General features: G+C 37.4%; 13 protein-coding genes and 1 long non-coding RNA gene across 27 annotated transcripts; 7 read left to right on the plus strand and 7 right to left on the minus strand.

Moving 5' to 3' along the window:
- Positions 1-2,158: 2,158 nt before the first annotated feature.
- On the plus strand, positions 2,159-16,733 carry LOC311285917. Its single transcript, XR_014626451.1, has 3 exons — positions 2,159-4,015; positions 8,661-9,443; positions 15,898-16,733. It is a non-coding gene; the product is annotated as an uncharacterized lncRNA (long non-coding RNA).
- Positions 16,734-24,001: 7,268 nt separating this feature from the next.
- On the plus strand, positions 24,002-60,910 carry sh3gl2a (SH3 domain containing GRB2 like 2a, endophilin A1). The gene is made up of 9 exons (XM_084401668.1): positions 24,002-24,228; positions 52,396-52,464; positions 52,880-52,952; positions 53,037-53,180; positions 55,199-55,332; positions 56,533-56,691; positions 57,530-57,633; positions 58,835-58,953; positions 59,032-60,910. The coding sequence occupies exons 1-9, from the start codon at positions 24,184-24,186 to the stop codon at positions 59,226-59,228; spliced, it is 1,044 nt and encodes a 347-aa protein (XP_084257794.1). The 5' UTR covers positions 24,002-24,183; the 3' UTR covers positions 59,229-60,910.
- Positions 60,911-73,373: 12,463 nt separating this feature from the next.
- Positions 73,374-75,180, plus strand: foxe1 (forkhead box E1). The gene has a single exon (XM_084401666.1). The coding sequence runs from the start codon at positions 73,705-73,707 to the stop codon at positions 74,761-74,763; it is 1,059 nt and encodes a 352-aa protein (XP_084257792.1). The 5' UTR covers positions 73,374-73,704; the 3' UTR covers positions 74,764-75,180.
- A 3,086-nt stretch (positions 75,181-78,266) lies between these two features.
- On the minus strand, positions 78,267-99,295 carry spag5 (sperm associated antigen 5). Its single transcript, XM_084401646.1, has 26 exons — positions 99,159-99,295; positions 98,099-98,141; positions 97,871-97,987; positions 95,689-97,745; positions 95,412-95,601; positions 94,706-94,822; positions 94,532-94,624; positions 94,345-94,458; positions 94,109-94,228; positions 93,282-93,374; positions 93,057-93,191; positions 91,963-92,056; positions 91,727-91,874; positions 89,398-89,448; positions 89,131-89,305; positions 88,888-89,021; positions 88,633-88,801; positions 88,060-88,180; positions 87,755-87,838; positions 85,551-85,677; positions 84,431-84,563; positions 84,197-84,277; positions 83,935-84,084; positions 83,540-83,614; positions 78,566-78,646; positions 78,267-78,471 (listed from the first exon to the last, which is right to left on the minus strand). The coding sequence occupies exons 2-26, from the start codon at positions 98,123-98,125 to the stop codon at positions 78,400-78,402; spliced, it is 4,758 nt and encodes a 1,585-aa protein (XP_084257772.1). The 5' UTR covers positions 98,126-98,141; positions 99,159-99,295; the 3' UTR covers positions 78,267-78,399.
- Positions 99,296-100,216: 921 nt separating this feature from the next.
- trmo (tRNA methyltransferase O) lies at positions 100,217-104,798 on the plus strand. Its single transcript, XM_084401665.1, has 6 exons — positions 100,217-100,520; positions 100,616-100,770; positions 101,028-101,202; positions 102,286-102,443; positions 103,239-103,775; positions 103,855-104,798. Exons 1-6 carry the CDS (start codon positions 100,432-100,434, stop codon positions 104,085-104,087), a joined length of 1,347 nt encoding a protein of 448 aa, XP_084257791.1. The 5' UTR covers positions 100,217-100,431; the 3' UTR covers positions 104,088-104,798.
- Positions 104,799-104,924: 126 nt separating this feature from the next.
- Positions 104,925-106,651, minus strand: hemgn (hemogen). Of its 2 annotated transcripts, none has more exons than XM_084401670.1 (4): positions 106,482-106,651; positions 105,962-106,052; positions 105,499-105,809; positions 104,925-105,401 (listed from the first exon to the last, which is right to left on the minus strand). In XM_084401670.1, the coding sequence occupies exons 1-4, from the start codon at positions 106,537-106,539 to the stop codon at positions 105,277-105,279; spliced, it is 585 nt and encodes a 194-aa protein (XP_084257796.1). In that variant the 5' UTR covers positions 106,540-106,651; the 3' UTR covers positions 104,925-105,276. The 2 variants fall into 2 exon arrangements, with proteins under 2 accessions (XP_084257796.1, XP_084257797.1); XM_084401671.1 differs by having other exon boundaries at positions 105,974-106,052; positions 106,482-106,646.
- Positions 106,652-109,450: 2,799 nt separating this feature from the next.
- Positions 109,451-114,517, plus strand: anp32b (acidic (leucine-rich) nuclear phosphoprotein 32 family, member B). The gene is made up of 7 exons (XM_084401669.1): positions 109,451-109,744; positions 111,530-111,679; positions 111,765-111,887; positions 113,264-113,450; positions 113,546-113,658; positions 113,742-113,811; positions 113,915-114,517. Exons 1-7 carry the CDS (start codon positions 109,691-109,693, stop codon positions 114,007-114,009), a joined length of 792 nt encoding a protein of 263 aa, XP_084257795.1. The 5' UTR covers positions 109,451-109,690; the 3' UTR covers positions 114,010-114,517.
- An 8,910-nt stretch (positions 114,518-123,427) lies between these two features.
- On the minus strand, positions 123,428-152,031 carry coro2aa (coronin 2Aa). Of its 2 annotated transcripts, none has more exons than XM_084401658.1 (12): positions 151,813-152,031; positions 141,132-141,332; positions 137,781-137,897; positions 137,528-137,677; positions 135,411-135,590; positions 134,774-134,890; positions 133,298-133,402; positions 133,096-133,192; positions 126,227-126,339; positions 126,052-126,142; positions 124,858-125,144; positions 123,428-124,722 (listed from the first exon to the last, which is right to left on the minus strand). In XM_084401658.1, the coding sequence occupies exons 1-12, from the start codon at positions 151,825-151,827 to the stop codon at positions 124,591-124,593; spliced, it is 1,605 nt and encodes a 534-aa protein (XP_084257784.1). In that variant the 5' UTR covers positions 151,828-152,031; the 3' UTR covers positions 123,428-124,590. The 2 variants fall into 2 exon arrangements, with proteins under 2 accessions (XP_084257784.1, XP_084257785.1); XM_084401659.1 differs by lacking the exon at positions 151,813-152,031 and adding an exon at positions 143,601-143,856.
- Positions 152,032-155,485: 3,454 nt separating this feature from the next.
- uso1 (USO1 vesicle transport factor) lies at positions 155,486-182,354 on the minus strand. 6 transcript variants are annotated; one of them, XM_084401647.1, is made up of 26 exons: positions 182,070-182,278; positions 181,360-181,446; positions 179,571-179,635; positions 179,334-179,410; positions 179,060-179,071; positions 177,664-177,764; positions 177,462-177,564; positions 172,521-172,576; positions 172,310-172,430; positions 172,043-172,221; positions 171,360-171,500; positions 168,072-168,160; positions 167,820-167,974; positions 166,405-166,610; positions 165,594-165,614; positions 162,671-162,781; positions 162,203-162,321; positions 161,564-161,745; positions 160,814-160,935; positions 159,921-160,059; positions 159,387-159,550; positions 158,661-158,720; positions 158,459-158,557; positions 156,722-156,817; positions 156,394-156,609; positions 155,486-155,983 (listed from the first exon to the last, which is right to left on the minus strand). In XM_084401647.1, exons 1-26 carry the CDS (start codon positions 182,133-182,135, stop codon positions 155,900-155,902), a joined length of 2,871 nt encoding a protein of 956 aa, XP_084257773.1. In that variant the 5' UTR covers positions 182,136-182,278; the 3' UTR covers positions 155,486-155,899. The 6 variants fall into 6 exon arrangements, with proteins under 6 accessions (XP_084257773.1, XP_084257777.1, XP_084257775.1 ...); XM_084401651.1 differs by lacking the exon at positions 179,060-179,071 and having other exon boundaries at positions 179,324-179,410; positions 182,070-182,354; XM_084401649.1 differs by lacking the exon at positions 179,060-179,071 and having other exon boundaries at positions 182,070-182,298.
- Positions 182,355-184,321: 1,967 nt separating this feature from the next.
- g3bp2a (G3BP stress granule assembly factor 2a) lies at positions 184,322-195,166 on the minus strand. 3 transcript variants are annotated; one of them, XM_084401660.1, is made up of 14 exons: positions 194,833-195,105; positions 194,701-194,725; positions 194,116-194,233; positions 193,956-194,037; positions 193,690-193,863; positions 191,190-191,280; positions 188,675-188,777; positions 188,313-188,499; positions 188,018-188,119; positions 187,798-187,900; positions 187,621-187,680; positions 187,345-187,470; positions 187,120-187,238; positions 184,322-185,487 (listed from the first exon to the last, which is right to left on the minus strand). In XM_084401660.1, exons 1-14 carry the CDS (start codon positions 194,833-194,835, stop codon positions 185,209-185,211), a joined length of 1,572 nt encoding a protein of 523 aa, XP_084257786.1. In that variant the 5' UTR covers positions 194,836-195,105; the 3' UTR covers positions 184,322-185,208. The 3 variants fall into 3 exon arrangements, with proteins under 3 accessions (XP_084257786.1, XP_084257787.1, XP_084257788.1); XM_084401661.1 differs by lacking the exon at positions 194,701-194,725 and having other exon boundaries at positions 195,096-195,166; XM_084401662.1 differs by having other exon boundaries at positions 194,701-194,840.
- Positions 195,167-195,419: 253 nt separating this feature from the next.
- On the plus strand, positions 195,420-202,783 carry ints12 (integrator complex subunit 12). Its single transcript, XM_084401663.1, has 6 exons — positions 195,420-196,378; positions 196,461-196,625; positions 196,706-196,890; positions 200,163-200,322; positions 200,576-200,728; positions 201,999-202,783. Exons 1-6 carry the CDS (start codon positions 196,223-196,225, stop codon positions 202,605-202,607), a joined length of 1,428 nt encoding a protein of 475 aa, XP_084257789.1. The 5' UTR covers positions 195,420-196,222; the 3' UTR covers positions 202,608-202,783.
- Positions 202,784-202,881: 98 nt separating this feature from the next.
- Positions 202,882-219,942, minus strand: arhgef38 (Rho guanine nucleotide exchange factor (GEF) 38). 4 transcript variants are annotated; one of them, XM_084401654.1, is made up of 16 exons: positions 219,920-219,942; positions 219,746-219,836; positions 219,362-219,621; positions 216,052-216,236; positions 215,619-215,736; positions 215,036-215,183; positions 214,925-214,942; positions 214,435-214,634; positions 213,283-213,416; positions 213,081-213,185; positions 210,935-211,057; positions 210,268-210,579; positions 209,064-209,195; positions 208,786-208,987; positions 207,170-207,381; positions 202,882-203,308 (listed from the first exon to the last, which is right to left on the minus strand). In XM_084401654.1, the coding sequence occupies exons 3-16, from the start codon at positions 219,585-219,587 to the stop codon at positions 203,126-203,128; spliced, it is 2,298 nt and encodes a 765-aa protein (XP_084257780.1). In that variant the 5' UTR covers positions 219,588-219,621; positions 219,746-219,836; positions 219,920-219,942; the 3' UTR covers positions 202,882-203,125. The 4 variants fall into 4 exon arrangements, with proteins under 4 accessions (XP_084257780.1, XP_084257781.1, XP_084257779.1 ...); XM_084401655.1 differs by having other exon boundaries at positions 219,746-219,786; positions 219,920-219,938; XM_084401653.1 differs by lacking the exon at positions 219,920-219,942 and having other exon boundaries at positions 219,746-219,873.
- An 8,154-nt stretch (positions 219,943-228,096) lies between these two features.
- On the plus strand, positions 228,097-232,676 carry ppa2 (inorganic pyrophosphatase 2). 2 transcript variants are annotated; one of them, XR_014626286.1, is made up of 13 exons: positions 228,097-228,363; positions 228,795-228,859; positions 229,017-229,055; positions 229,145-229,198; positions 229,330-229,449; positions 229,647-229,733; positions 230,065-230,191; positions 230,273-230,400; positions 230,490-230,578; positions 230,706-230,775; positions 231,189-231,228; positions 231,328-231,717; positions 232,221-232,676. XR_014626286.1 is itself a non-coding variant. In XM_084400376.1 (12 exons), exons 1-12 carry the CDS (start codon positions 228,189-228,191, stop codon positions 231,354-231,356), a joined length of 1,023 nt encoding a protein of 340 aa, XP_084256502.1. In that variant the 5' UTR covers positions 228,097-228,188; the 3' UTR covers positions 231,357-232,675. The 2 variants fall into 2 exon arrangements, 1 of the variants encoding a protein (XP_084256502.1); XM_084400376.1 differs by having other exon boundaries at positions 231,328-232,675.
- A 7,956-nt stretch (positions 232,677-240,632) lies between these two features.
- On the minus strand, positions 240,633-265,912 carry tet2 (tet methylcytosine dioxygenase 2). Its single transcript, XM_084403247.1, has 10 exons — positions 265,500-265,912; positions 249,069-251,939; positions 248,091-248,181; positions 247,893-247,986; positions 247,471-247,679; positions 246,297-246,447; positions 246,119-246,208; positions 245,816-245,953; positions 244,838-245,189; positions 240,633-244,644 (listed from the first exon to the last, which is right to left on the minus strand). Exons 2-10 carry the CDS (start codon positions 251,893-251,895, stop codon positions 243,266-243,268), a joined length of 5,331 nt encoding a protein of 1,776 aa, XP_084259373.1. The 5' UTR covers positions 251,896-251,939; positions 265,500-265,912; the 3' UTR covers positions 240,633-243,265.
- Between the last annotated feature and the right edge of the window lie 22,446 nt (positions 265,913-288,358).

Here is a 288,358-nt window from a genome sequence, read left to right on the forward strand (position 1 = left end):
TCCACTGTATGTTACAGCTACCTGACAGAACCTCTCTGTGTACTCACAAACAGTTTCACCCTTCTTCTGTACACAATTGGTAATTTTCGACCAATCGATTTTGGGTCCTAAGATATTCTTTAGGATTTTCAAAACACCCTCTCTCAAATCACCTTTACTGGCATGTTGCAGTTCGGAAGTAACAGCAGACTCAAAATTGTTGAATTCAGATTCAGTTAGAATTTGTGACATCAGCTGTGTGACTTCCGGCAACGACATGTCGTAAAGACGCATTTTACTGATCAATGCTCTTCTAAATTCAGAAAAATGTGTGCGTGCTGAGGGTAAGCTCTGGGATAGTCTATCTACATCTTTAGGACCTAAAGATGTTTTGGCAACAGTTTGCATTTGGACAACAGAAGAGTTGGGTTCACTTTCAGTTCCCTGAGATCTTCTCCTAGCCCCACAAACCTGCACTGAATCTACATCTGTTTCAAAGAAAGCTTTTAAGTCAGGATAATTGTTATCAGGCTGACTAACTTCTTCCGCATCAGTTTTTTCTGCATCTTTGTTGTGGTTTACTTTCTTAGTCACAGAAGATAATCTAGTACGGAGCTCTTTGATCTGTTTCTCTAGCTCTGAGTTGCGCTTAGACTGTTCTGTAGCTAGTGTTAAACCAAATTCTCTGTGACAACAGATAATGGCTTTCACATTGTTCTTGCGAATACTTTCTCCTAGTACCTTCTTACAATCTTCAATTGACCATACTTTGTCTGGATCAATGCCAAATTTCTTTGTTAAATTCAATCTGACTTTCTCAGTCACGATTGAGTCCATGTGCTCTCTTAACAAAGACTTAAACTCATTGTCTGTCCATAAAGGTGTAATCAGTCTAGTACTTTTCCTAAACATTTTGTGAATTTTTATGTTACCACACAAACAAACACTAAACTTCTCTGATCAACAGAGAGTACACGTTAACACAGATCAACTATTGTTAACCTTCTTTGCCCAGAGCAAAGGATAACACAAATAACTAGCACTTTACGCTAAAACTTCCCTGCCTGACAAGACCAGAGGATAAATTTCATCTCTAAAAGACAACTTTTTTAGAGGCTAACTTAGTTAACAAAACCCTGCAGCTGTTTGTTAACTACTTCTCTGAACGGCGCAGAGGAAAACAAATTTGTACTGGTCTGCCTCGGTTCTTTGAATAGAGTGAAACTCACCAAATCGTTGGTTGTACAGAAAACATTCGTCTGGAACTCAGTCAGCTTTGTTGAGATCTTTGAGCTTGAAGTTTCAAGATTCAGTCTGGAACTCAGTCAGGCTTTGAGATCTTTTTGGAGCTTGAAGTTTTCAATCTGGAGGAAGCTGGAAAGATTCAGTCTGGCAATCTTTGTCAGATCTCTGAGCTTGAAGTTTCAAGATTCCGTCTGGAAAAGTTCATTTTTTTTGTTGAGTTTCAGTTTCTCCATCCGGGTCACACGGCACCATCTGTTGTAAAGTTTTTCTTTCTTCAAAGCAGGACCAGGAGACGTTGGGATCACGTTCAAACAGAAGAGTTTCTTTATTTGAGCGCGGCTGCGGTGCTTCCAACATAATCTAAAGTATATAAATTTACATGGTGTCTTATAGGCATTTTAGGAGGAGGGACTCTTGAAGGTGGAGACAAATTCAAACAAAGCATGTAAATGAGTAAACAGGTTAAGGAAACCCGCCCCAGACTCCAGCGTGTTACCAGTCTCAATCCAATCAGCATAACCACTCAAATGCATATGTGCTAATCCAATCAGCCATACGATTCAACGTCTGGACTGTGGCTCTTGCTCCAAGAGCCATTAAAGACAATAGGTTAGCGTCTCCGTGATCTGACTCATTTAACTTACAAAGGAAAAACAGGTCGGGCAGGAATATCTTGCTGTAAACTCAATAATCACTTTCTCAGTTTATATACTATCTAAATTAAAACCTCAAATGCTAAAATCAGTATTCTTCACTGTGATGTTATGTAAGGAAGCATATCTGAAATAGATTCTTAAATTTGTAATCCTTCACAGACATCCCTAGTGCATTTGCGCCGTGCGCTTTAGACCATGCGCTTAGATCGTTAAAATAGGGCCCACAGAGTGTGTCTGCTTCTCAAACAATGCTAGTGTAGTGTGTGGGTGACGTAGATGTCACTCATTGGTTGTCAAATCAGGAAACGCGTATTTAAGTAGGCTGCGCCTGTGTTGTGATGCGATCGGTTGTAACATCCGCTCTATTGTCATTCCGGCTCGACGTGCTGCAGGGAAAAGGTATGTTAGTGTTTGCGGTTGATCTATTTTCTTAGGATATGACCATTAAATATTCTCTGTTGGTGCTGGTATAGACTGGGAGGTAGCACGCAAATCAGTTGGACCACTTGATACAGGAGCAGATAGGTTGGAGTTGGCTGGTTGTTTATTCAGGTGAGTGGCGTTCACGTGGGTTTAATGTTGGTGGGCGTGCGTTTATAATGTGTATCATTGCAGCATTCTGTGGCGTGGGTCGTTTAGTGGCGTTTGTGCACCAGCTGCAGTTCACCTAAGTGAACAGAATCGTCATCTTCGTGGCGTCTGTGCACCAGCTACAGTTCACCTAGGTAAACAGAATCGTCATCGTTGTGGCGTCTGTGCACCAGCTACAGTTCACCTAGGTAAACAGAATTGTCATCGTCGGTATGTATGGAACATTTATCCCACTAGGATTGATTTGACTATATTTTGACCTTTTATCTTCGTGTTGGATAGGTTGGGCATGACGTGCTGCAATATTTGGCAGTAGTGTGAGCGGCCCGGCCAGCGCTGTTGTCTCGCTCGGATTTTTTTTGATTTTCTTTTCTTTTGTTTCCAGTTAATCTGTTTTGTGTTGTCTGCCCAAGAAGTGCAATGGTGAATTGATGTGTAGTTTTTCCTTTTTCTTGTCTTAATGATATTTCGTCTGGTTGTTGTTGTATGTGTCTGTGACTTAAGTTGATTTATCAATTATTTTGTTTCTTTGTAAAGACTAAAAGGAGTTATTCTCCTGTGTTTGTAGATTGATTAGCGTGATTTCTTTATATATCTGATTTTGATGATATTATTGGGGATGCTGGATTTTTGGGCTGTGTAAGTCCAGCTAACTGTTCCATCTTGACCCTATTTTTGTTTTGTATTAGCCTACACTGCTAGTGGTGTAAAATTGTTTATTGTATTTGTATTTATTTCTTTTTTTTGTATTTCCATACAGGAGCTGAGGGCCACTTACGTGGGTGTCCTGGGGCTGTGGTAGTGGGGTCTCCCGTTCACTTGAGAGTGCTTTATTTCACTTGTGTGGTGTGGTGAGGTGTGAGTATGGAGTGAGCTTTTCTTTTTGCTTTCTTTGTAGGCCACTTCCAGCTGGGGGTGCCCAGAGTAGATGTCCTCCAGCCCTGTATGGTTATGTCAATGAATGTGTTTTTCTTTTTTTGTTTTTTTTTTGGTAATTTACCGTTGCTGTTATTGATATCTCAACTTTTTGATTTATTTCCTTGTCAATTATTGTGTGTCTGTTGAATTAGTATTTTGTCTAATGCTCCGTTGAGGGGTGGTTTTATACTGTGACTGAGACTTGTAATAAAGTATCTTTTTGTAGAACCCATGACTCTGCCCAGTTACTAGCTGATAACGAACCTGTGTGCTCTGAGTAGATAAAAGCCGGTGGCTTGTAATTCATTCTTAGGGTGCAAGTCCCTAGGTGGCGTAGTCGACAACCAAAAATTATATTAAAAATCATTTCTTTACGTTAGGCTGACTCCCTTGTTGGTAACCGTTCGGTCACAATTGGCGCAGTCGGCAGGATTTCGGCAGTCTTGGCAGAGACATGGGTTCTAGTGTGTGGTGATAGAACAAGGGTTGAGTTTTGTTTTTGTGCTTTGTTGGTGTTTTTCTGTTTTTTGATAGGGGCGAGGCAGCAGCGCTGTGCGGGCTGGAGAGTGGATATTCGGTTCTTCTCCCCTGATATTGGTTTTTGCGGCTCTCCTTTTTCGTATTGGGTAAGTGATGGAGGAAGAAGTGCAAGAACTTCGAGGGCTTATTGCCCAGCTTAAAGCAGATAATGAGAAGCTACGACAGGAGCGAGTGGTGGCTGTTGGGCATGGTGCTGCTAGTGCAGTGGACCCTGCACCCACCATTCCTCCTGAGCGGGGTGGTGGTAGTGCCCCAGTGACGGATCGTCTCGTTTTGGTACCTAGGGATAGGAGATGTCCAAAGTTCAGTGGTAAGTCAGGGATAGGTATCGACGAGTGGGTGGAAGAGGCTGAAGCCTGTATGCGTGCTCGATACCTTACCCCAGCCGATCAGGCGTTCTTTTTGGTTGATCATCTAGAGGGGGAAGCAAGGGAGGAGATTCGATATCGCTCAGAGCAAGAACGTGGTGATTCTGGTAAGATTATTGCCGTGCTACGCGAATTATATGGGTGTTCGACGTCATACATAGCCTTACAGGAGGCTTTCTTTTCCAGGAGGCAGCAGGAAGGAGAAACTTTATTGGAGTTTTCTCTTGTTTTGTTGAGCCTTTTGGAAAGAGTTAAGCAACAGTCTCCAACTGTGTTGCTAAATGCGGATGTTTTGCTCCGAGACCAGTTTGTAGAGTGTGTAGCCGATAATTCCTTGCGTCGTGAACTTAAGCAGCTGGTGCGCCGACAAGCTACTATTAGTTTTCTGGATATTCGTGGGGAGGCTATTCGCTGGGAGCGTGAAGGGATGTCAGGTGCAGTAAGGACCCGTAGTCAGTCTGTCCCATTGATTTATGGTACCCAGTATGGGGTGCAGGGGGAACCGCATACTGAAGTCCGTAGCCTCTCCCAAAGCTCCGAAATGAAAGAGTTAAGAGAGATGCTGAGGTTGCAACAAGAACAGATAACCCAGCTCGTCCAGCTGTGAGTATACTGAATGTCCCCCAAACAAAGGCTGTGACAGTCAATAAGTCTTTCATCTTTGTTGTAAGTTACTGGGGAGATTAAGCAATCACAGCCCAAATGGTTAACACCTCAAAAAGCTTACCCACGAGTCCAATGACGAAGGGAGGGGTTGCTTCAAAGTAGCAAACAAATGTAGTAAAAGCTGCATAACATTGTTAACTTGTCTTAAGTTATTTTGGTTTTTTCTACATTCTTTTCCAAAATGTCCGTGCTTGCCACAGTAAGAACAACTGGCTTCTCTAGGACATTTGCGTTTCTGTTTCTCTGAATTGACCTTAACAGAAACTGCTGCAATTCTTACTCTCTCTTTGACATCAGAATCTCTTTCCCAAATAGCTAAACTTTCTAGGTTATTTCTGAGAGTTCTTTTAGCCCACGTAATATCTAGGAATGGCAAGGCTGTTCTGTACTCAGCTACAAGACCATCTGCCCAAATTCGGATTAGAGCTCCTTTGTCAGCTAACACACTTTCGGAATCATCCACTATTCCACTGTATGTTACAGCTACCTGACAGAACCTCTCTGTGTACTCACAAACAGTTTCACCCTTCTTCTGTACACAATTGGTAATTTTCGACCAATCGATTTTGGGTCCTAAGATATTCTTTAGGATTTTCAAAACACCCTCTCTCAAATCACCTTTACTGGCATGTTGCAGTTCGGAAGTAACAGCAGACTCAAAATTGTTGAATTCAGATTCAGTTAGAATTTGTGACATCAGCTGTGTGACTTCCGGCAACGACATGTCGTAAAGACGCATTTTACTGATCAATGCTCTTCTAAATTCAGAAAAATGTGTGCGTGCTGAGGGTAAGCTCTGGGATAGTCTCTCTACATCTTTAGGACCTAAAGATGTTTTGGCAACAGTTTGCATTTGGACAACAGAAGAGTTGGGTTCACTTTCAGTTCCCTGAGATCTTCTCCTAGCCCCACAAACCTGCACTGAATCTACATCTGTTTCAAAGAAAGCTTTTAAGTCAGGATAATTGTTATCAGGCTGACTAACTTCTTCCGCATCAGTTTTTTCTGCATCTTTGTTGTGGTTTACTTTCTTAGTCACAGAAGATAATCTAGTACGGAGCTCTTTGATCTGTTTCTCTAGCTCTGAGTTGCGCTTAGACTGTTCTGTAGCTAGTGTTAAACCAAATTCTCTGTGACAACAGATAATGGCTTTCACATTGTTCTTGCGAATACTTTCTCCTAGTACCTTCTTACAATCTTCAATTGACCATACTTTGTCTGGATCAATGCCAAATTTCTTTGTTAAATTCAATCTGACTTTCTCAGTCACGATTGAGTCCATGTGCTCTCTTAACAAAGACTTAAACTCATTGTCTGTCCATAAAGGTGTAATCAGTCTAGTACTTTTCCTAAACATTTTGTGAATTTTTATGTTACCACACAAACAAACACTAAACTTCTCTGATCAACAGAGAGTACACGTTAACACAGATCAACTATTGTTAACCTTCTTTGCCCAGAGCAAAGGATAACACAAATAACTAGCACTTTACGCTAAAACTTCCCTGCCTGACAAGACCAGAGGATAAATTTCATCTCTAAAAGACAACTTTTTTAGAGGCTAACTTAGTTAACAAAACCCTGCAGCTGTTTGTTAACTACTTCTCTGAACGGCGCAGAGGAAAACAAATTTGTACTGGTCTGCCTCGGTTCTTTGAATAGAGTGAAACTCACCAAATCGTTGGTTGTACAGAAAACATTCGTCTGGAACTCAGTCAGCTTTGTTGAGATCTTTGAGCTTGAAGTTTCAAGATTCAGTCTGGAACTCAGTCAGGCTTTGAGATCTTTTTGGAGCTTGAAGTTTTCAATCTGGAGGAAGCTGGAAAGATTCAGTCTGGCAATCTTTGTCAGATCTCTGAGCTTGAAGTTTCAAGATTCCGTCTGGAAAAGTTCATTTTTTTTGTTGAGTTTCAGTTTCTCCATCCGGGTCACACGGCACCATCTGTTGTAAAGTTTTTCTTTCTTCAAAGCAGGACCAGGAGACGTTGGGATCACGTTCAAACAGAAGAGTTTCTTTATTTGAGCGCGGCTGCGGTGCTTCCAACATAATCTAAAGTATATAAATTTACATGGTGTCTTATAGGCATTTTAGGAGGAGGGACTCTTGAAGGTGGAGACAAATTCAAACAAAGCATGTAAATGAGTAAACAGGTTAAGGAAACCCGCCCCAGACTCCAGCGTGTTACCAGTCTCAATCCAATCAGCATAACCACTCAAATGCATATGTGCTAATCCAATCAGCCATACGATTCAACGTCTGGACTGTGGCTCTTGCTCCAAGAGCCATTAAAGACAATAGGTTAGCGTCTCCGTGATCTGACTCATTTAACTTACAAAGGAAAAACAGGTCGGGCAGGAATATCTTGCTGTAAACTCAATAATCACTTTCTCAGTTTATATACTATCTAAATTAAAACCTCAAATGCTAAAATCAGTATTCTTCACTGTGATGTTATGTAAGGAAGCATATCTGAAATAGATTCTTAAATTTGTAATCCTTCACAGACATCCCTAGTGCATTTGCGCCGTGCGCTTTAGACCATGCGCTTAGATCGTTAAAATAGGGCCCACAGAGTGTGTCTGCTTCTCAAACAATGCTAGTGTAGTGTGTGGGTGACGTAGATGTCACTCATTGGTTGTCAAATCAGGAAACGCGTATTTAAGTAGGCTGCGCCTGTGTTGTGATGCGATCGGTTGTAACATCCGCTCTATTGTCATTCCGGCTCGACGTGCTGCAGGGAAAAAGTATGTTAGTGTTTGCGGTTGATCTATTTTCTTAGGATATGACCATTAAATATTCTCTGTTGGTGCTGGTATAGACTGGGAGGTAGCACGCAAATCAGTTGGACCACTTGATACAGGAGCAGATAGGTTGGAGTTGGCTGGTTGTTTATTCAGGTGAGTGGCGTTCACGTGGGTTTAATGTTGGTGGGCGTGCGTTTATAATGTGTATCATTGCAGCATTCTGTGGCGTGGGTCGTTTAGTGGCGTTTGTGCACCAGCTGCAGTTCACCTAAGTGAACAGAATCGTCATCTTCGTGGCGTCTGTGCACCAGCTACAGTTCACCTAGGTAAACAGAATCGTCATCGTTGTGGCGTCTGTGCACCAGCTACAGTTCACCTAGGTAAACAGAATTGTCATCGTCGGTATGTATGGAACATTTATCCCACTAGGATTGATTTGACTATATTTTGACCTTTTATCTTCGTGTTGGATAGGTTGGGCATGACGTGCTGCAATATTTGGCAGTAGTGTGAGCGGCCCGGCCAGCGCTGTTGTCTCGCTCGGATTTTTTTTGATTTTCTTTTCTTTTGTTTCCAGTTAATCTGTTTTGTGTTGTCTGCCCAAGAAGTGCAATGGTGAATTGATGTGTAGTTTTTCCTTTTTCTTGTCTTAATGATATTTCGTCTGGTTGTTGTTGTATGTGTCTGTGACTTAAGTTGATTTATCAATTATTTTGTTTCTTTGTAAAGACTAAAAGGAGTTATTCTCCTGTGTTTGTAGATTGATTAGCGTGATTTCTTTATATATCTGATTTTGATGATATTATTGGGGATGCTGGATTTTTGGGCTGTGTAAGTCCAGCTAACTGTTCCATCTTGACCCTATTTTTGTTTTGTATTAGCCTACACTGCTAGTGGTGTAAAATTGTTTATTGTATTTGTATTTATTTCTTTTTTTTGTATTTCCATACAGGAGCTGAGGGCCACTTACGTGGGTGTCCTGGGGCTGTGGTAGTGGGGTCTCCCGTTCACTTGAGAGTGCTTTATTTCACTTGTGTGGTGTGGTGAGGTGTGAGTATGGAGTGAGCTTTTCTTTTTGCTTTCTTTGTAGGCCACTTCCAGCTGGGGGTGCCCAGAGTAGATGTCCTCCAGCCCTGTATGGTTATGTCAATGAATGTGTTTTTCTTTTTTTGTTTTTTTTTGGTAATTTACCGTTGCTGTTATTGATATCTCAACTTTTTGATTTATTTCCTTGTCAATTATTGTGTGTCTGTTGAATTAGTATTTTGTCTAATGCTCCGTTGAGGGGTGGTTTTATACTGTGACTGAGACTTGTAATAAAGTATCTTTTTGTAGAACCCATGACTCTGCCCAGTTACTAGCTGATAACGAACCTGTGTGCTCTGAGTAGATAAAAGCCGGTGGCTTGTAATTCATTCTTAGGGTGCAAGTCCCTAGGTGGCGTAGTCGACAACCAAAAATTATATTAAAAATCATTTCTTTACGTTAGGCTGACTCCCTTGTTGGTAACCGTTCGGTCACAATTGGCGCAGTCGGCAGGATTTCGGCAGTCTTGGCAGAGACATGGGTTCTAGTGTGTGGTGATAGAACAAGGGTTGAGTTTTGTTTTTGTGCTTTGTTGGTGTTTTTCTGTTTTTTGATAGGGGCGAGGCAGCAGCGCTGTGCGGGCTGGAGAGTGGATATTCGGTTCTTCTCCCCTGATATTGGTTTTTGCGGCTCTCCTTTTTCGTATTGGGTAAGTGATGGAGGAAGAAGTGCAAGAACTTCGAGGGCTTATTGCCCAGCTTAAAGCAGATAATGAGAAGCTACGACAGGAGCGAGTGGTGGCTGTTGGGCATGGTGCTGCTAGTGCAGTGGACCCTGCACCCACCATTCCTCCTGAGCGGGGTGGTGGTAGTGCCCCAGTGACGGATCGTCTCGTTTTGGTACCTAGGGATAGGAGATGTCCAAAGTTCAGTGGTAAGTCAGGGATAGGTATCGACGAGTGGGTGGAAGAGGCTGAAGCCTGTATGCGTGCTCGATACCTTACCCCAGCCGATCAGGCGTTCTTTTTGGTTGATCATCTAGAGGGGGAAGCAAGGGAGGAGATTCGATATCGCTCAGAGCAAGAACGTGGTGATTCTGGTAAGATTATTGCCGTGCTACGCGAATTATATGGGTGTTCGACGTCATACATAGCCTTACAGGAGGCTTTCTTTTCCAGGAGGCAGCAGGAAGGAGAAACTTTATTGGAGTTTTCTCTTGTTTTGTTGAGCCTTTTGGAAAGAGTTAAGCAACAGTCTCCAACTGTGTTCCTAAATGCGGATGTTTTGCTCCGAGACCAGTTTGTAGAGTGTGTAGCCGATAATTCCTTGCGTCGTGAACTTAAGCAGCTGGTGCGCCGACAAGCTACTATTAGTTTTCTGGATATTCGTGGGGAGGCTATTCGCTGGGAGCGTGAAGGGATGTCAGGTGCAGTAAGGACCCGTAGTCAGTCTGTCCCATTGATTTATGGTACCCAGTATGGGGTGCAGGGGGAACCGCATACTGAAGTCCGTAGCCTCTCCCAAAGCTCCGAAATGAAAGAGTTAAGAGAGATGCTGAGGTTGCAACAAGAACAGATAACCCAGCTCGTTCAAACTGTGGCTAACTTACGTCGCCCTGAAGTGCGCGGTCAATCGCCTCATAGGGCACCGGTGATATGTCGGAGGTGTCAGAGACCTGGCCATTTTGCCAGGGAGTGTGATGGGTTGCGGGTTCCCCATCGCACTCAACCTTCCATTGCTTCAGGGTCAGCAGTAGATCGGAATAGCCAGCTGCCTCCTTCCGGTCCGTCGGGAAACTAATTCCCTCCGAGCCGCAGAGTCAAGGCTCGGGTAGGGAATTTATCGGCTCAGTATTAAGTGGTCCTGTGTTAAGATCTAGTCTAATGTCGTCATGTCCTTATCTCGTTGTTTCAATTGGAGATATCTTAGTGTCGTGTCTAATAGACACGGGGTCTATGGTATCTACCATTACTGAGAGTTGTTTCCTGCAGCACTTTGAGCCTTTGGGTCGGGAGAAGTTGCAGTCTTGTCAGTGGCTGCAGCTTCGAGCGGCCAATGGCCTTCCTATTCCTTATATTGGGTATATGGAGGTGGATATTGTATTATGTGGGCGATTGGTCCCAGGGTGCGGGGTTCTTGTTGTCCGAGATCCTCCTGATGGGTTACGTGACCAAGCACCGGGTGTTTTAGGGATGAATGTCCTAAGCCGGTGTTATCAGGGACTCTTTGGACAGCATGGCCCTGCCCTCTTTGATTTGCCCGAGGTGTCTGAAGCCCCTTGTTTCTTGTCACAAGCATTGCAGGAGTGCCAGGCCGCTGCTGCCACCTCCCTTGGGGAAGATCATGGAGGAAGGGTGAGATTGCGGGGCCGCCAGTCATGTCGTATACCAGGGGGTACTATGAAGTTTGTTCCAGCTACCTGTTCAGGCCAGTTTGCAGACCAAGTAGTATTTTTCGAGCCTCCTGAGTCAGGGCTTCCTGCTGGGCTGTTGGCCCCTTCATCCTTGGTACAGGTGGTGAGAGGGACAGTGTATGTGCCAATGGTAAATGTTGGGGTTATTGATGTAATGCTTTACCCCCGCTCTGTTATAGGTACCTTGATTGGCGCTTACGTTGTGAGCTGGCCGGCGGGGATTACTGAGGTGCCATCGATGGTGGCTACTGTTAATTCGCAAGGTGTTGAGAATGGCTTGGGGATACAGGAACGAATAGAGGCAGTGGATTTATCCAGCTTGCCTGTTGTGGGGCAAGGGCAAGTAAGGGCATTGCTCCACCGTTTTAGTTCTGTGTTTTCTAGCCATGACGGGGATCTAGGTTGCACTGATTTAATTTCGCATGAGATACCCCTCGAAGACGATACCCCGGTCCGTCAGCGCCATCGCCGGGTTCCCCCAACGGAGTACGAGGTAGTCAAGTCCCATATTAATCAGCTGTTGGAGGCGCGGGTTATAAGGGAAAGCTGTAGTCCTTATGCTTCACCTATTGTGCTGGTCAAAAAAAAGGACGGTGGTCTCCGCATGTGCGTGGACTACCGTCAGTTGAATGCAAAGACCAGGAAGGACGCTTTCCCTTTGCCCCGCATTGAGGAGACACTGGATTCTCTGGCAGGGGCCTGTTGGTTCTCCACTCTGGACTTGGCCAGTGGGTACAATCAGGTCCCTGTCATGGAACGGGATCGCCCAAAGACTGCCTTTTGTACTCCGTTTGGATTGTTTGAGTGGAACCGGATGCCCTTTGGCCTCTGTAACGCCCCAAGCACTTTCCAGCGCTTAATGGAGAGGTTGTTTGGGGATCAGCAGTATCAGTCGCTGCTTCTGTATCTGGATGACGTGGTAGTGTTCTCCTCCTCTGTTGCCCAGCATGTAGAACGTTTAGAGGTGGTGTTAAGCCGCCTGGAACGTGAGGGACTGAAGGTTAAGTTGTCAAAGTGTGCATTCCTCCAGCGAGAGGTAAAGAATCTAGGGCATGTAATATCAGCCGCAGGGGTTTCCACTGACCCCGGTAAAATTGAAGCTGTGGAAAAGTGGCAGAGGCCAGGGACTGTGACCGAGCTGCGTTCATTCTTAGGTTTTGCCAGCTACTATCGCCGGTTTGTGGAGGGTTTTGCCAAGTTGGCTGCCCCTCTACATAGGTTGGTGGCGGAGTGTACTAGGGTGGGGCCTGGGAAGCGAGCGAAGCAAGGGTTGGGCGAGGCGTGGACAGAGCAGAGTCAGGCGAGCTTTGAGGGGTTAAAACGTAAGCTTACTACAACTCCCGTTCTGGCTTATGCTGACTTTTCGCTCCCCTTTATTCTCGAGGTGGACGCTAGCCATGCGGGGTTGGGTGCGGTCTTATCTCAGGAACAGGAGGGGAGGGTACGACCAGTGGCGTATGCCAGCCGTAGCCTTAGGCCCACTGAGCGCAATATGAGTAATTATAGCTCTATGAAGTTAGAGTTTTTGGCGCTCAAGTGGGCCATGGCTGAAAAATTTCGAGAATACCTGCTCGGTAATCGGTGCATGGTGTTCACGGACAACAACCCCCTCAGCCACCTTGCTTCTGCGAAGTTGGGGGCAACAGAACAGAGGTGGGCCGCTCAGTTGGCCTCGTTCGACTTTGAGGTGAGGTATCGTTCGGGTCGCAGTAACCAAAACGCTGATGCCCTTTCTAGGCAAAACCCAACGTGGAGTGTGGAGGGGGAACAGTTGAAGGTGGGGAGTTGTATCCCGGCACTAGTAAGAACTGCCACAAAGGTGGAGCTAACTGCACCTGCTTGCCTGGCTGCTATTACGGCTTTACCGGGTTATGTGGCTACCGAGTTGCATGTGTTGCAAGAAGAAGACCCAGATATTCAAGTGGTGTTTAGGTGCTGGGGCCAAGAGGCACCATTGGCTGGAGAAGAGTGGCAACAGCTCTCTAGACCAAGTAGAATCCTATTGCGTCAGAAAGACCGGCTAGTGATGCGGGATGGGGTACTGTACCGTAGGGTGTTCCGCCCTGATGGAGGTGAGGAAAATTTACAGCTGGTTTTACCAGCCGCTATGAGGGCTGAGGTCCTCACACAGCTCCATCAGCAACATGGGCATCAGGGCGTTGAGCGGACAACGGAACTAGTACGCCAAAGGTGCTACTGGCCGGGTATGTCGTCAGCGGTGGTGGAATGGTGTCGGCAATGTGAGCGCTGTCAGGTGGCTAAAACCACTCAGCCATTAGCGCGGGGGTTTATGGGTCATGTGTTGGCTGCTCGACCTAATGAAATAGTGGCCATTGATTTTACGGTGTTGGAGCCAGCTCGTTCGGGACATGAAAATGTTCTAGTTATGACCGATGTATTTAGTAAATACACTCTAGCTGTGCCCACAAGAAATCAGCGGGCGGAAACTGTAGCTCAGGTGCTGGTAGCTGAGTGGTTCTTCAGGTTCGGGGTACCGGCTCGGATTCATTCTGATCAGGGTCGGAATTTCGAGTCGGCTCTTATACGACAGCTCTGTGGCCTTTATCAAGTTGAAAAATCACGAACCACTCCAAATCACCCCGCTGGCAATGGTCAGTGTGAGAGGTTTAATCGGACTCTCCATAACCTCTTGCGCACCTTGCCTGTCTCAAGGAAGCGTGACTGGGTCTCCTGCTTACCTCAGACGTTATTTTGTTATAATACCACCCCGCACCAGTCTACAGGCGTATCGCCGCACTTCTTGATGTTTGGGCAGGAGCCACGTCTCCCAGTGGATTTCCTTCTGGGAAGGGTCCCAGAAGTCTCTGGAGGGGAAGTGCATGAGTGGGTGTTGGAGCACCAAACTAGGTTGCAGGTGGCCTTCGATGGGGCCCGTGAACGGTTGCGGATTGAAGCAGGTAAACGCAAAGCTCAGCACGATAAGTGTGTTAGGGATGTCCCTTTGAGGGAGGGCCAATTGGTATACCTCAGGGATTATAATCGGAGAGGTCGGCAGAAGATCCAGGACCATTGGAGTTCTGTGGTGTACCGGGTTGTCCATGCCCCCAGAGAAAATGGTACGGTTTATGCCATTGCTCCAAGAGATGACCTCGGGAAGATAAAACGGGTGCATCGTTCATTACTGAAAGTTTGCTTGTGCAGGGACCCCCCCTTGGAAGATTCTTTCTCTGACTCACTCACCGGCAGTCTCGTGATAGAACAGGAGGAGCTGCCTGGGGATGAGGAGGAAGACCTATGGGTTGTTGTGCCGCATGCCCCACAGGTCAATACAGCCCCTGTAAGCGGCACTACTCCCCTTGGAGTGGGTGGATCAGTGACTGGGCAGGAGGGCTTGACATCCTCTGGACTGGATGGGGTTGGTGTCACTGCAGGGTTAGGCCGTCCAGTTGTACCGGTGACTGCATTACCAAGTCAAAGTACAGGTAGAGAAGGTATAGATAGAGAAGTGCGGCGCACTACACGGGCTACAGCGGGGCAGCATCCCAATCTTCATCGACTCCCTAGGGCGGTGGTGGCGGAGACTGGGGCCCCTGAGGTTCTTGGGACTACAAGTAGTGTTTCTGTCATGTTTAGACCGTGGGATTAAAAGCTTTTCTCACCGTCGGGCCGACGATGCAAAAGGTGGGGGAAGAATGTAGTGTGTGGGTGACGTAGATGTCACTCATTGGTTGTCAAATCAGGAAACGCGTATTTAAGTAGGCTGCGCCTGTGTTGTGATGCGATCGGTTGTAACATCCGCTCTATTGTCATTCCGGCTCGACGTGCTGCAGGGAAAAGGTATGTTAGTGTTTGCGGTTGATCTATTTTCTTAGGATATGACCATTAAATATTCTCTGTTGGTGCTGGTATAGACTGGGAGGTAGCACGCAAATCAGTTGGACCACTTGATACAGGAGCAGATAGGTTGGAGTTGGCTGGTTGTTTATTCAGGTGAGTGGCGTTCACGTGGGTTTAATGTTGGTGGGCGTGCGTTTATAATGTGTATCATTGCAGCATTCTGTGGCGTGGGTCGTTTAGTGGCGTTTGTGCACCAGCTGCAGTTCACCTAAGTGAACAGAATCGTCATCTTCGTGGCGTCTGTGAACCAGCTACAGTTCACCTAGGTAAACAGAATCGTCATCGTTGTGGCGTCTGTGCACCAGCTACAGTTCACCTAGGTAAACAGAATTGTCATCGTCGGTATGTATGGAACATTTATCCCACTAGGATTGATTTGACTATATTTTGACCTTTTATCTTCGTGTTGGATAGGTTGGGCATGACGTGCTGCAATATTTGGCAGTAGTGTGAGCGGCCCGGCCAGCGCTGTTGTCTCGCTCGGATTTTTTTTGATTTTCTTTTCTTTTGTTTCCAGTTAATCTGTTTTGTGTTGTCTGCCCAAGAAGTGCAATGGTGAATTGATGTGTAGTTTTTCCTTTTTCTTGTCTTAATGATATTTCGTCTGGTTGTTGTTGTATGTGTCTGTGACTTAAGTTGATTTATCAATTATTTTGTTTCTTTGTAAAGACTAAAAGGAGTTATTCTCCTGTGTTTGTAGATTGATTAGCGTGATTTCTTTATATATCTGATTTTGATGATATTATTGGGGATGCTGGATTTTTGGGCTGTGTAAGTCCAGCTAACTGTTCCATCTTGACCCTATTTTTGTTTTGTATTAGCCTACACTGCTAGTGGTGTAAAATTGTTTATTGTATTTGTATTTATTTCTTTTTTTTTGTATTTCCATACAGGAGCTGAGGGCCACTTACGTGGGTGTCCTGGGGCTGTGGTAGTGGGGTCTCCCGTTCACTTGAGAGTGCTTTATTTCACTTGTGTGGTGTGGTGTGGTGAGGTGTGAGTATGGAGTGAGCTTTTCTTTTTGCTTTCTTTGTAGGCCACTTCCAGCTGGGGGTGCCCAGAGTAGATGTCCTCCAGCCCTGTATGGTTATGTCAATGAATGTGTTTTTCTTTTTTGGTTTTTTTGGTAATTTACCGTTGCTGTTATTGATATCTCAACTTTTTTATTTATTTCCTTGTCAATTATTGTGTGTCTGTTGAATTAGTATTTTGTCTAATGCTCCGTTGAGGGGTGGTTTTATACTGTGACTGAGACTTGTAATAAAGTATCTTTTTGTAGAACCCATGACTCTGCCCAGTTACTAGCTGATAACGAACCTGTGTGCTCTGAGTAGATAAAAGCCGGTGGCTTGTAATTCATTCTTAGGGTGCAAGTCCCTAGGTGGCGTAGTCGACAACCAAAAATTATATTAAAAATCATTTCTTTAGGTTAGGCTGACTCCCTTGTTGGTAACCGTTCGGTCACACTAGGAAGACTATTCCAAAGTTTAGGTGCTAAATAGGAAAAGAATCTACTGCCAACAGTTGATTTTAATATTCTAGGGTTTATCAACTGGCCAGGAATTTGAGCTCACAATAGACATGAAGGACTATAATGCGTTAAGAGCTCGCTCAAGTACTGGGGAGCTAAACCATTTGGTGCTTTGTAAGTAATCCGCAAGATTTAAAAATTTATATGATGTTTAATAGAGAGCCAATGCAGTGTTGACAGAACCGGTCTAATATGGTCATACTTCCTGGTTCTAGTAAGAACTCTAGCTACTGCATTTTGGACCAGCTGGAGTTTGTTTATTAAGTGTGCAGGGCAACCACCAAGTAGAGCTTTACAATAATCTAGCCTTGAGGTCATGACCGTGTGAACTAACTGTTCCGCATTTGTCATTGAAAGCATATGTCGTAATTTAGATATATTTTTAAGATGGAAGAATGAGGTTTTTCAGATGCTAGAAACGTGGCTTTCAAATGAAAGATTGGTATCAAAGAGCACATTCGGGTTCCTAAGGCTGGGCATACACTGTGCGATTTTCGTCCGGTTTTGAGCCGAATTCTGACTCGTGCGACTCTTTTTCGGGTCAGGGCGATTTTCTGTTTTGTTGTGCGTCGTTTATCGTGCAGTGTTCGTCGTGCAGTGTACAGGGGGAAATGGGAGGCAATTAACCTCTCCCGACAGGCAATTGGATGGTCGGATGAATTTCTGGCAAATTTTGGTCACTCCTCGTGACTATTTCGCACACTTGAAGGCAGCAGAGCTACGAACCGATTGCCCTAAACTCAGCGTTTTTTCCCTCACTGCGCCTGTGCAAAAACAGAAGTTTAACCATTTCATCTTTAATGCAGCAAGAAAGAAATGAAAAGAGGAAGATCTTTGTCAAGATCACCAGCTAGTCACCACCTCCTCGCTACATTTCCCATCATCCTCCCTGGCCCTCACCTGCATGCACTAGTGATGTATGTCCTGAGACCGGTCTTGGTCTCGAGACCGGTCTCGAGACCACTTTTACGTGGTCTCGGTCTTGTCACGGCCTTGACGGTCCTTGGTCTTGGTCTTGTCTTGGTCTCGGACCTCTCGGTCTTGTCTAGGTCTCGCTGTCTCAGAACGACATCGGACATATAGTGGTCGGGGGATTTAGCAATACAGTACTACAATATCCACGACGACACAACGTTCGATAATGCAATATTATTATCCGCAACGGAACAGATTGAAGCGCACGTCCGAGTGAAGACGGTGCGGTGTGTGCGCGAGCCACACGAGAAAACACTGTATCCGCGCCACTGATCGCAGCGGCTACGAGCACTTTGATCACTTGATTTAAAAAACACATATCAGTGACATGATGGGTTTTAACTTCATTCAGGAGATTTTGGGTAACTGCACAACTGACAGATGACTTTGAGCGCACCGCAAACGGTGTGTGTGTGTGTGTAACCATAGCGACAAAACGACCAACTTTCGGATCCTGCACTTAAGCCTATAATTTCATTTTTAAACATTTTATTATGTATTTAAAAGTTGCAGAATGGATTCATTTGGAGACTCCGAAATCGGCAGAGATAGGCAGGCATTTGCTTAGATGAATTTGTGTCTTTGATATCTCTGTGTGTGTGTGTGTTGTTTGATTAGCCTACAGTATTGTATTTAGGATGGTGGTGTTAGACTAAATAAATGGTCTTTTAAATATCATCTGCATATCTCCGTTGTGTTGACTAAACATTAGGCCTAATCCAAGTTTATAATTGTGTATCTTTAATTTGATGTTACAATTTCATCTACACATTAAGTATAATTTCAATTGGTTACATATTTCTTATTCTTTAGACAGTTGTTGGAGGAGCAAGATGGTGTTGGAGGTGTTTGATGTTTTGTCAGATGAACCAGTCAGTACCAGTCATGTCAGTCCTCAACAGTAGCCTACACAAAAGTTAAGGGAGTCTCAATCCTCTAATAGTGCAGTAACAGCCGTCATGCAATTGCTACACAGTTGATCTCACCCAGTCTGCAAAAACATTTACAGTGAGCTCACAGTCACACACATGACATGGTCTGTCTCTGTATAGTTCTGCCTGTGTAGTTGAAGTAATACCGTCTAATATGTATTGAATGTAAACTGCGGCTGAACCCTAGTATGCTTATGTTCTTGAATTCATAGTTATTGCTTAGCTTCAACACTAGTCTGTTTTTTTTTTTTTCTTTCTCCGGTCTCGCCTTGGTCTCGGTCTTGGTCTCGACTTGGTCTTGGTCTTGACTTGGTCTGTCTTGGTCTTGGTCTTGACTTGGTCTGTCTTGGTCTTGGTCTTGTCTTGGTCTCGATACCCTCTGGTCTTGGTAGTGTCTTGGTCTCGGTTTAGGCGGTCTTGACTACAAGTCTACATGCACTTCCCAATCACAGAGATCACTGTCACATGTCACCAATCTTCACTGATCATCATCCAGCACTATATAACTCTTCCCACTGCAGTTCACCATTGTCTAGTCTCGTTGTTCCATCAAAGAACACGTACCTGACTCCTTACCTGCACGATACCAACCAGAACGACCCGTCTTCAGTCATCTGCTTCCTTCATCCGTCTTCAGTCATCTGCTTCCTTCATCCGTCTTCAGTCATCTGCCTCGATCTCCATTTCCGAACCTGCAACAGAGAAGGCCATTACTCATCCAGATATCCATCCTGAACATTATTTTCATCAGTTACTCACCTACTTCCATTGTTGCGATCACATACTTCTGCAAATAAACCTGTTGATTACTTAACCTGTGTGAATCCTTCTGTTTCATGACAATCTTTAAGTTCTGTAGCTATCAAACTAGCTGCAAATTATTGTTGCTTACCTCCAGTTCGTGTTGCAAAATCCTAATGGATAAACGATATATTACCCACGTCTTCCAAGCTACCTGCGATGTAGCGAAATTATTGCTTGGCAAATTAATTATAATAGCATATCAATTTAACAATAAAAGTAGGCATTCCCTAATAATTATAATAATACAGTAATACTAATAATAATTTAATACATACATTGGAAATGCTAAATCCTCTTGATATTGGTAACTGATGCTTGTTTGGACAATAGCTCTAGATACACGATATCATGGTCTATTGGCGCAACCCAGCACGGGGGTTTATCACACATATTCCACACACGTCGCAGATTGACGTTCGGACTGTATAGTGTGAGCACATAAATCGTGAGCTTTGGCTTTACATCGCATGAGATCTACTCGTTCAGTGTGAGCAGGTAACCTTGCTGAAATCGCACAGAAATTGCACAGTGTATACGCTCGCCTTAACTGACGACGAAGACTTGATAGAGCAGCCATCAATTGTTAGACAGTATTCTAGGTTACTACGAGCAGAGGTTTTTTGTCCAATAATTATAAACTCTGATGTTGTTTTTTTTTTCAGAATTAAATAGTAGGAAATTACTAGTCATCTTGTCACTAGACAAATACTACTCACTTGCAAATGTTTATATCAGCTATGCATTCCGTTAATTTTGTGCATTGGTAAGTTTCGTAAGGCGCCAAGAAATATAGAGCTGAGTATCATCAGTATAACAGTGAAAATTAATGCCATGCTTCCTAATGATATCTCCCAAGGTTAGCATGTACAGGGTGAACAGCAAAGGTCCTAGCACATAGCACTGAGCTCCATACTGAACTTGCGATCGGTATAACATCTCTTCGTTTACTGCTACAAACTGATAATGGTCAGATAAGTATGATTTAAACCATGCTAATGCAATTCCACTAATCCCAACATAATTTTCGTACCCTGGAAATCCAGAGTTCTCGCGAGAGCACAAGTTGAATTTGCTCAGCGAGTTACTCTGGCGTCGAGTAATGATGCTCATTAAATATGCCCTTGTATCTGAGCTGCACCAATCACATTGGGTTATCTGATATAGGCGGGCCAGAGGCGAGCTAAACAGATGACGACAGCGCAGTGACGTCGAAGTCATTAGTAAACATTGCAAGATGGCTATGGATGAACACCAGTTGTTTGAAGCAGCTTTGGCCGCTACAATGAACGAGTTAGACTTGGCTTTTTATCTAAAAGAGGAACAGAAGACGGCGCTCGAATCATTCCTTTGCAAGAAGGGCGTTTTTGCTAGCCTGGCAAGCTAGACCTACATCAAGATGTTAGGTCTGGCAACTCACCATAGACACGGCTCAATCCGAGGGGCGGGATAAACGGCTGTCTTTCAAATTCCCTCTGCACGCAATGGGACTGCGCTTCAACCAACCAGAGTGTTTTCCCAACAGCGGAGCTAACGTTAGTTGATAGATTCAACTTTTGCCATATCTGGCCGGCAAAACTACGAACACATCTTCCTTTTTTTAAGAATGACTTAAGTGCCATTCTTTGCTCTTTTCTCAAAGAAAAACTTAACTCCAAGTCCTCCAGAGTTGCGGCCAAAGCCGATTCGAAAGACTGTTCGCCAGCAGCAGCAGCCATTCTTTGTTTTCAAGTAGCAGGGAAACCGTCGCAACTCTGTCATCATTATGTTAAGCCCGCCCCGCCTACTCTATACACGATGTGATTGGCCTGACCTAATTTAGTTTTTTCCAGCTCGAAAGTCAACGGAGAGTTGCTAGACTACCCTGGCTGCAAAATAAATGTTGCTGCCGCTAGGGTGCGTCTAGATTTCTAGGCTACGTTTTTGCTGTTCTGCCAACCAGATACGGCAAGAGTCTAATCTACCAGTTAGCTTCGCTGGTAGCTAAGCGTGGGGCTTGTTGTGATTGGTCGTAGTGTTATCCAATTGCGTGCAGTGAGATTTTCAAATGCATGCTTGGTGCCGCCCCTCGAGCTGGCCGATTTTCATTAGTCGACGCCAGACCATTAATCTTTCAGATTTAGGTCTGGATTTCCAGCCTACACTTTTTGTGTCTATTCAAAAGAATGTTGTGGTTGATGGTATCAAATGCAGCACTAAAATCCAGTAACACTAATGAGAGATACAACCACGATCGGATGATAAGAGCAAATCATTTGTAACTCTAATAAAAGCAGTCTCAGTACTATGGTATGGTTTAAATCCTGATTGGAAATGCTCGCAGATAGCATTTCTTTCTAAAAAAGGAACATAGTTGTGAGGATACTGCCTTTTCTCAGAAAGGGTAGATTTGAGATCGGCCTGTAATTGACATTCTCTAGGATCAAGTTTCGTTTCTTTAAATAAGAGGTTTAATAATAGCCAGCTTAATAGCTTTCGGTACATATCCTAATGACAGAGATGAATTAATGATTTTAAGAAGAGGATCTATGACCTCTGGAATCATCTCTTTCGGTAGTTTAGTCGGTATAGGGTCTACATGTTGTTGATTTTAGTTGATTTAAACAGTTTAAACAACTTCCTCTCCTACAACAGTGAATGAATGGAATTTTAATAGAAGAATAAAATAAGGCTACATGAGAGGTGGTCTTCATTCCAGATTTCTCTGTTCCCCATTTCTCTATCCTCTCACCCCATCATGCCAGCTAGATAAAAGATGATCCTTAAACACGTGTCCATGCAATCTATAGTCTAACTCATGCATTTTAAACTTCATAAGATAATACAACTGAATACGAATACTAATAAAGAATAATACAGATACATAATATTAAATAATGAAATTGTATTAAAAGATTACATTTTAGTCTTCATCTCCCTCCACTGGAACTACGGCCGTCAGTTCCACACCATCATTCCCAGGTTGCGACCCTATTGAAGTGATAGTGAGGAGGTGAAATAGCAGACCAAAGGAAAATGCATAAAGGACAGAAGAATAGAAACAGAGTGGAGAACAAAACAAAACAACACTCTAAAAAATGCTGGGTTATTTAATCTACCCAACCGCTGGGTTATGAAATGCTTTACCCATTATGGGTTATTTATATGGAATTTGGGTAATTTTGTTATATAATTCAAATTATAGTATTACAAATATCATTATGCATTTAAGCAAAATCAGTGTGCATGTTAAAGCAATGATAAAATGAACATTGTGTATAATCTTCATCCATGTTTGATGTTCTGGAGTCCTTGCAGGGGTGGGTTTCATCTATTCAAAGGTGTTGGGTCATCTCAAGTCAAGAGCTGGCATAATCTCTAGTTACCTCGTGAAATTGAATTTTTTAAATGATTTGTGTGCCTTTATATTTTTACAGTCCATTTTCGCTGATATATCACTATCAGTATTATTTGCATTTAAACATTGTTTATTATTCTTTTATTCTGAAAGTGTATTTTAAGGTGGAACGGATAGCATCAATAAGAAGCTGCGAATAAGAAGCTGGATTCAGCCCAAGATTTTTTAGAGTGTATATATATATATATATATATAATATTATAAATATAATATTTTTTTATTGTTTGTATTGTAGGCCTCATTGACATGACAGCTAGTAGCAAAGATCCTCAACAAACCTGTGTCCATACCGGTGTGATGAATCCGATCTTCAACCAGATGGAACTGGATTAAATATTTTGAATGTTCTTATCCAATCTGAGCTCCGACCTGTAATGCTGCCTGAATCATAATCATGCACTGTTCGTTTGTTGGCCAGAGGAGAACTGCCCTGTCAACTGAGCCTGGTTTCTCCAAAGGTTTTTTTTTCCTTTCTTTCTTTTTTCCATTCTGTCACCTCATGGAGTTTGGGTTCCTTGCCAATGTCGCCTCTGGCTTGCGTAGTCAGGGACAATTAATATTCAACAATATTATCGATCTGACTCCATTGACACCATTATTATGAGAACTGAAATGAGCTGGACGATGGCATAATGTTTTCTCCAGAGCTACTGTACAGATAAAGGAACTAAATGTATAACTACTGATTTTTAAAATGGAAATGAACAAACACTGGACGTCCTTAAACTGGACAATGACACTATTTTCATCTACAGCTGCTGTACAGCCAAAACAAACTTAGTTGCATTATTTTCCTGTTATCACTGTAAAGCTGCTTTAAAACAATCTGTATTGTAAAAAGCTCTATAGGCTATAAATAAAGGTGACTTGACTTGACTTGACTTGAATTGTATTGTATGTGAGGTTTGCAGTTTTTGCCACCACAGCTGCTACAACACTGATTTTTTTGATTTTCTAGAACATTAAATCATAATAATTCTTATATAGTGTGTCTGTTCATTAGATAACGGTAAATACAATTAATAAAAATAAACATTTATAAAGTATTTCTACCTGGAATCAATTCAGAAAAAAACACAAATTCATGAGAAAATAGTGTTGGATAGCCTACATTTGTAGGTTGCTAGGTTAATTTTATGGTAGCCTGTGTTTTTTATTTGTTCCACCACAATGTAGTGAATTAATGAACAGTGACAGATCACTCCAATACATTTAATGCAAACACCTTGAAGAGCATTTTTTCAGGTTGCAGTTTTTGCCTCTTTCAACAGACCTGCCTCTTTCTACCTGTTGGCGTTATGCCTTTTTGAACTAACCTTGAAGGTTCCCCCTGGAGGAGGGGCTCTGCTCTAATCTGTAGAGAGGCGGTATCTGACGCGTGATGTCACGGCCACGTCATCATCAGCTGCTATAATCAGCCTATGTTTGTGGTGATTCCCAGTGTACAAGGGTTTATCTTTGAACGTCTCACATCCACGTATCCGTGAGCATATTTACATCTTTGCACATCACAAACGGCGTTAGCACTAGTCCAATCGGAATCATGTCTGTAGCGGGACTGAAGAAACAATTCCACAAAGCCACTCAGGTAAGAAGCAACGGCAAATGAAATTCATCATTCTCTTGACCATTACATGCGTGAAAATGGGTTTGCTGCAGTGCTACAGCAGACAGAGCAGCTTGCGTTCTGAATCGTAATGCGGATCTTTACGCGGAACAGTGTGTGCTTCTTTGAACGCACCGTAATGTATAAACAAATAAATGCACTAACATTGTTACTAGCAGGCTAGTCACTGTCGTCTAAAATCAGTTAATTCAGATGAATGTATGTTCAATGTCTTTCCTTGCTGTTTTTATCAGGTGTTATTTGCACCGATTAAATGACACCGTGTGAACATGAATATTTAAGATGCGTAGATGAGTTGTTACATAATAGCTTAGGCTATATCCTTAAATTGACCTGGATGCCCTCTAAAGCAATCCTGATGCTGTGACTCTTAAAAGCCATGATGATCTAAAGCCACCACATAGCCTTTAGGGTCCAATACTGTATGGCATTTTAAATCAGATTTTTAAAAAATATTTTCTATTTCCATTTTAATATCTTAAATTAATTAATATTTTGTACAAATATGAATATATATATAAAATATTAAATCTATTGAACCTATTGCCTATTGGACATTATATATTTATATATGTACTGGTGCCATCAGACTAGGTTGAGCCCGATGCACTCCTGGGTTTGTCTGTTTTGTCCATCTAGTGTCCTTGCCTGAAGCTTTCCCTTTCATTAATCAAAATCTCATTGAATGCTAACAGTTTGTGCAACAAAGGTTTTGGAGGAAGTATCTGTCATTTTAAGGATAGCAGTGGAACAGCAGAATCTATTGGAACCACTTCTCTCAAATGCTTAAGGCATCACCCCAGCATCCCTTAACATAGTGGTTCTCAAACCTGGTCCTGATAATGTGAATCAGGTTTGTTTGATTTAAAATAATAATAATAAATAAATAAAAAGAGAGCGAGAAAGAGAGCTATTCAAAATATGCACTGTTGGGGCTCCAGGGGCAAGGTTTAACTAATATGACAGCTGGCTCTCTGCATCTTTTTGAAGGCCATCTGTTTTAAAGGGAATATGAATTTCTGTGAGTTGTGGAGCTGGACTTGCAACTCGCTGCCTGATATATTAAACAACATAATCTGCCTCATTCCGACCAATCGTCAGGCTCTGACATCATCAGTGCATGCTGCGCAGTGGAGAGGGTGGCATGACTCAGAGCTGCTCTGAAGAACAGATGGTTCCTCAAACACACTGCTCCTTCTCACAGCTTGCTGTGTACTTTATACACAATCTTCTTGCAGTCGTGACAAAATATAGTGCCTGTTTGGTGAAATGTTTTTTTTCTTCTTCCCTTATTTATCTCCTTTCAGTTATGTAGAGGCAGGTTTATCCTGTTTCACCTGCATTATTTATTCTTGGAAATTTGCTTCTATAGTGAATATGTGCTATATAAGCACAACACTTGTTTTACTACATGCCCTCTGGCTTTTCCTTGTCCAAAATGATATTTACATAAAAGAGAAGTGAGATTTCATGTAAATTGTCTAAACATGGATGGTTGTCGTTATATAGAAGTTTTGTTTTGGAAATGTACGTCAATTTTATAAAATTGAATTTGTTTAACCTGACAATTCTAGCTTGTAATACAAAAAGCCTGCTTATAAAGTTAAATTGCCATTCATCTACTACGCTTTTCATTTTATTTTCATCATGTGTTGTGTAATGCAAAAGACTGAAGCGAAAGATCAGAGATTATCTGCCTCCTGTTCACCGTTGGGTATTTGGGGATGGATGAAAACTTGGATTTGCGAGTTGAGATCGTCACAATCAGTCATTCTCTGTGTTATTCTGGTCTCATACAGTACTGTACTCAAAAGTGTAGAAGTGTGACCCCTTTCTTTAGCTTCTCTCTCTTGCTTTCTTTGATGTAAGGCGTTGCTTATGCACCACAGCGTCTGTCTCAAACGTGGCTGATGTTTTATTCTTTCTCTATTACAAATTCTGGACATTGCTTACTGCGGTGTTTTTCCTATTTAAATTGTCAGCTACACCACATACTTGGCAAGCCAGTGTTTTTAAAATAATCCTGGACAATATATTTTTGTTAACTAGTATATCTTTATTAATGAGTAGGCTAGTGCAAGCAAGGATCTTTTAACACCCAAAGGATGATAAATATATTATTTTCTTTGTCTCTTTAGTCTCTTATGGTTCATTCTTTTGATGTATTGTATTGCATCTTGTATTTGGACAGGTGTAAAATTATGTTTAGCATCATCGATTCGCTATAATAGCCTATAGGCCTATCTACCAGTTTCTCTTATTTCAAAAACTATTATCAAACAGGTGAGCTGTCTAGTGTCTACCAATACAGGATTTCTAAGCATCCCATGTGAAGTCCAAGTGGATGCTATACACTGGTGGTGGTTGAGGAGAGATCCCCTGATATGATTGTAAAGCGCTTTGGGTGTACAGTAGTACATATGAAAGTGCTATATAAATGCCTCATTCATTCATTCAAGTCTCTGACATAAATGCTGTCTCAAATTGTAGAAAGCAGATTATACTCAAATATCCTTATATCCTAAAATAGTACCTTCAGGATAGAATGTCTTTATAGTGTTATACAGGTGATCTTGTTAGGACTAAATTAGTACATTTGTCATTGGGGGGGGAAAGGCATTGCTTTTTTTTTATTATAGAGAATTAGGCTAGTCATTTGTTCATTTGAAAGTGCTTCTAGCCACTTATAATGTCAGTTCCCTCTGATCAAAGGCGTTGTGGTGAAGGCGATAGGGTTTTTAAATTGTTTACTCTCTACTATCCTAATAGGCTTACTATCTTAATAAGATTTTATAAGCCAACTTAGGGTTAATTATATGGTAATTTTATCAACATTATCTTAAAAAGTGGTGTTTTGGTCTGTCAGTGTCCCATGTAGCCTATCTGGGCCTGTTGCAATTTTGTTCTAATCTCCTGGGATGTCTGCAGGATTTCATCTGAGGGTGTGCACAGAGGGGAATCGTTGTTGTTGTTTTTTCAAACACCACTAAAAAGTTCACATTTAATATATGCTCATGTTAACTCTGAGAGAAATTTTAACTTACGCATTTCTATAATACTTGAGACTCTTTCGACATACAATCAGTGAGAGTAACAGAAGAGAACAAAGGTATTTTAAAACACAAAAATTGCAAAAAGCAACAACATGGTCAAAGACATTTATCTAGCACATGTTCACATAGGAAAACAAAATAAAAAAATAAAGTGTTTTTGTGTTTGACACAAAAACATTTTTGGTGTGAATGGCCGCCTATTTACGTGTCGCAGAGCAGCAGCCCAACCAAAAAATAGCCTTTTGTTTCATTTGTTTGTAAGTGAATATCTACTTCATTTAGCTCTGTTTGTCCTCTGCATCTTCAGTAATCTTGATACTGTCAGTTTCACAGACTGTCTATCTGTGAAATGGCTTCAGATGATTCAGGGAGTGAGCAGTCTGAACGAATGCGAATTGAACGTTTTGCAAAACCATTTGGCAAATTCACTGAAGCACTTACTAAAAATTTTTATTAATTCACAAATGATTGCCATCGCAGATTCAGTCGACAGAAATATGGGGCACACATGATAACTGCGTACTAAAATGTTTCTTAGGTCAGTCGGAGCGCTCATGGTTGTATAGGCAACACTACTAACCTCTGATTCGGATTGCTTGGAAACACCCCCAACTTATTCTTACATTAGAATAGGCTGCCATATTTTGCGATTCATGGGTTTTCAGTTCTTGTAGGGTTGGTGGAAAAAGTGCAAATGGCGACATCATATACAGGTTGTGTGACCTCAAAAACCATGAACAAAACCATGCAAGCTAAAAGGAAGATAAAATCTGAAACCACATTGTTAACTTGAAAATGAGGACAAACAAAACATAGTTTGTGCTGACCACCATGTGCTTTGTGCTGTGTTGGCTGCAAAGAGCATGAAACCTTCAAAATTCTAGAGATATTTAGAAACCATTTACGAAAAGTCATGTTGTGTATAATTCTGAATATTGTTGGGTTTATTGCAGTGTTTGATTTGTAAGGATGTTTGTTAACTTTTAGGAACTGCGTTGGATTTAAATCAAAAGCAAAAGAGCTTTTTTTTTAGACTAAATCGTTAGATTTTTTTTACCTGCTTTTTATTTAAGAGTAAACCAAGAAGAACCTATCCCAGATAGTCACACCAGGATTGCAAAATGCAATCTTTGTTATTTAGAATGAATAGATTCATGGTGCACTGTCAGAACCAAATTCAATGCACTTTATTAGCACCGTGTGTACATTTTTAGACCATTTTCTATTTATGTATAACACTCTGGACACATTAAAGCAAAGTGGCTTCAAGCCCCCTAAAATGCTTACAGTATTTGTTTGACAATAACTTGCTTGTGTGGCAAATATCTAAACTGGATTCTTTAAGGAATGCTCCGTTGTTAGGGTACAAACTGTTTTGTCTAGTACAGAAGAAGATTGTTTAAGGCCTTGTGGGCTAATGCAGTAAATGGATAGGACATATGAAATACACTTGTGTTCCAAATGAGAACATCACTAATCTCTTCTGCCTCTGGTTTTATCTTTGATATCTTGGTAGATTTCCATCATCTTAAACTCCCCATTAATGGTCAACACAATACAACCTAATTGACTTGTTTAAGATGAACCTATACAAGGCTACATGTTGCTCCAAAAAATAGAACATTAACATACACCATCTCATCATCAGAGATTGTACTTATTCAAAGTCTTTTGAGTAACAAACTGAGTAAGTCAACACTTCCTTATTTGATTTTTAAGCGTCCACATGGCAGAGATCATTTTGTCGGATCCCAAATAGAATATACTATACAAACTATAACTTTCTATTAGCCTTGCTTATCTATTCTATTCTATTCTATTCTATTCTATTCTATTCTATTCTATTCTATTCTATTCTATTCTATTCTATTCTATTCTATTCTATTCTATTCTATATTCATCTCCGAATCATCACTTAGTTGTAGTCTGAAGATACTACATGCCAGGGTAAGGGCTCATCCTGCTATTACGTAATGGCCGTGTGAGGCTTAAAAATGACGTCATTATCACAATAACATGACTGTTTTCCCATAGAATCAAAATGACTCTGGATTGACACAGGCACTTGTCCTTGGTATTTTATTAAGATTAGGGTAGAAGCGATCATGATCTCGTCTTTCTTTTTGAATGTATATGAATGTCACCATATGATCACTGCTGTGTCATCCTGTATTCAGCGCTTCTGTTACCTTCAGCATTGTTATACATGCACTCCAGCAAGGGCTCCCATGTCCCCACACACTTGTTTACAGGGTGTCCCCTGGATTTAGCTGGCCCTTTTGGACTATTGAGTACTACATTTCCCTTTACGTGTCTGTTTAAATTCCCATTAATGCTCAGTGTTTTCTTTTTTTTCTTTCACCAGAAAGTTGTTTTTTTGCCGTTTGTTCCAACATGTTTCATGACATGTTTTACTTTTGCAAAGTGTTTTTTTTTTTATATATATATTTTTTTAGATACTATTGGTTAAGAATGATTAATTCAAATGTTATTGCTATCTAGCATTTAGAGCACACAAGAATATCTGTTGTTGTTACTCAGAGGAAACAGACGCATGCCTCCTTTAGCCATCTTTATGCATGAGCTTTCTCAGCTGCCCTTAATTACACACACGCATAATAATAATAATAGTAGAAGAGAGATACAGCCTCCATGGAGCTGTCCGTCCTGCCAAAGGGAGGTGCGTCCCTCTCTGCCATGCAGACAATCACAAATCAAGGGAGGACATCCTCCCATAACCTCCTTCATTTGTCCATCTATCTGTTCTATTTATAAAACGTTAATCTTTGGTGGTTGTAATCCAGGAGGCACAGACTCAGGGGAATATTTTAAGACAGCCTGACTGGAGGGTGGGGGTGGAAATTTCTCTTCTGTGCTGCTGTCACATTGGGCTTCATGTGAATACCATTTACCTAGTCAGTAGCTTTCCAGGTAACAAGGTTGATCCGAAACCTTTGGCAAGCCCTAATTTAAGCGTTTGGGTTTATACATGTAAAAAAAAAAAAAAAAATCCTAATTTTACAGAAAATAATTCTTAAATTTGTTTCTCTTATTTTAAATTATATTCAAAACTCTGTAAACTTACAAACAATTTGTAATTAACAAAATTGACTTATACTATTAATGAAATTACAGTAATGCAAAAAAAAAATTATATACAGAAAAAATACTGCATTATTTATGCTTTTTTTAAAAAATTATTTTTTTTTTTTTTAGGGATACTTTTATGTAAAAAAAAAAAATCTTTAATTATGTATGTCAGTATTTTAAAGGTTTATGTCCATACTAACAATGTACCATTATTCTGTGTATTTTTTTCTTAAGTAATCGTATTATTTTTATATTTAGGTGTACTTTTATATTCTGGAAACAAATATATATAATTATTATTTTTTTTATTTTTATTTTTTGCTTTTTTTTTTTTTGTTGCTTTACATCAAAAAATGCCTACTATGGCCCTGTGCCAAATGGCGCACTTTTCGGTGTTGTGGACTTACAATGGCTGCCACATGTGCGTGTTCATTAAGTCTATGAGACGGTAGGGTATCCCATTTGTCATTTTTGGTCTCAGAAGGGTGCTCGCAAATGCCCCCTTTGCGGTTGATATATGCCCTCAATGCGCACTGATGCGAGCTCTGCAGCAGACTTCTTCCCGACAGTCAAAGCGGCGTTATGTCACGATTGTGCGGACTTTCGAAGGAAGACCGCGAGTGTTTAGGGTGCCATTTTGGACAGGGCCTCTGCTTTTAAAGGGTACAAAGGTGCACTGCTCTCCAGATTGAAACTTTTAGGCCTCTGCCCTGCCACACAACAGTTGATCCAAATTGCTTTACTAAGGAAATTGTGAATAAAGATGAGAAAAGCACACATCTTGGCTTTTGGCTTGCTTAGTTGGGGACATTTAATATTCAACAATATTATTGATCTGCCTTAAGGTGGATGATGATGACGCAATTTTCTTCTAGAAACAAACTTTGTTGTATTTTCATGTTATCACTGTGAAGCTGCTTTGATACAATCTGTATTGTAAAAAGCACTATAGAAATAAAGGTGACTTGACTTGACATCTTTACTAGCTCGAACTCTCCAAAAACCACCCATTAACGTTCACAAACACATTAATGGCATACAACCATTTTAAAGTATTGGTTATATTACTTTTTTTTCTGATCATTTATGTATCATGCATTTGTTATGTACATATCATATGGTCATTTCAATGCATGAAAAAGTGAGAAACCCTGAGAATTTATTTATTTATTTATTTTAACCAATACTGGAATGTTTCCCTGCATGCAATGTGTGAAAAACACACATTCATATATGGACAATTTAGTAGAGTCTGTATTATGGGAAGACCTTGCTGTGAGGAGACATTACTAACCACTGAGCCATCATGCTGCTGCAAGCACTACAGTTTTGAAATTAATACATGCACATTCAAACTGCTCAATTATTTTTGAATTAGTCAGACAGCAAGGCCAACACTGTCATAACTGAACATAGCTTTGGCTTAGGGCCAATCCATAAAGACATTGTCTTCACTTCTGAATAACTAAAATGCATCACAGACTGTCACTTTCTACAGTGAGAAGTTTACTCAGTCCCATATCACGAATGCTATAACGGCATAATCACTGCAGTCAACAGCTTGAAGCATCTATGCTGTTAAATAAAAGTCTGTAGACAAATGTTGTACTTTGTATGCAATTATGGCAGTGTTTGAAAATAAGTGTTACTGTGGACAGAGGATTAACCAACAGTTTGTGTAACACTGCAATACAGTAAAGGGCCAGATACAGAAATGGTTGCTTTGATTTTGCTAGGCAAGACATGTTCCTGAATCAACACATTTTGTTGATGCTGGTTCAACATTCCTGTCTGAAAACATAGTCCTAACTCTATCTCTAACCTAACCCATAACTTAACCCTAAAATCAGAGGGAAATGATAGGTGAATAGTGAATATTAAATGTTTCATAATAAATCTTTCATTTAAAAAAGTTGTTCTGTAGTTGCAATGCTATTTCCTCTCTCTCCATATTGCTTTGAGGCTCCATGTTAATCTGACCATCATCCAGGAATCTGGCCAATGACAACTGTGCGGCCTTTTACCGGTCAAGTTTTACTATAAATCTGTAGGAGTGTGTAGTGCTGCTCGCGCTTCTACAGTCCTACTTCGATCAGCCCGCTAGTAATGGCTTTTACATGGATTATTACGTCTGACTGGCAAATTTGGGTTGTGGGATGTCGAATGACAAAGACTTACAATGGCTAATGGACATATTGCAACCTGCAGAAGGGAAATACCTTTTATTATATATAATTTTTCTAGTTACATAAAGATGTAGTGCATTAAAGTGAGATGCTAATCGCGATATTTTATGTCCTACCAGTTTCTGTTACTGTGTTTTGTTAGTAGGCTATGTGTTAATACTGTCAGCTAGGCCTGGGCAATATGACGATGATGTGGCTATGATGACTATCGTTAGAGATTTGTGTATAATTTTTTTTTATATCGCGAAATGTAAATGTATACGATTATCACAGTGCTACTTAGTTATTGAAAGAAGCGTGCATGAATGAGGAATAAAGAGCGGGATGTTCATGATGTTAAAATTAGTTAAACGTTGTCTGATTGGTCTCTACACTCTACACAAGGCTGGGTGATTTAAAAGTTTTTCTATTTGGATAAAAAAACGATATATTTAAAAAAACATCACATATGTTATAACGTTTAATGTTATTTCACATCCTGCCCAATGTTGTCTTACAAACAATGTTCATATTGAAGGCTATAAACAAATTTCACGAGTTCACACTTACATACAATTAGAGGGAGTAAAGTTTAATGCATATTTGGTGTGCTGTGCGGGGGGGAGGGCTCCGAGCTCGGAGTTCGGCCCGAACCCAGAGTACTCCCCTCATATGTAAATGGTTAGGACTAGAAGTGTGGAGAAGGGGTGGTTGAGGGATGCTGCTAAACTGTCAACGAATTGAGGTGAGACTGCTGAATATATACACCTCTTATTGTTGATTGCTGAGTGCTCTCTGCTCATGTTAATTATCTGAACGTGCTCCTCCCGAACTTTGTTAATAAAACATCATATAGTGAATGTAACCATGTAGGCTATGCTATATATATTATGTGCAAAACAATCACATCACATTACATTCTAACATTGCATTTTTACAATTATTTACATTGTAGGCTATTTTACTCCGAATTATTGCACTCCTATTCAATTGTGTTCAGTTTGTTTGGCGCGCTCGTTCAATGAAATCTAGCGGATGCTTGCAGAAGGCTCATCCGCTCCTGACAGCAAAGTGGAAATATTTGCATGACTTTCTAACATTTATGATGTTTGTTAGATTGAGAATAAACCTGTGAAATGTAGGTTATGTAGGCTACCTGAATCTGTCAGAGTATCTCTCGGGGCAAGCCACATTAAACTATTTATGATAACTATATCTTAAAAGTTATTTTTGAAGCCCTTAATATAAAGGGCCTTTGGTCAAATTGGATTGTGCACGTTCCGTGCAGCAGCTCACTCTGCGTGCTCTGCTATTTTTCAGATGCGCTCGTATGAAACTGTATTTTGATATAAACGGTATTATCGCCTCATTCTATATCGGTTATGGGCAAAGATTAATCGCGATTAATCGCATCCAAAATAAAAGTTTGTGTTTGCATAATATATGTGTGTGTACTGTGTATAATTATTTCGTATATATAAATACACACATGCATGTATTTAAGAAATATTTGCATGTATATACTGTATATATATATATATTTATACATAATTTATATTATATATAAATATAAATAATTTATATTATATATAAATATAAATAATTTATATATAAATAAATAAAAATTCTTAAATATAGAATGCATATGCATATGTGTGTATTTATATATATATATATATATACAATATAATTATACACAGTACACACACATATATATTATGCAAACACAAACTTTTATTTGATAGCGATTAATCGCGATTAATCTTTGCCCAGCACTAAAAAAAATACATCGATATATAATACAAACTTGCAGTACCGCCCAGCAGGGGCTCCGCTAGCAATTTTGGGCCCTATGAAAGAAAATGAGGTTGGGCACCCTACCGCATCCATTCCATTAAAAGAATCGATCTCTGGGGGCCCCAAAAGTGCGTGGGCCCTTAGAATCGTCCTAATAAATAGTGCTGTCAATCGATTAAAATAACTAATTGCAGATTTTTGTGTAATTAATTTTGATTAATCGCATATCAATATAATGTTTTTATATTATAATTTCACATAAAATCTCCAAATTTATGTAGAAACAACATAAAGATGGATTAATTTAAATATGTCATGGCATTTTTTTACTAAGTACTATAAATGAAAGCCAGTATAGAGATCGATGCTAATATTGCTACTGTTTTTTTTTTGTTTTTTTTTTTTGACATTAATTATAGCCATTCAACACTATAATTTTTTTACCATTTAATAGGCTTTAAAAAAATAACAGATTTTAATTTGTTAACTTAAACCAATCTTCACATCAACTAAGTTACATATCAATCCTTAATAATGCTACAAAAGTTATTCAGTCAAGAGCAGTGAGTGATTTGCTCTTTTTCTTTTGTTCTTTGATTAACATTAAAGGACCCAAAATGAGAATTTCATCATAATTTACTTGCCCTCAAGTTCCAAACCTGTATGAGTTTTTTTGAAGAAGAAGAAGAAGAAGAAAAAATACGATATTTTGAAGAATGTTGGCAACCAGACAGTTGACGGTAGCCATTGACTTCCATAGTATTTTTTGGGGGGTGAACTATCCTCTAAATGACAGACTGCAGCTGACAGCTGTAATTTTTAAGACCTGATCATGCACAATCATGAAGCTGATTTGACATGCGAATTTTTTTTCTTTTCTTTTTTCTCACAACTCTTTACATTCATTTAAGACTTTACTCATTTAAGACTGCTTATGAGAATACTCAAAAAAAAAAAAAAAAAAAAAAAGGCTTTTTTGAAAATTTTGTGTTTGTCCATTCAAGCACAAAAGAGAACTCAATGCAGCACTGGCTGGCACTCTGTCTGAAGCGGCTTTCTGTGCTTGTGTCTGGATTGTACCGGAGAGGGCTGCTTCACAGTGCGCCAGTACCAAATTGAGTTCTCTTTTGAATCGTTTAAAAGCACTTGAATGAATGATGGCATGATCATTTAATGTAACACAGGCAAAGGATTCCAGGAGAAAAAAACAGATGCTGCGTTAATTGCGTTAAATATTTTTTAAATGAAAAGAAAAAACAAAATTGCTAAATGAATGCATTAATTTCGAGCCCTAATAAAAAATAAATTATTTTGTTGGATTTATTTAGTTGTACAAATTGGCATTTTTCTTGGTACAAAAATTGGTACAGTTGTGTTTAACTTGCTATGATACATCTGGAAAAAGGTGTCCATTGTTATGAATCCTCATATACCTTCTTTTGGTAATTCACATTTTTCTAATTGTACTGACATCTATTAGCTGAATATTTAAATTCATAAGCATGTTGTGAAATATGAAACATATTTTAATCAACGTAATCATAGTTTGTTTTGGATACCAAAACTCTGTGCTAACATGTTTTAGATTGCAGACAAAACAGGTGTCTTTTGAAATGTTTAGCTTTTCTGTTATGCCAGAAGGATCTAAACACATTTAATAACTATCTCAAATCTAGTACTCTGTGTTCATATAGCCAGAATATCTCATAATGTCAAAATGTTGTTAAAGACAATTTAACTAAATATTGTTTACAAAAAAGGAAATGCTCCTTTTTAAGGACTTTTCAGTGAATCATAGTGTGTAGCATTTTATTTTATTTTTAACCCTCTGATCCATCAAGGATCTGGCTAATTGGCCATTTGGAGGAGGATTGCTCCATTGCTTGAGGATTATATTATATTATATTATATTATATTATATTATATTATATTATATTATATTATATTATATTATATTATATTATATTATATTATATTATATTATATATTTATTCTGGCCCTGATAATACTTACCGCTTGCTCCATTTCTGTAAATCCGTTTTTGTGAATGAATGATTCTCACCCATTGCTCTATAGTTTTCTTCGTCAACAGCCGCTTGCACCTCCTGCTGGTGAGGTTGATTTACAGCCAAGGAGATTATTAATCGGTTATCTACTGCTATTCCTGCCGTTCCCGGATATCAAATGTTGCATTTTCTGTTGAATTTGAACTACTGAATTTGTGGAAGCGAAATTGTAAAGCGAAATATAATGGACCGAAAATTGCCTGTTGAATATTATAGGTTGTATTTTTAACCCTTTCACACGTAAGTTTAAAATATTCTGGCTGACCCCCCAGCGTGAGTTTTTCAAGGCGACCGTTATTTAGAATGTGTCACTTTATGGTTTCCATGGTGACGCGTCATTGCTTGTCACGTGACACACCGCAGCAACAACAGAGCTGAATGAATGATGATCTGCTTTTATGTCATTTTTCCTTTTTTATTCAAAATATTCACAAATTTGTTAGATATGGCATGAAATATCTGATATTCCGATTGTCAAATATATGCAAGTGGAAGTGTTTTGTTGTTTAAACACCTTTATAATGATTGCGTTAGTTGAGCTGTATGTGCGATGGGCGCCGCCATGTTAGTTTGTGCCGCAGACGCAGTTCAGAGAATCGGATCTGTTGGATTTACAACACGTGAATTCATCCACTTCTCCCGAAATACATAAAAGTAAGTTGCTGGTGAACTGGGAGAAGAATAGAGTAAACTTTAAAGTTACTTACACAATGTGTATCTGATATGAATAAAACGTGTCTAATTATAATGGAAAGGATTATTATTGCCTCTTCCTTTGACATCAGTGTGTATTTTACAAACTCTAAATGTATTGTTTTTTTAGTACTTATATGTCTGAAACCTAAAATAAACATTATGTGATTGAAAACACTGAAAAGTTGTGATATATGACAGCTCTGAGCGCACCTGTCTCTGGCTCAGCGCCAGCCAACGCGTGAAAGCACATTTGAATTTAGCAGTTGATCACGTCATGCACTGACCGTTCTAATCACACCGATGTGATCGTACGCTCCAGGGACCAGCCTAGACTGATCACACCGGTGTGATCGTACGCTCCAGGGACCAGCCTAGACTGATCACATCGTACGCTCCAGGGACCAGCCTAGACTGATCACATCGTACGCTCCAGGGACCAGCCTAGACTGATCACACCGGTGTGATCGTACGCTCCAGGGACCAGCCTAGACTGATCACATCGGTGTGATCGTACGCTCCAGGGACCAGCCTAGACTGATCACATCGGTGTGATCGTACGCTCCAGGGACCAGCCTAGACTGATCACATCGTACGCTCCAGGGACCAGCCTAGACTGATCACATCGTACGCTCCAGGGACCAGCCTAGACTGATCACATCGTACGCTCCAGGGACCAGCCTAGACTGATCACATCGTACGCTCCAGGGACCAGCCTAGACTGATCACACCGGTGTGATCGTACGCTCCAGGGACCAGCCTAGACTGATCACATCGTACGCTCCAGGGACCAGCCTAGACTGATCACATCGGTGTGATCGTACGCTCCAGGGACCAGCCTAGACTGATCACACCGGTGTGATCGTACGTGCGAAAGGGTAAACTGAATTAATATTTTGAAAGTGAAATCTGAAAGGTGAATATGGATTGAGTTTTTATCAATGAAAACGTGTGTGAAATGTTCTGAAGAACTGTTTGTCAAGAAATTGTTGAAAATTTACATTTACATCTGAATAATGAAACGGTTTTAGAATCAATAGTGGTGTGGAAATGAAAATTTTGTAGATGTATCAGTTTTGTATTTCTTCAGTTTTAAGTTGAGAATATTTCATTCAACTTTGTATTAAAATGTATTGAAACATGTTTTACTGATAATCAGTACAGTATTTTCAATGTTAAATGCATTTCATTTCAACTTTGTACTGTATTTCTTCAAAAACATTTTCAGTTTTATACAGCATATTTGTGCAGACTTATTTTTTCTTCCAAAATAAAACTGTTAATTTACAATCTTGAGCATGCTTTAACACTTGAAGGTTTTTAATTGTAATTAAATAAGCTGTAAAATAACAGTGTTTCTCTGCAGAACTTTGTGTTTAGGCCTATTGAAAGTGTTGTATGGTAATAATCTAGGAAAAATGTGTAAAATAACAGTTTTTTACACTGTAAAAATTGTAAATAAAATAAAAAAGGTAAAATCTCTGCCTTTTTTTTTTTTTTTTTTACAGTGTGTATATATTCGCTCTTTCTTTCTTTCTCTCTCTCTCTCGCTCTCTTTCTCTCTCTCCCTCTATTCAAACTAGTAACTCTTCCCAACTGTATTTATTTATTCTCAAATTATTTGCCCTGACTTCAGAAAGTAGAATAAGTAGAATCAGAAAACAATAATACACAACTTCAATATTTATTAGGTGAAAAAAGAGATTGTATTTTACTACTAGTCTGTCAGAAAAAAAGGCAGGAGTAGACCAATCAGTGATGTGCTCACAAATACCCAGCACACTAAATTCTAAATTGTTCATAGAATTCTAAAATGGTTATTTTTCAACAATTGTCATTGTTGGAGTCAAACTTTGGTAAACTTTTAGTATGTTTTTAAGTACATTTGTTACTACTGTAATAAAGCACATTTGTGGTACTGTAGCAGCAGAACAGATCGAATTGAATAGGAGTCAGTATAGGCCATGAGTATTAGGCCTACAAATTAAAGTTAGGAGAATTTTGAAATTATGAGATTAACATAAAATATTAATTAAGGCCTGTTTGAAATGTAGTACATTTGAGTATGTCTTATAATAACGCCATAGATTATATGACCGCTTTACAGAAAATGCATGTTTCTACATTACAATTAAGAGTTATCCGTTATCAAATGTGACTGTGTCCATCATGTCCATATATCAATTTATAGTTGTAAGATAAATCATGCAGTTAGCTAACATGTATTCATTTTAGGCAAAAACAATGAGCTCACAATGATAATATATAGAACATTTGGCAGTTGTGTATGTTGATTCAGAGTTGGCGTCATCTGAAGTCCTGGCAGGGGTTGGCGTCTTCTCTTTACAGGTGTTGGGTCATCTGAAATCTTCGTAAGAGGCTGGATCCAATCTGGAGCTGCCGTAATCTCTAGTTACCTCAGGATGGGCATCTCGAGGTAGAAATAGAAAAGCAAATTGAAAATACTTGGCGTAGCTTCTGTTCATAACATTTCAAGCAATAGAGATAGTTTTGATCTGAACTAGAGTACACGGTTATGAGATGCTTTTTTTGTGGATGCTTAGCTAAAGAGATGTCTTTAATCTAGATTTAAACTGGGAGAATGTGTATAAACTCCAAATATTATCAGGAAGGCTATTCCAGAGCATCTTCCCCCTTATCCTGCAATGTCAAAGAACCACCTGAGATAATAAGTTCTATTGAAATGTATTATTTTAAATAATCTATTTAATTCTTAATTCATACACTCACTGTGTGTGTGTATATATATATATATATATATATATATATATATATATATATATATATATATATATATATATATATATATATATATATATATATATATATATATATATATATATAATGTGTGTGTGTGTGTGTGTGTGTGTTTGTATATATGTATACACACACACACACACACACACACACACAGTGGGTATGGAAAATATTCAGACCCCCTTAAATTTTTCACTCTTTGTTATATTGCAGCCATTTGCTAAAATCATTTGTTCATTTTTTTTTCCTCATTATTGTACACACAACACCCCATATTGACAGAAAAACACAGAATTGTTGACATTTTTGCACATTTATTAAAAAAGAAAAACTGAAATATCACATGGTGAACCTTCGGCCCAGTCTGAGGTCCAGAGCACTCTGGAGAAGGTTTTCGTCCAGGATATCCCTGTACTTGGCCGCATTCATCTTTCCCTCGATTGCAACCAGTCGTCCTGTCCCTGCAGCTGAAAAACACCCCCACAGCATGATGCTGCCACCACCATGCTTCACTGTTGAGACTGTATTGGACAGGTGATGAGCAGTGCCTGGTTTTCTCCACACATACCGCTTAGAATTAAGGCCAAAAAGTTCTATCTTGGTCTCATCAGACCAGAGAATCTTATTTATCACCATCTTGGAGTCCTTCAGGTGTGCTTTCATGTGTCTTGCACTGAGGAGAGGCTTCCGTCGGGCCACTCTGCCATAAAGCCCCGACTGGTGGATGGCTGCAGTGATGGTTGACTTACTACAACTTTCTCCCATCTCCCGACTGCATCTCTGGAGCTCAGCCACAGTGATCTTTGGGTTCTTCTTTACCTCTCTCACCAAGGCTCTTCTCCCCCGATAGCTCAGTTTGGCCGGACGGCCAGCTCTAGGAAGGGTTCTGGTCGTCCCAAACGTCTTCCATTTAAGGATTATGGAGGCCACTGTGCTCTTAGGAACCTTAAGTGCAGCAGAATTTTTTTTGTAACCTTGGCCAGATCTGTGTCTTGCCACAATTCTGTCTCTGAGCTCTTCAGGCAGTTCCTTTGACCTCATGATTCTCATTTGCTTTGACATGCACTGTGAGCTGTAAGGTCTTATATAGACAGGTGTGTGGCTTTCCTAATCAAGTCCAATCAGTATAATCAAACACAGTTGGACTCAAATGAAGGTGTAGAACCATCTCAAGGATGATCAGAAGAAATGGACAGCACCTGAGTTAAATATATGAGTGTCACAGCAAAGGGTCTGAATACTTAGGACCATGTGATATTTCAGGTTTTCTTTTTTAATAAATGTGCAAAAATGTCAACAATTCTGTGTTTTTCTGTCAATGTGGGGTGCTGTGTGTACAATGAGGGGGAAAAAAAAAGACCTTAAATGATTTTAGCAAATGGCTGCAATATAACAAAGAGTGAAAAATTTAAGGGGGTCTGAATACTTTCCGTACCCACTGTATATGGGATTTACAACTTCTGTGATGGCAGGGTTTTGTTCTTTAATCTTTTGCTCTTTCCCTAGAGCCTCTGACTCAATAATCTCCGTCACTTTTATCAGGTCTAAACATTATGTTTGCACAATGTAATACCTAATATAATACATATCTAAAAACTCTGGTTTCCCTCGCTCCAAGAAGTAGTCAAGTGTATATACTACTTTATGTAGTTGGCATAAGATATGCATCAGGCTTAACTTTACATAGACTAATTAACAAATTTAGAATTTCTGGGCATTTCAGTTGCATTCAGAACATGGTTGGATGTTGACTCTGAGGTGGCTTGTTGGAAAATAGAAGCCTCTAATGTGCTTCTACGTCACTTACAGGATTGGTCAAATCTATTTCAAAGGAAGTCTAAATATAATTCGATATTATTGTAAAATTCTCTTAATATCTAGATCAGAGTGTAAAAATTTGCTGTGACTTCTTTGATAAACAAGGTTTATGGTGATATGGTGATGGGTTTTTTTTTTTGTAAGTTGAATCAGTTGTAAAAGAGCCCTTGTATAAGTTGTTGTTTGCTGAATAATGATCATGTTTTAAATCTTACATTACTATAATGCAGGATACTTCTTTGAAATGAGGCATGAATCTAATTACTCAGCAAACAAAATTGAGTTCATAGAACCCAAAGGAAATTGATTTAGTAGATCATTCAAAAGTGAAGATCAGCAAAGACAATGTGAAAATGGTAAAGGCATGAAACATTTTTATTTATAACCTTTTAAATATAATTCCAATTAAGGACCATATTCTGGTGAAGCTTGTATTCTGTTAAGTACATGCTTCATAGAGTTTACAGCTATTGGTGTATTTCTATATAGATACATGATAATCAGCATTTATCAAATAAAAACAATGACTGCATTTTAGTACTTAATCAACATTCATTTTCAATGGCTTTCCACAATTATTCTCCATGCTAAGATTATTGATGAATTAGGAAATGTAGGCTAGTAATCACTTATATATATAAATATAAGAATGATATGGTGCTGTCATCCATCTGTATCTTGATTTAATTTCTTTTTAATGAAATGCCATGGGTCATCAGAGATTAAACACCCTCGCTGTGCTCTCAATTGAATCCATCCGTCTGCTTGTCGGTCCATCGCCAGATCTTAACGAGAAAGCCATTAATAAGTTTCACCCAAATGAAAGATAATCTTTTAATTTAAAGTTAACTTCACCGCTGCTGAATCAATCTGTTTTATTTTGTTTGTAATTTGGAATGTTTATTGGCTGTAGTTAAAGCGAAGCATTCCTTTCACTGAGTTGTAAGAAATGGCATTTAAGGTGTTTTAATAGCACCATAGTTGCACAATATTCAATATATTTCTTTTTATTATTACTTTTGTTTATACTACTTTTATTCATGTAATTTCTATGTGAGCTATTATGCACAGCCGTAGGCCAGAAATTGTTAATCTATGTCCACATTTATCTTTTTTTAGCACCTTACAGCATGAGCATTTTTATTACACCATGTCAAGTTAAAAGTTATTCACCCATAGTTTGTTCTGTACTTATATTACTTTATTTTGCTGAATTTGTTCCATGGATTCCACTGGCCTTCACATTCATCTTTCCTCTGATTATTGTCATAATAATTATAACTCGTATTCCAAGTTGCTCTACGATTTAGCTCTGCACTTTGTCTTTAGATGCATTTTAAGCCTTTTTTTCACTCTCATTTCTCTCATTTTGTAGTTTACTTTCTAGCAGGGGTGTCCAAACTCGGTCCTGGAGGGCCACTGTCCTGCAGAGTTTAGCTCCAACTTGCTTCTACACACCTGCCTGGAAATTTCTAGAATGCTTAGTAGGGCTGGCCACACACTTGAAGATTTTGCGCCCGATTTGCACCCCCTAGCGATCAGGGGGCAGGGCCCGATTCAAGGCTTGTCATAAACGACTTCTTGTCCAAAAAAATCCTCAAATTGTGTGCTGTCATTATGATTGTTTAACTGCTCCCGATCATGTCGGAGCCTGCACAGTCCCAAGTCGTAAATATCAAACATGTTTGGTAATTTACGACACCTGATGATCGGGCTGCCTCTGATTTCCGTGCCGTGTTTCCCACGATAGCCAACACTGTAAAAAAAAATCTGTTCAGTTTATGGTAAAATACCGGCAGCTGTGGTTGCCAGAAATTTACCGTAAAAAAAATACTGTAGCAACATTTTAGATTTTACAGACTTTACTTAAATTTACAGTAATAAACCGTATTTAATTATCTGATATAATGTTAATTTATTGACCTATTGAAGTATTTATATCTGTTTTGTGCCATAGTAATACACTGACAACCACCAATCACAGTGGAAATGAGAGTCACATGATGAATTACAGACCATCACAAGCAGCTCTTTCACAAGAAAGTTAATACTAATATATAGAAGCTGCACGGTGTCATTCACTCAAACACTAAACACCATCATGGTAACAGACGTGAAATTTAAAAAATGCAATAAATATTAATTTAACAACATTAAATGTAACATAAAACCCTAATGTCATAACTGATTAGAAAAAAACTAAGAAAACTATGAAGAAACATAGTTATTTCAACAAAAATACATCAAATGTGAAGTGTCACGCAGGGAATTGTGGGAATGTCAATTTACGTTTTTTTTACTGTAAATTATATGACTTGTTCTTTTTCACTTCCAAAAACTGTAAATTTAACAGGATTTTACAGTAAAATTACATTAAATGTACCGTTAGATCTATCACAGTTGTTTACCGTATATAGTAAGGAAACTTTCTCTTAACCAATTAACAGTTTTTCACTGTAGCATTTTTACAGTCTTTGACCGTTAAAATCACGATAATTTTTTACAGTGAATGAGAGTGAGCAATATGAAGGTAATATGATGCCATAAAGAATTGCATGCACAGGGTAAGATTTGTGAAAGTGTACATAAGTTTGCAAGCGTAAATTAAATTTGCATGCGCAAGAGAAGATTTGTAAAGGTGTAAATCGCCTTTCAAGTGTAAGAAAAAAATATTTGCAGCATTTTACTGTTATTCGTAAGTGTAATTAATGCATTGTGAAGCTGCAGCTTCATGCTAACGCAAAATAAATAGGATCTGTATTCCTCTGACTTCCATTTTTCCACGCTTGCACTTTTGGCAAATTTTTTGCGCACAAATGCGGCCAAAAGCATTGCAGGCCTGTGAACAGCAATTTGCAAGCGAAAACAACAGAGTCAGGAACTGCAAAACAGATTGATCGTGTAAAACCAACCTTTGTGTAAAAGAATAAACTGTTGCAAATGTCTGAATGACTTGGGGCAAAAAAGTTCCCGAAATAACCCGATTTGTACAGTTGCGTCTTTCTTTTACCTGCGCTTCCAGTTTTGGCACGATTCTCTCACTTATTGAGTTTTGCAAGCGTGAAGAGGAGGGCGGGTCCACCTTCATCATGTAGCCAATCAAATGAGCTTCTACCTGACTCTCGTTTTACTCTTATCTGATTGGTTCAATAAACACGCTAGGCGCCAGAACACATCTTTATCTTCATTTGGCTCAGAAACGTTCTCGTTAGTGAAATGGTACTTTTAATTCACACATACATATTGAAATGAATTGGTTAAATAAATAAATAAATAAATCATGATTGCTTAATAAGCTGTGCACCATTAGGCTAATTATATGAATTCATACTGAATTTCGAGCTGGTGTGTTAAGAAAATTTCTGTGTATTCAATGCATGTATCCTGCTCATCATCATAATAATCATCATCATCATCATCATCATCATCATCATCATCATCCTCCTCAGCAGGCCAAATCAGTTTGTAATGTTGATGCTGCTGAATGTAGGCCTAAGCCCTATTCGAACTGGGTTAGTATTATCTGGGGACCACGTGTGATTTAGAAATTACCAACCCACATCTGAATTTCGTGTGGCGCATTCGCACGGGATAAGCACATAACCTGTGATTTTACTTGAATTTACTGACTTATCTCCCAGATATGATGTCAATAGGCTATTACTTGGAAATGTCTTGTCATTATAGGTCTAGCTGTATGATATAACCTAAAACGAAACAATTTTCCTTACCGCATGCTGCATACATGTAATCCATCTCCATCTAATCATTATTTTTGTTTTTGCTCTTCTGATGTTTTTCATCTTTCTCTTTCTGCAAATTGTATAGTTGTATGGTGTAGGCTATAGCGATATGACCCAGCACCCAAAATACTATCAAAACACTCCAACGCAGCCTCCATTCTTTGCGAAAGATGGATAAAAAAGCGCACTTGAAACAAAAATCTTGAAAAAAATATATACGACCTCGCCAAATCACAGAGATGCCGATTCGCACGGGACTAAAATTATCACAGGACCTCTGTGTTCGGCGAAATATGGAAGGTCATTTGCGGGTGAATTTTTACTTTACAAATTACAGACATGGCCGGTTTGCACGGGATTAAGATCAGACAATCTCCACAATTATTACAAATGACTAGAGGTCACCAGGTAATACTAATCCCGTGCGAATAGGGCTCTAGTATCTGCACTACTGCATGCATAATTTCACCTGTCAATTAATCATGGGTGATTCCAGAATTATTATTTTACTAAAATGAGTTACAATAATATTGCTTCCCTTTAACATGTATTTTAAGGGCCCTTATGTCTGTGGTCTCCCACAATAAAAAAAAAAATGGTTAAGATTTGAGAATCGTCTAGTGTGTCCCAGGCCTAAGACCTTGATTAGCTGGTTCAGGTGTGTTTATTTGGGGTTGAAGCTGAACTCTACAGAACAGTGGCTCCAGGAGCGGGATTGGACACCCATGCTTTAGAGAATGATGGGAATGAAGGAATTCTGAGAAAGTACTTGTATTGCAATAATTCACTTTTATTGTAATATTTAATTGGTATGATATATTCCTTATTGGAGCTTCGGTACTAAATTGACTAATTTGAGTTATTCTAAAACATGTTCAATCACCACGATCCTTGACCCTTGATTTGTTCCAATCCCATGGGATTTATTAGTATATTTGCCTTCAAATCTTCTTAACTCAGTGACAGCTCAATCTTGAGGGAGAAAGGGTTTTTATTAAGTATGTAGCTCTGAGTAAAGCCTTTGGCAAAGACAAACCTTTGGCTAACAAGCCAAGTCTTTAATTTGACTTAGTGTGTTTGTAGAAGTCTTCAGAAAGAAAATGCTTAAATGCATAATGCTCAAAAAAAAAAAAAAAGGAAAACTTTGGTAATGGTTTCATTTCCATGACAGCAGAACTCAAATAATTGATATAATTAAATTATTTAGATATAAATAAAAATATATTATAAGTAAATCTTGTTTATTTTTAGTATTGAATTGGGTTAATAGTAAGAATTGCCTTTCTGGTGAGGAGCTATTGTTATATTACTACATTAATCACATGTAATACACCACACACTATTAATGTTTCACACCATATTTATGTCATTTTGGTTCGAACCAACACCTTGTTAGTCTATGGTGCCGTTAGAACTCAATTTCTTTTCTACCTTGAAATATGTCATAGACTCAAGTCTCAATCTTTGCATTGAGACTAGTGGTGCATCTCAATCAGCTCCCTATAGTTCAGTAATCAGGGCACTGATCAGGGACTTTCTAAAAAAAAAAGTCCTTGTTTTGCACTGAAATGTTTGCTCCCTAAAATGTACCACAATGCATCATTAACCAGGAAGCATCCACTTCAAGGCGTACGCACGTCTCGTAGATGGCGCTCCCGCAGAAGTGATAGTGTTAAGTACCTCTGGGGGTAAGTCACCTAGAACCTCCACATCCCGGTACCAGACATGGAGTTTCCAGAGGTCTGGACGCGGGTGCCATAGCGAGACGTAGTGCTAGCAATTCAAGGCAGTTGAGGGCCCGTCCACACCCCTGACACTGCATGCCTATTGTCGGTGGCACCCCAGCTGGTGGCAGAGGCATCTGTGAACACCACAGCATGCCTGGACACCTGTTCCAAGGGGACTCCTGCCCGCAGGAATGAGGGGTCTGACCACGGGCTGAAGGTCTGGCGGCATGCCGGTGTGATTGTCACCCGCTCATCTCGGGACTCGGCCGTGAAGCCAGTGCTGAAGCGGTCTCATAGAGCAGCAGGAGCGGAGTGACCGCTGCTGCTGCTTCCATATGCCCCAGGAGCCTCTGAAAGAATTTCAGTGGGACCGCTGTCCTGCCTTTGAAGGTGTTCAAGCAGTTCAGCACCGACTGAGCATGTTGCTCTGTGAGGCGCACTGTCTGTGCGACCGAATCCAACTCCATACCGAGAAAAGTGATCCTCTGCATGGGGCGAGTTTGCTCTTTTCCCAGTTGATCTGAAGACCCAACTGGCTGAGGTGCCTGAGCACGAGGTCCCTGTGTTCGCATAACTGATCTCGAGAGTGTGCTAAAATGAGCCAGTCGTCGAGATAGTTGAGGATACAAACGCCCTGTTCTCTCATGGGAACAAGGGCCCCCTCTGTGACTTTCATGAAGACACAGGGAGACAGGAAAGCCCGAAGGGCAGAACCTTGTACTCATATGTTCGACCCTCAAAGTGCAGAAACGGTCTGTGTCGAGGTAGAATCGAGACATGAAAGTATGCATCCTTCAGGTCAATCGCTACAAACCAATCTTGGGGACGGATGCACTCAAAAATGTGTTTCTGCGTGAGCATTTTGAACAGTAGCTTGTGGAGGCTCAGATTCAAAACTCGCAGTTCCAAGATTGGTCGTAACCCACCACCTTTCTTAGGTACAATGAAGTAGGGACTGTGGTGCCCTGACCTCATATCAGCTGGAGGGACCGGCTCTATGGCGTCCTTTGCCAGTAGGACTGCGATCTCCGCCCGCAAGACATGGGCATCGGCTGCTCTCACTGGAGTGGATGGCTCGAAACTTGGGGGGATGCCGGGCGAACTGAATCGCATAGCCGAGCCTGATGGTCCGAATGAGCCAGCGAGACTGACTGGGGAGCGCTAACCAGGCTTGCAGAGACCGTACAAGCGGGACCAAAGGGACAGTAGGCGTACCCGGAGTGGGCCAGCGAGGTGGAACACAGGGACTCGGCTCGGGAGGCTCTCTCTGGGAGGCGGCCCGTAGCGGAGTCTGAGTGTGCTGTGCAACACTTACCTGGTTCCACGAGGCAGGAGGTACAGGAGGCGGCTTGGTTGCGTTCTCGGACTGCACACTGTTAATTGCCTGCTGGCGATAGAAGGGGCGGATGAGAGTGGTGAAGATTCTCTCCCCCCACTGCTCTCCGGGCCCTCTTCGGACCCAGAGATGGAAGAAACTGCTCTTTTATTGAAAATTTGGGTACCGCTGGTTTTGAGGCCAGTGGCGGAACAAAAACAAAAGGGGACAAAGTCACCGTCTCCCGAAGAGCAGTCCCATCCATCTCCGGGTCGCCCTTCCTAGGGCCGCTTGCTCTTGGCTTTACTTCTTGAGGGGGGCCTGGATGGGCCGTTTAGGTGAAGGCTGTTGCTGCTGCCCCCAGCGACGAGCAGACTGAGGGGCGGTGGGGTGGAGGCAGCAGCTGACCACTGTGGCAGGATGTGCTTGATGGCCTCAGTCTGCTTTTGTACAGCCGAGAACTGCTGGGCGAAGTTCTCGACCGCATCACCGACGAGGCTGGTAGGGGACACGGGAGAGTTAAGGAACCGGAGCTTGTCGGTCTCCCTCATGTCGGCCAAACACAGCCAGAGATGGCGTTCCTGGACCACAAGTGTGGACATCACATGACCCACTGACCACGCAGTGACCTTCGTCGCACAAAGCACGAGGTCTGTTGCGGCACGAAGTTCCTGGAGAACTTGTGGGTCGTGACCACCCTCGTGCAGTTCCTTAAGTGCCTTGGCCTGATGGACCTGCAGCCACGCCATGGCGTTCACGGCAGAGGCGGCTTCCCCACAGGCCTTGTAAGCCTTACCGGTTAGGTCTGACGAGTGCTTACAAGCCCGGGAAGGGAGACCTGGTTTTCCGGGCCAAGCAGAGTCAGGGCACAGCTGCATAGCAACGACCCGCTTCACTGGCGGGATATGCGTGTATCCCTTAGCCGCCACGGTTTGAAGTCTGATCCACGCTCCGATGCAGCAATCGACATCTGTTCATCGCGGGCAACATTGAAGGAAACGACTGGTACACACCTCGAGGGAGGTCCAGAACGTTCCGATGGTGGTTTTGCTGGCTGCGGAGCGTGAGAGGGATGAGGGTTCCTAGGGGGGTGTTTTCCTGAAGGAAGCGCGCTCACTGTGAAAGCTGAAGTGCAATCGCACCTGCTGCTCATTATATACCCGTGCTGCGAGGCTGAACAGCTGATGCAAATGATTGCACGCCAATGTGTATTGGCTCGTTTTAGTTTCACTCGAAGTAGATTGACCTCTCTAGTGAGATTCCTATCAGTCTTTCATGACGTACGTCGAGAGTGACCGACCCATAAGGGAATGGAAGTTCTAATACTCACGTGAGCCAACTCACAACACATAATGACGCAATGAAGGTTTTGAAAAAACAAACCATTATTTAATTATATTTCAGTATAAACATACATTGCTAGACAGGTACTGAACATAAGCTAGCTAACATAATAATTTTACAACTGAAATGATGCAGGTATATGTAACAATCAAGGTATTTATCGTAATGTACTTTATAATATATCAAAATAAAATTGTTGTATAAATATCAGTTCTGCTGTTGTTCATAAATACCAGTAGTACTTTGTACAATGAGGGTATTAGCCGCTTTCCGACTAAGTAGTTACAGGAACTTAGTTATAGGAACTGTCCACTTCTAAACAGTTCTATGAACTACTCTCCCCCAAACTCGGTTTTGCTGTTTGCGTTCGCACTGGCCAAGTGGCCATAGGAACTGGTAGGAGGGGTAAGGGAGTGACGCAAGCACGACGACTTTTTGGACGGAGCGACGGACCTTTATTTTGACGGCGCTGAGAACGCCAGAGCAAACAATGCTCGCATTCTGTGTTCATTAGTTAGCGATCTGTCTAACAGTACTGTTTAACATGTTATTAGATAGAATTGTTATAGAAAGTACACAGTATATGAAAAAAAAAAGTTATTAGCCTATGCCGTGTGGTTGATGTCCAGTGTTGCTAGCTGAGCAGAAATACATAATCATGTTTGACTTGGTCCCCTCAAAGCTGCGTTGGGTTTTCTCTTCAGCATAAAGGTTTAGAGGCCCATCTATCACTGTTTTCTATGTTTGTATCTAGTTTCTGGAGTAAATATGTAGGCTATAATCTGTGTGTTTACATAGCTGTTTTAAAAATGGCAGGTGCTGGTGTTTTGCGTGCGTTCGGTCATCAGCGTACACTAACGTCACGGGTAGTTCCTATAGAGATCGCTAAGACATGTGACCAACTGGGCGGCAACGTCATCAGAACGCAAAGAATTATGGGTATGTTTGGCCTGTTTCCATGGGCTGGCGAGTTCCTAGAACTAAAGTCGTTCCTAGTCGGCGTGTTCGCACCGCAGGAACATACGGGTACTTTAGCCAATAGTTCTAGGAACTGTGAAAAGGTTCCTCCGGTTGGAAAGTCTGACTCCTTACTGTCTTTACCAGTTCCCGAATTTACATACATGATGTACTGATTCACGACCTAGGAGCTGATTGAGACATGCACCCTTGGACTCGAGTCCCACTGAAGAATCATATAGACTGAACTCGTAATATGCATGTGCACGCCATCAGCATTCTCACGGGTTTGCGTTTTTGAAGTTTGCGCATAAAGAACTTAAGAGTTTTCTGTTAAAACGGTGTTGTGTTAGCGGCCCCTAAGTTAATAACTAATGATCGTTGCAACGGAAGTGAATCAATCAAAACTAACTTTAGCTGGACAATAACTTTATTCTAGAGCTGCTATAAAGCCAAAACAATCTCTGTTACTTTAATTTCCTATTATCAATGTAAAGCCGCTTTGGAACAATCTACATTGTTAAAAGCGCTATATAAATGAGGATGACTTGACTTGACTTGACTTGACTTGACTTGACTTGAAGTCTTGACTTGGTTTTCAAGGAAAAATGTTGTCCTGTTGAGTAAGCACTTAAAAAATAAAGACTAGCCTATAACTTGCACAGTTCCTTCTGTGCCAGCTTGGAGGATAGTATATCAATTATTCATTTTAAAAGTACATGGTATTAAATATGAAAAGGATCAATCTTGATATATTTGCTCTTAGCATTTTTTGATGAAATATAGTTTAAACAAAATTTATACATACATAATTGTCCTTTTACTAAAAAGGATTTGAGACTTGGACTCATGACAAAGGGCTTGACTTAAACATCTTTGATTTGCATTACATTCAATGTATTTTATCATTTACATGCATTCCCTGAGAATTCCCTGAGAATCAAACCCATGACCTCGATGTTGCTTGCATGCTCTGCTGTTTGAATTACAGGATCGCTACAGAACTGTGTTTTTGGTGCAGTTTTATTTTATTTTATTATTATTCTGATGAACATTCTGTCCCCTCAAACTAATGTTTCAACTGTGTGGTCAAGAAGCAATACACGTGTCATTGAATTGTGGTTTCCCTGTTATTACACCAACCATGTTCCTGGATCAACTTATCGCCTCATTAATAGACAACAAGACCCTGAAATAGGTGTATCAAAAAAGGTTCTACAGTGTCCAGAGGCAGGGTTGGGAAGCACTGCATTAGACAACTGACGCAATAAATGCCTTTTATTTATTGGAGTCTGATTTATGAAGACATTTTACTGGATATGCTACAATTACCTCTATGAATGAAAGTTTCTGATTGCTTTCTAATTTCTAAGTGCATCATGTTGCATCAGAGTACACGTTAAATATGCTAAGGCTATGGTCCAAACAGGGTTACAAGTACAGTAGCCTATATGTCGTACAGAGCAGGGGTTTTCAAGCTAGGAGGTCTATGGGAAAAATTAAAGGAAAAGGAAAAATAAATGAAATGTACATTTTATGACCGAATTCAGAATTAATTGAAAAAATTTGTTTTATTTTGCAGAGAGTTAGTGAGAGGGTCGGAGGGGCAGAAGGAACTAAATTAGATTATGACTTTACGGAAATGGAAAAGGTAAGTTTCCTTCAGCGAGAGTTATGATTCTCTTTCAAGAAGCATGGCAGTGAGCATGTGGTTGTTTATTAGAATTCTAATTTTGGAAGGTTTAATTAGGTCATCTGTTGACTCAAAATTATAGTCTAATTAAGCGTGAATATTTTGAGTGAGTTTATAAATGTGTATTTTAGAGTATCTCTTACAAAGATGGTTAAAAATTGGATGGATGGCATGAATGAATGAATGAACGAATGAATGAATGAATGAATGAATGAATGAATGAATGAGCAGCTACTGGGGGCTTTAGGGCATCTAGCTGATATGTGATGCCAAACACTGCTTTTGAAATATGTGGAATGTTTAATTCTTTCATGTTTAAAAAATGTTTCTTTCTGTTCTATTCTTGTATGTTCTCATCTTTACTGTACTATAGAAAGTTGACACCACCACAAGGGCAGTGCTGGACATTATGACCAAGACAACGGAGTACCTGCAACCCAATCCAGGTACATGTTTTTTTCATTGTAAATCTTACAATTTAGCAAATAAAAATGTAATTAATGTACATCTGTTTGTGTTTGTTTCTGTAGCAACTCGTGCCAAGATGAGTATGATGAGCTCCATGTCTAAAATCCGTGGAGGAGATAAAGGTCCCGGCTACATACAGACTGAAGTCATCCTGGGAGAGTCCATGCAAAAGTTTGGCAGGGAGCTCGGGGAGGATTCCTGCTTTGGTAATGCTTGCTTTGTTATAAACATACTCAATGTAAGAGCCGTTAGCTTTGTGGGCAGCTATCTCACACATAGCGCAGTATAAACATACACAATGCAAATGGCATTATTCCAAAATAATGAGTTCTATTTGTGTTCATCAACAAGCTCTTTTGACTACACGGTTACTTAGTTAGCAAACAAGATTAAACTATAAAATATGCGTCATTCTTCTGTTGGTGTGTAAAAAGCAAAATCCATGACTGAATGGATGTATCGATCATAAAGAAAAAATACGTGGTAGTATGTTTAAACCATTGCACCACAGATTGATAACAGAAAATCTGAATTTCAAACTGCAAACACAGTTCAACACGATGCATGATAAGGGCATTTTCAGACCCGTTTGCTTTGTTCTGAAAAAGTGTTTTAAATTGTTAAAATGTTACATTTTATTTTTATTTCAGTTTGCTTTCACACGGCAACCTTTCAAAGCATACCATAATGTGCTTATGCAAGTCACATGCGAATAAAACTGTCCTCTCATTGGTCAGAGTACATCTGTTTGTTGCTCATACTGTAGCATCACCCATAAATATGGACTGACAAGTTAGCTCTGCGGACTTATTGTGACACACACACACACACACACACACACACAAACAGGCGCACACATCTTTGTGGGGACTCTCCATAGACGTAATGGTTTTTATACAGTACAAACTGTATATTCTGTCCCCTTACACTAAACCTACCCATCACAGAAAACTTTCTACATTTTTACATTTTCAAAAAAATATAATTTAGTATGTTTATTAACCCATTTCCCCCGTGGGGACCGCTGGCTGGTCCCCACAATGGAGGTGATCTCATGTTTTACTATCCTTGTGGGGACATTTGGTTCCCACAATGTAATATAAACAAAAACACACACACACACACTCTTATATGAAAGTAGCCATCATTAGACCCTAGAAGTATGCCCCAAATCATATGGCAGAAGTAGTAGTGACTAGTATGCTATTCCGAATTCATATTGTTTAAATGCAACCCACAAAAACTGACGAGACTCACTAGCATCAACACAAACACAACACATTTTTCAAATGTTTATGAATGCAAGCTTTTGGGTGTTTAATATGGTTGTCTAAAATCACAGTATACTGTATACTTGCCAGCGAGCCAAATCTAGCCCATGCCAAGGTTACCAATGACCCGCAGCCATAATCCAAAATGTTTTGACAATGTAGTTCTGCTTTTGTGGCTGTGGTTTAAAGAGACAGCTTCTGTAGCATGCATTAAGAGAGAGCAGCTTGAAACAAAGCAACAACTTGATACGCAGTCCCATTATAATAAAATAATCTGCCTACATTCCAAGCACTTATAATGGGAGCAATTTAGTTTCTTGTGCACACTGCTTGCTTGCACGCAGTTAAATTACATTTAATTGGTAATCAGAATAAATCACAAAATGTTTTGCAGTTCATGAAGTCATATTTTGTTTTTGATAATCACGATGCAAAGTTTCAGGATATGCAAATACTGTAATCACTGATTGGTGCATAGTGACTGTTTGCGGCATATTCAAATGTAAATTGTGTTCCAATTAGCAGGAAAGATTGGTGATAAGAGCAATAAGATGTTACCATAACATTTATAAGTGGAGGTGTTTAAATAGCATTTGATCATATGCTCTGGAAAATGAAAAGAGTGTTTTTAAAAACTGACCAGCACTTTTATCAAGTGCTTTGATTTAAATGAGGTGATTCAAAATATGAGGCTAGTTTAAGAAATAGCCATAATTGTTTGTTACTGCAAATTTTAAAACCAAATGAAAATAAAGTAATCTGTCATTACTATAACCAGATAATATTTTTCCCCTGGGCTGCATAATTTGAGTATCCCGGCTAAATAGAGTAGCAGGGTTTGAATTGGTGTAAGGGAAAAAAAACTACTTCATTCAGTATATTGATGTCTATTTTGAGTCCTTAAGTTTTTTTCCCCTTAAAACATACATATAGCATACACTTGTGTTTTACAGGTGTGGCTCTGGTCGATGTTGGAGATGCCATGCGAGAGCTGGGTGAAGTTAAAGATGCTCTAGACATGGAAGTCAAGCAAAACTTCATTGATCCCTTGCAGAATATCTATGATAAAGACTTAAAAGAGATCCAGGTGAGATATAAGAAATTATTGCATCGAAACCCTCCAAAACCAGTACCTTTGAGATTACAGGAAGTCATGCAGTCATCCTGTAAGACACATTTACTCCTCCAAATTTCTAACTTTTTTTTTTTTGTAAATTCTTGTACATTTTGGAAAAATCACAGCATACGACATTTCAGTGTAAAAACCTGCATCTTATTCACTAACCTCCTACATTCCAGTGTAACCCGACACTTAAATGCTCTACTGTGCTTTAAATGCTTACATGCTGAACTGTATTTAAATCATATCAATGCGTTAATTTAGCGAACAAGTCGCAATTACCACTTTTGCAACTCAGTTACAGCATCATGGATCATTTCAGTTCAACTTTAACAGTTTCAGCAGAACACTTAAATGTAGATTGTTTTGTGAATTTGACACATTTGTATTAATTTTGGTGACATTTTTGACAATCCCCCGTAAATTATTGACCCAGCACAAGAGTAACAAAATGAATCCAATTAGAAATTAATTATTGATTGCAGGAAGTTTTACATCCAATCACAGTAAGGATGTTAACAAATAATTCAGACAATGAATTGGCTATTTAGTGATATCTCCGCATTTGTGGTCTTGTCCGGTCTTGAGATAAATCCTGAGTCCTCGAAGTAGTTGAAAGTGGACAAGGTCAAAACGTTTTAGACCCATTTACATCAACCAAAACGCATCTTAAAACCAGGTATAAGCAAGCAGGGCCAAAGAGGTTGTTGAATGAGGGATGGGGCTGTTTAAGACTATTCTGGAAAGCAAGCAATGGGCCATTTACTTCTAAGGTCAGAGAAGAGGAACAAAAATGGACATAAAAAATTAATAATGACTGTATTTGGATTTTACTAACTGTACTAACAATATTTTAAGTGTAACTCAAATTTTATTGTTAATATTCTCCCCTGAGTATGACCTCTTTAAATACCACTAATTAACTCTTATCAGTCACTGATTTTAACGATTTTGAATACGCATCTGTTGAGAATTCAACTTTCAGAATCCGCCGGTGTGATTTAAATGTACTTGTGAATAATATACATCACAGTGAGAATATTTTGTAGTAATATTTGAAATAGCTTTGAAGTCCCAACCATTGATGGAGGCAATGCTTTGGAATCCCACTAGAGGTCAGTAACTGATCAGTGCAATTTTCAACTCTTTTTCTGTGTGTTATGACAGCATCACCTGAAGAAGCTGGAAGGGCGACGGTTGGACTTTGACTATAAGAAGAAGAGGCAAGGAAAAGTCACAGAAGATGAGATCAAACAAGCCCTGGAGAAGTTTGATGACTCAAAGGAGATTGCCGAACAAAGCATGTTTAACCTTCTGGAGAGTGATGTAAGATCTGTGGCCTGCCCTTGTTCACCATCCATTTCATGCCTCCATTATCTGTCCTTATTGTGCCATATACTATATCCAATGAGTCTTTCCCACTACATCTTTCCTTTTATTTTAAAGCAATACGTCACTGGATTCACTTGTTTTCATTTATCAGTGCATCTTATACAATGGCTATGTTTACATGGTTAATAGTCTGATTATTACCAATAATCAAAGTAAGAATTAAGATGTTAACATGACATGCGCAAAACCTTTTCAATCCCGTTTACATGATACATATCATATTTAGATTATTTGCTAAGAGTTGTGATGTTTTTGCTTTAAAATAGGCAGCCTTCAAGCCCTCCCAGCGTTCACGGACCTGTTCACCAGTTCTAGGGTACATGGTCTCCCTCATTTTGCAGAAGCCACACTTCTGGGGAGTTTATGCTTATAGCTTTACACAACATAGACATATTGTGTTTTATTGATTTTGATGGTCAGAATTGGCACATTTCCGAGCATCAATGTGCATGATGCCAAGAAGTGTGGCTTCTTCTGTTCCAGCATGTTTTCGAACCCATGCATGAGCGTATGGTCAGATTAAAGCCACAGCACTGTGATCAAATAAATTGATTCACAGTTCACAGTTCTTACTGTGATTTATGGTTACTCTAAATATGAACGTAATCATAATCACGGTGTTGTTTACATGAGCTTGCAGTACTTCACAGTACTGCATTTATTAAGGGTGCATGTAAATATAGCCATTGTTTGCTAAGCTTGACCTGCCATATACAATCTTTGAGGAATTTCACGTGTAATAGTTGTTGATGTTCTAACTCTGTTTCTGCAGATTGAACAAGTGAGTCAGCTTTCTGCTTTGGTCCAAGCTCAGGTGAACTACCACAGACAGGCCGCAGAGATCCTTCAGCAGCTGTCCACCAAGATAGAGGACAGGTTTGTGTTGTAGAACAAACCACACAGTACAAGACTCCTCGTAAATCTAGTCTAAACATTTAAATGGAACCTCTGTTCCCACAAAAAAACTATGCAATTACAGGCATCTATTCTTAAAGGGATAGTTCACCCAAAAATGTTAATTCTGTCACAATTTACTCACCCTCACGTCTTTCCAAACCAGTAAGACTTTCGTTCATCTTCAAAACACAAATGAAGATCTTTTAATGATATCTAAGAGATTTCTCTCCCTCCATTGACAGTCCATTCAACTACCACTTTGACGCTTCAAAAAGGTCATAAAGAGATTGTAAAACAAATCATATGATTCGAGCGGTTTAGTCCAAGTTTTCTGAAGAGACGCGATCGCTTTATATGATGAACAGGTGTAATTTAGGCTTTTATTCACATAGTGAATCATCAGTGGAATCATTAACACAGGAATTACTTTTAAAGTGCAAGCGATTATAAATGGTTTTTTTTTATATATATAAAAAACTGTAGACACAACATACCCGTGACCTGTCTGTCATGTTAAATTGTATTTTCTATGACTGATCGCACATAGGCATTTCAGTATTTGCTGAGAAAAGCCTGCAAATAAAGATAAATAAAAATGTCACATTATTATGGCAGATGAAAAAAAGTCATTTTATAAATGAATATATTGTTTATTTCAATATCATTTTATTCATAAGCCTACATTCCACAGCAATCCGCTTTAGAGTTTGTTAATCTGTCCGGTAGCCGGCGGATGCGTTTTTTATATCCCACCTGCACTTGGCCGTTGCAGCGCATCTCGCCGTGTGGCAGCACATCAAGAATGTCACATGCTGTTTGAAGTTAAAAGTAGTTCGACACGTCTAGATACTCCAATCTGTATTTGAACACAAAAAATCCTGTGTGAATGACTCCACCTGTTCATAAGTGTGGTTTGGTAAAGCACGTTAAGATGCCTGTCGTAACAACTGGGGATGGTAAGTCTGCAAAATCCGCAAAAACATGCTTTGCATTTAGGCTTGCTCAGAGGAAAATTTATTGTGTAAAAATTAAGTATGCGTTTTGGTTAATAAATGTTCATTTTGGTGTAATCCGGTTATTTTTCATTTGATCACATTGTCTTTTATATAAAATTATAAAAAATGATCAGGCCTAGTTTCTTATTATACAGACTTAATTACCGATTTATTTATTTTGGCAGAATAAGAGAGGCTTCTTGTAAGCCAAGAAGAGAGTATGTCCCTAAACCTCGCACCTCCCTGGATCTGAGTGAGAACCACAATGGGAGTATTGGGCTCAGTGGCCGTTCTAGGTCACCTGGTAAGGCACTAAAATAATTAAATCTATGAAATGCAGGATTTCATTTTCTGTGCTTAAAGATTTTTTTATCCGTTTCAGCTCCAATGGACCATCCTTGCTGTCGGGCACTTTATGATTTTGATGCTGAAAATGAGGGTGAACTAGGCTTCAAGGAAGGTGACATCATCAGCTTAACCAGCAAGATTGATGACAACTGGTATGAAGGAAAGATCAATGAGCACTCTGGCTTCTTCCCTGTCAACTATGTAGATATCCTGGTAGCTTTGCCCCACTAAGTCTTATGCATGTACCCTAATCACGACCTGACCAATCAAACCACTTCTGCAAGAGGAGAAAATAACCAAAACAAACAGCACAAAAAGCTTGGTTATGGTATTTGCGCATAGGAAATAAGCAATGAAAACTTTGAGTGCCCTTTCGTAAATATTATTCCATGACTTGGAATGCCACCACTTTATTGTAATATTGATTTATTTGATCTTTCATGAGGTTGATCAGACCTCTGCATTGCCTGCTGCTATGCCTCCTGAATGTTCAGACGTTTTTTTTTTTGTTTTTTTTTGCCTGTTTCCATTTGCAACAAAACATTTATCCACACCCTTTTAAAAAATAACATATTTCCAATGAAATAAGACAACACAAATTATTTTGGTATTAAGTTCTTAGCATAAAGTATTAATGAAACGTTATTTGAAGGATAATGGTTGAATTGAAGTATTAAACATTTACATAATTTTTTTCTTTAAAATTGCAATAATTGCAAAACAAATATACTGTAACCGCATTCATAGTGTGAAATGTTCCACTGTTTGTTTAATGTCCTAAAACAAATTTTAGCCTTTAAGTGGTGGTAGATTTGACTATTTAAATAGATTCATATTTAGCAACAAAGAAAAAAAAAAAAAACTGAATAATTTGATTGTTGTGTTACGGTGTGTTATTCATCAGTCATTTAACAATCTGTATGGTCCATGAATCCTGTGGGCCTTTTCAAACTTTCCATTTCACATTCCATAGATGTTAAACTGGTCACTAAAAGGCAACCTAAAAATTGTTTTATTAAGTAATGTGTGCGTGTGTACATATATATGACTATAAATATGCCTGAGTGTATGTTATCAGAACCCATGAAACTGTGCATTTAAACTTTTCTTTCATATATTTTTCTTTTAATGTTTTTGATGGCAAAGTGTTTTTTTGTGTGGTGTTTTTTTTTTGTGTGCTAGTAATGGCAATGAATTGTAAAGAAATTGTAACGAAATGACAGGTACTCCCCCATATTATGCCACTGATCAGAAAAACACACTCCTGGCCTGAATTTATAAGTACCACAGAGCAACAGTGTTTGCATTCTTTGGGGGAATTGATCAACAAACGGTTGTTGCACCTCGTCATATTAAACTGGAATAAGAGAAAGTATTTTAACATCGCAAAAAAGGCTGATTTTGGCTTAAAAAAAAGAAAAGAAAAAAAAAAGGCTGAAGATAGCTGATATAAACCAATTTCTCATTGTAAATTATGTATAATTTGGTCAAAAGTTTCCACAAACAGAAGTTACATTATGTTCTAAAAAAAAAATTGGTGTTTAATTAATGTATTATTTATTATTATTAAATCTAAGATCCCCTTTATATATGTATATTAAAAAAAAAACATAAGCGTAGTTTGTATTGTCAGGAAATACCAATATTTTTCAATTGTGTTGTTATCCTGAGGTTATCAATGAGGTATGTACAGTCATTTTTGTGTTTTATTTCCTTTTTGTGTATAGTCATGTAACTATAGTACCATGTGTTATTTTTTGATCAGTGTTGAAGCATTTAACATTAGATATAAAATAGACACTGGATATTTATTGAAGTGCTGGTGGAGTGTTTAGTCGTAAAGCACTACATATCAACTCCTTTTTTAGCATGAATTTTCATGAGTCATCTGAATGAATAGGCTTGTATTGAGCAAAAAAAAAAAAAAAAAAAAAAAAAAACCTGCAAGCAACTACAATAAATACTACAGATTAAGGGTGCACTTGGAGTGTGAGTATTTTGTTTGAAAACCAGTAGGTGATGCTGCCACAACAGACTGAGTATTTTTTGCCAAACATCTGTCCAAATTAACGACACCATATTCTGCTAGGTTCGCTAATGTGATTTTTTTTTTCACTATACATTTTTTTTTTCTGTGCCAACTATAGAGGTCAAAATGACATATTTCAGTTTGTTATTTGACACCATCTACATCTAAGTGTATCTTTTTGGTAAAATGTACCACATGGAAATTGGAACGCATGTTGGAACAATCTGTGTTAAAATGAACTAGTAATTTCTTACTGAGAATGATTTACAAAAGGAATACTGCTGATAACACTTTAGTGTTTTGCTGAACGAAAAATCGCAAATTGTGGTGATTTTCATGTTATTTTTGTTGAGTTTCCATTTTTGGCACCCATTCACTGGGATCTTAAGATATTAATAGCTCTGACAAAAAACTTTCAACTGCCTCTCTCCCGCCAATATTTTCCACCTCCACCTCCATGTGTCCCGCCCAGATACTGGCACGCCAGGGATGTGTCACTTCATCTTACAACTGTACTTACAGTCAGTGAGGCATATCACATCCACCCTATATGCTCCACCCCACCCCTCCATGAACACAAACCATCCAGCAAGCTTCACTCTTGCACAGCCACAATGTAAACATGTATCCTGTTCCCAGACTCACTGCGTGTCGGCAAACACCAAAGACTAACAGAGTTTGTTGTGCATACTGTGGCTGAAAGTACATAATTATAAATGTACTTGTATTTTATGTCTGAAATTGTTTATAAGGGTTTTTTTCCCCCACAAAATAAATCAGGATGATTAGGACCCCAACATGAAACAAAGAATCACCCTGAATAGGAAATATAGATCTTTTATTCAATGTTCCCTGGGACAATGGTCATTAGTCTGAATGCTAAATACATAAATATTTGTATTTATATTTCTATATACAATATATAATATATATGTATATATATTATTGAAGTTATAAGATATCCATTTTAATATGAAGCAGTGTTTCCCATAAGTTAGCAGACTAATCTGTCCCGCCACAGTTTCATTATGAACCAAAAGTTATTTAGGTAATGCTTTACAATAAGGTTCATTAGGTAACATTAGTTAACTACATTAGTGAGCACGGACTAATGATGAACTGCACTTATACAGGATTGATTAATCTTTGTTAATGTTAATTTCAACATTTACTAATACTTTATTAAAATATTGTTAACATTAGTTAATTTTTATTAACTAACATTAACAAAGATAAACAAATACAGTAACAAATGTATTGCTGATGGTTAGCTCATGTTAGTTAATACATTAACTAATGTTAACTAATGAACCTTATTGTAAAGTGTTACCAATATCTCATTAGTTAACGTTAGATAACGTGTTCCATTTGTTACAGTATTTATTAATCTTTCACATCTGTTTTCTTTTTCGGCAACACTTGATCCATTAATACTAACACTTTGTTTTCTTTTCTATTCTATATTTATTAAAACAAAAATGACGTGTACTGCATTAGACTAAACTGGGAAGGGTCACAGCACTTGCATATTGTTGCCCTTTTGTTAGTGTGATTGCATATTGCTCTCCTCATTTGTTATTCGCTTTGGATAAAAACGTCTGCTAAATGATTAACAACTTTTGATTTTAATAATGTAATAAAATATTTTCATAGTTATTTCATGTTAACGTATGTAGTTAGCTAATGTTAACAAACGGAACCTTATTGTTAAGTGTTTCCAATATTTTACACTTGTCTCTAATGTTACGGTTTGCACCATTGCTTTGACAAAGCATCTGTCAATTGAACTAAAATTGAAATTGCGATATGACTTGAGCTTATCAAATCGCAAAAGGCTGCAATCGCTAAAATTGTAATCACAAAAGAGAAAGAAATCACAAATTTCACCTGATCTCAAAGAGTATATTATCTAGTAATGACAATGTCTAATAATCATGATCTAAAATTTCTCCTGAACATCCAATCAGCGTTGTGACTTCAAAATATGTCATCACATTGTATCGCTAACCATTGCCTAAATGTCAGAAATATTTGATGCAAACAGCATGAGTCACTCTTTGGACGATGCAGGGGACTGGCAGAGGAGAGTGTGTTTGCCTGTGTTCTTACATGTTCAACTTGCTGGTGTTCTCACATACTTTCTCTTTTGAACAGCAGGCTGAGCTCTCATCACCAAGCAAGGGCTGTTAATTCCTTGTCTTTCAGCTCCCCTCAAAAGAGCTTGTGATTTGAGATGACAAATGAGGCGGTAAGACAGGTCAGACTGCAACAAGCTCAGGTGTGCTAACATGACTGTTAGAGTGGCAGTGCACCAATGTGCCTATTCAATAGACCAAAGTTTGTCTGAAACAATCTTACTAAGTATAATAACGATGACATAATCACTTTTTTATTATTTTATACGTTTTATTTTATTACCTGTATTTCTGTTAAACTATATGCCTGAAACCAAAAAGACAGAATGAAAATGTCCTCTAGTTACTCAAAGAATAAATAATCTAAAGATGTTCAGAAAACCCCACAGAGTGCCAGGTAAGAGTTAAATTGGAAGACAAAAAGCATGAGATAAGGGTGAAGGCCAGAAGTGGCAGTAGGAATGTGTGTGGGTGTAAGACGGAGAAACCTCGCTGAATATTGTGTCTGGTAAAGTGTAGCTGTCTGCTCCAATGCTCTCATAGTGGGCCTGGAGCCTATTTTATGAACGAATGTCCAATCCTGTGTTATGTCTCAATTTTTGCAGGAATTTAGATAAGGGTCTGATCGCAAACAGTGGACAGAATTCGGCCCCAATATTCCACTACAATAATGTAGAAATATAATTGTATAAAGGTATAAATGAACAAATATTCATAAATATTTGATTATGTATTTTTTACTTAAAATATAATTTTTAAAAAATGCAACAGAATTTTTTTTTATTATTATTTGAAACCTTTAAACAAAGTTGTGTTAAACAAACAATGTATGTATATATATATATATATATATATATATATATGAAGAGTTCAGATGCAAAAGCCTCTAAGTGCCATCTGAAATTTTCTTCTAGAATGATCATTATTATCAAGCTCGTTTATTTAAGTTCAGTAATTTCACTTAAATGACAATTAATAGGTAATCTTCATTGCCATTTAAGTGAAATTACTGAACTTAAATATTTGATGGTTGATAAAAGAGGTTGATAAAAATGATCATTCTAGAAGAAAATTTCAGATGGCTTTTGAATCTGAACTCTTCATATATATATTATTCAGTTTTCAGTGTGGCATGATCCTTCAGAAATCATTTTATTATGCTGATTTGGTGCTCAAGTACCAAACAACATAATTATGATACTTTTTCAGGATTCTTTGATAAATAGATAGATCAAAAACAGCACTTATTTGAAACAGTAAAAACTTTTACATCGTTACAAAATAGTTCTGTCATTCTTGATCAATTTAATGCATGCTGAATAAAAGTATTCATTTCTTTTAAAAAAAGAAATAAAAAAATCTGATTAATCTTACTTACCCATGGCAACTTTTAAATGGAATATATACCAAAAATAATTGATCCTTTATTGCTCTTTATATTCCAGGCACTAAACCACTTTAACTTAATTTCACATTTAATACATACACAACACACATAATGTGATCGTCAGAAATACATTGGGGAGATGAGTGACAGGTGGACACATATTTGGGTGCAGCTTCAGAATAAACAAAGCAGCCGTTCACCCTCAGTGTCAGCTAAAGACGCAGGCACACACCATGCAAAACAGCTCAGTGAAGGCACCATTTGTTGTGCAAATATACTAGTATATGCAAATGAAGCCACATACACATATACTTTGACATGCCATGGGCCAGCCACAAATAAGCATAAGCACAAAAAATAAAATAAAAAATGATTGACCAATTTAATGCTTTATTTAAAGGTATGGACAATGTTTGTGCGTTTTTTTTTTTTTTTTTTTTGCAATCAAACAACATGTTTTGATCACACTGCAAAGTGATATGTGTTTACTTTCCTATTATTTCTGTAAACCGAAGAGGGAATGGGAATGACATGTAATGGCTTGGTAATGCTAATGGATATATTGCATTTATATGATGATTTTAAACCAAAATGATCAAAAAACAACCATTTTTTAAAGGAAATAGAAAATAAAGAGTAGTCTGGTAAAAAAATGTTACACATAACTCATTTGCAATATAAAATTGTGTTCAAAGAAAGTCCTGTAGACAGATCATGCATGCGATTATAAACCCAGAATGCACCTGCTGTAGTGTAACCCAAGGCGATGGGAGTTGTTTATTGATAGAGATTAGTCTGATTGTCAAAGTGCTTCCCTATCCAGGGTGAGCCTGTCTCTCTAGGACAATAACACACCTTCTCACCCAACCACTGAACCAAACGTCGACCAGTGTTGTGACCAATCGTAGTTGGGTCTGAGAAAAGGCATTTTTGTTCTTTTATTGTTTGCTGCTGTGAGTATTTTCTAGAACTATAGTTTCTGGAGAACAAGGTTTTAGTTTTAAATAACAGAAAAATGAACAGCAAGCATTTGAGAGTGGTTAATCAGCGTTTAAAGAGCAGGAAATTAGTGTATCATGAAATCATAATCAGACTACTGCCAGTAATGACAGGGAAAATCCATCCCACAAAGCAAAGAAAATCAAGTGTGTGAGAGCTTGAATACTTGTGCACAAGATGTGGCTTGCGTTGGCTCTTTGCTTTAAGAACAGGTAATCCAGTAGTGTCAGTGATTGAGGAGATACAAATCCTGCAGTAACAGACATGCAGGTGGCACTGGAAAAGAACTGCATACCATGCAATTTTTTTCTCTCTTTGTCTTTGTCTTTGTCAGGCATCCCCGAGTGCCAACCATCTCCCTCTCTCTCTCTTTCACTTGGAAAGAATTGATGATAGATAGATAGATAGATAGATAGATAGATAGATAGATAGATAGATAGATAGATAGATAGATAGATAGATAGATAGATAGATAGATAGATAGATAGATAGATAGATAGATAGATAGATAGATAGATAGATAGATAGATAGATAGATAGATAGATAGATAGATAGATAGATAGATAGATAGATAACAAATAAATTCGAATCCATTCCTCTTCAGCAGTAAGATCGGGATTCTTCTGCTGACATGTTCTCTTCCTTAATTTTTTATTTGTTAAGCTCAAGATGTTTTAATAAGATTTCAAAACCATGTTTGTTATATTAAAAGGTTCAACATGTTAAACAGCCAAAATCCTGCCAACACTTTACTAAATCTGCTGGAGTTGAAAGATTAGACATTGAATGACATTCATGAGAGACTCTACGTCTGCTGAGAGAAACACTGCTTTGGGTGTTCGGAACACTTGACATCATGCATGAACTCATAAAGCAAGGGGATATACACACATACACATATTTGGATTACATTCTAAACAAAATCATGGTTTCCAACGGTTGAACGGAGTCGATTTCAATCACCACTCTGTCATTTGAAACAATATCCATGAATGGCAAACAAACAAAATAAAATACATCTCAAGGTCGATGACTGTGGAACTTCATTTCATCTTCGAGTCCCAGCGAGGTGCGGTCACATCTGTCCTCCTAGACAACCAGTTTCGCTAATGAGAGAGAACATTCCATGGAGAACATTGAACCTTCACACTCACAATACAACTGGATTGAGCAACCCATTCAGAAGCAGGCAGGGGGAAAGAGAATGAGCATTTGAGCCAACAGAAGTCTAGATGTGTCTGCAGAAATGTTGGAAAAGTACTTTGGTGGCCAACATCTCACTGTATGCTCTCAGACACAAGGAGCCAACTCAAAGCCATGAAAGAGGGTTTGCAGAGGTTTGTTCTGATGCTTTGAGGCTGTTTAATTAATATCTCTTAACATTTAGAGCAAATATAGCGAGTAGGTACTTTAGGATTGAATCAGCTTTACAATGATAAACAGGAAAATAACGATTCAACAATGCAGACAGAATTAGATTTTGCTGTAAAGCAGCTCTAAAAAGACGATCAGTAGCCTACACAAAGTATATCATATACAATATAGTAATTATTCAGTTGAAATTTGTTCAGTGTTAAAAAAAAAAAAAAAACGTCATCGGAAAACAATATTTCAAGAGATGACTTGGTTCACACTGCGAGCCTTAGAGCTCAATTCCGATTTATATCTGATATATTTTGTATAGCTGTTCACATTGTTGTTTTAAATGTGGGCTATATCAGATTCCAGTGTGAACAGAAGTCCTGTACTGACCTGCATGCACACAAGTACGATAAAAAGACGTCACGATGCACAGTGTCATAGGCTACACAAGTAAACATGGAGGACATTAAAGTAAGTGAAAATCTGTAAAAATCTGACTACCATTAGCGCAGAATTGTGAGAAATGTTGAGAGAGATGTATACCGATCAGATGGCGGTCGCATTGGAAACCATCTGATCTTTATCGGATTTAGGATCACATTTGGATGTGGCGTAAATGGGAATTGAAAATATCAGATTCCATGTGGTTTGTGCGGTTCACACTGTCATGAGAAAAACAGATCTGAGCAAAAAAAAAAAGTCTGAACGTAGCTTTAGAGCAGTCATACAATCCCAAAAACAAAATATGTGTGCTCCACTGAAAAGTTTGTAATGAAAATGCATGGTAAAATGTTTCCTTCTTGGGGGTGACTTTATCTTATGAAAAACCTTCATCTGAAAATCTTTTCAGACTGGTTGTTCAATTTATGTATTTTTTTTACTGAGTAATTCTAATGTGAATGTACAGTACACAGAGCAGTGCTGATTGGCCGTGTCAATACAGACAGGTGGCTGCCTTGTGGAGAGTCATAAAGAGTGAACGTTAGCAGACAGAGCCAGCATTCTGCTTCAGTTATGTAAACTGGCCAGGCCTGAGAGCCAGTCAACCGGCACTAGGAGTTTGCATTGCCACTGACAAGGCTCGGGCTAAATGCAAACAGTATACATGTTGATGTACACAAATATATACTTACATCCATGACTACACTTATGCATAACACATGATGGGTAAATAAATAGATAAACAAACAAATAAATATCTGTAGCCTATAATAATGTAATGTACACTATCCGTGTAAATAAATGTCCACAAAAAATTAAGCAGCATTTTAATGATATTTGAATTTTTATATATATAAAAATTTCATAACATTCGAATGCTCATATACAGGGAGAAACATCATCCAAACAGTGTGTTTGGAGTTCATCTGTGCTGTTGCTCATAGAAAGCACTCTGGAATGTAAATGACATACAGTTGGAATGTCAATAATAATGTAATACATGCGTAAATAAATTTCCCCAAAAAATTATTAAGCAGCATTTTCATAATTGATAATAAAAAAAAACATTATTAATAATCAATCACAATTAATAAGTGATAATAAATGAGCACCAAATCATATTAAAATGGAATAGGAATAAATTATATTTTAAAATATATTAAAATAGAAAACAGTTCTTTTAAACAGTTTTACTGTATGTTTAACACATAAATGCTGCCTTTGTGAAAATATAGACTTATTGTGAATATAGAAATATAAACAAAAATGTTGGAATTATTTGAACTTTTGACCAGTAGTGTATAAAATACATTTTATGTTTTATTTATGTGATTCATTTAAATAATGTTTCATATGGAAAAAATATAAAGAAAATATTTGATTACAGGTTACTGCATAAATATTAAAACCAAGAGAGAAATAGTTTCTTGAGGAGAAAACATCTGAGGTAATGTTTGATGAGATTATATTTGCAAGGGCAGTTTCTGCATATAAAGCTTGTCTCTCTAGTTCTGAAGCACAACATCTCTGCGAATGAGACTAGACCACCATCACTAAAAAGCTGTCAGTGATTAAATTCATATGTTAAAGCCATTTTAAACCCATAGATCCTACCGGTCATTTATTACTTCAAGATCAAGTAACAACAAAAATGTGCAAGATCTCCAGAATCTGCTGAATTTACCAGCTTGTAAAGTGCTGCACTAAGATACACACGGACCATGGCAGGAGCAAATGAGTGGCCATGAGCTGAACACTGAACGCCTGAGCAATTAGTCATGTCTATTATTCTAAACCAGCAAGCATGAGGAGCACTAAGAGAAAAAAACACACACAAATACTGTCAGCAGCATCAGTGGGTTATGGCTTTCAGCTACGCTAACATACTAATAACACGCTATTTGTCTGTCCTCTCCACTATAGCTTTTTTCCTAATCAAATTACAGTTAGGATAATTGTAAAATCATGATATTGCTGAATTTTTTTTTTTTTTTTAAGTAATGAACATGACCAAATCATAGTTCAATACCAGATGTTTGCGTGTTTTTTTTTTAGATGAAATAATAATTACAGATGAGATTATAACACAGATGAACACTAAGGAACAGAGTTTATAAAGTCTTTTACGCATAACACAAACAGTCTAAAGTGACTTTACTTACTGAAGGGTTTTTTTTTTTTTTTATGGGGTTCTATTTTTCACCGGAAGAGTGAGGGGGTGTCAGAGGCTTTTGCATGGCTTATAATGACAAAGCTTTGATTTACATAATTCATCAATGGATGGCCTCATGAACCATTTGAAAAAACAAAGTTCTGTTCACATTGACACTACACGTGTGCAGAACAATTGTCTAGTAAAATAATTCTGACAATGTTTTACATCAATTTTTTAATAAAAAAAGAAGAAAGCTATCTACATGCTTTTAGGAGACACTTTGAACAAAATATATTAGTTAAGTTTTACTCCATCTTGCTTGTCGGTTTGAACAGATTATACAACTCCATTGGCTATTTGATTCACGGAAGCAGACATACTAAAAATCAACATATAGTATATGTCAACATGTCAAGCATATTATAGAAAAGGTTAGTCTGTATGTAAAAGAAAGTCCATTTCTCACTATTACCTAGTTGCTTATTAGCATGCATTTTACTAGGATATTGGCTCTTTATTATACTTATAAAGCCTTATTCTGCATGACCATATTCTACATCCCTTAATCCTACCCAATACCTAAACATAACAACTTACTAACTATTAATAAGCAGTAATTAGGTGTTTACTGAGGCAAAAGTATTAGCTAATAGTTAGATAATAGTGAGAATTGGACCCTAATCTAAAGTGTGACCACAGAGAGGTAAAAAAAAAAAAAAAAAATCAATTCTTCTTATTATTATTATTATCATCATTATTAGGTCAGGCAATTTCAGGAGAGATCAGCAGAACAATCAGCTCCAAACAATACACATATTACATACTCAAGAAAAAAAGGGTAAAAAAAGAAGTTTGATTGTTTGCTTTGTCATTAAATCTTTTCTGTGCCCACAGAACTCCAGGGAAAAGCGCTGGTGATTTCTACAGAATTAAAATTCCTGTCATTCTGGCCCAGCTGCCACATTTCAAATAGACCTACTTTCACCGTCCCACAGGTGGGACGTTTGCCCATATATATTTAGAACAATAATATCTTAGTAAAAACCTAAAGTAATATTGACAAACTATATATCATTTGAAAGCTTACAATCTCTAGTTTTCATATTTGGTGGCTGTTTTTTAAAATAAATTACAGAGGAGCAGTAATTTATCAATTTGCAACAAGAATATTTCATATTCATTAGGCGTGTTTAGGCCTTTATTTTGAAATAGAAATAAACATGAAAAATCATGAAAGATTGGTAGAAACCTCAGTTTGTTTTCATGCCAAGAGTTCAAAAGATTAAATGTTATGAGAAAAAAAGGTCTGAAAATGTTTAGAATATAAAGAAAAATATTATGGATTCTCGATTTGTGATGCGGCACGCAGCGGCAGCGAGCTATAATGCACATATGTGCTCTTTTTATGTTTATTAGAGGTTGAAATCAAATAAAATACTGCCAAAACACCCATACTATTTCTGAATAGGATGTATACTTCATAAATTGTATGAAATTATGGAAATAAATGGTTCAGATCACTCAAAACATATATGAAAATGGAGACGCCCTTATATGGTCAGTAAGGAAGCTGGCTGTCCATCCAGTGAAAAAGTTTGGTACTGCGCCCAAATAAAATCTTACTGAAAGCTCATTTTTTGAGATATCAACCTAAAATTTGGAACACAACTTGTTTAGATTTTTGGCTTTAATTTTCTAGCAGTTTTAGAGTAAAATATATTTTGTAATATATATATTTTATATAAAATATTAATAATTATATTTTTACATTCTATATTTTCATAAACTCAAACTTATATAACTTTTTTTCTGTTTCACTTTCATAATTTATTTCACTTCTACAATAATCTGGCAAATGTCTTCTTAAAAACAAGACCAACCATATGTCTATATTCCAAAGCATTCTTGAACTACAACCATTTAAGTTTGTATAGTGATTTTTTTGTCTATGCGAAAAAAGGGGGGGTGACAGTTAAGGGGTTAAATGGAATACTAACGTACTGCTGCCTCCTGTTTTTTTTTTTTTTTTTTTTGTTCGTTTGTTTTTAGCAAAAGGTGAAATGCTGATATTGCTTTTTTCTGTAAAGAATATTTTTGGTGGTGAGATAAAATAACGAGACCAGAGAGATTCACTGATGGCATTATTCCGGTTATTCCGGTTCATTCTACACACTTGAAGTTGCAAGTTAAGAGCGTTGCAGTATCAGATGCAGTATTCCACGCAGCAGTGTCAAACATTTTGGCAAATGTAGTTGGTTAGTAAAAGTATAGAAAATGCTCTTTTAAATTTTTAACAAAGTGCATCATTCAGCTATGTGGCAAATTTACTCACCCAAATTTCAAGAAAAGGTCTTAAATATTGAAATATTCAAAGAAAATTACTGTCAACATGTAATTATGTAATAGTCTTTACGATTATTAATTGTATAAGCAGAGCTGTTGTATTTAATCAATTCAACGCTGTAATGAGTAGAATTAAGAGTGCTTGGTAGACTAATTTTTTATAAACTCTGATGACCTCAATGACAGCATGAACAAAATATGAGGTATTAAGGTAAACTCTTTCTCTTAAATGTAAAATCCTTTATGTGATGGAGAGCAACATTTTATGACTCATCCCTAGAGCATTTTCTGCCAACTGCACAAAGGTGGGCCCTTAGGAATTATCCTGTATAAATCCGCCGGGCACAAGAGATTACCCTCGGATGACAGGTGAGGAATCTCTTTGTAAGCCCAAGTAATGTTTAACCTTTTCAGACAGGCTCATTGTCTTGGCGTCTGTCCGAGGAACAACCCATCTCGGCATAACCTCTCAAACTCTCCAGGTTCAAGACCCCTCATTTGGCCTCAAGTGCAGATTCTCACATAAGAGGTTTTTTGCTGAGAGTATTTGCTAAGTACTAGCTTGAAGCAAACCACTGAATATAATGCATGATGCTCACCTGATCAGGTCAGAGAGGTTGTTTAAGGACAGAATTGTATAATTCGCCTAAATCAAGAAGTGCAAAGAGTCTCAATGAGAATCAGTATTTAAACATGGCTATTTTCCACTTAAAAACCACAAAAATCTAGGTAACAATACCAGCAATTGCATTTTTTAAATCTCTTTATTAAACATCTACCCAACATGGAAACAGGATACCAGGCCTAGGTATCAGCCTGTCTATACCCACACACCAAAATGTGACCTAGATTTGCATGCTGTTAAAACAGAGGGAGGCACACACTGTGGCTTACAATAACATATTTACATCTTCTCACACAGATGAAACCGCCTGACACGGCACTGAAGAAAATATATATATTCTGCGGAGGCCATGGAGTTTGTGTTACCACTAAACAGGGCTATTAGAGCTCAATAAGGCCCCACTTTAGCCTAAATGAATCCCAAGCTGTTTTGCTTGCTACAAAAATAAACTGACTTGTTTTCCATTAGTTGCCGGGAGAGCTAGAAAATTAGGACCACGAAAGAGAATGAGCTGCATGTAGGGAAAAAGTAAGATGATAGGAGCCACTAATCTACAGCATAAACAAGAACAGGTTGAGTAATCAAATCTTTCAGGTTTTTTTTATTTTTATTTTAGTCTGGGGAAAAAGTGCTTTGGTGAATTTTCTGAGATTGAATAATTTTGAAGTAAAATACACTCATTCAATAGATTTCAATTTTTGTATTTGTCGGCTACAGTGCACAATGTACTTGTTTCCACAAAAGTTGAAGTAAATAAATGTTACCGATTTGGACAGCACTTAAAGATATACAAATATGCAGAGGCATGTGCTTTTAGCCACGTGACAGATAACCTGCTTGAGGAGGTGTGGCTAATAACTCCTCAGGTTGTGTGTTCCTTCGGTAGCACAGCCAGTTATTGACTGCTCACTTCTCTCTTCAACATTATGAACACCACCATCAAATAAGGCTGTTTATGTGAGTGCTTCCATTTTTCTAAAACTTGGTCTTGCATGGGCATCTCTGCATAGGGACACACCTGTCGTTACAGATGAAGTGCAAAGGAACTGATATTTCTGGTTGGGGATTTTAAGGTCTGAACTATGACTGGTATTTTTTCACCAAAATATATCCAGCAAGCAAAAACAAGCATTTGCTACTCCTGACAAAGAACCAAGCGATCCAAACCTGTGACAGACTGATCGTGATTTCTAAGCTGTGCTACCGTTGGGAGTCATTTTACCTAGAGTCATGCCTGTGGTTAAAGTGGAGAGTGACTCTCCCTCTGAAACCACTCTTCCAGTGAATGACAGTCAGAGAGCAGATCCACAAAGAGGGCGCCGGAGGAAGAGGCCCCTTCAGCGAGGCAAACCACCATACAGCTACATCGCCCTGATCTCCATGGCCATTGCCAACTCGCCCGACCGCAAACTCACTCTGGGAGGGATCTACAAGTTCATCACAGAGAGGTTTCCTTTCTACCGAGACAACTCCAAGAAATGGCAGAATTCCATCCGCCATAACTTGACACTCAATGACTGTTTTATCAAGATCCCTCGAGAGCCTGGTAGACCCGGAAAAGGCAACTATTGGGCGCTGGACCCCAATGCTGAAGACATGTTTGAGAGTGGAAGCTTTCTAAGACGGCGAAAGCGCTTTAAACGAAGCGACTTCACTACGTATTCATCGTACGTGCACGAGTCTCCCGTCTTCTCGCCAGTCCAAATCGCGCGCTCAGCCTACGCCAACTCGGTCTACTCTAACATGAGCCCGCCATACGCACAACAGCTGCCTTCCGCCTACTACCAGGCCTCCACTCCGAGCTTTGGCGGAAGTCAATCGAGGGTCTTCAGAATCAACTCTCTCATTGGGTCGCCAAGCAGGATGGGCCAAGGCGCAGAAATGATTCCTCAGCAGTCTTGCCGCAGTTTCAGTCCTGAGAGTGGCTCCTGCAGTTTGGGTGGACCAGGCTTCCAACATCAGTCCTGCAGTGGGGAGACGGTGCTATCCTTCTGTTCTAGCTCCTCAAACAACATGGCTTTTGCCTACTCCAGCCCGGGACATGGACAAACTCAGGTATCATATACACAAGGCAGCACCCAGGCATACGGGCCAACAGGGAGGGTGGCCATCTCCAGTTTGTCTCCCATTGCTGGTGATGCTGTCGGGGACCCGTATGATAGAACCTCCCCTGCACAGCTGGGCTCTTTTGTTCAATACAATAACTCTGGTCCAGTAGGGAACTCAGGAGCCTACATCAGGCATCCAGCTTACTCAGGTAATATGGACAGATTTGTGTCTGCCAACTAACAAAGATCAAGGATATTTTCCCATAGCGAGAACAGCTGGCACAAAGGAACATTTGGAAAGAGGATTTTAGTGACTATGAAAAACATTGTGAAAAAAAAAAAACTGTGATATTTAAAATGTTGTTGTTGTTTTATTGTGATTCCCTCAATATAGTAAATTGGAATGTTAAATGATCTCAATTTACACATGTACAGACCTTTCCTATTTCAACAAGTTGAATTTTTTTTTACAAAGTACATTTTTTTTTAAACATGGTCTTCTAAGCAAGGTGTTTTTTAATTTTTTGAGTGAAATGTGTTCATATGCTTTGTACATGCTTTTCTTATCATTTCCATCTGTGGTAAAAGTATAAAATGCTTCCATTTACTTTTCATTGAATTAAGTTACTACATTTACTTAAGTCAGTGATATAAACATTTTTCTAAAAGAGTCTGTGTTGCTGGATCTTTCAGAGAATGAGGAAATCATATTTATTTGTTTTTCATTTAACATTGAATATATACACACTAGGCTCTAAATAAAGAAAATCTTAAAATATACATGTCCTAAAATACATCCTCCAGCGGAGCTCTAAATCTACATACAATTTTTTTTTTTCTAGAACCGATCAAATTATACTTTTCTCCTGGTTTTATGTTACTGAAAAATATTACAGCATATTATTATATAATTTGAAAGAATAAACAATCAGCTCATTCATATAGCACTAAAATAATTTAAGAAATTGTGTATGTTCTTTTGTGACAAGCTTTCAGTCAAATATATATATATAATTACCTTCATTCATATAGCGCTTCTTACAATTCAGATTGTTTCAAAGCAGCTTTACAGTGCTTTATAGCATGCAGATGGACGCAAAATTAGCAACTGTGGTTTTTAATGTTGGTTACACTGCACATATTTAATTGATGACAAAATGGTCAGAATAATAATAATAATAAAAAGTTCTTAAAAGATAAATATTTTTTCTTAGTGTTAATAACATCTAAAAAATAAACTAAAAAAATCTACATTTTAAAAACCCATTCTTTAGTGCAATGGAAAGGTCCATGGATGTTAAAGGGTCTTCATTGATCCATGCCAATAAAGAACCTTTATTCTTAAGAGTGCAGGACTGTTTTGCCACTTATGTTTGTTAAGGTTTATTAGAATTAAAGTCTCCCAGTTCCACAAAATATGCTGCAATCTGACAGCAGACTTATATCGGTCCTGTCAATCTCCATTTTTAAAACATGCATACATTTTTTTAAAAGGAGTAATATTAAAAAGACATACAGTACCAGTCAAAAGTTTGGAAACATTACTATTTTTAATGTTTTAAATGTTAAAATGTTAAAATGTTAAAGTCTCTTATGCTCATCAAGCCTGCAGTTAAAAAAAAAACAGTAATATTATGAAATATTACAATTTAAAATAATGGTTCTCTTTTTTAATATATTTTAAAATGCAATTTATTTTTGTGATGCAAAGCTGAATTTTCATCAGCAAGTACTCCAGTCTTTGGTGTCTTATGATCCTTCAGAAATCATTCTAATATGATGATTTGATACTCAGTTATTATCAATGATGGAAACAGTTGTGCTGTTTAATATATTTTTTTGGAATACTTTTTTCAGGATTCATTGATGAGTAAAACGTTAACAGCATTTATTCATAAAAACAGCATTTATTCAAAATAAAAACATTTCTAACAATATAAATCGTTACCATCACCTTTTATCAATTTAACGCATCCTTGTTGAATTAAAGTACTCATTTCTTAAAAAAGAAATAGTTATTGTTCCCAAACTTTTGAACGGTAGTGTATATTGTTACAAAAGATTTCTATTCTAAATAAATACAGTTCTTTTTAACTTTTTATTCATCAAATAACCCTGAAAAAAGTATCTCAGGTTATAAAAAAAATATTAAGCAGCACAACTGTTTCCAACATTGATCATAAATCAGCATATTAGAATGATTTCTGAAGGATCATAAGACACCAAACACTGGAGTACTGTATGAATATGTATGTGAATATGTACTGTATTGAGTAGCTGATGAAAATTCAGCTTTGCATCACAAAAATAAATGACATTTTAAAGTATATTAAAAAAGAGAACCATTATTTTAAATTGTAATAATATTTCATAATATTACTGTTTTTTTTTTTTTATTAACTGCAGGCTTGATGAGCATAAGAGACTTCTTTCAAAAACATTAAAAATAGTAATGTTTCCAAACTTTTGACTGGTACTGTATAGTAGTAAAAGTATACCAGATGCATGCTTGCTGACAAAATTTAAAACACTAGTAAGGTCAATGCCGCAGAATAATTTAGTGTAGTTAAAGATAACTAACTAAATCTATAACAATGAAAAGAAGAAAAACCGGTAACACTTTACAATAAGGTTTTATGATTTAACTACTTCAGTTAACATGAATTAAGAATGAACAAGACTTCTACAGGATTTATTAATCTAAATTAATGTTAATTTCAACATTTACTAATACATTATTAAAATCAAAAGTTTTATTTGTTAACATTAGTTAATGCACTGTGAACTAAATGAACATCTGTATTTTTATAAACTAATATTAACAAAGATTCATACATTGTGTAAACAAATGTTTTGTCCATTGTTAGTTCATGTTAGTGAATGCATTAACTAATGTTAACAAATGAAACCTGTAAAGTGTTACCAAAAAAAACTGTCGCAAAACAAAAGCAACGCATAAACACACAGCAATGAACAGTATACAAATAAGAGGGACTGATACCTAACAATTGCACTGAAAATATCCTGAGCTTTTTTCTTTTTCTTTTTTAAACCTACATGAACTCCACAATGTAGCATGTCTTATAACTCAAAGATCAGGGTAGAGTGTAATGCTGGCATTTTTGACAAGCTTGTGAAGTCTTCAGTGTTTGTGCTAGGATTAACATGACATTTTTCAACATATTATACATGTCCTGCTGTATTAGTCACAAATTCAACAACTCTGTACTTATCCAACAAAAGGTATAGAAGAAAACTAAAATCTTAATATGGTGAGAAGGGAAAGTTTAGCTGTCAACTGCGTAGGTTTTAAGTGGCAGGCCACAGTAGAGACCAAGGTATTGAGTTTCAGTGATGCAGAGTAACACATTGTGCTTGAATGGGTGGATTAAAACATCACAACGTTCACAAGGTTTTCACAAGCACTGGCATGATTAGAATAACAATGATTAATTACTTGACTATCTGCTCATCAATCAGCCTTTATGTATATGATTCAGACTATGAGTAAACACCTACAAAAAGCATTCAATCATAAATTTGTTTAAACCCAATCTGTAATACAAGAATTTAAAATGCAAAAAAAAAAAAATTTTACTGACGTCCTGATAACAACTATAATAGTTTAATACACATGTACAGACCTTTAATATAATACAATAAAACAAATTTTTTAAACAAAATGTGTCCATTATACACTAATTGAACTTATTAATCTTACACAGTGAGCGGATTGACCTACACTTCCCCAGGCGTAATGTCTGAAGATTTTTCTTTACTTAAAATAAAAACATATTGATAAGAAAACATGAAGCCTGTTTATTCAACAATTATGCATTTAAAAATTAAACTGACACATTTAAGAATTTTCAAAAACTCATCCAAGAAATTCGACAAGCTTTTGTAGTTCAGGACAGCTCTTGACAAGATCCGGTACAGAGGACAACGTCTGTCAATAAAAGAAAAAAAAAGTGTTAAAAAATGTACAATTAATTACAGTATTTTGGATAGATGTAAATGTAGTTTTTTAAAGTCTCCATTACCTTCCTGACTGTTTCAATCATATCATCAAGCATATGTAGTTCTCTCTCCAGTTTACTCTGGTTCATGGCATGAACCCTTTGCTACAAAACCACAGTTCATTTATTACAGAATTAAAATGACATCAAAAGTGAATACACATTGACATTCAAGTATATTTAACCCTTAAACAGGCAAGAGTAGAAAATGATAAGCAACAAATAATTTCATGTCATTTTTTATATCATCTGGACTTAAGTAAATCATATCCAAAAGAATTTTTGAAAAATGTTGTGTATTTTGGATTTTATGAGTTGTGACTCCCAGATCACATTGCCTGTTTAGGGTATAAAAAAAAAAAGGACCAAATCTATAACTGTAACTGCCATTGCATGTTTAAAACAATTATATCCTAGATTTCAACTCATATAATGTTGACATAATATATATATCATTGGAAAGCTTACAAACTCAAGATTCAGCCTGTGAACCCCGTTTTGAAATCGGACCTTGCGTTACCATAAAAATGGTTAAAAAAATTGTTTGTAAAACGGTAAAAAAAAAGAAAAAAAAAAGGATTTTGGTCAGGCTGACTAACTGATCACAGATAACTTGAAGCAAATCATGTGACCAGCATACTCAAGACAGACAGGCTGTATCAGTTTAACCTGTACATTTTATAATTTGTAAAAAAAAAAAAAAACACCCCGGAATACAAAGATTGTTACAAAAATGAATACAAAGTTAATCCCTTTTTTATACCCAAAAGTGGCAATGTGACTCAGGTGTAACATATATTTCAAAACGTGCTAAATAACAACATTTTTATAAATTTTCTTTTTCAGCACCTTAAGACAATGTTCATAATTAATGTTAGCATTATTTTTTCAAAATAAAAGTAAGTTTAATATACATTTACTTATCTCAAAATCTGAATGTCCTGCACCACTGGCAGCCATGTTGGATTTAGGTCAGGCTGACTAATTAATCACACATTTTTTTCAACAAATCATGTGACCAGCATACTCAAGACAGACCAGGCTGTGATAAATGATAAAAGGATTTGATGAAAAAAAAAATCATTCTTACGGCCCAAAAAAGACGACAAAAACTGTGTTACACCCAGATCACATTGCCAGTTTTAGGGTTAAATACATTTTTTTCTGATCAATTCTTAAATGTGTGTTTTTTTTTTAAATGAGTCCTATTATGCTTTTCCACTTTTTCCACTTTAGGTAGTGTGTAATGTTGCTGAGCATAAAAAAGATCTGCAAGGTTACAAAGCTCAAAGATATTTTATTTAACAGAATCCACTTTCCAAGAACTGCAACGAACGGCTCGTTCGGACTACAACCAATGTTCCCTCTAAAAAATGTCTTGCTTTCTCTCTATTGGATGGACATTTTTTGCCACCTGAGCAAAAACATTCTTGATAGCAGACATGTACAGCGTACATAAACACACACAAAAAAGGTTTCATCATGCAGTTGTAACTTAACTTTAATGTGCCATTTCTTTTTTATTTGACCCTTGATGTAACTTAGTGGTATTCATATTTTTGAAAACAAGCAAAAACTAAGAAGTCACTAAATTAAGCACATTTTAGGTTACCTACAGTGCTGTTAATTGTACCAGTCCTGTCTCCTGCAGGACAGTTCAATTCTTTACAATAATATAATAGAGTACGAAAAAAAATAAGCAGTTAGACTGACATGGTTTGGGACAACAATGAAGTGTTTTTGGATAGTCAATTACTGGCTACAGGCAGCATTAAACCATGAACTTTTTTTTTTTATTATTATTGCTTATGAATTCCCATATTTTCTTTATCAGGGGTTTTCAAACTTTTTAATGACAAGGAGCTCTAAACAATCCCCTTTTGAGATCAATTCTTTATTAGGCTTATAATATATAAAAAACAATTATAATATAAAAACTAATTGAAGTATTTAAAGTGATATATGTTTAAATGCTTTGATTTATTTTATTATATTGTATTATTATAATACGAAAACAAACTGAAACATTTAAATAGATCTAGTAGCTAAATATTTAGAAATGTGTATGTGAACTCTTTTATAGTCATCTAAACATCCCTGGTGGGTGTGTAATTGTAAATGTCTCAGAGGTTTGACGTTTTATTTCACATGTCTTCGAGTTTCGCTGTATTGAGCTACTTGGTCTGCAAACATTACAGTATTTTTTTACCGCGACTGATTTGGCTCACTGCCACTCAACATCATTCTCTTTGACTTTCTATGAAACCTGTAAACTGAAATTACCGGTTGTTACTCTATAGCGACACCAACTCTATATCAGTTGTCCAGAGAATATCTAATTTAAACTACAATCAAATGTGATTTCCCCACACATTTCGCATCTGTCCTCTGCGTGGCATTTCATTCTTTCTGCACAGCATCAGAAGTGCGCGGCCGCACACGCGCGCACCTTAGAGGGAACATTGACTACGATGTGATTTTTCTTATGTAGTCATAATGTTACTCATTTAAATAATCCACGCCCACAGAATACGCAAGTAAAAGGGATAAGGCCTGGTTGAGCTGCATTAGAGAAGACAGTGTTGTCTTGTCGCTGTCAAAGATACACTGTTTTGTCCACCCCGTTTCCAAAATGTATTTGTTTGATCTTCCAAAGGCTGACGAACTTAAGAGTGTGGTTAAAATTTCTATTAAACACCGTTCCTGAACATTAAAACCCAAATGTTTATCTGTGCGCTGCACATTTTATGGAGAAAAGCTTATTTTCTGTAGCTTTTGTAAGCTCTCGCTTTTGCAAGGCTGTTCACCACTCCTTAGCAAAATTAACCATGGTTTAGTGATCCATTACTGTTTGTGTTACCTTAGTTTTCCGACAAATATCACGATTAAATGGTGGATAATCGTATCTATAATGTATAAGAAAATTACAAAAAACAGCACTCTGAAACATCCTGTGAATCTGTGCTTGCAAAGTCTGTTCATGAAATCACGATCCTCTTGTTCGTTAACATTGTCAAGGTCTGAATTGGGCTCGAATTGGTTTGAAATTGACGCCATCATTAATATTTACACTAGAGAAGAACTTGCAGTTATGGAGGGGCGGGACATTTCCCGAACACGCGCTAAGTGGTGCCAATCACCACACACTGGGCCAGCTGACCAATCCCAGCACATTTCGTATTTCGGAACGAGGGGCTTTGTCGAAATCAGCGTGTTCGAGCCAGAATGGGGAGAGGTGGTGTTGTAATCAGGGTTCCCAGGCCTTGGTTAACTTTCCAGGTCCAATACCCTCTAATTAAAGGACTTAATGTGGGGACACATTTCAAGTGAGAGCAAGGTTACATCGTGTTACCTTGTAAGATACATTGTTACAGTTTTCATGTGTCAAACATTTTTTGCATTTATTTTTGGCCATATGACAGTGATCTGATATTCTATTCGTCATATTTCTGTTTTGCATAAAACTGAAGAATATTCGGTATATTCATCCTATACTGTATTCTAAGGGCCCGTCCACACGGAGACGCGTTTCGCTGTATACGTATAAATTTTTTATCGTATTGGCGTTTCGTCCACACGGATCCGGCGTTTTGGGAGACTGAAACCGCTATTTTTTGAAACCGGGTCCCAAAGTGGATAAATCTGAAAACGACACCCTTGCGGTTTCGTGTGTACAGCCAATCCGTATATTTTGTGAAACGATGATGTCATCACATCACGTGTCGTCTGTGTCACGAGTAACAGCAACAACAATAAAGGCGGACTTATATGATCGTATTCGTGCTGCAGAAGCTACTAAGCCTACTAGCTTTATTACAGCAAAATCTATTGCTTCTCTGCAACTGTGGTGAGCAAAAAGCGATAATCTTTGTCTTCTTCTTCTTGGTTCGTATCATAGGTTCGTATACAGCGCGCAAGGTTATGCGCATGCTCAAAGTCTTCTTCTCCGTGTATAGTGTATCTCTGTGGCAGAATTACAGCGCCCCATACTGGTCTGGCATATATACTACACCGTTTTCAGTCGGTTTCAGTGGTTTCGTGTGTACGCAGATATTTCTTGAGACGACGCCGTGTTTACGGAATTTTTTTTTAGAACGAGGAAAAAAAAAAATATCGGATCGGGAACGCACCGGCTTCGTGTGGACGTGGCCTAAAATTATCTGATATTAACTGCATGGATTTTATTGAAGATAATTAGGCTCATGTAACCAGAAGTTTTAAGATATATGTATGAATATGCTTTCAAGTTTTTCTTGCCTTATGGGTTTACATTACCTTAACAAGCATTCTTTGTAGAGCCAAATATCCTGAAACTTGTATTTTCCAGGCATCGCGTTTCAGCCTATTTTTGCAATGTTTCAGTGTGTCTGTGAAACGTCGAGGTACCATCGTAGTAGTTTCGTGCGCGCGTGAACGTCATGGCCACGTACAAGTACCTCACGCGGGAAACATGTAACATAACGAATAAATGCATGTAACTAACGCAAATCAAGCAAGCTAGCACATTAGCGGACCAGAGGGAATAATATGGATTTTTTTTTCCAGAAACCTTCTTGCACAAAATAAATTCAAGCACTTTCAAGGACCTGTATCTATGCATGTTAATTTTCAAAAACTTTCCAGGGCCTTGAATTTCTTTTTTTTTTTTATTCACAAACTTTCAAGGATTTCAAGGACCCGTGGGTTCACTGGGTTCCCTGTGTAATAATGTAAAATATGTGAAAAAGAATGCGTTTTTTGAACAATCAAGCATGAAAACATATTCTAGTACATCCCAAAAGCAAAATCAAGTCTTTGTAAAAGTACATAATAGGACCCCTTTAAAGAAAAAGCATTTATTTGATCATCATTACAAAAAAAAGAAAATGCATACTGTAGCCTACATTTTCTGTTCTACACAGATAGCACTGTTTTCCATAGCTTCTATAGGAAAACTAATATAAATGTAATAATAATAATAATAATAATAATAATAATAATAAAGCAGGTAAGACTTACATGTCGTTTTGCCCTCTCCAAGACCTTAGTACGATTTTCCTCAGTTTCCATTAAATTTGCCTTAAGCTTCTCAACCTAAGAACAGAATGTATAGTGCATGGGTGATGTAATGTGTATGGGGTGTTGATTTTTTTTTTTTTTTTTTAAATTTCTAAAATCCTGAGTCCATGACATGTCTAAATGAGAACTGCAAACTATGAGAAATAGTGAATTTACTCATTTCTATTTATTATTATTTTTCCATAATGACATTAAATGAAAAATCTATTTTTACATGTGAGCCAGTCTAGGATTTGGACAGCTGGAGAGTTGGGGGGTATAAAGTGAAACTTATGTTTAGTATTATTTAATGTTTCGTGCTAGTCACACAGGAAAAACTGGATAAACTACCATACCTCTCTGAGCAGTTTGATTCTTTCATCTAATGCATTGGTACTGGCTGATGATTGGACACCTGTTCGGTTGAGCTCCTCCCTCAAGACCTGAGCCTCCACCTGTGCCTGCTGTTCCAGTCGACGCAAATCAGCAAGTTCTCGACGCAACTCCTGTTTCACACAACCAGAGCAAAGGCTAGTTACTATACAACAATTGAACAACAGCACTGATTTATTTTAATTTTTTAAGTATATAGTCAGCATTACGTCTGTGGGTACATACACTATTCTCTGCTCGGTATTTGTGCGCCGCTTCCAGATTTTCCTCCATCTCACTGCAAAGTTTCCTCAGGTTTCTTTCATCCTTAAAAAGCACAGACAGACTTATGTAATCACATATTCAATCTTCTTATGCTCCATATTCTTGAGCGCTGAATAAAAAAAAACATTGCTCCTGGAAAACCAACTTTGAAACTTTGATGAAATGCCGCTTGTAATCAGCAAGATAAACGTTTACCTGAGCTTTTTGCTGCAGGACCACAGCATCCTTCTCCACCTGAGCCTGCAAACGGTCCACATTCACCTTCAGCTCTGAGACCTCCAGTGTGCGTCTCTGAGACTCTTCCTGCAGCGCCTCCTGCAGGCCACATCTGAAACAGCAGGCTGGGGTGAGGCAATACCTCATAGAAGATGACTTTGTAAACACTGACTTTTCAGTAATCCTGTACTGCCATACATATAAAAACAGTTGCGTGACAACTGACTTGTCAATTAATAACGATTCATTTAAAACCTCAATTTGGTGTCCAACAATGAATATGAGAAGGGGATTGCACTCCAACTGATTTATGTTCACACTCTATGAAGCATTTATAAATTTCAAATCACAAGAGCAACATTTAATTACTCACTTGCTGTTATTTTATGCAAAATGGAAATGCTAAAATTGTTACTACGTAATAAAATGCAATAGCTATGAAAAATTCCTCTCAACCACATCATACAGCATAAGCCCGGTAAAATGTGTGGGTTTTTTTTACATAGAAACAGGTTTTATACAAAAAAAGTAAAGAAAAAAGCATGTTATGTTTTCATGTTTTATGGGGACTCTCCATTTTTTTTATACTGTCCAAACTGTATAGGCCTATTCTATCCCCAAAACCTATATAATATTAAATAAAATTGCAAAATATGAAAGAGTCTGTTTGTGTGTCATTTGTGGCTTGTGCTCACTTACACTATATTAAAGAATTATTTCACCTAAAAATAAAAGTCATCTTATACTCGCACTCATGTCTTTGGTGCCCATTACATGGAAAAAGTGGTTACCAATGTTCTTCAAAATATCGTCTGTGTTGTGCAGAAGAAATGTCAGATTTGGAATGACATGAGGGTGAGTAAGTAATGACAATTAAAAAAAGTTGTCTGATTTATCCCAGGCACAAAAAAAAAGGCAAAACTGTTTAATACATTTTAAATGTTATATATTTATATGCATGTTATATATAAATCTTTCACATTAGCAGGCGTCGCATTTTAACCAAGTACATCAGAAAACTAACTTCATCAGCCAGCCCTTCTCCTGTCCCCTTGGAACAATGAGCATTTCTGAGTAAATCTGAGTTTGAGTAACTCACATGGTCTGCTTCAGAGTCTGCTGCTCTGTGTCTTTATGGATTCTCAGTTGGTCTATGGTTAACTGAAGATCTGAGATGGCCTCACCAAAATCAGACAACAGCTCCAACACATGGCTCCGGCTCTCCTCTGAGAACACATGACAATAGACATCATTAAATGTAGATATGCTATTTTCTTTGAACTTTGCTTATGTTTATGTTTGACAGGGAGTGAGGTAAGACTCAGCTGTTTATTTGATTTCTATTTTGTTATTTTTGAGCTGTTTTCAATCAAATTAAAGTGCCCCGGCCTATTATGCTTTTTCGAATATTACCTTTCATGCAATTCATAATGTAGCTGTCTGTGAATCTAAACAATCTGCAAGGTTGTAAAGCTGGAAGTGCACGATAAAAAAGTTAGTCTCTCAAAATAATGAATCGACTCTGAACCTCCTAAATGAGTCGTCAGTAATTAGAATCCCACTTTGTTACGGCTACACGTCACTGGGTAACACATTTGCACAATGCCCGCAAACTATCTACTTTACAATCTACTTTTACTCGCCCTCAAACACTGTAGCAGTGTTGTGTGCATGTCGAGAAGACACTGTTTTCTGCTCTGCTCTGCAAAAGCAAATTCTCTTTGTAAACACTTCAAAAGGATGAGGATGTAAAGGGTCAGTGTTTAAAATGACCACAGCGATACAACAGCAGTATAACCTTTTGATGATTGCTTCTCAAATCTCTGTGAGGTTTAAATGGAATTTACAAAAAGCTTATTCCTTAAGGATGGGACAGTGCCCCCTTTATTTGGACCAACTTGTTCCTCTGAATGACAAACTGTAAGTATGATTAATTATTAATGTAGAATATTATATATATATATATATATATATATATATATATATATATATATATATATATATATATATATATATATATATATACCTACTGCTTTGAGTACTAAAGTTAATATTAGTAATGATAAAGGATGGAGCGAGATTTGTTTTACAAACTTTACTGTTACATCAGTCATTCATGTTAGTGCTCGGCTAACGCACGCGCTGTTAAGATACAGTTAATAATATAGTTCCCGCATGTCCACTACAATAAATCATTTTTGTCTTTACTGTCTTTACAGTGTGTACAATCGCTGAGGACTGAGGACGCCCCCGGAGCGGCATTTTATTTCTGACGACAGGCGCTGTAAGCAGTAGACCAGTTACAAAAGACTGGGCTGTCTGGCCAATCAGAGCAGAGAAAGCTCTCGGAAAGGAGGGATTTAGAGAGACTGAGAGTCTTTTGAGAATCATTGAAAAAATGATTCTCAAAAGATCATTGTTGTGTTTCTGGATCAAAGGATTGAGGTGACCGTCAGACCTTTTCGTTATATTTATTATTTTTTCTTTTAACTTACAATAATTGTTACTCCAAACCCTAGACAAACGGGGAGGCCTGTAGCAAGACATCATTTAAGTTAAAGGGGAAAAAAAGCTTTTGGCTTGTCTCCTGAGGCCACAAGAGGGCGCAGTGAGCAAAATTAATGCACCACATTAAATCGTTTATTCAAAGCAATGAAATAACATGACTGTAAAAAAAAAGTGCTTAAAGATTAAACTAACTTTTATAAATAAAATATAATTTTGTAAATTGCATAAATAATTATGTAACAGAATCATGTATTAATGCAAAAATGAATACAAAGAACACTTTTTTGCATTTAAAAACATGACAATGCAGTGAAAAAAAAAAAAAAAAAAAACAAGACTTTTTTTTAGAAGTTGAACTTCTTTTAACTCTACATGGCTTTCTAAAAATGGGGCTCTCTTGTGAGACGCGAGTGCAACTGTCAAAGATGTCCGTCTAGCACCTGTTTACATAGAAAACGATGAAAAAGCAGCATGGAAAATGTGTTCTGTGTGAACGATTTTGACGTAACCAAAATCTTTTCCGCATTGAGCTTCTCTATTTCTGCTATGTTTTGTATCTAGCGGGTTCAACTGGATAGGCTAACGAAAACAAAAGCCGCAACAATGACATCATTGCATCTTGTGCACCACTGCCTGATGCACACCTACAATTCGAATGCAACGTTTTTGCATTCAAATGTGGATTTTTATTTTCAGTTTGACGAATATAAAAAAATCTAATTTAACTTGACAGCCCTAGTTTAGATCTAACCTGAGTTCTGATATATGACTGTTATAATCCGGTAATGAATATACCTTTCACTTCAGTGTGAGTAGTTGGGGGTATTCGGGTAAAAGCACTGGTTTCACTGCCAATGCCATCTTGCACCTCCCTCTCCTCTGCAAAACATTAGATAGAAACAATCCATAGGCCTATAGATTACTTATAAGGCCTTTTGATTCACCACAACATCCAAACACAAACACTGTTTGTGATTAGGTTTTAGTTTTGTATCCAGAAACCTTTCACACAAAATAGAAGGTTGTCCTCAATAAATGATGCATCATTATAATAATGCAAATAACTAATAAGGCAAAACAAGCACCAAACACTAACACACCTGAATCCTCAGGAGACTCTGCCTCAGGTTCCTGTGTCTTCATCATGGCCACCATAACAGAATCCACAAAAGAGCTGGAGGGATGTCGAGATTGCAGTGCCTTATCGGAGCATTCTGACTCCTGAGCAATGGCAAGACAGCAAAACAATGTTATTTATTTCAAAAACAACCAAAAAAAAGTTGTGTAAGCAAGTTAAGTAATTTTTTTACTTTACAGTACACAGAGCCAACCAGAGCAGAAGGGAGGAGAGCACTAAAAAAAACTAATATTCTGAAATATGACAATAATATTCATGGAATATATTATGGATTTGTAATAAAGATTACTCATTAGGTCATTTCTGATTTTAAACTTTTCTGTGTAACTGAAATATACTTCCATAGTAAGTGCAAACTTACAAACCAGCATCGTTATTGTATGTTAACAAACTATAAAAAATAAAAAAATAAAAAAAAAACCCTCCTTTACTTGAAAATGAAATAAAATGAAAACTAAAACTTAAAAATAAAATAAAAAAAACACCCTTTCGAAATGATACAAAGAAAAGTATGATGAGTTTAAAGCATAAGGACCTTGGAGGTTAGGGATTCCTTTAAGATACTAGTGAGACAGCAAACTCTGTGGTTAAGGAGCATGACATCATTAGAGGCCTGAGCCATCTGCTCTCCTTGTTCCAGCAACATACTGCGAGCTTTGTCTCGTGTGCTGTCCAGCTCTTCCTGAAGGGACTCTTTCTCAAACCTTAGAGGATGCAGCACAGCATCAGAAAAAAAGCCATTTATTCGGACAAATTTGTTCTAAAACGGGTAGAAAAGAATATGCTGTACCGCAGTTGTTCCAGTGCTAGTTTGAGGTCTTCACACTCCAGGTTTCTCTCCCTGAGGCCTTGTAAGTGGCACCGCAGATATCTCTCACTTTCCTCCATCTGTTCCCGTGCCAGTACATGTTCTGCCTGCAGGAACTGATAGAACAAAACAAATATCTGATATTGTGAGAGGACCTGGCATGGCAAAGGTATTGTGAACATGTACTAACAATGTTTTATGGTGAAAGTTGTAATATTTTCTCACTTCACTCATTTCTTTTGCACTGCAGAGTTCAGTCTGCAGCTGAGCCAGTTGACCGAGCTGACGGCGATGAACCTCAGCTTCAGTGTGGAGTTCTTTAATCAGGGTTTCTCTCTGTGACAGAGCATCCTCATATTCCTCTAGCTGTTTCCTGGATGTTTCTAGAGCTTCTTCAAGACTGCCAAAAGCATTTTTATATTTAAAAAGTAAATTTTTGTACGTTATTTATACAACAAGAAACAAAAGAGGAATTAAATTGTGAAGTTATACCAGTTTGCTCTCTCAGTAGCTTGCTGCGCATCATACATTGACTGCTGCAACCTAAAGTAGAAAAAATTAAATGATAGAAAATAACTAAATAAAAATTTCAAAGGAATGGCTGAAGAAGCATCTTTTTTTTTAATCAACACTTGACACATTAATACGGTACGAACACTTACTATTCTATATATCTATTTAATAAAAAAAAAAACCTTGCTGCATGTACTGTGCTAGACTAAAGGTCCTTGCACATTGAGTCCGAAATTTTCGTATGTATTTTTTCGTATTCGTGATTCGGTGGCTCTGAATTGTCAAAACACCATTCAAAATGCTTACAACGGATGCGAAAAACGAAGAAAATGAAACCGATCCGATTGGGGTTTTTTTGGCAGACGAAAGTTTCGGAGGCAGTGTGTAAGCATGATTAACAAACCATGAGGTTGTATTTATTTTTTTCGCATCCGTAGCAAGCATTTTCAGAGGTGTTTTGACAATTCAGAGCCACCATATCACAAATACGAATCACAGATTTCGGACTCAATGCAATGACCTTAACTGGGACTAGTCACAGCACTTGCATATTGTTGGTTTGATTAGTTCTATTGATCTCCTAATCTTTAAGTCACTTTGGATAAAAGTGTCTGCTAAACTGCACCCATGATGAATACATCTAAACATGTAAAATTAGATGTTAGATTTACCCTTAAATGTATGAATGTTTCAGCAATCATTATTACATGTTCAGGTCTTTAGCGACCCACATCTATATCTAACACGGATGGATCTCTACCTGTCGCGATAATCTAAAACTCTCCTGATATTAGAGTAAAAATTACAGAAGAATAAAATAAAGCATATTTTGTTTCCTTTTGGAGCTTTGAAGGGTTCAGTTTGAGCAGATGTTTTATACCATCATCACTGTCCTCGTCAGAGGTCATTTCCCAATACATTCAGCATCTGGCTCATATTCGCGATCTCAAACATATTCTCAAAACTATCATTTTCAACATCTTTAAAATCAATATTTTGATAGCTGACAGCTTTTTCAGCAGATCCACCATCAAGTGACAGTGACACTAATATCTGATTGCGTTCAGTACTTGCTCTGCAGTAAATCACTGCGCCATTTCAAGTGTTGCTGATGATACTTCCAATTCTTTTGTTTTCTGCCTGTGGCAAATATGAGTGAAACGTCACTTCATCATTGTGTATCAGACATCGGACATTTTTTTCTTGATATATTGTTTATAATGAATTGATTGAGGAATACTAAGAAGGTTGATGTCTAACTTAAAAATAAGGAGGAGGGCAGTGAATGACGACCCGAATCACTAAAGATCCAAGGTATACATTTTGTAGCTTGTTTTGTGCAGGCATTCTCAAGCATGTGAATAAGTGATTTTAACAGAACTCCATTTCTGTGCCTGATTTGAAATATACTAAGCAATTATCCATCTTGTATACTGTACACTACAATATTCGATGTTTGATGATAACACTTAAAGCAAAGATTATATACTCTAGAAAAGTTGTTCTTCTCACCAATTTTGACTTTGTCCACAACGATTTTCAAAGACACCATGAGTTTTACAGTTTTTTCAAGATTTACTGGATAAGGATTTAAAAAAATATGCTTACATTTATACACAGTACAGTGCAGTGTACAGCACACTGAAGTCAGAGTTGGCATAACTAGAAAAATGTATATTCAGTACAAAAATGCATATGGTAGTTATAAGATTATTATTAATTTATATGACATGGATGATTCTAGAATCATGAATTAATCATGAATCAGGATGAATTGAGAAATATAATTTCTTTTTTTAAATATATTTTGAGTTCTTTTGGATTATTTTAATGCATGTTTGGCTTGTTTTACATAATTTTAAGCACGGCCCCCGCTGCTCTTGATTGTAGTATAAACATATAAAATCAACATATAAGCATAATTGTTATGTGTAAAAATTCAGGAAACACTTTTAGGGTCCAATTCTCACTTTTACCTAGCTGCTAATTAGCACGCATATTACTAGAATATTGGCTGTTTATTATACTTATAAAGCACATATTCATGCCTTATTCGGCATGACCATATTCTACATCCCTTAAATCCTACCCAATACCTAAACTTCACAACTAGGCTATCTTACTAACTATTAATAAGTAGTAATTAGGAGTTTATTGGGGCAAAGGTCATAGTGAATAGTTAGTTAGTAGTGAGAATTGTACCCTAATCTAAAGTGTGACCAAAATTCTGAATTGCATCCATTCATTTAGGTGAGTTTCAGCACCAATTTAGTCAACCAAAAGGCAAAAGGCATTTCTGCTAACATACTTGCTGGTCTCAGAGGCGAGGGTCTGTTCTAGGAAGGCGTACGAGGCAAGCGTAGATGTTACAGTGGCTGAGAGCTCTGTGCTTCTCCTCTTCAGCTGAAAATGCTCCTTCTCTGCCTGATTCAGCTGCTCCCTCAGCACTGACAACTCTGAACAAACACACACAGCAAAATCAAGCAAAAGCTCACCTTTGACTACACAGGGAATAAGCCAATTAAAAGTAAATCACTATCACACCTGAAGTCATGATGGTCTGCTGCATCTTCAAGTCTGAAATCTGTTGACTGGCATCATGCAAGCTTGAACTCACATGCTCTAGATCATTTTCCATCTGGGGATTTACAGACACGTAACCGTTTAAAGAAAGAGAGACTGCATTTAAAATAAATGCATAAAGTTCTATGGAAAAAAGATTTTGCGCTCTCTTTTTTCAAATATATTTTCATATATATATATATATATATATACATACTCTTAACGTTCACAACACAAAGCTTTCACCTACCCAGTACCCATTTATTGAAACTAATGCTTTAGAATGAAAAATGACAGACATTCAGTCCAAAAGAAAAGCAAATTGGATTGATCATGTGCTGCAGGGCTGAATGACATACATTTCATAATACATTGCAAATTAATACAAGCGTATTGTCAGAGTCATGACTTTAAATAATGAATCTGTAAAGTCTATGGAGATGCAGAGAAAAGACTAGAAGCTCAATAGTCTTTCGGTATGTGTGAGAACCAATGACGTTATTTAAATTATGAGCAAGCAGCAGTGATGCCAGTGGAAAGCGAAAAATCTGCATCTAAAGATGCAGTCAAATCAGAAAGATTTCTACAAATTTTTACATGCAAAAAGGCCCATTTTCTATTGTCAATAGTCTAGCAATCTATGAATCACAGCTCACAAATCAAGTCAGTCACTTTCAAACCAAGCAGCTTTCTCTTGGTCAATGTAGCGATTTTGCATGACCACCTTAATCCAGTTGTGAAATCTGCATGGGGAGAACCATTGCCCTCACACAAAATTCCAGATTGCATGGATTCCTAAATGACTGGATTTCACCTGCTTCGCAGACAATGGTAAATGTGACTTTATCTTAACCTGCAGTAGCTGGTCAAAATGAAATGGTCTGATTTTAAAATAAAAACATCATTGGATCTGTTCCTCACAAATTTCCGTCTGTTCTTCGCACAAAGCTATCATATAGCTTCAGACTATTTTCTTGGTGGTTTTGGGGGTCTATTTTAAGGTTTAACAGGCATGACACTGAGTATGAAAAAATACTGATAGAATTTTCGTTTCATTTCAGTGGTAAATGCCTAACCAGGTTTCTCTCTTCCATGGCTCTGTCTCTCATTGCCAGATGCTGCTTGCTGTGCTCCACGGCGGTGGTAGTCCTCTGATGGAGCTGGTGAAGCACTGGGTTTATCCTCTGAACCAGCTCTTGAGCCTTTCTCAGCTTCCCATGGAGGAAAGGAGGCAAATTTGTTACTTTGCTATTTAAAGGTTGAGTCAGTCTTTGCATGTCATTTTCAATGTAAAGTCTTACCTCCGCTAACAAGCTCATGTCATCTTCAAGCTTCCTTCTCAAATGGACATTCGCTGCACTGATGGATTCCATGTAGGACTTGCTCAGATCAACCTTGTTTTACAAAATTCACATTCAGAATACAAGGAAATGACACACAAATTCAAGCATGCATTATGCAAAACAATCATGCCAAGACTGTCTGTAGTCACTCTTTCCCCACCAGAATTTCCATCATTTATGACAACGCTTCCCCGCTTTCGCTGTTATACATTTTCTGAAATAGTACAGAATCTCCGGATCCAAAAACAAGCAAAGACTTGTCAGAAACAAGTGACAGAAGATTGCTTACACACATGTAAGCTAACGTGATCATCAAACATCCAACAGCATATAAATCAAAACTGCCCAACGTTACCGAATTAAATGTCAAACCCAAGAGGTACACAACTGTGCAAGTTTTAGGGCTGTTGATGGACTCTATCTACTCCATCTATGTTTTGAATCCGATCCGGACTAAAAACGCAATTTTCTCAGCTTTTTGTTCAAAATGTTTTATGAAACGTACCCACAAGTGTTGATAAAAAATAATGCATTTTTTTTAAGCAGAGGCTCTGTTCTTTCTTTTGTTATATTGTATGTTAAGACATTCAGAAAACAAACTATTCTGGGGAGTGGGGACCATACGAATTTTGTGAAATAAGAAATAAAATAAAAAAAAATGCTGGAGCTGGCTGGCAACAAAAAAACAAACAACAACAAAAAACACTGGCGGGGAAAGAGTTAAGCTAATGGGAACATTATATTTTATATAAATTGAGGCAGTGATGCAAGCAATATGAGCAGACCAGTGATGGGTAGGCCAGTTTGAGGCCTGACATCAGTTCCTGGTGAGACCCAATAGTGTGCTCTAGTTCGGCCACCTGAGCAGTATGGTAATTCCTCAGCTGCTGCGTTACACTAAAGGCCTGACAAACAAAAACAATTGAACAAAAGGATAAGAGGATAGGCTAAGATCAACAGCATATTCATAAAAAAAATAGTGTTCTTAAGCTTCAGCAAAACCAATAAAATGTCATCTCACTGCTTCCTTCTCCATTAGAGAATCATCCATGCGATGTCTCATGTCTTTCATCTTCTGCTCCATCCTATGGAGCGTTTCCTTGTACCTCCCATAAAGAGACTTCATCTGACTGGCCTACATAACACAGACTTATTATTATGAGCTGTGAATCCTTGGCAAATATCTTCTATGAAGCTCTTTGACTTACCTGTCTAGATAAAGTTTCCTGATCAACATTAACAGTATTTCCAATCTGTTTCATTTTGAAGATGGCATCCTCTGTGCTTGACTTAAATGAATTCTGTAGAAGAATTATAACATTTTAAGCATTTTAATTTTTAGATGTAAGTATAGCTTTGAAAAATTAAGAGAAATGTCTCACCATCCCAACCCGCATTGACTGAATGCTGTTAAATAAACTTTGAAGAACCTCCTGATCATGCTCAAGACTCTGAATTCTCTCCAGTGCTGTCCCATACAAATCTCTGTATGTCCCATTCTGGCATATAAAGACAAGATAAAGAAAAATTAAAACAATACATATTCAGAGGTTTTTTTTAGAGAGAGAGAGTTGCGCGAGTTGATGCAAAATGAGCGGTTACCCGCGGTTACGAACGAGTCATCCAAAAATATTTTTAATGATATTAGGATCGCGGTCGGTCGGGTCGTTTGAAATAAAGAAGCAAATTAAACCTTTGTAATTTATATAGTACTAGACACAATTTTCTATGAAATACATAGGCCTACCAAATCGAATCGAATATCGAGTTTATTCGTGAAGTGCTTTTTTCTTCACGAAAAGTGCTTTTTTCGTGCTTTTTTCCATTTTTGAACTGTCACCGTTGGCATATAATGCAACAAAGACTGCTAAAGTCAACAGATTTAACTAATAGACCTACCAATCTCTGTGTAAAAATAAAAATAATGTATGTAATTTTTATGTATATATGTGTGTGTGTGTGTGTGTGTGTGTGTGTGTGTATGTATGTATGTATATTAGTTTTATTGACCAGCCTAGCCCAGCTGGAAGTGCCGGAAACTTGCCATCATACCTGGATACAACGCATGTTAGCTGTGGGGGTTCTTACCTGTCTGAGCTCAGTGTGGTCCGTCTGGATGAGTTTATCTCTGAGACCAGATGGAGAAGTGTCTTTGCTCGGATTATGTGCCCGTGCAGAAGTGAGCTGCTGGGAAAGAACCTCCACCATGATGAGTGTTGAAGTCAGTCTCTGCTCCAGCTCTGATCTAGATAAATGCTCCAGATTTCCAGGAGTAAGGCTTCAAAGAAAAAGTCACACAGAGACAATATAGATCACATCAACAAATGAGTCAATGATTCATGCTTATCTGCTTATCTTAACTTACTTCCACAGCAGAGAGTCTGTTGACGTGCTGGCATCAGAAACATAAACTTCCTTTAAAATCTCCACGCCTCCTGAAGTATTAACGCTCCGCTCCATCAGTTGAACTGGGGTTCTCCACACACAAGCACTACGCATCGCAATTGGAGAAGTGCCCACTAAGGCATTGTGGTGATTCACTGGTGCTGAAGCTGGAACAACCACCTTTCCTGACGCAGCCATTAACAGTTCAGCCATCTGTATGAGCTGTTCCTGTAGAGGCCCATTGCCCACAATAGGAGGGGCATTCAACAGCTTATGATGGTCTGCAGAAGCCCATTTAGGTTCCACACCCTTTTTCTTGGGTGGGTCTGGAAGAACAGGTGTATAGCTCAAAGCATTGGCCAGGGATGTGGAGTTCAAGAGTGGAGGCGACATGGGACTCTCCGGGAGTTCAGGCCACAGATGGCTCAATATGTGTTCGGCTGTGTGGTTATTCAAAACACTCCTGCTTAGGGTGGGTGTCTTTGGAGTGCAGGGACCTGTCAGAACAAGAGCACTAGGAAGATCTTGATGAACTGAGACAGCTTCACCAGATCTATTACACAACCGCAAAACTTCAATCTCTGGGTGGCTCTCCTCATCCTTTAAATCCAGTGTCTTATATTTGAGAATGCTGGCTTTATGGGCAACATTTTCAAAAGAGGGACCTTGAGGACAAAGGATTTCCTCAGAAAGTGAAACTTCGATGGTCCTTTCTGGCAGAAACTGCTGATCAAGATGCTCCACTTTATTTTCAGTCATGACAGAAGAGTCATCCTTGGGCAATTTAAGTTTGTCATTATTATCACTTAACAGTACAGCATTTGTACTTTCCATTTTATATTCACCATTCAGTGCTGACAAGTGTTGGCTTGACTCCTTGCTTGCAACCGTCTTTGATCCTTCCATTTCATGGCACGTGTCCGATTCATATATTTTCTCTATGTTTCCAATAGTTGATGTTGTAGAACCAATTGTATTTCCAGATTTTTCCAAAATACTTGCTGAGGAAAGCCGTGACTTGGAACAGACCTCATTTTCAGTACTTGATATATCTAGGACTTGTGACTTTTCTTTAGTATGGCAGTACATGTGGTCAACATGCTTGTTTGCAGGTGCCAAAGCAGCAAAGCTTTGACCGTCATTTTCACTGATGTCATTTAAACAAAGCAGACTTTGTTCTTCAGCAAGATTCTCCATGAGCACAGACATTTCTAACACCTTGGATAAATCAGCAATTTCTATTTCAACCCCAGAACAGCACAAGCTTTTAAATGTGATCTCTTCTTCTCTGCTTAACATGCCATAACATCCTTCAGAGAGATCAGTGTTCTTGTGATTGTTAAGACTCACTGTGTTTTTAGGCTTGCACGGAGTACCTCCAATGTCTTCGAGAGTTGACTGAGAAGCGTCATCAGCAGTGACTGTACTGATAGTGCTACTATCTTCACATAAAGGCACATGGTTCTTCCAAATACAGTAAGAATGGCCCAAAGGTTGAGGGTTTACTGATTCAGCCTCTGTGTCCACTTTAGAAACAGGAGTATTTTTACATTGTGACTGATTTCCTGATGTTAGATTCTTTGTGAGAATCGATTCATTAGAGATGGCGGAGCAACCCGAAACCTGAATCTCTCCACCTAAGCACATGAGGGATTTGAATGTGACATTGCCAAGCTCACAGGTGGAAACCTCTTCCTCCTGATACAGTATGGATGAAGAATCTGAACCGGTCGACCTGCTCCTATAATAGTATGGATGATCAACATGCTCTGGACTGGTCTGATTATCCTCTATGCCCTCGGCTTCAGCGGTTTCATTTGGGTCAAGTGGGTCATTATCCTCCAGTGCCAGACGACTGATGAGAACAGACTCATCTGACTTTACAGGTTCATCCTCAACTACCACTTCTCCTTCAAGACACACAAAGGATTTTAACATGACATCTTGATGTTCATCAGTGGCACCAACAACTTGCCCATCATTTTGGACCTCTGGTGTAATCGTTAAGCTTGGATTTTCATCAGGGACAACTTCATGCTGTTGGAAATCAAAATATCACAATAATAGAAACATTTCTTATTTTTATTCCTATGAACTAGACATCACAGAAGGTTGAAAGATAAAGCAAGTGATCTGAAATCAGAAAACCAATGACTTCATACCTTCATTTTAGGGTCCCTCTCATGTATCGACACATGTTTAAGCATCAGAGCTGGAGTGTCCTGCAAATTAAGCAGTTCATTCTGTACATCTCTGAACGGAACTCTATCTGATCTGGGCTGAAATACAGAACAAAAACCTTTATTCCTAGAGCTCAAACTGTCATACTGATGGTGAGAACAATAGATTCATTTTTATAGCTAAAATATGCATGGGCATGAAGTACTCACATTTGACAAGCCACTGACATATGACATGGTTTTAGATTAATATCTGCAATCACAAAATAATTAAGCACAGGTCATGATACAAGATCTTCTCAAAGAACATAAAAAAATAATTGACATTACGATTTTCCATTATCATCGTCAAGTAAACACAATAGCTAAATCAGCCATTTTTAAAAGTCGTTGATTTCATTTTGACAAGAGTTTGATGAATATGTAAATAGAGCATATCATAAGCAAACAACAGTAATAAGCAAATCTTAAGGGAAGGTTAGATTTCTATTTAGAATATTTATTATATATTTTATAATATAATTTTTTTTTTTTAATATAAATCTTGCTTACATTAACTACAAGCCGAGATAACTAGGCTACATTGCTTTGAAGTTAAATATACAATTATATGAAGACTTCAGATGCAAAAGCCTCTAAGTCCGTCGAACTTTTTTTCTTTAATATTAACATTTTATCAGGCTCCTATGTAACGTTAACGTTATAGGTTTCTACCTAATTTCTGAATGGACTGAGGCTGGGATTTAGTGAGCTTGAAATGAAAGTATGATCATGAACGTAAGTTATACTATGTGTGCGGAAAGCATTCACTCAATATTATTATCTCATTTTTGACATAGGTTGCTTTTAGAGGCTTTTGCATCGGAGGTCTGTCATTTATTGCACCCATTTCTCACATCTGCTTAAGAAATTGTTGAAATTAGGTTAACGTTTCTACAGAGAGTACATTTTTAAGTAGTTGTGCTGCTTGATTTCTTTATAGCAGCTAGATATATATCAGCATTAAGACATAAATAACACTGATTGCATCCTCTCAAGAAAAGTCAACTTTGGCGGTGTCTCAACGCCTAACGTTAGCCAGCCCAGCAGACTGTGTCAAACACAGTTTGAATATCAAATGCTGCTTAAATACAAGTTAACTCGGTAAGTTCTGAAACACAGTCTTTATTTTGCAGTATAATAAAGTAAATTGGACAAACGACATCGACTAACACAAAATATTATTAATGATTACATTTATAATAAAGCATGTTCCTTCTTTAATTCTTACCTTTGCGTCTCATAAGCGCTTTATTAACGTTACTGCTTATTTTGATTCTGACTTAAGTACTATCAATACACACACAAGATTAACGTTATCGACTTAACCGCCAATACGACGTTCAAAATAAAACGCACAAACGCCTCATTGGGTAAAAAACACCACGTGACATACGGAAACGCATTTCTTCTTCTTCTTTGGTTCACTGGAAATGCGCATGCCCTGTGTACAGTGCTAGCTACTGGACTGTTGTGAAATCATTATTTTCTTTAATTTCCTTACGGCATTCTTTCTTCTTGTTTTTTGTTTTTGTTTTTTACGAAACCCATTTAGATCATAGAACATTATTTGCACAACGTAGAATGAGTTCTGTAGACTGCTATCACGTTTGCCATTTTTGAGGATAGGACTTTTTATTTCCCTGTTTTACAGTTCTCCAACCGCCCCCTGGAGGTTAACGTCCGTGTGTCGTTATTGTATACAGTCAGTTAGACAGAAATAAATGTCGATGGTCAAAAATTACACCTAGTTTTGTCAAATTTAAGTTTGAGCTTTGTCAGTATATTGAAGCATTGGAGGGTGTAAGGAACACCAAGGCAAAAATGACTAGTTTTAGTCACTACAAAGCATTAAACAGCAAAAAAAAAAAAAAAAAAAAAAAAAAAAACATCATCTGACCTGTTTCTTGAAACCTAAATCAGGATATTAGAATGATTTTTGAAGGATCATGTGATGTGACACTGAAGACTGTAGTAATGAAGACCATCAGTAATGATGCTTTACCATCACATGCATAATTACTTAAAGAAAAAAAAAGGAAAAAAGTTATTTTAAATTGTAATAATATTTCGCAATATTACTGTTTTACTGTATTTTAATCAAATAGGTACACATAAGAGACTTCTTTCAAAAACCTTTTTAAAAAATCCTTGTCGTTGACACACAAATATTTTTCCTCGACTTCCAAATTTGACATTTATATCAAAGAAACCCATGAGATGCTTTAGTATATTCCCTTTTTTAGTGGTCAGTAAGGAATTTAGTCTTAGATGGTCTGTGTTGATTGCACAGTAAACAGTAGGTGGCGGTACGGTACTACACCAGAAGAAGATCACTCCTTGAAAGTAGTTGGTCGTCCAACATTTTCCTCTCGATAGCGAAACACGTGTTCGTATTGCAGTCAGTTAAAGCAGAACAACTGATGGAACAAACAAACAAACCAGTTTGCCATCACATCAAATAACTTCTGAAGTGTATAAGTTATACAGTTAGTATCACTAAAATGTCGCCATCATTGTGTAGTTGTGCCGAACAAATCAGAAAACTGACACAGCAGGCATCAGTAATGAGAAGAGAGATAAAAAATCTCAGGTAGGTTCTCAAATCAGCATGATTGTCGTATATGAGATAAGATTATCCTGAAAATGTGATTCCTTTATTCATTTATTGGTTTGTTGATCAAACAGACAGCAGATTGATGGATCCATACGAGCACATAAGAAGCAGCTGTCATCTCTTCAGTCCATGCTTACAGACTGTATGAAACATGATGACAGATTACAATCAGTGAGCAAAAGCCCATCTCAGAGCCCCGGTGGAATTAATCAATTATTAGAACAAGGTAAAATTAATCACTTTTGATACAGCAGTCGACCTTTGTAGGCAGCATTTGTATTTGCTGCACTTTGTCAGAATTGGATGAATAATAAACCGTCATAGATGATGTCAAAGCTGTCACTCTTTTTGGGTCCAGATGTTGTTTTTGACACCACCATGTTAACAAACCTAAGTACTATTATAGAGGCTGTGGTCACACAGCCTTGTTTTCATGCCATATAAATATGTCTAAACCATATGTGTCTGTCTTTTACATCCCAGGACGTATTCAGACGGTACCTATTGGATATATCAGCTCATGTTTTGCAGTCAAAACTGGCACTCCACGACAGCCCACAATATGCAGTTCTTCACGGGCCAGCTTGAAGATCGAACCATCAGTCTTCAATAACCCGGAACATTCTTTAGTTGGACTGGAACAATACTCCCATATCTGGTGTGTAGGAAATAGGATTGCAGTGGTATACCGGTTTTCATGGTATTCTAAGGTATTAAAAATTACTTATCTAGGATATTGACATTAATCTGGACAGAGAATTTCATTTGCGCATACACATCATCTCCTTTCCTCCTCGACTTTCCTGTCAGATTTGCCAACTTTCATCACAGACAAAAATCAAGAAATACATGCTGCTATAATAATCTGATCTTGGTAGCAAAATAGTATTAAAAAAAAAATGATACTCCCATGTTGTCTAAAAAAAAAAAGGTACATTTGACTGTTGAGGTGCAGTCACATTAACACCATTTCACAGGCAAAAAAGGTCCATTGTCTATAATGTAGCAGTGTATAAAGCACAGAAGTCAGTCACTTACAAACTAAGCACGTTTCTCAACGTGGCAAATCCGCTTGACCAACTTCAACCCGTTGCTAAATCAGCGTGGGGAAAACTTTCCTCCTCACTCAAAATTATATTATAAAATATTCATATTTTGCTCACAAAAAAATTGCAGAACAACAGTAAATGTGACATTTACTTATTCAGAACTAATCTCTTTTGTTCACATATCTTTTTTATTTATTTTTCAAAAGTCAGACTTTTGTACACATACTTGCATTAAAAATGGTTTCAAGTTTCAGTCGTAATGTTCAGCCAAACAATGTTCTTAAGGGTAAGTGTCAATGATGTATGTAGCTTTTATAATAATAACAATTATTGTGTAATACTGTATACTGTGAAAGCATGATATTTTCTGAGACAGTTGCCATTCCATGAAAATCTCATACCATTGCAAGCCTAGTAGCAAAATCATAATGTTCACCACCGTCCTCAGAGCTTAGCTGGACGGTTAGGACAATAGATAGAATAATTTAACTGAACTGCACTTCTTAAATAGCAATGTAGTGTAGGAGATAATGTTGGTCGTTCAAAATCAAAAGTGAATGGGTTTAGCCGTTAGAAGTACCTAGATAATGTTTCTAAACAGGCCTGACAAGTGGCCAGACCTAATTAATGACAATTGAAAGTTAAGTACACATTTGCGTGAACTCTTTTGTCTTTTTCTTTCACATTCTCAGGATCATTTTCCTTTTCCATAAGAATGGACAAATGAGCTATAAAGCCAAAGTAAAGCCGCCCCGTCTGAATGGCCAGAGGGTGGGGGTGTACTCTACCCGCAGCCCCCACAGGCCCAATGCTTTGGGACTGACTTTGGCAAAGCTAGAAAGAATCACAGGTACCACAGTTTTACTGGACTTAATGAACTCTAGGACAGCGGTTCTCAGCCTAGCTAACTTCCAAGGGGGCATCAAAATGACTATATTGTGTATATTAATAAATTCTCTAAAAACTAAAACATTTTGTAGTTATGCTTAGCTCAAACAATATTTTGTCAGAAAGAATTTGAGTGAAAAAAAAATCGTATCCTTAATCCTTATCCAGTAAATCACGAACAACAGGAAAAGTCATGGGGCCTTTAAATAATGTTGTGAACAATGAGGGGCGCCAAAAAGCTTGAGAACCACTGCTCTAAAAGATGATTGTCATGTGTGCAGTGTTATTTACAGTATGTACTATTATAGTATTTATTAATATTTTGCAATAGCTTTTATTTTTATATTTTCAGTTTTTAGTTCAAGTTTTAGCAAATTTGTTGTACTTTTAATCACATTTATTTCACTTTTATTTATTTTAATGTTATTTATTTCTAATGATGTTCATCTCATCTCATATTTATGTTTTATTTTAGCTTTATTTTAATTGACAATTTCTTTTTAATAGTTTTAGTTTGTTAACAACAACTGTTAGCTAACCAGTTGGTTGTTGTGTTTGTATTATAATTACTATTATTATTAAATTAACTAGTGATAACAGTGACTTTATTTTCACTTTAGGCCATTATCATCATCATCAATCAAAGCTTTAATGAAAACTTTAAGCTTAACGGGACAGCTAGTGTAGCATCAAGTTTGTCATAGTCAATATGATAGCCTATTTAATATTAGTAATCAGTTATCATTTGCTTTTCAAGGGGATACACTTCACTTGTCAGGGGTTGATATTATCGCTGGAACACCTGTCCTGGACATCAAGCCGTATATTCCAGACTATGATTCTCCCAAAACAAGAGCAGATGACACCAACAGTGAATATAAACAAACATCATCATTCACAGACCCGATGGATCTAGGTGAAGAACCAGACACCTTAGAGACATCATCTGAACCTTCCTCGGAGAGCAGTGTTTGTCCAGCCGCTGTTTCAGATTTCTCTTCTTCAGAACGGTCTGGATCCAGTGAAGTGACTGATGTACTTGAAGAAGTTAAAAACTATCTCAGACAGCAACAACTTTTCCCTGAGAATCCAGATGAAGACAAAAACACGGATACTCCTGAAGGCACTTCGGCGGGTACAAACCCTTTAAGTTCATCCAGTCTCAGATTTGGCCATGAGGACTACAGTGCTATCGCAGCCTGGGTCAGGGCACCTCCTATCGGTAACCTAGATGTGCGATTTACTGCAAATGCTGAAAAAGAGCTCAAAGAGTTTCTTCCCTGCGACAGTACAGGTATTAGATCGTTCTGATACCTGAGTGTTTTTCTAATCAAGGCCATTGTCATTTGTCTAATTGATTTCTTATTTAATAGACAGCACAAGACCAAAGTTCCAGTTCTTGAAAGGACCAGATGAAGCAGTGGCTGCTATCCACGGCATTCTGTCAGCTGACCCCAGATCAGTATATCGTCGCGCACGTTGTCAAGACCGCCTGTTCTTCTTTACCCTGGATACAGCTGACATAACCTGCTGGTTTGGAGATGGTTTTGCGGAGGTTGTGAGAGTCAAACCTGTGCAGAGTTCAGAACTCACAAATATTGTGTGAGTTTTATGTCAATGAAAATTATTTATACACTGTAAAAAAAAAATACATCCCCAAGTCAAAAGTTTTCAATTAGTCTGACGTATTATTTCTCATTGAGCCAATGTTAACAGACTATTGCAACAAGAATTGCACTTGGGCCAATTTTAAAAATTTGATGTGATCAGTCACTAGAAAATTTTGACTTGGAGAGGTTAGAATTTTTTTACAGTGTAGGATAGTTCACCCAAAAATGTAAATTTCATCATCATCAGTCATCATTTACTCACCTTCAAAACTTTGAAATGTTTTTTGTCCATATAATGAAAGTCAATGTTCACCAAAACTGTTTGGTTACCAACATTCTTCAAAATATTTTTCACATAAGAAATACAGTCATGTATGTTTAGAGTGGCATGGGGGTGAGTAAATGATGACACAATTTTTGGGGTTAGTTACCCTTTAATTTGTATAATTGATTGAATTGAATTTATTTATTTTTATTTTTGTGTGTACTAATAACAGCAGGAAGTGAAGTAAACGTCAAACCAAACTGATGCAGCATCCTTGTCATTAAACATTTTTTTTTATTTTAAAACCTTCACAAAACACCTGAAGATATTGTTACGGGTTGTCAGCATCGACTTTCATACTGTGCTCAACAAAAATGGTTTGAAACTGTATTACTAGAATTTCATAGTTTAACAACATAATAAAATTTGTATTTTAATCATAGTTTGTGTGTTATTTGTTGCATTTTAGAATGTTGAATATGTGTCCAGTGTTTACAAAGTGTTGCAAATAAAATTGATTCTCATATGAGGATGATGGATCTAATGAATAAATTGCTGTAGACAAAGACAAAATATAAAACCCATTTATTTTAAAGTAAGTTGTACAAACAACCTAAACAGATTATTTGTCAAAGCAAAATAGCATTTTTTAATAGTTATTTGGTATTTAAAAGTTCTATTTTACAATCACCAGGGGGCACAACAGTGCCTGTCTGTAACTCAATTTCATATTTGTATTTTATTCAAATAATTTGGACAGAGTATATTGATGAGTGGCTTATATACACAGAAACATAAACAATTTGAATAAATATCATTTTTTTCTTGTTTCAGGTTTTGAAATCCTTTGAGATAAAGTCAATCTAGTAAATGAGTTAGTAACAATGCTTGTTTTTTTTTTTACTGTAGAAAATAGATACTCAGATAAGTAAATTCCCAGAAAGGCTTAGGCTGTCTGATTGAGAAGGACCAGGTGGTGGGAGAAACGCCGGCTTTGAGACTTCACTTTGTTCAGGCACATCAGCAAATGGCTGCTCACTATCACCTAAAAAACAACATACATTCATTTGCGTTGACAAATGCTTAATTTTACAAATGAATGAAACCACTACTGAAAAATGTAGGGCCATTTCTCCAAATACCTGTATCAATGATAAGGCTTTTTTGAGGCATGTCTTCCTCCTCATCCGGCCCCAGATCCTCAATCAGAAACTCCTCGAGAGGTTTTTCACTTGCTGCTTCCACAGGCACCAGCTCTGGTTGCATAGGCACTGTCTCTGCTGTCGTGGGCAATACTGGTACTGTGATAGGAAGCGTGACAGGAGAAGAAGGATCTGTTTCCTCAGCCAGACCAAGATCTTCTGGAATAACTATGGGCTGTTCTTTCCTTGGTCGGCCTTTCCTTCCTGGGGTACTGCTGGTCCTCTTTTTCACTCTTTTAAGGCTTTGTGCCCTGCAGTCAATGTTAGGAGACATTATTTGAGCGAAATTTCCAAATTTGTGGATCTGCATCACAGTATCACAAAGTGAGTTGAATTGAAAAAGAAATAATCAGTGCACAATAGCCTTTCCCAGTGCTTTTATTGGCTTCATTCAACACTTTACCCATAAACCCACTGGTTGGTTGCCTTTTCCTCTGCCTCGGCTTTTCGTTTCTTCAACAGGTCTCTGTCTCTCAGTCGCAGCCGAATTCCACCTGCCAAACAAACAAATGTGCTGTTTTGCCTGCTGCAGGTTTTAGTTGTAACAGTAGCAACCAAAAGTATTCAGAAATCAGGTCATGAGTGTATAAAAGAGCTGCTCAATGCATGTTTCAGACTAATGTGCATTGATATATGATCAGTATATCATGGCAATTATTATGGCATTTCAAATATCTCATTGCAACACAAAAATAAACAACTAGTACATAAATATCTTACAAAACGCAGGGAAATAAGTCTTACAATCCTTGAGAACAAAGAACTAGGCTCAAAAGGTTTTCTATTCTTCATGTTAAATGTTTCATCTATACCGTACTTTTTTGGGGGGAAAACTTAAACGGTCACTAATATACAATCTTAATGAACTGATAATGAACAAAATTCAGGTCATCAGTTTTGAAGTTTTGATACAAAAGTCATACCTTCATCAGAATCTTTGACTTCTGACAGCAGAATCTCTTTCTCCAACATCTCTTCCATTTTGTTGTCCTGTCACATGAATATTGCGTGTTGAAATGACAGGGCTGAAAAAAATATGTGCCCATTTACTCTTCCTGCCGCTAAGAGAATAATTATCTGGTTAAACATTACCGTGGTGCTGGGAGAGTTCTTGCAGTTGTGCTCTTATCTTATTTGCAAAGGTGGAGGACTTGGCACAGTACTCACAGAAGAAAGTAAAAAAAGGAGGTCATGATGCTGGCTGCCGGTGCACTTTTCTGACTGTTTGCCTGTCGTCACGAGAGATGACTGCTATTCTTGACTTGGTCAAGGGTCATAGACAAACATGTAGCTAAATGATCAATATAGGCCAAAACTAACAAAGATTAATTTATAGGTTTAAATTAATCTACAGTAATTGTATACTGCTGAAGATCTATTTATCCTCTTGAAGAGCCAACTTATAAGTAACTTTACTCACAGGAGTTGAGCAAGGTTATTCACTAAAGACACTAAAGTCCAAGACGGACGCCTGGTGCTTCAGACACTGTGTCCCTAACAATTGTTTGGAACATTTTGGGAAAGTTCCTCGAATATACATCCTAACGTTCTCTATTTGCTATAGACAGAAAAGTTTTCTGTATAGCCTATATGTTCAGTTTAGGTTTTGAGAACATTCTCTTAATACATATCAATAATCACTTTTCATGTCTTCTATTCCTTTGTTTATTGTTTGGTGAACACAAGTCATGGATCTCATAAAACAGAATGTTTTGGGAGATTAAAATAATTGAATTATTTAAAGGTAGCCTATGGTTAATGAATCCACACAAACTGACTCTCTAATTCTTAGGATTGTATTGAGAAGACGTTTAAAAAGTAAACTATCCCTTTTGAAAGAGAAAACAACCATGCTGACATTAAAGGCATTTCTTTATTTCCATGTTATTTGAATACTCAAAAAGTATAAAGCTCATGCCCTCTCATTTTATCTCTGCTGCTCACTGGGTGTGTTCGCAATCAGGTCCAAACATATTGAGTTCTGCTGTCCCGCCATTTAGATACTGTGCATGACTTTGAGGTTAATGAATTAAAAATGAACATAGACAATTCATCAATTCTATTAAAATGATTTAACGTTTATTTATAAATTCATTACACTTTTGGCAACAAATTACTTTCCCCTAGCACTTTGTTGCATGCCATTAAAATGAAATACTTCATTTTCTTTCTCTCCCACTGGTATAATGTGGTTACCTCCACCATCATAACAAAATAACAGCGAACAGCATTTTAATATCAAGACGCCTTCAGAACAGCTGAAGCCTGTATGTGGGATATTGCATTATTCTTCATGAAGAAAAGCCTACAGTTCTTTGTAGGATAAAATAAATGTTCAAAGATGTCAGTAGTCAAAGAGGCTATGGAAGGTTTCTGACTCTACTATAAACTGGTCTTTATTTTTATTTTACTGGTTTATTTTGGGCTGTTGTCATCCTGGAGCACTGGAATATCATAAGAGAAAAGTACAAAAGTACAAAACAGTCTCATATTCTTTGGCCATTATGCAACAGAGCAATCATTGGTCTTAATGATACCAATAAGACGGCTGACCCTACAAATCTCCATACCATGTTAAAACTGGGTCAGGGATTTTCATAATTCTGTTCTTTTATAGTTATGACCAACTATCCTGCAGGGAAACTGTCTGTCTAATAGGTGAGCTTTGACCGCTGTTATTCTTCTTCAAACTGTGTCAATACAGTTTGTTCATGTCTGGCTAATGAAGTCATAATTTGTTGTGAACAGTTGTGAACAATGGAGTTGAGATTGACTCTGTGGCCTCTTTGGTCCTTGCTGCCTTGTGTGCTTTATAGTTTGCTTACATAGGACTGTTTTTTTATTTAAAGTATGACACCTATTTGCATATGCTTTTGTAATTGTTATTTAGTCATCACCCTTGGTTTCACTTAATTTTTGTCACAACGTAGAAGCAAAATGATGCCCTCTCCTGGCAAGATCCCATATAGCAAGTGAACTTGTTGATCAGCAAACAATGTTTATAACCTTATAACATTAACACAAATAATGCAAATAGAAAAAAAGACACAAATATATTTTAATTGTGTAATATATTGTATAAATTATATCAACCCGATTAAAGAAAATCATACTGTTTTGAGGCATATTACTATAGTAACACACACACACAGATTATTTCTCTGCAATAGCAGCAACATGAAAAAAAAAAAAAAAAAAATTCATTTTGAAAAATTTAATAGTTGGTGTATATAGTCAAGTGTATGAAGTGATTTGCTTCCCAGACACTGTTAACCTAATGAAATAAATATAATGGAAAGAATACAACAAAGTATGAATAATAGGGAAAATCAAGTATAAAAATATATATATCAATAATAAGAACGCTCTACCGCACACTATGACTTTACTCTATTTTACTCATAAAATAAAGTCAATAGTGTGCGGTAGAGTGTTCTTATTATTGTCATTCAAGTTCGTTCCTGCAATCTACCTGCACCTAACCAGGCTGTGCATGGACCCTGGGTTGAATTGGAATATAATATATATATATATTGAATATAAATATAGTTGATGAGAGAACACTCCATTTGACAATATTTGGAAAAAAAAATAATATCTAATATCATCTCTTTAGTGAAACGTTTGCGATACATTTTGGATTTAAGATCTTGCTGTCGTCTCTTTTTTTTTCTTTTTTTTCAGATATCATTTGAATAATAAAATAGCTATCAAATTGGCTGTCTGAGCTAGAATAACTAACTTTGACTTAACAAGGAAAATCAAATGGGTTCTGCTTGTTTCCCCAAGATGATGAAATATATGGAACCTTTCCAACCCATTTTACTGTAAGTACAAAATGTTGACAAACTTCTCATGTCACATAAAGCTACTGTAATGCAGCACTGCTGTCGTTGATCTTGTTTGTGTGGCTGCAGTGCGCGTCGTTGGCCAGAGATGGCGCTATTGAGTATATATTTGTTTCAGTGCCGTTTCCCTCCATGGTTTCTGCTCTCCCAGAGTAACTTGGCGCTGGGCTCAGATCATTATACAGTCCCATATTCTCCCTCCATTAAGGCATCTTTCTACCTTTTGGGCTGAACAGAAATTCCTCCAGAACCCAAGAGGGAAGAGTCCAACTTTTGAGGGCGATATGGACATGAAAAAGAGGATTCATTTGGAGCTGAGGAACAGGACACCATCTGATGTGAGTAATTTTGAGCCAAACCTTTAGTTTTGTGCCCAGCCATGCTAGCTGGGCTACTTTCTACTTCAACTGACCTGTGTGTAGTAGTTTAATGGTAAGCACATGGGTGTAATACCCCCGGCACAGAGAAAGTACTGCGTGTATAGATTCACAGCATTAATGTTGTCAATTCGTCTTGTTTTGATATGAAAGGATCCTGAATGTGTAAGCTATACCGAGTAACGTTAGTTTAGAAAGCTGAAGGCATTATTGCAGCATTTTATGCCCCCCATGCTGGATGTGTGTGTTCATGATCTAGCATGCTTTTATGCTTAATATTTGCTCGTTTTAACATCGGCGTGGTACGATATGGATGGGATGGTTTATTTCACCGTGGTGGCCATGTTTGTTGCTAACATGAGGCGCCCTTTATTAACGTTACATCCACTTAAACGCTAAAGTAATAAACCAGATATATCTGAAGATAATCATACACTAACACACTTTCTTAAATACGGTCACATTTTGGTCTCCATCACACTAACGTTACAACAAAGCTCTTCCTTTCCTACGATGTTCAGGAAGAGTAATAATACCACCGGTTCAATAAGAAAAGTAAATATGTAATTTGACGAACATACAGTCGCATTATTAATTATTATTTTTAAGGGCACCGAGGCTTGACGCTTATATGAATAAAGTGATATTTAAAAAAAAAAGTTTCTTATTAAACTGCAAAGAGATTATCAAAAGTAGTCTTTAACTATGTAATGTAACACATGTATTTGTTATTAATGAGATGGCGTTGAGTTTTATTCGTTAAATTGTTGCTGCTGCGAGACACCGATTCCCGCCATTACTCCCCACGCGTCTCTACCGATTAAACTAACGCCTATACTCAATAAATGTTCGCGCTGGTGATTTTCAAACATTTTAAAGATGTAGTAAGTAGCATGACGTCTGCAAAGACGGAACGAGCGACTGAGTAAAAAGAAGCTAACGTTACATGTGCTAGTTTGGTTGGACAACCCGGTGGAAATGTATAAATTCAGTTATAAAATCAACAAAACATCGCGTAAAATATGATCATGTAATCCAAGTAACCGCATAGAATCAGGTTTTCGAACGCAGCGTTCGAGTTTTGTTTAATATGTAGAGTTTTCCTGTCAATATAGTGTATCTGAGGAGGCGCCATGTTGTCATGAGAGAAAGAAACTCTCCATTTTTGTCTCACTAATTTCCGCTCTGTCTTCGTCTTTCGCAGCAGGAATACGCCATCGACATATCGCTTCCATCTTACACAGGGGCTTTAGTACCCTCCATTTGCAGTTTGTCACACAAAATTTCACTAAAAAGACGGTGGTGTCTTTCGGATATGTCCATGCTGTCGGCGTGTAATCTGCTGTTTTCTCATTGGTGACTCGCTGCGACAGTGAGCCATCGGGCCATACAACAGCAGCAACCGCTTAAACAGTGTTCAATGATTTTTCACGTTAGATTACTTCCTAAAATCTATATAAACATATAAGGCAACTCAAGACGCCCCACCACTCTGTAAATACAAGTTGTTTGCAAAACACATTATTATTATTTTTCAGTTGAGAAACTTTTTTTAACCAGCCTCCATTGAGCATGTCTATGATAGCCAGCGTGTCCAACACCCCTGTTTGATCAAATTAGTTGCACTTACATACTTTCATGTTATTGTATTTTATTAACACGTTTGTATACAGTGTTAGTGGCCATTCAAAGTTACAATATACAATACAGTATTTACATTTGTACTCTTGTGTTGGATCCTTCTAGGTACGAGAACTTGTCCTTGACAACTGCAGATCAAATGAAGGGAAAATTGAAGGCCTCACAGCAGAATTTGTTAATCTTGAATTTCTAAGTTTGATAAATGTTGGTCTTCTCTCAGTTTCCAACCTTCCTAAACTTGGAAAACTTAAAAAGGTAATATCACACTGTGTTTATCGATCACTATAGTACAAAGTTATCTTATTTGTTCTCTGACATATTTATGTATTTTCATTTTCAGTTGGAACTCAGTGACAACAGAATTTCTGGTGGCCTTGATGTTTTAGCTGAAAAACTCCCCAATCTAACACATCTAAACCTAAGTGGCAACAAACTAAAAGACATCAGCACATTGGAACCTTTGGTTTGTACAGACTTCCTGTCTCATGAACTTGCATATAGTTTTCCACGTTAAAGTTTCTGCAGCTTAACCTTGATTTACAATCTGTCAGAATTACATCTTACTTTTTGGCCATCTAAATATCAGTAACTGCACCAAATGTCATATTTTGGCTCTGTTTTGACCTCTGAATGAAAAAAAAAAAAAAAATGTCCCTCCTCTCATAATGATCTCCTATTTTATACAATATTGACTATAAAAGTCTGATGTAGCCTATCAAGTATCAGATACTCGACACACGGAAACGTTTGTTTTGTGGATTTTGTTTTTAAGATTTTGTCTAAAGGTTCAATAAACTGTATTTTTACGGACAGTTATTTCATGTCAGGCTTTACAGGGTTAAAGTGACCTAAAAATAAAAATGCCCCTCATGTCGTTCCAAACCTGTAAGGCTTGCCTACTTCTGCGGAACACAAAAGACAATATTTTGAAGAATTTTGGTAACCAAACCGTTATGGTTACCACTGGTTATGTTTCCGTCCAAAGTTGTTAATTTAAATTGTGCGCAAAATTGGAATATTGCATAAAACCGTTGCAAATAAAGCACGGTTTCCATCCATTGAGCCGAAGAGAACAAAATCGTCACTTCCTGATAAACTGCCGCTAAATATCACTAAGAAAAATGGAAGTTGCTGCAGTAGGAGAAGCCACTGTATATAATAATTTCGTATATAATAAATTACTTGCATCTTAAAGCGCGCAGATGAAACACAATAAACATGGTATCTTGATCATGGTATCTGCTGTTTGGGAACACAGTAATGTAAGAACTCTCTCTGGGAGGTAATTATACTGAACCACTTTGACAACAGAACAACCAAAACAGCATTTCAGATGCTGTGCAACAAGGTCGGTTCGTCTAGTTATGCCGTCCCATCGCAAAGTCATGTCTTTTTTTTTTTTTTATGCGCATCGAGGAATTTATTCAGTAAATGTGTTTCCACCATAGTTAATGCGCATGTTTTCTTATCGGAAAAAAAGTTTATCCGACTCAATTACGTTTTTTTTTTTTTTGCCATTTTGGTGTTTCCATCCAGCGTGTTTTTTATTTTATTTTATTTTTTATTCCAAAATGCTCATAAAAATAGGTGGATGCTACTGACTTCCATTGAATGGCCAAAAAAGACATTTCTCAAAATATCATGTTTTGTGTTACACCTAAGAAGAAAAAAAAGGTTTTTCCAGTGACATAAGAATGAGTAAATGATGTACATTTTTGATTAACTATCCCTTTAATTAATCCCTAAAATTTGAGCTGTGTTCCTCATCAAAAATTATGATGAAAATAAAACAAATCATGGAGTTGTACAGTTTTGTGATTGATCTGTTCATTTTGGCAGAAAAAACTTGACCATTTGAAAAGTCTTGACCTTTTCAATTGCGAAGTCACAAACTTGAATGACTACCGGGAAAGCGTCTTCAAGCTCCTTCCGCAGCTCACGTATCTGGACGGCTACGATATGGATGACCGCGAGGCGTCGGACTCTGACGGAGAAGCTGATGGAGTCGATGATGACGATGATGAGGGTCGGTGTGGCCAGCTCTCAGTTTCAGTGTTTAAACAGCTGTTTGTTTATTTTTTTTAGGGTTACCCGTGTTAATTTATGTCGCTTTAATCACAGAAGGAGAAGAAGAGGAGGATGAGGAGGAGTTTGATGAAGAGGAAGATGACGATGACGATGAAGATGAGGTTGAAGGCGAGGAGGATGATGAGGATGGCAGTGGAGAGGATGAGGTACGAGTTGACTATAATGTGTTGATTTATGGAGACTTAAGAACACAAAAAACCTATTTAATAACATGGCTTGTTGCTTTCAGGAGGAAGACTTTGGTCGGGATGGAGAAGTAGAGGATGATGAAGATGATGACGACGACGATGATGATGAAGGTGAGATATTCAAATGAACCTTTTTCTGATTTTATGGCATCCTTTAGTTCTGTTGGTGTCCAAGCGATTTTTAAGTAAGTAACATTGTTTTTCTCTCGCTCAGTCGAAGTGCAAGGAGGAAAGGGTGAGAAGAGAAAACGAGAAGCCGATGAGGAGGAGGAGGATGATGATGATGACGACGACGACGAGGATGATTAAAAGCCAATGAACAACTCTGTTACCAACCCTTCCCTCTCCTTCCTTTCCAACAACTTGGCTATCCCATCAACCTTTTCTCTCCCCCTTACCCAAGCGCTAAGCTCCCTGTGGGGGCAAGACTGTACCGGACGGGTGGAGCTGTTCATATGGAGCCTACGAGCTGAATGAAAGCCTTCTGGGTCGGTGGCTTACTCGGCATTCCACAAGTCCACTGTCAATCCCCTGCCCGTTTGTGTTCCAAAAACCTTTGGGGACTGGTATTTAGTTTTGGGTCTGTGCTTTTAATATTTTGTTGAAAGTGTTTTTCTTTCTTTCTTTTTTCTTTTGTTGACATTTCCTACCCCTTTAGTTTTTGTTCCAAATTTCCCAATACGATTGCTATAGCAACTGTGTGACAAGCGGGCCATAATTTTAGTGTGGCAGCCTGTGGCACAAATCAAGGTTGTAGCTACATTTTTACTTTCTGTAAGACAAAAACTTTGTAAATAAAATAACATTTTGTGCTTTGCTCGCTCTCCTATTTCTCTGTACTTTGTGTAGACATTTATTTGATGAAGGTTGAGGACTTGTGCATGTTTTAAGATAACCATTACCTGATACTTGTAAAGCTGCAGGGCAGCTGGAAAGATTGATCTTTTTTTATCAGATGCACAATTCATGATGCAGTCACTTATTTTCCATTTCCGTTTAATAATTTTCTTAAATGCAATCAAAACCAAGTGAGAAGAGATCATTCCATTCAGGTTCATTCTTCACTGCTGAAACATCATGACTTAACTTTTGAAGTTATTGGGATCAAATAGTTATGACTAATAACCTGTAACATATTCAACATGCAGTGACAAACTAATAAAGCAAATCTGAGGCCCTACACAAATCCAACCAGGAATCGGAAAAAAACAAAATATAACTGATATTTTTACTTTATAAAGTCGTGAAATTTTGTCATAAGTCATTATCAACTTATGATGAACTCCTCTACCATGGTGCCATACATATGACCCTATCACACTACATAATTATTTGTGACTAGCTTATTGTGGTCAACATTAATACAAACATTTTTGGAATAATGGACTAACTTACATTTGCATTCAAGAAAAATGACTGGATTGTGATCCACAAGCATAGTTATTAAGGAAGTTTATAAATGTTCATTTATAGTCCAATGATTATTTCCCAAAATAGGTTTACTTACAACAAAAACAAAAAATGCTATTGAATAGTTTTTGCCCAGGAAAAAAAAAATAGGCAAGTTTTCACAATGGGAAAATGCCATTAAATAGCCCATTATAGGCTTGTCAGTCAGCGAAAGTTAAATATAAAACATAAATGGTAGCACAAAAAAATATTAAACCATTGCACTGCCCTAACCGAACATTGTGTTCAACAAATTTTATGAATTTACACATGTAAAGCCCATGTATGAACAATACAATTTGAGACTCGAGAGTTTGCCCTGACCTGACATTTATTAAAATACGTATGTCTTTAAATCACAGTTCAGGCATGAATGTACCTTCATTATATAGAAGACCCTTTCTCACTGTATTCCAGTGTGATCTTGTGTTCACTTATTTACTCAACGGCTTTAGCAAATATATGTTATCAGTTAGGAGCAATTGACAATTAACTTAATATCAGACTTTTGTCTCGTAATCCTATTGAGGTGAGAGAGACAGGCAGTCTGGGAACATCCCTGTGCAACAGCTGTAGGTTTTTGGAGCTTTAAACTCGTGTATTTAAAATACAAAAATAATTCCAAATTGCTTTCACCTATTGAAAAGTGGTTGCGTTTCCTTTCACAGCCACATCTTTTGGTTTCTGTCATGGTTCCACACAAATGTTGTGTAGTTCTATAAACAGGGATCATGTAGGACCCCTGCTGGACAGGGGACAGGTGGTTAGTGTACAGTCCTCCTTGTCCTGTCAAATATTCTACAGGAACAGGATTGCCTTCAGAATTTGTAATATACCCGTCCCATAGTAAAATATAGATTGTTTAAATGGTTTGTGCAGGACTTGTTTATTAATATTTTATTACCATTTTCAGTATTCTAGGAATCACACAGGATACACCTATTTTTGCAAACATGGACAAACCGGGCGTCCAAAGGGCTCAGTAAACTTACAAAAGGGCCACAAGATGTATCCACAATGATTAAAAAACAATAATAATAAAATAAATACATAAATGAAAATGTTAAACAGAAAATCCACATATTAATGCAACCTGCAATATACAGTAACATGCATATTTTTCCATTCTGTGGAGAAGAAATATCTGAAACTTTACATGCACCTATAGGATCTCACTCTCACTATAGAGATCTCACTACACACACAAGCAAAAAATACAGCAACAGCAAATCAGCACATCAGAATGGTTTCTGAAGGATCATGTGACACTGAAGACTGGAGTAATGATGCTATTTGATATTAAAATAGAAAACAGTTATTTTGAATTGTAATAATATTTAAACTTTTTACTGATTCACTTGTATTTTTGATCAAATAAATGGGTAAGACACATCTTTTTAAAATTATTTAAAAAAATCTAAATTATTCCACACTTATACAGGTAGTGTATGAACATTTAATGTAGTGTATAGAGACATATTGTCATCACACATCACACTCCCATAATTCACACTTTGATTCTAAACAAAAAAATAACTAGATACAACCATTTACTTCCAATGTGCATTTCAATTCATATATTTTATTTTACGTGTATTTATAGTCATATTCCCTGTGTGTGTGCGTGTGTGTGAATTTAAGTGTTACAATAAGATGAATTAGCAATTAAAAGGTATATTTTCGAATGGAAATAACATGCATTTAATAAATTGTATACTATACTTTATTCAACTCATTTAGACCATTCTGTCAAAGCTGTGTGTGTTTGAGAGACAGACACGATTATCATTCAAATTGTTTGGAAAGTCATAATTCATTTTAAATGTGAGTAGCAGGTGGAACAGAGGTATACAATCCAGTGAAATTTCCACAAGTAATAGAGAAGGGTGATCATGCATCTGTGTGTGTGTGTGTGTGTGTGTGTGTGTGTTGCTCCCAGTGAATTAACAAGTTTTAACAGATACATTTGATTTTAAAAATGTATTATTAAATATTGAAATCAATTTGTACTTGAAAACAAGTATTGTTCATTGTTAGTTCATGTTAACTAATGTTAACAAATGAAACCTTTAAAGTTAATAATTTGCTGATTTTCTATCAGAGTTACTGGCTGCAGATAAAGTCCTAATTGTTGGTCATTTTAATATACATAGATAATGAAAAAGCATTTAAATACATTCTGAACTCTATTGGAGTTAGACAACACGTGTCAAGGACACACTCACTTTCGTAATCATACTCTAGATCTAATATGGAATCAATGTTGATGCCGTTGAAATTCTGCAGCAGAGTGATGACATCTCAGATCATTATCTAGTCTCGTGTAAACTTCATTTAGCCAAGGCTGCAAAGCCGACTCTGTGTAATAAATATAGCAGAACTATCACTTCTGCCACTAAAGACTGCTTCATAAATAATCTTCCTGATCAGTTTCATCTCCTCAGCATCCCAGATAGCTTAGAAGAACTCGATATTGCAACAGAAATGATTGACTCTCTCTTTTCCAGCACTTTAGACACAGTTGCTCCATCGCGCTTAAAGAAGATTAAAGGCCGTGGTACAACGAGCACACTCGGGCCCTTAAGAGAGCAGCCAGAAAAATGGAGCGCAGCTGGAAGAAAACAAAACTAGAAGTTTTTTGTATTTCGTGGAGAGAGAGCACGATTGCGTACAGAAAGACCTTAAAACAGCTAGACCTGCTTTTTCAACACTTTTAGAAGAAAACAAACACAAACCTAGGTATTTATTTGAAACAGTGGCTAAATTAACGAAGAATAAAGCTTCAACACCAGACGTTTCCAAGCAGCACAGCAGTAATGACTTTATGAACTTATGTACTTACAAGATTGATAATATTGGAGAGAAAATTATAACTATGCAACTGTCTACTACAGTATCGCATCAGGCAGTGCATTGTCTCCCTGAGGAAAAATGTCATTCATTGCTATAGGAGAGGAAGAATTTACTAAACTCGTTAAATCATCTAAATCAACAACATGTATGTTAGACCCTATACCGACTAAGCTATTGAAAGAGATGCTTCCAGAGGTCATAGATCCTCTTCTTAATATCATTCATTCATCTTTGTCACTAGGATATGTACCGAAAACTTTTAAGCTGGCTATTATTAAACCTCTTATTAAAAAAACGCAACTTGATCCTAGAGAATTAGTCAATTACACCCTTACGAAAAAGAAGTATACTTCAAGTTCATTTTATGAAGTATACTTAAGTAATGTTAAAGTATATTTTTAAGTATACTTTATGTAGTAAGTATACCAATATCAATGTGTACTTGTAGTAAACTTGTAAGTGTATATTTCAATACTGCTTGGGACTAAATTGGCCCACTTTTAGTATATAAAAGTATATGTTTAAGTGTAAGTGTAAGAAAATGAACTCTTAAGTACACAACTAGGTTTCTCATTTGTAATGCATCTGTACTACAAGTGAACTTATAAGTATACTAGTAGTATACTATTTTAAAACAAGTAGTACATTTTTTAGTTTTATGAAAGTACACACTGAAGTGTACTCTCAGTAAACTACTAGTTTAGTAGTTTATACTGCAAGTATACTTGTAAGTTTTCTTTAAGTGAACATAACATTATACTTATAGTTTACTATTTATATATTATTTTTGCATTTGCAGTATACTACTATGTTCAAATGTAGATACTATTTTTTATACTTGAAAAAACACCTTTAACTGTAGGCCTACTATAATAAAAAATATATATATTAAAAAAACAAACATTTTATTAGCTTCATGCATCTTTTTTTTTTTATCAACACTTGTATGTCGGTAAGTTTCAAGAAAAGGCAACATTTTAAACAAAAAAGTTGAGAAAATCACATTTTTGTCAAAGACTATAGGGGAAAGTGGGGTGAGTTGTGCCAGTTTTTACTCAAAGTGACTTTAAAGTGAGGCCATGGCAGTAATGCCTTCAACTTAAGGATGCACATATATTTCAGGATGTGGTGCATCCCTGAGAACAATAACTTTGGATCTGAAATAAATTGTTTCAGAAATATAGCTTTTGGGAAAAAAGTGGTCTCATGGCACAACTTGCCCCTGGTGTGGGCGGGGGAAGTTGTGCCTTTGGGGGAATACATTGGGGTAAATTGTGCCAGTGATTTCTGAAGTAAAACAGAACATTTTAATATTATGAACCGTAATGCTATATGAAAGCAAGATAAATTCAATACAAAATTACTCATTTAAAGGTATAGCGGAGGATTTTTTACTTCCGGGTGGATCACCTATACTATTGGTCCTCCTAATTGTCAATCATTCTGGTAAATCAATCAAACTTATTCAAAAAGTGGAGAGGGCGGGTCTTATCTAAAATTCGGAAAGATCCTCCGCTATACCTTTAAGGTTTATTTAGATATTGTCACCCTGGAATACCATAGCATGCGTTTTTTCCTACTATGGTCAATTGCATAGGGATTTTGTATTGAACATAACTCTGGATCACAGTGTCATAGAGACAAGGGGGCGGGCTCATTTTACTCAGACGACCAATCAGTCTCTCAGGATCATTGTGAAGCTATCAAGCTACGCCCTAGCAACCATTTAGAGCACCATAGCAACACAACATATGATATTTGTGAATCATTTCAGGCAAAAAGGCTTTGGCAATAGATGCATGTTGACATAGCGCTGTCTGTCAATTATGTAACATTATAAGAATAAAGTGACTAGGCTAATTTCTAAACATCCTATTGTGACATACGCCACTTAAAAACGGAATAAAACTTCTCTTTAATAACATAGTGCAAACTCAAAACTGAAATCAGTGTTAGCTAAATTAAACAAATAGCAGGCAGGCCTAAGTCAAACAATGATGAGGCATGCCCATCTCCTCACTTCTCAATATTATACCCTGTGAGTATGTAGGTCTAGGTGGTCTGGATCTGGCACAACTTAACCCAGGCCCTTTGGCACAAATCACCCCAGACACACAAGTTTGAAAAACTAGCATGATCCAGCAGTTAAGAGCTAACATCATGCTAACTGTATAGACTCATTGTGTAGCCTACTAAAGCACTAAAACGTGTGAAATGTTTTCAAGCTTGTCTATAATTGTTCAGACACTACAATCAAAAAACCTTAATCATAGAAATTTTACTTTGAAAGGGAAAAAACTGTTTTTTGCACTAAAATGTGCTTAACTCTCATGCCATGTGTCTCTCTTCTTTGGAGGATGAGTAAAAGTGATTGCTTTTCAAAATTATGTGGTCACATGACCAATTTCTTCTATGGTTTTCCAGAAACAAGGGGTGGAACTACTTCACCCCTGGCACAAATCACCCCACTCTCCCCTACGCCTTGATCAGATTCAGAACGATGATCAAAACACAGATGGAGTAGATCGAGTCCAACATCCCCAAAACTTCGCAGTCGTTTTCTCTTCATGGGTTACGCTTAATTTCATTTGGTAATATTAAGCAGTTTTGATTTACACGCTGTTTAATGTTTGATGATCACGTTATTTTACATTTGAGAGAGCAATCTTATATTACTTGTTTCAGCTTCTTCTTCTCCTGTGTTTTGATCTGGAGATTCTGTACTAGAAGATGTGTCATAGCGCCCCCTACCGTATAACAGTGAAAACATGGATAGCTGGAAAATTCAGTCAATGAATGGTGGGGAAAAGTAGAATTAGAGTAAATTCCTATACACTACAAGTGGACTATCCTACAGAATCAGGTATGCAGAATTAGAAACATATCTGTTTGATATCAATATTCTAATCAATATTTTCAAACAATGTAGGTTTCATAAGACTGTATATGAAAAACTATGTAAAAAAAGTATATTTAATAGGCTACTCGATTAAAAGAGTTAACACAACTACAAGCCAAGTATACTTTGAATACTTAATTATACTTTTAAGTATATCTCGATCAAAAGATTGAGTACAAGTACTGGCCAAATATACTTGGACTTTTCTCTCAGTATAAGTTAAGTACACTTAAGTGTAATTTTAAGTATATTTCTGAGAAGTACATAAAGTATATAGTATGTATATAAAATGTAGATTGAAAGTATACTTTCTTATGTTTAGTTTAAAAGAAGTATAGGCCTACTAATAGATCTCAAATCTACCTTTTCTGTCAAAATTAATAGAAAAGGCAGTATCCTCACAACTATGTTCCTTTTTAGAAAGAAATGATATCTGCAAGGATTTCCAGTCAGGATGTAGACCATATCATAGTACTGAGACAGCTCTCATTAGAGTCACAAATGATTTGCTCTTATCATCCGATCGTGGTTGTATCTCTCTATTAGTGTTACTGGATCTTAGTGCTGCATTTGATACCATCGACCTTAACGTTCTTTTAAATATACTCGAAAATTATGTTGGCATTGGTGGAATTGCACTAGCATGGTTTAAATCATACTTATCTGACCGTTATCAGTTTGTAACAGTAAATGAATGTCATATCGATCAAAAGTTCAGTATGGAGTACCACAAGGCTCAGTACTAGGACTGTTGCTGTTCACTCTGTACATGCGGAAGCATGGAATTAATTTTCACTGTTATGCTGATGATACTCAGCTCTATATTTCTACGGCCCCCGACGAAAAGCACCAATTCACAAAATTAATGGAATGCTTAGCTGATATAAAAATTTGGATGACTAGTAATTTCCTACAACTTAATTCTGAAAAAAACAGAGTTTCTAATTATTGGGTAAAACACCTCTGCACGTATTAACCCAGAATACTGTCTAACAATTGATGGCTGCTCTGTCAAACCTTCGTCGACGGTTAGGAACCTGGGTGTGCTCTTTGATACCAACCTGATAGCCATGTTTCTAGTATCTGTAAAACCGCATTCTTCCATCTTAGAAATATATCTAAATTACGACATATGCTTTCAATGAAAAATGCTGAACAGTTAGTTCATGAGTTTATGACATCAAGGCTAGATTATTGTAATGCTTTACTGGGTGGTTGCCCTGCACGCTTAATAAACAAAGTCCAGTTGGTCCAAAACGCTGCAGCTAGAGTTCTCATTAGAACCAGAAAGTATGACCATATTAGCCCCGTTCTGTCAACACTGCATTGGCTCCCTATTAAACATCGTATAAATTTTAAAATATTGCGGACTACTTACAAAGCACTAAATTACTAAATGGTTAAGCTCCCCAGTACTTGAGCGAGCTGGTAACGCATTATAGTCTTTCACGTCTACTGCGATCTCAAAATTCTGGCCAGTTGATAATACCTAGAATATCAAAATCAGCTGCAGGCGGTATATCCTTCTCCTATTTAGCACCAAAACGTTGGAACAGTCTTCCTAACATTGTCCGGGAAGCAGACGCACTCTGTCAGTTTAAATCTAAACTAAAAATGCATCACTTTTACCTGCCATTCATTTAGAACATTATACATTTCTATTATTCAAGTCAGTTAAATGATTATTAGGCTGCATAGATTAGGTCAGCCAGAATCGGGGACACTTCCTATAACACCTGATGTACTTGTTACATCGTAAGAAGAATGGCATCTACGCTAATGTTAGTCTTTCTGTTTATTCCGAGGTTTACTGAAGTCATCCGGATCCGGGCCGTTTCCAGATCAGATGGTGGACCTGCGCCTAGACACGACCACAATGCATCCCTGAAGTGCCAGCCTCATCAGACCTGTGAAGGCCTCATCGACACGACAGCCATCGGCACTAATCCTCAACAAACTTGTCTCCATGCCGCCGTGACTCCGACTTCCAGCCAGATGGAACTGTATAAATATTCTGAATGTTCTGATCCAATCTGACTTCTGACCTGTAATGCTGCCTGAATCATAATCATACACTGTTCGTTCGTTGGCCAGAAGAGAACTGACCCCCCAACTGAGCCTGGGTTCTCCCAAGGTTTTTTTCTCCACCACTGTTGCCTTGGCTTTTGGCTCGCTTAGTTGGGGACATTTAATATTCAACAATATTACTGATCTGCCTTACTTAAGGTGGACGATGACGCAATTTTCCTCTAGAAACAAACTTTGTTGTATTATTTTCATGTTATCACTGTGAAGCTGCTTTGATACAATCTGTATTAAAAAGCACTATACAAATTAAGGTGACTTGACTAGACTTTTTACCATTTTGTCCCTCTATCCTAAGAATCTGATCAGCCCTAGAAAACTCAACCTACAAGAACAGTAAATGCCTTATTGTAACTCAGAAAGCCTTTTATCTGGCCTGTTTTACCTGATCACCCAGATTATCTGACTTATTTGTGTTAGGATTAAAGAAGAGACTGCAATCAAGGCTGTTTGGACAACATTTAGTAAATAATTTGGAGACATATTTGAGCAACAACACTTAAAATAGCATCTTTAACCTCTTATTCCATTATATATTCTGATGTGTGCATGTACAGATCCATATATAAACAAAACATTATTAAAATATTTGTTAAAAATTATGGCTTTTCCAAATTTGTGAAACTAAGCATTGTATCAGGGGCTCCTAATGGGTCACTGTTTTTAATTTACATAACAAACTGGTTGGTTTTAAGTGAAACACACGGTAAACCATTAAAATATCGTGGTACTTGCATGCATGTTGGCAGTTCACAGCAAACGTGTTACAGAATGAGCTTGAAGGAAATGACTGAACCTAAACTAGACTTTCGTTTGATATTGTGTGAACCCCAGCCAGTTCCCACAATAGTGCTTCATCAGTGCATGCTGGGATTTAGTAAACTCTTTTAACAGCATTTAAACACACACAAAAGAAAAAAACCTTAAACATAAGATTATAATGTACATGTTAAGAATTTACATTTTCAAATGTATGTCCCTTTGTTCAAAACAATTCGGATTTCCATTATCAAACTCAATCACTCAATACACACAATAGAAAATTAATCAGGAAAATAAAAAATCTCATGTTATTCACAAATAATCACAAATAACCCAATTTATAAAACAAAACACACATATTTAAGCCTTTAAACAAGTATGATCACAATCTAAAAAAATGTTTGCATAGTGCTAAAGTGTAAAAAAAAAACTACCATGGAGGTTGTACAGTATTTATGTGCACAAAATGTGCATACAAGGAATGACTTTCATAAAGAGATGCTAGTAATGAGAATGTAGCCTGTTACCATAAGGTGCGGTCACATTAGCGAAATTTCGGGGGCAAAAAAGCTCCATCGTCCATTGTCAATAGTGTAGCGATGCATGAAGTCCCACTCACACACAGTCACTTTTAAAAAAGCAGCTTTCTGTGACCAACTTGAACACAAACAAAATTTTCTTTCCTCACACGAAACTCCCGTTAGTGCGAATTCCTATTGAAATGACTGGATTTTGCCCGCGAAATTTTGCTGAGCAATGGTAAACGTGCCCACACCTTTACAGCATAATTCATGAGGCAGAAAGTTCTTATGTGAATGTTATAGTGAAGAAGACAAGGTCTCTCAAAGAGTGGCTTGTGAGTTTTTCACATTTTTGATCTCCAATTCCAACTGTTTCATCCGCACATCCTTCTGGTTAAGAAGCTCCCTCAACCTTCGGATCTCTTCTTGCTGCTTATAAAACATTTGTCGGAGCTATATGCAGAAACACATACATAAACACACATTAGAGGAAAGTATGAAAACACTTTTGAGTGTGTGAGCAGCCCCTTAGTAAAGTGACTGACAGGTCACTGCATATACTATATATGTACTATATATGTACCATACCTCGTTCTCTGTTTTCGGTGGCGAGCAGTGCGTGGAATCTAGTTGTCCGTTGCTGACATAGGTTTTAGAGCTGCTGTTTTCATCTGTGGATGGGAGCAGCAAGGTAGGGTGGGATTTTTTGCGCACGTTCTCCTCTTTGGCATCCAGACGTTCATGAATCAGCTGTGACAGCCCTGGCTGACTGCGAGAATGGCGTGTCTCCGTCGAGTCGGTTGGGCCTTTACTCAAGCCCACCTCCACATATGAGTCCAGTTTACTTCCAGGTCTCAGAGACATCATCAAGGGACCTGCAGAGTAGAAAAAAAAACAAGTATAATTGAGGCACAGTCTCAGATATATTCTCTGAATCATATGTAGCAATAATGCAAGCACTACCAATCCAACGTTTAATACTTTTATTCAGCAAGGATGCATTCAATTGATCAAAAGTGACAGTAGCCTTTTACATTGTTAGAAAAAAATATATATTTCAAATAAATGCTGTTCCTTTGAACTTTCTATTTATCAAATAATCCTGATTGATCATGGTTTCCACAAAAATATTAAGCAGCACAACTGTTTTCAACACTACTACTAATAAGAATTGTATCTTGAGCACCAAATTAGCATGTTAAAATTATTTCTGAAGAATCATCTGACTGCTTAAGGATCAGAGTAATGGCTGCTGAAAATTCAGCTTTGCCATCACAGGACAAATCTACATTTTAAAAATATATTAAAATAGAAAAACAACTATTTTAAATTGCAATAATATTTCACAACATTACTGTTTTACTGTATTTTTTGTCCTATTTTTGATTAGTGCAGCCTTGGTGAGCATAAGAGACACATAAAACATTTAAAAAAATCTTATAAAGCCCACACTTTTGAATGGTAGTGTAGGTTTGGTATCCTGTCTTATATACTATCTCTTTAATATCCCTTGTTCCCAGCATAAAACTGGCCAAACGTGCTAAGTGGCTATTTTAGTCTTTTGAAGTACAAGAGACTAAAATGGCCACTAGCAACTTGAGCCACTTTTATGCTTTTTATGGTGCTTTTATGGTTCATTTATGAAGCTATAAAATCAACATGGAATGGAATGGAAAACAGCAGCTTAGATGTTCTACAAAATTTCTACTTTCTTGTTTCATGGAAGAAAGAAGGTTGGTTTGAAAAATTATGACAGAAAATTCCTTTTAAAGACTCTCTGACCTTTGTCTAGACCACTAATCCACTCATCTGCTGTCATGGCGGGCTTATTCCCAGCTGTCATGGGGTAAATGTCCTCTTGATAGGACTCTGACTGCAGAACAGAACACAAACACATCTCTTAAAGTAGCTCTACTTTGTTACATGTATTTTTATGGATGTGTGAATGGGATTATACCCTTCGTGGAACAATCATGGATAGAGGTTCTATGAGACTTTTGATTGTCACTAGTTTGTAGAATCTGAAGACTTCACAGGAACACACATCAAGCCCTCTCTTTGGCATGACACCTGAAAGAGAACACATGTTCTGAGTAGAAAATCACCCTTGTGAAAAAGAATTACACTTTAGCATGCTTTCGAAAATAATATTCAAACAGAAACAATATACTTTAAAACATGTACTTCTTCGAAGTGTGAACTAAATGAAATGTTTTCTGACACTTAATTGCATGTTAATTGCATCTGACAATTAATTGTTAATTGCAAAATGTATTATAGTTTATGCTCTCTTTGGAAATCATTTTCTTTTGATTGTACGCACACACACACACACACACACACACACACACACACACACACACACACACACACACACACACACACACACACACACACACACACACACACACACACACACACACACACACACACACACACACACACACACACACACACACACACACACACAATTGAGTGGATTTAAAACTAAAAATGCTAAAACTTTCCCAAAAATGGATTTTATAATGTCTAAATATGTACCTGAATGCAAACTGAAGGAAAAAAACCTGGGAAAAAAGGACTTGAACCCAGGGGAACAGTTTATCTGATGTATATAGACATAGAGCTATAAGGGCCTCTAGTGGCAAGTGTCATGAAATATGTTGTTACTTTTTTTTCCACAAGAGATCGGTAGAGACACTCAATGTGAGACTTTTTTACCTGTTTTAACAAGTTTTAGCATGTCATGGAATTCTTTTGTATTTAAGTTGAAAGAATGTGCTTAAATTATATTATTCAATTAAATAACTGATAAAATCTAGTCATTTAGAGGTAAATAAAATAAAAAATGTCACAAAAACATTGTCAAATATTATCAATATTAAATTAAATAAGCTTTCTGGACAAAATTTTATTTTAGGGCTTCGGGTAATTTTGATCAATAGAACGATTCATTCAAGAATCGGACATCACTAGCAATTATATCCTCTTCTCCTCTTGATTACCTGCCCAGCCGTGACATGAATGTACGGACGTACGTTTATTTATGGTAAACTAGATATATACTTCAATGTCACTTTCGTTGAAACGTTTAAGTCATGTATTTAAATACATTTGTATTTTTTATTGTGTTAAGAAACATAGTCATGAAAGTGAACTCTTTAAGTACAATTAACTGCAAGTAGTCAAGTCAAGTCATCTTCATTTATATAGCGCTTTTAACAATGTAGATTGTCTCAAAGCAGCTTCACAGAGATAAATGTATAATATAACGTAAGATTGTTTTGGCTTTATAGCGGTTCTTTAATAAAGTTATTTTCCAGCTAAAGTTAGTTTTGATTGATTCGCTTCCGTCGCAACGATCATTTGTTTTTAAATTAGGGCCGCCAAGACGACACCATTCTCTCTACACAGACTTTAAACGCGAACCTGTGAGAAACGCTGATGGCGTTCAGATGCACATTAAGAACGAGTTCTATAGTTATGTGCGTTTGAATATATGTGTGCAGGTTTGGAATTCCCTACAAACCAAACCTAAACAAATTACTGGTGTTTCCTTATAGTTTTGATTCAGAATTTTATTTTATTTTATCAATTCGGGGTAGATACGCAAATTGAGTTTTCCCGACGACGCGTTATCTGTAGAGTGGGAAAGGGATCCTCCATAGGGAGAGACTAGTTGGCCCTTCAGCACTGCATTGACATCGGGTCCAGGCGAAGGTCCTTCATCAGATCTGGAAACGGCCTGGATCCGGCAGGCTGCGGGAAAACCTTGGGATAAACAAAGACACTAAAATTAGCGTAGATGCCATTCTTCTCATGATGTAACAAGTACATCAGGATTTATGGGAAGTGTTCCCGGTTCCAGCTGACCTAATCTATGCAGCCTAATATTGAATTATAGAAGTCTATAATGTATTATGTGAACGCTATGTCAAAGAGATGTGTCTTTAATCTAGATTTGAACTGACAGAGTGTGTCTGCTTCCCGGACAATGGTAGGAAGGCTGTTCCAAAGTTTTGGTGCTAAATAGGAAAAGGATCTACCGCCAGCAGTTGATTTAGATATTCTAGGTATTATCAACTGGCCGGAATTTTGAGATCGCAATAGACGTGAAGGAGTATAATGCGTTAAGAGCTCGCTCAAGTACCGCGGAGCTAAACCATTTAGTGCTTTGTAAGTAATCAGCAATATTTTAAAATTGATGCGATGTTTAATAGGGAGCCAGTGCAGTTTTGACAGAACCGGGCTAATATGGTCATACTTCCTGGTTCTGGTAAGAACTCGAGCTGCTGCGTTTTGGACCAGCTGTAGTTTGTTTATTAAGCGTGCAGGGCAACCACCCAGTAGAGCATTACAATAATCTAGCCTTGAGGTCATGAACGCATGGACTAATTGTTCCGCATTTGTCAATGAGAGCATATGACGTAATTTAGATATATTTTTAAGATGGAAAAATGCGGTTTTACAGATACTAGACACGTGACTTTCAAATGAAAGATTGGTATCAAAGAGCACACCCAGGTTCCTAACCGACGACGAAGACTTAACAGAGCAGCCATCAAGTGTTAGACAGTATTCTAGGTTATTACGTGAGGAAGTTTTTTGTCCAATAATTAGAATCTCTGTTTTTTCAGAATTTAGAAGTAGGAAATTACGAGTCATCCAGTTTTTTATATCAGCTATGCATTCTGTTAATTTAGTGAATTGGTAAGTTTCGTTAGGTTTTGAAGAAATATAGAGCTGAGTATCGTCGGCATAACAGTGGAAGCTAATTCCATGTTTCCTAATAATATCTCCTAATGGCAGCATGTACAGAGTGAACAGCAGCGGTCCTAGTACTGAGCCCTGTGGTACGCCATACTGAACTTGTGATTGATAAGACATCTCTTCATTTACTGCTACAAACTGATAACGGTCAGATAAGTATGATTTAAACCATGCTAGTGCAATTCCACTAATGCCAACATAGTTTTCTAGTCTATTTAAAAGAATGTCGTGGTCAATGGTGTCAAACGCAGCACTAAGATCGAGTAACACTAATAGAGAGACACAACCACGATCGGATGATAAGAGCAAATCATTTGTTACTCTAACGAGAGCAGTCTCAGTACTATGGTATGGTCTAAATCCGGACTGAAAATCCTCGCAGATATCATTTCTTTCTAGAAAGGAACATAGTTGTGAAGATACTGCCTTTTCTAGTATCTTTGACAGAAAGGGTAGATTCGAGATCGGCCTGTAATTGACTAATTCTGAAGGATCAAGTTGCATTTTTTTAACAAGCGGTTTAATCATAGCCAGCTTAAAGTTTTTTGGTACGTATCCTAGAGACAAAGAGGAATTAATGATATTAAGAAGAGGATCTATGACCTCTGGAAGCATCTCTTTCAGTAGCTTAGTCGGTATAGGGTCTAACATACATGTTGTAGATTTAGATGATTTAACGAGTTTAGTAAATTCTTCCTCTCCTATAGCAATGAATGAATCAAATTTTTCCTCAGGGAGACTACAATGCACTGCCTGATGCGATACTGTAGTAGACGGTTGCATAGTTATAATTTTATCCCTGATATTATCAATCTTATAAGTGAAGAAGTTCATAAAGTCATTACTGCTGTGCTGCTTGGAACCTTCTGTGTTTGAAGCTTTCTTTTTCGTTAGTTTAGCCACTGTTTCAAATAAATACCTAGGATTATGTTTATTTTCTTCTAATAGGTTTGAAAAATAAGCAGATCTAGCAGCTTTTAAAGCCTCTCTGTAAGCAATCGAGCTCTCTTTCCATGAAATGCGAAATACCTCTAATTTTGTTTTCTTCCAGTTGCGCTCCATTTTTCTGGCTGCTCTCTTAAGGGCCCGAGTGTGCTCGTTGTACCACGGCGTTGGATTATTTTCTTTAATCTTCTTTAAGCGCAAAGGAGCAACTGTGTCTAAAGTGCTGGAAAAGAGAGAGTTAAAAGTTTCTGTTGCAATATCAAGTTTTTCTAAGCTATCCGGGATGCTAAAATGATGAAACTGATCAGGAAGATTATTAATAAAGCAATCTTTAGTAGCAGAAGTGATGGGTCTAACATATTTGTAACACGGAGTCGGCTTTGCAGCCTTGGCTAAATGTAATTTACACGAGACTAGATAATGATCTGAGATGTCATCGCTCTGCTGCAGAATTTCAACGGCATCAACATCTATTCCATGTGATATTATTAGATCTAGAGTATGATTACGACGATGAGTAGGTCCTGACACGTGTTGTCTAACTCCAATTGAGTTTACAATGTCTTTAAATGCCAATCCCAATGCATCTTTTTCATTATCGATGTGTATATTAAAATCACCAACAATTAGTACTTTATCTGCAGCCAATACTAACTCTGATAGAAAGTCCGCAAATTCTTTGATAAAGTCTGTATGGTGCCCTGGTGGCCTGTATACAGTAGCCAGCACAAATCTCAAACGTGATTTATCATTTTTACTATATATTTTTACATTAAGCACTAACACTTCAAAAGAATTATATTCGAAACTTGATTTCTTAGTGGTTTTGAAAATATTACTATAAATTACAGCAACACCACCCCCTTTGCGTTTCAGACGGGGTTCATGTTTATAACAGTAATCTTGCGGGGTGGACTCATTTAAAGTAATGTAATCGTTTGGTTTTAGCCAGGTTTCTGTCAAACACAGCACATCTAGGTTATTATCTGAAATCATATCATTAACAATGAGTGCTTTTGAAGTAAGCGATCGAATATTCAGCAACCCAAGCTTTATCATTTGCTCATCTGTATTATAGCTGTTTTTTATTTGTTGAACATCAATTAAATTTTTAACCTTAGATAGGTTTAAACATTTTTTGGATTTCCAAAATCGGGGAACAGACACAGTCTCTATATGATGATAGCTAGGTGAAAGAGGCTCTATGTGATGGGATTTATCTGACCTGGGTGACGCGAGGCCGCTAGCAGACGGTTGGTTTAGCCAGTCTGTCTGCTTCCTGACCTGGTGCCCAATTTGTCATGTTTGAGCTCTAAGACTATGAGCCATATTACTAGATAGAAGAGCAGCACCATCCCAGGAGGGATGAATACCATCTCTTTTCAACAGGTCAGGTTTGCCCCAAAAACTTTTCCAATTGTCTATGAATTCTATATTATTACACGGACACCACTCAGACAGCCAGCGATTCAGTGAACACAATCTACTAACTATCTCATCACTCCTGCGAACAGGAAGGGGGCCAGAGCAAATTACAGTGCCTGACATCGTACTTGCAAGTTCACACACCTCTTTAATATTAATTTTGGTGATCTCCGACTGGCGGAGTCGAACATCATTAGTGCCGACATGAATAATGATCTTAGAGAATTTACGATTAGCATTAGCCAGCACTTTTAAATTTGCTTTGATGTCAGGCGCTCTGGCTCCCGGCAAACATGTGACTATGTTCGCTGGTGTCTCTATTTTCACGTTCCGTGTGATCGAATCACCAATTACTAGGGCACAATCAACAGAATTCTCAGTGGGTGTTTCACTGAGCGGGGCAAATCGATTTGTTGTGGTAATCGGAACGGAAGAGTGGTTTTTTGATCCGCGACTAGAGCGATCCCTCACTGTCACCCATTTGCCCGGCTGCTCAGGCACTACTTCAGCTGGAACCGAATCATGTAAAGAGTTCACTATGCTAGGCGCATCCAAAATAGTATCTAAAGCTCTAGCACTCTTACTATCCTCAATTAAAGTTTGGATGCGTGTCTCTAATTCTGAAATCTTCTCTGTCAGCCTAACTGTCTCCTTACATTTATCACATATAAATCCTACATTGCCAACAGAGAAGTCTATGCTAAACATGTGACATGAAGTGCAGGTGACAATAACAGGACAAGACATTACTCACCGTGTTTGTTGACTGATTATTACTTACCTGAGCTTTTATGAACTCAAAGGCGCGAGCGCGCGAGAGAAAAAATAAATAAATAAAACAGCTGAGCGCACGGGTGGCGCGTTAACAGGCTAGCAGTAGCGAATTAGCGTGTTGTGTTAGTAGTAACGGATGCTAGCGATGTCAATCTGAGATGTTGGGTAAGCTGTATTTAGTATAAACAACTACAAATTGTAGTAAATGATGGTTCAAAACAAAGAAATACGAGGCTAAGACGGAGCTTACAGCACCGAGGCAAACACACTCACAGCAGGCAGCGAGGCAGACAGGAGCAAAGTACAGTTGTTTTTTTAGAATAAAAAATTTATTAGAATAAAATATCAAAATCTGCAAATCGTTGATGCTAGAGTTATTCTCAGAATTATCTTTTAGATGTAAACTTATCAGAACGAACAGTAATTTTTTCAGAGTAAGAAGCCCTTTTTGTGAAATAGTTTGCTTCAAAAATGTGCCTATGCCTTCTCTTTAATGTAATATTTTGTTTTTTTAATGCAGTTCTTTAGAAAACATTGATACATTTAAGTGTTCGCATACTTTTGGGGGGTCTCTAAACATGTTACATTATGAAGTCTGTTCAGTCGAGACAGGCATGTTACAGTATGTAGCCATGTGATACAGATTAAGCGGAACATTCTTCAACCAATCTATATGTATGTACAAGTGTTATGTTAAGTGCTTTTCAGACACCTAAAGCATTTAAAGTATTTACTTACCCAACCTGATTAGTGACATAAATTGCAAAAAACGTCAGCTTTTAAACCATCCATACTATTCAAATTATGTTACTGCTGTTTTGACTACTTGTGCAAGAGATGGAGTTGGAATAATGAATTATTTTCATAAGTCTGCGTTTGTGCACATGTAGGCTTTGCATGTTTAGTACTCACCCATTCCCTTCTGTGGTAGAAGAGATCGGTATTCAGTCAAATAGTGCACATATGGCTTCTCCGGGCTGATCTCATAGTATCTGATATTTCCATCACCCTAAAGATTGAAGGAGGATTGTGTTATCCCATTAATAACCTTTACCATCAATACAGCACAAAAACACTAGTTGCCAATCTGGTAGTCCAGGTTATATGCACTCACTTTTCCAGCTATGTAAAGCATGTGTGTGTCAGAGTCATAAAAAGGGAAGAGGACACCAGAGGAGCCGTCCAAGTCCTCTGAATAAGACGGCTGAGAGAGGTCCTCCTGCAGAACACATGCATGTACATGTAAGTTTAGGACTCGACACATCTAATCTAAACAGTATTGGTTTCTTTAAACCAAATCCCTGAATCAAAAATACCCATATAAAGTTATTACAAATACAAAAATTAGAACTGTTTCTGCATTAGATCCATATTTAACTCATCCCATAGGAAAGTAGACAGAAAAGCATGGTAATGATTGTGATAGCATGATTGTGAAATTTAAAGTGAGTCATGGACTGTTGAGGATGGACCTGTCAAACTGGAGCTAGTATATAGATGATAAGTCCATTCCAACCAGAGTCAGATTTAACCTATTAAAAACAACACCTGAAGTGAGGGGAAAATGCCCCAGATATTTAAAATGTGAATTCCTCTTTTTTTGGAATGAAAAGTTCATCTCAAATACTCTAGTGCCACTAACAGTTAAAAAAGGCCTAAATTGATCAAACATGACAGCAAAACTTTGTACATCATTACAAAGAAAATATTTTTTAAATAAACGCTGTTCTTTTGACCCATTCTAAAACTAAAAACTATTTTAAATTGTAATAATATTTTATAACATTTATGATTTTACTGTATTTTTGAACAAATAAATGCAGACTTTCTTTATGCTCAGTTTATTGCACCCATGGGTTTCAGCTAAATGTTCTGCCATTTAGAATTTTGTTGAAAATTTACTTTTTCAAACTTGTCTTACATCTATTTTTGTGAATATAGATTGATTATATAAATATTTCAGTTTATCTCTATCAGTGTGCTATTGGGTGTCACATTTGTTATTTTGTTTTAGAACGTAATTAAAAAAAACAACTAATAATTAGTTGTGCTGTGATTTATAGGACTTAATAGTTATCAGTTATCAATAAATCGTTTGATTATAATTTCAGATGTTTTTTTGGTAATAAAAAACTGCCTATGGCAAAACAATTCTGTTCAACTGCATTAGCATTGGTTTGCTTGGCCTATTAATTGCTGCTGGATATATATTTTTAGCTGTTACCTAAAATTTGATATATTTCATTATTCCATTCTAGGCCTTGTTTGTGTGTAGTTAATAGGAAACTCTTTTAATGAAAATAAACTAAAACCAGAATAGCACTAAAGACTGAACATGACCAGTAAACAGCAGAAAGTATATTTTTTTATAATCAAATGCAATTTAGAAGAGCATTTTTGTGTAATGATATCTTGTGCATTATTTTAAGCTACTTTTGTATTTGATTTTATACACTGTAGCCATAATTGCTCTGATCGAGGATTTATTTCAATTAACAAATGAAAATCCATAAAAAGAAGACATGCTGTGTGTTTTTATACAAATATGAAAATGGGAATAATTAAGGAGTCTATTTTTAGCAGGCCTTACCTGATCCCAAAGTGCAATCTGACGATGGTTCCAGCGTGAATTGCCCGTAGAGAGAAGCATTTTCAGGTTTCCAAGAAATAGCACTTTACTGGCTCTGTGTAACTTGCAGTTAGTCTCCTAAAATCACACATTACACATGACATTTCAAAATAAATGCACATTCCCTTTCTCTTTCTTTTTCAAAAAAATATACTGAAAAAAACAAACAACAAAACTTTAACACATTTTAATCATCACAAAATTCAATCAACCATGTCCTGGTTGTGAATTGAGTGAATTGAGTGAGTCTTGTGTTCGTCCGAGTCACTTGAGGAGACATGACAGTGTGAATGGAAGACTCAGATCTTACAGATCAACCAGGCTGCATTGGTTTTTTAAAGGTGTTAGTTTTGGATGTGTGGTGTCAGAGGGGCAGACAAGGGGAAGTGCATTTCTGTGCAAGTCCACATGCTGTATGCTGTCTGTGTCCCAGCTCATAATTAAAATTAAGTGAAGGAATAAGTGATGGACTAGGTAAAGTTGTATGGGGGAAATATGAAGTCAAAACTCATGATTGGTTCCAGCTAGTAATATGAGCATAAAAAACAGCATGTGCATGACAGATAGAGAGGAACATCAGACTCAAGGCCACACACACCTGTAAAAGGGTGCCAGTGCGCGGGTCAATCACTCGGATCTTCTTATCCTTGCATGAGGTGGCGAGTCTGCTGCCATCTGTGTTGAAGGACATGGACAGAACCACATCTGAATGCACACTGATGGACCGCACAGGGTTCTTGATCACCTGTTCAGGAACATCCAGCCTCCACATCAAAACCTACACATGAACACACAAATAAACACTTTAAGTAAATTAAGTTGACATTTAATACACTACCATTCAAAAGTCAGTACGATTTTGTTTTATTGTATTCATCAAGGATGCATTTAATTGATCAAAAGCGACAGAAAAGACTTTTACATTGTTAGACGTAAAAGATTTCTACTTCAAATAAATGCTGTTCTTTTGAACTTTCTATTCATCAAAGAATCCTTTAAAACATGCATCATGGTTTCCACAAAAATTTTAAGCAGCACAACTCTTTTCAACATTGATAATAATAAGAAATTCAGCATATTAGAAGGATTTCTGAATGATCATGTGACACTGAAGACTGGATTAATGATTCTGAAATTTAGCTTATCGATCACAGGAGTATATCATATTTTTAAATATATTAAAATAGCTGGTTTAAAGATATTTTAAACTGTAATAATTCTTCACAATATAAATTAATGCAGTCTCTGTGAACATAAGAAACCAATTTTAAACACACAACACACTCTCTACAGGTAAGAGTCCAGCAGTTACTTTAAGGAAACGTTGCATGGAATGTGAGGTACTGTGTGAGAGCCTATGCATTGTGAAGATTGTTGCTCTACACCCACCTTCACTGCCTCGGGACAGCACAAAAACAACCCAAACAGAAAAAAATGAGGACAGGGCAGAAGACTCTTAAAAAGAGTGATGGTTAAAGCCACTTTTGTTCATGGGGGGTTGGGGTGGAGGAGGAATTCGCAAATGCACAGTGTCAATGTAATTGACAGGAAATCACAATCAGAAACACTGTATCAGACTGGCTATGAGCATTCAAGAAATGTAATGAGGAATAAAAACAATCCGGACATAAAGACTTCAAATGCAATAGCTTCAGGTTTTTAGAAGCTCAAAATGGAATCAATTAACATTTTCAATATTTGTCGACACCAGGGTTTGGCAACGTTTTTGGTTATTCTGATTTTTATTACAGGGGGCTGTAAAAGGGGCATCAATATCCGACTGTGAAAGACGTGATGCGTACATTACATATTATGAGGCACATTCATATGCTAATACAGTTATGTTGAATTCAATTGCTGAGTTTAGGCTTTTTATGCAGAAAAATTGGGGCTATTTTTTTTTTTCAAAGTTCTTAGAAAGTTTGGATTTGACTACAGTGTTTTAACTGTAATTACATGTTTATAAAATAAGCCACAAGCAAAACTGGGAGATTGAACTGAATCTAAATCAGATCACAGAACTGGTTTTTTTTTTCACTGCTGCTATACTATATAATTTTTGGAACGCTGCTTGTCCAACTAATAGCTGTATAATTATTTATTTAGGAGATCCCTAAGCCTCTCTTCCAGTGTTATCAAGGTCACTGCAGACTTTTGGGTCTCTTTCAGGCTATAAATTATATATACCAAAAACTCAGCTGCTGGTTTACTATTATAACACTTAGTTTAATTCATACAATACTATAAGATATATGTGATATTCCAAATATTGCAACTTTTACCCCAAAATGTAATGGTATATCCCTGTTTTTGTTTGATTTAAGTTTTAGTTATGTATTTATGCTTTATCATCTGCTCTTTTGGAGAGTTGCACTTATGGAAAGAAATTTTAAATGACCTTTTTCTTTTCCTTCATTTTTAAAACATATTTAAGTAAATAACTACACTATTTTATCCACAAAAATAATTAAAATATTTTATTTATTTCATTCACACATTCAAAGAATACAATTATTTTGGCCTTGGAACTGGAAGGGAAGTGTTTAAGATTAAAAGATTGGGAAACTGCAAGCAACAAATGTGGAAACACGTGTGATGATGTGTGCAAAGAGCTTCCGATCACTGTGAATATTTTAAATGTCTTCCTGAGAGGAAAATTCACTGAAATCTCGTCTCTCTTCATTCCACGACAAACTGTATGTATAGTTTAATTACCTGGTAGTCATAGGCGGTACTGAAAATGATGTTGTTGGCAGTTGGATGCCACTCGATCAGGCCGACTCGTCGTGAATGACCCTGCAGCTCCTTCCAAGGCACTGTGATGTTCTTCAGAACACCATGTTCAGGAATATCCCAAATCTTTACCTAAACAACAAACATGTGCACACACGATAAGCTGTAAAAATGTGAACACGAGGAGTAAAACGTGAACATGCACCAGTCTGAATCTGAGGTGATTCACACTTACTGTGGCGTCCTCTGAACAAGATGCTATGCAGAAGTCATCAAAGGGATTCCATTTGATGTCAAGTACATTGCCTCTATGACCAGAAACCTTTGGATGATGAGGGTCAACTTTGCCAGTCTGAGAAGGCACAAAGATACACCGTTATTTATGCATATACACATAAATACACAACCACTGTTTTTGGGATGTTTAGCATGGACCTGTTATGTAATAATAATAATAATAATTTGTTACATTTATAGTGCTTTTCTGGGTACTCAAAGAGCTTTACATGGAAGGGGGAATCTCCTCAACCACCACCAATGTGCAGCATCCACCTGGATGATGCGACGGCAGCCATACTGCGCCAGAACGCCCACCACACACCAGCTTACTGGTGGAGAGGAGACAGAGAGATGAAGCCAATCAGTTTATATGGGGATGATTAGGAGGCCATGATGGACAGAGGCCAATGGGCAAATTTGGCCAGGATGCCGGGGTTAAACCCCTACTCTTTTTCCAAAGGACATCCAGGGATTTTTAATGACCACAGAGAGTCAGGACCTCGGTTTAACGTCTCATCCGAAGGACGGATGTACACTACTGTTCAAAAGTTTGGGGTCCGTAAGATTTTTTTTAAAGAAATTAATACTTTTACAGTTTTTCTCAATTGTTTACACACAAATACTGGTACTTGAGACACAATGACCACAACATGTAACTCATTCACCAACCCCCTGAGCCAATTCTGCTAAACTACAAGCACAATTCCTGCTTTACACTCAAATTGCAGATCTAAAACACACCTTTTTCAAAACACTACACACAATTCTCTGCTTTTGGCACAATTTTCATGCAGAAAATCTCTTGTTTTCACAAGGAACACATTGCCATTCAAATATGCACACTGACTCATCACATGGGCAAACACCCGTCACACAGTTTTACAATTAGCAATCAGAGCTTTAGCATAAAAGGGCAACAGGTCAGCTCTTCAATGGAGCAATGGATGCCAACACTGGATTTTTTTTTACTGTAACTGTATACAGTCAATTCTTCTGTTGTTTTGTATGTAGACCACTGTATGTACAACTTTGTGTTGGTTGGAATGTACACTGTGTACAATGTTTTTGTGGGAAAAATAAAATATATTTGTTACCGTGTATTTGTGTGTTCTGAGTATAAAAACAATATTCTCAAATATTTTACAACACACAAAAAAGGCCTAAGTCATTATGATGAATGGAGAAGAAGTGTTTTCCATTCATCATTGTGTTTTACATTGAGCACATCAGTGTTCAACTGGTTCTTATAAATGTCTATTCATATGATGGCTTGTGTGTGTCATTTGAAAACAAAATACCATTTTGAGAAGAAATAACATTGTTTTGAATGTAAAGTTTAATTTTGCAGGAGAATTGAGGGGTTTTGCCCATTGTGTGTGTGTTTTTTGATTTGTGTGTAGAGTTCTGAGAATATGAGGCATGCTTTCAGAAAATGTGTGTAAACAAGCGAGAAAAACTGTAATCAGCAAGGCGACATTAAATTGATCCAAAAATGCTAATGCTAATTGTAAAGACAATGTTAATGTTGTATTTCATTTATAAGCTGTACTTTTGATCTTTTAGATTTGTCAAAGAATCCTGACTAATCTATCACTATTTTCACAATTATACTAGGTGTAACATGTATGTTCAGTTTTGGTTTCGATTCACTGTGTTCTGTTCCTGTTTTGCCTGTCTGACTTCCTAGTTAATTTCCTTGAATGCTAATTAGTCCCGTTTCTGTTCAGTTTGATTACCCTTATGTATTTATGCCCTGTGTTTTAGTTTGAGTTTTGATGTCCTTAGTTTTAGATTGTGGATTAAATAAAGGCTGTTTTTGTTTGCACGTCTTCATTACAGCCACTACGTGTCACTAAGCACTTTCATTTGTATATCAAACATTCATAATAATGAGAAATGTTTCTTGACGACCAACTACTCAACATATTAAAATGATTTCTGAAGGATCATGTGACACTGAAGACTGGAGTAGTAATGCTGAAAATTCAACTTTACCATCACAGGAATAAATGACACTTTAAAATATATTAAAATAGAAAATGGTTTTAAATTGTAATAATATTTCACAATATTACTATTTTTACTGTATTTTTAACCAAAGAAATGCAGCCTTGGTGAGCAGGAGAGACTTCTCTCTGACCCCAAACTTCTATAGTGTATCTTGAATACAACAATTTGGTCTTGTTTAGCTTGTTTTAAGGATACATCTCACTAAATTTGTGTTAAAACAACTGAAGTGAGTACTTATATTCAATTATACATTCAACATTCTCCAAAAACAAGTCTATATATGCAATGTTGCTTTTCAGTTCCATTTTTATGGATATTTAGATATTTTACCAGAAAACAAGATACCGATACGTGAATAGGATTTGTTTCCAACGTAGTAAAACAAAGTTGTTACCAAGAATCACAGCACAGAAATGTGTTACAAAAGATACAAGTCTCAACAAAGAGAAAATCCTTCAGTAGTCAAAAAACAAGTACGTAATGCAAATGACTCAGCTAACGAGTGACGAAACTTGACTTTATCACTATTCATATCTAAACTGATTCATCTGGGCACAGATGCTAAAATGTTGAAATGTTCAAACCTGCATTAACTTGAAATGTGTGATCAAACCATTTGATATGTTGTTTCCTACTAAAGCACATTTTATTGTATACTTAAATTAGCATTAAATGAATACTACTTTTTAGTCAACGTATGGTGTTGGGGGGGGGGGGGGGGGGGGGGGTTGGAGGGGGACAGACAATACAGAAAGATGCCTCCAGGCTTTCATGTAACCTGTGCCATTCCTGAGACATGAGATAATTCCTGACTAAACATGAGACAGTCAACAGACCAATAAAATAACAGAAGTCTAAAGTGTGTCAGAACAGGTAAGCATGCATGAGTGTGTGTGTGTGTGTGTGTGTGGTCCTGGTACACTATGGGGACAAAATGTCCCCACAAAGATGGCACTATCGGAAATCCTTGTTCTTTTGGGGAAATGTTTTGGTAAACAGCTTATAAGTGATGTTTTTTGAAAATGTAATGCAGAAAGTTTTCTGTGAAGGTTGTAATTAGGGTTAGGGTTAAACACAACGTGTGTGTTTGTGTGTGTGTGTGTGTGTGTGTGTGTGTAAAGAGAGACAATGTAAAATATCAGAAGCAAATAAATATGTAAAAAAGGTCTTTGGTTGCCTTGAAGAAAGAGTGAAGACACCAACTTCTGTAACTCGCCAGGTTCTGCTTAAAAGAATGTTACACTAGTTTAAAGAGTATTAAGTGTGCTAGTCACAGATATGAGCATGTTTCACTCACATGATGGATGGACAGCACCAGGAATGATCCGCCCCCCGCACATTCGGTGATGACTGCGATAAAGCGAGGGTTGGCGGCACAGAGGTGGTTGTCGTGAACACTCCGGGTGATGGGGACGCCATCATAGCAATTCTCCTTTGTGGCCGGCTTCCCAAACACGTGGCGATACTTGGAACTACGGTACTGAGGACGCCATGTCATCTAGAGTGAAACAGAAGAATTTGTCAAATAACCGGGATAAATATTTGACATTACTGCCAATGTCACAAGGTTTGGAAAAGACATAAACAGGGAGAGAGAAAAACACAATTATAATTTTTAACCTTAAAACATCTAGAAGAGACTCCCATGAAGGCTGAAAGTTCAGAAAGGTCGAATTTTCTGTGTGAGTTTAATATTTAATGAAAATTAGAACCATAAATGCATAACAGAGGAGTAAGAACAGCTCATGAAATACTATGATATGAGTCACTAACAGAACACAAACATAAAAGTTAGCAGGGCTGAAACAACTGAAGATTGATAACTGAAATAATACCCATTTCGATTAGTTATTTCAATCACTGGCATCACTGTACAGAAGGGGGAAAAATCCACTTTCTTGGGAAACCAGAGCATTTGAGAAAAATTATAGAGGCTAAAGGGCAACAGAAAAAAGTATATGAGCCAAGTTGTCCAAAGCATTGAAGAACTTTGACAAAAAAATAATGTATGTCAGTTTTCAGTGGTTAAGATCCTGTGTCAGGCGCTTTGATGCTGTTTAATGTGCTTGGGAGCATTTAGTTCATAATATATATTTTACTGCGATATTCTAATCGGTAAAGCGGGAATAGGCTAGCATCACCCAATTAGACCCTGCTGATAGATGCTGCTCTTCACCATTATGATGGCAAAAAATGAATTTATTTTAATTTGTTATTTTGGCAAGTAACATTTCTTATTATTTTGTCCTGCTTGATATTTTGGTGGAAACTGTGGTACTTTTCCTCCCCATGATTCTTTGATGAACAAAAACAACAGAATTTATTTGAAACAAAAATGTTATTGACCCCAAACTTTTGAACGGTAGTGTAAGTATAATTTATATATATATATCATTAATTAATTAATTAATTAATCAAAGAACACAGAACATTAAAAAAAAAAAAAAAAAAAAAAAACATATCTGTCCCTGTTTGATTATTTTATTTTCTTGATAATACTCTCAGCTACCCATAAAGATTTCCATGTGGGCCTAGTTATCATCCACCTCTGCAGGAAACAATGAAGAAAAACCCCACTAGACAAGTTCTTCCGACAGAAGACTATTGTGAGTCTGCCTGACTAGAACTGCAACTACAAGTAACTAAAAATCTACAGGTGATTTCACAATTAACTATTGTACGCCAAAACAAGCACACATATTTTCACACACACGACACACCTGAGATTAACATAATATGAAGCGTCCCTTTAAATGCAATACATCCTGGAGAAAAGGTTTATCTGGGCAATACAGGCCAAAAGGGGAAAATAGTTGCATCATAAGTATTGGTTTATTAGAGACAGCCTCGAAAATGAATCCACTGAATTGTACTCTCAATATAAACACAACCATACAAAAATATATTGACATCAAGTTGAGAACATAACGTATTGCAACACTGTTAAATATATGAGCAAATCCTTCTGTGGCAGGATTTATATATGTTTGAGTTGTTCAGCTTTCAAAGGCTGGTGTAATGATTAACTGAATGATGGATTAGCCGTGTGGGTGTGGTGGTAGCTAACAGATATAAAAAGCATGGCTATACATTTAAAGCACAATTAATAAAATAACTAAAACATTAAGGGTAGATGTCATCCAGACAGAAGGAACATGGCATTTAAGTATTCTTTCTAAAAAATATTCTTTCCTTTTCTTTCGTGTGTAGCTAATTGACACATTTAGTGAGAAAAAGAGACTTTGAGTGTCTTTTAGTCAATTATATCGGTAACACTTTACAATAAGGTTCATTTGTTATCATTAGTTAATGTATAAACTAACATGAGCTAACCATGAGCAATACATTTGTTACTGTATTTGTTAACCTTTGTTAACGTCAGTTAATAAAAAATAAAGCTGTTCATTGTTTGTTCATGTTATAGTTCACAGTGCATTAACTAATGTTAACAAATACAACTCTTAATTTTAATAATGTACTAATAAATGTTGAAATTAAGCACAGTTCATTATTAATTCATATTAACTAATAAATAATGTTAACTAATGTGTTATCATTATAGTGTTACAACCAAAAATGAGTTAAAATACAAATAAATAACGGTAGTGACTATATCAATATCAATATCATAAATGCATATATATTATACATTATAATATCCTTCATCTCTCCAAACCCCTCTGGACTAGAATGTACTAATATGGGTCAGTGAAGGCAAAATCATATTTTAAGTGTTTCAAAATTCCTTTCATTTTCAACTACTCACCCTGTCTGTGCTGAGCACACGAAGACCTGAGAGAAAAGAGAGATGAAGGTGCAGAAATAAAGGTGGAGAAAATTATCCCTGTTTGCCACTTCCACCGGAGGAGTTATAATTCCATTTCAGATCTCTTGTAAAGCATCGCAGAAAAAGAGAAGACGACAAAGAAGGAGGAAAATCAACATAAACACAGTCAAACTTCTGCCCTGCAGCCTGAGTAAACATGGACAGAATGCCAGCAGCACGTCCAGTGTTTGCGAGCGAAGCAGGTAAGAGATCATGTGCGATCATACACTCCCTAAATGGGTGGCGCCTCACAGCAGAAAGCACAGGGAATGGGGAGGAGTGAAGGAAAGACGGGACACATTCCTCACACTGATTTCCTGTACATTAATCACTAGGGCGATAAAGCAAAATTAATTACGTCTCAGTACTTTTATAATTAATAAAAAAAAATAGACAATTATGTATTTTCTTTGAAAGGAGTGTTTTTTAAATTCAGATTTATTTATTTATTTGAATTGACATGCACCAATATAACAAAATTTACTAATACACAGCTAAATGTATCAACATTTCCAATTAAACATTTACTTAAAGGCAGGGTAGGCAGGATTTTTCTAAAAAACTTTTCCCCAAATTTGTTTAAACTGTCTTTACCAATACATAATTCAAATGTAGGTAGGCCTACTCTGAAAAAGAGAGTATAAAAATCGAGTGTCTGTAGTCCTCTCAGGGCTGCAATAAACACAGCTACTTATTCCATTCACTCCCACCCCCTCCCTTCTGGGCTCCTTCCAAAGCCACGCCCCCAAAACACATGAACGCGCGATGCCGACCGCTCAGCTGGAGGACGCGTTTGCCAGCGCCGAGCGGAGAGGAGCGCAGTGCATGTAGTGACATCATGTCAGAATCACATGTAATAAAATACTTTATCATTATGAATATAAACAACTAACATGGCTGTTAGCACTCACTATCAAGCTAGCATATCGATACTGGTAAAGTTTAAAATATATTGAGTTTGATTCGGTAACGAGCTAGTAACATAAGGCAAAGCTAAAAACAGGTTGCATTGATACACGTTTTCCCATTACCATCAGTTACACTGTGATGAAGGTGAATTTCGTGTAAGATTCATAACATATACGGTGTTTTGCATGTAAGAGCTTCCACGATGAAAGCACTGTTGGCTCTGATGAGGACTAACATTACACTCCGGAGACAAGTAGCCTACCTTTCTACCTTACTAGTTCCTTTTTTTTGCCTTGTTTGCCTTCGCTGACTGTATGTACTGGGAATTTTGACTGCTCTTTCTCTGCCATAATTGTGATTCTTCCTAGCTTCCGTGCCCCTTTGCCTCCTCGAGTCAAACGGGTGCGCGCATGTGGGCAGCTCCTGTAGCAGCAGGGGTGGTAGCCATGGTAGCGAGGGAGAGTGACAGTCACCCAGCCAATCATTTCATTTGTTCCAAATGGAAATAAGTAGCTGTGTTTACTGCAGCCCTGAGAGGACTACAGACACTCGATTTTTATACTCTCTTTTTCAGAGTACTTACATTTTAATTATGTATTGGTATATAAAGAAAAGTTTGACCAAATTTGGATTTTTTTTTAGAAAAAACCTGCCTTTAATATGAAAAATGGACATCTGAGTGATGATGCATAAGAGTTATGAATTGAAATGAGGGAAAAAAGGGAAACAGAAAGTGATTCAGGAAAATGAATCAAACATTTTGATGACAGTTTAAATTAGAAAAGCTTCTTGGTCTTAACACTCTCTTATGCTTGTCAGTAGTGAGGCAGCTAGAAGGATTAAAATCACTGCAATATTCACAATTTTGCTCAATTTGGTGAGATTTGAATCAATTATTTATTTCATGGATCTGTAGTGTGATCACTTTTTTCTACATTTACCTTTCTATTTTTGCTCAAGGACCTATAAATAGTTTCTCTATTCTTTGGTATGTGCATTGGTGTTTATTTATTTATTTATTTCCAGCAGAATATAGGCTATTATGAGTATTTGACATATCACCCATTCTTTGTGGTATTTAAGTCTGAATCTGTCTGCTGTGTGACACATTTCAACTGAGCAGACACAAAATCTAAAGCTGCCATAATCGTACAACAAGGATTGCCCATTTCATTATCACGCGTTATATGAGTACAGCAGAGGCACGGCAGAAATATGTTTATGCTTTGCAAATAACAAGTAAGGTAAAACAAATACACAGAGAATGAGGACTGGAGTTGTAAAAGTGGTAGAGTTACTGGATGCAACTCAATATGAGGAGTGTAAACACACGCGCGGGGACAGAGTCCAGTCCACAGGTCAGGTTTAGTCTGAAAGAGCAGACGGAAGTTTGAGCAGTATCAGTTCTATCAAATGAGTTCAAGTTTCACCTGAAAGGTGAGTTAGCACAGTGATGGAGGTGGAACTGAACACCTACAAGGCACAGGTCCTGTGCCACAGGATGACAGAAATCGTTGAAAAACCTGCTAACTGCGTCGTTTTGCTGACTTGCTGCAGGCGAATGTCGATCGCACAAAAAAAGAAGTGTTCACAACTACCATTAGCGATGAGTTCAGGCTCTGTTATACAAGCAATTATAGAGCAGCTTGACATGCATCTTCAAGAGCTGACTAATGTCCAGAGATTACAGACATTATGCTGATGACGAGCTACAGCACAGGAAAAGCTCGACGGGTGCAGATCTTTCAGTGCCGAAAAGGTATTTGATCTTGAATGGGGAGATCTGCATTTTGACAATACGACACCTGGTTTCAGTTTCTGGGCCATTAAGACCTCACTAAATCCTAACTGTGTGGATAAGGCACTGACTTTATTATTGTCTGGGAGTATCCGGGTCATTGACTATTGTTATGTTACTGATCCTTAAAATGTTGATAAAGACTGTTTTGAGATGATACATGTCTGCTATGGGCTTTTCAAGAGGGTCCTGTCTTTACTCTTCACTCTTGCAAAGGAGGTATTTGAGTGAGGTTTGATCTGGAATAAGGACAGAGAGTGTGTCCTGAATAAATCAGCAGCTTTATTGCACCAGCACAAGATCAGTATTTGTTAGTTATTAACAGTGTTTGATAACTGAAACCCTGAAATCCAAAAATGACGTTTAATTTCTTTTTCTCAGCAGTACAAATGTAATAATAACATTTAGAGGTTATGATTATTAAATACAATGTAGATGAAATATGATTTAATGTAAGATTTATGAAATATTTATTAGACTTTTTTTTTTTTACTAGCAATCGTGAATGCTTATGAATGTATTAAGATTAAGATGCTACATAAACCAACCCAGGCTCATTGGAAAACTAAAACATTTATGAAACATAAAATTGCAGTTGCTGAAGCAACGATGTCATTTACGGCTCTCTGTTTTGCAAGTGAAACGCTGTTCCAGGTGAGCTACCATGCAAGATTATGTGATGCAAATGTCAAATCTATTCGAATAAAAAAATCATGCACTATGGTATTGTTGTTTTGAGGTCACGGTATTGTGCAAGGAACCGTGCAAAATTAAGCCTTCATTAATTGGTAATCTGCCTGTTATCATAATTTGTTTGAAAAGGAATAAAAGTTTTTGCCGTTTTACAACTAGAGATCCTTTCAGCTGGAAACTGCAGCGAATTGTTTAGGTATGTTTTTTAAGTTTTAGGTAGACTAGAGGCATTTTTTCCAATGAGCCTATATGGTTGCAACCAAAATTGCCTTTGAGCTAAGTATAAGTTAAGTTAAGATAAAGAAAACCACTAAATTGAGACGAACAAAACAAAATTTCCAGGTAAGAACAAATTTGTATATGTTTTGCATCTGTCCACCCCATGCACTCTGTCTCCATACGGTTTGCTTAGCAAATACTCAATCTCTATTTAGCACTAGTAGGATGTGATCTACCTTTGGATTTGTTAAATCATTGGTTGATTTGGTGAAATCATTAAGGTGAGCAGCAGTTTGTCAATCAATGTGTTAAGGAAAAATGAAAATGCATTGGCAATATACTAAATATGAAGGACATGGCTATTTTTTTCCATAAAAGTGGGAATGCTCAATTTGAATTTCAAAGCTTGCATTTGAATTTCCCTCTTAACAGAAAAAAACTAGCTAGTGAGGCTCAACAAGCTGGTTTTGACAGAGAAATCTATGGATAAAAACATCTCCAGCCCCCAGAGAAACAAAATAGGGTGATTTATTCGGCTTACACAACGTGAATTGCAGTTGCTTGTTAAATCAAAACTGTGCATCAAATGCAAGTCTTGAGGCTTACAAACTAAATCTCACTCTATAATGACACTTGCAATATGGGTGGAGAGTGAATGTGCCACGTGGCTCTCCTCTGTTAGCAGACTGATTCAAACAAGCTAAGAGCATAATGTAAAGGTCCCTTTCAAATAACTTTAGTTTGCCTGTATACCTAGCAATTTTTGTTACAACTGCTGATTCTTAAACCCAAGTCAAACATAACTACAACAAAGTGAACAAAATTGTAATTTTCCCCCCCAAACAAATGATTAAAGTAGGATATGGCTGAACTGCATAAGTCTGAACTCTGTGAAATTTCTGAATATTATAATTATTATGTGATGTATTAGGGTGTATTATATTATTATGGTACCATATATTAAACAGCAGACAGTTGACACTACATAATGGATCCACATACAATTTGTTAATATAAATCATGATCCATTCATGACCTGTTCACCTGCCTAAATTAGGGAAACTATAGCCTAATATTGCAAACAATACAGCCATCTGCTCATCAAACACTATGACACTTAGAAGAGCTCATGAAACCTGAAACTGAATCAATATGTTTATCGACTAATACAAAGAAGGGAAGTGCTGCACACACACACTGTATATTGACTTGAGCATTACAGAGGGATGTGAAGTCAGGAAGATTCCATGCCATTCAATAACCCACTTAAGAAGAGAGGATGTTCGGAAACTGTCCTTTATGGTTTTCAAAGTGGGTACAGTAACTGCAGTGTGATATTAATAATAAAAGAAACAGGGCAGAGTTTTGCTGCACATATTATCCAGCATGCATTTTCATTTTATCAGCATCATTTACTTTAATCGTACATAAAATGTTAGGCTAACGGTTGTGAATCTAGTCCTAACTATAGCCTAAGAGTTATTTCATATTGAGCAACATTGCTTATTTGTTAAGGGTTTGTAAGCTCCTAGCATGCATTGCAGGATGATTTAAGTATTGAATTATTGGTTTGCTGTATTCTGACTTGATTTATGTTGCTGTTTTTTCTTTATGGTGTTTGTTGACTGTCATTGAGGTTTGTGTGTTAATGGTTGAGGACCATGTGTCTACATTTTACTACTGCACATTATATACTCTTCAGAGGCCGAGATCACTTAATTCAACTGTGTAAACAATGAAATAAAGAAAAATAAAGATGACTTATTTAGCTTATTAATTGTGTACTGATCACAATTCAAATTGTACAGAGAAAGTAGTATTACTGTATTTCAATTGTTCAGAGTGTTCAATTACTGATGCACATGTTGCCTTGTTTCTTTTCTCAACAATTCGACAACTGTGTGATGAACAGCCATTCTAAAACAACTAAATCAATAGATGGGTGTGCATTTCCATCAGAAAGCTTCTAATTTTACCAAAAGCAAGGAAAAAAAGAATGATAGTCCCTGAGGATTCCCTGTCGGGTCAAGACAGAGCTAATGTGGTATATCAGCAGAGTTCACCGTTTTCACAAACTCATGTTTTTGTAGTTTAAACGAAGATGATAACGGTATCGATTTTAACAACGTACACTTTGAAACCCATTTTCAAAAGTTAGCGTTTTCAGGCCCTTATGTAAATGAAACATCAAAATGCATAAAACGTTTTCCTTTTTAGTTGAATAGTTATTGTGTAAATGCCCCCTTAGATGTCTTCTAAACAAAATCACAGAAATGAATTGGTTTTAATCAAAACCTTGTTCTCACCAAATATTTGGTGTGTGTTAAAAGTAAAAGTAACTGTCTTAAAGTCGGCATGAAATCTTGATTTAAATCTAAATGCATGTTTATCGATCTTTTTGTGAATGATTCATCTGTTTCACATTTTTTGAATATATCATGACTGGATGGAAACAAACAACAACATTATGATTTCTCTCTGGTGATGTATGCTGGACTTCAGCAATCATTTAGTCCCAAACCCTACTTTATTTTTAGTTTTTTGATAATCCACATTACACCATATTGTATACATCACAATATGAAAGAAAAGATCAGTTTCGCTGTTTCAACAATTGTGTTTAGTTCATCAATGGAGTTCTGCAGGGATGACATATTTTTGTGCATTTTTTTAAGCTTTTACTTGTCTAGAAAAATACATTTGCTAACATGAAGCTAGATGGGTCTACGGAAGTTATCTGGGACGTTAAACAGGTAAACTCATCTACTCACTAGTCCAATTTCACAGCCTCACATGTGTATATAATGGCGTTCTTGTAAACTATTCTAACTTCAACTTTCAGGGGAAATGTTTTTTTAAATAAAGCCTAAAAGAGTGGTGTAGTTCGTTTATAGCATTTAGATTTCACTTCTGCCAACTGTATAAATTTCTAATTTTAATAGCGTTCAGTTATGAAGATTATCATGATGAAAAGTGCAGTGGAAAAATCCCACTGGGTTTTTGTCAAGGGAACCAGGGTGATTCTAACTTCAGGTTTGCCTACAAAAATACATCATCAATGCAGCACCCATTCCTTGTGAGAGAGACTCACTTCTTTTTACTGGCACCGTTCTTCTTACCCTATAGCCTACTAATACTAGTAAATAGTTTGCTTCAGTGTTTATTGTCAACCAGCTTAATATCAGCCATCAAAAAATCTAGCTTTTCAGTCTATGCTGTGAATTATCACTGAACTGTTGGAAATATAATGAAAAAACATTAAAAAAAGACATGAAGGAGTGAGAATAAATCATGGATAGAAGAGCCAGAGTGAATCTGTGTCCAGGTAAAGACCCAGAATGCAGCAGCACTCATGGCTCAGAGGCATGTCTGAACACGACCACACCTCCCTTTGACATGTCTCACCCTCAGGACTTTGACACCTGGCAACCCTCATGAACTGTCTTTCTTGTCTCAGCACTCCAGCCATGCCATTTCCTCCATTTACACGAAACACGTGAAAGACAGTCTTTAAGGCCATTCAAACTAGACATTGGTTGTCTGACCGAGATTTGTTTTTTATATTAGTATTTTGAAAAGGATATACAGAATACATTTGCAGGTTGCTTCTTTGAAGAAAAGTACAATTTGGATGTCAAAACATGTGGTTGTGGTTCTGACACAAATGGCACACTTAGTTCACCCAAAATTGAAAATTCTGTCATTGTTTATCATTAAAAAATGTTACAAATTTGTGCATACAATGGAAGCCAATGGTCATCAAAACTATTTGGTTACCGACATTCTTCAGAAGAACGAGAGTCGTACAGGTTTGGAACGACAAGAGGGTGAGTAAATGTTGACTAATTTTCATTTTTGGTGAACATTTTTTCATGTGCATTGAAAGCAATTCCAATATACAAATACATCATATGTAAAGTGTGAGTTCAGCTTCAGCTCTAGAAGAGAAGGGATAGTGGAAAAGTCTAAACACATAATAAACACAATAAAATAAAGGTAATTTGTTGACATTAGATAATTAACATGACCTAACAATCAAACTAATTCTGAAGCATTTATTCATCTTTAATGTTGATTTCAACATTTGCTAATAGGCATATTATTAAAATCAAAAGTTTATTTTGTTAATATTATTTAATGGACCTGAGCTAGCATGAACTAACAACGAACAGTTGTATTTTATTAACTAACGTTAGCAAAGATTAATAAATAGGCTACTGTAAACGTATTGCTGTACAGTTAGCTAAGGAATTGTTTTAACTAAAGTGTTCTCAAAATGAACACGGATGAGATAAAGGTTACAAGAAAACATTGTAAAATATATTAAAAGCGTTATACAGTTATATACAGTTGATAGAATAATCAAGTGGAGAATAATGTTGTAATAATATTGACCAAAATCATTGTGGTATTCTAAGCACTCCTAAAGTCACTCTAACTATTACCGTCAAACAAAATCAAATGACACTGCCTAGAACATTTACACAAAATCTAGAGAAAACTACAGCTAAGTGCAAATATGAGTTTTCTTACCTTTGTGATGGTCATGCAGTATGAAGAGAACTGTATCACCCACGGCCACTAGATCCGCGTCTTTTTAGACACTCTCTCGCAGAAATGTGTCAGAGAGAGAGAGAGAGAGAGAGAGAGAGAAAGAGTGTGTGAGAGAGAGTGAGAGATTATAGGATGAGCGGTCCATCGATGCCGCAGTGTTTGAGGTGAGGTGTGAGCATCAGCGGGCATCTGTTCACTGTTCACTGTGTGACACAACCATGTCCTCCTAAAGAGGCGCTTAGGCGCTCAGACAGACTGACGCGCCATTGAGGTCCATTCAAATCCCAAGACGCTGTTTGTTTTATTGGATGTATTTATACACTACAGTGTATACTCATTTAAATGTTATACATTCCAATGACTGTTACCCGAGGAACAAATGGAAATATCTGTTAGGAATCTCAATAAATTGATTAAGTAAAAGTAATCGAGAACGACTAGGATTGGTCCAACGTCTACTGCGGAGTGAAAAGTAACATATGCCACGTGACATCACTGACGATGAGTTACTCCAACGTTTGTCTGGACAATAATTTCCCCTAATTAAAAATATTCCTGACAAACTTTAATAGCAACTTAGTTTAAAGATATGATTAAGAGTTAAAAAAATACATTTTATTTTTGGACAAATTGGTCCTTGTCCAGTTAGAAATGACTTCCTCGCACTAAGCCCCGCCTATTTTCACACTGTTTTTGTCTCTTTCAGCCCTCGTCCCGTTTTTTCGATGTCTATGGGCGTGGGGCGGCGCTGCGGTGGAGTGAAAGGGTGGAGAGATGATGAGAGATGATATAACCCACATAGCCTAACCTGTGTCTGAGAACGCTGTCCCCTCCCCCCACCCCACAGTGATTCATAAGTGGACCAAATATATTTTGAACAAACAAATAAAATGAATAAATAAAATGTGCGGGATAAATGTTTAAATGCACATTGACAATAACTAATAAACACATAAATGAATGATCCAGTGGGGAAAGTGTTTTAATTTTCAAGTAGCCTAACATCTGTAACTAAGGGCTGAAATCATTTCAATTAAATTGAGGAGAAATCACAATAAAGAAATGTATAAAGTTATATAAACTAATACTTCTATTCAAAATGAACGCTGTTTTTCAAATGTTCAGTAGAGCAAGGAACATTGTCCCAGGCCTATGACAGACTGACAGCCTATTCAGTGAGGAAATGGGACTCATTCATAAAAACATTGTCACAGGCACGTGCATTTGAGCAACAGGTCTCGAGAGACTTGGTATAGGGTGAATACTGGCAAAGTGGGACAATGGGTAAAGTGGGACAGTTAAGCTTCTTAATTTCTATCTTTACATGTAAATGATTCCATTACTAAAAATCAACACTGAGCTCATCATAAGCAAGTATGTGATAAAAAAAATATAGATTCTGTGGCTATGACATCACTTCCGGGGGTGTGGCACACCATATTCAACAACCTTACAGTGAACCATGATGGTAAAGTAAAATGACATAGCATTCTGAGGTGAATAATGTTAAGATTATAAAAATGAAAACATTCATGGATCATGAATTGTAATTGTTATATATTTTGTTACAGGATGTAATGGTGAATCAGAATTTGTAACAATCACATTCATATGAATATTTTTTTTTTTTGTTTTTTATGTGATTTTGACACTGTCCCAGTTTGCCAATAGCGTATTGTTAAACTGGGACAGGGTATTACTGGCAAACTGGGACAGCCATTTAAGTCATTCTAATGGGGGAATTGAGTTCCCTTTTTGTATGCCCCTGATACATTTAGTTAGCTAGCTAGATATTTCAACAAAGATTGTAAACTGATTAAAAAAAACAATGCCAATCCCCCCCCCCCCCCCCCCCCCCCCCCCCAAAAAAAAAAACAAACAAGAAAGATGGAGGGTACAAACTTGGATGGCTGGGACATTTGCAATTTTTGCAAAAAACTTTTCAACAAAAAGGAATGAAACTTAGCCTGTGTTGAATACAATTAGCCAATAAGAAGAAATGTTTATGAAGATTTCAATTTTTTTAATTTATATGAAATAAACTAAGCCCAATACAAAATATTGTGGACAGGCGAGGGAGGGAGGGGTGGAAAGAATCTGCTGTACCTGCACCCCTCCTTAAAAAAAAAGTGATTTTTATTATTTTTGTTGTTGTTTATATTGTTATTGTGTATTTAATTCATTGGGCCTACATTTGAATAACAATTTAATGTGTTTGAAGTGTCCCAGTTTGACAGTAGCACCTGGAAAATGTGGTTTGGGGTCCATGTGTGTTTGAGGAAGAGTCATCCATCCTGTGTTTAATGTTTCTTTCTTTTTTATTCGGTATAGTAGAGTAGAGCACATATGAGGGGCTAAGATATTTGGATAAAACATTATGCAGAAGGTAAATTATCAGAAAGTGTCCCACTTTACCAGTATTCACCCTACTTGTCATAATGATCACCCACTTCTCTCACAGGCCTGCTTTCTGAAAATAGGGCTTTGCCATCACAGGTAACATTTTTAAAATATAAAAATAGTTTGTTATTTTTATATATATAAAATATATATATATATATAAAATGTTATTTTTAATTTAACATTTTTACATTATTACACATTTTAACTTTTAGAATTTAATGCTACCTTGAACAGAACAATACATTTCTTTCCAAAACGCAAAATTATCCGATTCCAAATGTTTGAATTGTAGTGTACAAATAGAATATGTTTAATCATGTTAAAGGATTTTTCCCCCAGTGACCCACAATTGTCTTTGAAGGGTCATTGAGATGAATGAAAAGGCTAAAAGATAACGTTCTCCAGATTTCAGTGTGCAAACGTGCAATCTTTGTTCTTTTACTTCTGCTCTTTTTTTCTTAATTTTACCTTTGGCAAATTCACAGGAGATATTAAGGGACTGTCGTCTGTAAAGCTGCTTTGGAGAAAAATATCTATTGTGAGTGGTAATATAATTAAATGCCTTCCATTAGAATTTCTAATTAATTGTTGCACAATTCCTCAAACTGTTCAAATGAAATCAAGCATGACCGTGCACTTTATGGCATAATTGCATTTATGGGTATTAGCAGTAGAAAAATCCTCGTGAATCCTCAAATATGGCTGTATATGTAACGACACACCAATCAAAAACTTGAATTAAAAACTAAGTTTAAGGCCAAAACATCACAGACAAGTATTTATATAGTTTATTCTAATGAGTCTTGTTTATCCATAAATTAACCAAAGGCTAAACCAAATTTTGTAGAATATCTCTCCAGTTTTAGAGGAACCTGAAAGTGTACATCCCAACATTTAGTGGGACTTCAGCAGTGTTTTGATGAACAACACATTGGAAACAAGGTGGCAATGCAACACAGCGCAGGTTTGTGTTTTGATCATTTGTAAATATGACTGGATGACTGAACAATTCTGAAAAATGACAGGCACAGAAAAAAATAACCTAACAGCCATCTGACCAGGAAGCGATCTAATGCAAACCAGGAAATAGACCATTTGAATGAGATGTTAAACAGAGTTCACAACGCACCTGAGCAGAGAGGACATGTCTTTCAGAATACTTCCATCCATCCATCCATCATAAAGACACTCTCACAAGCCCTCAAGCAGTATAGAAATGCAGACTGAACATCTTCATGGTACAACAAAGGAGGAGCAAATCTTTTCTTTATTTTCTCCTCTCCATCATTAGTGCAAAGAGCTCTTTAGAATCTTCTACGGTGTGAGACCATGACATAAGCATTGGGAATGTTGATCAAAAACAAAGTATTCACCTGTGTTTATTATCTCAATACATTTTAAGCCTTTTTTTTTTTTTTTTAAATGAAATGAAATGAGTCCGGTTCAGTTAGCTGGGAAAATGTAATCCTTGTATTGTTTTCCTACAGTGAAATAAATTCTAAAAATTAAAATGCAGGTCTGAAGAAAATAAAGAAATATGTGATTCTTCTAGAAATCAGAAGATCAGCTCTACTGTCCAAGGCCTTCAATCTCTTTCTCTAAGCGTAAGTGACAGGTTAATGTTAGCAGTCTTTCACTTCCACTATTAAGTCAATACTTTTTTTTATTCATCACACTCTTCTTCCTCCTCTTCATCATCATCATCATCAAACTGATCCTTTGAATCCAGATCATCCTCATCTTCAATCTGTAGGGAAAGAAAAGTCAAATCAAAACCAAGAGTAAGAAGAAATGTAAGGGGCCATTCACACAGAACAAGCTTTTCCATTCCATGGCGCTACTTTTCCATTGTTTTTCAATGTAAACGCATGCTAGACCGCATTCTTTAACCACTGCGCTCGAGTCTCGCGTCTTTCGCAGTATCTCGCACGTGACGTGGCATTCTAAAACGTGGAGCTCAAGTTAAAAGTTCAACTTTTTAAAAACCGCTTCTCTAGACCTTGTGCTTTTTTTCCCACTCCACTCCACTGACCTGACCTCGTATTTTTAACAGCAAATATGTGATCTGTGTGAACTGGCCCCAAGTACACCACAAAACAACATTTGATGAACACAAAGCTAGTGAAACTATGTTCTGGAGTGCCATGAGGAATGTACCGTCTCTCCCAAGTCCTTGAGTCTCTGTTTCAGGCTCAGAATCTTCTGGTCCTGGTCGGCGAGTAGCATGAGAAGATCGTCCTGCTCCTTCTTGGACTCCTGCACCTCCTGCTGCAACTTGCTCTTCTCTGCCTGCATGATGGCAGCTGTGCTTGTGGCTGAAGCAAGGTCTTTCTCCATCGATTCTTGACTCTCCAGAAGAGTTTTAACTTCCGCCTGAAAGGGAGTGAGAGGGACAGAAAAAAGGAGCAAGAATTAGGTTAAACAGTAAATGATGTAAAATGCAAATCAGTAAATGAGTAAATGATGTGTTTCTATAGTAAGTCACCTTAAGCTTTTGATTCTCTGCTGTCTGAGCAGAGAGCCTGCTCTCTAACTCTGCAATTTTCTCTGTGTAGAGGCTATTTTCTCCTGGAACTGCAGCCTGAAAGAAAGACAGTAATGAACTAAAAAGCCCATTCACTACCATTTCAAAGTTTTGGGTCAGTAAGATATATATTTGAGAGAAATTAAAACTATTTTCAGCAATGGTACATCAAAAGTGACAGTAAAGACTTTTACTTTCATACAAAACATTTCTATTTCTAATAAATGCTGCAAAAATCTGTTGAAACTGTGTTTTCAACACTGATAACAATAATAAATGTTTCTTGAAAACCAAATCAACATATTCAAATGATTTCTGAAGGATCATGTGACACTGAAGACTGGAGTAATGATGCTGAAAATTCAGCTTAGCCATCACAGGAATAAACATTTTAAAAATATATTAATATAGAAAACAGTTATTTTAAATTGTATTAACATTTCACAATATTACTGTTTTTATGGTATTTTCAATAAAATAAATGCAGCTTGGGCATAAGCATAAGAGACATTTGTTCAAAAACATAAAAAAAAAAAAAAAAAACTCTTACACACCACACACCTTTGAATTGTTTGAAGTGTTTACTTTTTATCAGCCATAAATGTACCTACTGGCACACAAACTGATCCAAATTGCAGCTTATTCTTGCCGTCTGAGTGACATGCAACATTTAGGGGCGGGTAAATCTTAAAATGTTAATGTGAGAAAATAACAACATTTGAGGTGACACTGCAGATGTGGCACAGAGGCATATTTACACAGTTAATGCATAAATGCATTTATGATGTAATTACAACTGCATAAATAATGCAATGAGATTAATGTTAAAAAATTAATACTGAAATATGAAAATGAAACCATTAGTAGGTGGCCCCATAAGGGAGTCATTGAATTATTCATTCAAATGAGTGACTGTCTTTATGAATGGGACGAGCCCTAGCGGTTAATAAACAGAACTGCATGCGTCTTGCGGAAGAACATTGTAGCTGGAGCTACTTCTCTCTGTTTATGTCTATGACGAGTCATGCAGGTACGGGGCTACACTGCAGTGGTATGACCCAAGCCAGTCTAAAATAGTCCGAATATAAACACTTATTATAGGTGTACTATAGTGATTAAGAAAATGGATTCCTGATGTACTTGCTCATTATATAATTTGTGTAAATTTTGTACACAAAAAAAGTTACGGACTGCAGATTTAAGCGATTCGTTCAAAAGTGCAGACTCTTTCAGTAACTACGTGTAGCTTAGAAATGTGCAACGGTTCTGGTGTGGCCTTGTTTGGAACTGGAAATGTTTCATTGGCATTTCAAGTTTATTTTACATCATGCAGAGAAACCATGCACTCTCAAGGCTTGTTTTTTTTTGTTTTGTTGTTTCTGCAAAGTGAGTTAAAACAACAATTATGATATTATTGTAGATGATAAAATAATATATATTGCACACCTTTAAGATGTGTGCGATTTTTGCAATTTGAGAATATGTAGAAGATAGAATCATGTATTTTCCTCACTCCCCTAGTGGATTGAGGAAAAAAAAAAAAACCTGTCCTGGATGACTCACTGTGGATCTTGCGATTTTAAGATCGAATTATGCAACAGACGGTTCAAAGGTGGTCTGTGCGGATGCCATCTAAGGCTGAGACAGCACACTGGACTGTAGTGTCTGTACAATGATCAATGAGTGGAACACACTTACTGTAGTATCAGATCCTCTGAGAAGCTCCTGTCTTTCACTCTGTAATTGTGTTACCTCTGCAGTCTGTCTCTGCAGCTGAGATTTCAGCATCTCCACCTCCTGCAGCCAGATATAGTGTTCAAAGTGTTTGGTTCAGCAGGTGCAGAATGTTTTGTGATGAAATCTTTAATGAATATAATGAAGAGAAACAGTGGAACTTTACCCTTTGTAACACTGTGACCTCTGAAGTTGAGCTCTCTGCTGATGGGACACCCTCAGCTTTCTGTTGGACACAGACCAAATATTTCCAAATATACCAGTACAGTTCAGTTGATCAAAAGTGACAGTGAATACATTTATAATGTTACACTGTTTTCAAAATGTACAATAAGTATTTGTTCAAATCAGACATTTATAACCCCAAACTTTTGAATGGTAGTGTAAATTATACCGTAAAAGGCTAAGATATTAGCATACTAATTAGGGATGGGTATTGATACAAATTTCATGATTCAATTTGATTTCAATTCACAAGCTTACGATTCGATTCAATATCATTTGATATGTATGCATATATATATATATATATAGCTCAGATACAGAGCATCAATTTCTCTCGAGGAAAAAAAATATCTCTCTCGACCAACGCTGTAAGTGCATTTCGTAATAAAATTGACAGAATTGGACTATTTCATATCAACAGTTACAAAGCTTATAAAAAGATATATTACTATTTATTTGATGGGACTAGCGCTGTTTAGTGAAGTTTTTTGTTCAAGCATCAACTGAAAAACATCATCATGGACTGAAAGATCGATTCTTGGGATTTAAGAATCGATATTGTTCGATCAGAATCGACTAAAATCGAGAAATCGATATCGTCAACCCAGCACTAACACTAATATAAATACATTTTGGGAGGTTGGAAGAACTGAACACACACACTTACCAGACTGGTTATTAGAGAGTCCTTTTCACCCAGCTGTGTCTGCAGCAGCTGGTTTTGTCTCTGCAGTTCCTCAAGCTGTTCTCTGAGCTGGCTCAGCTCCTCTGGCTGGAGTCCGTTCACATGGGCCGCCTCTGCCTGATTTCCTGTCTGCTGATTATCTTTACCTACAGAGTGTGAAGGACGAGTGGAACAATTGTAAAAGTAACTAAAAAGTAAAAACGGCAGTTCAGGAAAAGTAATTTACTATGGATTTCTGCTAAAATACTGCAAATACTTCTCAAACAACTGATATCTAGGTGCGTTCACACCACGTCGTAATTGCCGTAATGATTCTGAACGGTAAAAAGCCTTCACGTGCTTGTAGAACTTGTAATCACAACATATAAACTCATCCTTTTCTGAGAGCTACGACTTGTACCACCTGACCACTGCAGATTTAAGGTGTGTTCAACTTGAAGCGGTGTATGACATCAAGATATGGAGCTTTATTTGCAGTAATTTCGACATGGCGTGAACGCAGCATTTGCTCAGTACCTAGTTTGAGTTTGAGGATGTTGTACTGGTCTTTGTGCTGCTGGATCTGAGAGAGCTGCTGTGTCATGGTGCTCTGCATCTTTTCATTCTGGGACGCCAGCAGCGTCACTTGCTCCTTCAGCTCATTTATTTGAGAATCCTGCAATTAAAAAGGGAGAACATTAATTTATAATTTAAACATATGCCTATTTTGAAATGATTCCTCTTCCTGTAAGCCTACAGAGGAAAAAGGAAGAGATGACCAACTTTTCTTTGGTCATATATTGAAAATGTTATTCATATGACAATTATTGCCCATATTTCAAACCAAAGTGCATAAGGATTTACTTCTCTGGATTAAGATCCAGTAGGGCTACCTATGGCAGCAATTACAGCTCAAAAAAAAACAACAACAAAAAAAAAAAAAAAAAACGGTATCTGTTAGTCCATTCTTCTCGTCAGATTATTTATCAGGTTACTTTTTTTCACTTTAAGCTTGAAGGGGTTCTTTCACAAAAAAACGTTTAAGGTGCTATGGCTGGGCCACAACATATTAACATTAATCATTTGTATTTCAGTTTACTGCCATATCAGCTTCATGGCAGGTACAGATAATAATCAAATATTCAATAAAAATTCATCTTATAAAAATATTAAAATTGTCTCTGTTTTTGGTGTTCTCAGCTGGGTTTGGGGTATATATTTTATATTTTCTTTTTCAACACTGCTTATGATTTTCATATAAAATAGACTGATGAAGTATGCAAACTGTTGTTACACCATGAATAACCCAAGGCAAATTAATACTGTTATATATACACTATATAACTTAATAGTTTGAAACATTGCATTCTGACAAATGTGAGAATGTGATATAGTTTGATGCAGTATAATTATTATAATTTTTTTTTTACCTGTTCTCTGATCAACTCTTTGTACTGGGTGACAATGCTGTCATGCTGTTCTAGTGTTTTCTTCACCTCTTCTTCCTTTTTCTCTTCCTCGCTTGACTTAAGCACTGCTTTTGTTATCATTCCTATGAACAACAAAAAGAACCGCAAACATGAAACATAAACCTTTTACCTGAACCTAAACGGATCATATGAGTTATCAAATTCACATAGCGCTTCTTTAAGGGCACAGAAAAAAATGGACCGTTTAATTCTGAGGAACAGAGGGAGCATGGAAGAAAATAATGAATGAACATATTTTTGGTGCAAAGATAGAATTAACAGTGGACTTCAGAGAAAGAAAAATTACAATAATGATAAAAACACATTGTCTCTTAAGGATGTAGTTATTACTTGTCATTGTGCGAAATACAAGTTATTAACATCCATCTTCAGTGATCCATTTCCAGTAACTTCTAATCTGAAACATTTTGATCAGACGATTGCTTTCTATTAAAGCTGAGCCTCGCCAGTAAAGTTTAAAAGCCTTGTTTTTACATAACGATTATGTGCATTAGTAGGTGAACCTTTAATGTTGGATAGGACACATTAGGATGGCTATGCACCCCTGGTGGTTTGAGTGACTACATTTCAAAAGGTCTGAATCCCATTTACACCTGAATTTATGACCATGCACTTGTGACTGGATCACCGACAGATGTTAATAACAATGGAAAAGAGGTCTTACTTTGTGTTCAGGACTCCAAAACTAACCTTCTAACTCTTTAACAAGTTTGGTGAACTCATGATCAAAAAGCATGTGTTCTGGGGTGGAAAAGGCTGGCTGAGGTTTCTGAGCAGCACGGGAATACAGTTCGTGTTTGGTTATAAAGCCCAACTTCTCCACAAAGTTTTCCTTCCCTATGCGCTTCTCAATCAACTGCTTCAGCTTCTCTCTGTGAAGAGGAAAATATATTCTGTGTAACACAGATAGTGAAGGAGGCTCAACACTCAATGACGGCACTGGGGGAATTTGTTATAAAATGCGCTGTCAATTGTAACATGTTCATTTATGAAATAAAATAACTTTATTTATTCCTGTGATAGCAAAGCTGAACACATTATAGGAATACTTTTTGTTTTCTATCTGCTTTCTAAAAACTCCATTACTACATAGCCTGGCTGTGCTGTTCTGTTTTGTTCTATTCTATTCTATTCTATTCACAAATTGTCAAAACCAACACTTACACGTGTGATGTGTTAGTCTATTGAATACAATTTATTAATGTGCACTTTAATTATCAAAAAGTTTAGTCATGGATCATTTTATATCAGCTGACAGCTTTAGTTATAAGACCAAGAAATATGAACAAAAGAAAGCATGAGTGGAAACTTAAAAAATGAAGAACATACTTGGTGTAATTCTCTAAGCTGTTGTCATTATAGTAGATACAGATCCCCAACAACAGAGCACACAGACCCTGAACCAATCGCTCATCCTCACCCAGGTTTTCTGAAATTTGACCTGTCAGCTGAACACATAATTTAAGGAAACGCAACACAGTTTCTGACAAACGGGTAACTGTACTCAAAATGACATAAAAACACACACAAGTTTACTTGCTGTACTCTAATCTGAAAAGATTGAAAATGTAATGTGGTTGCTGTGATGTAATTTAATGCATACCAAGCTGTGATCAGAACTACCCAACGATACAGAGTTGCTCTGTGAATCATTAACTAAGATTCAAACTTTTTATCATCACGATACCAATACAATTAGATTAGTTATACACTGTTTGTGTGTATATCAACTATATAAATCAGGTGTGTGTGTGTGTGTGTGTGTGTGTGTGTGTGTATGTATGGATAAAAGGATACAAAGGGAACATTGTCTTGATTGTGCAGGAAGTGCATGACAGCGATTGGACAGTTACTAATCCAAGTGCAGAGCAACATGAGGAGACCGACCTTCGTCTGCACCCGACTGCCCTGAACACACAAAAACCACACAATTATACAGTCTTGATCACACACTCATACTGCCATAAACATTTATATTGAGCTAACATATAACTTTAACATCTAAGAAATGAGCAAAGAAATTGATAAAGAAACTACTGCAAGAAACAAGACATTGTAAAATTTTAATTTTAAGTCCTTTTAGACAGTATTTCCAAGGTTCTCCAAATCGTATTTGCTAATTTCTGCAAAAATACAATAAATAGCAAAATTGCAGATGGTTCTTTCAGTCAGACCTGTGGGAACTTGTTTTTGACCTGTTTTGCTTGCAATTACGATCTTATCTGATCTTACATAAGATGTTTGTGACCAAAGGATTTCCCACTAATTAGTCTATAGATAATAAATATAATAAAAACTTAATTTAAAAATGTCTGTTGGCAAATTCTATTCAACATCTATGAGCTAAAGAAAAACAGGCACAAATAGTGTGCTATTTGTTAGGATTAGTTTTGATTTCAAATTTCGAGTGGCCTAAAAACCAAAGGTAACACTTTAGTTTAGAGTCCAATTCTCACTATTACCTAGGTGCTTATTAGCATGCAAATGATATTGGCTGTTTATTAGTACTGCATGCATTATGCATGACCATATTCTACATCCCTTAGTCCTACCCAATACCTAAACTTAACAACTACCTTACTAACTATTAATAAGCAGTAATTCGGCGTTTATAGTTAATATAGTCATAGTTAATAGGGAGAGTTGGACCCTAATCTTTTTTTAGTTTTTTATTAGTTTTTTAGGATAAAATGCCATCAGTATAATTGCAACACAAACACAAAATCTTAAGTGTCTCAAAGTAAAATGTGGTCTAAATACAAAGACAACCTCAAGAGTTGCATCCCAAATGGTGTACTAATTATACTATGCACTTACACTATCAACTCTACCATATAGTGTATACATTTTAGAAGAGTAGTCTCATGTCAAATGGAACATTTAACATTTTTACTACACAGTGGAATTCACAGTTTTACAATTACAATTCTTTTTCAAATGCACGTGATGTGTTGCCATTAGTACTTGTACAAGCCTCTCCACTTCTTGAAGAAAGTGGTAACCACTGAGTGCATCAAGTGTTTAAAATACCACACTTTGTATTTTTGAAGAACTACAACAACCAAGTACTCGTAAGCACACTACAGTGCTCAAGAAACAGCTGTTCTGCTTAATATTTTTGTCGGAACCATGATTTTTTTATTTTTAAGAACAGCATTTATTTGACTTCGAAATCTTTTGTAACATCATAAATATCTTTACTGCCATTATTGATCAATTTAATGCATCCTTGATTAATGCAAGTATTACTATCTTTCAAAAAAGTTCACTTCTGAACGGTATTGTATATTATAAAATGGTTATAATGGTTATGTGTTTAAAAGGGACTATGAGAGTTTCCATTCAAACACTATGGAGAGGGTTTTATTTAAAAACATCAGCGTCTGTAAGGGCTAGCTTATAAGAACTGTTAGTTTTAGGGGTAAAAAAAAAAAAAGGCATAATGGAAATTTAAAAGTAATTATTAACTTTTCAACAAGATAAGAATTATCAACAAGATAACTAAGATGTGCATAAAAACAATTTGCAAAAAGCAAAACAGCAAAGTACTGGGCAGCAGAAAAAGCAGTCAGGAATAGTTTTGAGAAGAGATGCACCGGTGTATCAGCCGATTTTTGATCAATTTAAAACAATCTGCATATCGGCTGTAGAAAGAGGCAGATATAACTAACCGATGGTTTATTAATTAACTGCATGAAGGCACAGAGTTGTATAATGTCTGTTGCATAATTCGTTTTTATTTGGGTAAAATAATTAAATACTTGCCAAAACAAAATTAAATCTGAATAAAATACAGCAGGGCTTCACAATAAGGACTGCCATCAGGCCAGTGCTGCATTTTCATGAAAATGTATCCTTTCCAAATGCTTTTAAGCCTTGCGAATTTAAATGTTAAAGTGCAAGACGATGCGAAAGAGAACACAATTCTACTTACTGTTTGAGAAGTTTTGTGTGCACATACATCCAAAGCACGTGCCGGGAAAGCTGATCAAATACTTAATCGAGTTCTCTTTCACTTCTTCGGTTCGTCGGTTCTGTCTTGTGTACCAGTATATTGGATCTGTGCAGCTCTTAGACAGCAGCGCCGCAGGAATTGCCGCAGGCTGCTTTGTGTTTTAACTCTTTCACCACCAGCATTTTTTTTAAACAAAGTTGCCAGCTACGCCAGCATTTTTGTTCTGTTGTATTTATGCATTTATGTTGGCATGTTTATCGTTAAATGGATTCAATCCACGTTCAAAAGAAATCATTTTATGCAGCAATAAACTAGCTAGTATATCTTAATGCATGTGTTTTTGAACTTTGTTTACATGATCAAAACAGTCATCTATTTTAATGATAAGTTCAAATAAAAAGTGGTTTGTTAAAATCGGTATCGGCCCAAAAAATGATAATCTTATCGGTGCATCTCTAGTTTTGAGTGAATATTTAGTCATAAACTCATTGGACTTAGCAGCCACCTGAAAGGGGTGAATAACAGTACAGATTTCACAGAGTCCGAAACTTCTGTCTCTTCCAGAATAAGCCCGAAAGACCATAGCATGCAGCCAGCAGTTGAAAATAAACGGTCAAAGCCAGGGCTGCCAGGGTCAGTAAGGGAACACAACAAACAGGGCAGAAACAGCAAACAGAAGGAACACAAAACACCTAATGAACCCCCATTGTGGAAATGAGGCCAAGCCACACCATCACATTAAACTGTCCACGCTCAGATACTCACCCTCCGGTCGAGCTTATCACCCTGCAAAAACCACAGCACAGTTCACTTTGATATTCAGTGACAACCACAAGCTACCATTCCCATACGAGTTCAGAATGTCCCCAAATCTTGGGAAACCTAGCCCAGAACTGTCGAAAAAACAGCTTAGACCAGCATGAACTTTTAAGATGGTTTATGCTGGTTTGGTGCTGGTCTAGCGGGTGGAAAGTCATGCTGCTGGTTGAAAAAGTTGCTCTTAATGTTTAGCCTGAGAACAAACTAGCAAATCAACACCCCATGGAGTAGATCAGCAACTAGGGGTGTGTGATACCTCATTCTCAACGTTTTCTGACTCTCTTTATGACTGATTCATTGAGTCATTCGTTCATTTGATTCGTGAAGAAAAAAAGCTCATTTATTTAGGAACGAAAAACCACTGTGTATAGCTTCGAGACACACCAGTTCACAAAAAAGAACAAAACAGACAATATTGACAATATGGTGTCTAAAATATAACTTAATTTTAACATATTGTGATAATGATTTTATACAACAGTTCAATAAACATTTGCAATCATGCTGATATTCAGGGGAAAATAGAAATCTTACTTGTATGATATTGCTTAAATATATCACACACCCCTACCGGCAACCAAAACACAACATATTCTCGTCTTTTCAACAGACAGTGTCCAAAAAGACAGAAATGGTAGAATTACTAAGGCAAAACATTAAAAACCCCAAAAGGTTTAATAGCCCTGACTGACGTCAATGAGCCCAATTAAACCCAAAATGTTGCCTAAACACACATTGTAAGTTTGAGAATGGGTACCTGGGACAGGATGTTGGTGCACTGCTGCAGAAGGGAAACGGGTGGCTTGCCCAGACTGGTGGCCAACTGTACCCGCAGTAGCTGCTCTTTCTGGGTGAGGTTATCCTGCAGCGCATGAGCCAGAGCCACAGCGGCACACCAGTTTGACAGAGAGTCTGCTGAGAACAGACCTCCACATAACAGCTGTCCCGCTGAGATAGAGTTAGCTGAGGGACAGAAAAAACAATATTAAAGTGTAATCTGACGATTACTTTTTCGATTAAAAATCTAAAATGTATTATCCATTAAAAATGATCCATTATTTTAAACAATATTATTCCATATCCTGCCCAATGCGGTTCTCCAAAAAAATGTGCAATATAAAGCCTATGAAATCATATATAGTGAATGTATTTATGTAGCCTATGCTGAGTGTACATTATAAGCAAAAAACTAAATTTTAAACCTAAAAACAACTGATTTCTTACTATTTTAAAGCAGAAATTAAAACGACAAAAATAAAAAAATAAACACAAAATGTAACTATGAGGAACACATTCACTCGTATGAACATAGTATTTATATTACATTAATGGGCTATTCCAACATTAGTGCCTTTGCTGTAACTGTTCTCATAAATATGATTACTTGTGTTACATGTATATTTTTAAACCTACACCTCTTTTTTTTTTTTTTTGAATTATTGCGCTCCTATTCTACTGCGCTCCGTCTGTTTGACGTGCAAGTTCATTGAAGTCTGTGAAGTTTACCAAGATGCTTGTTGTCAGAATATAGATGAGGATTTAACCATAAAATGAAAGTTATGCGCTGAGGAAATGCGCTGTGCCAAAGGCATTAAACAGCACACACATCTGTCAGAGCGCGAGAGGGCAAGACGTGGGAAACGCTTATGCTTTAGTTTGAACTGCTTAAGTTATTAACATAAAGCATTCTCATGTTTCGGACAACTTAGATCATATACCTTTCCCGCAGCAGCTCACTCTGTGTCCTCTGCTATTTTCCATATGCATTTTGTCCATAGAAATGGGTTATTCTCTACTGTAAAGTGACGTAACTGACTGTTGGTTTCCGGGCACAGACGCGACTAATCCATAATCAAATTAGTTTTTTGATTAGTATTTTTGTTACCCAACTCAAGATGTCCAAAGTGCTGGTGCGTAAATATATGGCAGAAAATATATGTATAAATAAAATATATATATTTTTATTTATATTATTAGAACACAAAGTGCATTAGTTTTACTTTACATGTAATTCTAAATTGATTTGGTAATTATAGGTGACTATACACAGAAGAAAAAATGGTCTTCCTGCTGTCACCATGTATAAAATAAGTGCAACTGAAGTCATATGATCCATGAACAGTCTGCACCAACTAATGGCAGAACTAAGCGACTAGTCGGGGCAACCCTTACCATCTATAGTGGAGGGCAGCAATGTGGCTACAATCTCCCCCTGTCCTTTATGGTTCTTGTACAGGAAGCATTGGAAGCAGTAAAGTACAGCACAGCGGAGAACAAACGGCTGTCTCTCATTCACCATTGACATGAGAAGAACCACAATTGCAGGCCTGAAGAAAACAGTCAACAAGTTCAAATTCTCAACTCTTTACCAGAAAATACTTTTTTGATTATCGTTTCACAGACAGTACAAAGGACAAACCAGACCTTGGTGGATTGGATGGTGCGTTAACAGATGCGAAGTAGTCCTGATTCACTTCAGATCCACGTATGACCTCAGACACAGTATTGATGGTCTGTACAAGAAAGACAAATAGAAAAAAGTTGAAACATTTCAGTGGTACATTGAAAACCGTTAAAAACGGTAACATTTAAGAAACCGTACAATTTAAGAAACATTATGCAGAACTGAATGCTGCACTGGTAGCATGTTCACACATAACATGTTTTTGAATTCCACTGTGCTACTTTTCCATTATTCTCCATGTAAAAATTAACTAGACAGTGGTTTTAAAACATTGTGTGCATGACATGGCATTCTTAAAACACCCATTTAAGCTAAAATAAATCAAACTTTCTCAATACCTAGCCATTTTTCCAATTCACTGTTCGTGTCTTGCGTTTTTCAATGCAAAAATGTGATCTGTGTGAATGGCCGCTTTATAAGGGCTCAATAGAGATCCACTTCTTTGAGCAGTGGTCTAAATATCTAGTTATCTACATTGGTTGCTATAGTAATGACACATGCATCATTGTGTCAAGTGGCTTGAACAATTGAGACCAGCAAGAACGATAAGAGTAGAGAGAAAACTGGACATTTTGCTTCTGTTCATGTCTTTTGTATGGAGCTGTGGAATATAATGGTTTTTGATGATTAATCGCAATGCTGTTGTGATCGATTCTGCATAAAAAACGAATCGATTTTTTAAAAACTGATTAAATAGGCCTGTCATACATACAGTATAATGTAATGTTTTATTGTAAATAAAGTACTCTATTATTAATGTTGCGTATGTCCTTCGTAAGCAAAGCACTTGTGTCTAATGCTTCGGTTTACACAAAAAGAACATGCATGAATGAGAAAATAAAGTGCGGGATGTGCTTGTTGCTAAACAGTTATTTAAGTGCGTCAAGCCACACAAAGATCTCAATGCGTTACTCGCACTGACTGACACAGTCAGGCTCAGGCCTCGTTTACACTGTCGGTGAAATGTGACCCAATTCAGATTTTTTGCTCATATGTGACACAGATCGAATGTGTTCAATGACCGTGTAAACCGCAAAAAAAAGCCATGCATTCGTATATTTTGAGATCTGTTTCATGTGAAAATAAATCAGATATAAATCTGATATGTGCCAATGCGACTGTCATGTAAACAGGCAGATCGGATTTTCTGAGGCATTAGGCAAAGTACCCGCGGTTAAATGACGAGAGCAACCCCGATGCGCATCTGCAAAGGGACGGATGGCCCGACGAAACGTTGTGTCATCGTAGGAGAGGAATGTGGACAAACGTTGACACAACATATCAAAGGCTTGCTCATCCTAAAATTTTGGACCCACTGCTCCTCATTAAAGCCCGCCACAATATGCTCCCACCAGTCCTGAGATCTCTCTCGCTCACAATAACTGAAACATGCGCAGGCCGCAATGACGGCTCTTTTCGTCCTCCTCCGCCTCAAAATCATGATGATGTTTGGCGAACTTTGCATATATCGCAGAGCTAGCACCAAGCATATTTCCTGTTCGTCCATCTGTGCAAGAACCCCCTTTAAGCATGCGCGATGTTTCAGATAGTATGTCAAGTGTGTCACACAATTTGACAATTTCACAATTGAAAGAACGTGTAAACGGACGGTAAAAAATAAATAAAAAATCGGATATAGGCAACACATCAGAATTGGGCATCAAGACCTGCAGTGTAAACGAGGCCTCAGACAGCATGCAATCCCGAATTCAGTTCTCTTTAGTGGCATATTGTGCTTGAAACTTCAATTTTCAAAATATCCATCTTGGCGAGTATTCACGTAAGCATTGTCTGTTTCATCTTAAGTGAACGTAAATAGTTGGGGGAAAAAATCTGATGTGTAACATTATCCACACATTAGGTCTTAATATAATAAACCTGGTGCTGATCAAACAACAAAAGAAAAGAGGGAATCACTCACTGCTCTTGACTGAATCATTTTTGTAGCTTTATTAATAATCAATTTATTTATAACTAATACACTAAGGACTATGCAGTGACTACTTTTAAATTTCATTATTAAATGTCTGTATTATTTCTCACTTGAATGCTTCTGTTATATAGATATGAAATGATCAAATGTAATGCACTGGTAATTTAATTTGTTTCTTGGATTGTTAATAACATCTTTGTTCTTATTTTTAATAACAAAGACAAAAAACAAAAATAACCATATTGTGATTATTAACACATTAAGTATTATTAATAAAAAATTTGGAGGAAAAGCAGTATCGAGAATCACTTTATAATCGAATCGTTGCCCTGTGAATCGTGAGGCAAGTGAAGATGCACACTTCTATTGTACACACATCACATCTCACAATGGTTCTGAACTCATGACATGCATGAGAGAACACAGGCAATGGAGGAAACCACTGGTCGACTGATAGATGCTTTCGATCACCGATATCTTAGAGAACAGGGTGGCTTATATAAAGACAGTATATGATATCATGCTTTTTAATTTAAAGATAGTAAAAACACATGCATAACAATTAGTGAACCATTTACTAAATTAGAAATGAATAATCTGTAAATATTGAACAAAAAAAAAAATCTGTAGAATACCATTTTTACTTTAGATCGCAACGTCTTGGTTTTGTAATACTTTTACAGTATTTTTCACAAATAAAGAAACTGTTAAAAATATGAATAAAAAGGAAGTAAACACTGTAACCAACACTTTTTTTCCTGAACCTAGGACATACCAACCGTACCGAAACCGTGACCCTAAAACCGTGATACAACCTGAGCTGTGAGTCATGTGAACCGTTACTCCGCTAGTACACACATTGTTATGCATGCTACAAATGCGCGCTTCACAAGATCTCACAGCTGAATTGCCTGAAGTTTGCAAGGTCTTATAAATTAAATGTTAATTAGATATTCAAAGACTCGGTCGACCACTAGAGGAAACGCTGTAGTCTGCATTTATACTTTTGGATAATGAATGACAAAACAAACAAACAGACTTTTCTGATCTGACTCTTCACTTCAGTTTGAAAACCATTGATCATAATAGATCACTGGGCAGTTAAGCTGAAATTATTGCACGTTTTCCAAACAATTTGTCTCTTCCACATGTCGTAATTTTCCTCGGTAACACAGTCCACTGACGTATGCATATACAGCCTGATTTTTGTGCGCATGAGATTTGAATGCTCAGAAACAAAGTCACTACATCCGTGTTCACGGTCAGTGGAATATACTTTAACTGTGTGCTATATGGATTCTGAGAATAATCTGACCTCTGTGAGGATGTCTGCAGGAACACCTGTGGCCATGAGGATGGTGCACAGCTGCTGGAGGAGACCACACTGGAACATGGCTTTCTGACAGCTGGCAGTAGCCCCTGGAGAGTTCACTGGAGAAACCATCACTCGCACCAGCTACAGAGACAAAACACAACTAGAGATTTTAACTCAACAGCACATAACAAACAAAACAATACTCACTGACTTCTATAATGTGGTTCAAAAGAAGAAGAAGGAGGAGGGGAAGAAGAAGGATAAGAAGTAGAGGAAGAAGAGGAGGAGGTTACAGCAAGGTCTCATTTGTTAACATTAGTAAAAAAAAAAAAAAAAGAACTAATGAGCAATATATTTTTAAAGCATTTATTAATCTTTGTTAAATCTATTTTTTAGTTCACAGTGCATTAACAAATACAACTTTGGATTTTAATAATGCATTTGTAAATGGTGAAATTACCATTGACTAAGATTAATATATGCTGTAGAAGTATTGTTAATTGTTAGATCATATTAACTAATATGGTTTCTCAAGTAATGTTAAATTAAATCTTATGGCTAAGTAGTACCAATAATATTTAACCATTCATTTAATCTGTATAAAAACATCCAATTTACTGTGTATGGTTTTTTTTTGTGTGTGTGAATTGTGACACATATTAAATGGATTCTTCATGTCAGACCTGCAGCATTAGATGGAGGTTGGTGACCTTCTGCGCTGACCAGCCAGAGTTGTCATCCCCAACCTCAAACCACGGCTTCATCTTTTGTATATAGGAGCCTTCTTTAAAGAAATTCTGGTTGGAGCTATTGTTTTTCAGGAGGTTGAGCAACAATAGGAGACAGTCCTCCACCACAATACCTGTGAGGTGAATAGGGAACTTAATGCGCAATCTTGCCACCTTTGGAAATGCACCATTTTAAATGAAAAGGGATTGTTAACTGCATACCTCCATCACTAGAACCTTCCTCTGTGATTATATCAAGAAGTCTCTCAAATGCATTTTCAAAGGCCACAATTTTCTGAATTGCTGCGTTGCCTTTGGTGAGCTGCTGCAGCAGTAAGAGACCCTTAATGGAAAAAGGTCAGATTGATTAATTTAATTTCAACAGAGACTTCCTGTATGAACATTCATGGTAATGTAGAGCAATAACACTTACATCATTACGGATAACTTCTCTGGAGTCAGCTAGGAGATCCATTAACCTGGACACTCCTGCAGAGTAAGAACAAAAATCAACATTAGTAACTAGATATCGATAAAATAATCCAAACAGCTTTAAAGAGTGATAGTGCTGAATGCGGAGCTGAAGGCGCCAGGTAGCACAGATTTCGACCTAAGTGACAGTAGACACCATATTTACCTTGACACAAATTAATAAAAGGAAATGAGGAATAGAAACACAGTGTTTGCATAACACTGAAAAGGTAGCAGCAGTTCTGTGGGAGAAAATGCCTTGTAAATACCAGAGGTCAGAGGGGAATGACCAGACTGGCTCGAGCTGATAGAAAAGCAACAGTAACTCAAACAATCACTTGTTACAGAAGAGCATTTCTGAACGCACAAAACGTCAAACCTTGAAGCAAATGGGCTACAGCAGAAGAAGATCGCACCCGGTGCCACTCCTGTCAGTTAAGAACAGGAAACTGTATGGAAGCAAAATAATGCCAAATGTTTTTGAAACAAAAAAGCCTGTTGAATTGCACTACTTGAAAAAAATAGGCATTGCATTAACCATGCTTGCATTTTAATGCATTGTATTTTTAGGAAAAGCAGTAGATTGCCGAGCATACTCTCCATCTGCTGTTAGTCGATCTCACCAGCAGGTGGTGCAAAAGCGCGTGTTGTTGACGAAGACCAGCAACAGTTAGAGCAAGCCATTCATTCATAAAATGAAAATGATTATTTGTGTCAGTATATATGCGGAAAAGATGATAAAGACACAAAAGCTGTGTTTATGTTTCATTCAATAACTTCATTGTTACTTTCCCAGTGTAGCCTACATGTCATCAGCTTTCTCTACATGAACAGGATTATAATCGGTTTCCCTCAATACCTCATCATACTCAAGGATTCCCCTTCCGTCGGGACAAAACGCTTAATGTAGCTTAATGGACTAATACAGAGATGTAAAAGACCAAACTCGCACCTTATTGGGGCTGTAGGCTGTAGGCTACTATATAGGCTACAGGCAAGCAGATGGACTAAGAATATGAACTTAACGCGCAAGTTTCATGCTGAGCGTTTCGTGATATACTGGCATAAAATCAACACTTGATCAATTAATACTAACACTTTCTTTTCTCTTCTCTCTCTCTCTCTCTCTCTCTCTCTCTCTATATATATATAGTATAGTAGGCAATGCCTACGTGTATTGCATTAGCTCAAACTGGGAAGAGTCATAGCACTTGCATATTGTTGTCCTCCTATTGTTAGTTTAACTGTAAATCGCTTTGGATAAAAGCGTCTGCTAAATGACTAAATGTAGCCTAATAAATGTAAAATTGGCTTGACATTGGACATTCGCACATTTAGGGACCGTCTCCAAAGTTGCATACAACATTGGCATACACGTTTCTAACTTCAATAGCAAACTTAAATTTATTTGAATAAATATCAAAAATCCAAAGGGTGCGCATTATGCCTGACACTACATGAACACTTTACAGTTGGTTTTATGACTGTAAGTCGTTCTATTCAAATGCTATTGAAGTTAGAAACGTGTATACCAATGTCGTATACACTTTAGAGACGGTCCCTAAATGTGCGAATGTCCAACGCCAAGCCAGCTTTATGCCAGTCTATCACTGGGAAACGCTCAGCAATAAAGTCCATCTGCTTGCCTGCGAGTTTGGTTTTTAATATCACTGTATTAGTACATTAAGCTATGTTAAGCATTTTATATGTCCAGCAGGGGAATCCTTAAGTATTGAGGGAAACCCTAATAGCCTGCATGCAGCACATTGCCACAATATAAAGTTAAGGCAACTAAACAACCAAGATAAATATATGTCAACCTCAAAAATGTAACATTGGATCTGTATATCCGCATCGGGGAATAACATATAATCTCGTTCACGGTAGAGAAAGATGCATCTTCGTCAACAACACGCGCTTGCACCCCCTGCTGGTGAGGTCGACTAACAGCAGATGGAGAGTATGCTCGGCAATCTACTGCTTTTCCTGCAGTTCCTGGATGTCAATGATGATTTTACTGTCGAATTTAAACCACTGAATTTGTGGAAGCGAATTTGCAAAGCGAAATAAAATGGACCGAAAAATGCCTGTTGAATATTATAGGTTGTATTTTTAATCAGTATGAATATTTTGGAAGTGAAATATGAAAGGTGAACATGGATTATTGAATTTTTTATAATGAAAATGTGTTTGAAATGTTTTTAATTGAAATATTCACATCTTAAATATTCAACCATGTTGAATTTCAGCCCATAAAAATGCAAGCCCTAAAAATACAATACATTAAAATGCAAGCATGGTTAATGCAATGCCTATTTTTTTCAAGTAGTGCAATTCAACAGGCTTTTTGTTTCAAAAACATTTGGCATTATTTTACTTCCATAAAACTGAAGCTACAACTTGGACAATAGAAGATTGGAAAAATGTTGCCTGGTCTGATGAGTTTCGATTTCTGCTGTGTCATTCAGATGGTAGGGTCAGAATTGAGCATAAACAACATGAAAGCATGGATACATCCTGCCTTGTATCAATGTTTCAGGCTGCTGGTGGTGTAATGGTATGGGGGATATTATCTTGGCACACATTGGGCCCCTTAGTACCAACTGAGCATTACTTAAATGCCACAGCCAAACTGAGGATTGTTGCTGACCATGCTCAACCTTTTATGACCACATCCTCTGATGCCCACTTTCAGCAGGAAAACACGCCATGTCACAAAGCTCAAATCATCTCAAACTGGTTTCTTCAACTTTACAATGAGCTCACTATCCTCAAAGGCCTCCACAGTCACAAGATCTCAATCCAATAGAGCATCTTTGGGATGTGGTGGAACAGGAGATTTGCATTATGGATGTGCAGCCAACAAATCTGGAGCAACTGCATGATGTCAATATGGACCAAAATCTCTGAGGAATCTCTTAGCACCTTGTTGAATCTATGCCACGAAGAATTAAGGCAGTTCTGAAGGCAAAAGGGGGTCCAACCCAGTACTAGCAATATATATATAAATATATAGCACTCACATGACATGGCTGTCACTCTGGATACTACAATCAAGTACAAATGAAAGTCTTTAACCACTAAAACCTACCCTCAAGCCACATATTAACTTGCATGGCTGCCTTGATTTTTGGGAGTGGCACATACTCAGGGATTAAATGAACAAAAGGGTGCTGCAGTTTTGCCATGCCACTCACTTTCAGTATATATTGGATGTTATATTTCAAGCAAGCAAATCCCCAAAATGTTAATGACCACCAATGTTGCTGGTGAAATGACCTGCCTAACTCAACCCGAGCAGCTGAGTCTTCAACCATCTTTTTCATCAACACTTGACCTGTAAATATTGACACTTATTATTCTATTCTATTTGTTTTTTATTTAATAAAAAAACACCTTGCTACATGTACTCGGCTAGAACTTGCATTTTGTTGCCCTATTGTTTGCTTGATTTGCTCTCCTCATTTGTAAGTCGCTTTGGATAAAAGCGTCTGCTAAATGATATAATGTCAATGTAAAATACTTTGGTTCTAAAACTCCTTTAGTCAATTGGTTCACATTTGCGTCATATGAGTCAACAGATTCTGAAATTAGCTGTTTTATTTTAGATATCTCAGCTGGTTAAAAAGCAAATAAAGTTAGCAAAATGTGTAAAATATGATAATATTACAGGGTAGATTACTTTTTTTTTTTTAAATGCCAAATTGTTCTAAACTATCAGGGCCGGGTTTCCCGACAACGATGTATCTTAGCTCTTAAGAGCGCTCTCTACGGGCAAGGTTACGAACGCTCGCAGCAATTCCACGAGCGTTTCCCAAAACTGCACTTAACATGAACGTGCGAGAACGCGCTCTCCGTGCTACTTAAGAGTCGCTGTCCATTCGCGAAGTGCTGAAATATAACCTTATATGGAATCGTATTCTGAACGTTTAGCCTTAATTATTAGGTTTAACCTAATAATCGTCATCTGTGGATTAGCAATCAAGACAAGTCTAAAGTCTACATTCAGGCGGAGATAGCCTACTGATAAAATGTATGAACAAAAAAACAAACAAGAAAAGATACCTTTCAAAAAAGATGAAATTAATGTAGGCCTAATTTTAGAGGAGATAGAGCGAAACAAAGATGTTATTTTTAAAAGATTTAAAGGACACCATACAAATAAGGAAAAACAAAACATCTGGGTGGACATTGCAAACTAACTGCAACCCGGGGTGTTCAAAGATCAGGGAGGGTGTTCAAAGATCAGGGAGGGTCAAGTCAAGTCAAGTCAAGTCAAGTATATTTGTATAGCGCTTTTCACAATACAGATTGTATCAAAGCAGCTTCACAGTATTAAATTAAAATAATACAACAAGGTTTGTTTCTAGTGGAATTTATTGATAAAATCAAATTAGATATCCCCAGAATATCCCCAGGAGGGTGTTCAGAGATCAGGGAGGGTGGTCTGCAAGAAATGCCCAATACATGGCTGGTTTTCGTGCACGTCAGCAAGTCATTGACAGATTTTTTTTTATTCATCCATATTTTGCCCAGTCTTTGAAGCATATTTCCCACATTACTTCGTTCTTTTATGATTTTTTTTTTTTGTTCATTAATTTAATTTAGATGTGTATTTTTTTCTTCCCTTTTTTATTATTCAATTCATACATTCATTTAAACAATTGTATACAATAAAGTGTACAATAAAAAAGTACAATCAAAACCTTATATTTGTACTACCAGAGCACTCGTAGTTCTATGAAGATTTTCAAGTGCTTCTTAAGTTACGATACTTTTGGGAAACAGACCATAATATTAAGATCAGTCGTACGATCGTTTTTACGAACTTCTTAGGCTTACGATGCTTTTGGGAAACGCAGCCCAGATAATTACAAGAGCAAAATACTTTTTTTTTACTCACCCATTGGGCTGACCAGGATGATGCCTTGGACCTGAGCACACTGGTTTTTCAAAAGTGCAGTTAGAAGCTTAACACCTGGCCAGCGGACATGAAAGTCAAACTCCTACAGCATGGAAAAACAACATCAGGAATATGGAAAGGAAATATGGAAAGCAACAAGACTTCCAAAAAAAAGACAGTATAGTTGGCAGTTTAAGCTTACCTCCAACAGTGTGAGGAGCAAAGTGACATTTTCTGATTCCTGGACAAACTTGTCAGTGAACTGAGCTCCCAAATCATCCTCCTGCTTTTGCTGGTTCTCCTCTGAAAGAGAAAATGTGATGCAGGGAAACCTGTTCTTTATTGTCTTTACTTCTATTTGATTATTTGAACAGATAATGCAGGGGAAAACAGAAAAAGGGGAGATAGATAGAAATATATGGAAAGTAATATACTAAGAAGAAGAAAAATAAACTTTTGTGCTAAATCTGATCACAATAAAATTGCAAAGAGCCAGAAAATGAACTATTTTCAGTACATATGTTATCAAGCCTCCAGACGGCTGAGCAGTGGAATGTGTCTGCTGACAAGAACTGTATTTAATACAAAGAGGGACAGAAAAAAGCACATCAACCCACAGATTAGGAAATCTGACAGTGAAAAGGGTGAAAAGCAAAAAAAATATTATTATTATTAATAATAAATTAATAAAACAAAAGAAGAACACACAAAAACCCACACCAGTTGAAGCTTAACCTCTCCAACACAGAGTTACCTTTATTTTTACACTAAATATTATTAATACTAGGACAATTCTCGGTTCTATACTGACACGACTTTCATTCAGCCTTAAAGGACACCAAAAAACAGTTTGACGAGTGCAGTTATCTTTCCTTTTTTGCAAAGTGACATTTTATCTTTATTTCATGGTGTCTTTATTAAAAGTAAATAACTTAAACATAACCTAAAAAACTTAAAACAACAATAACAAAAAAACATACCTTATATCCAATTATTATTAAAAAAAATGTATTAACTGTTAAATTATTATTGTTTATTAGTACACAATGTTAATTCTCTTGAAAATTTAAAGTTAATGAAGATTATCATTAACAACAACTAAAATATGCAGTAGCATATGCAAAATATGACGTAGCTCAAACTTTGATTGACCAACCGCACAAACATAATGATCAACTGTCAGTTAACAGAAATTAGGCATTGATAAAAAAATAAACAAAATAAGGTTTTGGATCATTTTCTTATCTACCGACCAGCAGCACAATCTGCACAGGTGTTATAATATAAACTGGATTTGGGTTCTTTCATTTATACAAATCTTTTCATTTGGACATCTAAACAACTTTTTAGGACTTTTCTTAATTTAACGGAACTCTTGTGAGAAGAACAAAACTGCAAGTGTCATTATGCCAAAATACAAGCATCTAAAATTTGCTGCTTTATGGAATTAGGAAATTATGGAATCAGGAAAATTGTTTAGGTTCAGATCACTGTGAAATTCTCTGAGTGTCTCAAACGCAGTGGATATATTCTACGGGGATTTCAAAGCATGAATAGGCTAGTGGTTAGACAGCATCATGCGCAAAAAAGTGCTTTACCTTCAGATTCATCTGGTGGATTAAACATGGAAAGAAAAAGGAGGAGGATCAGATATACAATATTTCCCAGCTCATCAAACAAACTGCAAGAGGGAGACTAGGAACAGACTGAAATAAGGTTTGTAAGAACAATTTAAAGAAAATTATTCATTTGGAATCAAAGAATAAGACATGAATCAGCCCAAGACGCTTATGGACATTGAAACGATATGAATAAAATCCCAACATGATCATATCTGAACCAGACTAAATTAAGAATATAGCCTAAACATACCTGGTTCTTCCTCTTCATCATTGCAAACAATATTGTACAAAGTGTCCAAAGCGTAACCTAGGATTTCAGTGTCTGACCTGTTAAAAAAAAAAAAGAAAAAAAAAAACTTTTTAAAGTTTAAAAAGTCACAATGTGTGGTAAATTACCCAAAGCCCTTTCACGTCATATCAACAAAACACAACAAGACCTATCTTTATGGTAAATGCAAATTTTTTTGGACCAAATTGTGAAACATACCGGTCAGTCTGTAGTATACGAACCAAATGGTCCATCGCCATATTTCCAACCTCCACACGGTATTTCTGTAATTAAAAATCTACTTGACACATGTTCAACAAGTAATGTAAACATCTAAATTCTGTCACACACAGATGAAATTACCCTTAAATTGAACTTCTGGGACAGAAGTGAAATTTCTGCAACATTAGCTGCACCAAACGAAACTGCATAATGACTGTTTCTGAACACTCCCACCAACATGCTATTTCAAATCAGTTTATGATGGCTTACTTATCGGGATAGGAGGAAAAAAACACCTCACATCACTTTCAAGGCATGTTTTTAACAGTGAAACGAACACAGCATGTACTGTATTCCTTCTGTTTTGATATTCTATTTACTGTAATATCACCTATGCATTATAAACAGTGCCAAAAGTGTACAGGCTTATTATAAAATGTGCAATATTCCACAAAATAACACCCGTTCACCATATAACAACTCCCATAGTGGATTGTTATTTTAGTTGCATAGTTACATTCTGTAGGGACTAGGCCTATATCTAGCAGACTGACGCCACTTAATGCATTTGCTTAAAGTCCCACTGTAACCAAGGGATTTTTTATCCCTTAAAACTCATCTTTGATCACCAATATTACATATATAAAAGTTCTTCCTGTAAAACAAATTCTGAACGTCAGTGGAGAAAGGCGTTCATCACAATGTCGTAATATACATCATACACCCGCTATATTGCTAAATCTTCCGGATTTTACACATCAACAGAATAAATAATAATGAGATAACCTGGCTTCTCTTGAGACTCCCTTGCTTCACGGCATAGTAAAGATATGCTAAAGCCCACAGGCACGTTGACCTGATTGGTTACAGGGTAGTTTGTGAAGTCAGAAACACCAGCGATTTCAAACTGCATTTTCGAGACTGTCTTTAGATCACTGCAGTTTTAAGGAGAAAATAATCAGCAAGGGATACAATTATTGACTACAGGGGGACTTTAAGCAAACGCATAAAGTGGCACATTGTTTGTCTTAAAGCATATTAAAAACACCATATAGACATAATTAATAACTTGATTTTCACCACAGGAGGTCTTTAAGAAAAATCTTTATGTAGAAATATATTAAAAGCAATAAGAAAAAAAGATACTCAAAAATTCCTATACTGAATATATGAATGGATAAAGAGGTTGTTGAGCACCGTGGCAAACAACGGCGTTTAACTGTGGCTATACACCTCTTGTACCTTTTTGCTCAATTACATACAGCTTCAATATTATTGAGCATATACTGTCATTCAAAAGTAAGTATGGAGTCTATAAGAATGTTTGCAAAAGAAAACTCTTATGCTCACCAATGCTCAAAAATACAGTAATATTATGAAATATTATTACAATTTAAAAACTGTTTTCTATTTGAAAATGGTTAAAAAAATGACTTATCCCTGTGATGGCAAAGCTGAATTTGAGCAGCCATTACACCTGTTTTCAGTTTCACATGATGCTTCAGAAATCATTTTAAAATGCTGATTTGACGCTCTAGTAACATTTCTAATTATTAAAAGTGATACTTTTTTGAATCAGGATGCTTTGATGAACAGAAAGTTCAATAGAACATATTTTATTTGACAGAAATCTTTTATTGAGACTATTTATCAATGTATGCATGTGTCCTTGCTGAATAAAAGCATTAACTTCTTTCCTTACTGACCCCAAACTTTTAAATGGCGGCGTATAATTACAACAGCTCAATAACAAACATCAACATGACAAGCGTTCATTGCTGGTCACCTTGGACAGAGATTTAAGGGCACGGACAGCATCTCTTCGGTCCTCCAACAGGGTGGATGAAGCCACACGGTCACACAACTTCTGAATCTGAACAGACACACAATAACGGTTGGTAAATGCCTTGTCAGAGTGAAGCTACAATTTGGCTACACTTTATTTTAAAGTGTCATTGTTACAGTGTAATTATATATTTAAGCACTGAGTAATATTAATTAACTACATGTACCTACTTACTATAGGGTTAGGGTAGGATTAGGATTTGGTTGAGGGTTAAGTTGCATGTAATTATGCATAATTGACTGTTATTACTATGGTAAGTACATGTAACATATGCATCAAGGACACTGTAAAATAAAGTGTTAGCGAACATTTTGTTGGAAACATCACAATGGTAAAAATAACACTGTGCAAAGACTATTGGTAACAAACCAACATCATATACAGTGTAATTGACCATATTTTACATCAAGGTTCAAGCATAAACACTGTCTGATTTGCAAGTGTCATTTAGAAATGTTTTGTAACACTGGTTCATATAGGCTACATCTAATCATATTTCTGTGTACAGTATATCAACTACTGATCTGAAAGCATTATCTAACGAGTGTCACTGACTTGATAAGCAGTTGCTTTTAGCTGCTTATAAACTGTATTAATTTTGTATTCATTCTCAACTATATTTATTTGTTTTTTGCATTAATTAAACTCACTGTTTCTGCTCCAGTCGGCTGTGGGCCTGTTGGTTGCCCCCCCATTACTCCCCTGAGGAAATTCATCTTTCTATGTGTCCGCTGTAGTAATATTTTAGACGTTGATCTACAGACAGATTAAACGTCAGTAAAACAACAGATTCCAAAGGACAGGCAGAAAGGAAATGTCATTAAAATCAGCAGCTGCCTGATGTTGATCTCTCAACACACCAGCACCCAGCCCGGAACTGACTCGGACGCGCATGCGTAGAGACGTGGCGATACGTGGCTGACCACAGCGTCAGTGACGGTCTCTTAAAGAGACAGTTACAGTCAAACACCATTCTGATTGACTCTATTCTTTCATGTGTGTATTAGCTTTTCAAATGTTACAAATAAATAAATAAATAAAACCTATTGGAAGGCCTCAGATCGCTTTACCTGACTGTATAAGTTTTGGGAATAATACATTTAGTGACGGGATGGAAATACGGCTTTTTCCACAAAATTTCTGCTTAAAAAAGTTGGTGAAGTTCCTTCATACTTATTCATAATTGTGACCCAGAAAATTCTAAACTTGTAGTTTAAAGACAGTATTTCACCCAATTGCTCCTTTTGTCATCACATTGACGAAACAATATGCTCTTATTTTGAAATTGTGTTCATTGCAGGGTTTTGGATTGACCTCTAATTTAGTAAAAAAACAAAAAAAAAAAAAAAAACACCTGTATTAGCCAAACCATTGTCGTTCGTGACCCTTTGAAAATAGACCCATTTTACATTACGTTTATAGTTATTTTATTGCTGCTCATTGCACAATTTTACAATCATAAATGTAATTTTTCAAAGAATTATTAATTTCAAGAAAGATATTGATATTTGAAGGACTTGAACTCCAAAAAATGCTTCATTCATTTCAGAATTGTATGTATTTATGTAACCCCCAAAGAATATTTTATTTTCTTAATGTTTCTAAATTTGCCAACTCTGCTATTTGTAAAAAAAAAAAACATGCTGATAATTCTTTCTTTAACGAGTCTAAATAAACAGACTGCAAGTGCTGCAAGATTTTGCACTGCACAGATTTCTGTTTATTGTATGTCAAGTTTAACACATTGAAATCTAATGAAAGTGAAAAAAAAAAAAAAAAAAAAAAAAAATCCCAGTAAAAATAAACACTCAGTTGCAACAGATTTTACTCATACAAATATGCAGTCCAAAGAAAACTATTTGGTAACCACCAGCTAATACAAAACCATGTTCATGTTCCACCAAAATAAACCACATCTATAAACAGAGCATCTATAAATGTCACAATAACTGCAAGGAAACCAAAGAAAATATTTCGCATTAGGATTAGAGGGTTAAAAGAATGATTAAATGATATGAACGAACAAAACAAAACAAAGTCTGATGCATATTTTGGGTTGAAAAGCACAGTTATTTGACCAAGCCCTATGGTGTAATGTCTTCTTTATTCTCTCTTGTGATCCAAACATTTAAAGTATTTGGCTGATTGAAGTGCTTGAAGTCCAAATAGAAAGGCCATTGTGGCATTTATTTACACAGTAATTAAAACGTTCCAGGTCCCGAACACATAAGAAGTGGATGGGGATGGGGAAAGAAGGCTCTAGGCAGGACATATTGGCATACTTTCTTCCAAAATCTTCTAAAAGTAAATGCATCTGCAACCAAAATGTCTTTTTATAGAGAACAAGTTGTCCCCCCAAAAATGAACAAATAAAAAAAGAAATGCAATGTCCCTGATGAAGATTGTCCTAGAAATACTGCAAATAGTGCAATCTACCTGACACGGAAGACATTAAACATCAAAAATAGCGCTACATCAAACTGTACTTACAAAATCAGTGCAAATTTTAGACTAACACTGCAAAATGAAAACAGTGCCTACTGTACTTATGGTTCCTCCAATTCATGAATAACGGCATTCACATGTTCCTCATTATGACCAAGGTGAAAATGGGTGTGGATCTCAATCATATATATATGTATATATATATAAAACACACAAGAAAATGCCTTCACTTCAGAAGGCATAAACTACTAAACTAGAAGGAAAAAACAAATGTACAAAATGTTCAGAAAATGAAGTCTCTCACAGCTCACGTGTGTCTGGAAAATTTTGAAAAACAGTGTTTCTAATCAGTGATATTTAAAATGTTATTCATTATTATTATAATTTCAATAAAAAATGTATGCAAAACTATTCAGTTTGGGAAAGTGAGAAATACACCAGCCATGTTTCTCTGTACCCTGTATAAATCTGTCATGTTTTAATTAAAAAAGAAGAACAATGCCTAGGATGTAAACTGAAACTCATGTCACAAAATGAGATTAAAGTTATGAAAACTGGGCGAAAAAACTAAATGAAATTTGATAAAGTGCCTCTGCCTTAAGAAAAACATTCAGCATATATCCAAAACACTTTTACACAAAAATCCTGGTACCTTTACACTTTACAATTGCTGCTCCATTCACTTATTCAGGCAGAACCAGAACATAAAATGCTGTCAAACATGTACATAAAAAAAAGACAAATACATAAACAAAACAGGAGAGAGGACACCATCTCGTCTGCACTCTCACGGTCTTTCAGAACACATAATTAAAGCCTTTCTTTTACTTCTTTCTTGACAGTTCAATACAATTAAATGAAATACTGTTAGTCCACAATTGTGCCTTCATGTAGCATTTATCTTATTAATGAGCTGATTAGTGTAATTTCCGAAATAATATGTATTAAAGTATAAAAAAAAAGAACTAATTCTTTCAATCTGCATATTTTACACCAATAGCAACTGGAAGTTGATTAGTACGAAATGTCAAAGAAATTCAAACGGCACTGAATACACCTGACTTGTTTCCCCATCAAGTTTGTAATTTTTACCATTTGATAAACGACAAACCAGAGGATTTGCAGCACAATTCCAATTTAAAGTGACTCGTGTGTTTTGAGTCATTACGTTGTTCCAGTTGTTGATCTGTTTCACATGAAACAGCTGACATTCCTAAGGCAAAAATCCAAGTGTACAACATAAGGAGTAAGGAAATAAAAAGTATGTATATGTTTTAACATAGACTTCTCAATATCATAATAACTGAACATTGTACTACATCCGAACTACAAGGGGAGCTCCTCTCAACGCCTCTGAGGAGCAAACCGGCCCTCACTCGAAGCCGTGCCCCTCCCAGAGGCTATGCCTGGTTTGGGTACGGTGGTGACGCGTGAAGGTGGGCCTCTGCCATCACGGTCTCGCATCATGCTGCTTCCGGCAATGCCACGCGGCCCTCCTGGACCTCCTGGACGTCTTGCGTCCCGACGATCTTCTCCACCTCCACTACGGGTTTCCCTCTCACGCATTGCCCTCGTCTTTTTCTCCTCCACGTTCAGACGTACCTCACCACGGAACATGATTGGCTAATCACAAAATGACACGTGGAGTCAGTTATGAAATATTCTCTTAATACCACATCTTTACACCTGAAGAAATGTATTACAAAGAAAAGTATAAGGATGCCCGATTTCTCAGTACCATTCAGCAATGCCGAAACAAGACGTTTTTTTTTTTTTCCCATTTATCACATAGACTTTTTATGGATATATATATATATATATATATATATATATATATATAAAATATACAGTTGTGGTCAAAAATGATGTCCGGAAGGGATATTTGCACAATATTTGTTTTTAATGACCCTACAAGTTTGATTATGCTATTAAATATGTGGAGTTAAACTGGAAAGAAGAAAACGCTAAAATTGATAAAGATATTTAACTGACAAAATTATTTGGCATAAAAGGCAAACTACAGCTTATTATGGAATATAGGTTTTATTTTACAATGCAAAAAAAAGAAAGAAAGAAAGACAAAGACATGAAATACAGGAAATAAAGCATACATTGTCCAGTATAATGTATTATTTTAGTATAATTGATATACTATCATTGGCTTTTATATTCTAGGTTTCATTTTAATTTTCAGTTCAAGTTCCAGTAATTTTGTTTAGTTTTTTGTCATTTTTATTGTTGTTTTGAATAGGTCTATATAGTTTTATTAAGTTTTCGTTGTTTTATTTCAAGTAATTATTTTTTTTATTAACTAATTTAATTTGATTCTTCCTTTTTTGTTTAATTACAGCAGCCAGTCTGATCATTGCTCAATAAGTTTTACACATTGTGTTATGTGTCATTTTTAATATTTAGGGCCCTTTCATTGCTGCTTGCAGCTTTAATTCAAGTTTACTTTTTTGTCTAAGTTTTTGTTGTATGCGTGTTGCATGGGATCTTTGTATTAAAAATGACAGTCAATATCAAGACAGATCCTTCATACTTGCCTTGCAGTGCAAAATTAAATCGGAGGTTCCTCACAAGTGTATATCTCATCCATGACTTTGGAAGTTATTTTGAAGTTGTCACATATAGTGGTAATGCTCAACCTAGTGACAAAACGCTCTGTAGTCTTCTTTGACCAGCGAAGAGCTTTACATTCTGGACAGTACCTGTCTTACGGTCAAGTCAAGTCAAGTCAAGTATATTTGTATAGCGCTTTTCACAATACAGATTGTATCAAAGCAGCTTCACAGTATTAAATTAAAATAATACAACAAGGTTTGTTTCTAGTGGAATTTATTGATAAAATCAAATTAGATATCCAGAATATCCCCATATTCCCCATATAGTGCTTTGCAATAATTCAATTGACAAGATTTAACCATTTTGATAATATCCTCCTTGACTGCAGTGGACAGGGCGGGCATACGTATACAAATTTACAAGCTCATTTACCCTTTTTACTCACTTAAAATCCACTTAATCATAAAAAAAATCATATACAGTGCATTATAATGTTGTGACGTCTATATTCACTATAGAATTTAGTTTTTAGTGTTTTATTTAGGTAAATATAGACCATTTATAGGTCATCAGCCAAAACACGAAATTGTGATATCTTATTGTGTATAAAATACGTCTTATTGTGACGGACAGAACTGTAAAATCAGTGCATCCCTTTAAAATAACCAAAAGACAAATAGCTTTGCTTACTTTGACTCCTAAAATTCTTTGCACCGGCTCAGAATCATCAAAGACAACAAAGCCAAAGTTGGGAATCTTTCCTCCAGTGCCTTTGGTGTTGATTCGCAACTCAACAACATTTCCAAATGCTAGTTTGGAGAGACAAAGAACAATCAAATGTGAAGATGATTGATTAATAAATATGAGAGAACAAGGATCAATGCAATGGTTACCATGACAATTTAAACAACTTACTCATGAAGAAGTCTTTGAGTTCAATCTCATCAATGTCATGAGGGAGATTTCCAACAAACAGCTGATGACTGTCTGGATACCTGACAACCCTTCTGCTGTCCATTTCACTCGACTCTTCGCCCCTTCCTAAGCAACATCCAAGATATTTCATCAGCTTTCGTCATTCATGACTACAGTATACAGGGGCCAACAACATCAGCCTTTCTTTATCAACAAACAGCAGCATTGCCCAAACAAAACAGATACAACATATTCACAATGGAAAGGCATATTTACCTTTATTCACAAAGCTGAAATGCGGTTTCCCAGTTTGAGATTCGGAAGATGAGATACCATCTAATGAGAAATAATAAATAAAAAAAGAGTGTAATTGAAATCACAGCAATCCCTAAATAAACATTACAAAGTTGTATGGAAGCATTGCTTTATAAGTATTCTATTCTAGATTCATACCAGATCTAGGCCCTCTTGAGGTTACTGAAGGTCTGTCACGGATGCGCTGGTCACGCGGACGGATTGTAGCTGACGACACCTCTGGCTTGGTCTCAACTCTGGGCTGATAACAGTAAAAATCAAGATAGCATGCGAATGAAACATGGTTCAAGTAATGCTGGGTCAACAGCATTCTATTAAATTAAGAAAGAAAGATATGAATGTATTCATAAGTGGCTACCTGTGAGTTTGGTGCTTTAACAACATGTGGTTGACCTCCAGAGGATGGAACAGTCCCACAGAGAGGCAAATTTTTGCTGGTCACAGAGGCCCAAGAAGAAGTCTGCCAGAGACATTATCATTTTACCCCAGCATGACTTATCAGGAATAGTAAAAATATACTACTAGACATTTTAAGCCTAATTTTACTGTGTATTCTTAAGTAAATAACGTTAACTATCAAATTATCAAAACACCTATACATTTTAACCTAAATTACCTACATTTTAGAAATGGCACTAAACGTCAAAAATTACTTTAGGTGGTTCTTGTATGTGAGGTGGTGATTCCATAGGAACAGGAGACGGTGCCTTCTCCTCAAACTCCTCTACAACCTTCTCTTCTGCCTTGAGCTTCGGCTCCTCAATCTTGGGTTCTGGGGCAACTTCAGAATCTAGTTCCATAGCTGCTTCCTCATGAGCTTCTTCCACACCATTGTTACAGCTGAAAGTGAAAAAGAGAAGGATAAAAACCATTAGACAACTCTTACAATTCAAACAGAGCTTCGGTTTACAATTTTCAAGATATTTACCCAACAGTACCATACTGGACTGAGAATCATCTACAGTTATAGTCCAAGTAGGCTTTCATTTTAAGTTCAAAGTGAAATGTGGGTTACCTCACAGGATGGGGTTCATAGCAGTTTGCATTACTGGGGCTGTCCTGGAGGGGTTCGGGTGATGGCTGCCTGTCTTCTGGCTCGTCGGTCTCTTCTTCTGACTCTGTCCCAGCAAAACATTTGTTTAGGTAAATCGTTGAAAAAAAAGGACTGAATGAGCAAGTACCATCCCCTTGCTTTAAAACTCTAGCTCTAAATGAACCAATTCACATAATATATCTGCAAGAGATAGGAATTTACCAGTGAAAAGCTCATAGGTGACTTCAGCAATTGTGTGGATGAGTTTCATCTATAAAAAGCCAGCCTTGACCGTTTACAGTATATCCTTGCCATCCATCCAAAGTTAAAACCCATCTCAAATTGTTTGTATATACTATATACCATTTGGGATAGAAGGAATGTCCTTGTTAAAGTTTTTTTTTTTATTATTATAATTTTTTTTAGATGTAGTGTGACTTTTTGTGCATGAGGTAAAATGCTGCAACATTTTGTGCATTGCTCTGGCTACTGTGATAAATGGCAGTTTTAAATAATTAAGAGTAAACTTTTGAGGGGGAAAAACACACATTGGGTTTCCATGTTTAAAGGGAACTTTCCATAGACATAATGATTTTTATACTTTATAAACCATATATGCTATCCCCTAAACCTACCCATCACAGAAAACTTTCTGCAGTTTTACATTTTCAAAAATCATAATTTTATATGATTTATAAGCTATTTTTCCTCATGAGCACTAAAAAAAATCTCCCCACAAGGACAAGGATTTCGAATACTGCCATCTTTGTGGAGACATTTTGCCACAAGACATTTTTACATTTGCACGCGTACAAACACAGAAAGCACACAAAGACATTCGGGATGTATAACATTAGTGTTATTCTGGTGTTGCTGGATTTGAGAACAGCCTTTGACATGATTGATCATGATATCCTTATCTCTCGCCTTGAACACACAGTAGGTTTAAAGGGTACAGTTTTGAAATGGTTTCAATCCTTTGTAAGTGATAGATATTTTTCAGTCAATTATGGAAATTCGACCTCCACTAAAAGACGCCTTCCATGGGGTGTACCGCAAGGGTCTATTCTCTCTCTCTCCAACACTTTTTTCTTTGTACTTGCTCCCATTGGGTGGCATTTTTAGAAAGCATGGAGTCTCATTCCACTGTTTCGCCGACGACACTCAATTGTGTTTACCACTAAGACACTCGACAAAATCTTTGGATTGTCTTTTAGCTTCCCTAAATGATGTTAAAAACTGGATGGCAAAACATTTCTTAATGTTAAATGAAAACAAAACAGAGGTCATTGTGTTTGGCCAGCCAAATGACCCTACCAAGGTCCTTTTAGATTCGAGCCCATTGGTGCCTTACTGTAAAACGTCGGTACGAGATTTAGGCATCCAAATCGATGATAACCTAAAAATGGAGAAGCAAATCAATTTGGTGGTATGTGCTTGTTTTTATAATCTGCGTCTCCTGGTAAAAACGAAACCTTTCTTATCTAATGTAGATTTCGAAAGAGTTACTCTTCTATCGCGTCTCGATTTTTGTAACTCCCTCTATTGTGGCATCTCTGCCGCATCCCTGGCCCATTTACAATCAGTGCAAAATGCTGTATATGTGGTATATGCGGTGTCTGTGGTGTGTGATTTGTTACTATGTATGTTTTATATTTTATTCTTTTTTTATTTTAATGTAAAGCACTTTGGGCAACCTTGGTTGCATTTAGCAATGCTATAGAAAGAAAGAAAGAAAGAAAGAAAGAAAGAAAGAAAGAAAGAAAGAAAGAAAGAAAGAAAGAAAGAAAGAAAGAAAGAAAGAAAGAAAGAAAGAAAGAGCTTTCCATTGATAATCTTTCACCACACTTTAAAACATATCAAACTAAATTATTTTGCTTTTGCAAAACACATAAAACCATGTCCAGACAGACTATTGGCCAAGCGGTTCATCAGAAGATTTGTAAAGGTTGGATCTAATATGTATGTATAATTCATAAAATAATGAAAACATTTTCAAGGTTAGACTTATGGGTACTTGAAGCTCATTTGTTCCTGACGTGGAGAGAGATTTTCATGTAAAATGTTAAGTTTCTAGTTCCAAGCTCAAATAGGGTAGCAGGGTTGATGTTAGGAATATTGCAAATTTAATTGCTTGTTGCTAGGCAACTACATATCACATCAATCTCAAAACTACACAAGATATTAATAACCACAGACCATTTATACGCACAAAGGTGAATTTTCACTAAATGCAGATAAAGTTCAGAATCAGATTGAGCAAGAATAATAAATGCAGCTGCAATTGGAAATCATTGGGGGCCAAGCAGATTGTAAAAGTGGAGGAAATGACTCAAAGCGTAACAGAGTCAGAGCAGCTTAGCCAAAAACAACTGGGAAGAAATACCAAAGTCAAGACATGTACCGCTAATACTTTTGGAAATGAGGGGCTATAGTCTTTTCAAAGATGCTGTAATGTAAGAACTGTACATGTAATGATCTTTAATTCTCAACTAACCTTCATCAAGCTCAGCCTCAGAATCCCCAAAGACCTCATCTTCATATCGGAAGATGTCGTTGTGAACATAAAACTTATTTGCCACAGAACCCTAGACACCAATTAAAGAAAGAAAAAGACTTTCAGATTAGCTCACCCACTGGATATACAGGTGAAGTAAATATAAGTCATGTCAAATATTCTGACCATACTAGCAAACAAAATATCAAATTTGTTCTTAGCATCATGGAGAAAAATTAACAGTAGATACTTAACAATAAACATTAACGAAATGATGCTGTTTTTTTAAATACAGAATAAATGTCTTATGATACAGTGAAAGGTTTCTTGTTGCTTTTTAATACGTTTTCACACGTAAGCCATGTTAGGCTTATAGACTTCCATTTTATTAAAGTCACCATGAAATCAAAATGGACAGATCTTATTTTTTATGGCATTACTTTATATATTGCGGTATATTTTACATTATAAATGATTTATCCATGCTTATTACATGGCTTGGTTGAATTCCAATGTAGAATGCGGTCTGTTATTTCTTGATAACAGACGCTGCGAAGTATAACACACCGTTGCCATGAAAAACAGAGCGTTGCTATGGACGCAGGATTCTAACCGTAGAGACGGAACGGACTATTTTCTTTAGCGGAAGCAATACAATCATTTTTAAATCAATAAACTCCTTTTTAAATCAATATTTTGTGTCAAATTATTGATTTATTTGGTGGGTAGCCATGTAATAAGCGGGATAATGTAGAGCGAGGCGGTTGTTATAGTGAATACAACCACTTCAGGCTGATTCAAGACCCCTCCGTTTCGCGTCGGGGTTGTATTCACTATAACAACCGCCTCGCTCTACATCATCCCTTACATAATTATTTTTTATTTTATTTACATGCCCTCCTCCTCTTTTCTCTGATGACATGTGAACTGGATTGAGGGCAGGACAATAACCACTCCCCTCTGACAATCTGTCACTCACATGATATCACCACAGTAGCAAATGACAATAATCCAATCAATTCCAGATCGCCAAAACCAAGTCCCGCCCCACATTTTGTATCATTCGAGAAGCAGTTTCACTCATGTATACGTCACAACAGGGAAGAAAAGCCAACTTAAAATAAATGTATACAGATTGAATCCAGTGTCTGTAACTTATCTGTGAAAACAAACTTCCCTGCCACTTTATCACAAATTCAGGGTCTCTCATGAATAATGTATAAATGTGGTGGTGTGTGTAAATGTTGCGCTTCTTAACTAATTGAATATATGACCACTTTTCTTTACATTGGCAAACTTGAGTACATTTTCAAACACAAATTTTCTTAAATAAATAATATATAATAAAAAATAAAATAACTTATTTGTTACAGGCGGCTATAAACCATTCAGTGCCTTCAAATATATCTACCACACTTTTTCAAGATTGCTTTTCCAGGAAGACAATGAATCCACTGAGCTGGAAAGCCAGAGAAACAACATCATGTTAAAGGTGCAGTAAGCGATTTCTGAGAAACGCTATTGAATATTTAAATCAACACTGAAATAAACTATTTTGTGAATATTTTGTTAGATGCCGGTTCTCTGTGTGCTGAAAAAAATGTGTTTGTACATAGTCCTGGCTGTGTAAACCGGAAAAAAAAACCAAAGTGGATTGGACTGATCCAACGAGCACCAAAACAATCTTCAGCAACAGGGGGCCGCTCATGATAGGGGAGGAGAGAAAAACAGTAGAAAGAGAGAAGGGTGAGACATTGCCAAAGAGGAAAAGTAGAGGAATGTAATTGGAAAAAGAATGGTTACGATCTGGCCAGATCTAACATTTGCGTTAATACTGGAAAAGCTTTCCAGCACTGGAGAGGTTACACTGTTTCTGCTCAAACCATGAGTAACATTGGTTTTTGCTATTTCACAGAACCAAGATATGCTGTTGCTGTTGAATCACAGCTGATTTATCATATTTGCACGAGCTGTCTGATGCGCCGACTGCTTGTGTTGCATAGCATGTTTTTTATTTTGGTAGCGGCCAATGAATGGAGAGGTGCATTTCTTTTGGGTAGGGCTGTGTTTTTTTGGGTGTTGATTTTAAAATATCACCAGTGTTTCTCAGAAATCGCTTACTGCACATTTAATGTCCTGGTGTGGCCGAGTCCAGAATATGTGAGTGTATTATTTGAATGAAGGCTGTTCCACTCATGATCTCTAATCAACTTGATTGAGCTTGAGCTGTTCTGCAAAGAAGAATTCCAGTGACCATATCTATCTACACAAATTGCATACCTACTACATATTAACTTGGGGTGAATACCTGTACAAATGTTTCTTTGGTGTTTACAGCAATACATTTCGAACAAATCTGTAGAAATGTATCTGCAGTAATCAATTGCAAAAAAATCCTATGAGGTTTAATGAAAAACAACTTTCAAGGAGTCAATACCTTTTATGGGTACTGTATAATGCATTTGGTTGTATGATGACTACATGTTATTATTATACACACCTCTGGAGCCAGCACAAATGTCTGTAGGAACTTCCTCATGGGCTGTCCATTATTGGAAAGTTCTCCCATGACCTGGACAACCACACCATCACTCAAAGTGGCATGGGCATCCACATGCCGGATTTTTGTGTGGCACTCACTGAATTGCAGGGACATTACTTTCTTATGTATCTCCTACAGATGAGGAAAAAATGCTGGTGAATATCTTTATAATTTGGATGTTTTCACAGGTTATACATAAACAAATGACTAACATTAAGACTTACAGCTTGCCCATAGACTGCTTCTGAAAGCTTTCCATTCGAATCCAGTCCACCGTGGACATAGGATGAGTTTCGTCCATAAAATCTGAATTATGCGAGTTTTGAATAATTAGAATTTTCAGATAAAAATGCCATGACATATGATGATTTTTATGGCGCATACCTGTGCAGAAAGTCTGGCGCTTTATTAAGAAGTGTGTAATACTGTCTCACAAACTCCCGCCCTACCAGCAGGGGACTGGGCTTCTCCATCACCATTTCTTTGCTAAAAAAGTCCGAATCTGAAAAGGGGAAAAAAAATATTGTTAATAATAATAATAGCTAATCATCATCCAACTTTTTTTACAGACTCGGGGTCCAAATATATTAGAAAACAAGACGATATATACCATAAACTAATAATAACAATAAAGAAAAAATAAACCCCAAAAATCATTAAAAAGTATTTTATTTATTTATCATCCTTTGTACTATCATTAACATTCCAAGAATGCTTTAAATGTATCTCATTTAATTTATTATAATGAGTTCTGTATACAATTCGTTAAAAAAAATGACAAAGAAATCTTTCAACTTTACTCTCTGATATCTGTCAATAATGTCACAATCAACACAATCTATACGAAATAATAAATATATATATATATATATTATAACATCTCTGATCGATTTCTGTTAGACTAGAGAGAAATTAAGCAGGTCGAAATGAACTGAAATGGTTTAAGGTTTATATATTTGAGTCACTTACCTTTTCTGGGATTTATTTGATTTATCTACGTGATTAAATAAATAAGAATAATTATTAAGTCGTATCATATAATTATAACAGTTGTGTGTGTATGTCAGCGCCAGCTGCTTGAAATCACAGAGAGAAAAATACCATCTATGCTGTGTTATTAATGGAAATGCTGCTGTTTGGATCCTTATTGTCTAACCCCTGCGATCTGGGACAAGAACCCCCGTCACACTGGCAACAGCCAATCAGCTTCTTACACTCGACAGCACAATTGTGACGCTCCAACAACGCATTCTTCCGACCCGTGTCAACAACGCTATAATCGACACGATTTGTCTTTAAATAAATAGCCTTAGGTGGCTATATGAGAACAGGGTTTTAAGAGTTCATCATAAGACTTTACTGACCCATTTCATCGAGGATATGACAATTTTACGCACTACGTAGCATTTCCTTGTGTTACAATAATAATTGTCCGACTCATTTGATTTTTAAATTCACTGACACGATCCCGTTTTTTGGCTGTTGTTTTTATTTGTTAATAACTGTACTATTTATAAATCATTTGGAAGTTGATATCTTTTGTGTGGGGTGTTGTGGCTGAATATGATAGTTGAAACGCCTCGCTTATATCGGTATGTTTTAAAAGAAACACAAAGCGTCATAAGAGAGAAAAAGGAGACTAGACGAGAAGACTGCAAATATCACCATTAAAATTATCGTCCAATAGGGGGCACTTGACGGCTCAGAAAAGCAGGATACTCCAGTGAGTGAGGCACATTCGAGACATTCAGATCTGAGGAGTTGTTTGTCTTGTTAAAGAAATTTCTACTCTGAAGTATACTAATTTAACTCAATTTATTCCAAGGAATATTGTCTGATCCCCTCATGAGTTCCGCACACGTAATTCTCTCTCTCTCTCTCTCTTTTTTTTGTGTGTTTATAAATAATCCCAGTCTAGTTAACGGTAAGAAAAGTAACAACTATCATGTGACAAAACTGTGCACGTGTTGCTTCAGCATTTATGTGGACAGTAATTTTGTAAGTTATAATTTTCTAAATATTGTCTTGAATTAAAAATACTGAGGAAATGTGTTTATTAGAAAAAAGAAGAACTGAAAATTGATCCATCTGACCAATTAGAGACAACAGTCTTGCTGCTAAGCCCCTCCCATTTCAGTTTCCGTATTTTATCAAGCGCTTTCTACTCGTTCTATTTCTATTTAGTATAGGTAGGCAGTCAGACCATTTCAAGCAGCAAATTACTCATTGTAAACTTAATTAATCAGTGCTAAGAATAATATTTTCTACTGTTTATAAAACGTGTTTTAGACAAAAGCTGGAAGACGTTAATCCCGAGTCTTTCGGTTCTGGTTGCTTAGTTTATCTTAAAAATCCTAGAGATTGTACGAGACAGAAATGCGGGTTATCTAGAGTTATTCGTGTAGCAGCTATAACGTTACACCACATTAATTTCCATAGGAAGAGGGCTGATTCGTTGTCTTATGTAAAGTCTTATAATCACTGCTAAACAATGGCTGGAACAGTAAGTCTAGAGCTAGACCCCATCTTTCTGAAGGGACTGGGGTACCTTCACTCCAAGAGCAAAGACTCAGCAGAGAAACTTAAGGCCCTGCTGGATGAGTCTTTAGCCAGGGGCAGTGATTCCATCTATAGGACATCACTGAAGGTGATCAAATCACAAAGGTATTTTTATGTTTGGAATTTAATTGTTAGATGTTTTAATTTGTGTCTCATTTTCCATTCATTAGGAAGCCGAAGTGAGCAAAGTGTCATTACCAAAAATGACCAAACAAGACACCAAATCCTCCTCCAGTTCATCATCATCATCATCATCCATCACCAGCAGCAGCAGCAGTAAATCCAGTAGCTCAGAGAAGACCAAAAAAGAGAGCGAGAAACGGTCTTTGGAAAAGGTTTTTTGCACTATTGTTGATTGTTGTAAATATGATATACTTGAAAAGCTCAACCTAATAAATGATCATATGATATTTAGATTAGGGTTGATCCTGGAGAAGGAGCGGAGCCACCTAAAAAACCTCGTCTGGAAAAGCAGGACAGTCATCCCGCTCCGATTGCTTTTCAAACCAAGGACATTCCCATCCCAGATTTCACAGACATTGATGAAACCAACGCTGATGACTTTGCCATGGAAATGGGTCTTGCTTGTGTGGTTTGTCGGTGAGTAATGTAGAATATCACACCGGCCTAAACTAAGGCCTGGTTACCAGAGGGTTAGGATCATGATTTATCACCATTGTGACACGGATGCCCGGTTTCACAGACAAGGTTTAAGATAGTCCCAGACTAAAATGCATGTTTGAGCTGTTTTAACTGAAAGCATCTTGCACTGATATATCTTCAAATATGTCAGTGCCATTGTTTTGTGTCAAGATGCACACCAGTAATGTTTTTTCTAAGGCACGTAAAAAAAAAAAAAGAAGCTACTTAAGTTAAAGTAAGTAAAGTCTTACTTTAACTAAGGCCTAATCCTGGCTTAATCTAAGACCTGTCTGTGAAACCGGGTCTTAAACTAGCTACTCCTGCTTAACTGAGCCTGTAAAGTCATTTTGGATAAAAGATGTTAAATGACCACTTACTTTCTTACTATAAATAAATGCATTTCAAAATAAGTACAAAAAATTAACTAAAACCAAAACCAAACGGCAACCTGCCTGTCTCTCTTTTGAAACCAACACGGAAGTGACTTAAACTGCAATTCATCGACTGGCCGCTAGAGGCTGCATGCAAATTGCATGAATTCTTTTATAACTCATCTGTTTAAATTATATTAAGCCCTAAAGTTCTGCCTAATTAAAGGCGTGGCCACTTGAGTGACAGGTGGATTGCCGCTGCTATCACTACTAGCCGTTTGTCTGCTGTCTGTTAGCGTCACGTGTCCTCAGCTAATCCCATTTTTTTTTATCCGGGAGTGATGCACGGTGACGTGCTACCAAGATGGCCATGGCCGGGTCTGCCTACTTTAGGCTTCAAAAATGCTCTTCAGAAAAATATGGATGACTTCACGGACACTACGTCCATATTTTTCAGTCTATAACCAAAACTGAAATAAAAAGTACAAAATTACTGAAACTTACCCTACAGTTAAAATGAAAGCTGAAAATACAAAAATAAAAGCTATTTCAAAATTATAATAAATACTATAATAGTATTTAAAACAATATATAGAAAAGTGTATCAATATTAAATAATATTAGTATTATTTTGGTTTTGACATTGCCTTTTCAGTATATTTGATAAACTTTTTTGGAAATGTATTTGTCTCATGTCACTGTTGATGAGCCATGTACAGTCATGTGAAAAAGAAAGTACACCTTTTTAAATGATTTGGTTTTATGTATCACAGGACATAATAAAGAAATCATCTGGTCCTTGGCAGGTCTCAAAATTAGGTAAATACAACCCCAGATGAACAACAACGCATGACATATTACACCGTGTCTTTGTTTATTTAACGAAAACTAGGCCGTAATGTGTGACAAACTAAGTACACACTTACTGCTTCCATAAGAATTAAGAGGGTAAGTAAGTAGTAGTCAGGCGCTGCTTGTCAGATGTCTTTGATTAATTGATCATCAGCAAGCGTGATCACCTCTATAAAAGCAGAAGTTTTGGCAGTTTGCTGCTCTAGAGCATTCAGGTGTGTGTTAACACAATGCCAAGGAGGAAAGACATCAGCAATGATCCAAACAATTTTAAGTCCATCATTCTACAGCGAGGGAGATTCATTATTCACAATGATGGGAGAGACTGATAAAGTCATATAGAAAATTATTACTTCAAGTTATTGCTGCTAAAGGAGGTTCTACAAGCTATTAAATCATAGACTGAACTTAGTTTGTCACACATGATGTCTCCTCCATTTTGGCTTTATTTTTGTTAAATAAATAATGACATGATATAATGGCATGTGTTGTTGTTCATCTGAGATTGTATTTACTTAATTTTAATACCTGGGGCCCGTTCTTCGTACGTCGCTAACTCACTTAGCTGGATTTGATTGTTGGCGATTTGGCATGATCTTGGATTGTTTGGTTCTTCGACGCTCATCCTGGAGTTGCTGCCATAGCAACATGTGCGCAAGCTTAAACCTGCTTGGGAGCAGGCTTATTTCATGTTAACAGGATTAGACTGCGGCTTCATAAGCGGAGTTGATACGGGAAGTCCAGCGCACTTTCTGAGATATATATTTTTTCTCGTGACTCGTGAGATTGTCGCTTACATTATTAATTTGTTGGAAATGCACATTTATTTTCGACTTGTCGGACTCGGGCTTTAACTACAGCACAAACTGTTTGCCCTAAGATTATTTGCGAGTGGCTCTTTCCTTTACACTATTGGAGATGCGGAGAACTTGATGGAAAGTGCTGTCTGTCGTGTGTGCTGGTGCTTTACCTGGTGCTTTACCTGGTGCTTTTAGGTTTAAAAAACAGTTTTAGGTTTGGGTAAGACCCAATGTTGTAAAGCAGTTTTTTTTAAAGCAGTTTTTTTTTTTTTAGGCCATCATAATTTTTTTTATGAAGATCATGCAATCATGACCATGCCGCGATTACAGTATATGTCACTCAGGCTTCACTTACGTGATTGGTACCATAGACTATAGGCTAGACCATAGACTGCCATCAAGGCCTCAATGAAGGGGATTATGTGAACAGAAAGGGGGTTCACAATTGTAAAAATTGTAAATATAAACAGACAACCATTTATTTAACAGTGCCTTTTATAAAAGAGACTATAATATAACTAAAAATTTCCATTATGTAGAATATTTTTGTACTTCACTTTTATTTGTTCCCATGTTCTAGTGTGGTGACTCTGACATTACAATGAACAAAGTAATTATGCAATTATTAAAATACAAACATATAGGCTAATAAGTGATAAAAACATCTAACATGGCCACTTCTAATGGATTTAAATTGTCTGCTACTTTTTGCCAGCCCTCTCTCCTGGCTTTTGCAGACTTTGAGGTGTTCCCTGGCGTTTTGATTAAACATTAAAATTCCGAATAAACTTCGACTATTAGTTCTTGCTCTGCTGAGGAGAAAAACTGAGCGCGCTCTTTGGCCACGCCGAGCAGCCAATAGCAGCGTTGCTGATCAATGTTTCTACTATCGATACATATCCCCTTTTAAACCAGCGCATGAACGCGCAATTATCTCAGATAACTCAATCCAGCGATACTAATCATATCCGGCAGGTGTGTTCGAATAACCTAATTAGCCAGATCATGATTAGCACGATGATATCATTTTGGATGTGTAATTTGATCTCGGATGTTTTAAGCAACGTACGAAGAACGGGCCCCAGATGTTTTTTTTGTTTGTTTTTATACAATGCCCTGATATGTAATACCATAGAATTCAAAAGGGTGTACTTTCTTTTTCACATGACTGGATGTGTGAAATTAATCCAGCTTTCTTTCCTCTCAGGCAAATGACGGTCACTTCTGGCAATCAACTAGTGGAGTGTCAAGAGTGTCATAATCTGTATCATCAGGAGTGTCACAAACCTCAAGTTACTGACAAGGATGTCAATGACCCACGGCTAGTGTGGTACTGTGCTCGATGCACCAGGCAAATGAAACGAATGGTGAGAATTGCATGACAATAAGACATTTTATATAATACACTGAAAAACTTTGGTGTAGAAATTTTTTTCACTCAGAAATTGCTAATAAATTTCACAAAGAAACAGCAAGTAATATTGAATTAACATGACATTTTGAAGTAGAAAGACTGAAGTAGTATTTTCTTGTAAAACATGCTCCAATAATATTTGTCGAAAAATTATTTTTTACAGTGTAGTAGGAACACTCAGTATGATGTTTTTTTTAATGTCTCAGGCCCAAAAGACTCAGAAGCCTCCACAGAAACCAGCTCCTGCTTTGGCAACAGCGGTACCTATGTTGAAAGATCCACTAGTGAAGAAAGCTGAACTAAAGCCTAAACCTGAAACGACTGGTTCTTTCCAGGCCTTTAAGAGAACAGAGGTGAAGGTGAGTGTATTCACACCAGTAGAGATTATAGACCAGGGGTCTCAAACTCAAAGTACCTGTGTCAATTGAACAGTTAAATGAAAATAATTGTCATCATTTACTCACCCTCATGTCATTCCAACCCTGTAAGACTTTCATTCATCTACTTTAAATGAAATCTGAGAGCTTTCTGTCCCTCCGTTGACAGCTACGCAACTACCAATTTGTTGCTTCAAAAAGTTCATAAAGAGATCGTAAAACAAATCTGTATGAATCAAGCTGCTTAGTCCAAATCTTGATCTTAAAGAGACTTGAACGCTTTATATGATGAACAGATTAAATTTAGACTTAAAAAAAAAAAAAATTATAACATTCATCAGCGAACATAAATGCTCAACCTGCGTAACACACAAGAATGAATCTCATTGGTTCTCGCACACCGAGCAAACATGCTTGAGCTTCTGCTTACATCAACTGATGTGTAAGTTGAATGTTTATATGTGAATAAAAGCCTAAAATTAAATCTGTTCATCATATAAAGCGATTGTGTCTCTTCAGAAAATTTGGACTAAACTGCTCAATTCATATGGATTTGTTTTATGATCTCTTTTATGAACTTTTTGTATCATCAAAGTAGTAGTTACCTGAACTGTCAATGCAGGGACAGAAATCTCTCAGATATCATTAAAATATTATTTGTGTTTCGAAGATGAACGAAAGTTTTACAGGTTTGGAACGACATGAGGGTGAGTAAATGGTGACAGAATGTTCATTTTTGGGTGAACTATCCCTTTAAAGTCTAAGAAAAACCACAAGCTGGCTTTAATGTAATGGACAGTAATTATCTTAATATAAAAGAGCTAAAATAAAATACTGGAAAAATCTACTGTCCCAAATGGCACACTATACACTGACTATACTTTGCATTCTACCATAATACATGAACTTTATAAGGTTATTTTGTTATCCTACATCGATAGGCCATTGATGGGTCTGACAGCCCCTCACCCTCCAGTATGTAAGGACAGTTGTGCATGGAGTATCTAACATTGCACTGTGTTTTGTTTTTTCTATGTTAATTAAGTGTATCAGTCAGGTATTTGATGTGCACCTTTTCTTTTTGGAATTTTCAGTGTGAAAACATCCAGTTCTCTAGTTATCTAGTTTTATTTATATACTGTGAGAAAGGCATGAGATCAAAAAGAGATCAGTACGCCAATGTATGATGTCCGTTATGAAGTCTTATTAAGTACTTTTTTTTTTTTCTTCTTCTTCTTCTTCTTCTGTCCAGGCGCCTGCGGCATCAGGAAACGCCTCCGGCAGTAGCTCATCTTTACCCCAAGGCCTTACAGGATGGGCTGCCTTTACCAAGACCTCAAATGTTGGACCTTCCAGTACCAAGCTGAGCACCAGTCAGCCAGGTAGCAGTAAATCAACCCCACCTCCCTCAGGCTCTAAACCTGTGGGGCTCTCTGCACTGGCCAATGTTAAGCCAGGTCTGGCTAATAAACCTTCAGGAGGCAGCAGTGGTGGAAGTGGTAATGGGAACAATGGCTCCAGCACGGTACCTATGAAACCACCCCCTCCACTCACACTTGGCAAGCAGGTTTTGAGCCGTTCAGCCAGTGGAGATAGCTTGGGAAAAATGACTGTGACTGGATCTTTGTCACCTGGGGCAGCACCCTCTAGCAGCCTGGGAGGCAATGGTGGGTCTGGAGGCAATGGAGGGGGCAACGGGGGCAATAGTGGTGGCAGTAGCGGCAACAACAATAACAACAGCAGTGGAACAAAAGCCTCAGCTGATGGCAAGGCGCCCACTTCCCAGGAGTCTCAGCTCAATGCTATGAAACGCCTGCAGATGGTGAAAAAGAAAGCAGCACAGAAGAAACTGAAGAAATGAGTAGGACGAAGCCAGGCTATTATGTTCAAATCCGGTTTTTCAAATCATATACTTGAATGTTACTGGTCTTTCTGAAGCGGTTTGGTTTGAAGATGTACCTCATTCTTTCAAAACCATTCACGTTATTGAAAACAAGCTGCTCATTTTAATGTGTTTAATAAATAACACCTTTTTTTAAGAAAAATTGAATCTTGTAATTTTTAACCTTTTTACAATTACTGAAATACTTATTTTAATGAACGACAACCCACAAAAAAACAGACAAGGTCATTTGCATGATTATAAATAATTTAATAATCACATAAGATGTATATTAATATAACTATATACAAATAGTTAAAATATATATATTTTTTCTAATTAGCAACATTTTTTTTATATAGTTCAAGTAAACACTGTTGGTAGCATCATGTAGTGCAAAAATATTTGTGCGGGATTGGCCTTCATTAAGCAATTAGTTTATAATTCATATTTTTCTTCCTTTAAATAAAAATATTAATAGACATAAAAAAATTGTTTCAGGCATATGACATCTTTCCAAGGTAGTTTGCTGGAACGTAGCCACGTTGTCCATTAGATTCAGCGAGCCACCAGTCTTTGTTACCACCGAGGTCTGAAAACTTAAGAATACGAACATGCTGGTACTCCTGAAGTGTGAGCTCTTGTTCACAGCGCGCCTGGAATGCATAAACTGCATAGAACTGCAGAAAAAAGAGAAGGAAAATTAGTGTCTTGTTGTTATTCTCTTTATATCATTCAGCTTGTCAACAACACAGTCTCAAAACAGGAAAGCTGAACTTTAGAGATCAGATGTCATTTTAGGTTTAAACCACAAAAAACACTTTATTGCAACATAACAGTACAGTATCTGAAAATCAGTTTATCTATTTTGAAATGATTTGTCCTTCTAGAGCAGGGGTGGGCAAACTTTTTGGCTCAAGGGCCACACTGGGTTTTAAAATTTGACAGAGGGCCGGCCCAGTAGCAGATTATGAAACACGATCTCATGAAAGTGTGTATCTATACCACGAATTTTATTTCTCGTGCCATTTATACGCCAAAAAATATTTTTTTGCATGCATATGCTGCACACTGTAAACCCCTTGGTTAGGATTAGGGGTGCTGAGTGCGTGCCTATTACACGCCATTAAAGGGATAGTTCGGCCAAAAATTAAAATTCTGTCATCATTTACTCACCCTCAAGTTGTTTCAAACCTGTATGAATTTCTTTTTTCTGCTGAACACAAAAGAATATATTTTGTAAAATGTCGGTAACCAAACAGTTGATGCCCCACTGACTTCCATTGTAGGAAAAAAAAAAATACTATGGAAGTCAATGGGGTCCAACTGATCAACTGTTTGGTTACCGACATTTTACAAAATATATTCTTTTGTGTTCAGCAGAAAAAAGAAATTCATACAGGTTTGAAACAACTTGAGGGTGAGTAAATGATGACAGAATTTTCATTTTTGGCCGAACTATCCCTTTAAGTGCGTATCATATGCACGCGAAAACTTCGTTTCATAAGAACTACAAATACAATTCGTCGTATTCGCACTTTCATGAGATCGGGCTGAGCAAACACATTTACGTTGTGGCAACGTCTGCGCGAAATTCAACAACTGAGAGATGACATTCTGACAATACATTTTTTTTTATGCTAGATATCCCCCATTTAGCATGTTATGTTTTGAGGTTAATTTTTAATTAGTCAGATGTTTGCTACATGGCAGACAGGGGAGCGTAACGTTAGTCGAAAGCCGGGCGATTAAGGAGGATACATCCACAAATCCAGAGAAGCAAAACTAAATAGCAGACAAATCAAAGGAAAAACTAAACATGTGTGCAAGCGGTTACCAAACATTTTTTTCTCTGTGAGTTTTCAAAAAAAGAAAAAAACATTAATGTGCACCAAGTCTATGCGCTTAAGTTGCTGTCTGTTTGGTTTCCATGGTGACGCGTCTAGCTTGTTACGTGACACACCGCAGCCACAACAGCGCTGAATGAATGATGATCTGCTTTTATGTCATTTTTCCTTTTTTACATTTGTTAGCTATGGCATGAAATATCTGATATTCCGATTGTCAAATATATGCAACGCAATATATATATATATATATATATATATAACGCAAAGTATTGCAAGAAAAAAGCTAAATGAATGCGATCTTTAGAATTTTTTTTAAATACTCGACGGGCCGGATTAAACAACCTAACGGGCCGTATGTGGCCCGCGGGCCGTAGTTTGCCCACCCCTGTTCTAGAGCCTTTCCGGGACATATGACCAGTAGATGGCGCTGTCTATCCATTCACAATAGAACATTTTAAACTCGATTGACCCCATTCGCTCAAGTCGTCTATTTGTCTTATTCTAAAGAAAAAACGTTTTCATAATCTTTCATCAAAATTACTAACTTTTCTGCCTCCTGAAACAATTATTTTTCTTCTAATGTTATAGCCAAGGTCATGTTGGACAAATGCAAAACAAAATATTAATATGATATTAAGTGATGATTAAGTAGTATAGCCTAACATACTTCAACCCATCACAAGACAAATCCTCATACATTATTTAGGCCGCATTTACACTGCAGGTCTTGATGCCCAATTCCGATTTGTTGACTATTTCAGTTTTTTTGTTTGTTTGTTTTTTGATGACCAGCTTACATCATCTTTTAAAAAAGACCCATATCTGATATCTGCATTTCCACTATACACTTGATGAAACGAAAAAGAAAGCGATTTGCAGTGGACGCAGATGAAATGATAATTCAAGCATTTATTATCTTTAAAGGTCAACAAAACATTGGGTTGAGCCTTCGTCCTCCATTACACCACTGAAAAGAGTCATGTGATCACGGTTGGTGTCCACCTGAGTTGACGTTATTCACCAGCGGTGCTTTTTCAATGACGTATGACTCGCATTGAAAGGAATATCCGATCTATCCGCTTACATGGCAGACGCAAATGCATGTTTCTGATTCATATCAGATTTGTTTCCATTTTTTTTTTCCTGCTTGCATGTTTGTGGGTCATATCCGATCTGTGCCACATGGGAGGAAAATATCGGAATTGGTTCACTTGAACCATATGATGTAAATGCGGCCTTAGTGAACAATATTCTTTTTCACTTGACACACGTCACAGTATGCCATTTCATGTTGTCTTTACTGCTTGACATAAAGCAAAATCCATTGAAGTCCTCCAGGTATAGTATTACAAATTTTCAATTATACTTTTTCAAAAAGGTGAAACACCACTTTACACAATAGTTAATTATGGTCCTCTTTAATTTGATTGGCTTTACAGCTGGGCTGAAATTGCAAAGCACTGGGACATTTGAATGTTCCTATTACTTCAATTCCACACAGGCTGTCAGACAGTGACCCATTCTGCAGGTCACATCGTTTCGCCAGTAAATGACTGTCTTTGTATCTTATGAGTGAGTAACTGAATCAATGACTGATTATTCAAAAAACATTGATTCAGGAAGGAAGGAAACACCACTATGTTTTGCTCGGAGGCATGCAATGGTTGTTTTTGTTTGATATAGTTTGGAACTATTACCATTGGTGGAGCAAAAATGGACAAAGTATCTGGAACATTGTGTCTAAAATGTTAGTTTTTCAGTAAGTTTCCTTGTTTATTGAACTATTGTTTACAAGCATTCAAAATAATAATTGTTCTGTTCTATGCTGTTGTTGCTCTGAACTCAGACTTCCCACCCACAAAGTTTGGAAACCAAAATTAAATTTCAAAACCAAAAATAAAGTTAGAATAATGAAATTTGGGTAATTTAACTGTTTATGCTGTTCAGGGTGTTGTGTTCTCAGGTGATACAATAAGCCAGGCAACAAGGCGCCTGTTTTTGTGAATTTTATTGCGATTATCTTAATTTTTTTGTCATGGTAAAGTGCGTTCACATGTTTAGCTTTTGTAGCTTATCCATCTTGTGTGCTCGAAATAGACGCATGAAAATGTGTCATCAGAGAAACCTGTTAACTGTCATTGTACATTTGCCGCACTTTTTTAATTGCCTTTTTTCCTTATCACATATTTTAGAAATCAATAAATTAGGTTTAAACATTCAAAGTTCATCCTGTGAAAACAGTTTTTGAATTTACCATGGAAAACGGGTACTTAAAACCTTTTAGCCTTTCAATTTGTATGATATAAACATCATCACAACTTGGTTAGATATATGGCTAGTTTAGTACATTTAGCTTTACAGTAAACTTAAACTATTATAACTTTTTTACACTGAATTTTTTACTTTTACTTCTGCATTAATTTGTCTTCTATAAAAAAAAAATCGAACCATAGGTTTGTATTTCAAAGCGTTCTCTAATTACAACCATCTGAGTTCGGATATGCTTTAGATAAACATTATTTGTTTGCTGTTTCGGGTGAATATTTTCAGTTGGCAAAATTTCAGTGCATCACTAGTGCTGAGATCTGGAACAACGACACACTTGCATGTGTGAAACTGATTAAATATCCTTTAAGTCTTGTGTACCACACACACACACACACACACACACACACTTTCCATGTGTCTTACATATTGGTCCTCAGAGTGGTCTGGCTCGTCCTGTGGTCCAGACTGAGGGGACATGCTGTCTGAAGTGCTGTTCGGACTGAAGCTCCTCATACTACTGCTCCTGCTGCCCGAGATAAACAGACTCAGGTTGTCAAAGTCATCTGGCCTTTCAGTCACCTCTCGCTGGGGATTGTAGGCTTTCAGGAATGAGGAGTACACATAGCCTTGCGTACCTAAACGCACAAAGACAAAGAGAAATGTCATTATCAACAGCAAGAGCCTGGTTAACCTAATAGGAGCAAAAATAATCGCAGCTTTGTAAGACCACAAGAGTGAACGTGATCTCAGACAGATCAGTTTCAGACCTCAGACTAATTAAATGAGTTGTCTGAAGGATCATGGATTACACTTTTCACATTCTTTTTTAATAATACAATTCAAATATCATAGCATAACATAACATAATTATTATTATTTTATTTTTTTGGGTGATATTTAAAGATTTCAAGTAAATATTTCAAGGGCTTTATTGGCTGAACTCCTTTTTTCTACTTCCAGTCACTGTTTTTTTTTATTTTATTTTTTTTTTATCCCCCAATGACCTGAAACTCCTTTCAATAGTTGATAACAGACATGTTGATCACCTGACATAAAAAGAATGCTGGTCCTGTTGTGAAGCAACAGTCTCTGTGGAGTTAAGGCTAGTTTATAGACATGTGACGAAAGAAAATCCTTATGGGATTTCATTACTCTCTGCTGTAAGGTTATGAAGTTCAACAGCAGATAGATAGGATGCATACAAAATTTCCACCAGCCTTATTAATGCTTTATTTAATGGTGTCTACTGTAAATATCATTGTGTTTACAAGTATAAACTCTCATGTGAATTAATAGCATAAGCGTGAGCAAGCGTTAAAAAACTGGTTACACTTTAAAATAAAATAAAATTTGTATGTTAATGTTAGGTTCATGTTAAAGTAGGTTCATGTTAATTTATACATATTGTACATTGTTAATTCATATTCATTCATAATATATTTGTTAATGTTTATTTTTACAACTTGATACAATACAATGTTAAAATGTAATAATTTATGTAGAAATGAACATTAGCTTAAGATTAATGAAAACTATAAAAGTACATTTTAATTTAATGACAGCTACTGCATCAACAAATGTTAACATGTAGATCCCTATTGTAAAGTGAATGTGAATGTAATGTTCAATGTTTTTTTTTCTTTTTTTTCTGGGTTCTTTGAAAAAGAGAATATTTAAAACAACTACATTTATCTGTAAATGTATTTACTGTTACTTTTGATATGTCTTAATATATATATATGATAGATAGATAGATAGATAGATAGATAGATAGATAGATAGATAGATAGATAGATAGATTAGACACACAGAGATAGAGCGAAGACACATCAAATAAAAATATTTAAAAATTTATTAGCAACACAAAAATATTAGCAACACAACTGTGATAATAATAAGAAATGTTTTCTGCAGCCACAATAGATGGCAGTGTACATCTTGACTTAGCAATATTTAAAACTTCCCTCTTATACGCTGTGCATTATTATTTTTTCTGAAAATAAATGAAAGTGTATTTGAACACAAGTAAACAAACTTACTCCCAGTGTGTACCAGCCAGCGGCTGCTGCTGCCCATTGGGTCTTTGTCTTCCAGCAGGGCCACTAGCTCCCCCTCCAGCAGGCTGATGTCTTTTTCCTGACAGGCATTGCAATTACGCTTGAGCTGATAGAGCCGATCCACTGCATACTCTTCCAGGAGCCAGGCTCTGTGCTCCTCGGTCTGTCTGAGGATCTCTGGGGCCTGAAGAGAATTTTACACTCAACTGAGACCTTGATAGCAATATGGGTTTACCCAAATGTATCATTTGCAATCATACCATTTTCTTGTCCCGTTTCTCAAAGCTCACTTTGCGCTCCATCAGCTTTTGGGAATTTTCTTTGAAGAATCCAAGGTTGTTCAGCTCCTCCATGATAGAATTTTGGACTTCACTAAAGTTCGACAAGGGAACCTGGATGGAATGACCAATGCAATGATTAAAATGCATAACAGAATTTTGGACATACTGTAGATCAGTGATTCTATACCAGGGGGCATCAAGAAACTTCCACGGGTGCCCTAATAAGTCAATATTATTATTAAAACAGAAGTCCCAGAGGTACATATCAGACTCGATATGTGAGCCTTTGAACATTTTCATACCATCGTTGTAGATGAAACAACCACTGTAATGGTTCAAATGTTATATTACACATAGTCTTTTGAATATGCTTTATATTTATCTCCATTATTACTGTTTTACAGAAAGTAACTGTAACAAATTAACATGTAGCCTACTGAACTTGAATTTTCACATTTCATGTTCTGTGGGAAGCTATACTTGAATGCGTAAAGATCCTTTATGGTTAGAATATAACATATGTATAATAGTTTTGGATAACACAAAGGTTGTAGGTTTGAATCCAACCATGGACCACAGAAGTAACCTGATATGTTGTAAAATCACCATTTTGCCTTTGAACAAGACACTTAAAGGAGCTGTATGTAAGAAATGTATTTCAATTAATCATAAAATGGCCCTGATATGTCACTAGACATCATGATAAGAAATCATGTTCATTTCAAATACTTATATCACTGACAACAGTAGTCCGGCCAGGATATTGTCATTTAAAAGTTATAGTTGCAGCCCTCAACTGATGTTGATGTTGTCATGTTGTGGCCTGAAGCGCCACCCTCCACCTATCTACCAATCACGAAGTCAGTAGTGTTTCGGCATCCGGGTTGCCAGCTCAGCTCTATAGTTACCACAGCTGCAGCTACAAACGTTCGTGCTGGATCCTGCAGCTTATCTGGCAACCTCGAGTCAGGGGGGAGGGGGAGGGGATACACCGCTCTACAGTAATTTGAAAGTGATTGCAGTACCAGTTTTGGCCACAATCTTACATACGGCTCCTTTAAAACTGGGGTTTCCAATGTGAAAAAGGGCTCTGTCACTTTCTCTACATTTTAAAATAATTTGGGGATTTTTTTTAAAATCATTATTTTTTAGTATCATTTATTTTCTGCCTGCTTTAACTCACCGGTAGCTGGTGGACAGGCGGTTGGGCTGCATCCATCAGCTTTCGAATTAATTTCACTACACAAATCAAGCAGTTGGTGAGGATGGTCCTGACAGCTCGGTTGAAGCACTGCAGCTCATCCAGCAGCTGGGCATTGAGGGCCTGGTAATCTCGTTTGGCCAGGCCCTGTTCCTCTTTGGAGGATCGGGAATCCAACTGGCTGCAGTAGTCCAACAGTTTATCGTAGCGCTTCTGTATCAGCTTCTGTGGTGATGCAAACATTCCCAGCAGGCTGGAGAGAGGAGCCAGAACTAGATGCTCCATATGATCTTTCTGAGGAACACAAACCATACAAATTTGCAGCAGATGAAGACATTTAATAGGTTTACAGCCCTTACAATGCTTTGATTGAAAAGGAAGCATAATGACACAATTGTGTGTATGAAATGTGAAAAATTGAGGGAATACTATAGTGAATCCCGCAATCTGTATGATGGCTTTGAGCTCATATTGTGCATTATTGTACTTCCTGTTGCTTATATGTAATTTTAAAGAAAAACTTAGCTCACTTAAAAATGATCATCCATGACTGTTTGAGAAAGTTTGAGAATGTTTCACAGTGCAGTTGCTGACAAGAACTGAAGGGAAATTACAACTTTTTTTTGTGTGTGTGAGGGGAAACACTTACAAATTGTTTGTATGGGTCATTGCCATTCCTCTTTTGCTGAAAGCCATTGGTGTCTATTTTGTCTGGATCCTTCATTATAGTTTCTAGATCCTGTGCATTTTGAACAGCAATGGATATCATCTCCTACAGTAAAGATAAATATAAAAACAGGACATTGTACTGATCATCATTTATATAATTCAATTAATTCAGGACCCAGATCTATACATGAAGACTTCAGATGCAAAAGCCTCTAAGTGCCATCTGAAATTTTCTTCTAAAATTAGCACTTTTTTTTTCAAGCTCATATGTTTAAGGTCAGTAATTTCACTTTAATGACAAGTAATAGGTCATTTTCACTGCCATTAAAGTGAAATAACTGAACATAAACATACATGCTTGATAAAAATGATCATTCTAGAAGAAAATTTCAGATGGCACTTGGAGGCTTTTGCATCTGAAGTGTTCAAATATAAATATAAATATAATATATTTAGAACACATTATTTAAAAGTTTGAGTGCTTTCAATTAATAGAAATGAAACCAAATTTACAGTAGATTTTTTTCTAAATAAACCCTCAGTAACAGTACTATCTCAGTACTCTCCTATGCTGCACAAATTGTCCTGAACCATGCAGCCATTTTAAGATTGGTTTTGAGGTCATTTCAAATGGTATGATTTAGCTGATTTATATAGAACGAATTTAGTCATTTATATATTTATGAGACTTTATCACATAGGTTACATATAGGCCTACTTTATTTTCTTTCTTTTTTTTTGTCAAGGTGATTAAATTAACAGTTTGTAGGAACTGTTAAATAAATGCAAGGATAGTATTTTAGGTACAAAATGCCCCCTATAAAAGGCAGAAATGAAAACACCACCCAAACCATTGTTAGTTTTTCACAGGAGGAAGATGGACAATATGGAAGCTTGTTTCCGCCACAAAAAAAAAAAAGAAAAAAAAAAGATAATTGCGACTTTTTATCTCACAATTGCGAGTTTACATCTTGCAATTCTGACTTTATTTATCAGAATTGCGAGATATAAAGTCAGAATTGTGTGAAATAAAGTCGCAATTGCGTGTTTTAAAGTCAGAATTGCGAGATATAAATGGCAATACCTAGTGCAGCAGATTTTTTTCAACAAGGATGTGTTGACACTGACTGCTCTAATCACAATGGAAATTAATTTGTGAAATATTTCTGTACTAACAGTGAGGTTGGAAATGTGCATTTCACTGTTCTAAAGCAAAATAAAACAACAATACTTGAAATGTTATAAAGAGATGTTTAAGGCAAGACACCAGGTGAATAAGCTAAAAAAAAAAAAAAAAAAAACTAATAGATATCACTCATATTTCCCCAGGTGATAAATCAAAGTAGCTACATTAAGACAGTTCTGTCATGACAACTCTCGGAGAGACTGGCATGGTAATGGTAGTGGATATGGCAATGTTAATGTATTTAGTCTTGGCGGAATAGATCTGCTATGCTATGACTTGCTACTGCCAATACATTCACAAACATTGCTGTGAGCATGTAAGACATGCTGCTGCTGCACATGTAACATACATGAAATAACCCCACGTAGCAGATCTATACAGGTGGATACACACTATACACTGCAGACTGCTAACAGCAACACTGGCATTTGTTTGCATGTTGAGGTATGTGGATGATGATGTGATCGCTACCAAATGAGTAAAGGACTTATCAGCCTAGAGTTTCAATACAGAACTTGGCATTATTACATTGTTATCATTAAGTTCTTAAAATGTGTTGTGTTGTTTAAACAAGCAAATTATTTATTATCTAACTAAATATGTACTAGTTTGCATACATTTCCAGAAGACTTAACTTTTTTGATGTATTTAAGATAATTTTGTTGTATGTAAGGGCTACTGAAGAGAGGATTTCTGGCTCAGTGCATGAAAAAAAAAAAAAAAAAAACCTTTACATATATTTTTACAATCTACAGATGCAAATATATAAATTGTAATAAAATAAACACTTAAATCTGTATTTGGATGTTTTCTTTCCACTTGTCTGTTATGGAGGCAAAATAGCCCAAAAATCTCAAAATTTACAAATGTATGGAAATACTATTGCCTTAATTGCATCTATTTTTGTATAACTAAGAATATGTCACATGTTTCTTCATACCTGAGTATAGAGCAAGTAACAGCTGATGTTTTTCACTAGCTGTCTGACAGCTTTCTCAAGGCAACGGAAAAGTTTTTCCTCCTTGTCAAACGCTTCATCTCTCACCTGTGGAGAAGAGAAAAGCCGCAACAATACACACTGACTGCCTTTACAGAGGCCTGAGGAAAAACATGGTTATTTTTGCCTCGTTTGGTTAAAGTACCTGTGGCTCAACGCCAGTGAGCATCTTAAAATAGCTTGTCAGGCGGTCAGATTTCTTCCTGATAGAATGAATGTTGAACTTGTTGAGTTTTACCCTCAGTGAGGTTTCATCGTCACTCCTCTTGTACTTCAGCACTGAAACAACACAAGTGTCACATTTGCAAACTTTAATACTTACAAAGCAAACAACGACAATAATCTTTTATACGTGAGTTTTATAGACATGCATGGTTGCTTTAACCCAAAATACTTTCTGAACCACGTTTGCACTATCCTCCTGGGACCCAGGAATAGACTTTGGTCCACTGTAGTAGACATTATATTTTAGTGAATTTCTCTGACACCAAACATGTCACATGTCACAACCTGGGTGTCCTGTAAAGAGCACATTCAGGGCTTCTGTCACCAAATGTTTGGAGGTTTCACCATGAAAACAACTTCTCCTTGGTCTTTAAAAATGTCTGACATTAATTTAGTGATCAAATGTAGCACTCCTATGGAAATATGATAATATATTGTACTACTTTTCAAATTGCATTTCATAAACCAACATCTCAGGGTAAAAAAAAAAAAACAAGAAAAAGACTTTGATTTCATAGATCAGGACGTAAATCATGTTTATCAGGCATTTTGGGAGACACAACAAGTGAGTATGGAAATAAATTATACATCAATATTCCAATGAAATATTAGATATTATTATTAAAATGTTGCTAATTATTACTCCAATTATTACACTTCTTTTTTCATTAAATGTTGCTCCAAGAACACATTAATGTGCAAATTAGATACAGTGTATAGATACATTGCATTGAATGGGAATATTAATTTATGGCCATTTTACCCACTGCATAAAGTAAAATGATCCGTTTATCTTTCAAAAAATCCTGAAACCTTAATATGTAAAAAAACAACAACTGAGTCCTGGTGTCCACTACAGAGGACATAGCATAACAAATGAATAAAATATAATTTTCCAAAAATGTTTTTTTTATTTTTATTTTTTTTATACCATTTGTTTCTTATGCTCTAAACAATGTGATGACATGAAAAAAAAAATAATTGTTTTCTGGGTTGCAACTTGACAACTTGCAACCTAAAACTGTGTAGGCCTATCTGATATAGTTATTATAAGATCCTGTGTATGTCTCACCTATGTCTTTCCTCCTCTTAAACTCATTAATGTTGACGTTAATGATCTTCACAGTGGTCAGAGCTTCCTGTAAGGGCCTGTTGTCAGGGTGGTCCATGGGTGTGGCATTCCACAGTTCAGCCAACAGCAGCGGGTATTTCATGACACGCTGCACTGGTTTAATGATCAGAGAGCCCATGTCAAGCAAATTGGGCTTCCCTCTAAAAAATAACATTGAATGAAGAACAACTATTCAGATTTGGTGAACTCCACTTTGTTCACTATATACAATCTGTATAAATTACTTTTATGATGTTTCTGTAGCTCAACTGAGCATGAGGCGCAACAACAAAGTCACAGTTTCGATTAATGCATAGCTTGAATTATAAGTTGCATTGAGAGCTAAGCTGTCTATTAACATGTCTATAAAGTAACATAATTATAAAATGTCAGAATTTTCACTACTGTATATTATTTATCACAGAGTTTAAATCAAAAATTGCATACTCACTCCAGGTCGTATATTTTCCTGTGAGAGAAGAGACAATAAATCATTATTGTACACATTAGAGCCAAAGGCCTAGGCTTATATCTAAGAGATACATGCAGTTAACATCTTTACTTGAGTGTTGATATACATCTTCTAAAATGCTGCTGAATGTCCTCCTGTGCTTCATAAGACTTGAGCGAAGCATTAGCCTCGTCGTGATGATAGCAGTAAATTTTGTATACCTCCTCCATGACAGCTTTGGCATGGATAAAAACTTCTCCTAAAAAAAAATATTTGATTAGAAATTATATGATCAATAGGTTATGGCAACATGTGTTTTTAACTCATCAAAATAAGTTAAGCAATTTTCAACTTTTTTTTCAAGTCTGTTTAATGTAATTTAAGTTGAAATGACTTAAACAGCCAAGTTGATTGTATTTACATTTTTGAGGCAGCAACTTTTTTTTTAATGTTTAGAAATCTATAAAAGTGTAATTAAGTCACACTAATTAACCTTATTTTTATTGGGTTTATTGCATAAACAAACAATTGCATTGCATTGAGTTCATTAATCTTTAGTTTAATAATAACCACTAAATGAATCCTATAATGTCAGTAGTTACGTAACATACCATTAATTATAGCCAACGTTTTTGTTTGCTATTTTAATGCTTGTAAGTCGAATGTTTCTATTTCAAATGTATTTCAAAATTACCTATGAGTTGTGTTTCAGGGTCAGGGTCAGCTATGGCATCTTGTAGCCTTTGGAGCAGATCAGCAGAGACAACACACACAGACTCAATGTTGGTGAACAGTCGATCCACATCCACCACCTATAACAAACCCATCAGACCCCAAAATCATGCATCAAACAAAATGTTAATATAGAAATAGCAAGTTTAGTAGATGCTTAACAGAAATGCACTACACATCGGAATCTTTTTTGCAGTATTTAGTGATAGCATAAACCCTTTATATACCTCTGGTGATTATGTGATGACATTACCAATCTAAAGGTGTTCTAAATCTGCAGTGACAAGATTGTAATGGCCCAGCCGATTTGTACTTTAGGTTGCTCTTGATCATGTTTAAAAAAGACAGAATTTTCATATTTGAGAGAATACATCTCTATGGGACTGTGAACATGCCTGGGCTGCTCTGAGAGGAAGCAGAACCTCGCTTATGCAGAGCTCCAAGTCCTTCTGATAATCTCCCTCTGTCCTAACCAGCTCCTCAATGACCTTTGACCTTTTTATCATCTTCCTGTGGCGGATTTCTTCTGGATCCATGGCTGGGGATGTGGCTAAAGAGATATCATGTGGGGACATTTTCTCTGATGCAAGGACAAAGAAAAAGAAAAAGAGATGAATTACGCAGTTCAGATTGTACATACATTATAAAAAAAATCCTGTTAATCTATTGGTAAAAAACACATCTGTGTTTGCCAGAAATTCACAGTAATTATTATTATTTTTTAAATACTAAGATGTAAACAATTCTGACTTTATTTCTCACAATTGTGAGTATATATCTCACAATATATCTCAGTTTTTATCGCGCAATTCTGACTTGTTTGTGTGCAATTGAGTTTACATCTCGCAATTCTGACTTAATAACACGCAATTGCGAGTTATGTCAGAATTATGAGATATAAGAGTTTATATCTCGTAATTCTCACTAATATCTGACTTTATAATTTAAATTCTGACTTGTTTCCTCAGAATTACGAGATTTAAACTTGCAGTTGCGAGTTATAAAGACAGAATTGCGAGTTTATATCATGCAATTGCGAGAAAATTATGGGTATATTATATGATGGGTATTATGGGATTCAAAAATGTCTCTGTAATAAAAACTGACCTGAAAACTGACCTAGAGTGTTATTTTATAACAGTAATTTAATTAAATTTTTGAATAATTACATGCAATTAAGCAGTGCAATTCTTATATTGAGTTATGAATCATCGAAATAGAATACATTAGCTTACTAAATAAAACGAAATATTAGCTATTGCTGCAAGCAATATGAAAGTTAAACAAAGCAAGTATGTACTCATGGGAAGTGAGATGATTCTTTGTTTCCTGGTCACCTACATTTGACACTTCCTCCTTACAGAGAGAGACAGAGAGGCTACAGGCAAAGGTGGGGCCAGGTGTCACATTACTTTTTGGCACAGTGATGCAATGCTGAAAAGGCCTTTTATTTCTTTTAGTGCCTGCACATCTCAATCATACAGATTTGGTGTTTAAAATGACTAATAATTAGACCACATTTTAATATTTTTAGATGTAAATAATGAAATGACTACAATAATGTGAGGAATTCCCCTTGCATTAAACATGTCTGAATGATCCAATCATAAATTTCACGCTTATGAATTATAAATCAGCCCAGGAAACAAAACTGTGACTTATTATGTGTGAAAGATATGATTCGAGGAGCAAGTCTTAGACAAAGAGTTAGGCTGTGACAATAGAGGAGTTGTGTTTCACTCATTTCACTCACACAGAATCATATAACTAATCTCTGCCCTACAAATCACCAGAACATGTATGTCTTGATGCAGAATAAATTCAAACATGACAGCAATCTTAAGCTAATACAGTGAATTCGAGATTCCTCATAGGAAATGTTTAATCAATACTACATTATTCTCTTGTGAACCTGCATTTTGACTGGCTGAGCAATTTAGACTTGCAAAAGGTCCTCATGAAAAGAAAACACAAAGACTTTTCACTGAAGGCCGGCTAATGGAAACCTGTGCCACGCTAAACAGATCACATTTCTGCAGGAAATTACCTGACTGAACTCAAGCTTGGAGATGTGCTTTGAGCTCACTGTGAGTGTTGATTTAGCTCCAGTGTCTTTGTATAGCATCAATAATTATCTGCCTATTTCGGTTTAATTATTTGAAAGCCTCAAGCAAGACTCCCATCCTACCTTCTCCGCTTGGTTTGATTCAGTATCACAAAGTAAACATATAGGATCCAAACATACCTCTTGTACACACGCACACACAAGTGGAACCTGCCCTGCAAGTGCCCATTAAGAGCTTGTATCTCATATGATCAAGTGTTTGCTTTGGACATTTTCTTTTTTCTTTTGGGAAAGACATGAAAATATCATATTTCAAACACATTTACACAGTCATACTGATGTGCTAAAACAACATTCTTGTTTTAGTAAATCCATTGTTTCATTATGAAGCATGATAAGTGATCCAGAACAGCATTTCCTGTTCAGGGATCAACATTTCCTCAATGATGTCATCATATTTGACTTTAATTGTGCCATATGACATACAGCTGGCTGTCAATGGCATACTTTGCAATATAAATATACTATATGGCTAAACATGTGTGAACTGAAGTGTCTCAAATGTAAAAAATAAAATTATAAAATGGACTACCTCACTGTGTTGGAACTATGAAGGTATATTAATAACTAAAAGAAGTTAATTAAACAACTAATTTCTAGAAAGGTTTTAAAAATTATAAGTCTCATTGCTAATTCTTTACACATAAGAAACTAAAACTGCTGACTAGTTGCAAGCGTTTCAGTCATGTGCTGTTTGTTAAGTGAAATTCAAAATGGTTTGTTTGCTTTTTACAGATGAACTGCGAAGTCTCAGAATTCTCCTTGACATGATTTGAATGTATGGCAACACATTTTGTTTATATAAGGGCTATTTAATGAAAACTAAGAAGCTTGAATGACAAGACTGTCCTCATAGCTGTGAGATGTCCTCAATGTCATGACTTGGCAGCCCTGAAAGGCTTCATTCCCTGCTCAGTGGAGGCTGTTAAACTAGTTTTTCTGTCAGCTGATGTCATTCTGAAAGTTAAGGTTATGATGACATTCACATATCCTCACATGACATTCACAAGAAAATGAATGAAAGAATGACTTCATATTTATTATAATATATTCTACTCATCAAGTGAAATGCTCTAATAATGCAAAAAGAGTGCAATGCGGAATAAACCAAATAAAAATTAGTAGATAGCAACTTCCTGATAAAGTAAACAGCGTAGGCACTGAGGCTGAGCTTGTTTACGACTGTTCCACAACCATGTTCAGCACTGTGGCCGAGGTTCAGTTTGCATACGTGACATCAGTCCAGTGGGAATAGATCTCTCTCTGTAATGTAACAACGCAACAGGTGCTAAGCATCAGCACACACATGCCCTCTTTTCTCTCTTTTTTTTAACTTCACTCTGCACAAAGATCTAATGGAATTTGAGATGGGAGGCTTTAAAAGAGTATAATTGGTATAAAATCAAGCCTGTGCTAACCTGCTGCTCTGCAGGATGTCTAAAACGTGTTGATGTGAGCCTAACAACGGCCTTTCTAAGGTTATCAAGACTTCACTATAATCTAATATTTAACCACTATAAAGTCACAACTTCATTCAAAGAGCTGAGAAGAATTCTATCCAGTTTGTGAGGAAAAATTACCTTTAAGTTTAGCACTATACTCTGTCTTGTCAGAATAGCTCCTTCTCACCAAGGTTGCGATGCTGATGTCACCTTTGGAAGCGTCATCTTCCACAATAGTATCTGTCTTCCTCCTTTCCAGGTATCTTACGAAAAGTCTGTTTCTCCTTTTAATTCCTTTGTCCTTCTCTTTTCTCTCCACCTTTTCATTCTCTCTGTCATTCCCACTGGCCTGGTTGGGATCCATGTTGACCCCTTTCTGCTCCCTCTTGCTTGGCTGTCTAAAGTAGAGGTGGTGAAAGAGAGGGAGAGTCTGGGAAGAGGAACAGGTGCAGTGTTGCTTCTATTGCTGTGTACACTAACTCCATGCAGGTAAACCCTCCCCCTCTTCTGTTTCCGCCATACCTGTCTCACGAGAGCTGTAGCCACACCTCCTTCACTTCTCTCTTTACAAAAAAGACAATCATGAAGCTAGAGATTCTGGTCTTTTCAGAGTCTGGTCTCCCTTAAGGCAAAGATAGATGGCATAAAATGTTTCACACAGTGTAATATCTTGCTGAGTGACTTGAATTTGCATACCTGTTGGACATGTGGAATATGATAAATACTGAGAGCAACAGACCACCAGCCAGCCAAGACACAAGCTTCTATGTGAGACGCTTTACAATAGACTCCTGGAAATATCGTTTTGGATGAGTGCAGATAGAGTTAATATTAAACAAGAAGGAGGGTCTGATGACTTAACTTTGAAGGCCATGACAAAGGTCGACATATCAAACAGGCCTGTAAAGTTTTCGATTTGTGTCAACATTTACAAAGCATTACGTCAATGCTGGTGTATATACAAACATTAAGACCAAATGCGTAAACCCTGTGAAATGTCATGTGACAGAATATATGGGCTTTTAAATAAGACTTTTGTTTTATTCAGATTCATATTTTAATAGATCAGATATTTATTAGATTTAAACCAGATTATGCTCTCAAAACTCAAATGTGCCTTAATCAGAGATGGTTGTCAAGTCATTTTAACTCTGACTTACATGCATGACTACATTCGGGGTCAGCTGTGTATTTGTCTAAAACTACAGAGAGAAACAGGATCAGAATGAGTTTCTTTTGCATACAACAGTTGTGTTGGGTAGACTACTGGTATGGATGAAAGAAAAATCCTTTAATCTTCAGAAAAATAGGTGGGCATGATGAGCTAGAGAGTGACTTTTCCAGCATATACATAATGAGGAAAGCATTTACTGTACATCCAAACAGGACTTTTGCGATTGAGGCAGACTGAACCTGACTCACCAAATGGTTTGAAATTAGAATGTAGTCAATCCTTTTTTAAAAATGTAATTATAAAAATCGTGTGATACTTCCTCCATAACCTGCAGTCATGGCTTGTGTAGAAAAGCAAACAAAATGCAAGGAAATATATATAAACATCAGGTTGAAAACCCTTGAAAACATTATAGAAGTGGCAGTCCTTTCTGTTAGGGTCTACAGTCTCCATCAATAAAAGAAAGATCTAAGAATTTGCACTCTCCAAAAATTAGGGAACTACCCTTAAATTGACAACTTTGAATCTTATTTATCCTTAAAGGTTCATAGTAGCCTAGTAATTGTACATATTAACATATTAGTTTATACCTTTAAGGGGCAATTCTGTCACCATATACTCACTCTTTATAGTCGCATAAAGCCAAATCTGCTTTTTTTATATTATTAAAAATAATATTTTAGGTATTTGAACCTGAGACCTGAGAGTAGACAAGTTAAGGCAGCATTGTTTAATAATGTTTTTATCAGAGGTTAATTTAACTTTTGTTGTTGTTGTTGTTGTTGTTGTTGAGTCTTTGAGTCAAAAGGCAATTAGTTTTATTTTTTTCTGAAGGGAAATTTACATTTTTTTGTGCTGATGACATGATAAATAAAGGATTTTATTTATCAGGGGAGTGATAAACTGCCTGTCATTTGTGGTAAATGTTAATTTGTTTGATTTGATTTGTTTGAACTTCCTTGTATTAGTAAAGATTGTATGCATTGTGTGCCATACACTGCTTCCGGCCTCCTTCTCCTTCCTTTTTTGCTGGTATACTTTTATGTTTTTTAGTTTTTTTTACTTTCCTGTCAATATAACTCACCATGTGCCTTCATTTCATTATAATGAACAACTTTCCTACTTAATTATGCCCAGTTTTACTAGAACAGATCAGTCAAGGGTCGATCTTCTCTATTTTTTTGCTATAGCTGAACTTGAAAAATAGGTAAAGAAAAATTCTTTCATAACTATATACAGACCCAACACATGTTTAAAGTTGTATGATTGTGATGAACAAATTCATGTTTACATGAGGGACAAATTCAAACTCTAAAGAGAGAGTATGCCTGTGAAATAAATCACACATTGAAATTATGTATTGGTTCTAATGGGAAATCCATGCTGCCATTTGTGTCAGGGTTCTGTCACTTCTGTCTAGTCTATTTCTTGGTTTTGTGACAGAGCCCTGACACAACTCCTGTTTTGTCTTGTCTGTGTGCCTTGTTTCATGTGCTTTCATGTCATGTTTTGTGTTTTACACTAGCTGTGTGCTTTCATGTTGTCTCGTTTTGTGTGAGCACATGGCTTGTGATTTGTTTTACTGGCCATGTGCTTGCGGTTTTGTCATGTTTGGTGTGAGCACACTTGTCATGTGTTTCCTTGTGCAATGTGCTCTCCTGTCAATTGTCTTTCCCCTCCCATCTTGTTACCTGATTATTGATTTATTTGCCCCAACTGTCCTCCCTCGTTACCTGCTTTGTTTGCTCTCCCTATTTATTCTCCCTGTGTTGCAGTCTTCTGCTTTATTTTAATAGTTGAAACATGTTGTGAGGAACGTTGTCTTTCTACTTTACTGCACCACTGAAGCTGGTTACAGCTAATGATCACATTTTCCCTGGTTCGGCCTGTAGTCTGACATTACCTTTTTTTCAGAAACCAAAGTAACATGACTAACAAACAAAAAATTATTCAGATATATGATCAACAAAGTTCAACCATTGCTCGTAAAAGCTCAAAAATCTTTAAATATGTTCAGTGTGTACGTAAAGTGTACTGTATATTCCAGAAAATCAGATTCAGTTATTCATGATAAATAACACGTGCTGACTTGAACCAAACACAACAAGGAACAACGGCTTCATTTATGAAACTTTTCATATGAGTAAATGTATCCTTTCCGAAAACATTCTGCCTGACTCGCATTCATTCATTAACCGGGTGCATACACTCAATCAACACCCAAAGGCATCAAAAAACAGTTTTATTGACTGAATTGCATTAATGTCAGTTATTAATGTTATTTTCACTTTTCCTTTTATGTTTTTTTTTTATTAGTTTTTATTTTTTCACTTCTATTACATAGTCACAAAAGTCTGCCTAAATAAACACAAAATGTATTTTGCTCATGATTACACAGGCTCAAGTGAAGAGGCCCAATGTTCTGTGATAAACTTCATATCAGACTAAAATCATATTGAATAATCCTATTAGTTGTTGAGAGGAGCAGACTTTCAGAACAGAAATACTGATGACAAAATAAATAATGACCACATTTCATTTAGCACCCCTCTGTAGAACAAACAGTTAAAAATGATATTTAACAAATACTCAGTGGAATACTTCTGGGTTCTTCAGTACTGTTTTAGATGATCACTCAAACTGAGAGGGTAGTGCATAAGGTTAACCCTTAACCTGTGTGCATAAGGGTTCAAACTCCCAGTTCCAATATGTCCAGTTCTGTAAATCTTTGTAATTATTGGTGCTACACAACATAATTCCTCAAATAAAGAAAATGGTCAAATTCCTGTGCACTCTCCTCATAAATTCATTTCAGGCTTAATTTCACATTTTTGATGAATCCACAGAAAACAAAGATAATCCAAACAGAGAAGACAATAATCCAAACAAGAGAGAACACAATCCAAAGGGGAACAGAAACTTAACAGCTTTACCAAAAACCTTTAAGACAATGTCCGAAAAACAAAGACTGAAACACAGGGGTGTACGGTTGTAATCAAAATGATTAAATCACCATTGCAAATCAGAAAAAGGGAGCTATCAACGGCTGCAACCAGATTTCTGAGAAGGCAGGTTCAGAAAATCGCTGGAGTGACTGCAAAAGACCTGCAGCAAGACTTGGTGGCAACATGCACTGAGGTTTTAGCTTGCACAGTAAGGCGCGTACTAAAACAAAACTGAAATTTTTCAGCCCTATGGATCAGCGCCGCGGTATGTCTGGAGTAGTACTAAAGTACTAAAGATGCTTGCCATGAAGGGGTTGAATAATTTTGAGTCTGCAGAAGTCATTAATTTTCAGTGTAAGGTCCAACATAGTAAAATGTGCTCAGGCAGCTGTCCGGGTAGAGGGTCAGGTAGGCCAGATCTAAAAAATACACTGTGTGATCCTCAGGATACTCTTGTTGAAAGGCAGAGGATTTGAACAGCTGGCAAATCCATTTTCAGAACATACATATTATGACACCTACATTATCGGCCGATTTTGGATTCTCCCAATTCTCCCCTTCCGATGAGGTAAAGTCCCGATTATCTTGATGGTTCTACAGATTATTTGATCAGATTTTCCTGAGGTGTGATGTGTGATAAGAGTGACTGAACCTGCTCAGAAGAACATCGGGGCTGCACCAATCTCAAATCGTATATCCAACAGGTTGAATATTTACGATCAGAAATCCTGTTGTGTAGGGGGAACCCTGAGGACAAATTCGAACACAGTCAGTAGATTGTCACGTGGAACGAAAATGATACCCAATCAGAAAGCGAGCTCTGACGGAAGACGGAAGTATAACAACAATCTTCATGACTTCATCCAAACCTTTTTCTTTTTTCCCCCCATACATTTTCTGTAAAAAGCAGTCCAAACACTATCGCAATTTCTTTTTGTCTGTCATCCACAGTGATTGGTTTCTCTAAAGTCACGTTTGGACATAAGATTTCTCGCGTTCAAAGTCGGGAATCTGTTAGTGTGTGGTGAGCTGTCTTTGCAGACTGATCTCATGAAATGGCGTATGTATGACACGCCAATTCGTATTTCCATTTTTGGCGTGCTATCAACACGCATAATCGCTTTTCAGCGTGTTTATCAACGCCGTTGACTTAACGTTACATTACTCTCTATATAAATATATATGACTTACCCCAACCCCGTCCCTAAACCTACCCGTCACTGGGGTTAATACCATTTATGAGTCTTCCCCTACCATCCTAGTAAAAAAATATCGCTCCCCAGATGTAGATTTACATTTTGCTTCGTTTCGCTCGGATATTTAACGGCGTAGACATACACGCGGAATCACTCGGACATTTAACGGCGTAGACATACACGCGGAAGATGACGGCGTGGACATACACGCGGATAGCTCAAAATGCGTATAGATAACACGCCACTTGACTTGAAAGTGGCGTGTATGTTTACGCAAAGTCATGATGTCATGTTGGTCTTTGTCACATCGCGGCATTCCACGCACTATAGGAACAAACCCGTTAAATCTATGAATTTTTTTTATCGTCATGTTTGTGGTTTCTCACATTTTGAAAATCTTATACGATTTTAAAAATCTTTTAGTGTTATCTTTTAGGGCTGTTTACGCGACACTGTTTTTGACTAAATAACTTTTTATGCATTTAGCCCGTTCATTTACAAGAAAACAGCGTTTTTGGGGCCTTAAAATGCAAACTTTTGAAAATGGGTTTCAATGTGTTCAAGTTTTTGAAAATGATACAGTTATCTTCTTCGTGTAAGCTACAAAAACACGACTTTGTGAAAATGGTGACGTCATGGTGCACAGTGTTTCTTTACAAAGTGACATCGCCAACTACTGGCCTGGCATGCATAAAACAGCATTTGTAGTCATTTTTGCGGATGCATGTGAACGGAATTTTTTTAGATCACTGTTGTTGTGTAAACGTACCATGCAGGAGTAAGTGCAGGAGTTTAATGAAACCAAAGCCAAAAACAAAACAAGGGAACACAATGAACTAAAGTAACTTGACTCTAAACACATATGTCCATGGACAACAACCAACACAAGATACACTGGGCTAATAGACTAACAAGACAACCTGGGAACAGTCAAGACTAATCAACAGGGAAAACTATATACAAAGGACTACAAACATGGCACCGGAAACAGGATAAACAATATTTGGATCAAGAGTATCATCATTATTGCACTCAAATATATACTGACAGCTGAAAATATCCTGAATCTTGGCAAACAGCTGCAACAGTAGTCAATCCACAGCAGGACTATAAAATCAGGACTATAAAACATCTAATTTCTTATATGTTTACTCCTCAGAATTGGGTGGAAGAGGTTAATGTCCTTCAAGTTATTTGCTCTGATTATTTACCAAGCCTTATAAGCTTACAAAAATGAAAATCTGCCTCAAGACATGATATTCTCACAGAAAGTATTCAAGAATAAATGTTAATTTGCCTCTGGGAAAAGTTGAAATTAAGGGGTTAGTTAAAAATATTATTAAGAATATGGCATGTTGTGGACACAGGAAAGAAAGGGAAGACACTTACATGAATTATATAAAGAAGTAGGGAATATTGGACTCTCAACTTTGAATCAATAATTTATTTATTTTTTTCAATTGGTAAACATACTTCAGGATTGTGCAGCAAACGAGGATTACCAGAAACAGTCGGACATGCTCTTCTAAGATCTGTTGGTTAGAATACTCAGCTCATAGAAGAGATTAAGGCTGTATCTGTAAGAATAAAAAGGTAAACTTTGAACAATAATTCAAAAGTGACCACAGCTTCATTAGAATATCTTAAGAAAACAAGTTTGAATGGAAGAATTTAGATTTTTAATTTTTCTTTCCTTTCTTTCCTTCTATACAGCAACGCTTCACTCTCCACCCCAGTAGGTGGCGAAAATGCATCCAAAGCTGGTTTGCCATTAAATCCAAAGGAAGAAGAACAGGAAACGGGATTACAACTTCAGCATAAAAGTCCATGGACAGAACAAGATACTTGTGACAGTAGTATGTAAATCAATAAAATAAAATAAAATAAAAAACAAGCAATGTAACAATGTACAAGCACATAAAAAATGGTAAAACTACAAGACAAAGGAATACATGAATACCTTTACAAACTTTCACAAATAAATCAAATACCTTCACTGCCTTTTATTTTTCATTCTTACCAGGGCTAGTGAAAACCGATTTAGTTTTTTTTTATATATATAAAAAGTACAAGGCCTTGTAGGGTGCCTGAAAAAGTTGCATTAAGGAATTTCACAAATATAATGAAATTATTAAATGTGCTTTGCAACATATCTGACATCTAGGCTTGGTTTCAACAGACAGGTCTCAGGATTAAGCCAGGATTAGGCCAATTCAATTAGGACATTAAGGTAGCTTTCATAAACATACCTGGAAAAAAGCATTAGCTACTGGTGTGCATCTTAAAAAATAAATAAATAAATAAATAAATAAAATTGCCACAGACATATTTGAGGAAATGTCAGTGCAAATTGCTTTAATTTAACCGTTTAAACATGCATTTTAGCCTGGGACTAGGCTTAAGCCTTGTCTGTGAAACCGGGGGCTAGTCATCTAAACACGTATAAAATTTTCTGTTTATAGACAGAAACATGCTCTGATAGGCCTACCCGTCCTCATACGCACTACGCAGCAGCAATACTGGACCTAATATACCTTTATTGAATAGACAAAACAACAACAACAACAACAACAACAACAACAAAAAACAACAACAGCATAACAACACGAAAAAACTCATTATCTTAAGTCAATATCAGAGTTTAATACTTGCCTAATGTGCTTTTAGTGAGACCAGTCCTGCTTTATGTTTATTGTATTCTTCTACATTTGAGGTTGCATTCATAACCTCGGGCTATTCTGTTGTGGTTGATACATGATAGCTAAGAAACAGTCAGAGATTTAAGTTTTAAAGGTATAGCGGAGGATCTTTCTGAATTTTAGATAAGACCCGCCCTCTCCACTTTTTGAATAAGTTTGATTGATTCACCAGAATGATTGACAATTAGGAGGACCAATAGTATAGGTGATCCACCCGGAAGTAAAAAATCCTCCGCTATACCTTTAAGGTTTAATTATTTACTGAAATACTCTCAAACATCATTTGCAAAATTTGAATGGGTTACAATTTACGACACATGAGATTTTAGAAGTGCAGCTGAGGAACTAATTATATCAGCGACAAGTTCAATTTCAGTCTGCTCCTGACACAAAGCTATGATCTCAGAATTCTTGAAGTAGCCTATAATGTATGATTTATTTACGGTTTATGCATTATTATTTTTTTTTGACAGCTCATGGTCACCTTTCACTTTTAAAATATGTCAACATTCTACTCTTTTCTACTTTCTTGTATAGGCTACTTTAGAATAAAATGAAGATTATTATAAGCTGAACTTTTAACCTTCTAACAGCTAAAAAAAAAAAAAAACACAGCGCCCCCTACTGAACTCTCATCACATGGAATCCTCATCAGAAGACCAAAACATCATTGCCTTCTATTTACATTTTTATAACAAAATTTATATTTTTTAATAAAAATAAATAAATAAATCTGAATAGAAAAACATGAAGGTAAACGTACAAAGCATATGAACAATTAACCTAAATTACAGACCTACATACTTCCCCATTCTTGCTTGGATCCTTTTGTGTAAATTACGGTCATCTGACGATAGGTGGCAGTATGAACTAAAAGAGATTGTGTGAGGCGTAACGTGGGTGACGTTCACACGCAATCAGGAACTATTATATTAAATGTCAGTGTAAATAATGCGTTCAGTTATTTATACTGCTGCGAAGTTTTCTGCAGCCTTTCTCTGTTCGCAGTCCTCTCGGAAAAGCAAGTCTTTCATTTCAGCTGCTTCCTTTCATTTGAGAAAAATGGTGCACTACCTAACAGAGCAGAGGGGACGACCAAACTCAACTGACTACAGGGTTTATTTAAGTAAGTTTGCCCTTCTCATCTTTAAATGTCATTAGTAAAAAATGCAGACTGTAAGCCCCTCACTCCTCTCAAATAAAATGATTTTTGCTGACACAGTGTGTTACCTCGCAGCGAATTTGTGAGCGCCAAAGGCGGGAGATTGTGAAAGTAACATGCACGCATTCCCGGTTTAGGTTACACTCAACTGCATTGAAAACTAAACTATTAAACTCTTCAAATTCCTTTGTGTGTGTGTGTGTGTGTGTGTGTGTGTGTGTGTATACTTTATGCTTTCTACATCTCGTCTAGCAACGCCCATGACCTAACGTTATCTCTGTGTATCAAACACTATGAGAAAGAGGAAGAACCTCATTTAAACACAACCAGAGTCTGATACCTTGAGACAAATTGAATTTGGACGACTGATACAGATTGTAACATTTGCTTTGCAGAAACTTCCGATGGAAAATACATATCCCCTTTCCATGACATTCCTCTGTATGTTGCTGATGAACAGGTTGGTATGTATAATGTGGATGTCTACTTAAAATCAGTGCTATTAGGTCAGGTGATAATAACTAATGAATTAGTCCAATAACCTAATTGCATCAAGATAACCGGCACAGTTCTTACTCAGTCTTTTTTCTAATGACATCATGCTTCTTATTTATCAGGAATGTGGCGTTCCACGAAAGAAATTAAAAACGAATGAGGTAACCATTCATCAATATAAGCATTTTGGGACCTTACTGTTGCAAAATAGATTGTGTTTAATGTAATAATGTTGGTTTGTCTTTAACAGATCCTGTTTAATATGGTCGTAGAAGTTCCTCGTTGGTCAAATGCCAAGATGGAGGTAAGTATATTTTAATATATTTTAAATACAGTATTGTATGTTCTTATATTGTGCTTATGTGCAATACAATAGTATGTTATTTTGAGCACAGAATTTTTAAAAACACACTACATAATTTCCTTTACCCACAGATAGCAACAAAGGAACCATTAAACCCGATCAAGCAAGATGTGAAGAAAGGCAAGCTACGATATGTAGCTAACATTTTTCCGCACAAAGGTTACATTTGGAACTATGGTGCACTTCCACAGGTGATGTCCTGGTTTTGATTATGGCTATGAATTTTTGAAGATCGTGGCTATTGAATTTAAGATCTGTCTGCAGTCTGATTTGAAAAAATCAATGTTTTTGTTTCGTCATCTTAATTGTTGTAATATTTTTGTATTACTAATCCTCTATCACATTTTAATATGAATACAATACCCTTTTTTTTTACCAATATATAAAGACATGGGAAGATCCCTACCACACTGACAAGGAAACCACGTGCTGTGGAGACAATGACCCCATAGACGTGTGTGAGATTAGCTCCAAGGTGGGTGGAACTGCATAGTTAATATTATGTCTTGCAAAAGCATTTAAACCATTAAGCAGTTTTGTAGTTTACAAAATTACAAATCCTACATTTAAGTTTTGCTTCTAATTCAATACACTGAAACCTTAAATTTAATATATAAATATATATTTTTGTATATTGATATTATAATATTATAAATTATAATACTTTGACAATTTAACTAATTATTTTGTAGCTTGTGACACTGTAGGTGGCATTTTTGGCCCATTATTCCATGTATTTTGGTATTTATTTAGCACGATATATTCTTTCTTTACCAACACAAATTGGTTGTGGTTCTGTTACACAGGTGTGTGTAACAGGGCAGGTGGTTCAGGTTAAGGTTCTTGGAATTCTGGCTTTGATAGATGAAGGAGAGACTGACTGGAAGGTAATAGCCATCAATATAGAGGACCCAGATGCATCAAGCCTTAATAGTGAGTATTTGTTTTTATACATCTATGTAGTTATTGACTGCATTTATGACTGAGTAATCTCAATTAGTGTATCATTAACAGGTATTGAGGATGTGAGAAAGATTAAGCCTGGCCATCTTGAGGCTACGGTGGATTGGTTTAAAAAATATAAAGTACCAGATGGAAAGCCTGAGAACAGGTTTGCATTCAATGGACAGTTTAAGGATAAGGTAGCGTATCATGGTAGATTGCTGATGGAGAAGTGTTAATCCATTTAATGATCAATCATCTAATGTTGATGTTGTTAATATATTTTTAGGACTTTGCTATAGAAGTCATCAAATCAACACACAGCTTCTGGAAAGCATTAGTGATGAGAAAAAAGATGAAAGGGGATGAAATTGTTTGGTGAGTGTGAGATTTGATTTGTACACCAGATTTAAATGACAACAGAGTTTCTCTTTGTTAAAGATTTGGTAGTCATTTTGATGACCGTAATTATGATCTTGTTATTTACTTTGATCTCTCTTTTTAGTCAAAACACCTCCTTGTGCGATAGTCCATTCAAATGCAGTGATGCAGAGGCTAGTGCCGTGGTTCAAGCTGTGAGTATTTATGTCCTTTAAAGGGATAGTTCACCCAAAAATGAAAATTCTGTCATCATTTACTCACCCTCAAGTTGTTTCAAACCTGTAAGAATTTCTTTTTTTCTGCTGAACACAAAAGAAGATATTTTGAAAAATGTCTGTAACCAAACAGTTGATGGACCCCATTGACTTCCATAGAATTTTTTTTTTTTCCTACTATGGAAGTCAATGGGGTCCATCAACTGTTTGGTTACAGACATTTTTCAAAATATCTTCTTTTGTGTTCTTACAGGTTTGAAACAACTTGAGGGTGAGTAAATGATGACAGAATTTTCATTTTTGGGTGAACTATCCCTTTAATATTGGCAAATTTTTGTCATTTTTGCCATTCCTTGAGAACACACAAGACAACTGCACATTTGCTTTTGTAGGCTGCAGAATATGGGGAACCCCTCGCAGTATCTTCTGAAGGTAAAATTGTATTTATATATTTTTTATTACTATTATTTTATTTATTTATTTTTATTTATTTTACCAATTATATAACTTTAACCCGTTTCCATTTTTCAGTGGACAAATGGCACTTCTTTGCAAAGTAAAAGATCATTCACACTTTGCAGAGTGATCTCACAAGATGGTTGAAAAGGCCAGACGATGCCTTTACATGGGTTTAGTAATGTCCATTGTACAAAGATTTTGTTTCATTAATATTTTATTTTTAAAACTTGTCTTTATTAGCACAAGGCATACACACTTACTTGTCATTCATTTGTTATCATATATGCAAGTAATTTTCTTGTATTTCAGTATTCTTGCAGTAATATTGTTTGACATGTTTCTGTACTTAATTACTCTTATTTACATATTTTAAAATACACATTTCAGTGCCAAAACTCATGTTACTTTTCTTACTTAGGTTAATAGTCAAGTTTTTTTTTTCTTTCATCATCCTTTTACAATGCCTTTTAAAGGTGCAGTGTGTGATTTTCTAGCAACATCTAGTGGTGAGGTTGCGAATTGCAACCGACAGAAGTTACGGTGGACGACTGGAGATGTCGTCGTCTGAGACAGCAGAGAGTAGCCAGTTAAGCAATGAGGTTTCTTTACAAAGATAAAGTAAGAAATTATGTTTACTTAATTATTCAGTAAAACAAAATGTTATTGCGAGTATTATTGTTACTTACTTGTTCATCATTGTGTCAGTGTTTTATTCGCTGACTTTAGCTAGTTTCTTTGCACGAAGAACAACATGGTGACGAAACGTGTTTGTCCGTTTAGGGCTACTGTAGAAACATGGAGCAAAATGACGACTTAACATGTAAGGGGATGTAGATAGAAACTACTCATTCTAAGGTAATAAAAACATAACAGTTCATTATGTAATGTCTTTTAATACACCACTGAAAACAGTTATGTATATGATATAGCATTTCTGTCAACAGATCCTCATAATTATTACACAGTGCACCTTTTAAATGTTTTTTTTCTTTTTTTTTTTTCTTAAATTTCTGTTTATTTAATTGGGCTGACTTATGGCGCTTTTCCACTACACAGTACCAGCTCGCCTCGACTCGACTCGAATCGGCTTTGTTCGGTTTTCCACTGTGTAAAAGTTGTACCTGCTTCCAGGTACTTTTTTTCGTGGGGGTAGCGGGTGTGTCTCACGTAGAAGATTATGTCACGGAAGTTTCCTGCGGTGTCGCTATGACGACCAGGTACTATTGTGGAGGTACTATCTGCAATGGAAAACGGAGCGAAAAGCGAGTCGAGTCGAGTTAAGCTGGTACTGGTAATGGAAAAGCGCCATTAGGAACAGATGTTTATCAAGGACAGCATTTTATTTTTGTAAGTGTTTAGTGTGCCTGGTTGCAATAAACACTCTGGTTTAATGTCCGCATGAACCGAAAGTTGCAACCTTACTTCAGTATTGTGACGTATTTTCTAGGGGTGTAACAGTTCTTCTCAGTAAAAATTCGAACCGTACCGTTCTCCACCCACAGTTCAGCACACACTTGCAGTGTGGTTAATCTCAAATCTGATAAGGCATCTATATTTGTTAGTGTGTTGGGGGGAAAAAATGCGTAAAACAGGCTGCTAATGTATGCTTCTGTCGATTGATACGCTCCGCATGCGTTTCACATGAGAGTAGCTGTCCTATCATCTCTAAGTATGTAAATCTATTGTTGACATCACAGTTCCAACAACACAGTTGTTGGTGTGTTTCAGTTCAGCATGGCAAGAAGGAGACAAACCGCTGATAGAGCTGCTGCATGCATCACATAAATCTCCTGCCTGCATGGGAACATTCTGGCTACAGAAAAAAACTGAACTAAACATTCATTCTTTGAAAACTTTGTTCGATGCGAGTGCCGTAAGGTCTAATATGAGTCTTACACTTTTGATAGTGTACAGGTGAGACTAAAACCACACTCATTGCCTTCTGTGTTTAACCCTCATCCTTCCCATGGGTCATTTTGACCTGAAGTGAATTAAATAAAAAAATGTGAGTGTTCATCGGAGTGGTCCAAGACCTTAGGACTTTTGTCGCACTTGAACTTGAAATGCACACAAAATAAATTGACTGGATTCGAGGAGTTTATGTGGTTGAATTGCAAAAAAACTTTTTTCAAATAAAAATCAATTAGTAACAATGCAGACTGCTCACAGATATGAAGTGGTTCGATTGAACAAATTTACAATGCAGAACAAAAAATGCTAAAACTTTGGCAAAAAATGATTTTATCATGTCTACCTGAATGCATACTGATGGAAAAGACGGAATAAACGGTCTTTAGGACCTTAGTGGCAAGAGTCTTGAAATATGTTAATATAACTTTTTTCCCACAAGAGGTCGGCAGAGACACCCAATGTGATATATTTTGAGCTGAATTAAAAGGGTTATGCATGAAATGAGTTGTTTTGAATTTAAGTTGAAAAAATGTGAAGAATGTGCTTAAATGATTATTTATTGAAAAAATAGAAATTTAACGGTAAATGACAAACCAACTGCTAAATTATCAAAATGAAATGAAATAAGCTTTCTGGACATAATTTAAGTATTAAGTATAATTTTAGGGCTTGAGGGAAGGATGAAGGCACTCAATAACAATAACGAAAACAAAACCATAACAAAAGTGCTTTGGCATGGATTGACTGTAAGGACTGCCCGATGGTCCACAGGGCCTGTGCTGCATCGTCACAAAAGTTGATCATTTGTGCATTTTTAAGCCTCGCCAATTTAAACATTCAAGCATAAGAAGATGCAAAAGAGAACTCGCTGTGTGAAGTTTTGTGCACACTCAAAGGGAAGTCTCAGATGCATGAATACTAAATTGAGTTTGCTTTCAAGTCTTCTTGTGTTTGACCAGACAGATTCACACAAAAATCATGTCAACATGCCTGTCTTGACATGCAAACATAGTAGGCCATGTCTTAAGTGAACTAAAACAGTCGAGAAAGAAAACGCACGTGTACACTATGGGCGAATTCCAAACTGCATTTTTGCACCCTTGAAAGGGCACTTCGGGCACTTCGGCCATTTGTAGGGCTGTTCTAAACGAGAGTGAACCACTGAATCCCTTCACGAAGGGCCCTTCCACAAGTCAGTTAGCAAAGGGAACATACAATGGTCACTTCAAGGAAGTAATTTAATCGTTTATGGCAGTGGTTCTCAATTCCAGTCCTCGGGACCCGCTGCTCTGCACATTTTGTCTCCCTTATTTAACACACCTGAACCAGATCATCAGCTCATTAGGAGAGACTCCATGAACTGAACTGAGTGTGAATCTGTGTTGTACGCATCACACACATGTGTGTGCTGTGTTGTACGCATCACACACATGACCAGCGTCGGCCAATAGTGAGCCTACGTGGTGACGTGTAACACAGACGCGCTGCGCAAAAACACTACGTGAACCAACTTGAGGCCCAGAGAGAAGGAAATGAATAGTGGAATAAAGTCGTTATTTTTGTTGTTTTCTGCGCACAAAAAGTATTCTCGTCGCTTGATATACTTAAGATTGAGCCGCTGTAGTCACTTGGACTATATTAACGATCTCTTTAATAACTTTTCTGAGCCAGCAAGTTTCAGTCCCTTAGAAGCCTATGGAGGAGTGAGCCAGCGCTCAGATTTAATCAAAAATATCTTAATTTGTGTTCCGAAGATGAACGAAGGTCTTACGGGGTTGGAACAACATGAGGGTGAGTAATTACTGACAGAATTTTCATTTTTGGGTGAACTAACCCTTTAATCGTAAAAAATAAACGTTGTTTAATTTCGTTAAACGTTATTTAAATAAACGAATATTGGAATATTAAATTTTTATGAGCCTGAATATTCGAATGCAATATTTTTGAAAAATGCCCATCCCTACATTTCATATTACGTTTAAAAAAAGTTTTATAGGTAAGAAATGTTTAATGCTTAACTTAAAGTTAAGAACAGATCGGGAACACGCACATATAAAAGCGTATTTTAAAAACTTCATTTTATTTTTTTATCCTATTTTACACCAATAAGATATTCCTGTTGTTGCTGCCTTGCTTTGTCGTGGGAAAATTCCATTTGAAGCTAATGAGGAAATTACGTGGTCTTTCATTGCTCCCTTTGCCAAGTGCATTCCAAACGGCTTCATTATGACACACCAGTGCCCTGCTCCTTCCAAAGTCCCCACTTCCAAGGCTCTGCCCTTCGGAGTGAGCAGGACATAGAGATGCTCACTTCTGAGTGACAGCAGCCTAATACTCTTGCTGCTGTCTGTGTTTTTAATGTTAATCAAACAACAAAAGAAAAATAAATCACTTATTGCTATTGACTGAACAACTTCTGTAACTTTTAATAAGGATACTTAAGAATAAGGATCTTTATTTAATTTATACAGTGAAGATTAAATGCAGTTATTTTTTATTTGATTACTTTATTCAATTACTGTACCTGAAAACTACTGTTAGACCTACCTGAAAAGCACTGTTTATTTTATTTGTATCTTTGCTCTATTGTATTTATTTGTGCTATTCCTTGTTTTTATTTGAGAGTAGTCCTTTTCTCCCTGAACATACTGAATCATACCGAAACCGTGATCCTAAATCCTTAATACAAATCAAACCGTGACACCCCTAGTATTTTCTAAGTCAAGTCACCTTCATTTATATAGCGCTTTTAACAATATAGATTGTTTCAAAGCAGCTTTACAGTGATAATAGGAAATTCAAGTAACAGAGATTGTTTTGGCTTTACAGCAGCTCTAGAATAAAGTTATTGTCCAGCTAAATTTAGTTTTGATTGATTCACTTCTGTTGCAAAGATCATTAGTTATTAACTTAGGGGCCCTTTACACGACACCGTTCTAACAGAAAACCCCTAACGCGCTCCGGCCCGCTCACCCGCACAACAACAGTGCCTGGTGGCTCAAGAATGCAAACCTGATTTATGATTTACTGCTAAAAGTTTCTGTCGCAATATCGAGTTCTTCTAAGCTATCTGGGATGCTGAGGAGATGAAACTGATCAGGAATATTATTAATAAAGAAATCTTTAGTAGCAGAAGTGAGGTCTAACATATTTGTAACACGGAGTTGGCTTTGCAGCCTTGGCTAAATGAAGTACACGAGACTAGATAATGATCTGAGATGTCATCACTCTGCTGGAGATTCCATGTATAGGCTAATATTAGATCTAGAGTATGATTACGACAATGAGTAGGTCCTGACACGTGTTGTCTAACTCCAATAGAGTTCAAAATGTCTTTAAATGCCAATCCCATTGCATCTTTTTCATTATCTACATGTATATTAAAATCACCAACAATTAGGACTTTATCTGCAGCCAATACTAACTCTGATAGAAAATCAGCAAATTCTTTGATAAAGTATGTATGGTGTATATATATATATACACACACAGTGGGTATGGAAAGTATTCAGACTCCCTTAAATTTTTCACTCTGTTATATTGCAGCCATTTGCTAAAATCATTTAAGTACATTTTTTTCCTCATTATTGTACACACAGCACCCCATATTGACAGAAAAACACAGAATTGTTGACATTTTTGTACATTTATTAAAAAAGAAAAACTGAAATATCACATGGTCCTAAGTATTCAGACCCTCTTTGCTCAGTATTTAGTAGAAGCACCCTTTTGATCTAATACAGCCATGAGTCTTTTTGGGAAAGATGCAACAAGTTTTTCACACCTGAATTTGGATTTCTGCCATTCCTCCTTGCAGATCCTCTCCAGTTCTGTCAGGTTGGATGGTAAACGTTGGTGGACAGCCATTTTCAGGTCTCTCCAAAGATGCTCAATTGGGTTTAAGTCAGGGCTCTGGCTGGGCCATTCAAGAACAGTCACAGAGTTGTTGTGAAGCCACTCCTTCGTTATTTTAGCTGTGTGCTTAGGGTCATTGTCTTGTTGGAAGGTGAACCTTCGGCCCAGTCTGAGGTCCAGAGCACTCGAGAAGGTTTTCGTCCAGGATATCCCTGTACTTGGCCGCATTCATCTTTCCCTCGATTGCAACCAGTCGTCCTGTCCCTGCAGCTGAAAAACACCCCCACAGCATGATGCTGCCACCACCATGCTTCACTGTTGAGACTGTATTGGACAGGTGATGAGCAGAGCGGTTTTCTCCACACATACCGCTTAGAATTAAGGCCAAAAAGTTGTATCTTGGTCTCATCAGACCAGAGAATCTTATTTATCACCATCTTGGAGTCCTTCAGGTGTTTTTTTTTAGCAAACTCCATGCGGGCTTTCATGTGTCTTGCACTGAGGAGAGGCTTCCGTCGGGCCACTCTGCCATAAAGCCCCGACTGGTGGATGGCTGCAGTGACGGTTGACTTACTACAACTTTCTCCCATCTCCCGACTGCATCTCTGGAGCTCAGCCACAGTGATCTTTGGGTTCTTCTTTACCTCTCTCACCAAGGCTCTTCTCCCCCGATAGCTCAGTTTGGCCGGACGGCCAGCTCTAGGAAGGGTTCTGGTCGTCCCAAACGTCTTCCATTTAAGGATTATGGAGGCCACTGTGCTCTTAGGAACCTTAAGTGCAGCAGACATTTTTTTGTAACCTTGGCCAGATCTGTGCCTTGCCACAATTCTGTCTCTGAGCTCTTCAGGCAGTTCCTTTGACCTCATGATTCTCATTTGCTCTGACATGCACTGTGAGCTGTAAGGTCTTATATAGACAGGTGTGTGGCTTTCCTAATCAAGTCCAATCAGTATAATCAAACACAGCTGGACTCAAATGAAGGTGTAGAATTATCTCAAGGATGATCAGAAGAAATGGACAGCACCTGAGTTAAATATATGAGTGTCATAGCAAAGGGTCTGAATACTTAGGACCATGTGATATTTCAGTTTTTCTTTTTTAATAAATGTGCAAAAATGTCAACAATTCTGTGTTTTTCTGTCAATATGGGGTGCTGTGTGTACAATAATGAGGGAAAAAAAAAGAACTTAAATGATTTGAGCAAATGGCTGCAATATAACAAAGAGTGAAAAATTTAAGGGGGTCTGAATACTTTCCGTACCCACTGTGTATATATATATATATATATATATATATATATATATATAATATGTTTTGAAATGATTCAACCCCCATTGCAAATCAGGTTTATTGGCAAAATGTACAGACTTTTAGCAAGTTTGCGATGATAAATCAAACAAAAGTAATTGAAATAGCTCAACACAACAAATCATTTAGGTGGTTTCCCCAGATTCAACTGAAAATGCAACCTTTAATGACTTCTGCAATCTCAATTATTCAACCCCTTCATGGCAAGCATCTTACTACTTTGTAGAACACTATTTTGCTCTTATGACCTGCTGCAAACGAGATGTATAACCAGATGTCAGCGTTTCTGAGGAATCTTAGCCCATTCCTCATGAGCCTCCAGTTCAGTAATATTCTTGGGTTTGCATGCTGCAACCGCCTTCCTCAAATCTCACCAGAGATTTTCTATAGGGTTGTTTAAGGTTGTTTTTGTTTTCTATAGGGTTATTTTCAGGTGACTGTGATGGCCACTGTAAAATCTTCCAGGACTTCTGCAACCAAACCCTGGTGGAATTTGAGGTATGCTTGGGATCATTGTCCTGTTGGAAGGTCCAATGACGCCCAAGCTTCAGCTTCCTCACTGATGGCATGCCGTTTTCTCCTATAGATTTCCTGATACTTCAATGCCAGTGCCAGAGGATGCAAAGCAGCCCCAGAGCATCATCGAGCCACCACCATGCTTATCTGTAGGCAGGGTGTTCTTTTCAGCATATGCTTCATTCTTCCTGCAGACATAACGCTGATCCATAGGGCTGAAAAGGTAGTGTAACAGGTAGTGCAACCACTGTAACTTTTAACTTTTAACTTTCAAACGGTGTCTCTAGGAACATTTAGTGCCTTTGCTATCTTTTTGTATCCTGTTCCTTGTTTGTGAATGGTGATTTATATCTTCTCTTAACCTTTTGGACCATTCTTTTGACTTAGCCATATTTCTAACATGCAGTCAAACGTGACACTCAACAAACCTAGCCAGTTCAGATATTTCATGTTTTCTAGCTCAAGCACACCTGGTGCAACTAATGAAGCCCTTAATTAGTTGCGTCAGGTTAGTTTGAGACAACACCTGTTTTGCAGATTGTGCTGTTGTGAGGGATTCATTCTATCCAGGGGGTTGAATAATTTTGAGAATGCAGAAGTCATTAAAAGTTGCATTTTCAGTTGAATTTGGAGAAACCACTTGTATGAAGTTATGATTTGTTATGTTGAGCTATTTAAATTACTTTAGATTTGTTCATTGCAAAAAGCTGAAAGTAATAACATTTTGCCAATATACCTGATTTAAAAAAGGGAAAAAAAGTCGACACACCATGGCTCCAAAAATGTGAAAAATGTAATAATAGACTCACACACAGGTGGTAACGTTTCGAGCACGTAGGCTCTTCGTCAGACGATTTTATTAAATTTTTCACATTTTTGGAGCCATGGTGTGCCGACTTTTTCCCCCTTTTTTATTAATTTTCTTGTCGAGCACCCAATTTGAGCAACATATTGCTTTGCCTTAGATGTGCGTGCTTTGGATCTGATTTTACTCAATATACCTGATTTGCAATGGGGGTTGAATAATTTTGATTACAACTATATAGATAGCATTTATGTGTCTTTGTTAATGCTAATTCATAAAAATACAATTGTTTGTTCTTCATTCAAAGTTCATACTTTAATGTGAAAGGATACAACCTTTTGATAAAAGTTACATAAAATAATAATAATTAATGCTGTAGAAATAAAGTTCATTATTAGTTCATGTTAACTAATGTCAAGAAATGGAACCTTGTAAAGTCTTCCAAAATTAGAACCACCAAGACTTTTCTTGGCTTCAAATTAGGACAAGATGAGTTTTTCTTAGTAAGGTGATAAATAATGAATAATGCTGTACTACTTTCCCTGAAATGTGCAGCATCAGAATCAAGGACTAGTAGAAATGAACTCCTCCAATCTTTTCTGTTAGTCTTTTCCATGAAAATATATTAATAAAAAACATTTTATTTTAAAAGCTTTTTCAATGAATACATTCTCAAAGCAAGAAGAATGGTGTCTTAAATTGATTGTAATTTCTGTAAAACAGCAGTTATTGTGAAAACATACATGCTGTGCCTTTTCACCTCTTTAGACTTTGTTTAAATAGAATATAAAATAATAATAATAAACAACAAATAATCCAAATATTGTAGGAATAAAACATGAAAACGTCAAGGGTTGAACACTTTTCTATTGATTGTTTGTATTTGTACTATTTGCAAATTATAAATAAAACGTTTTATATATTTAACTGTTTAATTACTGAAAAAGTCAAAGTTATTAAACATTGTACAATTTACTGTAAATGCTTGAAATAAATATACATTTTATTAAAAAACCCACATTTCAGCAATATTAGGAATGATAACAAATCATAACAAATAGTTTTCAAATAAACTGCATTCAGTTCTTCAGTACAATACAATACTTACAGTATTCAAAGCCATTCTTAATTCAATGTTTTAAGCATTACAAACGAGGAGCAATACAAAAACGGCAGAAAATAGTACATTTAAAACTTTTAGTGTCTAATGGCAAAATACCAACGTGTACATAAACTGCTAGCTTAATGTAAAAGTTGTGCACCCCAGTTCGTTAGTTGAAGTCAGAAATTCATTCAAGTAAAGTTGACTCCACTCAGAAACACTCCGAAGCATCTTCAAGTATGGCTATTCTTGTCACTCACTAAATTTTAACCACCCATTTCACTTGCTTCATACACAACCTGCTACTCAAGCTGGGCCCTGTACACTTAAATTTAACATCTAATTTAAACTACAGAACTGGAAGCTTCTTCCTTAACTAGTCAGTACATCAAATTGATTTCTAATAGAAAAAAAAAAAAAAAATAGAAAAAAAAAATTGTAAACGTTGCTATTGTATGACAGAAAAGAAAAAGAAAAAAACAGGTAACCCGAATACCAACAAGACAAAGGTTTTTGGAGCAAAATCTATTATTATTATTATTATTGTGTGGGTTGATGGTACTTTAAACAAACATGGAAATTAACCTTCGTACATAACATGGACAATTAAGAAGAATGGACTTAGACTTCTGCAATGCAATTATGTGGTATATACAACGTGGAATAATCTATTTAATAAATTTACAATATTCTACCTATTTTGAATTTACATCTAATTTTTTTGAAAAACAAATTGAAGTGCTTAATTTTTTCATTTTAGAGTGGAATGAGTTGTATTTCATTCATTACCAATAACTCATCAAATATCTAATTTAATTCAGGGACAGGAGTAGTGTAAGAGGCATTAACATGTTTAGTGGTTGTAAATGCATTTAGCCTCAAACTATACATATGCAACTAATTGTCCACATAGTATTTTAACTGACTTGGTCTAACCCTTCAGTAAAGAGCAAGATGCATTGCTTTATATGTCATGACACTTTCCCTTTAATTAAATCAGTGCATGTTAAATATGTTCAAATTACTTCTTAAAAGGTTTATCAGCATTTTGCTTCAACAGTACATACATTCTGATTGTTTTAATTTTCTAATAAAGTTAGATATGTGTGTGGTATACAAGTAATTCATTAGGATTTAATTCAGGTTTGAGCCTTTATATTTTAGAGAAGACAACATGAACACAAGTGATGTTTATGCACAGAAATGAGCTGATATATCCCTGATTTTGCAATTCCATTGACACTTGAAGTTCAAGCAATACTTTCTAGTAGATCAAGTGTAAAGAAAGTAAGAAATGAACTTTGCATCAATAATGGCCTTAAGGTATGTGTTATTTTTGCTACAAAGTGTTTGGAAGTAAAATAACAGAAACACCTTGATATAATAATTCTATTGCCAAACTAGTTCTGAGGTATATGATAAGTAGGTTTTTCTACATCATTCATAAGCCTTCTCAACGCCCTTAGAGATTCTCACATTATATTTATAGCAGGTCAAGTAGCACCATTTGAAATAAAATCAGTTCAAACCCAAAGAAATAGTACTCTTCTTTACGAAACTATTGTCTAAGCTTACATTCAAAAAAAATTTAATTTACTGTACACATCTCAACTTTTTTTATACAGCTAAAGTTGCATTATGTAAAAAGCAAGCCAAGCCAGCTGCCTTTGAAACAGTGACATTAATGTAAAAGTAACCCTGTTATGTGTTCCTTGATATATGCTTTGAGGACAACATATTGACCATTGTTTTTCTTGACTCCAGTATTCAGTGTTCTGAAATTTCAAGGTTTTTTTTTTTTTTGTTGTTATTTTGTGTAATTTCTTTCTCAGAACATTACTGTTACAAAATTGACCCTCAGTGGCTCACTATACAGTAAGTGTAAAGAAATTGTGAAATTGTAAAAGCACCAGCGAAATTGTTTAAAAGTCTTTTAAATGATTTTTAACTATCCACTATGGAGTTCATCATTATTGGTTTCCACATTGTGAAACTAAAATGAATGCAGTGTAATGAATTGTCTTTCAAATTGGAGAGCAGAAAGTGATACCCTCATTATTACTAAAATGCTAAAATGATACAAGTTGTGTGTTGTTAAAGAAAGGCATTTAAAAACAAGTTTTTGCATTCAAAACACTCACTAGCACCATAAAATGTGATTAGCCACAAAAGTCACCTAAGATGAATATTTCTTTCCAGTAATATGTCCAAATTTGTTGGACTGTAAGCACCATGGATGAAGAACAGTGTTATCATACGTGAGTATTTAAATAATACATAAATATTTCCAATTGATCAAACAGTAAAGGTCGTGTAAAAAGCCAACTGATGCTCTACGTATAGTAATACAGAATCTTACTATTGTCAATAACCTGAAACTGAACAAGAATTATGGGTTATGTGGCCAGTGGCACTGAGGTCACTATATTGTAGCACCATTTCATGCACCATGTCATTTTTCTGATGCCACTCTCATTCTTGTGTTTATGAATGCTCTGAACCTTGAGAGGTTTTTACAGGAAATGATTGTAAGGCCCGGTCACCTTGGTAAAGGCATAGGGGGATGTGCTTACATATGTATTAGTAGTGCAGGACATTGACCGTTCTGTAAGCATGAGAAGAAACCGCTTATATGGAGGGTCTGAGGGTTCAGAAGGTTCTGAATGTTCTCGTTTCACTCTCTTTCCACTGCTCTTGCTCGTTGTATTTTCAGCACCGTGCTTCTCAGCATCTTCCTCTTTCTCCCGGGCCTTCTCTGCCATCTTTGCTTCCCACAGAGACAGTCCGTGTTTTGCCTCATTCAAGTTCTTGTGCTGGTAAAACACCAGTGAGATACGGGTGGGATGGTTGCGGTCAGGCTTCTTGACTGGTGTAGTCGCATGGAGTTCCCGCTTAGCACACTCGATAATGATCGAACCATGACTAGGTGCCACTGCCACCCCTCCAATTTCAGGGTCAAGGAAGTTGTGCTCGCTGTCAGACCACACATCCTCCTTTTCTTTTTGTTCTGAACTCTGGGTAAGTGGTGTCTGGTTGACAGCGGGGTTAAGGGCATTTTCACTGGAATGCCTCAAGCCTGGATGTTGGTTTAGGTTGAAGCATTCATTACCCAAAGAAGGAAAAACCTGAGGGATACCATTTGCTACATGCATGTTTATCTCTAAATCTTTATTACTTTGCATACTTAAGGTATTTGGATTTGGGGGAAACATCTGAGGATTCTGGGACATATGAGGCTTGGGGTAAGCTTCAAACTGGCTGCTTTTGCCAATACTAGCATAGTCCAAATGTAGATGGGCTGAAGGAGGCCTGGAGAAGGCATCAGGTGTCATATTAGGATTATAACCTGGGTAATGTCCCATAGAGTGCATGCCAGGTTTCATGTTACAGGTGCCATAACCATTGGGTGGTAAGCTAGGCTCTCCATAGTGTGGTGGGTAGTTGACAGCGTAATGTTGAGGTGCACTGTACTGCTGCTCAGAGTACAGTGAATTTCTTTGGGGATGATACATATCTGGATGCTTTAGATTAGAAGAGTAGTAAGGGTGGTAGTTTTCCATGGGAAGCCCCCCATTACATTGGTAACCAGTATAGAGAGGGTTGGGTGTAAGAGACCTGGGGTATGGGGTGGGTGCATTAGACACGTTAATGTAAGAGTTGGGTGCATGTAAAGGAGAGGGATAAGGACTGGCAGTAGGTGGTGTTTGAGGATGTGGGGTCATTGGTTTAGAAGCATTTGAGAGGGTTCCTGATGGATTTGAGAATCTAGGGAACTGTGGGACAGTGTAAGTGGGATTAGAATTAGGTTGTGTTTGCTGCCGGTGCTGCTGAGGCTGATGGCCAGCATGAGCATGGGGGAGATGCCCAGAGTCCAGATTTATGTTGCCTGGGCCTGGAAGAAATAATGGGATTAGACCAAAATGTAAACTTTTGGTGTTGAAACATTGATAAACACTTGGAATTTGTTCCATTTCTTTTTTATATCATTTATTTTATCATCCCTAATTCAAATATTGAATTATAACTGAATACATTTTGAAAAATTGAGTATTGGTTCTATCCATTTTGAAGCCTTGCTTTTGTACCTGTTACAGTTGTGTTCTGGCCTGGGTTCTCATAAGCGGTCTGTTTCTGCTTTGCTTGCTGGGTGCTGTCCATTTTGGAGTTAGGTGTGTTGGGGTTTGTTTTGTTAGCTGCAGCTCTCTTGGCATCCAGCTTCTTTTGCCGGCAAGACTTGGCAGGCTCTGGTAGCATACGCACCTGTCTACGAAAGGCACTGAGCACCTGAATGGCACCAGTCTTGGTCTTCTCCAGCTGAGCCTCAGCACTGCCAAACTCGTCAGTGGATGAGGCCTTGTATAAGGGAAGCACGTGCAGCTGCTCATCCTCAGGAATTTTTCCAATCTCACGATTGTCGTCTCGTGTTAGCGTGCAGACCTACAACAGGAATAAAGAGAGAGGGAGGTTTGGCCTGTTTAATATGTCATTTTGCAACCACAACTGTGTTTTAGCTATCTTGTTTTCCACCTTCAGAGTATCAAGCAGGGTATATATTATTTGTATCGTGTAATAGACTTAACTGCTGGCTTCGGTGAATGCTCTTTATTAGTCTGATTAGGGTACACTGTACTGTATTTAAAGTCACCATGAAATCAAAATGGACAATCCTTTACTTTTTACTGAATGTAAATGTTATTTTTTAAAAGTTTTTATTATAAATTATTTTTCTGTGCACATCTTTATTTATTTTTTAAATTCACGTCCACTCATAATCTTAACATTAACCTCCCCTCCCCTTCAAACAGCATCTGCTCTCTTCGTGCCATGTCTCGGTGGAGGGTGAGATTAAATATCCTTCACAACTGGCTGCTAACTGGCATTCAGTTCTGCCTCCATTTAGTTAGCAACTCCAACTTCCTACAGTCCAATCAATTCCCAAGGACGAAATCCAGTCCCGCCCTACATTTATTTCTCATTCCAGAAGCCATTTCACTCTGAAATACATCACAATAGGGAAGAAAAGACTATCACAATGTCTGTTTCATGTCGACTTTAATTCTTACCACAGTACTGCCCCCTTGCATGTTGTGCAGGTCTCTGTGGGCATGAGCACAGAAGTCTAGACAGGCTGTCACTCCAGAAAATGGCCGTCCGTCTTTTAGGCCCAGGCGGCAATCGGGAGCTCTGTGTTCATGCTCCACCTATCAAATATTGGTAGATATATAAATGAGAAATTTGTTTTAACTTAAAATTTGGTATATGCCCCTTATGCAATTAATGGACTATTGCAGTCTTATTTTTATATATTACAACACTATACATATATGTAAATACACTATACTGAAGCAGAAAGCTTAAACGTATACCTGATTGCTGTAAGCATCGGGAGCCATTTTTTTATACACTGGGGCCATGTAAGTTGCAAGACCCTGGAGATTTTGCTCCAGTTTCTCTTCCTGTAAGGGAATAAAAAATTCTCCTGTTATTTCCTATTTTGTATGTCCTTTGTTGACTCCATTTTGTGTTTGTGTGAGAGCATCTCACCTCCCTGGGATCATCACCAAGCAGTTTGAACTTTCGTGGGATTTTACTTCTGGCAAATTTGCAGCCATTATAGTACATGCTCCAGGAGCAGCCGAAGGAGAAAGAAGCTCCACAGGCATCAGGTTCCAAACCCTGACATGCACATGTTCTCCTAAGGAAAATGACAGAATGTTAAGTTTTAAGACAAATAACATATTGTAAAGATACCTTACGATATCTAGAATTCTATGTTTTGTTGAAGCCATTAAATATCTTGTTTTTAGGAAAACATAAATAACATAACTGTACAATAAGCAGAAAGTGGTCAGATATTTAGCAAGACCACAGACAATAAATGTATCGGTTGTTAATAATTGAATTTAATAAAAATGTTTTGGTCTTTTGGTTGGTGACTGTTTACTAATATTCACACTTAATATTCAATGATATTATTGATCTGACTGCATTGACACCATTGGATGAGAACTGAACTGAGCTGACTGATGATTTTACTATTTTCTCCAGAGCTGCTGTATAGATAAATGAAATAAATTAGTAACCAATGATTTTTACAACTGAAATTAATCAACACTGAATTTACTTTAGCTGGACAATGAAATTTTCTTCTACAGCCAAAACAAACTTGGTTGTGTTATTTTTCTGTTATCACTGTAAAGCTGCTTTGAAACAATCTGTATTGTAAAAAGCACTAAATAAATAAAGGTGACTTGACTTGACTTAAAGGTTGTATCAGTGATTTCAGGCCCCCCCAAAAAAAGATCACATTCATCTAATCTTTCCTAACGATCCGCTAGCTGCCCGCCCCATAAGCATGCCGTCAAAAAAACGCGTCTCTGTAGGCAGCCTAGGTTCTGAGATCTGCACACAAAAACAACTGGTTTCACCAACCACTCAAAACCAAAACAAATAGTGTTCCAACCAATCACCGACAGGGGGAGGGTGTTGTGAGGTTTTGAGCCAGCTTCTTCTTCAGCTCTGACTTCGCGTGCAGCCGGGCACGAGCACAAAACCTCACAACACCCTCCCCCTGTCGGTGATTGGTTGGAACACTATTTGTTTTGGTTTTGAGTGGTTGGTGAAACCCCTTTTTTTGGGGGGCCTGAAATCACTGATACAACCTTTAAATATTTACTGTATTTGTGAAATAAAAACAATAACAAGCATTTGTCCTTACTCCTCATTTAAAGCACATCTGCGGTTGGTTAGGGCACCATGTTTTGTTAGTGTGTCACTGAGTTCAGTGTAGAGACGGTCAGCCAGGTTCGTTGATATGCCTTCCCAAATTAAGATGACCACTACTATACAGGATGTTTCACATGAGTGACCAGCCCGTTCTCGTACCAAGACCAGGAGTTTCTCGTCTACATTTGCCCTCCGTATTACCTACACAACATAGTGCACATGTACAGATATATCCAGAAAATATACAGGTAGCAGTTTGAGACCTCTGTCATGTAACTGAGTTTTCCATAGAGGGTGCTGTAGATGAGAAAACTAACAAGAATGTTTTAATATTTAATTACAGAAACAGACAAAGAGAGGTGATGCATTTGTACAAAAAAGAGAACACACAGGATATAAATAAATCGCCTTTACCCATTTAGCAATGGGGCAGCCCTGCCCACTCTTGCCTTCCTTGCCAGTATACACAACTTTTTCAATCCTAATGGCACTTCCAGTCAGTCCAGATCTGTCACAGGAAATATAGTGTAATAGCTAAAAAAATACATCTATACTGAGAGAGTAAGTTACAAGCATTTATTTTGTGCATGAGAGAAGTTCATAATATCACACCTTTCCTCCATAATTTTGCGGATGCCTGCAACAGTCGGTGCTGATCCTAAGTGAGTATAATATGGTCCTTCGTCCCTTTCACTGATTTGGTCTGTGGATTTTGTAGTAGATTGTCAGGAGAAATAAAATGTATAACTAATATAAAAACATTAAAGGGTTAGTTAACTTTAAAATGAAATTTAGCCCATGATTTACTCACCCTCAAGCCATCCTAGGTGTATATGACTTCCTTCTTTCAGATGAATACAATCGGAGATATATTAAAAAATATTATATATTAAATATTATAATGGCAGTGGATTCCAACCAACAGATTGAAGCTCAAAACCGTGCATCCATCCATCGTAAACAAACTCCAAACGACTCCTGTGGGTTAATAAAGGCCTTCTGAAGCAAAACGATGAGTTTGTGTAAGAAAAAAAATCATATTTAACACGTTACAAAGTAAAATTCTAGCTTCCGGCCAAACGCAGTCTATTTGCCCCTAATGCACAATTTACTAAATTTATGGCATCAGAAGTAGCGTAGTGCGTCATGGCATAGCGTAACTATTAACAGTACGTCGCATTACTCGCATAAATTGTGCTTTACACTTAAGTGGAATCTGTATATTCGTTTGGTTGGAAGCTAGTTCTTTTACTTTATAAAGTTTTCAATATTAATCTTTTTCTTACACGAACTCATCATTTTGCTTCAGAAGGCCTTTATGAACCACCTGGAGCCGTTTGTAGTTTGTTTACGATTGATGGATGCACCTTTTTGAGCTTCAATCTGTTGGTTGCAATCCACTGCCATTATAAAACTTGGAAGAGCCAGGATATTGTTTAATATAGCCTACTGTAACTTTGATTGTATTCATCTGAAAGAAGAAAGTCATATACACCTAGGATGGCTTGATGGTGAGTTAATCATGGACTAAAAAAAGTGTGCAGTTCTAATGTATAAACAACGACAAAAAAAGCGGTGTGAATCTCTTACCAACACAGTGACATGAAGGAATATCATACTGTGTCTTCATAGGTGTATCTAGTAAGTTTTTTATTGGTGTATTAAGCATCTTCATGGGTGAATCCAGAAAGCTTTGTAACCCGGGTTCAATCTTTTTAGGTGGGGTGAAGTTTTGTGGTTTGCACTGTTCCTTGACATTCCCCTCAGCACTGGTTGAGAGCACAGTCACAGCCCCAGCCATCTCCACCTTCACCTTATTAGGTGACTTGATGACCAAAGACTTTCTTTCAAACACAGGTGATAGTTGATACTGTTTTAACCGCTGTTCCATGGTAGCTAGAATACTCCTTTGCAGGCTTTGTTCACAGGATGAAGAAGGATACTCCTGCTTTACAACCACTGGCATGACTTTGGTTTTGTCTTGATCTTGCTGTAGCACTTCCATGGGTGGCAGTTGAGCTGAGGTCTCTAAACCTGAGCAGTTTTCAGTTTTTATGGCTGGCATAATTGGTCTGATGTTGTTGGGGCCTTGCTGCTCCTGCCTCTGCAGAAGGTGCATTCGTAAGGCTGTGTGCCTCTGCAAATCTCCTTGAACACCTTGGCTTGGGAGAGACTCCCTCTGGATTTGTGCAAAGAGCTCTTGGAATTCAGATTTGGTTAATGTTTGAGCCGGTATCTGAAGACCATTAGAAACTTGTGATTGAGGAATCGGAGACTGGGGGAATTCCAAATGATTGTGTACCCTGCGATGGAGAGGTTGCTGGTAGTTTGGTTGTTGTTTACTGGTGTTTTGAGAGTACTGTATGTTCTGCTGGAGTTTCCTCTCTGTTAGAGCTTTTGTTTCTTTAGACAAGGATTGTACATTTGAATCAGATGGGTCTGGAAATGTTGAGTATTCTCTTATAGCTGTCCTAGACAGTGTTTGTGCTGGGGGTTCAATACCTAGAGATATTGTCTGGGATTCTGAATGAAGACAGCCCTCTGTTTTAAGCCGTTTCAAGAGTGGTGCATCTACCTGGATGTGGGAAACATCTTTTTGTGGAGCTGCTTGCATATTCTGTCTGTCCTGAGGGAACTGATGGGGAAATGTGCTGGTGGCCTGCTGATGAGGCTCAGTAGGTGGTGGCTGAGAGAGGAAGCTCTGGGATTGTATCTGGTCTTGATCATTTTTGCATAATTCTTGGCACATGTGTTGGGGTTTGTCAAATTGCATGCTAGCATGATTGTGCATTCCGGATTTTCTTTGTTGACATTCAGGGGCAGAATTGTGGGGAAATTGTGTAGGAGGTAGGGAGTTTTTGTAACAATCTTGTGCCTGACTGTCATGTGAGGGAAAACTGGGATTACTGAAATTCAAAGACTGGAAGTTGTTTGAGGGCATGGAATTTGTACAATGACTTTGGCTCTGCGAGACTGTATGTTGCTGCATTTGGGTCTGTGGAAGGAAAAAATCCCACATCTGTGAGTGGTCAGTAGATGGCTGTGGAGCTGAAGCCGAGTTTAAATCTATCCATTCCATCTGGGATGGGTGATCTGTACTCTTTGACATAGTCTTTTCTTGACCTGGTTTAGGCTTATTATCATGGTCACTGTACTGATTCTGAGATGTTGGTGTACAGGCCTGGGACATCAACCTGCTGTCTACTGTTGGTGGCTCAAGGTTCTGTTGCTGTAGCAAAGAAAAGTCTCTATTGTTGTGGAGGCTTTCATCAGTTGGTTGTTTCTGTAGCACCTTAATCTGTAGGTTCTGCTGACCTGTCTGAGTTTTTTGTGAGGGGGCACTTGCCATCACGGGGGGGAGTTTGTACGATTCACAGCTAAAATCCTGGTTGGACTTAGAGAATATATTTAAACACTCAGTTTCGCTCAGAAGGTTATCTTTTCTATCTTCTCTATCCTTTTGAATCTGTGAGCAACCATTAATGCCTGTCTGTGATGGCACATTGGACTCTGAAGCTTCCTGACTCAGTGATTGTGTTCCCAACTCTGGGAGGTCAGAGAGAGGATAAGCAGGCTTCTTTTGCTCAGCTGCAAAGCTAGAGTATCCATTCACTGTAAATTCAGGGTTGTAGCCATTGCTGCCTTGTACTTCTGGGGCTGCCTTGGCAAGTGGCTCGGAGGAAGATGTATGGGGTGAAATAGGAAAACCTGAGGTAAATGAAGGTGAAGAAGTTGCCTGCTCAGGCAGGTTGCTGGTGACCTGATCTACTTGAGATGAGTTGGTTTGAGGTGCAATAGACACATGCTCTGGGTAATACTGAGACAAAGTTTTCTCTAAGAGTTCACCAGTTATACCCTTTACTGAAGGTGGTCTTGTTGTAGCACCATTGGACATTGGAACTTGCTTGTTCTGTGACAGTGAGAATAAATCCCCATTAGGAAAGTTACAGTTTCTTTTACTATGTTTTATCTCAAAATCTCCTGGCTTGTTGTGCTTAGAGAATCCTTCTAATCGGTTCTCCATTCCGGTTTCTCTTTTATCCCAAAGCCTCGGGTCTTCATTTCCATTCATCTCTGAATCAGTACAGAGTTTTTTAGGCTGGTGAAAGTCTAAATATGTCTGTTCACTTAGAGCATGTTTCATCTGTCCATTCATCTCATACATGTTTTGATCAAATATGCCCTGCACGTTTGCAGGGCTAGAACAATTATCCTGTTGTCGTTTCATTGGGTAGACCACTGTGCTGGGCTTGAGATGGCTCCAGTTTGTGTCTCCATTGAACTGCTGAGACAAGAGCTCAGGTGACTGATCTCCATTCTGTTGCTTGATGAGAAGAGGGTCTGTCTGCTGAGTGGCACCGATTTGTGCAAGTATCAGACTTTTTTCCGTCTCATGGTTTGTCTTTTCTGTTTCCATCTGGTCTGCTCTGGGTCCATTCACAAGGCTGCCCTCTCTGCGTCCTACATGGAAGAGAAGAAATGTTACCATAATTGTAAAAACATAATTTAGTTATAATGTACTGGTGTAGTGTGGGTTACTAACTAATGATCTGGACTGTCAAAAATGGCCTAGATTTTACCAAGATATCATACCTAGTAACAATGTCTCTACACTGGACGCGACCATTGTTGCGGCGCACCGCCTGGATGTGACAAAGCGGCCGTTACAAATCCATTTGTCCTTTGTGACAGAAGTTGCATGTGTGCTTGGAATAAATCAGAAATAGAATGGGGAATATAGAAATAGTCACGGCGCATCCAGTGTAGACAACATCACTGTTTATAATGGGCTCTATTTGCTTTTGTCGCATTACATTGTGCCGCTCGCGTCTGGTATAGACACAGTGTAAGAGTGATGTATTCAAAATATCATAACAGAGTTCTTTGGAATGTATTAAAAATGCATCAGTCGTTGCCTTGGTAGCACAATATTTTACAGATGGTATGAGATTAAAATAGTGATCGCGTTGGAGGATGATCATATATTTATTTAAATTTTATTATGGTTTATTTCGCTTAAACCACTCAAATTACTTTGCCAGATACAGAGAAACTGGTAGCCAGGCAACAGACAAGTGACCAATCCTGAATGGCGACGTCACTACATGCATTCTACCAGCATGGCCAACCATGCTGAGAATTCCGGGCCAAGAACAGTTTGCAATCGCGCTGTGCCGAACCAAGCTCAAGTGGAAATATAACCGTAATCGCTCTGTACCTTAGAAACTTACGGCCCGAAGGTGGACAAGTGGCTAATGTATATGTGTGTGCAGGGAGCTTGAATTCAGTTGAGAGATGCTGAGAAATGCTGTAAGAAATTACAAGTCTGAATGTTGTTTTCCCTCTCAAGTCAGACTCTACTGTTTTGAAATATTAGCCCATATCTCAAAATAAACATGCCCACCAGAGAAGGTCTTTAAAAAAGAAAAAGATATGTCATTCCTTGCATGCTTAGCATTTTCTTGCAGTCAAATCTGAGAAGCTTACAGGCAAGGGTTGTGTAGTGCATACCAATGCACACCATTTTGTTAAGACATGTTAAAAAACAAAGTCCTGGATCTCACAGCTTCAGTCATAAACATTGCCCTAACTTTCACTAAGTATTTAATGACAAAGAATGTGTTCCAGCCATCTTGATATCCGGTGTTCTGTACCCATGTCAATTTGTTAATGATGTTGGTTGGTATTTATAGATTTGAGCATATATGAATTAGAACTGTTGAACATGAGAGTAACTGGGGGTTGATTATAATTACAATTCATGCTTTTAAATTGTAAACATATACGTAAATTTACACTCCTAATACTTCATTTATCATTAAGTGGCTTTGGATTATAGCAAAGGAAGATTTGTTTTTTCTACCAGTGCCCATTATAATATATTTTGCGACTTTATTCCCTGAGCCCCTTGCATTAGTTTTTTCAAAAATCATTATCTATTTCACTATACATTTCTATTTAATTTTACTATGCACTATCTTAGAAAACCAGGCTTCTATAAATCATAATTTTTTATCTCTTCAAAAACACATTTTCACATTTATGCAAACATGTATAGATAACTTAGAATAGTCAAATATCTTTGAAAATAGACAAATGTAGATTTTTTGTTTGTAATGAAATCTACAGAGCCATACAGAAAGAACTTTTGCGTTAGCTTAGATTACATTACAATCCACCTGCATTTGGCTACAGGATATCTAATATGTAACAGATTCTTCATGGAATGGTTTCCATCTGTTTGAGTTTGAATATTATTAATAATATTTTAATATATATATTTGTTTTATTAACTTTTTTATTTAAGAAAATTCAATCAAGATCTACTTTGTCATGAACTATACCAGCGTAGTCATATAAATTGGATTAGGTTTATTTACTATGTTAATATTCAAAATGTAACTCTTTCTCCGCCAGTGTTTTAAAAAAAGTTGCCAATCAGCACCAGCCTTTTTGATAATTTTCACAAAACTAAATATCTGAACATACAACATAAGTCCGGATCTGATTCAGAACGATGACATAGAGAAAACAAAACATAGATAATTATATGCTGTTAAATGTTTGATGATTGCGTTTGGTTACATGTAACACCTGCGTTAGCTTTTGCGTTAGCTTAGATTACATTACAATCCACCTGCATTTGGTGGGTTGGTGGGTGTTAATGTCAAGCCATGTGTACACACACACACACACACACACACACACACACACACACACACACACACACACACACACACACACACACACACACACACACACACACACACACACACACACACACACACACATATATATTTAATGTGTGTGTATATGAAAAATACTCTTCTGTGACTTGACCTGTGATTTATTACTAGCTATAGTCAAACAATACTAATAAAAGTTTGACTGCATGTTTTTAAATTTGTATCTATTATCATCTCTGGAAAGGGGTAGATTGTGATTGGTGTGCTCCATGAAGCTAGAATGTGGATCCATTCCAGAGCCATTTCAGAGTTTCCCAACAGCTGAGAAAAGCCAAACAGCTTGCCACAGTTGGATAAGCCCACACTGAAAACAATACAAAAAATCTCTCTGAGCTAGAATGACAAAGCACGAGATCCCAGCTGAAAGCTGTCTATATGCACTAAACTTTCAGACAATGGGTTTGCATTGGATGTATCATACATATAGTTAAAATAAGAAGATTGATATGTTTCTTAAACTTAAATGTGATATATTTTAAATAAATGCCTATGGACAATCCATAAAAACATAAAAACACAAACAATAATCCTTATGTTTTTATCTGGTCTCTTGTCAGCTAGGAGTGGCTTTAAATTCAGTTAGTTGTCTATCCTGTTTTTTTTTTATAAAAAAAATAAAAATAATTAATCCTCATTCTCTCTCTGTATCTCACAAGAGCTCAAACTGGTGTGATCTCCCACTGTAATAAATAAGTGTATACAACTGATCAGTGCTTTGGTTGCAGAAAAAAGAAAAAAAGAAAAAAGAAAAAGAAAAGCACACAGGTAAAACAGCAATGGTATTTATTGTTTTTGTAATTTAACAGTTCCTTAGCCTCAGGGTTGTGGTTGAAATATACAGCAGGTCAGTGGGGAGTGACATTTTCTATGTCTTTCATGGTTTACACTCTAACAGTGGTACTATGGACAAACAAGTGAATCATCATTATTATTATTATCAGTAGTAGTAGTATTATGCTTTAAATAATTTCTTTGAGATTAGGGTTTGGGTTAGTGTTAGGGTTAAGTGTTATAAAAAAAATATGTGGTGCACTACTCTGTGTCAATGTGTTTCTGTGTTATGACAAGAGACAAGAGTTGTCCTTGTTTCAGACATGGTCTCTGATAAACAGTCAGAGGATCCAAAATTCAATTAGGCATGATTGTAATATATATATTTGTGTCAAGAATAATTTTTTTAGACAGTTACTCGTGCGCACTTCAGACAGGAATGATGACTTTTTTTTTAACACTCTAAATAAATAATGGATAAATTGCTAAACATACTGCTGCTGGGTGTTTGGCTGTAGTTGTGCTCTTGAGTGAAACATCATCCCTTGGTTCCTCCCACTGTAATTTGATCATACAGCTCATGTGCAAGTGTGCTTTAAATGTCACGCATGCAGGGTTGTAAGTGTCTTTCACTCTTCTCCTCTGAGCATTAACCATGCCTTATTTCCCCCTGACACACAGACAAGGAAACAAGCTCAACCAGAATGTCAGGTTTCACAACTGTTGTTGGCAGTTTGGAACTTTGACTTGAAAACATTTTCCACATTGCTATAAAGAGTACCAAAAGAAACCGTAAGCCAGTTAACATAATCAGGATCAGTGTTTCTTTCCTTTTCAAGTGTCACACTGCCATTGGAATGTGTGTGTGTGTGTGTGTGTGTGTGAGAGAGAGAGTGTGTGAGAGAGTGTGTGTAAGTGTGTCCGGAAAACTGCACTCTCACTCCATTCAACACATCAGCACTATGACTCATGAAACAAAATCATTAAACCTAACCAACTTTTTTTTTTTTTTTTTGTGGGGGGTGGGGTTCTGAACACCACAGCCTGCTTTAATGGTGCCACCAACATCCGTAACATTTCGTCATTTTCCAATAAGAAACTAGAAGACATAAGCATAAGAATGGAAACAAAGAGGAAAGAACCCCTTTGAAATGAACGGGTATTTATAGAGTCAGCATGTGTACGGGGGAAGGTATGAGACATGCCTCAGAGTCTGTTTGGAAGAGCTCTGTGAGAATTGTTTTGTAATTTATTGATTGTGTGTATCACATTTTGATTTGAATCAGATTTCTTTAGAACAACGGAATAGTAAACAAAACAGATCAAATAGAAGTTGTCTTTAAAGTTGCTTATTTTTTCCTCGTCTGTGAACCCTTTGTTCATCCCCAGTGACATTTTAAATCCTCTTTGTGGGAGAGGATTTGAGGAGAGGTAGATTACTTCAAATGCTAGGCAGATACACTCTTCTGTTTGTAATTTCACCCACAACTAGGTCCCCTCTTAAGTCTGTGTTGGACCTGCCATTGTCCTTTGTTACTAATAGAAGGCAGATGTGGCTCTGCTGAAACAATTTGCAATCCAGTTTTTGTGCTCTCGTTCATACCAAGCCACCTTTGCATGACCTGCATTGATACAACCGATGAACTTAATTTCTGCCTTAAACTTTTAATAAAGATCAAAGTGGTGCCAAATTGACAACTTACAGTTATAAGTTCATTGTACATTTCAACTACTTTGATTATAGCAAAGAATATCAAGTTGAAAATCTGAAAACCCTTTAAACTCATATCACATAATCAAGTTGACATGACAGAAATTGTACTGAAAAAATAAAATGTTATAATTATGGACAAATTTCTTACAATGCGGTCTTTCACGGTGTGTTCCAGTTATATTACAGACTAACCTTAACAATATAAGTTTGTTACAGAGGTTCTACAGTATTGTATAAGATTTTTGTTTGAAGTACGGTTCAGTATCCACCCTGTTACGGCTGCTTGAACATAAACATTAACACGCTAAATATTAACTTGTCAAAACAATAATTTGTTCAGTTGTGATTAGGTTGTTGCTCCAACACATTAATTTACATTTTAAGATAAGAAAAAATTAGATCATGTGGTAAATTCAATCACAATGCTGTTTTTTTGTTTTGAAAAACTTCATAACTGAATAAATTGATACTGTACTGACTTTGAAAGAAAAGAAAGAAATCCCATCCTCAATCCCTACTGATCATAAAATGATCAATCTATAGTAGTTTGCCTATCTGTAATCGTTCACTTAAACCTACACTGCCTCTTTTCTTCCCTGTGGTGGTGTTTGGTGTATTTGAGTCGATGATAATTAACTTGGCATAGGTTTTACAACACACTTTATAACTCCAGTTTTAGCAGACTGACCTTTTGCTTCAGACAGTAAACAGTAAAAATAGCCACAGATTACTACAGTGTAATTAATATGTATTTAAGCACATTGTTCCATACAATCTCCCTTCCCAAAAATCAACTTCCAAAATATAATTCCAATATACATTCCTCTCAACTTCTTTCTGTTTCTTTCTACAACCCCCAACCCACCCCATTTCTTTGTTTCTGCACCAGTCAATATATCTGACTAATTTGATGAACTGTGCCCAGTGCAAAGCAAATTTCTTTCAGAGAGTTTGGTAGCCATGGTGATCATTATATTGGTGCTGCATGGCCATCTGCTCTAAACATTAACCAAGCATGACTGACTGACACAGATATAGAGACAAGAGATAGAGAAAATGCAAAAGAGTGAACACATGTGCTAAGCACATTGATTCTGGTGGGATCAGCTCTCTTTTATGTGTATGTGACAGAGTTTTATTTACTGCTATGACATGAAAGCTGAGAAGCCCTAGCCATCTCTTTACTTTCAATGTAACTCTTATATCTTGACTGGGGTCTTCAGTTGCAAATGTGCTCAGAGTTACAAAACAAAGCTAAACAAAGGCATATGCTTGTGGCAAGCTCAAGAATAAAAAACAAGCATCGTATAGATAAGATGTTTAAGCTTGCCATATGCATGACATTTAAGTTTGCTTTGTTTTGTATTAACGATTTAGTTTATAAAACGTTCCATTGTAAATCCTGACAGTTTCCTCTATACATTTTGGCCCTGTTTACACCTGGCATTAAAATGCATTTTGGTCGATCGGATCACAAGTGAACGACTCTAAATACAGGTGTAATTTGGGTGTAAAACGTTTGAGCTTGTCCACTTTCAACCACTTCCAGAGGTAGTCGGAAGCCCATTTGTCCGGATTGCTTTCTTAGTGTAAACGCTCATGTGGTCGAATGTGTTCGAAGAGCCGTGAAAGCCCGCCTACTCTCCACCTACTGACTTAATGCGTAAACATTATGGGAAGCGCTAGCTAGACGGGATTTAAACTTTGATGAGAGTGATGTGTCATCACTCAGTGGCTGGCTGTCTAAGTGGTGTCAGAATAAGCAGAATAATATAGGGTTCATAGACAACTGAAAAAGTTTTTGGGGCAGACCTGACCTGTTAAAAAGAGATGGTATTCATCCCTCCTGGGGTGGTGCCGCTCTTCTCTCTAGAAATATGGCACATAGTCTTAGAGCTGAACCTTGATTAACTGGGGCCCAGGTCAGGAAGCAGACAGACTGGCTAATCTGACCGTCTGCTAGCTGTCTCACGTCACTGAGGTCAGATAAATCCCATATAGACACATATAGACTCTTTCACCTAGATATCATCACATAGAGACTGTGTTTGTTCCCCGAATTAGCAAATACAAAAAACTCCCAAACCCATTTAAGGGGAATTTTTTTATTGATGTTCAACAAATAAACAATTGTTATAATACAGATGAACAAATGATAAAACTCGGGCTGCTAAATATACAATCCATTTCTTCAAAAGCACTTATTGTAAATTATATGATTACAGTGCTGTGTTTGACTGAAACCTAGCTAAAACCAGACGATTACATTACTTTAAATCATTTACTTTAAATCACTTCCCAAGATTACTGTTATAAACACGAGCCTCGTCTGAAAGGCAAAGGGGGAGGTGCTGCTTTATGTAACACTATCTAGCTATCTTGTGTAAGTAATAAATCCCATTTGACATTTGTTCTGGCTACTGTATACAGGCCACCAGGGCACCATACAGACTTTATCAAATAATTTGCTGATTTTCTATCAGAGTTAGTACTGGCTGCAGATAAAGTCCTAATTGTTGGTGATTTTAATATCCATGTGTAGATAATGAAAAATATGCATTGGGATTAGCATTTAGAAACATTCTAAACCCTAAACTATTGGAGTTAGGCAACACGTGTCAGGGACCAAATCATGTCGGTATACTTTAGATCTAATATTGTCACATAGAATCAATGTTGATGCCATTGAAATTCCGCAGCAGAGCGATGACATCTCAGATCATTATTAAGTTTTGTGTATACTCCATTTAGTAGCCAAGGCTGCAAAAAGGACTCCCTGTTACAAATATAGCAGAACTATCACTTCTATCACTTAAGATTGCTTTATAAATAATCTTCCTGATCAGTTTCATCTCCTCAGCATCCCAGATAGCTTAGAAGAACTCGATGTTGCAACATAAACTATTGACTCTCTCTTTTCCAGCACTTTAGACACAGTTGCTCCTTTGCACTTAAAGAAGATTAAATAGTCCAATGCTGTGGTACAACAAGCACACTAAGGCCTTTAAGAGAGCAGCCAGAAAAATGGAGCGCAGCTGGGAGAAAACAAAACATTGCCTATAACATGGGCAATTACCTCTTTAACCACCTCCAGTGTGCTGCATCCATCCATGCATTTCAGCCATAGTGCACCAGATTGTCCACCACACACCAACTCTGGAGACAGAGAGTGATACGGTCAATCTGTGTATAGGGAGGCGATTAGGAGTATAATTGTCTGAGGAGTGAGATTACACCTGTCAAATCATTATCACTTTGTTCATATAAATAACAAGGTGTCCGAAGTAACACAGGTCAAATATGGTTTCCACAAAGCTGTCTTGGGTCCAAAGGGCCAGATATACATAAAACAAATTCGAAGAACGAGCTGGTGTGACGTTATTTCGAACAAAAAAGGGGCCAAAATGAAGTTCGTTTGGTGTTCATTTCGGAAGTTCGAAACATTTTGCCAAAGCAAACTTTCTGGAAACACCTTTGAACTTTGAACTATCCACCATTGGTCCATGAGGATTACGTAATAGGTATGTGTGCTCTGAGGCTCCACCTTCTTTGACGTCTAAATCTTCTCCGGTTCATTTCTTCTGTTCAGTCTGACAAGGTCAGACCTCTGCGAGGAAAAACATAAATACACTGGAGAGACGCTTTATAGATATTGAAGTTGTAATTCTAATTGAAAGAGACACTGACACTGTTTTTTTCATGTTTTATACTGTAAAGCTGCTTGCTTTTAAACAATTGTATAAAGTGTTGTATAAAGTGCTATAAAAATAAACGTGATGTAACTTTACTGGAGTGCCGAAATGCAGAGTTTGTGCAAACATATCCACACCGCTATAATCAGATGCTTTCTCAACTACTGTTTTGTTATTGCTACTTTTGTTATTGAAAGGAAAGCGCACAGCACATATTTACATAGTCATCTAAATGCCAGTGTCAGAAGTGTGGATGGCGTCGGGATGTTCACTAACAGTACAGAGAATATGCACATGACGTCATAGTAGGCGTAAGTCACTGCGGTTACACCCACTGAGTAGCAAAAATAAGCAAATATCACTGCAGTTTACAGAATTAACTGGAATCCAGACAGCAAAACATGGATTTGCAGTTGCCATTATGTGTTAGATATGTTGAATTTTGGGGTAAAATCATACCCTAGGATATATATTGTATTGACAATTCATCAATTAAATATGTACCCTCTTATATTCTACGTATCTGTTACGTATTTGTCAGCGTAAAAAAAAAACTAAAAAACATTATGATTAGCATTGGGCTCTACAAAGGGGAATGGCTAGAATAATATTAGACAAACCCAGTTTTCCTTACAAAGCACATTTAGATAGATACAATTACAATATAAATAAAACAAAACATACTGCAGTTAAAAACACTTTTGTGTTTTGTGTCAGTGTGCTCACATAATAGTCTGAACTAAGGTAGGTAAGAATGTCACAACATCAATGTTTTGGTAATTCAGGAGTGATGGCATGAGACTTCCCTAAAGATATTAAAGCTATTGCTAATCGACCCCGTTTTGGCCATGGCTGACTATTCCTAACAGGAATATTTAATCAGAGCTTTAAAATAGTAATTGCATTTTTTGTCAGTTGTATCCTGATTCATCCCAATGTTCTCTCCTCGTCTTACCTAGAAATTTAAATCTGTAAATGTGCAACAACATGTTGTGTACAAAGCTCTAATAAATAAATAAATAAAGTTATAATTATTATTATGTAATTTTCCTGGAAACATATTCCACACAACACTGACAAACCATGTGCTCTACATTTGATGTTAGCTTGGAATATCTTCCCATTTATTATCCAAAAAACAGTCTGACTTCAGAGACCACTGCTATGCCATTATTTTCTACTGATGGAAATCAAAAGCACAGACAATGTCTTTGACACAAACACACAGGACACACCATATTAAAAGTATTTGGCTACATTGGTTACACCCTCTGTCTGTTCGAAATTTCATTCTACAAGTTTCAGATCGACTCCTGGTCGTCATTAGCCTCTAGAAATGGGGTAATGTCATGCAAGGCTTATGGGTAATTTATAGTCTTGAATGACTTTGAGATTCAGCTGTCTCTGCTGTCAACAAGGTGACTTTTGGCGTGCCAACCAATGACTGTATGTCAATGATAAACCCCTTTCTCGCATTTTCGGTGTATCGATAAGTATTGAAAACACTCTTCTGAAGTATTTTATGAAAAGGGTCCTTTTAGATTTCTTGACTCTGTGGCCTTGTTGCACTGGGCTGCTGGGCTTGTGAGCAACCTGGTTGTGATTAGTGTGTCTGCTGGTATTAGATTTGTGCACACACACAGACACACACAACATTTCACAGACACATGCAACAAACCTCTTCTTGGTAGACTTATTTCTGGGCAATTCTTAGGCAAAATCCCCCTACAACCTTGAACTGACATAACCGTTTTTCGAAATTAGCATGTGGCATATGATTCTTACATCATCCTGACATACATTTTTTCTTAATCTTTGATTATAAAGGGGGAAAACCATCAAGTGTTTCTGTTATGAACCACTGTTTTCTGAAACCAATCAGATTTTCTTTGAATCTGCACAGCTGGAACTGGAGAGAAAACCTTTGAAAACCACATTTATAAATGCACCATCACTTTCACCATTCACCTCAGAGGAAATTAACATTTGGCTTTCTCAAGAAGTACGATACCAATCTGTGTTACTTTATTTTAAAAGATGATGAATTAAAAAATCTTTTTTAGCGATTCCCTGAGCTTTACAAAGATGTTCAGCCAACTCCTTTAACCACAAGACATTTGTAGTTTTCAAAGAACTGAAGATGGCAGAATAAAATCCAAACCACGTGCCATGAGTTTAATTTAGCTAAACCCTTTTGAATACAGATGTTCTGGAAAGGGTCTAAATTGGCATAGTCAATGACCTGCTTTCCAGTGACCTCCTTGGCTGGCGTAAGTACACTTCCCTACCTAACCCTGTGACTGGGTTGTAAGTTAATGTTTGTAAACAGAGCAACCATGTGCGCTTACACACGTGGAGTGTGCTCTTCAATTCGTGCTTTCAAATTCAGTCCAAGATTAAACCTTCACAACAATACATATTATAATACCCTGAAAGTTTCCTCAGTTTGCCGGCTCACATCAAACATCCAATGACTTGCACTGAAGGATGAGACAAAGGTGTATCTGGTGTCATATAAATGCCAGAAATCAGAACTATTGTGAAAATTTACACCAAAATTGTGTGCAATTTGTGCAAAAATGTGTACACCTACTGTAAATACAGTGCAATATAAGCTGCCATCTAAGACAGCTAATAAATTACTATGCAGGCTGGAAAATGTTTTGGACCAAGGGGTATGGTAATTGATATACAGTAGGCTATATATTCCATTTTTAATAAACCCTACAAATAAAACTACTGTAAATGCCTAGTATAAAAATCCAATCCAAGTAGAGACAATACAATCTTTTTTGAGAGGAAACTATATGGAAAATATGACTATAAACACCAAGCCAAAGCAAATAAAAAAATTAATAAGCCGATGATAAGTGTCGATATAAACCTCAATTTCTGCCTGAATGCTCATTGTTCTTTTTCTTTTAAAATTGTCAATCCTACAATTATAAACACCAAGTACAACAACAATAATAAAATATACTATAAGTACAATTAATGTAAAATCTGTCACCTTAAGCATTGATTTGAAAACCAGAAAAGCATAGATTTGTTTGCCAGAGAGTGTTTATAAAATTGAATATGCAATAAAATGAAACATTAGACATTCTCTAGAACACAAATGTTTGTTTTTCACTCATGAATTTAACAAAAACATTTTATTTCTGAGGAATAATTCAAGTCTACCCCACACAAATATACTTCTTATCATGCAAGGATCATGAACAGGATGTCATGAACAGAAGTACATCTTGATCCAAACATTCTTAACAAGGAAAAAGGGTCTGAGTAAACTTCCAGTTTAGTTCCAGCTAATGTTGTCAGTGTTGTGTATTCTCACCACTAAATATAATATCATGCCATGGAGATGTACCAGTTACAATTGTATTAAAGTAGAATTATGCTTATTGAGTGATGTGCTGTAATATCTCCGCTGTATCACCAAGGGATTATCAATTCTAAGCTTAAAGTTGGAGCTGAAGCTTAAACAGTAACATGAAGTCATTATGGCCCTTGACTCTCTCCAGATCCCTTCATTGTAGTTACATTAGCATTTGCACCACCTCTCTATCATGTTTATTGACAGCACTCCATAAAGCATCCCCTTGCAGGCATGAACTAACTTCCACACTTCTCATCTAAGCAGAATGTTGGAATACACAAGCTAAATACACAAAATAAGGGGGCAGGACTTTTATCTGTATTATTCCATCAGCCAATTATGATGCAAATCCTAATAGGGCTGTTAAAATCAGTTAAACAAAGGTGGCATTTGCAGTTCATTAGTACAGATGCTGTAGCCTTTTGTAACAGTTTACTCAAATTAATACTTTTGATTGTTAAGTGTCAAAAGCAACTTTGAATTCAGACTTGGTCACTTTCCGCTGAATGTTGACTTTATTAATACAATGGTCAAAGTTATTCAAGCATTTGACTTTTTTCTTTGTTCTTTTTTTTTCTTTGTTCTTTGCTCAGTATGGAATTTCAATAGTCTAAAGCTTAATGTCAAACATATGCAGATATGTTCCAGGCAACTATAGCCCACCTCTGCTGTGCATAATATCCTAAAGGAATTTAAATCAAATTCAGCATGGACAATAAACTGTTCTCTAAATGTAATAAAAAATGTTTTTCTCCAATTGAGAATATTCATGTGTGAGCTTAAAATTGTAATATATAATTTAGATCTTGTGTACAAATAAACAATGGGAATCCTATTAATGTCAGACAACTCAAAAAAGTCCGCTCTCCGGTGGCCCTCAGCTAATGGTGCTATGGGGTTGGGTTTCAGTTCTTTTAAAGCCTCTGACCTTGTGGGCTTCCACCACTACGCTCTTCTGTATTTAAAATTTTTTTTTTTTACCTCAGAACTGTGCTAGTCTTTGTGTCTGCTTGTCACTCACTGATGAATGCAATGAAAGCAAGGAGTTCCACTATCCCTGGCCAAACTCCCACATTCAATCAAAGCACACAACAAATGAAGGAAATGTAGCAAGAAGAATTTTGTCAGATAAAAAAAAAAAAAATCCTTTACACAAAGAAAGTTTTTTGGAATAAATATTAAAGAAATTATTTTCACCTCCTAAAACACCCCTTTCTTTTATCTACATTCAGCCGTCCAATAAGGCCGGTGGACACTGAAGAGATAAGATAATTTTGTTAGTAGTGTGACTGTTTAGTCTTGCTCTCAGCACAGGAGATCCATTGGGAAATAATGCCAGAAGAGGAATTGGCCAACAGCCTCACAAAGATCACAATTTTTTAAAGCAGGCACATTCCTAAATCTGTCCTCTGCACAACATCTTATGTTTAAAAAAATAATGAATAATGAAAACAAATGAGATTGAAATGCTTGAAATACTTTGTCTGCACAAGAAAAGAGAGAGAGAGAGAAAGAGAGAGAGACAGAGAGAGGGAGGGAGGGAGAAAGAGAGACAGAAAACGTCAGCCATGTTGGTGAAGCTTTATCTAATATGCTTTCATTATTATGTCAGCTCACGGGTTTTAAAGAGGACAGTACAATGCTAAACAAGAGCTTGAAGCCATTAAAGAGACCCTGGGGGACAGAGAAAAAAGGGCAAGAACAGAAAAACTCTCTCACCTTGTTTTAAGTCCCTCCACTTTGTAGAATTCCAACAAACCGTCTAGGTCTCCTCTTAAACAAATCCTAAAGGGCAGCCATCTTGCTTCCTTCTGTTCCGTCTATGAAACAGACTACCTCCGCATCAATATTCATGGGTTAGTCTGACGTTTGCTTTCATCATCAGGGGCAGAAACCCTGCGTTGTTGTTGGCTCTCGAAGCGCTTCCAGACGCAACCCATAAACACGCTCACTCTTGTATGTGCTTGTATAGACAGTGAGCAGAGTGAGACAGTCCAGTGTACAAGGGTGTGCAGATCAGAGGAACCAAGCTAGCTTTGCCGGCAAGCTGAAGTAATTGCAAAATCGCTTTCCTGCTGGGTCCTCTACACACAAAGGGACTGAGTTTCTTTTCTTCCCCCTCCTTTTTTTGCTCTCTTTCTTTTTTTTTTTTTTGCCGCACACAATAGTGCACACTTTACTGGCTGCCCCGAAGCACTGGACTGGATTGCACCGTCCACCCACTCCAGCGCACACAGAGGGAGGGAAAACACCTCCACTCACAATCTGTTTCACTGATGCAAAGTATACCAAAATGGAAAAATTAAAAGAGAAAGAATTATTATAAGACATTAAACCAAAATTTCTTACACTATTCTGTCTAATTACTAAAATCTCTTTGACTGTCTGTCTTTCTTTCTCTCTGAGATGGCGAAGCACTGCCTCAGCTTCTATGAAGCCTTGCCCTTATTTACACATGCTTGGTCTTATTTTGGCACACAGTAGTTTGAGAGCTGCACACTTAGACTTCTGACAAGCAGGAAGCATGACACTGAGTTTATACTTTTGAATTCACCACTGTGAGATAAGAAAGTGAGACTTTGGCGAGATACATTTTTTACCTAATACAGATAAAATATTTTCTGTACTGAAGACAGAAGGTTTAAAGCTCCTCAGTTAACACTGTGGCCCTGTGTGTAGTCATGTACATGTGAAAGCTTGCACTAGCCCTTCTCCTCCTCCACTCTCTTTTAAACTTTTAAACATCCTTTTTTTTTGTCTTGTCTGGATTTTAATAGGTGGAAAAAAATCAGCCTTTGGCTCCTCTCCAGTTTTGAAAGGGAGACCCCACCTCTTTCCTGTGAGACACAGCCTAGCTGGAGTGACGTTTGTTGACTCAATAGTTTCAGGCAGGGAGCAGAAAAGGAGATTTGTTGTTACACCGCATGGAGGAAGGGCAGTGGGGGAAGGCAGGAAGGTTTGCATGAGCAGTACTCACCAGAAATGGCCATTGCACATATCAGGTTCAGCATTTGTGCAATAAGAGAACAGGCTGCATCCCCTGGTCAAACACTTATAACATTTATCAAAGAATCCAAGTCATTTGGTCATGTTTTAAGAAAAATGTGACTAATCACATTGTAATCCCAATGTTTGTATTCATATCATTCATATTCTTAATTATTTGTCAATTTATTATGGATTATAACATTGTAATAAATACTGAATAACACATTTATAGATGATGTATAATGTAATTGTGCAACATATTTTACACATAGGCTAACATGTTACATCCAGTATCTTGTGACAATTTGTAAGTATTGTTCAAATTGTTGATTTCTTATGAATTTGTAAGATCTAACGCGATTTGACCAAGTTGCACCCCTAAAACTAACCCTTACAATCACATGAGTAGATCATTTAAAAATGTATAAGATTGTACAAATTGTAAAAAACAAAACAAAAATGAATACAAATTGTAATGTTAGTGTGTTGGAACCATCAAGAAATTATACAATTTGGATTAAACACAACAAAACACAATTCTTGCTTCTAAAAAGGCGGTTTAGTTTCTGGTAACTGTTTTATTTTGTTTGTTTGCATTCCCAGAGCATTCCAGTATTCTGTGCATTCATTAACACACAGTCCCGTAAAGACAAACTGACATCATAAGGTGCTTTTTCATTGTTTGTTGGTTGTGGTATCACTGGAACTTTCTTCTTCTTCCCCAGGTCCTATAGTCACACAATAACTACTAATGTCATTACTATGACTGACACACCCTATACACAACCACAAATGCATTCCAGGCTCAATACTGGTAATATTACTTGGGTCTTATACTAGGATTGAATTGTACGGCATTCTGGCTCTGGTCTGTGTTTATACAGAAAGCTCTATGGCATTTTCCAGTTTTCTGGACTCAAAGCCCATTGTGAATGCTTTCTATTAGAAAATGAAATGTAGTTAAAAACAACATAGCTACCATGTTGACCAAACAAATCTAAGCATCCCTTCTGGTATCCACTACAGAAAATATATGTCTTGTGAAGAGGTGTCAGAGATGACAAATCATCCTTTCACATCACTCCTCACCTCTTGGGGGGAAAACTCTCACCTTGTGCGTGAAAAAGGGGATGATCCCACACTGCTGGGGACAATGACATAATGGACACACTTTTAACACGAGTGACCTCACACATCTGCTTGATTACAGGCATGAAAGAGGGCTTAAACTACATTATTATTATTATTTTTTATAGTTGGAGGGCTTAAGGCAACCCTTGTGATGCTCCAAATAAAAACATGAGAGCTGACATTTGACATAGGCTTGATAAACAACATGCAAATAATTGTATGCAATAAATCAACTTCTGTGCAAATACACAAATTACTTCAGGGACCTCCTCTAAAAAGAAGTCACTTCTGCACTTATCTTGCAAGACTCGTTAGTGTAAGACCTTGATTTCCTAAATAATACAGACCCAGCAGGAGGGCCAGAGACCTAAAGTGGGGAGTTCAGGAGGGCATAGAGAATTACAGCAAGTTACAGCAGAACAAACCAACATTACGCAGACATAACCAACTCAAAGAAGTAAGAAAATCTGAACTTGTAATGAAAATTTGATTTGTGTTTCTCTAGTTCTTGCATCTGCATTTCTATTTATGGGCTATTTTGCATTGTAATTAACCATTTTTAATTACCCCCTACTAAGCAGTTGCTTCAAGTGAAAAGGTCTGAAGCTGTTTTCACGCACTCTGTTTACAGATGCCTGGTTCTCTCTCACTCTGTAGGGATGCAGGATTTTACGAGGCTCTATGCACAAAGGCTTATTATTCTCTTTGCACAGACACAGGTCATGTAGGGCCTTCAGGGGATGAGACTATATTGTGGCCACTGCTGGCCCTGTCTGTTCACGTGAGGTTCCCGTGAGCTTCTGCATTACACTTGTGGTTTTCAAGCTCTACGTTAGGTTCACCAAACTATCACTTCACATATCAACATGAACAGATGGTATAGTGGGAATTAGGTATTAGCTGGATTTGATGTCTTTACTGGCACACTAAAGCAACAGATAAATTGTAATTTAAAAAAAAAAGATGATTTGTGAATCATCTAATGTGCCTAAGAAGTTTGCACAGTAATGTACTGAAAATATTCTTAAGTAAAAGAGTAAACCTATACTGTTGTTAATGCAGGTATTTAATATGCACATTTAACAACAATCACCAATTTAAATGCATGCATCCCCACTCTCAGTTGTGATTTTAATCTGGGTAGATTTGCTATGTTTTTCTTTTTGGTTACTCAGATTTTCTTTAACAGGTCCATGTACTGTCACATTCTTGATAACGCTGGCTGTAACTGCAGATAGAGTAACTTCATTTTAATGTAGGATTTTTCTTTCTTTCTTTTTTCTTTTTTTGGTAATTCAAGTAATATGAAATTGATCTCTTGGCACTAGAGTATTACACATCCAGTGTTACACATCATATTTTTGTTTATTTGTTTAACGTAGTGACAATAAACAGCACGTCAGAATATAGTATTTATAATTAGATATTTAATCACATTTATTTATAAGAGCTAGATAAGAGTTTCTTATATTTTTCAGAATTCGAGAGAGTGATCCATGCATTTGTGTCATCTCAGCTTGATTATTGCAATTCCCTCTGTATTGGAATAAGTCAATCAAACATAAATCGTCTGCAGATGGTTCAAAATGCAGCTGCCAGATTTCTGACGGCACCTGCAAATTTGATCATATCTCCCCTATATTTGCTCTTTCTTTGCACTGGCTGCCGGTCTGTTATAGAATCAAGTTTAAAATGTTACTGTTTTGTAAAGCTCTGAGTAGAATGGCTCCTGAATATCTCTGTGATCTTTTAAACCCAAATCCATCCGTTATCTCTGAGGTCTTCGGAGCAAAGAGTGTTGATGGTCCCGAGATCCAGATTGAAGTTGAGGGGTGTCCGTGCCTTTTCAATTGAAACTGTGGAATTGTCTTCCGGTTTCCCTCAGAATAGTCTCTTCAGAATCTGAATTTAAATCCAAGTTAAAAAACTCAGCTTTTTACTCAGGCTTATAACTGTCACTAGAGTATAAGGATCCGTCACTCAGCAGTGTTTTTAATACTCTCCTCCTCCTTATTGCTTTGAGGTCAAAACTGTTTACATTTAATTATGTTGTTTTCTTGTTTTCACAAGGTTTTATAAAGCACAATGGTCAACTACTGTTGTTTTTATTGTGCTTTATTAATACATTTTGATTTGATTTGATTTATAAATTTCAACTTGATTCACTAAAACAAGCAAAAGTTTTATTTCACTACAATAAATCCCTTTTTTTGCTTAAATGTTTAGTTTAAATGTTTAGTTTTGTTAAAATGTTTTTAGTTTAAATGTTTTTAGTTTAAATGTGCTAAGTGGTCTTAGCAGCAATAAATTTTCTTATAAAAAACTACCTTCAGTTTCATTAACTTTATTTAGCTGTTTTGAATAGGCTGTATCTGGATGCAGGATACTGTTTTCAAGTCATCTGGCATGAAGGACAGTTCACGGTCAGTCTGCTAAATATATAGCCAGATAAACATCTGTTTCAAAGAGCAGGGAACTGTGATCCATAAACTCAGCTTTAGCTCTAGGCAGGGTATTTTAAAATGGATGGAAGAAGTGCGCCCCCCATCTGTTGACTAACTACAGCCACTGCAGGAATCAAAGTTTGCAGCAATCAGTTATCTGGACACTAATGCCTAAATTATATATATTCCCAAATAATAATACACAGAGAAATACAAAATAGAAATGCAAAAAAAGCTATTCCCCCCAGTCTAAGCGTCCTCTAACTCGAGCTCGTCCCGCTGAAAAGCTTCTCCTTCTCAGGAAGATCCAGCGATGTGAATCACACGCTGAAAGGAGACGAAATCATAGTGCAACCTGAGCGATGGGTATTTATAGGCTTAGGCCACACCCATATTGGCGGGCCATGACGTAGCGCAGGGAGAGCTTCCCATTGGCGCTGAAGTCATGGCAGATGCACTGATAGGTTGCAGCAGTTGCCGCAGAGCAGCCTCGCCTAGGTCTGCTGCTGTAGCAAATGCGTTTGAAGGATAATTTTTTGCTTCAGTAATCTCGAGAAATTTTTTTCCGTAGTGTAAGCTAAACTTACGCAACACTCGTTCCCTCTCTAGAGAGAACCGAGGTTACGTTAGTAACCGAGTGTCGTTTTGATTGGTCTGAGTTTTTTTAAGGCGGGCAGGACAGCTTGTTACATGAAACTTTTCAGAGAAATTGTAAGGTAAGTGAGCCTGACATAGTAAATTTCATGGTAGCACTTTAGATTACAGCCCGGAAAGTACTGCGTAATTAAAACGAATTTACAGTGTAACTTTCGGTAATTATAGTGTACCTATAAAAGTACTTACATGTAAGTATATGGGAGCAATATGTACAGTTTGGGGAATAAAAGGGTAATAACCAGGAGAATTAACAAATTATTTATACTGTAAGTGTTTTAGAACTAAAGGGTACTTATACTACTATAATGATACAACAATCTTACATTTGGGAGCAATTTAGCGAGAACATACACTGCGTACCTTTTTGTAATAATAGTGTACCAATATATATAGGCTTTTTAAAATTAGAGGGTACATATCTGCAGAGGTGGACAAAGTACACAACTTCCTTACTTGAGTGAAAGTACAGATACTACTGGTCAAATATTACTCCATTACATGTAAAAGTTGTAAAAACGGATTTTTACTTAAGTAAAAGTAAAGAAGTACTTGTTTTTAAAAGTACTTAAATATCAAAAGTAAAAGTCAATGTAATGTTAGTTCTGGCAGGTCACGTTAGTCAAGCTCGCATCAGCTGACTCTCAGCTGATCCACATCTACCTATAGGAATACGACACCTATCACCGTATAAGCTCCTTCAGTATTATCAACAGCTATCGCGTTTCTCAGGAGCTAATTACCCTCCTACATCCCCAGCTCCTCCTCTTGCCCATTCAGGATTTGGCATTCTGATTCCCCATGAATCAGAAACAAATTTCGAATTATGTTGTACTTTAAAATCTTGAATTAAATATATTTGCAAACATTCATGTTGGTTCTATTCTGTTTACCCCAAGAGGGGTTATTGCTGCTCTCCCTGCTCTTATCCATGCTAGGCTGCATGGATGCGCAGGGAGTTCTCGCCCAGAATGGAACCATACCGCCAATCCAAACTGTATGCTAATTGTCAAATGTATTTGACGGTAGTGGTCCTGACAGAATTGTTTTATTATTGTTGCATTGTTGAATGTAATACTTACAGTACCTTATGCCTCTAAATATATGCCTGCATACCTACCCTCATATCAATATCAAATTTATTTATAGAACACAGTTCCAGTAGTGGGATTGAATGTGAGATTGAATAAGTGCACTCAATAATGTCCACAATGGTTTCGGACACCCAAATGGCTGTTCCCTAAAATAGTGCCCTATTTAAAGTTTTATTTTACTTTTAGTATGAATGTTAGCCTTACTGTTATAAGCTAGTGTGCTCCAAAACAATGACAAAATTTGCATTTAGAAGACCAAACCCAACATTGAAAATGAAAATCAGATTGACGTCAGAATCCAACGTCAGATTGACGTTAATCTCCAACGTTGGACAGATGTTGTATTGTGGTTGAAAATGAAAATCACGTTGACGTCAGAAACCAACATCAGTCGGGTTCTAACATCAACTCGACTTTGATTTCCAACCAAAATGCAACGCCTGCAACCAAAATCATTCCCTGACTGACATTACTACTTTCTACTCAAAAACCTTGACAGAAATGTAGTGGAGTAAAAAGTACGATATTTGTCTTTCAAATGTAGTGAAGTTGTTTCCAGAAAAAATAATACTCAAGTAAAGTACAGATACTCAAAAAGTGTACTTAAGTACAGTATTCAAGTAAATGTACTTTGTTACTGTCCACCTCTGCATATCAGTGCATTTTTACAGTAATCTTTTTAACAAAAGTGCACTGAAAACTAAAACTATTGCAATGTTTGATTAAATACTGAGGAATTATACAGGAGACCCGGGTTTGATTCCCAGTTGGACATAACAGCAAGACTGAGCCATGGTAGCAGAGCGACGCAGCCGACGCAGCAGACACCTTCTTCCAGTTCTTCAACATTGGACCAGATATATGCAGCGATGGTCAGTCATGATACTACAGTTCTTCATGATGAGCAGCGTCTGCGGACTCATGAGAGTGCCTTTAGCACCATTAACAACTTCTCCATGAGATCACCAGACTCAGACAACCTTAGTTAATCGTCCTTCTCCTTCTTCAGCTCCAGCTCCTTCTCCACCTCCAGCCCAGCCTGCCTGCAAGCCTCGTCTGCCCACTCCCGAGAGATTTGACGGAGACCCAAGAGACTGCAGAGGTTTCTTGACCCAGTGCTTGCTTACCTTCAAGCCCTAGTCCTCCACCTTTCCTACTGATCGTGCTAGGATTGTTTACATCATCACCCTCCTGTCAGGAAAAGCCCGAGCTTGGGCCACCGCCATTTGGGAGCAGCAAGGTCCTTCCTGTAACAGCTACCAGAACTTTACTGATGAGATGCGGCAAGTGTTTGACCATCCAGTCGGAGGAAGGGAGGCAGCCAACAGGTTATTCCAGCTGCGTCAAGGCAACTCCAGTGTGGCTGAGTACGCTGTGCACTTTTGCACCTTGGCAGCAGAGAGCAGGTGGAAATATGAAAGCGCTCATTGCTGCTTTCCATCACGGCCTGTCTAATTGCATAAGAGACGAACTGGCGACAAAGGACCCGGCCACAGATCTTGAGTCCCTGATCAACCAGACTATTCGGCTTGACAACCGTATGCGAGAGAGGCGACATGAACGACAACCGGAGCTTCAATCCACCCACGGAGCCAGTGCCCCAGCCTTGAGTCCACTGCAGTGGTTACAAGAGATCCAGAACTTGTCCCCTTGTCCTGAGGAACCTATGCAGCTAGGAGGCACCCGACTTTCTCAAACCGAATGAACCCACAGGATGAGGGAGAGATGCTGTCTCTACTGTGGGAAGCCGGGTCACTTTCACTCGTCTTGTCCTGAGCTTTCGGGAAAGTGTAGTCCCGTCCAGGAGAGGGAGTACTGTGACGGGAGCGACTCTTACTCCCACAGCTTCTACCACATGCCTGCAGATTCCAGTCATGATTTCCTGGGGACATCACCACACACTGCAAGCCCCTGTGGACTCTGGTGCTGCTGGGAACTTCATGGATTCCTCCCTAGCTAGTGACCTTCATCTCCCTGTAACCAACCTGGACCACCCTCTCACTGTGACTGCCCTTGATGGAAAACCCTTGGGAAAGGGTACCGTTGACCGTATTACTACTCCTTTTCTTTTGTCTGTGGGTAAAAGGCATCATGAGAAGGTCCAGTTCAACCTCATTCAGTCTCCCAGTAGTGCTTGGTTTTCCCTGGTTGTCTCACCATAGTCCCCACATCAGTTGGTCTTCAGGGACGGTGGTTGAGTGGGGCCCTACTTGCCAAGCTACCTGTCTTATCTCCAGAGTCTTACCCCCTGCTCCTAAGTCTCTTAGTCCTCTCGAGCTGTCCCGAGTCCCTTCCAAATTCCATGACCTGAGTGAGGTTTTCAGTAAGAAGAGAGCCACATCACTGCCTCCTCACAGACCCTATGATTGTGCGATTGACCTCCTTCCAGGTGCCTTTCCCCCACATGGTAGAATCTTCTCCCTCACACCCGCTGAGACCAAAGCCATGGAGGAGTATATCACAGCCTCCCTAGAAGCTGGAATCATTCATCCATCGTCTTCTCCCGCCAGAGCTGGATTCTTTTTTGTTGGTAAAAAAGATGGCGGTCTCCGACCATGCATCGATTACCGCGGGCTGAACAAAGTGACTGTGAGGAACCGCTATCCTTTACCCCTTATGTCCTCAGCTTTTGAGTTGCTTCAGGGTGCAACAATATTTACCAAGCTAGACCTTCGCAATGCCTACCATTTGGTTCGAAGACAGCTTTTAACACTCCAACAGGACATTAAGAGTACTTGGTTATGCCCTTTGGGTTATGTACATCATGTCCCCAGCATGTACATCATGTCAGACTCATTCTCCAGCGTCTTCTTGACAACCACCTGTTTGTGAAGCCAGAGAAGTGTGAATTCCACGTTTCTGAGGTGTCCTTTTTGTGATTCATCCTGTCCAAGGGGAATCTTTGCATGGATCCCAAAAAGACTCTAGCTGTACGTGACTGGTCTCAACCCACCTCTGTCAAGGAGGTCCAGTGCTTTCTTGGGTTCGCTAATTTCTACAGGAAATTCATTAGAGGGTTCAGTTCAGTAGTGGCACCACTGACCAACCTAACCAAGAAGTGATTGGATCCTTTTGTCTGGTCTCCAGAGGCTGACCGGGCTTTTCAAGCACTAAAGGTGAGGTTTACTTCAGCTCCAATCCTTACCTTACCTGACCCTTGTCTTCCTTTTGTCGTTGAAGTACATGCTTCAGATTTGGCAGTGGGTGCGGTCCTCTCCCAGCGTCTTGCAGACGGCAAGCTCCACCCTTGTGCCTTCCTCTCCTCTCGTCTCTCTCCTGCAGAGAAGAATTATGATGTGGGTGATAGGGAGCTTCTAGCAATCAAGATGGCTTTGGAAGAGTGGCGGCATTGGCTTGAGGGGGCACAGAACCCTTTCCTGGTGTGGATGGACCATAAAATTTCTGACCATGAGAATACATCGGCAACAATTCTTCCAGATTCCAAGATTGTGGCTCCTGTGCATTGGGGAATTGAAACGGTGGTACGACAAGCCCAGAGGAGGGAGCCAGATCCTGGTAATGGCCCTTCGGGATGACTTTTTGTTCCTACCTCTGTGCGCACACCAGTTCTCCAATGGGGACATTCCTCTCAGTTAATTAACCATCCTGGCACAGGCAGGACATTAGAGTTTTTGAAGAGGCGGTTCTGGTGGCCCAGGATGAATACTTATGTCAAGTCCTTTGTTGCTGCTTGTCCTGTCTGTACCCAAAACAAGAGCCCCCACACCCGCCCCCATGGCCTGCTTCATCCCCTGCCCATACCCAAACGGCCCTGGTCCCACATCTCCATGGACTTCATTATGGGACTTCTCCCCTCCCAGGGACACGCAGTCATTTTGGTTATTGTGGACCGTTTTTCCAAAGCCTGACATTTTATCCCCTTACCCAAACTCCCCTCAGCTCAAGAGACTGCCGAGCTTATGTGCCAGCAGGTTTTCAGAACATTTGGCCTCCCTCTAGACATAGTCCCGGATCGTGGGCCCCAATTCACTTCTCGCTTCTGGAGGGCATTTTTGTTAACTGATTGGGGGCACCGTCAGTCTCTTCTCTGGCTTTCATCCTGAGTCTAATGGTCAAACAGAGAGGCTCAACCAAGACCTCGAGACCACCCTCCGATGCCTGGCCTCCACCAACCCTTCGTCTTGGAGCAGGTATGTCATCTGGGCAGAATACGCTCATAACACCCTGTGTTGCTCTTCTACAGGTCTCTTGCCCTTTGAATGCCAGTTTGGGTTTCAGCCTCCACTGTTTCCATACCAAGAGGCAGATGTTGGGGTCCCTTCAGCCCAGAACCTGGTCCGACGGTGCAGACGTGTCTGGCGTAGGGTCCGGTCGGCTCTTCAAAGGTCTGCACGACGAGACCAGCTTCAGTCCAACCGCCATCGCAGACCTGCTCCACCACTACGCCCTGGGCAAAGAGTCTGGCTGTCAACACGAGACCTCCCCCTGCGGGTGGTGTCCCGCAAGCTGGTGCCTCAGTTCATGGGGCCCTTCAAGATCTTGAGGAAAATGAATCCAGTCTCCTACCGTCTTCAACTTCCCCGGGCCATGTGGATTAACCCTACCTTCCACGTCTCCCGTCTTCGGCCTGTTGCCACCAGCCCCCTAGTGCCAGTAACAAGACCTCCACCGCCCCCAAGAGTCATTGAGGGTGCGCCGGTTTTCACAGTTAAACGGCTCTTGGATTCCCGTCGAGTTCAACGAAGTCGACAATATCTGGTGGACTGGGAGGGGTATGGTCCAGAAGAACGATCCTGGGTCCCAGCACGAAACATTCTGGACCCAGACCTCATCACAGACTTCCATCAGAGACATCCTGATCGCCCCATAAGGAACGTCAAGAGACGTTCGTAGGGAGGGGGGTCCTGTCATGAATTATGTGATTGTTGTTCATTTTTTGGCCATGAGAGGTCCTCAGTGTTTTTTGTTTTATGCCTATCACATGTTCTCATTATTGATTTGTTAGTTTCACCTGAACCTTGTTAAGCTGCCTATTTAAAACCCTTGTTGTCTTGAGGTCTTTGCTCAGTCTTGAGTTGACACCGGTGCAGTCCTGTTGACTAAACCTGTCCGTGAGTTATTCTCAGAGTTTTTTCCCCTGTGTTTGTTGCTTGTTACCGACCTGTACCAGCCAGTTTCTTGGATTACGAGTTTGCCTCCTGCTTCTGGATTATTCACTCATTCTGACTGTTATTGTGGACTTTGACCTTTGCCTGGATTATTACTTTTGATTTTGCCTGTTCCTTGTTGGATACTTTTGCCCCACTTTTCAAGTAAAGCCCTTGAACTGAGTTATTGTCTCTGTCTCTGCATTCTGAGTTGAAACACACCACCTTGTGGCACCAAGGTAGAGCTCCCTGCCTGCTACGCAGGAGACCCGGGTTTGATTCCCATTTGGGGAATTTTACATTTAAAACAAAACCTGTAACCACGCTTGACATGAACGTAACATGAAGCATGACGTGAGCATGCCGAGAAAGTTTTGAGAAAGTTTGCCGTAATTTTTTATATATAAAAAAAAAAACTTCTCACAAAAAAATAGGAGGAAAAAGACTTGCACGAGTTTCACAGCATGCTTACATTTACGTCAAATGTGAATTAGACTCTCATGCACGTGCTGGTGACAATTTGTTGGAAGTGAAAAGATGAGTAAATTATTAGAACATTTCTGGGTGTACTGTATTTTCTTTTAAAGGGGACCTATTATGCCCCTTTTCACAAGATGTAAAATAAGTCTCTGATGTCCCCAGATTGTGTATGTGAAGTTTTAGCTCAAAATACCCAACAGATCATTTTTTACAGCATGTTTAAATTGTCACTTTTTGGTGCTCAGAAAAACGCGCTGTTTTAGTGTGTGCCCTTTAAATGCAAATAAGCTGCTGCTGCACGGCACAGGGGGCGGAGCTTCATGAGCTTGCGCTCAGTCCCAGGACAAGTTCATCTCGCGGAATGATGATAATATCAGAAACTCTCAGTAACGGTGTTCATTTCGACCCGGAGTCGGACAATAATGCCTGCAGAGTCAGAGTGCTGTATGGAGATGGAACAGGTATAGTTTAGTTTAATTTAATTACGGTTATAACGTATTTGTCATCTGCTTGTATGTATCCACTATTTATAGCCTACAAGTCTGGTGTTTCGGACCAGGTCCGAATGATGATCAAAAATATACTGATGAGTTTAATAAAGTTTATTGTACATTACACAAAAGATGAAGCGTCAGTTTTACTCCAGAAAATCACTGTAAGATCTTAGTAAACACAGTATAAGAAGTGCATAAGTACATAAACGAATTTAGGTAGAGTTGAGGGAGCATTTTCTTTGAAAACAAAATAATACCTCGTCTTCAGCGGCTGCCTCAGATTTGGCTATGTGGATTAATACATCCAGCCACACAACACCTACAACGCTTGGGAGACATTCTCATCTATGGCTGGCAGTGAACTCGATCAGGGCGGGTCTATGTTAAAACGGCAGTGTCTGTCAACAGTCGTGGGCGGGGCCTGTGGCTTTAGTGACGTCACTAAAGCCGCATTCTGAAAACAGGTCGTTGGGAGACACTGCTGATGATTTATGGGGATTAATAAAAAAGGAGTGAGTGGATTTGTATGACTATTGGGTGGTTGTGTACACACACTGCCAACACACATTTATGTCCAAACAGCATGTAAAAGTGAATTTTGCATAATAGGTCCCCTTTAATACATAATATAGAAAAGCAAGAGACATGGGATTCCTTCTTAAGATTCATCAGTGGAAAGATTGAAAAAGGAAAAGAAGATCAAGAGGAGGAAGAAGCCAAGCAAGAAAAACAAAATTAGGGCAAAATGTGCTTCTTTCTGTATTTGAAATAAAACGTTTCTTTTAAATATGGTTTAGATGAATAAGAAGTGTTGTAAGTCTGTTTTGAAATAAGTTGGTTTTCAAATAAAAGTTTCAGAGTCAGTGATGTGTATGTATTTTTATTGTTACTTAACTTAACATAACTTACCTTGTAACTACATGGAACAAGAGGGTAACAAGCACCACTTACCCTGTAACTACATGGAACAAAAATATACTTCCCCAGTATTTAAAAACAAAAACAAAATATGTAAGCCCAAACTAAACCATCTGCACTTTTGCTATCGAAAAAATAAAATAAAAAAAGCTTTTAAAAAAAGAAAGAAAAGTTTTTTACTGTCCTGCCATAATGTTTATTTCACCCATGAACTCAGCCAGCTGATTTCACTAATTAGTTATATCTCCTGGCTGAAAAACTGTGCTAATTAGCAAATCCAGGTGTTTGGAACAAAATACTGAGGAGGACTTTTACTTTCTGAACCTGGACTTTACACCTCTGATACACTATAATTACTGAAAGTTACACTGTACATTTATCTTAATGATGCTGTACTTTCCGGGCTGTAATCTAAAGCATTACCAATTTCATTCATCACTAATAAGGGTATAAGCAATTATAAGTAAGCTTACCAACAAAGCAAAGGTTTATCAACAAATGTTTTGACATGCTCTTTCAAATAAAAAAAGTTTACTGGTTCAGAATACAGCATTAAATACATTTGCTAAAAAGGTGAATTATGATATTGAACATTTGTTTAAACATAAAAGATCACCCAGGCAGAGTAATCTGTTTCACACTGAAAAGAAGGGTTTGGATATACTATCCAAAGACAGTGATCTAGTAATTTAAAATGCAGATAATGGTGGTGCTATCGTAATTTGGGGAAAGGACATGTATATAAAAGAGGCTTTTCGTCAGTTAAACAACACAGGGTTTTATCAACCACTGACATTTAACCCTATTGAGTCTCTTAAAGAGGAACTGAGACAACTACTACATGTGGCCAAAGACAACAACGACTAGATTTCTGAATCTGAACTTGGTTTTCTGTGAAATGAAAACCCAATAGTGGCATCATTCTACATGCTACCCAAGATCCATAAGTGTGTTAAGAACCCTCCAGGGAGACCTGTTATCTCTGGTAATGACACTGAACCAATCTCTAAGTACATTGACTATTTTATTAAACCTTGTTTGCCTTCACTTCTGGCATTTGTCCAAGACACCACAGATGTTCTGAATAAGATCACACAACTACAAAACATAGGCTCTGATACATATCTAGTCACTATGGATGTAGAAGCATTGTGCACTAACATTGAACATACGCAGGGTCTTGCAGCTCTGACACATTTTTTTGAGTAGGAGACCTGAGTTGGAAATGCCACCAACTGATTTTTTACTGTCATTAACGAAATGGACATTGAATAATAATATCTTCGTCTTCCAGGATACGACTTTCAAACAGATGAAAGGCTGTGCAATGGGGGCTTGTTACAGCCCATCATATGCAGGTCTATTTCTGGGAAAATGGGAAGAAGATTTTGTCTTAAACCAGGAAAAGAATGCCTACTTCAAATACACTGTCTGGTGGGGACGTTTCATTGATGATGTTTGCTTGTTTTGGTCTGGGTCAGAGGCAGATTTGAAAGAGTTCCATGCTTTTTTGAATAACATTAATCCCAACATTAAACCATCTATGGAATATAGTAAAGACTGTATTCATTTCCTTGACCTAACTGTCTTTAAAGATGATCATGGTGCCATACACACTTCAGTGTTTTCAAAACCTACTGATAGGAACACCATTCTGCATCCTAAAAGCTTCCACCCTAAGTGGTTGAAGGAAAATGTTCCTTATGGGCAATTCCAGAGAGTTAGGAGAATTTGTGACCAAGACAATTCATTTGAGTGTAAAGCAAAAGAAATGGCGTTACATTTTAAGGAACGGGGTTATAAAAGCACAACTCTCCAGAAAGCATATATCAGGGCCAAATTTGTAAATAGGGCATCACTTCTACAAAGAAACCCACCAAAGCCAACAAAAGACAGACCCATTTTTGTCACGACGTATAGTACAGAGGCAGAACAAATTAAGAGAATACTAAGAAAAAATTGGGGTATTATTGAAAGTGATGATGTGCTTGGCCAGCTGTTTCCTGAGCCACCTCTGGTCACTTTCAGGAGATGTCCTTCAATTCGAGACAAACTGGTCTGGAGCCATTTAAAACCAGAAGGCCAACAAACATGGTTGGGATCTAAGCCCAAAGGGTCTTACAAATGTCAACACTGCAATCATTGTACAAATGTATTACATACTAAAACCTTTGGTGATGTTGTATCCCAAAAACAATTTACTATTAACCATTTCATAAGCTGTAAAACTGTATTTTTTAGATATATATATACACTGGAATGCCATCCGCACGGGCAATATGAAATATCCTATGGTGAGGCACTACAGGGAACACCATAATAGTGACCCATCTACCGTACAGGCCTGTGGGATTGACCATATACCACTGTCACTAAGGAAAGGACAAAAACAAATAAACCAGAGAGAAAGTTTCTGGATTGACAAACTGGAGGCTACTAGATACCCAGGCCTGAACGAAGAACTTGATTTTAGTGTTTTCCTGTAAACCACACCCTTCATTTCTATTTTTATGTTTTATTTTATTTTGTCTATTTTTACTTTTATATGTATTGTAGTGATGTATGCATTGCATGTAACCTTGATGTGTGGTCACGAAAATTCTGTTCTATTAAGTACCAAGGAGGACATCTAGTGGTCTTTGTATAATATTACAACTGGAGGTTGTGGATTGGTGTTTTGAAAGCTTATAAGAAAGTCTCTTCCTGTTTAAAAACTGTTGACACCCTGACGCAGGCTTGTATGCCGAAACACGGAGTGTTTTAAAGGTTTAAAGATGACCAAGCCATAACAATAAAGGCTTTTTAATCTTTCTAAAGAGAGTGCCTTGAAGTTTCCTGAATTTTTGCTACATAAAAAAAGTTTAATTTAAAAAGAAACTTCATTTTAGGTAGAAATAGCTGGTCAGGCTAAAATAGGCCACAATTTTCAGCTAAAATGGGCTGCATACACACACACACACACACACACACACACACTTTTACACAGAAATTGAGATTGAAAATATGTGTATAGGCCTAGATATGTATCATCATTATCCTACAAAATCTAAACAGTCTTTTTTTATTTTTTTTTATTTTTTTATTGCATTGCAGACAGTATGGCAGAAGGACAAGCAAAGAAAGGAAACAGAGAGACAAGAAGAGAGAAGAGAAAGGGAAAGAAAAGGAAGATGTCAGTACAACCAGTGGAGAAATGACAGAATGAGGGGTCCCATTAATGAATACCAGGAGATAGTTGAGATAGAAGATGACCCAAGGCCCCATGTTATTCTGTTGAATGGCCGTAGTCATGTCTATAATTTGGACTTCTTACAACTTATGAAAGCCAAAAATGCCCTCCAGCCTGCTGACAAAGCACTTTTCAAAAGTTTGAAACACAATTGATACGAGCAAGTGAATAAGGAGGACGGCAGGACAGAAGCTCCTCAAAACACAGATCTTCTCTCCGTTTCATCAGGCCTGGCAGAAAACTGCGACAGTTGAAAATGCTCAGGCTGGATTCAGGGGCACAGGGATGTTCCCTATTAAAAATAACATAATCCTTGATGATATATACGCACCAAGCATCACAACAGAGAGGGCTGTACTTGTGAATAGGTTTTACAATTATTGTAAAAAAAATAAAAAAAATTGTTGGTGATGCGTTCATGTAACCAGAGGGTGGCACTGCCAATAACGCACCTAAAAGCTGTCAATCAACTCACAGAACAACAGAAAAAGAACACATTATCTCACACGCACACTGTAGACTTGCGTGGCATATAACGGATACTGTAACTTGGGACGGTCAAATAAGAGTTCTGTGTGGAGTTCTTATTAGAAAATGAATGAGAATGAAGTACAGTGCAAAGTCTGCCGTGTGAAGCTTGCTTATCATAGGTCAACCACTACAATGCACAGTCATTTGAGGGCGAAGCACTCAGTAAGTCCATCCACAGGTCAGCAGCAATCAGTAGCTAGTTTCATGATCAACCAAGTTGGATTCTAGATAGGCAGAGTAAACAACCGATCAGCTTTGTAGAAGGAAAGGGTTTTAGAGGAGTTTGTAGAGCCAGAGTGCACGGCCCCGTCTAGAAAAATAATCACTGCCAGGCCCAGACTGGAGAAACTTTTTGATGCTTTTTGCGCAGTCAGTTAGCACATTGAACCAAATGATGTATAACCGAATTTTTCAACCATTATAGTTGATTGGGAAATTCACAGTGCTGTTCTGCAGACCAAAGCCATGCCAGAGCGGCATACTACTGAAAATCTGGCAAATACCCTTTCCACTGCTATGGACCACTGGGGACTATGCGGAAAATTCACTGCATGCATACATGACAATGTGAGCAACATGGTGCTTGCCAACACTGAATGATTAGAGTGGGACTCTCAGCCTTGTTTTGCACACACCCTCCAATTCGCTACAAATTGCGGTTTCAGGCTTCAACACATAAACCATGTTGTTGCATCTGCCAGTTGTCTTGTTTCTCATTTCCATCACAGCACAACTACAACACAAGCACTGAAACAAAAGCAGCAACTGCAGAACTTGCCTGAGCACATGTGCAGTACTACCGAAGTAGGTGGAATTCTATTCATGACATGTTCGATCGCTTACTAGAGCAAAGATGGGCAATGTCTGCGGTCTTATCAGACAGAGCTTTCTCTAAACTATCAGATGCACAAACCCTCAAACTGACTGATGATAGCTGGAGAGTTATAGAGGAACTCTTACCAGTGCTTCACTCACTTAAATGAGACACCACTGCCTTGTGTGGAGAATCCGGAGTATCCATCTCCATGGTTTACCCAGTGACAGTAACTCTTCCATCAAAACACCTCAAAGAAATCCCAGGAGAGTCTCCCAAAGTCTCTCAGTTCAGGCAAACAGTGTCTACTTCACTGGAGCGGTGACTTGCACCTGCAGATGTCAGCAGCGCTTGCAAGGTTGCATCACATCCTTCCTGGATCCAAGACACAAACACCTGAGGTTCACAACTGAGGAAGTTAAACGCGCTGTGCAGGCCAAGGTGTGTGATCTCATCTCGAACAGCTCAGAGCGAGGAAGAGATAGACCTAACAGTAGAATCAGATGAAACAACCATTGGCCAAAAAGCCATGAAGTGATTCGCTGTCTGCATCTGCAATTGCAGTCTTCTTTGGTGAGGACTATAACGTAGAAATTTCAGACATAACCAAACTAAATCAGTACTGCCAGGACATGTGTCCACCCATCCACATCGACCCCATGAACTGGTGGAAAACCAACAACCACAAATACCCCGACTGGCTAAAATCCTATTCGTGACTACCTGAATCACTAAATTCAGGGTACCCCTGTCTGAATGGAAGAGTCATTAAAAAACAAAACAAATTAAATTGTAACCAAAAATAAAAACAATTAATTTAAAATAAATAAATAAATAATTAAATAAATTCAAACAGTTATAAAAAGAATTAAAAGAATAAAAAGATGATACATTGGTAAGAAAAAGTGCAATCAGTCGGACACACAGTGGCACAGTGTTCATTCAGTAAATGCACAGCTAAACAGATGTGTTTTGAGTCTAGATTTGAATGTGACTACTGTTGGAGCACATATGATCTCTTCTAGAAGCTGGTTCCAGCTGCGGCTGGCATAATAGCTAAAAGCAGACTCTCCTTGCTTTGAGCGTGTATAGGAATTTTCCCTTATCCTGACTATCTAAAATAAAACTGTTGCGTCTACTCATCGACACAGAGCGTCTACTAATCGACACTTAATAAATAATAAAACTGTTGCGTCTACTCATCGACACAGAGCGTCTACAATCGACACTTAATAACCTTTATACTCTAGCTCTTGCGTCTTCAGTCGACATCTGGCCGAGTCTACTAACCTAACTTACTTGATTCCCTAAACTGACCTGCTGCGCAGCAGAAATGAACAGACAGACTTTCAGCAAATGTCCTCTAAATGCTTTAATAACGGCCGGCAGAGTCTTCGAGCAGTTCTCAGAGAACTCTCCCAAGAAGAATCAAGGCCGGTGGATCTCAGACAAATTCCATTGAGACATCCCACCGTAAAACACATATACAACAGTTTTTATAGTATAGAGGTATGACAAAATGTCAGGCTGCATTACATAATTTCCCCACTATTTGATTGGTTCTTCATATGCAAACCCCTCTGTTACTAGGTAAAGCAAACTCTGATCTTGCGGTGACTTCATCTGTAATCACAAGATCCTAACAGACTGTCTAGTTTCATTTCCCAAAACTGTGTTATTTTTACATACATACGCACACAGTCAAAGACACAAGTTTTCCATTGGTTTCGTACAGTCCATCCTGTTCCAATGTTAGATGTTAAATAAGGTTAGATGTTATAAACATGGTTAGTTTAATATACAGTTTAAAATCTCCACGACAAGCGAACCCTTGGTATTTCTAAGTGACTTGATCCTGATGATCTTAGTGATCTGTTTCACTAGCATGTATATTCAGTGAGCATATCAGTCCAAATTTCATGTCATATCATACCAAGTTTATCATATCATACCAAATTTTCTTCTCTTTGGTATTGAATTATTTTTATTCATTGTTATGAGTGTCTCCAACATTTACACTCCTTGTAGTTTAAAGGGATAGTTCACCCAAAAAATTCTGCTTTACATGAATGAAATAAAACAGCTATGAATGAGTGCATGTTGGAAATAAAAGCGCTGACTTTAATTCTCTCTGTTGTAGTTAATCATTAGTATCGTATAGCCGCATTCATAGCGGGTTGATGCTTCAGCATAGTTCTTATAGCATAGTAACACGATCCACTCGTTTAAAACTCTTTAAATTATATTAACATCTCCGTCTACTATCTTACCTTTATTTCACTAATAAAAATCTAAACTAGATGTACCGCATCGCGGTACAAAATATGACCGCCGCTCAGGCCTGCACTGGCTTTCCACAAAAATAAATGACGTGGAGTAATTTGGCTGTATTGCGTGTTTATGTATATACCTAAAAAAAGTAATAGTATGTGCATGTCTGTCTGTGTGTGTGTGTGTGTGTGTGTGTGTATGTGTGTGTGTTTGTGTATGTGTGTGTCTGTGTGTGTGTGTGTGTGTGTCTGTGCGTGTATGTATGTGTGCGTACATGTGTGCGCGTGTGTGTTTGTGTGTGTGTGTCTGTGCATGTGGATTTGTATGTGTGTGTATGGGTGTGTGTCTGTGCGTGTGGATGTCAGTGTGTGTGCATGCTTGCGTTTGTTTGTATTCCTGCATGTGTGTGTGTGTGACAGTATCATCCTAAACCAGCAACCCTTCGCTCAACAGCACCATCTACAGGCCGATGAGTGTACAGTCACTAAATGTGCACATAAATGAATTTATTTTATACCCGCCCATGGATGAAATTCTACAAAACTTAGCAGAGGATACCCCCACAGGATGTCAAGTTAATCATACACATGAAATATGGTGCAGTTCTGAACATCTCCACTGAAGATAGGGGCGATTAAAGCAGAATAATATTGCATTTTCATTTTTTATGGGAGGGGCGAAAATCACAAATTGGGAAATTTACGGAAATTTTTCCGTAGAAGTCTAGTGGGGCTACATGCCCACCAAATTTCATGTTCCCCGGTGTTTCGGTGTCCCTGGTATCGTTGACGAAAAATTTACGGGGGCCACTCCCCCCCCCTGCCCGTAAATTTTTCGTCAACGATACCAGGGACACCGAAGCACCGGGGAACATGAAATTTGGTGGGCATGTAGCCCCGGGGACCAAACGAAATTTTTCCGTAAAAGTCTAGTAGACCAACATACCATAAAAATGTCTTCATCCTCGGTGCCACGGTTCAGGTAGTTATTTAGGAAAAACTGCCTTTTTTTTGGGTTTGGGGGGGCCCAGCGCGGGGGGGGAGTGGCCCCCGGGGACCAAACGAAATTTTTCCTTAGAAGTCTAGTGGGGCTACATGCCCACCAAATTTCATGTTCCCCGGTGCTTCGGTGTCCCTGGTATCGTTGACGAAAAATTTACGGGGGCCCCAGCGCGGGGGGGGGGGAAGTGGCCCCCGGGGACCAAATGAAATTTTTCCGTAAAAGTCTAGTAGACCAACATACCATAAAAATGTCTTCATCCTCGGTGCCACGGTTCAGGTAGTTATTTAGGAAAAACTGCATTTTTTGGGGTTTGGGGGGGCCCAGCGCGGGGGGGGAGTGGCCCCCGGGGACCAAACAAAATTTTTCCTTAGAAGTCTAGTGGGGCTACATGCCCACCAAATTTCATGTTCCCCGGTGTTTCGGTGTCCCTGGTATCGTTGACGAAAAATTTAAGGGGGCCCCAGCGCGGGGGGGGAGTGGCCCCCGGGGACCAAACGAAATTTTTCCGTAGAAGTCTAGTGGGGCTACATGCCCACCAAATTTCATGTTCCCCGGTGTTTCGGTGTCCCTGGTATCGTTGACGAAAAATTTACGGGGGCCCCAGCGCGGGGGGGGAAGTGGCCCCCGCGGACCAAACGAAATTTTTCCTTAGAAGTCTAGTGGGGCTACATGCCCACCAAATTTCATGTTCCCCGGTGTTTCGGTGTCCCTGGTATCGTTGACGAAAAATTTAAGGGGGCCCCAGCGCGGGGGGGGAAGTGGCCCCCGGGGACCAAACGAAATTTTTCCGTAAAAGTCTAGTAGACCAACATACCATAAAAATGTCTTCATCCTCGGTGCCACGGTTCAGGTAGTTATTTAGGAAAAACTGCATTTTTTGGGGTTTGGGGGGGCCCAGCGCGGGGGGGGAGTGGCCCCCGGGGACCAAACGAAATTTTTCCTTAGAAGTCTAGTGGGGCTACATGCCCACCAAATTTCATGTTCCCCGGTGCTTCGGTGTCCCTGGTATCGTTGACGAAAAATTCAGTAAGGTGACAAAAAAAAAAAAAAAAAAAAAACTTTGACAATCCCTATATGACCGCTTTCGCTAGCTACGCTAGCGAATATATAATTCATAATAATTACAGCTCTGTGGAAATTAATTAATTATCTCCTCAAGAGAAGTTCTGTGTAAACGCACATAAAAACAGCGCTCTGTCAGCAGGTATTTAATAACCTAGACCGACAAAAACATTAATAATTGTGATAACATGCTAGATGATATGAACTCGGTAATTGCGATGATGTATTCGCTGTTTTGTTTATTTTTCTGACAATGTTTGCATATTCCATTCTCTTTACTCTTTAACTTATCAAACAACACAAACCTTTTACAACTGTAGTTTAAAATGAATGCTTATATTTATGGGGAGTTGATAGA

This window comes from Rutilus rutilus (genome assembly GCF_951802725.1).
Source record: "Rutilus rutilus genome assembly, chromosome: 2".
NCBI lineage: Eukaryota > Metazoa > Chordata > Actinopteri > Cypriniformes > Leuciscidae > Rutilus > Rutilus rutilus.

Bases quoted from the DNA above. Each gene is read 5' to 3' on its own strand.
- sh3gl2a (XM_084401668.1), top strand. From the start codon at position 24,184: ATGTCTGTAGCGGGACTGAAGAAACAATTCCACAAAGCCACTCAG. The intron at 52,953-53,036 runs GTACATGTTTTT...TTGTTTCTGTAG, and splicing joins GTACCTGCAACCCAATCCAG to CAACTCGTGCCAAGATGAGT. The intron at 53,181-55,198 runs GTAATGCTTGCT...TGTGTTTTACAG, and splicing joins CGGGGAGGATTCCTGCTTTG to GTGTGGCTCTGGTCGATGTT.
- foxe1 (XM_084401666.1), top strand. From the start codon at position 73,705: ATGCCTGTGGTTAAAGTGGAGAGTGACTCTCCCTCTGAAACCACTCTT.
- spag5 (XM_084401646.1), bottom strand. From the start codon at position 98,125: ATGTCATATGTCAGTGGCTTGTCAAAT. The intron at 92,057-93,056 runs GTTAGGCATTTA...GTAAATCCCCAG, and splicing joins CCATGGAAGAGAGAAACCTG to ATGGAAAATGATCTAGAGCA. The intron at 83,615-83,934 runs GTATGGTAGTTT...TTCTGTTCTTAG, and splicing joins GAATCAAACTGCTCAGAGAG to GTTGAGAAGCTTAAGGCAAA.
- trmo (XM_084401665.1), top strand. From the start codon at position 100,432: ATGTCGCCATCATTGTGTAGTTGTGCCGAACAAATCAGAAAACTGACA. The intron at 102,444-103,238 runs GTACCACAGTTT...TTGCTTTTCAAG, and splicing joins AAAGCTAGAAAGAATCACAG to GGGATACACTTCACTTGTCA. The intron at 103,776-103,854 runs GTATTAGATCGT...CTTATTTAATAG, and splicing joins TCTTCCCTGCGACAGTACAG to ACAGCACAAGACCAAAGTTC.
- hemgn (XM_084401670.1), bottom strand. From the start codon at position 106,539: ATGGAAGAGATGTTGGAGAAAGAGATTCTGCTGTCAGAAGTCAAAGAT. The intron at 105,810-105,961 runs GTAAAGTGTTGA...CATTGACTGCAG, and splicing joins ACCAACCAGTGGGTTTATGG to GGCACAAAGCCTTAAAAGAG. The intron at 105,402-105,498 runs GTATTTGGAGAA...GTTGTTTTTTAG, and splicing joins AAGCCTTATCATTGATACAG to GTGATAGTGAGCAGCCATTT.
- anp32b (XM_084401669.1), top strand. From the start codon at position 109,691: ATGGACATGAAAAAGAGGATTCATTTGGAGCTGAGGAACAGGACACCA. The intron at 111,680-111,764 runs GTAATATCACAC...TTTCATTTTCAG, and splicing joins AACTTGGAAAACTTAAAAAG to TTGGAACTCAGTGACAACAG. The intron at 113,659-113,741 runs GTACGAGTTGAC...TGTTGCTTTCAG, and splicing joins ATGGCAGTGGAGAGGATGAG to GAGGAAGACTTTGGTCGGGA.
- coro2aa (XM_084401658.1), bottom strand. The intron at 133,403-134,773 runs GTAAGGCCTGCT...TGTGTTCTGCAG, and splicing joins AGATTGCACTTTGGGATCAG to GAGGACCTCTCTCAGCCGTC. The intron at 126,143-126,226 runs GTATAATCCCAT...TCTGTTCTGCAG, and splicing joins CCATGATTGTTCCACGAAGG to TCAGAGTCCTATCAAGAGGA.
- uso1 (XM_084401647.1), bottom strand. From the start codon at position 182,135: ATGAATTTCCTCAGGGGAGTAATGGGGGGGCAACCAACAGGCCCACAG. The intron at 179,411-179,570 runs GTATGTTTCACA...TTTTTTTAACAG, and splicing joins CGTATACTACAGACTGACCG to GTCAGACACTGAAATCCTAG. The intron at 167,975-168,071 runs GTCTGGTTTGTC...TGTTTTCTTCAG, and splicing joins GCACCATCCAATCCACCAAG to GCCTGCAATTGTGGTTCTTC.
- g3bp2a (XM_084401660.1), bottom strand. The intron at 194,234-194,700 runs GTAAGTGACTCA...TCCCCTTTTCAG, and splicing joins TCAAATAAATCCCAGAAAAG to ATTCGGACTTTTTTAGCAAA. The intron at 187,239-187,344 runs GTAAGTTGTTTA...TCTCCAAACTAG, and splicing joins ACTCAAAGACTTCTTCATGA to CATTTGGAAATGTTGTTGAG.
- ints12 (XM_084401663.1), top strand. From the start codon at position 196,223: ATGGCTGGAACAGTAAGTCTAGAGCTAGACCCCATCTTTCTGAAGGGA. The intron at 200,323-200,575 runs GTGAGAATTGCA...TTAATGTCTCAG, and splicing joins CCAGGCAAATGAAACGAATG to GCCCAAAAGACTCAGAAGCC. The intron at 200,729-201,998 runs GTGAGTGTATTC...TCTTCTGTCCAG, and splicing joins TTAAGAGAACAGAGGTGAAG to GCGCCTGCGGCATCAGGAAA.
- arhgef38 (XM_084401654.1), bottom strand. From the start codon at position 219,587: ATGGATCCCAACCAGGCCAGTGGGAATGACAGAGAGAATGAAAAGGTG. The intron at 210,580-210,934 runs GTAAGTGTTTCC...TGTGTTCCTCAG, and splicing joins ATGACCCATACAAACAATTT to AAAGATCATATGGAGCATCT. The intron at 203,309-207,169 runs GTAAGACACATG...TTTTTTCTGCAG, and splicing joins ACCACTCTGAGGACCAATAT to TTCTATGCAGTTTATGCATT.
- ppa2 (XM_084400376.1), top strand. From the start codon at position 228,189: ATGCGTTCAGTTATTTATACTGCTGCGAAGTTTTCTGCAGCCTTTCTC. The intron at 229,056-229,144 runs GTAACCATTCAT...TGTCTTTAACAG, and splicing joins AGAAATTAAAAACGAATGAG to ATCCTGTTTAATATGGTCGT. The intron at 230,776-231,188 runs GTGAGTATTTAT...TTGCTTTTGTAG, and splicing joins CTAGTGCCGTGGTTCAAGCT to GCTGCAGAATATGGGGAACC.
- tet2 (XM_084403247.1), bottom strand. From the start codon at position 251,895: ATGGAAACAGAAAAGACAAACCATGAGACGGAAAAAAGTCTGATACTT. The intron at 248,182-249,068 runs GTAAGAGATTCA...CAAAATCCACAG, and splicing joins TCCTTCATGTCACTGTGTTG to ACCAAATCAGTGAAAGGGAC. The intron at 244,645-244,837 runs GTACAAAAGCAA...TATTTCTTCCAG, and splicing joins CCAGAACACAACTGTAACAG to GCCCAGGCAACATAAATCTG.